The sequence below is a fragment of the Corvus moneduloides genome, chromosome 2 (genome assembly GCF_009650955.1).
Source record: "Corvus moneduloides isolate bCorMon1 chromosome 2, bCorMon1.pri, whole genome shotgun sequence".
NCBI lineage: Eukaryota > Metazoa > Chordata > Aves > Passeriformes > Corvidae > Corvus > Corvus moneduloides.
Window position 1 is genome coordinate 29782954 of NC_045477.1, and position 256512 is coordinate 30039465.

The 256512-nt window shown below is 42.1% G+C and overlaps 5 protein-coding genes, 1 long non-coding RNA gene and 2 gene segments (V, D, J or C); 2 read left to right on the forward strand and 6 right to left on the reverse strand.

Moving 5' to 3' along the window:
- Positions 1 to 6933: 6933 nt before the first annotated feature.
- LOC116439392 (trypsin-like) lies at positions 6934 to 10583 on the forward strand. Of its 2 annotated transcripts, XM_032098860.1 has the most exons (5): positions 6934 to 7446; positions 8156 to 8324; positions 8936 to 9189; positions 9820 to 9956; positions 10328 to 10583. In XM_032098860.1, exons 1-5 carry the CDS (start codon positions 7407 to 7409, stop codon positions 10475 to 10477), a joined length of 750 nt encoding a protein of 249 aa, XP_031954751.1. In that variant the 5' UTR covers positions 6934 to 7406; the 3' UTR covers positions 10478 to 10583. The 2 variants fall into 2 exon arrangements, with proteins under 2 accessions (XP_031954751.1, XP_031954749.1); XM_032098858.1 differs by lacking the exon at positions 6934 to 7446 and having other exon boundaries at positions 7453 to 8324.
- Positions 10584 to 14692: 4109 nt separating this feature from the next.
- LOC116439396 lies at positions 14693 to 15517 on the reverse strand. The gene is made up of 2 exons (XR_004238146.1): positions 15340 to 15517; positions 14693 to 14920 (listed from the first exon to the last, which is right to left on the reverse strand). It is a non-coding gene; the product is annotated as an uncharacterized LOC116439396 (long non-coding RNA).
- Positions 15518 to 29900: 14383 nt separating this feature from the next.
- Positions 29901 to 31535, reverse strand: LOC116439394. The segment is given in 2 exon segments: positions 29901 to 30806; positions 31225 to 31535. Coding segments are annotated over 2 exon segments (345 nt in total).
- Positions 31536 to 38155: 6620 nt separating this feature from the next.
- Positions 38156 to 48101, reverse strand: LOC116439397. The segment is given in 3 exon segments: positions 38156 to 38441; positions 47180 to 47279; positions 47707 to 48101. Coding segments are annotated over 3 exon segments (345 nt in total).
- A 6209-nt stretch (positions 48102 to 54310) lies between these two features.
- On the reverse strand, positions 54311 to 114575 carry LOC116439400 (trypsin-like). 5 transcript variants are annotated; one of them, XM_032098872.1, is made up of 7 exons: positions 114397 to 114575; positions 62042 to 62256; positions 57467 to 57556; positions 56589 to 56757; positions 55724 to 55977; positions 54957 to 55093; positions 54311 to 54566 (listed from the first exon to the last, which is right to left on the reverse strand). In XM_032098872.1, the coding sequence occupies exons 3-7, from the start codon at positions 57504 to 57506 to the stop codon at positions 54417 to 54419; spliced, it is 750 nt and encodes a 249-aa protein (XP_031954763.1). In that variant the 5' UTR covers positions 57507 to 57556; positions 62042 to 62256; positions 114397 to 114575; the 3' UTR covers positions 54311 to 54416. The 5 variants fall into 5 exon arrangements, with proteins under 5 accessions (XP_031954763.1, XP_031954764.1, XP_031954762.1 ...); XM_032098873.1 differs by lacking the exon at positions 114397 to 114575 and adding an exon at positions 62884 to 71610; XM_032098871.1 differs by lacking the exon at positions 114397 to 114575 and having other exon boundaries at positions 57467 to 57553; positions 62042 to 71610.
- On the forward strand, positions 112370 to 171232 carry PRMT8 (protein arginine methyltransferase 8). Of its 2 annotated transcripts, XM_032098868.1 has the most exons (11): positions 112370 to 112690; positions 113605 to 113748; positions 144244 to 144429; positions 147464 to 147619; positions 152598 to 152661; positions 155790 to 155932; positions 156325 to 156412; positions 159962 to 160077; positions 164648 to 164798; positions 167650 to 167771; positions 169608 to 171232. In XM_032098868.1, exons 2-11 carry the CDS (start codon positions 113674 to 113676, stop codon positions 169737 to 169739), a joined length of 1233 nt encoding a protein of 410 aa, XP_031954759.1. In that variant the 5' UTR covers positions 112370 to 112690; positions 113605 to 113673; the 3' UTR covers positions 169740 to 171232. The 2 variants fall into 2 exon arrangements, with proteins under 2 accessions (XP_031954759.1, XP_031954758.1); XM_032098867.1 differs by lacking the exon at positions 112370 to 112690 and having other exon boundaries at positions 113054 to 113748.
- A 14196-nt stretch (positions 171233 to 185428) lies between these two features.
- Positions 185429 to 238018, reverse strand: CRACR2A (calcium release activated channel regulator 2A). Of its 4 annotated transcripts, XM_032098864.1 has the most exons (19): positions 237830 to 238017; positions 232448 to 232560; positions 228025 to 228263; positions 223558 to 223669; positions 221180 to 221348; positions 219494 to 219640; positions 213919 to 214009; positions 211295 to 211390; positions 206240 to 206427; positions 204286 to 204357; positions 202040 to 202085; positions 201141 to 201232; positions 200066 to 200390; positions 196086 to 196218; positions 194036 to 194117; positions 192927 to 193041; positions 191201 to 191302; positions 186552 to 186628; positions 185429 to 185654 (listed from the first exon to the last, which is right to left on the reverse strand). In XM_032098864.1, exons 3-19 carry the CDS (start codon positions 228190 to 228192, stop codon positions 185564 to 185566), a joined length of 2106 nt encoding a protein of 701 aa, XP_031954755.1. In that variant the 5' UTR covers positions 228193 to 228263; positions 232448 to 232560; positions 237830 to 238017; the 3' UTR covers positions 185429 to 185563. The 4 variants fall into 4 exon arrangements, with proteins under 4 accessions (XP_031954755.1, XP_031954753.1, XP_031954757.1 ...); XM_032098862.1 differs by lacking the exon at positions 232448 to 232560; XM_032098865.1 differs by lacking the exons at positions 185429 to 185654; positions 232448 to 232560 and adding an exon at positions 186100 to 186174 and having other exon boundaries at positions 237830 to 238018.
- Positions 238019 to 249903: 11885 nt separating this feature from the next.
- The window catches only part of PARP11 (poly(ADP-ribose) polymerase family member 11), a 15330-nt gene continuing 8721 nt past the window's right edge, over positions 249904 to 256512 (reverse strand). For all 5 annotated transcript variants that reach the window (XM_032098878.1, XM_032098874.1, XM_032098875.1 and 2 more), the window contains 3 exons: positions 256511 to 256512; positions 252744 to 252895; positions 249904 to 252318 (listed from right to left, as the gene is read on the reverse strand). The exon at positions 256511 to 256512 is cut by the window's right edge and continues 129 nt beyond it. In XM_032098878.1, the coding sequence (XP_031954769.1) occupies positions 252005 to 252318; positions 252744 to 252895; positions 256511 to 256512 (468 nt within the window). In that variant the 3' untranslated portion in view covers positions 249904 to 252004. The remainder of the gene's footprint in view (positions 252319 to 252743; positions 252896 to 256510) is intronic.

Sequence of the window (256512 nt, forward strand, 5' to 3'; positions counted from 1 at the left end):
TCAGAAACAAAGATGATAGATCAAGACAGCAAAGGCACAAAATTCGTGTTTAATCATACCCTAATTTCTTCAGTTTTCCGGCCAGGGATGCACATTCCCAGCCATTTAATCTTTCTGGGAGCTCTAAGTCACTTTTACAAAAAACAAGACATCTTTGCCAGCCATTTTTTCTGAAAGTAAAAACTGTAGTTAAACATAAACCTCATGAACACTCCTGGTTTTTTCTAGCCTGCCAGATACATCCTGGTTAGCCTATTCTATATATAGAATGTATTCTATTCTATTCTATACAGTTCTATATATAGACCTCTCCATTCTTTTCTGATTATGTAAGATTCAAAAAGCTTCTATCATTGCAACTGCTTCTTTTCTCCCTAGTTCTTTTAATGAAACACACACATTTAATTCCAATGAGCTTCAGTAATCCTGATATTGCATCTTCCAAAAACTGAGGGATACTTCTGAGGTTTTCTCTTTTTCTTCACATTTTGTTGTTTTCCCCTCTCCCATATTTGCCTGATGCTCTAGAGAGATTTATACCTTCCCTTGGCTTCTAGATATTTATATAAAAGGCATGTTCTGTCTGTGAGCCTGGCAACGTTGTACTTTCTTTGGGACTAAGGCTGAGTTCCTGAATCCTGCATAATTCAGAGCAGTGGGAATCTCAAAAACTTGGTAGTGAATGTTCCCTATCTCACTTTTTAAATCCTTCTTTATAAGCGAGTTAGCAGAAATTACCTGAGAAGCTATAGCTTCTTCTCAGTCAGGAACGAAAATGCATTTTATATGGTGTATAAAAATTTTGTATGATCTCCAGTGTCATGGACACTTTGCATCTAAGAAGTATGGTTTTGGCCATTTCTTGCCGCTGTGGGTTTTCTCAGGAGAAATTATTCCTTACCTGTGCTGAAGTGAGGCTGAGCCCTGTGCTGGAGACATTACAGTTTCAGTGACTTGTCAAGGAATTGCAGGTGATATGGACCTTTTTGGTTTTTTAATTACCTTCCATAATTTTTACATTTTTCTTTGATTTTTTTTTTCCAAATCAATACATCAGTTAGCAAATAAATTTGAATAAATTTAATATCCTTCCATATTCTTTTATGTTTCGACACCGATTATCCTTTGATGCATATTTTTAGCTTTTACTCCTCACAACCTTTTCTTCTTTTTATGGAAGGTTTATTTTGATTTTACTTGTTCTTCATTTGATTTTATTGATCTTTTGCCCTTTCACCTTACTGCTAGGATGGGTCACTGTTAGACACTTCCATGGACCCTGTTGAGACAGTTCCATAAGAACTCCTGCTCTGATCAATGTCCCAAAATGCATGCCTTTTGCACAGAGACAGCAAAGGATTTTTAGTTTGATTATTGTCTGTCATGCCAAACCTGTTTAAAGCCTTTTTTTCCAGTAGTAATCAGACATTAAGTCCTGGCGGGAGAAACCGCTTTGGAGATTTGATGGGAAATGAAACAGATCATGGAGACTGTGAGAATTAATACTAAGATGATGCTGTGTAAGAACTCTGAGACAAGGCAAAATCATTTCAGTGCATTTGGGCTACATCTTCTTCTCTAATCACATATGTTAGAATTTATTACTCATTCCAGGATGAAGATTTTTATTCAGAGTAACTTTTCTGTCTCAGGAAACAAAAGATGATTGAAGACTCTCCAAAGGAAGGATGTACCTGGAAGATGTAACTCAGGACCTCTAGTGTGTCTCTCAGGAATTGCTTACTATGTTACTGCCTTTTGAAGAGTAGCTAAATTGACAACCCTTTCATTTTTCAGTTCAGAATGTCTAATTCTTTCAGTCTATTTTCTTTTAAGATTAAAGATGAAAGAAGAGAAAACAAAAAAGTACCAAGATAAAGACAGGTATGGTCAAGCTTCCCAAGTAAGATCCTGAACTACTGTATTTGGGGAAGAACAGATGCAGAAAAGTGGAGGAATACAGTTATAAAAGGGGCCACTCACAGATAAACAGGATGCTGATGAGTATGCTTGTCTGGCTATGCTTTGTACTGGCTTAGCTCAGTGTATCCATGTCTTACTAAGTTCCATTTCTAAGTATTTACCTGAGGGAGGAACTGTCTGTTCTGTGTGCATGTGTTTTGTGTCTGGACATCTAAGGGCTAGGAGCTGGAGTCAGACCACAGGCACCAGCAGCTGGAGAGACCAAAGTGAGTGAACTTAAGCAGCAGACACTGGAGTAGGGCCCAGGCAAGAAGGGCCCTGTGCTCACCATGCTGGCAGCTGGGCGAGGGAGGGTGTGTGAGTGTGTGATCACTGGTGAACTTGAAGCCAGACTATCTGCCAAGTAAGTGAGGTGACCTGGGCTCCAGGTGTGTGTCTCTAATGGCAAGAACAGTGAGAGGTGGCAACCGTAGGGAGCAGGGGAGTCCCAGGCATTTACTGGAGAGGGAGATGTGTGAGAGCTCTGTGTGTGTGTGTGGACATAAAGGCAATTGAAGTGGGGCTGCAGAACCTGGGGGCTCAGAGGTCTAAGGGCCGGCACATGTGCTGACTGGGGTCCAGTGCCAGCCACAGGACTCAGTGTCTAAGCATGGAAACCTATGGAAAGCTTGCTCACTGTGCCTATGTATACATGTATTTCCCACTATTGAACCCTTGCCTAGAACCCTTATTTCCCACTATGGACCCCAGCCAAAGAGGGACAAAAGATGAGGCCCTTGGTGCTGTTTCTGTGGATGCATCTGCGTTGATCTGTGTGTTCAGCTGTGTATCCATGTATGTATGCTTGGTATTTATCTGTATGTCAACTGGGGAGACATTCTCATTCTTACTACCAGCTGGGCCAGGGGGTCTGGAGCTGTGGCAGCCTCCCCCCTGTCAGCCCAGCCTACCAGTGAGCCTTGTGAAAACTGTGAGATCTCCTCCCTAAGGGTAAAAGAGACCGTAGCAGAGTTATGACAATGAGGAAAGGGCTGAGGTACGCTGCATACATGGAAGAGAACCAAAGGAATAAGGAAATGATTCCTACTGAAGAGTCTTAAACATAAACCGGGAACAGTAAGTACTGGCTTAGCAGAGGTTTGTGCTGGATTTGGAAACTAATGTAATGAAACAAGTATCAGGCAAAGGTGGGCTTCCCTGTCCCAAATGATAGAGAAAAATGCCTGTTGCAATGCGAGGAAAGCACTGACAACCCATTTTCAGACCTACATGTAGGCTTAGTGCATAAGGTCTGAACTAGGACTGTATCCAAGTCAGTGGTGACTGTGAACATCAGATGGCTCTTTAGTCTTAGGGGATTTAAGGCACCTCAGGCCAGTTCCTTTCAGTAGTCTACACAAGTACAGGAAGTTTCTCCAGGGCCAAATCTTTGCAGAAAATTCTTAGAGAAATCCTTCCTCCTCAGGCTTGTCACCCCTTGCCCATTCTGACCCATGCTGCTCCTTTCACAACTCTTATCCCCAACCAGTCCAGTCTAATTCTATTTCTAATGGAAGCAGCTTGTCTGCTTGTTTGGTGAAAGTTCCTCTTCCTCATCCATTCTATTTCACTGTGCCAGCCTTGCTGGCTTCCACCTCTAAACTTCTTCCCGAGTTTTTCAGACCATCTGACTTTCTACGTCACCACTTTTACACTTTTCCCAGTCTTTCTTTGTCTTCCTTTTTATTTCCCTAACTCTCCATCCCATATTCTTATAGCAAAGAGTCAGCTTCTAGGTTTGGAGATGTTAAAATTTCCCAGAAGTGGCCCAGTTCATAGAAGTTTGGGGTACACAGACCCTCCAGGGAAGGTTCTTCAGGCTGCTCTCTTGCAGATCATGTGCTGGATGAGATGGATTAAATAAATCCTTTCAAATCTGATCTCCCCCATCCACCATGTCCTTTCTTTCTGGTCCAGCCATTTGCTGAAGATTACTGGGACACAGTCTGTTTCCCACCTCAAAGGCTGAGGCTTTATAACCACATCTGGTGCCATGTGGGACCCCGTTCTTAGGATTTTCCTACCCTCCTCCCTAGTATCATGCTCTTTTCTTACTATTTATTCCCTCAGTGCCTCTGGCCACCGTCATCCAGAATCCCTTCCGAGTTCCTGAGCTCAGGCACTCTAAAAGAAGTCATAACTTTCCTTCTTCGCCCCCCAAAAATAAACAAAAACCAGAACTGCTGCAGGATAGTGAAGAAGTCAGAGAGTACATGAAGGCTCTGCAGAATTGGACACTGTTGGACACTGGATGTTATAGCAAAATATAAGAAACCCCATGTGAAATACTTTTTGACAGTACTAGAACAGTGTTCTCCAAAAATATTTCATTGTACACCCCTATCAGTAAAGTATTTCTAAACACATACACCCAGTATATGTACATTTAGTAGCTGATAATTATATATGTATAACACTAAAGTTCTAATGCTTCCACCCCACACCTCTGTGCATCGTTGTGCACAGCCCCAGGGGTGCATGCACCCCACTTTGAAGACTCCTGCACAGGAACATCATAAGCCAGCAGCCTGTCTCTGAATATCGATTACAGATGCAAAGACTAGATGATGCACAGCCCTTCACCAAACACTCTCCTGGCCACCCAGCAACTGAGAAGTTGATGTTCCCAGTCCTAGGTGTGCCTGTCCAGAAACACCTCACTGGCAGGAGACACTTGGGAAGAGGGTAGAAATGGTGACTGCACCATGAAGCTCTGTGAGATCACAGAATCACAGAATATTCTGAGTTGGAAGGGACCCACAAGGTTCATCAAGTCCAACTCATAAGTGAATGGCTCATACAGGGGATCAAACCCATGACTGAAATGTAAAAGGACTAAGCTCAGAAACTTCATGTTTCATGCTCATGGGAAGTTTTATCTCTGGCAGCCCATGGTCTTACCAGGTTTCTCTTTCCCAGGATCTTGCATCAGTCTGGACAAATGTATTTCCTTTATCTGAGTCCTGTAATGATACAGCTGACTGAAATACTTGAACTAGGAACATGGAGTTCTAGAAATACCAGCTGCCATTGCTTGTCCATTGATAAAACCTAACACAACTGCCCTTCAGTCACCAGCCCTCCCCCATCCTGTGCCCCTGGAGCCACCAGCTTTCTACTGCAGCATCACTGCATGCAATGAGAAACTTGTTTGCAGCAATGGATATATACTTGAGTATATTCTTTGAAGGATCCTGTAAAAAGCCTTTCAGTGGGTCTGTGGAATGTTTGGCAGCACTGAGCAGAAGGAGTTATTAATGTTTCAGACAGGGATTTGCCCTCCTAAAGAAAGAAAACAGGGTCATCAGAGGTGTTCTGATTTCAACTGTAATTCAGACGGGTCTGTTCATCCTTCACAGTTCTCATGGAAAGGCCTGAAGGGCTGCTCCGAGACTGTCTGAATCATGAGTCAGAAACACTATTTGCCTACATTTGACATCAGTTTGCCCCGTGAACAGGGCACACGCCCTGGAGTTCTGGGCATCATGGGAGCCTCTAGGAGTGTCAGAAAGGCTGTTAGGAGAATGAGAGAGACTTGGGTGAGGTATGTTCACTAGATACCTGCCATCAAGGACTTAGGAACACAAGAGTCACCGGAGCTATTATCCAGATCTTTGGCCGTGAGCTTTAGCAGTAGCCTGGGAAGAGGTTGGGAGTCTTCTCCTGCTGATTTAAGCACATAGCATAGGGAAGCACAGAGATCCTGTTCTTCTTGGGGATTATCAGCCAGCCCTATACCATGCTGCTGTTAAGAATAATTTATAAGTTTAAGATCAGAGTAGATTAAATAAGTAACAAAGAAAAACAATAAAAAGTACCAAGATAAAGGTGAGTAAGCTTCCTGATTCAAATGCTCACTTCCTAATTCCTCTGAAATTTGTGTGGACATTAAACCAAATGTGAAACCCCCTAAAAAGAAGGAAAGGGAACCAGTCGTAGCCTAAGAGTTACCTAATAGGATATGAGAGCTATTGATCAGGAAAAATATTGTTGTAAAATATCAGTCTGTTTCTATGCCAATGGCATGTTTTGGACAAAGAAATTATAAATCCGCAGATCAAATAAAACACTATTGTAAACTGGAAACTTTTCTTGCTCTGCTTAGTTATGACAGGATTGGACAGCTTTGGTATTTTTTGACACTCTTAGTCCTATTATGGACATTTTCCTTTGCCACAGGAAGCTTCTAAATCCTTCTTTCTGTCACAGGATAAAACATGCTTGTAAGAAAGTGGTGCACTGATGCCAGTTTAGAGGCCAACAGAATTCATGCACCCCCTTGGAGGAGTCACCGGCCTTGGACTTGCATCTGGACACTGACAAACTTGTGTATCAATCCTCCAGGCATGCAACAAAATTAATCAAGAAATGGAGTAGGAAGAGTATTCCTATTTAGTCTCTCAAGCTATTCCAGCGTCTCCAAACAAACGGCTTCTCTTTACTGTCTCTGGAGAGAATCCTGTGTCTTTCAGGAGCTAACATGATGAAGTTGGCAGCTGGTTGGAAAATGAAAATGATTATTCAGCAAAGCATTAAGCTTTAGTAAACTTTGCATCATGACAGAAATCCCCACTCCTGCAGAGAGGGATTTCAGAAGATCTCACCATTTGTGTTTGCAGGATTATTGCTCCTCTACATTACATTCATAAACATCAGCATTATACTGAAGTTCTTGTGTGGCAAAAATTAGTCTCTGTAGAACATTCCAAAGATGAATAAAAACATGGTTTGGTACTTAGGCAGATCTTTTCATACAGGCTAGGAGAGAGAAATTAGGAAAGGGAGATGCTGAGCATTGCCATATTGGAATTATTTAACTTGGGAAGCAATGGGGGGCACAGGATAGTTTTTCTATCCTCCCTTTTGAAATTACAATGCAGGAATTTGATTTAGGAAAACACTGTGTTGCATACGATAAAAACACACATTAGTCAAGAAAAGGAATTTGCTGAAATAAACTTGACAAAGTTAACCACTGGCTTTGCTGTTTTTTTTTTTTTCCAATAAATTCATTGTATCTTTCTGTCTACTACCTACAATATTCAGCTTCTGGTAAAAATATGCATTTTTTAGAAAGACACCATCAGCACAGAGGAATCTGAAAGAGGTTTGAGAGTTCTTCTCAACAGGTGCTGCGTATAAGAATCAGACAGACAAACAACTACACATCTTCCAAAGCCAAAATGTATTTTTAGATTGAAGGCCACCCTCTAGAATAATTTAAAATAGCTCTCTATCTTAGCAGAGGTTTATGATTAACAGGTATGTTATTTGTGCGTTCTACCAATGCCTGTTAATGCCCACATTTGGATCTTCAAATTTTCCACTGTGTACTTTTTGTCTGGAGAAAACCTTGGACTAGAGATAAGGCCATTACCAAAAACGTATTTCTAGCAGCTCCGACTTCCAGTTGGCCTGCCTGGGCTTGAGGTTGAATCAAGACCATGAAGTGCCTGCTGCTTCTCGCCTTTATTGGGGTGGCTGGTGAGTATATTTTTTATTTCTATTTCTGTAATTTAATAGGACGCTGATTTTCTAAGCAAAATTGCAAGGTGGCCTATTGTGGGAAAGCCAAGTCCAGTTTTGACTTGCAGAAGTTTGAAGGTGGAGCCCTGCAACTTCTGTCTTCTGTCTGTTCATAATGCCTTGTGCCACAACCTGGGGAATGAACGCCTCCATAGAGGTTCCTGACCCAGCTATAGAGATGTGGCCATAGCTACAGAAAAAGGCTGCCTCCCTCTTCAGGGCTAAGGAGTGCACAGGGATTTGTTCTGGCCCAGGAAGTCCTAAAGCAGCTGCAAAATGTTGGACGCTGGGTGGGTGCTCCAAGAAAATGTCACTGCACATTTGGTTTGACTTTTTCCCGCAGTCCACTCTTGACTGTTTCTGCAAACGGGGTCCTGGGAAAGACACACCTGTGATCTGGTCCAACATAAGAACATTTCTATGTCCTTATGTTCCCTCAGGGAGTAGCCAGCAGGGCTTTAGTTGCAGATATGAGAGGCACCAGTGTAAGTCTGATCCCCTTCTTTTCTGAGGCTGCAGCAAATGAATGTGCCTTAGACTTGCCCACCACTGCTGCCCTGAGTGTCCATAGAAGGGGAGCCTACAATGAGGGGCTTCAAAGAGGCAGTCACAGGGCACCAGATTACCTTAGGCCAGCTGTTGAAACATGGCACTTCTTATCTCGCAGTTGCCTTCCCCACCTTTGCTGAAGATGATGATGACAAGATTGTGGGAGGCTACACCTGTGCAGAGAACTCTGTGCCCTATCAGGTGTCCCTGAATTCTGGATATCACTTCTGTGGAGGCTCCCTCATCAGCAGCCAGTGGGTCGTGTCAGCTGCTCACTGCTACAAATCGTGAGTGGAAAAAATGACATCCTTCTATAACCTACTTCTGTCTTCCAGTTCACTTCTAGCAGGAATTCTGAGCTATGAGATAGAAATATGTAAGTGCCTCCATTCTGACCGGACACAGCCAAGGGATGGGTGGATCGTTCAGGAAGCTGGGCCGAGGCATCCTGAGGGCTTTTCCACTTCTGCAAATGTTTCTGTGACTGCAGAGCACTGTCTGAAATAACAAGGGGATAATCAATCAACAAATGCTGAGCTCTTATCAAGTGATTTCTTATCAATTGCATGAATCTTGCTAAAGCATTCTCCCTGGAGAACAGGAAAAGGAGTGAGGTCAGGCTAGAGCAGTTTGATTTGTTGCAGAACATTTGTATGAAGCGCTGCTATGTATTTAACTGCTGTCATGTAGTTGCAAACCTGGAGAAATTCACCACTCCTACTGGGAGTGGGTTAAGGTCTCAGTGTGGATCCCCAGGGCTCCCTGCAGGACAAGAAAGATCACCTGCCCCAGAGAGCTTCTGTGGCAGTGATGTTGGAGCAAGTGCACTCAGTGACAGGGAGGTTCCTCTCAACCTGCCAGTAGCAGTAAAGTACGTGCTGTGCCTTCTCTTTTCCAGTCGCATCCAAGTGCAGCTCGGGAAACACAACCTGGCTCTCACAGAATCCACACAGCAGTTTATCAACTCTGCTAAAGTCATCCGCAACCCTGGCTACAGTGCCTACACCCTGGACAATGACATCATGCTCATCAAGCTGGCCACCCCAGCCCAGCTCACCAAAGCTGTCCAGACAATTCCTCTGCCAACCAGCTGCGTGGCCACCGGCACCACCTGCCTGATCTCTGGCTGGGGCAACACTCTCAGCAGTGGCAGTGAGTACTCTGGGGGAATGTACAGCCCCCTGGGGGCCCGGGACAGTCTCCAAGACCTCACCATTAACCCCCAACAGGACAGGCTAAAACAGAGAGAAGTGCTGTGGCACGGGTTTCTTTGAGCGATGGGTCAGTGTAGGGTCAGTGTAGTGGATTCAGCTCATGTCAACAGAGTTGTCAGTTCTCTGAGAATAAGGGTGAAGTCCGAGACTGTAGATCTAGAATTCCTACTAGAGACCTCCATTCTCTTACACCAATGGTCAGAGATGTGCATGGCGAGTGGTGTCTATTCCACTGATGACATCTAGACCTGCACCAGAGGAGAAGATGGTTTTCCTGAGGCTCTGGTTTCTTCCAGGGCATTTGGCACAGGAGTGGCCCCACTGTAGTAAATTGATGGAATTCCAGGTACCCAAAAAGTTGAGGTGGCTGCAGTGTAGAGTGGTGGGGCCACAGGTAGAATTTGTTGCATCTCTACAGAAGGAACCCATGCTGTGCTTACTGTTGAGAGGAAGCAGGATGGCTGCAAGAACAGAATGTGTCCAGCATTTGCTTTTCTGCTAAGATCTTCTCTGAGCTCTGAAAGGGACTCAGCAATGCCATCAGCCATCTCTCCCTATTTCCTTGTAGTTAACTACCCGGACACCTTGCAGTGCCTGAAGGCTCCGGTCCTCTCCGCCGCTGACTGCTCTGATTCCTACCCTGGGCAAATTACCAATAACATGATGTGTGTAGGATTCCTGGAGGGAGGAAAAGACTCCTGCCAGGTAAATCATCTGACTCTCCCATTCATTTCTCTCCTGCCTTTTCCCAGCTGAAGAGGCCTTCAGCTATACTCACTGCACTGGCACACCTGAGTTTTTGAATGACAGCTGAGGCTTCAGGCGCACGTATCCTGAATGTTTGCCAAGTACCACAAAAACTGGCAGCTGACTCATCCTTAGCTGTGGTACCCTTGGAGCTAAAGTCAGGCACGGTAGCATCAGGTGGAGAGGGGGAATCAGAAAGGGCCGTTGTAGAACTTCTGTGCAGAGTAAGCCTGACAGGGCTTCCTCCAAAGTCAGTGATCTCAGGGATCTCTGGCTCGTTGCTCAGGCTGATGCCATTTGCTGAATATCCCTATCCTTTGTGTGCACAGGGAGATTCCGGCGGTCCCGTGGTCTGCAATGGAGAGCTCCAGGGCATTGTTTCCTGGGGTATCGGATGTGCCCAGAGGGGCTATCCTGGAGTTTACACCAAGGTTTGCAACTACGTCTCCTGGATCCAGTCCACCATAGCTGCCAACTGAGACACTCCTTTGGTGTGACCTGTATTTTCTCATCATCATTTCTGCTCTTTTGGGTCTGGACAAGCAAAAATTATGAAAAACTAATAAAGACTTTCAGGCACCCCTACTCTGTGCACTGTTTCTTTGGGAACTTCAATGGGCTGTGATATGGAGCACAGAGGCAGTGAATGCCACTCAGGAGAAAGGATTTAATATTTGTAATCCTGTAGAAGTGGAGGGATCTTGGAACACTTTACCGACTCCTCATCAGGAATCTTTTAGTCGGTTACTTGCTCTTGTTTCTGGAACAGAACATTATTTATGTTCTTTTTGAAAAGGACAAGCAATAGCTCACATTTCCACAGTTCTTGAAGTGATTCTGAAATTCATCCTCAAGTTCTGCCTTTCCCCCTTCCTCTGAGAACACTACCAGCTGCAGCATGTCATCCTTTCTTTTAGCCTGCTTATACCACTGAAGGGAGGAATGGAAGAGGGAGGAAGGAAGTGTTTTGACAGGAGGTCAGCAGGAGGCAGGGCATTGGAGTAGAGACTTTGGACCTGCCACGTGAAAGAGTTGGTCCTTGTCAGGAGGCTGATTGGGATGTGATGTTCTGTGCTTGCAGAATCTGAGAACAAGGCCTTACAATCCCAAATCCCAAGAAGAAAAGGCCAGGAGAGAGGAAGGTGGGAAGTGAGGAAGGAGGGCAGAAAAGCTGCAGGAAGGAAGGACTTAAGGATGGGAGGGAAGCTGGAACACATGCCAGAAAGGGAGGAAGGCAAGGAAGGAAGCAGGAGAGCAGGAAGGTAATAAAAAAGTAAAAATCTAGGAAAGAAAAAAAAAACTCAAAGGAGGACTGGAAATGAAAGTTGCAGGAGGGCAGGAAAAAAGGCTCAGAGAGTGATGGTAGCCATGAGCATCTGCTGGTGCCTGGGGTTCTTTACCTACAGTCCCTGGATACTCTCAAAACTTGGGCTACATCACAAACATCAGATTCTTCAGATGCCAGGGTAGTGGTGTGACTTGGGGTCCCTGCTGCACAGCAGTGTGCCCATTACCTGGAGACCAGTGGGGCCAAGGACCAGTTGGCCTTGTCCTTCCTGCTGGTGGAGAAGGAAGGCGCTGTGCAAAGCATTCCACATGGTGCTTCTGCATGAGCAGAGGTAGCAGACTGAAAGGAAGGAGAGATGGATGAGAATGAAGGAAACAGGAAGGCGTCAGGGGATGGAGAGGAAAGGTCAGGGGGACAGAGTATTTCTCTGTGAATGGCAGAGAAATGAGGTGAGACAGTGAGGACAAGAAGAAAGGAGAGTCAAAAGGTGATTCCCCCATGGGAAAGAATAGAGAAGCTGCTAGAGACCATGAAGAAGACAGACAGATGCACAGACAGAAAGACAGACAAGCATAACCTCGTCTCTACAGAAAGAGCTGGAGGGCAAGTGAAGAAAATGGCGTTCGGTCAAACACAGGGCTCAGTGTGTGCTGGTGGCAGATCCCTGTTTGCCTGGAAAGGTTTGTGCTGTGCTGCACCAGCCTTTGAGTCACTGTGGATCTTGTTCAGCACAGAAATATGTGCCCGAGTCATTGAGTAGGGCATGATCTATCTTCACAGATAAACGGTTGTTCCGAGTCCCATTACTCTGGAAGCGATTTCTGAATTCCTTCTCAATATCTGCTTTGCTACCTGCAGCTGAATATACAACCAACTGCATGCTGGCACCCTTCTCCATGGGCAACTTGTACCAGGACATGGGCCTCGTTGCACTCCCCGATCCAGAACATTCCAGAGTCACAGGGTCTCCCTCCCGGACAACTGTATCTGGTGATTGCTGAAGGGCCCAGCCTGGAAAGACAGGAGAAGAAATGTGGGAAGTGAAATACATTGAAGAGGACAAAAATACACATCCTTGAAGTGTGTCATGGGATGGAATGCCACCAGGATACCAGAAAGCTAAGGGACAGTGCCCTGTTTCTGCAAAAAAGACACATGGGATCAAAAAGCCCCAAACAAACCAGTTTTAAATACAATGGGAAATCTGCTTTGAGAAAGAATGACTTTGGTACTTTCAGGTGAAGTATTAAAATGGGACAGGAAAAAAGAAATCTGTAGCTGTGCAGAGTTTCCTGATTCAATAGGTGGTGGAAAAGCTCCCTTGGTTCATTGCCCATCCTCCCCCTGGACGCCTTGGGGAAGGGGCACTGGGGGCACAGGTGAGGAGGCAGCAGCAGCTCCAGTGCAGCTGTTGAAGAGGAAGGGAAGCCCACTTACCCACAGGCAGCAGGATGGCCACAAGGAACCGGGGGAAATCCATAGAGAAAGGCCACCTCCTTCCAGCAACCTGGGCCTGGTGACAGCACAGACACGGAGATGTGCAAAGAGGAGAGGAGAGGAGGAAGAGATGCGTCTCTCAGTGGGTGGGCAGGGGAGGGAGAGGGAGTCTGAAATGTGACAAGGCAGTTGGCTGTCCGGGAGCGGTGGGGAATGACACCTGCAGGCAGCCATGAGGTGCATGTGCTCTGCTCCTCTGGCTTCCTGCTGGCTGTGAGCGTGGGTGTGCACGAGCAGGTGGGAGTTCAGTAGGTGGGAGAGTTCAGTGCTCTCAGGGAGCATGATGAGACTGTGTGGCAGCCTGAGCGTGTGCACAGGAATGCACAGAATGGCAGAAAAGGATGGGAAGAGAAGGAGATCCCAGGAATGCGTGTTCGTGTCTGTGTCCCCCAGTTTGTGTCCTCTGCAGCCACCCTCACACTCACAGATTCCCAGCCCTGCAAGCTGCAAGGTGGAATCCCTGCTTGTCCTAGGCAGAGCTGACGTGTTGTCTAGGTATGGGAAAAGCTAGTGACCTGTCAACCTGGTGTCTCCTGTAGCAAGACAGAGAATAGTTCTGTAACTCCTCCAGCCCCAAAGGGGGGTCTCAAGGAGAGAAAAGGCTGGTTGTGGCTCTGCACTGGGACTGCGCCTTGGAGAGATTTCTGAAGAGAAGGAAGTGCCCCACAGGATATGCTGCTACAGACTGCCCTTCTCCATGCCAGGGAAGAACTGATACTCTCCTTGTCTCTTTGTTGCAGCACTCTGCAAAAGAGCAACAGCACACAAATGGACTGAGCTGGAGAAAAGAATGTGTTCTTCTCTGCACACGGCCTTGTTCAGCAGCCCAAGGCAGTGGGAAATCAGTGTAGGCAGGAAGAGACACTCGTAGTTTGTGTGCACTGAGTTTGGGTACCGAGGTCTGACAGAGACCCAGCCCATCCGTGCTGTGCTGTGTGCCCAGCAGTGAAGGTTCCTCTCTGCCCATCTCTCCAACCTGTCGAGGTCCCTCTGAAGGGCTGCACAGCCCTCTGGAGTATCAGCAACTCCTCCCAGCTTCGTGGTGTCAATGAACTCGATGAGGAGACTCTCCAGCCCTCCATCTGAGTCTCTGATTAATGGAACACTGTAACCTGTTGGAAATCTCTATTAGCTGCAGTTCTTGCTAACATAACCTCTAATTGTTATCATGTATTTGGTAAAGATAAGCTGTCCATGGATCACAGGGTGGAAAGCAGGTGGATCCTGCCCCAGAGACCACTGTAGAAGGAGGTATTACTGATCCACATAACACTTAACCTGAGTAAGCACAGGCTTTGGCTCTGCTGTAAATACTCCTTGGCCACAGAACAACCACAGACAAGTCGTTGTAACAGAGGAGCATGTGGGCAGCTCCCACACACTACTGGCTACTTCAGCACCTGCCTGGCCTTGCCTTTACCTACAGGTGCACCAAGAACTTCCCACACAAGCATTCTTTCTGTTTGGCAGTGAGAATCATGAGCAGGCTTGACTGCAGTTAAGTAAGAGGAAGGCAGTGGAGTGCAGATTGAAGACAAAAAGAACAAGGTGGGGAAGGAAAGGGAGGCAGAGAGGAGAAGAAGGGTTGGCAGAAGTTAAGTGTATTGCAAGTAAGAGTTAAACCAAGAGTAACAAAAAGGGAGGTGTGGAGTGGCAAGGAGAGAAGGCAGGACAAATAAACTCTCAGCATGTGAGAAGAGGAAAAAGGGAAGGCTGGGAAGCAGAGGAGCTAATGAGTGAGAAGAGATCACCCTGCCTCCTGCAGCACCCATGAGGTGGAAAGCAGGTCCTGTTTGTGCAGGGAGAAGTTTGTGCTCAGCTCCCTCAGCAGCCTCACCACTGTGTTCACTCTCAGCACAGAAATATGTGCCAGAGTGATTGAGAAAGACATGGTCTATTGAGAGGGTGATACTGTCTCCTTTTATATTGCTGCTCTTGAAATGGTTCTCAAACTCCTTCTCCACAGCTGCATTACTGCCTTGTATTGCAGAAGCCAGTAGGGTCAGACTGGAATTCTTCTCTGAAGGCAGCATGAACCAGTACATAGCTGAGCTGGTGGATTTCTTCTTGGAACATTCCACTTTCACGGACTGGCCTTCTTTTATCACCATGTCTGGAGACTGTTCCAGGGCTAACACTGGAAAGGAAAAGAAGGAGCAGTGAGGAGAAGGAAAAAATAGGAACATTTTTAACTAGGCACCGTGGGTTGGGAGGGAAAGGGTGAGAAGAAATAGGGCAGGCAAGGGAGCAGTTCAAGGCATGGGACAGATCTCCAGATCAGCAAGTGAATTTCCAATCTCTCTTCAGTAGGCAAGATGCATTCCTGGGCAGTTTGTGTGCAAAACCAGGAATAATCTATGGGCTGCACAAAGAAAGACAAATAGACAGCCATTGCAGAAGATTCAGGGATTCCTGCCCACCACATTCTTTGCTTATCCTCAGCACAGGGAGCTCTGCAGAATGAAGCAATGCCAGCAACTGGCTACACAGCTGGGAGAGCAGCAGTGGGATGGATGGATGGATGGAGGTGCTTAGGGCTGAGTTGAGTTCACTTACCCAGAGGGGCCAGCATGGCCACAAAGAAACAGCAGGGAACCATGGGGGAAAAGCCCCCTACCCTCTCAGCAACCTGCCCCTTGCAGCTGCCCAAAGATATGTGAAGAGGGAGCAGTGAGTGAGGGTGAGACACCTTGGGGTGGGGCCAGTCAAGAAATGCGAGCAGGCATTGGCTGGCTGGGAACCCTGGGGAATGACCCAAACCATGGCAGGAAAGCAGAAACCCTGCAGAGATGCAGCAGGTGGAAGGGGCAGGCAGGGTGTGGGTGGATGGGTGGGGAGGGAAGGGAGGGAGGGGTTGTATGGGCAGAACTGTGCTGAGGTTGCATGGGAGGCTGAGTGCGTGCAAGGCCGAGGAAGGCTGGCCGCTGCCCTCCTGCTTCTGAAGTCCTTGGGAGATGGAGGAATGAGGGATAAAGGCCACATAGGGCTCCCTTGAATTTTCCCATGCGCTTTCCCTGTCTTCCCCAGACGTGGCTGGTTCAGTTCCTGCCTGGCCACCCCACTTGGCACCCAGCTGTGTGATGGCTCTTTTTCTCTATGCAGCACTGTGGGCACAGCAAATAACATCAGTGAGAGAGAGGCAGGAACCCAAAGACACCACAGCAGCCCAAGCGCTCGGACTTGGGCTGGCTCTCATGGGCGTTGCTGTGAGAGCCGTAGGAGAGGGAGGTAAATACCTGTGAAGAGCTGAGGGACAGTCAATGCCCTGGCATGGGAAGAGAGAAAGGATCGAGTGTGGCCCACAGGGACAGCCGAGTGGGTGACAGGGTGCTCAGGATCGGTGTCAGAGTGGCCTCTCCTTGCTGACTGGAAATAGGCAAAGTTGCCCCAGAGATGGCTTCTCCCTGGCACCTGGGGCCTAGCTGGGGAGCCCAGGCTGTGGCAGACTGGTGCTGCCTGTGGCACAAGGGCTTCCAGAGGTTTGGCTTCAGGATCACACTGCATTTGGCAAATCCAGGCCACCGAGAGCATCAGTGTCATTGCCCCCTCTGCCCTGTGAAGTGACCTGTCCAAGGAGATTTGCTTTCCTGGCACGACTGAGCTTGTCCTCCAGTGGGGTGTGGAGGCTGCCGCTGGGATTCAGCCAGTGGGAGCACTGGGGTCTAGAAAGGAGCTGCACCGTGCAAGTTCATTCACTCGTGCTCTGCCAGTGACACCTCTCTGCTGCTCTGCTCCCAGGCTGAGGTGACCCAGGCCACTGCATCCTCTCCACTGCGCCCTCAGGTGTTTCTGCTCTGAAGAACATCCACGTGGCCTCTCCTGCATGGGACAACCTCTGCATAGGATAGCTGGGGAACCTGATGAGCACAGGGATCAACATCTGGGACAGTGGGAAGGGTGACAGGAACACAGGGACCGAGTGACAGGCCATTCTACCGAGGTCTGCTGTTGGGGTTCCCCCCCCGGCGTGGGGACCGAGGGGAGGGGACCCTGGAGTAGAGGCTCGGCCTACAGGGTTTCCCCACTCCCTGGTCAATCCTGTTCCCCATTCGTGGTTTTTGTGTTCCCCTGCACGGGGAGGACCCTGGTTGTCCCGTGTTTGCTCAGTTCTTCAGCAAGACCCCGGCCATGCGGCTGCAGAATAAAGATCTCTGAAACATGATCTGTTCAAGAATCGTTCCCTATTTCTTTCTGCGGCCCTCGCTGTCTATACATGTTGCAGAAATCCCCGCCGCAACAGATGGTGAGGAATGCATATCAATCCCTGGAGGCAGCAACCTTGAAACAATCAAGATTTTGAAGATCCCAAAAATTCGTGAGTAAAGAAACTCTCTCGATCTCTCTCCTTGCTTTTGTTTGGCTGTTCTCTCTGGACTATGCAGGAATCGTGGAAAATGGGGCTGTCTAAGCCACAGAAGGAAATGTATCTGGAAGTTAAAGAAATCCTGGCACAGCCAGACATGAAACTTTCTCCGGGAGATCTAGAACATTTTTTTGACTGGCTTTTCAAAAATTTCCCTTATGTTTCTCGAGACTTCCTTTTTGATGTTAGTCCCCCTAAAACTGGTCTCTACGATTTTTGGTCCGAGATCTTGGATAAGATAATGGCTCAATCAAAACATGTACTAGTGATAGAACATCTCTGTGCATTTCCTGTAATTAATGAAGCCCTTGGGAAGCATGTGCATGGTCCCATTACCTCTATGGCAGAAGATGACTGTCATCACATGGCTGAGACCACGCGGCAGCCTTCCCAGGCGCACTGTACCGGTTTGGCGAAATTTAGAAATATATCCTCTGAGAGAAGGCACAACCAGCCCTCCCCCACACCAGGTTTGGGAATAATAAATTTTCCTCGAAGGAAAGTGAAGGTGATAAATCTATTTATTTACTAAACACACAGGAAAAGGAAAATAATACTAAATAATAAAATCACTCGCTGTGGAGAAAAAGACCTGGGAAAAAGTGTTGGAGTCCTCCCTTTGGTCTCCTTGGAGCTGGGACTTGGCCCAGGGCCAGGCCCTCTGTGCCTAGTGGAAAGTCCTCCTGATGTGCACTGAGGTTGAAGCAGTCCAGCAGAAAAGGCAGAAAATCTGAAATTCCAGGGAAGGAAAAGCAAAGTTCAACTCTCAGTCTCTCTCCGGAGAAAAAAAGAAACTGAACAACTGGCCAAAAGCTGACCGGGAAGTCGCAAGCCGGCTGCTTCCCCTGCCACAGCTAGAAAAAAAAGTCCCTATCTCTGTGTGACCTTGAACAAGCTGCAAACTGCTTTGAGAAAGTTTTGCTCAGTTTTCCTTCCCCTTCTCAGGCTCAATTTAAAGGCATGGAAAGGCACAAGAATTAATTTCTGGGCATTGAGCAGTGATATGGGATACACATCCCAAAGTCACCCCAAGACAGGCACGTGTCTGCAGCCACAGGATCTCCCCTGCCCGAGCCGGCAGAGGTGCCTTCGCTGGATGCGCCCAGCCCCTTGGGAGCGCACGCCTTGTTGCAGACCCCATCCCTGTCTCGGGGTCCCCTGCTGTGCAACTGCGAGTGGGGGAGCGATGCCGCAGGTGCCGCGGGTGCCATGGGTCACATGCAGCAGAGAGGAGACTCCTGCGAACAGCCAGGAACCAAGAACCAGCACGTGGGACTGCTCTTGCCCCTTCCCCGGCTGTTTACACGAGAAACTGCACAGTGCAGCACTGAGCCAAAACGGGGCCGCTCTCAAAGCAGCGTGGAGTTGGCGGAGCAGAACCACTCACAGGGCACGGGGCTGGCAGCGATGGTAACGCGGGGCCATGCAGGGCCCAGACATGCACTGGAGCAGCGCCGCGTGGAGCAGCCGCAACGTGGGGGCCCGGCCAAGACATTGGCGTCGGCGAAGCAGCAGCCGCGTAGGACCCGCAGCCACAACACTGATGCAAGCACATAATAGGAGAAGTTGTAGCCACAAAAATCACAGGAATTGTGAAATGGTACAATGTCAAAAACAACTACAGCTTTATAACACAAGATGACACAGGGGAAGATGTATTCATCCATAGAACTGCCATTAAGAAGAATAACCCTGAAAAATACCTCCAAAGTGTAGGAGATGGGGAAGTTGTACTTTTTGATATTGTACAAGGAAGAAAAGGCCCATAGACAGCCCACATGACAGGGCCTGGGGGTATTCAGGTCAAAGGCAGCCATTATGCAGCAAATTGTAAACAATAGCCATACCAGCAACCTCCCTACCCACAGCCTTCTTTCCCCTTTTACCCAATTGTCATGGGTTAGCAAGCATAGTCCTGGAAGTGATGTTCTTGCAAAGGGGTGCTTACAGCTTCGTCTGTGACCTGACAGAACCTATCAGCTGGCCAGTTAGAATATGGACAATTCTTTGAGCCCCTTAAAATTGTGACCACCTCTATGATCCACACTTAAGAATAGACTAACCCCCCCACAGCTCTGTCTCATTTCCAGTGTTGGGACAGGTGGCTGCGGGCCCCGTGTGGGGGCCAGCGGGCCCAGCCCAGGCCCTGCTTGGGCCAGGCTGGGCCAGGCCACAGCCATCCTGGAGCCAATGGGCCCTGTTCCACCCGTGGAACCCCCCCCCCCCCCCCCCCAGCCCTGCTGTGGGCAGCTGGAGCGGCTCAGCTCCCCCACCTCTCCAGTGCTGCCAAGATTTCAGCAAAAGTGGCACCGCTGTCTGGCAGAGATCATGTGACCAGCAGCAATAAGCTTCATTCCAGCTGCAAGGCCTAGGTGAGATTAACCCCTTTAGTGCTGTGAAGAGCTGAAAACCTGAGGGAAGAGAAAGAGGAGATGCTTAAAGCTGAAATTCTGTTGTGAAGCTATGATATATCAGAGTACCCGTTGTAATTTCATGAAGGCATGGGGGGTGGAGCGTTCAACTTGTACTTGTGAGCAAAAGCACCTGCGCTGAGATAGGCAGATGCTGTAGCAGCTGTAATTTGATGAGAAGTTTGAACAGGGAGAGATGGAAGTGGTGAGGACTTTTGCTCCAAATGGAAAAGGAGAAAACCTCAGTTCCTAGAGATGCTCCCAGACATAGTCCTAACGATGAAGATGAGGAAGACCCTTTGCTCCCAGGGAAGGAGAATGGCCTCTGTTCTTAGAGATGAAATGTTCCCAGAGATGGGTGAAGAGAACTTTTATTTCTGAATGGCTCAACCTTAAAATTTTACCCCAGTAATTTCAAGAGTGGACACTCGAAAGCAGTTGTGGGAAAAGCTGCAGGTCGGGGAAGGGACTCACATGCGAGCAGAGAACCAACCCGGGCGGCTGTCTCGTTGTGATAATGTTTTCATAGCATGGGCAAGAGAGACTCCTCTTCCTAAATGGACTGAACAAGGTTATTATGGAAGTGATAAACAGACTGAACATCTCAAGGGTTGTCTTTTTACATTGTCAGTGGGAGAAAGGAGAAAGGTGGGGGGGTGGGGCGAGGAGAAGAGTTCTGAAGGTGTGGTATGATTTTTTTCTTCTTTTAGGTCTGTTAATAAACTTCTTTATATTCTTTCAAGTTTGGTGCCCGCTTTGCGTTTCTCCTAATTCTTATCTCACAGAAGATAAACAGTAATGAGTATTTTGGACCAAACCACTATACTAAATTGGTGTTTCTGCTCGGTTACAAACCCAACCCACTACACCAATATGAACACTTACCAAAGTTTACCCCATCCCTAATTTATTCCTAATCCGTTTTTCACCCCATGGCTTCCCAATACAATTCCCTTTCCCAGCAATTCCTCTCTGATGCCAAGGCGGGGATGAAAAGGGGGAGGGAAGAAATTAACTGTCATTGTTTGGAGTCCCAACAGGTACAGATGAAAGAAACCCTCTCCTGCCTCAGTTTCCCCACAGAGCATGCTCAGAGAGTCCTGTCACCCTTCTGCCAGTCCTAAGATGTTCCAGAAAAAAAATCTGTTTGGACATTTAGAGACTAAGGAGGGTGGCTTGTTTTCTTTTAAAACTGTGCTTGTTATCTTATGTTTATCCAGTTGTTTCCAATGTGAAGTTTTAAATCCCTTTTAGTTAAAACAAAAGGGTGAAGTGTTGGGGTTCCCCCCCTGGCGTGGGGACCGAGGGGAGGGGACCCTGGAGTAGAGGCTTGGCCTACAGGGTTTCCCCACTCCCTGATCAATCTTGTTCCCCATTGGTTGTTTTGTGTTCCCCTGCGCGGGGAGGACCCTGGTTGTCCCATGTTTGCTCGGTTCTTCAGCAGGACCCCGGCCATGCGGCTGCAGAATAAAGATCTCTGAAACATGATCTATCAAGAATTGGTCCCTATTTCTTTCCACGGCCCTCGCTGTCTGTAAATGTTGCAGAAATCCCTGCTACAACAGTCTGCTGGCATCACATTTCCCTCAACCTTCTCCTTCCTGTGCCTGGAGCTCTGCCTGACAATAGGCAAGGAGAAACAAGGGGAAATCGGCAAGGATCCCTGCTGGAACTTCTGCCCCAGAACTCTGGGAAGGAGAAGGCTAGTGGGGTGTCAGCCAACTCAGTGTTCCTCTGAAGGAGAAATTCAGTGGAAGTCCTGAGGAAAACTCTATGCAGGTGCTAAACAGGAGACAGGATCAACTGGTGGAGACTGTGTTACAGTGCTGTGGTCTGAATTCACCATGAGAATAATGTTGATAACAGAGTTTTAGTTGTAGTTAAGCACTGCTTACCCCAAATCGAGGACTGTCATAGGTTAGCAAGCATAGTCCTGAAAGGGATGTCCTTGCTAAGGGGTGCTTACAGTTTCCTCTGGGAACTGATAGAACCTATCAGCTGGCCAGTTTGAATATGGACAATTCTCTAAACCACTTAAAGTTGTGATCACCTCTGTGATACACATTTAGGAATAGGCAAACTCCCCCTCCAAGCTCTCTCTCGTTTCTGGTGCTGGGACAGGTGGCTGCGGGCCCTGTGCGGGGGCCAGCGGGCCCGGCCAGGCCCTGCTTGGGCCAGGCCGGGCCGGGCCACGGCCATCCTGGAGCCGATGGACCTGTTCCAGCCGTGGAACCCCCCCCACTGCCTTGCCGTGGGCAGCCGGAGCGGCTCGGCTCTCCCCCCTCTCCACTGCGATAAGAAAAATTCAACATTCCAGCTGCAAAGCTGCAAGGCCGAGGTGAGATTAACCCTTTTACTGCTGTGAAGAGCTGAAAACCTGAGGGAAGAGAGAGAGGAGATGCTTAAAGCTGAAATTCTGTTGTGAAGCTATGATATATCAGAGTATCCTGTTGTAATTTCATGAAGATATGGGGGGTGGAGTGTTCAACTTGTAAGCAAAAGCACCTGCGCTGAGATAGGCAGATGCTGACGCAGCTGTAATTTCATGAGAAGTTTGGACAGGGAGAGATGGACCAGATGAGGACTTTTGCTCCAAATGGGAAAGGAGAAAACCTCAGTCCCTAGAGATGCTCCCAGAGATAGTCCTAAAGATGAAGATGATGAAGACCCTTTGCTCCCAGGGAAGGAGAATGGCCTCTGTTTTTGTTTCTGAACGGCTCAACCTTAAAATTGTACCCCAAAAAACTTCAAGAGTGGACCCTCGAAAGCAGTTGTGGGAAAAGCTGCAAGTCGGGGGAAAGGACTCACACGCAGGCAGAGAGACTCCTCTTCCTAAATGGACTGAACAATATTTGGAAGCGGGCGGCTGTCTCATTGTGATAATGTTTTCATAGCACGAGCAAGAAGAGACTTCTCTTTCTAAATGGACTGAACAAGGTTATTATGGAAATGGTGAACAGACTGAACATCTTAAGGGTTGTCTTTTTACATTGCCAGTGGGAGAAGGGAGGAAGGTGGGGGGAGGAGGAGAGTTCTGAAGGTGGTATAACTTTTTTTTTCCCCTCTTTTAGGTCTGTTAATAAACTTCTTTATATTCTTTCAAGTTTGGTGCCTGCTTTGCATTTCTCCTAATTCTTATCTCACAGAAGATAAACAGTAATGAGTATTTTAGTCCAAACCACTACAAGGACCTTGCAGTGTCTCATGCTCTGCCAGAGAGCAGGTGCACACGCAGCTGGAAGGGAGCATTTCCAGGACAGCTGACCCAAACTGGCCAAAAGGATATTTCCTCCCCTGCAACATGATGCTCAGGATGGAAACTGAGGGGAGCTGGCCAGGGGCTCCCTATCACTGCTCGGGGACAGGCTGGGCACCGTGTCAGTGAGTGGTGAGTGACAGTATTGTGCATCACATGGATTTTGATGAGTTTTATTTCTCTCTCTTTCCCTTTTTATTTACTCCTATTCTTGCTCTGTTTGTATCTCAACCCATAAGTTTTACCCTTTCTCCCATCCCAGCAGGAGAAGGGGGTGGTGAGTGAGTGTCTGTGACACCAAGTGGCTGACTGGGCTTAAACCACAACAACTTGAGCAGCAGACAGCACCTCCCTGTCCCCACAGCTATGGGCTGAGCTGCAGCACCTCTGACCAAGCCTGTGCCTCACACTCCAGTAAGGAATTTCCAGCTTCTGTTCTTGAAGGATTATGAAAATTTCTGTGAGCATCCGATTCCCCTGGGCCCTTGCACTCTGTTTTATGCTGGAGATAAAGAGGAATAAGCAAGTCAGGGCAGCCCTTGTGTCTTGCAGCAAGCAACAGGGGATGTAGTGGATGGGCCAGACAAGATGCTGGCAAACACCAACGACCCCTGCTGAAGAGTTCACTCAGACTTCTTCCTCCCAGTCCTTGCCCTGGTCACCAGGGACATTCCATGGCCAACTTGGGCTGTCTCCTCCTGTGCACTCAGGACAGTTCTCAAACATCAGATTCTTCAGATGCCAGGGTAGTGGTGTGACTTGGGGTCCCTGCTGCACAGCAGTGTGCCCATTGCCTGGAGACCAGTGGGGCCAAGGACCAGTTGGCCTTGTCCTTCCTGCTGGTGGAGAAGGAAGGCGCTGTGCAAAGCGTTCCACATGGTGCTTCTGCATGAGCTGAGGTAGCAGACTGAAAGGAAGGAGAGATGGATGAGAATGAAGGAAATAGGAAGGCGTCAGGGGATGGAGAGGAAAGGTCAGGGGGACAGAGTATTTCCCTGTGAGTGGCAGAGAAATGAGGTGAGGCAGTGAGGACAAGAAGAAAGGAGAGTCAAAAGGTGATTCCCCCATGGGAAAGAATAGAGAAGCTGCTAGAGACCATGAAGAAGACAGACAGATGCACAGACAGAAAGACAGACAAGCATAACCTCGTCTCTACAGAAAGAGCTGGAGGGCAAGTGAAGAAAATGGCATTCTGTCAAACACAGGGCTCAGTGTGTGCTGGTGGCAGATCCCTGTTTGCCTGGAAAGGTTTGTGCTGTGCTGCACCAGCCTTTGAGTCACTGTGGATCTTGTTCAGCACAGAAATATGTGCCCGAGTCATTGAGTAGGGCATGATCTATCTTCACAGATAAACGGTTGTTCCGAGTCCCATTACTCTGGAAGCGATTTCTGAATTCCTTCTCAATATCTGCTTTGCTACCTGCAGCTGAATATACAACCAACTGCATGCTGGCACCCTTCTCCATGGGCAACTTGTACCAGGACATGGACCAGAATGCATTCCCCGATCCAGAACATTCCAGAGTCACAGGGTCTCCCTCCCGGACGACTGTATCTGGTGATTGCTGAAGGGCCCAGCCTGGAATGACAGAAGAAGAAATGGGGGAAGGAAATACATTGAAGAGGACAAAAATACATATCCTTGAAGTGTGTCATGGGATGGAATGCCACCAGGATACCAGAAAGCTATGGGACAGTGCCCTGTTTCTGCAAAAAAGACACAAAAAGCCCCAAACAAACCAGTTTTAAATACAATGGTAAATCTGCTTTGAGAAAGAATGACTTTGGTACTTTCAGGTGAAGTATTGAAATGGGACAGGAAAAAAGAAATTTGTAGCTGTGCAGAGTTTCCTGATTCAATAGGTGGTGGAAAAGCTCCCTTGGTTCATTGCCCATCCTCCCCCTGGACGCCTTGGGGAAGGGGCACTGGGGGCACAGGTGAGGAGGCAGCAGCAGCTCCAGTGCAGCTGTTGAAGAGGAAGGGAAGCCCACTTACCCACAGGCAGCAGGATGGCCACAAGGAACCGGGGGAAATCCATAGAGAAAGGCCACCTCCTTCCAGCAACCTGGGCCTGGTGACAGCACAGACACGGAGATGTGCAAAGAGGAGAGGAGGAGAGGAAGAGATGCGTCTCTCAGTGGGTGGGCAGGGGAGGGAGAGGGAGTCTGAAATGTGACAAGGCAGTTGGCTGTCCGGGAGCGGTGGGGAATGACACCTGCAGGCAGCCATGAGGTGCATGTGCTCTGCTCCTCTGGCTTCCTGCTGGCTGTGAGCGTGGGTGTGCACGAGCAGGTGGGAGTTCAGTAGGTGGGAGAGTTCAGTGCTCTCACGGAGCATGATGGGGCTGTGTGGCAGCCTGAGCGTGTGCACAGGAATGCACAGAATGGCAGAAAAGGATGGGAAGGGAAGGAGATCCCAGGAATGCGTGTTCGTGTCTGTGTCCCCCAGTTTGTGTCCTCTGCAGCCACCCTCACACTCACAGATTCCCAGCCCTGCAAGCTGCAAGGTGGAATCCCTGCTTGTCCTAGGCAGAGCTGACGTGTTGTCTAGGTATGGGAAAAGCTAGTGACCTGTCAACCTGGTGTCTCCTGTAGCAAGACAGAGAATAGTTCTGTAACTCCTCCAGCTCCAAAGGGGGGTCTCAAGGAGAGAAAAGGCTGGTTGTGGCTCTGCACTGGGACTGCCCCTTCAGAGGCTGCACCTCAGAGAGATTTCTGAAGAGAAGGAGGTACCCCCCAGGATATGCTGCTACAGACTGCCCTTCTCCATGCCAGGGAAGAACTGATACTCTCCTTGTCTCTTTGTTGCAGCACTCTGCAAAAGAGCAACAGGACCCAAGTTGTCTAAGCTGGAGAAAAGAATGTGTTCTTCTCTGCACACGGCCTCGTTCAGCAGCCCAAGGCAGTGGGAAATCAGTGTAGGCAGGAAGAGACACTCGTAGTTTGTGTGCACTGAGTTTGGGTACCGAGGTCTGACAGAGACCCAGCCCATCCGTGCTGTGCTGTGTGCCCAGCAGTGAAGGTTCCTCTCTGCCCATCTCTCCAACCTGTCGAGGTCCCTCTGAAGGGCTGCACAGCCCTCTGGAGTATCAGCCACTCCTCCCAGCTTCGTGGTGTCAATGAACTCGATGAGGAGACTCTCTAGCCCTCCATCTGAGTCTCTGATTAATGGAACACTGTAACCTGTTGGAAATCTCTATTAGCTGCAGTTCTTGCTAACATAACCTCTAATTGTTATCATGTATTTGGTAAAGATAAGCTGTCCATGGATCACGGGGTGGAAGGCAGGTGGATCCTGCCCCAGAGACCACTGTAGAAGGAGGTATTACTGATCCACATAACACTTAACCTGAGTAAGCACAGGCTTTGGCTCTGCTGTAAATACTCCTTGGCCACAGAACAACCACAGACAAGTCGTTGTAACAGAGGAGCATGTGGGCAGCTCCCACACACTACTGGCTACTTCAGCACCTGCCTGGCCTTGCCTTTATCTGCAGGTGCACCAAGAACTTCCCACACAAGCATTCTTTCTGTTTGGCAGTGAGAATCATGAGCAGGCTTGACTGGACTTAAGTAAGAGGAAGGCAGTGGAGTGCAGATTGAAGACAAAAAGAGCAAGGTGGGGAAGGAAAGGGAGGCAGACGGGAGAAGAAGGGTTGGCAGAAGTTAAGTGTATTGCAAGCAAGAATTACCAAGAGTAACAAAAAGGGAGGCATGGAGTGGCAAGGAGAGAAGGCAGGACAAATAAACTCTCAGCATGTGAGAAGAGGAAAAAGGGAAGGCTAGGAAGCAGAGGAGCTAATGAGTGAGAAGAGATCACCCTGCCTCCCACAGCACCCATGAGGTGGAAAGCAGGTCCTGTTTGTGCAGGGAGAAGTTTGTGCTCAGCTCCCTCAGCAGCCTCACCACTGTGTTCACTCTCAGCACAGAAATATGTGCCAGAGTGATTGAGAAAGACATGGTCTATTGAGAGGGTGATACTGTCTCCTTTTATATTGCTGCTCTTGAAATGGTTCTCAAACTCCTTCTCCACAGCTGCATTACTGCCTTGTATTGCAGAAGCCAGTAGGGTCAGACTGGAATTCTTCTCTGAAGGCAGCATGTACCAGTACATAGCTGAGCTGGTGGATTTCTTCTTGGAACATTCCACTTTCACGGACTGGCCTTCTTTTATCACCATGTCTGGAGACTGTTCCAGGGCTAACACTGGAAAGGAAAAGAAGGAGCAGTGAGGAGAAGGAAAAAATAGGAACATTTTTAACTAGGCACCGTGGGTTGGGAGGGAAAGGGTGAGATGAAATAGGGCAGGCAAGGGAGCAGTTCAAGGCATGGGACAGATCTCCAGATCAGCAAGTGAATTTCCAATCTCTCTTCGGTAGGCAAGATACATTCCTGGGCAGTTTGTGTGCAAAACCAGGAACCATCTATGGGCTGCACAAAGAAAGAAATAGACAGCCATTGCAGAAGATTCAGGGATTCCTGCCCACCACATTCTTTGCTTATCCTCAGCACAGGGAGCACTGCAGAATGAAGCACTGCCAGCAACTGGCTACACAGCTGGGAGAGCAGCAGTGGGATGGATGGATGGATGGAGGTGCTTAGGGCTGAGTTGAGTTCACTTACCCAGAGGGGCCAGCACGGCCACAAAGAAATAGCAGGGAACCATGGGGGAAAAGCCCCTACCCTCTCAGCAACCTGCCCCTTGCACTGCCCAAAGATATGTGAAGAGGGAGCAGTGAGTGAGGGTGAGACACATTGGGGTGGGGCCGGCCAAGAAATGCGAGCAGGCATTGGCTGGCTGGGAACCCTGGGGAATGACCCAAACCATGGCAGGAAGGCAGAAACCCTGCAGAGATGCAGCAGGTGGAAGGGGCAGGCAGGGTGTGGGTGGATGGGTGGGGAGGGAAGGGAGGGAGGGGTTGTATGGGCAGAACTGTGCTGAGGTTGCATGGGAGGCTGAGTGCGTGCAAGGCCGAGGAAGGCTGGCCGCTGCCCTCCTGCTTCTGAAGTCCTTGGGAGATGGAGGAATGAGGGATAAAGGCCACATAGGGCTCCCTTGAATTTTCCCATGCGCTTTCCCTGTCTTCCCCAGACGTGGCTGGTTCAGTTCCTGCCTGGCCACCCCACTTGGCACCCAGCTGTGTGATGGCTCTTTTCCTCTATGCAGCACTGTGGGCACAGCAAATAATATCAGTGAGAGAGAGGCAGGAACCCAAAGACACCACAGCAGCCCAAGCGCTCGGACTTGGGCTGGCTCTCATGGGCGTTGCTGTGAGAGCCGTAGGAGAGGGAGGTAAATACCTGTGAAGAGCCGAGGGACAGTCAATGCCCTGGCATGGGAAGAGAGAAAGGATCGAGTGTGGCCCACAGGGACAGCCGAGTGGGTGACAGGGTGCTCAGGATCGGTGTCAGAGTGGCCTCTCCTTGCTGACTGGAAATAGGCAAAGTTGCCCCAGAGATGGCTTCTCCCTGGCACCTGGGGCCTAGCTGGGGAGCCCAGGCTGTGGCAGACTGGTGCTGCCTGTGGCACAAGGGCTTCCAGAGGTTTGGCTTCAGGAACACACTGCATTTGGCAAATCCAGGCCACTGAGAGCATCAGTGTCATTGCCCCCTCTGCCCTGTGAAGTGACCTGTCCAAGGAGATTTGCTTTCCTGGCACGACTGAGCTTGTCCTCCAGTGGGGTGTGGAGGCTGCCGCTGGGATTCAGCCAGTGGGAGCACTGGGGTCTAGAAAGGAGCTGCACAGTGCAAGTTCATTCACTCGTGCTCTGCCAGTGACACCTCTCTGCTGCTCTGCTCCCAGGCTGAGGTGACCCAGGCCACTGCATCCTCTCCACTGCGCCCTCAGGTGTTTCTGCTCTGAAGAACATCCACGTGGCCTCTCCTGCATGGGACAACCTCTGCATAGGATAGCTGGGGAACCTGATGAGCACAGGGATCAACATCTGGGACAGTGGGAAGGGTGACAGGAACACAGGGACCGAGTGACAGGCCATTCTACCGAGGTCTTCTGGCATCACATTTCCCTCAACCTTCTCCTTCCTGTGCCTGGAGCTCTGCCTGACAATAGGCAAGGAGAAGTAAGTGGAAATCGGCAAGGATCCCTGCTGGAACTTCTGCCCCAGAACTCTGGGAAGGACCAGGGTAGTGGGGTGTCAGCCAACTCAGTGTTCCTCTGAAGGAGAAATTCAATGGAAGTCCTGAGGAAAACTCTATGCAGGTGCTAAACAGGAGACAGGATCAGCCGATGGAGACTGTGTTACAGTGCTGTGGTCTGAATTCACCATGAGAATAATGTTGATAACAGAGTTTTAGTTGTAGTTAAGCACTGCTTTCCCCAAATCGAGGACCTTGCAGTGTCTCATGCTCTGCCAGAGAGCAGGTGCACAAGCAGCTGGAAGGGAGCATTTCCAGGACAGCTGACCCAAACTGGCCAAAAGGATATTTCCTCCCATGCAACATGATGCTCAGGATGGAAACTGAGGGGAGCTGGCCAGGGGCTCCCTATCACTGCTCGGGGACAGGCTGGGCCCCGTGTCAGTGAGTGGTGAGTGACAGTATTGTACATCACGTGGATTTTGATGAGTTTTATTTCTCTCTCTTTCCCTTTTTATTTACTCCTATTCTTGCTCTGTTTGTATCTCAACCCATAAGTTTTACCCTTTCTCCCATCCCAGCAGGAGAAGGGGGTGGTGAGTGAGAGTCTGTGACACCAAGTGGCTGACTGGGCTTAAACCACAACAACTTGAGCAGCAGACAGCACCTCCCTGTCCCCACAGCTATGGGCTGAGCTGCAGCACCTCTGACCAAGCCTGTGCCTCACACTCCAGTAAGGAATTTCCAGCTTCTGTTCTTGAAGGATTATGAAAATTTCCGTGAGCATCAGATTCCCCTGGGCCCTTGCACTCTGTTTTATGCTGGAGATAAAGAGGAATAAGCAAGTCAGGGCAGCCCTTGTGTCTTGCAGAAAGCAACAGGGGATGTAGTGGATGGGCCAGACAAGATGCTGGCAAACACCAACGACCCCTGCTGAAGAGTTCACTCAGACTTCTTCCTCCCAGTCCTTGCCCTGGTCACTAGGGACATTCCATGGCCAACTTGGGCTGTCTCCTCCTGTGCACTCAGGACAGTTCTCAAACATCAGATTCTTCAGATGCCAGGGTAGTGGTGTGACTTGGGGTCCCTGCTGCACAGCAGTGTGCCCATTACCTGGAGACCAGTGGGGCCAAGGACCAGTTGGCCTTGTCCTTCCTGCTGGTGGAGAAGGAAGGTGCTGTGCAAAGCGTTCCACATGGTGCTTCTGCATGAGCTGAGGTAGCAGACTGAAAGGAAGGAGAGATGGATGAGTATGAAGGAAATAGGAAGGCGTCAGGGGATGGAGAGGAAAGGTCAGGGGGACAGACAATTTCTCTGTGAATGGCAGAGAAATGAGGTGAGACAGTGAGGACAAGAAGAAAGGAGAGTCAAAAGGTGATTCCCCCATGGGAAAGAATAGAGAAGCTGCTAGAGACCATGAAGAAGACAGACAGATGCACAGACAGAAAGACAGACAAGCATAACCTCGTCTCTCCTGAAGAGCTGGAGGGCAAGTGAAGAAAATGGCGTTCGGTCAAACACAGGGCTCAGTGTGTGCTGGTGGCAGATCCCTGTTTGCCTGGAAAGGTTTGTGCTGTGCTGCACCAGCCTTTGAGTCACTGTGGATCTTGTTCAGCACAGAAATATGTGCCCGAGTCATTGAGTAGGGCATGATCTATCTTCACAGATAAACGGTTGTTCCGAGTCCCATTACTCTGGAAGCGATTTCTGAATTCCTTCTCAATATCTGCTTTGCCACCTTCCACTGAGTATACAACCAACTGCATGCTGGCATCCTTCTCCATGGGCAACTTGTACCAGTACATGTTTACGAAAGTTTTCCCTGATGCAGAACATTCCAGAGTCACAGGGTCTCCCTCCCGGACAACTGTATCTGGTGATTGCTGAAGGGCCCAGCCTGGAAAGACAGGAGAAGAAATGTGGGAAGTGAAATACATTGAAGAGGACAAAAATACACATCCTTGAATTGTGTCATGGGATGGAATGCCACCAGGATACCAGAAAGCTATGGGACAGTGCCCTGTTTCTGCAAAAAAGACACAAAAAGCCCCAAACAAACCAGTTTTAAATACAATGGTAAATCTGCTTTGAGAAAGAATGACTTTGGTACTTTCAGGTGAAGTATTGAAATGGGACAGGAAAAAAGAAATTTGTAGCTGTGCAGAGTTTCCTGATTCAATAGGTGGTGGAAAAGCTCCCTTGGTTCATTGCCCATCCTCCCCCTGGACGCCTTGGGGAAGGGGCACTGGGGGCACAGGTGAGGAGGCAGCAGCAGCTCCAGTGCAGCTGTTGAAGAGGAAGGGAAGCCCACTTACCCACAGGCAGCAGGATGGCCACAAGGAACCGGGGGAAATCCATAGAGAAAGGCCACCTCCTTCCAGCAACCTGGGCCTGGTGACAGCACAGACACGGAGATGTGCAAAGAGGAGAGGAGGAGAGGAAGAGATGCGTCTCTCAGTGGGTGGGCAGGGGAGGGAGAGGGAGTCTGAAATGTGACAAGGCAGTTGGCTGTCCGGGAGCGGTGGGGAATGACACCTGCAGGCAGCCATGAGGTGCATGTGCTCTGCTCCTCTGGCTTCCTGCTGGCTGTGAGCGTGGGTGTGCACGAGCAGGTGGGAGTTCAGTAGGTGGGAGAGTTCAGTGCTCCCACGGAGCATGATGGGGCTGTGTGGCAGCCTGAGCGTGTGCACAGGAATGCACAGAATGGCAGAAAATGATGGGAAGAGAAGGAGATCCCAGGAATGCGTGTTCGTGTCTGTGTCCCCCAGTTTGTGTCCTCTGCAGCCACCCTCACACTCACAGATTTCCAGCCCTGCAAGCTGCAAGGTGGAATCCCTGCTCGTCCCAGGCAGAGCTGAGATGTTGTCTAGGTATGGGAAAAGCTAGTGACCTGTCAACCTGGTGTCTCCTGTAGCAAGACAGAGAATAGTTCTGTAACTCCTCCAGCTCCAAAGGGGGGTCTCAAGGAGGCAAAAGGCTGGTTCTGGCTCTGCACTGGGACTGCCCCTTCAGAGGCTGCACCTCAGAGAGATTTCTGAAGAGAAGGAGGTGCCCCCCAGGATATGCTGCTACAGACTGCCCTTCTCCATGCCAGGGAAGAACTGATACTCTCCTTGTCTCTTTGTTGCAGCACTTTGCAAAAGAGCAACAGGACACAAATGGACTGAGCTGGAGAAAAGAATGTGTTCTTCTCTGCACACGGCCTTGTTCAGCAGCCCAAGGCAGTGGGAAATCAGTGTAGGCAGGAAGAGACACTCGTAGTTTGTGTGCACTGAGTTTGGGTACCGAGGTCTGACAGAGACCCAGCCCATCCGTGCTGTGCTGTGTGCCCAGCAGTGCACGGCAGTGTAAGGCTGGCCCACACAGGACATCAAGTGACCCAGCAGCTCCAGGCTGTCATGGGCTTTGCAGTGAAGATGTTCCCCTGTGTCCTTTCAGCAGAGGGGAGCAGCCATGCCTCCAGCTCCCAAACCCTCTGCTGCAGGTCTAAGTGTGTCCCAATGCATTCATTTCCCCAGCTGCCTGGAGAAGATTCAGGAAACACCCACAGTTCACGTGAAGAAAAGGGAGAAAAAAGCAAAGAGGTTGGGCTGCATTGTAGAAACCCCAGATCCTCACAGCACAGCAGCACTCCAGCTGAGAGGAGGCTGTGCCTGATGGGTCCATGGAAAGGGTCTGCAATTCCCTGGGCTGTGCAGAGGGCACAGCAGTGCGTGGGGAGCCTTGTAGAAGACACGGTGTTTGAGGAGTTAGTGATGTTGAACAGGCATGGCTGCTCTGTGGGGCCCTGTGTTTAGGTCCTGAGAAGCTTGTGTGTTAGCATGGGAATCTGCAGGGTGGGAACCACCTGGAGTGGCCCATGCAGGCCTGTGCTGTGCACCGGTGTGTGTTATGCATGACAGAAGCACGGAATGGGTCAGCTGAGAAGGGACCTCAGGGCGACATCTGATCCAACATCCCTGCTCAAGCAGGGGCTTCCTAGAGCACATGGCACAGGATTGCATCCAGATGGTTCTGGAGTGTCGAGAGAGAGAGAGACTCCAGAACTTCTCCGGGCAATCTGATCCAGTGCACAGTCACCCACACTGCAAAGATCTCATCTCATATTCAGGTGGAAGTTCCTGGGCATCAGTTTCTGCCCATTGCCCCTTGTCCTAGTGCTTGGCACCACAGAGAAGAGCCTGGATGCACCTCTTGGTGGCCTCCCTTCACATTATAGACATTGATGAAGTGGCCACTTTGTTTTTTCTTCTGGAGGCCGAACAGGCCAAGCTCCCTCAGCCTTTGCTCATGAGAGAGATGCTCCACTCCATTAATCATCTTTCTTTTCCTCTGCTGGACCTGCTCCAGGAGCTCCATGTCTCTGTGGGACTGAGGAGCCCAGAACTGGACACAGCACCCCAGATTCACCTCACCAGGGCTGACTGCAGGGGCAGGATCACATCCCTCGCCCTGCTGGCAATGTTCTTCCTAATCCAGCCCAGAACACCACTGGTGTTCTTGGCCACCATGACACACTGCTGGCTCATGGACAGCTTTTTGGCCACCAGGATCCTCAGGTCTTTCTCTGCAGAGCTGCTTTCCAGCAGGTCAGCCCCCAGCCTGTGCAGGTACATGGGGCTCTTCCTCCCCAGGTGCAGAACCCTGCATTTGCCTCTGCTGAATTTCAGAAGGTTCCTCTCTGCCCATCTCTCCAACCTGTCGAGGTCCCTCTGAAGGGCTGCACAGCCCTCTGGAGTATCAGCCACTCCTCCCAGCTTCGTGGTGTCAATGAACTCGATGAGGAGACTCTCCAGCCCTCCATCTGAGTCTCTGATTAATGGAACACTGTAACCTGTTGGAAATCCCTATTAGCTGCAGTTCTTGCTAACATAACCTCTAATTGTTATCATGTATTTGGTAAAGATAAGCTGTCCATGGATCACGGGGTGGAAGGCAGGTGGATCCTGCCCCAGAGACCACTGTAGAAGGAGGTATTACTGATCCACATAACACTTAACCTGAGTAAGCACAGGCTTTGGCTCTGCTGTAAATACTCCTTGGCCACAGAACAACCACAGACAAGTCGTTGTAACAGAGGAGCATGTGGGCAGCTCCCACACACTACTGGCTACTTCAGCACCTGCCTGGCCTTGCCTTTACCTACAGGTGCACCAAGAACTTCCCACACAAGCATTCTTTCTGTTTGGCAGTGAGAATCATGAGCAGGCTTGACTGCAGTTAAGTAAGAGGAAGGCAGTGGAGTGCAGATTGAAGACAGAAAGAACAAGGTGGGAAAGGAAAGGGAGGCAGAGAGGAGAAGAAGGGTTGGCAGAAGTTAAATGTATTGCAAGTAAGAGTTAGACCAAGAGTAACAAAAAGGGAGGCGTGGAGTGGCAAGGAGAGAAGGCAGGACAAATAAACTCTCAGCATGTGAGAAGAGGAAAAAGGGAAGACTAGGAAGCAGAGGAGCTAATGAGTGAGAAGAGATCACCCTGCCTCCTGCAGCACCCATGAGGTGGAAAGCAGGTCCTGTTTGTGCAGGGAGAAGTTTGTGCTCAGCACCCTCAGCAGCTTCGCCACTGTGCTCAGCCTCAGCACAGAAATATGTGCCAGAGTGATTGAGAAAGGCATGGTCTATCGAGAGGATGATACTGTCTCCTTTTATATTGCTGCTCTTGAAATGGTTCTCAAACTCCTTCTCCACAGCTGCATTGCCTCCTTGTATTGCAGAAGCCAGTAGGGTCAGACTGGAATTCTTCTCTGAAGGCAGCACGTACCAGTACATAGCTGTGCTGGTGGATTTCTTCTTGGAACATTCCACTTTCACGGACTGGCCCTCTTTTATCACCATATCTGAAGACTGTTCCAGGGCTAACACTGGAAAGGAAAAGAAGGAGCAGTGAGGAGAAGGAAAAAATGGGAACATTTTTAACTAGGCACCGTGGGTTGGGAGGGCAAGGGTGAGAAGAAATAGGGCAGGCAGGGGAGCAGTTCAAGGCATGGGACAGATCTCCAGATCAGCAAGTGAATTTCCAATCTCTCTTCAGTAGGCAAGATGCATTCCTGGGCAGTTTGTGTCCAAAACCAGGAACCATCTACGGGCTGCACAAAGAAAGACAAATAGACAGCCATTGCAGAAGATTCAGGGATTCCTGCCCACCACATTCTTTGCTTATCCTCAGCACAGGGAGCTCTGCAGAATGAAGCACTGCCAGCAACTGGCTACACAGCTGGGAGAGCAGCAGTGGGATGGATGGATGGATGGATGGAGGTGCTCAGGGCTGAGTTGAGTTCACTTACCCAGAGGGGCCAGCATGGCCACAAAGAAATAGCAGGGAACCATAGGGAAAAAGCCCCTACCCTCTCAGCAACCTGCCCCTTGCACTGCCCAAAGATATGTGAAGAGGGAGCAGTGAGTGAGGGTGAGACACCTTGGGGTGGGGCCGGCCAAGAAATGCGAGTAGGCATTGGCTGGCTGGGAACCCTGGGGAATGACCCAAACCATGGCAGGAAAGCAGAAACCCTGCAGAGATGCAGCAGGTGGAAGGGGCAGGCAGGGCGTGGGTGGGTGGGGAGGGAAGGGAGGGAGGGGTTGTATGGGCAGAACTGTGCTGAGGTTGCATGGGAGGCTGAGTGCGTGCAAGGCCGAGGAAGGCTGGCCGCTGCCCTCCTGCTTCTGAAGTCCTTGGGAGATGGAGGAATGAGGGATAAAGGCCACATAGGGCTCCCTTGAATTTTCCCATGCGCTTTCCCTGTCTTCCCGAGACGTGGCTGGTTCAGTTCCTGCCTGGCCACCCCACTTGGCACCCAGCTGTGTGATGGCTCTTTTTCTCTATGCAGCACTGTGGGCACAGCAAATAACATCAGTGAGAGAGAGGCAGGAACCCAAAGACACCACAGCAGCCCAAGCGCTCGGACTTGGGCTGGCTCTCATGGGCGTTGCTGTGAGAGCCGTAGGAGAGGGAGGTAAATACCTGTGAAGAGCCGAGGGACAGTCAATGCCCTGGCATGGGAAGAGAGAAAGGATCGAGTGTGGCCCACAGGGACAGCCGAGTGGGTGACAGGGTGCTCAGGATCAGTATCAGAGTGGCCTCTCCTTGCTGACTGGAAATAGGCAAAGTTGCCCCAGAGATGGCTTCTCCCTGGCACCTGGGGCCTAGCTGGGGAGCCCAGGCTGTGGCAGACTGGTGCTGCCTGTGGCACAAGGGCTTCCAGAGGTTTGGCTTCAGGAACACACTGCATTTGGCAAATCCAGGGCACTGAGAGCATCAGTGTCATTGCCCCCTCTGCCCTGTGAAGTGACCTGTCCAAGGAGATTTGCTTTCCTGGCACGACTGAGCTTGTCCTCCAGCGGGGTGTGGAGGCTGCCGCTGGGATTCAGCCAGTGGGAGCACTGGGGTCTAGAAAGGAGCTGCACCGTGCAAGTTCATTCACTCGTGCTCTGCCAGTGACACCTCTCTGCTGCTCTGCTCCCAGGCTGAGGTGACCCAGGCCACTGCATCCTCTCCACTGCGCCCTCAGGTGTTTCTGCTCTGAAGAACATCCACGTGGCCTCTCCTGCGTGGGACAACCTCTGCATAGGATAGCTGGGGAACGCAATGAGCACAGGGATCAACATCTGGGACAGTGGGAAGGGTGACAGGAACACAGGGACCGAGTGACAGGCCATTCTCCTAAGATCTGTTAGCATCACATTTCCCTCATCCTTCTTCCTGTGCCTGGAGCTCTGCCTGACAATAGGCAAGGAGAAACAAGGGGAAATGGGATAGGTTCCCTGCTGGAATTTCTGCCCATGGACTCTGGGAAGGAGAAGGCTAGTGGGGTGTCAGCCAACTCAGTGTTCCTCTGAAGGAGAAATTCAATGGAAGTCCTGAGGAAAACCCGATGCAGGTGCTAAACAGGAGACACGATCAGCCGATGGAGACTGTGTTACAGTGCTGTGGTCTGAATTCACCATGAGAATAATGTTGATAACAGAGTTTTAGTTGTAGTTAAGCACTGCTTACCCCAAATCAAGGACCTTGCAGTGTCTCATGCTCTGCCAGAGAGCAGGTGCACAAGCAGCTGGAAGGGAGCATTTCCAGGACAGCTGACCCAAACTGGCCAAAAGGATATTTCCTCCCCTGCAACATGATGCTCAGGATGGAAACTGAGGGGAGCTGGCCAGGGGCTCCCTATCACTGCTCGGGGACAGGCTGGGCACCGTGTCAGTGAGTGGTGAGTGACAGTATTGTGCATCACGTGGATTTTGATGAGTTTTATTTCTCTCTCTTTCCCTTTTTATTTACTCCTATTCTTGCTCTGTTTGTATCTCAACCCATAAGTTTTACCCTTTCTCCCATCCCAGCAGGAGAAGGGGGTGGTGAGTGAGTGTCTGTGACACCGAGTGGCTGACTGGGCTTAAACCACAACAACTTGAGCAGCAGACAGCACCTCCCTGTCCCCACAGCTATGGGCTGAGCTGCAGCACCTCTGACCAAGCCTGTGCCTCACACTCCAGTAAGGAATTTCCAGCTTCTGTTCTTGACGGATTATGAAAATTTCCGTGAGCATCAGATTCCCCTGGGCCCTTGCACTCTGTTTTATGCTGGAGATAAAGAGGAATAAACAAGTCAGGGCAGCCCTTGTGTCTTGCAGCAAGCAACAGGGGATGTAGTGGATGGGCCAGACAAGATGCTGGCAAACACCAACGACCCCTGCTGAAGAGTTCACTCAGACTTCTTCCTCCCAGTCCTTGCCCTGGTCACCAGGGACATTCCATGGCCAACTTGGGCTGTCCCTCCAGTGCACAGGGACAGCTCTCAAACATCAGAGTCTTCAGATGCCAGGGTAGTGGTGTGACTTGGGGTCCCTGCTGCACAGCAGTGTACCCATTGCCTGGAGACCAGTGGGGCCAAGGACCAGTTGGCCTTGTCCTTCCTGCTGGTGGAGAAGGAAGGCGCTGTGCAAAGCATTCCACATGGTGCTTCTGCATGAGCTGAGGTAGCAGACTGAAAGGAAGGAGAGATGGATGAGAATGAAGGAAATAGGAAGGCGTCAGGGGATGGAGAGGAAAGGTCAGGGGGACAGAGTATTTCTCTGTGAATGGCAGAGAAATGAGGTGAGACAGTGAGGACAAGAAGAAAGGTGATACCCACATGGGAGAGAATAGAGAAGCTGCTAGAGACCATGAAGAAGACAGACAGATGCACAGACAGAAAGACAGACAAGCATAACCTCGTCTCTACAGAAAGAGCTGGAGGGCAAGTGAAGAAAATGGCGTTCGGTCAAACACAGGGCTCAGTGTGTGCTGGTGGCAGATCCCTGTTTGCCTGGAAAGGTTTGTGCTGTGCTGCACCAGCCTTTGAGTCACTGTGGATCTTGTTCAGCACAGAAATATGTGCCCGAGTCATTGAGTAGGGCATGATCTATCTTCACAGATAAACGGTTGTTCCGAGTCCCATTACTCTGGAAGCGATTTCTGAATTCCTTCTCAATATCTGCTTTGCCACCTTCCACTGAGTATACAACCAACTGCATGCTGGCATCCTTCTCCATGGGCAACTTGTACCAGGACATGGGCCTCGTTGCACTCCCCGATCCAGAACATTCCAGAGTCACAGGGTCTCCCTCCCGGACAACTGTATCTGGTGATTGCTGAAGGGCCCAGCCTGGAAAGACAGGAGAAGAAATGTGGGAAGTGAAATACATTGAAGAGGACAAAAATACACATCCTTGAAGTGTGTCATGGGATGGAATGCCACCAGGATACCAGAAAGCTAAGGGACAGTGCCCTGTTTCTGCAAAAAAGACACATGGGATCAAAAAACCCCAAACAAACCAGTTTTAAATACAATGGGAAATCTGCTTTGAGAAAGAATGACTTTGGTACTTTCAGGTGAAGTATTGAAATGGAACAGGAAAAAAGAAATTTGTAGCTGTGCAGAGTTTCCTGATTCAATAGGTGGTGGAAAAGCTCCCTTGGTTCATTGCCCATCCTCCCCCTGGACGCCTTGGGGAAGGGGCACTGGGGGCACAGGTGAGGAGGCAGCAGCAGCTCCAGTGCAGCTGTTGAAGGGGAAGGGAAGCCCACTTACCCACAGGCAGCAGGATGGCCACAAGGAACCGGGGGAAATCCATAGAGAAAGGCCACCTCCTTCCAGCAACCTGGGCCTGGTGACAGCACAGACACGGAGATGTGCAAAGAGGAGAGGAGGAGAGGAAGAGATGCGTCTCTCAGTGGGTGGGCAGGGGAGGGAGAGGGAGTCTGAAATGTGACAAGGCAGTTGGCTGTCCGGGAGCGGTGGGGAATGACACCTGCAGGCAGCCATGAGGTGCATGTGCTCTGCTCCTCTGGCTTCCTGCTGGCTGTGAGCGTGGGTGTGCACGAGCAGGTGGGAGTTCAGTAGGTGGGAGAGTTCAGTGCTCTCACGGAGCATGATGGGGCTGTGTGGCAGCCTGAGCGTGTACACAGGAATGCACAGAATGGCAGAAAAGGATGGGAAGAGAAGGAGATCCCAGGAATGCGTGTTCGTGTCTGTGTCCCCCAGTTTGTGTCCTCTGCAGCCACCCTCACACTCACAGATTTCCAGCCCTGCAAGCTGCAAGGTGGAATCCCTGCTTGTCCTAGGCAGAGCTGACGTGTTGTCTAGGTATGGGAAAAGCTAGTGACCTGTCAACCTGGTGTCTCCTGTAGCAAGACAGAGAATAGTTCTGTAACTCCTCCAGCTCCAAAGGGGGGTCTCAAGGAGAGAAAAGGCTGGTTGTGGCTCTGCACTGGGACTGCCCCTTCAGAGGCTGCACCTCAGAGAGATTTCTGAAGAGAAGGAGGTACCCCCCAGGATATGCTGCTACAGACTGCCCTTCTCCATGCCAGGGAAGAACTGATACTCTCCTTGTCTCTTTGTTGCAGCACTTTGCAAAAGAGCAACAGGACACAAATGGACTGAGCTGGAGAAAAGAATGTGTTCTTCTCTGCACACGGCCTTGTTCAGCAGCCCAAGGCAGTGGGAAATCAGTGTAGGCAGGAAGAGACACTCGTAGTTTGTGTGCACTGAGTTTGGGTACCGAGGTCTGACAGAGACCCAGCCCATCCGTGCTGTGCTGTGTGCCCAGCAGTGCACGGCAGTGTAAGGCTGGCCCACACAGGACATCAAGTGACCCAGCAGCTCCAGGCTGTCATGGGCTTTGCAGTGAAGATGTTCCCCTGTGTCCTTTCAGCAGAGGGGGGCAGCAGTGCCTCCAGCTCCCAAACCCTCTGCTGCAGGTCTAAGTGTGTCCCAATGCATTCATTTCCCCAGCTGCCTGGAGAAGATTCAGGAAACACCCACAGTTCACGTGAAGAAAAGGGAGAAAAAAGCAAAGAGGTTGGGCTGCATTGTAGAAACCCCAGATCCTCACAGCACAGCAGCACTCCAGCTGAGAGGAGGCTGTGCCTGATGGGTCCATGGAAAGGGTCTGCAATTCCCTGGGCTGTGCAGAGGGCACAGCAGTGCGTGGGGAGCCTTGTAGAAGGCACGGTGTTTGAGGAGTTAGTGATGTTGAACAGGCATGGCTGCTCTGTGGGGCCCTGTGTTTAGGTCCTGAGAAGCTTGTGTGTTAGCATGGGAATCTGCAGGGTGGGAACCACCTGGAGTGGCCCATGCAGGCCTGTGCTGTGCACCGGTGTGTGTTATGCATGACAGAAGCACGGAATGGGTCAGCTGAGAAGGGACCTCAGGGAGTCATCTGATCCAACATCCCTGCTCAAGCAGGGGCTTCCTAGAGCACATGGCACAGGATTGCATCCAGATGGTTCTGGAGTATCGAGACAGAGAGAGACTCCAGAACTTCTCCGGGCAATCTGATCCAGTGCACAGTCACCCACACTGCAAAGATCTCATCTCATATTCAGGTGGAAGTTCCTGGGCATCAGTTTCTGCCCATTGCCCCTTGTCCTAGTGCTTGGCACCACAGAGAAGAGCCTGGATGCACCTCTTGGTGGCCTCCCTTCACATTATAGACATTGATGAAGTGGCCACTTTGTTTTTTCTTCTGGAGGCCGAACAGGCCAAGCTCCCTCAGCCTTTGCTCATGAGAGAGATGCTCCACTCCATTAATCATCTTTCTTTTCCTCTGCTGGACCTGCTCCAGGAGCTCCATGTCTCTGTGGGACTGAGGAGCCCAGAACTGGACACAGCACCCCAGATTCACCTCACCAGGGCTGACTGCAGGGGCAGGATCACCTCCCTCGCCCTGCTGGCAATGTTCTTCCTAATCCAGCCCAGAACACCACTGGTGTTCTTGGCCACCATGACACACTGCTGGCTCATGGACAGCTTTTTGGCCACCAGGACCCTCAGGTCCTTCTCTGCAGAGCTGCTTTCCAGCAGGTCAGCCCCCAGCCTGTGCAGGTACATGGGGCTCTTCCTCCCCAGGTGCAGAACCCTGCATTTGCCTCTGCTGAATTTCAGAAGGTTCCTCTCTGCCCATCTCTCCAACCTGTCGAGGTCCCTCTGAAGGGCTGCACAGCCCTCTGGAATATCAGCCACACCTCCTGTTAGGATCCGGTTTAGACCCAGGGAAGAAAACCAAGCTAAGTCTCTGAGCATAAACCGGAAAGAACTTACAACATTCAAAATATTCCCAGAAATGAGATTAAAACCAAACAAGGTTAGATGTTGTTGCCAAAAAATGGATGTATTTTATTTAATAGGAAAAGAAGCAAAGAGAAGGGAAGAGAAAAGAAAGAGAGAAAGAAAAAGAAGTGTGCGTGGGGGGTGGGGAAACAGGGAGGGGTGACAGGGTTTAGGTGGAAGCATATCACCCTCCCGAGGGTCCCAATGACGTCTCATTGCTCCCTTACATCTGCTCTGCTGGTGCTGAGGGTCCCCCATCGCCACTGTGGCCACACCGCCACAGGCTACACCATGCCACCACACGCCACCACTCCCCACGCCGCCACACGCCAAAGAGTGCAGAATTCCGTGGATTAATATACACTTCGGGCCAGGTGGGAATGCCCACGTGCCTCTCTTGCAGGGGCTGGCTTGACACACTGTCCCTTGCAACACTGAGGGTCTGCTGCATCATCTCTGGTGCAGGGTCTGGGGACCCTTTGGGGAGGGCCCCTGTGATGGGCCATGTCACCCCCTCCTGCAGTGGATAAGCTTCCCTCCCTGGTGAGGACCCCTCAGCTGGGCTCCTCTGCACAGTGGTGGATGGGCAGCCACTGCGCCTCTGACCAGAGGCTTTTTCAAGATACCCAGAGCCTGTCCTCCCTCCACCCCTTGGTGCGAGGGTCTGTTCGAGCTTGGCAGCTGATAGCCCTGGGGCTGTGGTCCTCATCTTGGAGGTGTTAAGCCTATGCTCAGTGAATGTCCCTAGCCCTGAGTTGTTACTTTATCTTATCTTCATCAGAGAGCAGTGTCATGCCTCAGTCGGAGTGTGGTAGTCTTCTCTTCAGGTTTTGTAATACAGTTTTAAAAGTCCTTTAAGAAAATGTTTAAGTCATAAAATATATATTTCAGTCTCTGACACCTCCCAGCTTGGTGGCATCAATGAACTCGATGAGGAGACTCTCTAGCCCTCCATCTGAGTCTCTGATTAATGGAACACTGTAACCTCTTAGAAATCTCTATTAGCTGCAGTTCTTGCTAACATAACCTCTAATTGTTATCATGTATTTGGTAAAGATAAGCTGTCCATGGATCACGGGGTGGAAGGCAGGTGGATCCTGCCCCAGAGACCACTGTAGAAGGAGGTATTACTGATCCACATAACACTTAACCTGAGTAAGCACAGGCTTTGGCTCTGCTGTAAATACTCCTTGGCCACAGAACAACCACAGACAAGTCGTTGTAACAGAGGAGCATGTGGGCAGCTCCCACACACTACTGGCTACTTCAGCACCTGCCTGGCCTTGCCTTTATCTACAGGTGCACCAAGAACTTCCTACACAAGCATTCTGTTTGGCAGTGAGAATCATGAGCAGGCTTGACTGGAGTTAAGTAAGAGGAAGGCAGTGGAGTGCAGATTGAAGACAGAAAGAACAAGGTGGGAAAGGAAAGGGAGGCAGAGGGGAGAAAAGGGTTGGCAGAAGTTAAGTGTATTGCAAGTAAGAGTTAAACCAAGAGTAACAAAAAGGGAGGTGTGGAGTGGCAAGGAGAGAAGGCAGGACAAATAAACTCTCAGCATGTGAGAAGAGGAAAAAGGGAAGACTAGGAAGCAGAGGAGCTAATGAGTGAGAAGAGATCACCCTGCCTCCCGCAGAACCCATGAGGTGGAAAGCAGGTCCTGTTTGTGCAGGGAGAAGTTTGTGCTCACCTCCCTCAGCAGCTTCGCCACTGTGTTCACTCTCAGCACAGAAATATGTGCCAGAGTCATTGAGAAAGGCATGGTCTATTGAGAGGGTGATCCTGTCTCCTTTTATATTGCTGCTCTTGAAATGGTTCTCAAACTCCTTCTCCACAGCTGCATTGCCACCTTCGAATGCAGAAACCACCTGGGTCAGACTGGAATTCTTCTCTGAAGACAGCATGTACCAGTACATAGCTGAGCTGGAGGATTTCTTCTTGGAACATTCCACTTTCACGGACTGGCCTTCTTTTATCACCATGTCTGGAGACTGTTCCAGGGCTAACACTGGAAAGGAAAAGAAGGAGCAGTGAGGAGAAGGAAAAAATGGGAAATTTTTTAGCTAGGCACAGTGGGTTGGGAGGGCAAGGGTGAGAAGAAATAGGGCAGGCAGGGGAGCAGTTCAAGGCATGGGACAGATCTCCAGATCAGCAAGTGAATTTCCAATCTCTCTTCAGTAGGCAAGATGCATTCCTGGGCAGTTTGTGTCCAAAACCAGGAACCATCTACGGGCTGCACAAAGAAAGACAAATAGACAGCCATTGCAGAAGATTCAAGGATTCCTGCCCACCACATTCATTGCTTATCCTCAGCACAGGGAGCTCTGCAGAATGAAGCACTGCCAGCAACTGGCTACACAGCTGGGAGAGCAGCAGTGGGATGGATGGATGGATGGAGGTGCTTAGGGCTGAGTTGAGTTCACTTACCCAGAGGGGCCAGCACGGCCACAAAGAAATAGCAGGGAACCATGGGGGAAAAGCCCCTACCCTCTCAGCAACCTGCCCCTTGCACTGCCCAAAGATATGTGAAGAGGGAGCAGTGAGTGAGGGTGAGACACATTGGGGTGGGGCCGGCCAAGAAATGCGAGCAGGCATTGGCTGGCTGGGAACCCTGGGGAATGACCCAAACCATGGCAGGAAAGCAGAAACCCTGCAGAGATGCAGCAGGTGGAAGGGGCAGGCAGGGTGTGGGTGGATGGGTGGGGAGGGAAGGGAGGGAGGGGTTGTATGGGCAGAACTGTGCTGAGGTTGCATGGGAGGCTGAGTGCGTGCAAGGCCGAGGAAGGCTGGCCGCTGCCCTCCTGCTTCTGAAGTCCTTGGGAGATGGAGGAATGAGGGATAAAGGCCACATAGGGCTCCCTTGAATTTTCCCATGCGCTTTCCCTGTCTTCCCCAGACGTGGCTGGTTCAGTTCCTGCCTGGCCACCCCACTTGGCACCCAGCTGTGTGATGGCTCTTTTTCTCTATGCAGCACTGTGGGCACAGCAAATAATATCAGTGAGAGAGAGGCAGGAACCCAAAGACACCACAGCAGCCCAAGCGCTCGGACTTGGGCTGGCTCTCATGGGCGTTGCTGTGAGAGCCGTAGGAGAGGGAGGTAAATACCTGTGAAGAGCCGAGGGACAGTCAATGCCCTGGCATGGGAAGAGAGAAAGGATCGAGTGTGGCCCACAGGGACAGCCGAGTGGGTGACAGGGTGCTCAGGATCGGTATCAGAGTGGCCCCTCCTTGCTGACTGGAAATAGGCAAAGTTCCCCCAGAGATGGCTTCTCCCTGGCACCTGGGGCCTAGCTGGGGAGCCCAGGCTGTGGCAGACTGGTGCTGCCTGTGGCACAAGGGCTTCCAGAGGTTTGGCTTCAGGAACACACTGCATTTGGCAAATCCAGGCCACTGAGAGCATCAGTGTCATTGCCCCCTCTGCCCTGTGAAGTGACCTGTCCAAGGAGATTTGCTTTCCTGGCACGACTGAGCTTGTCCTCCAGTGGGGTGTGGAGGCTGCCGCTGGGATTCAGCCAGTGGGAGCACTGGGGTCTAGAAAGGAGCTGCACAGTGCAAGTTCATTCACTCGTGCTCTGCCAGTGACACCTCTCTGCTGCTCTGCTCCCAGGCTGAGGTGACCCAGGCCACTGCATCCTCTCCACTGCGCCCTCAGGTGTTTCTGCTCTGAAGAACATCCACGTGGCCTCTCCTGCGTGGGACAACCTCTGCATAGGATAGCTGGGGAACCCGATGAGCACAGGGATCAACATCTGGGACAGTGGGAAGGGTGACAGGAACACAGGGACCGATTGACAGGCCATTCTACTGAGGTCTTCTGGCATCACATTTCGCTCATCCTCTCCTTCCTGTGCCTGGAGCTCTGCCTGACAATAGGCAAGGAGAAGTAAGTGGAAATCGGCAAGGATCCCTGCTGGAACTTCTGCCCCAGAACTCTGGGAAGGATCAGGGTAGTGGGGTGTCAGCCAACTCAGTGTTCCTCTGAAGGAGAAATTCAATGGAAGTCCTGAGGAAAACCCGATGCAGGTGCTAAACAGGAGAGCATCAGCCAGTGGAGACTGTGTTACAGTGCTGTGGTCTGAATTCACCATGAGAATAATGTTGATAACAGAGTTTTAGTTGTAGTTAAGCACTGCTTACCCCAAATCGAGGACCTTGCAGTGTCTCATGCTCTGCCAGAGAGCAGGTGCACAAGCAGCTGGAAGGGAGCATTTCCAGGACAGCTGACCCAAACTGGCCAAAAGGATATTTCCTCCCCTGCAACATGATGCTCAGGATGGAAACTGAGGGGAGCTGGCCAGGGGCTGCCTATCACTGCTCGGGGACAGGCTGGGCCCCGTGTCAGTGGGTGGTGAGTGACAGTATTGTGCATCACGTGGATTTTGATGAGTTTTATTTCTCTCTCTTTCCCTTTTTATTTACTCCTATTCTTGCTCTGTTTGTATCTCAACCCATAAGTTTTACCCTTTCTCCCATCCCAGCAGGAGAAGGGGGTGGTGAGTGAGAGTCTGTGACACCAAGTGGCTGACTGGGCTTAAACCACAACAACTTGAGCAGCAGACAGCACCTCCCTGTCCCCACAGCTATGGGCTGAGCTGCAGCACCTCTGACCAAGCCTGTGCCTCACACTCCAGTAAGGAATTTCCAGCTTCTGTTCTTGAAGGATTATGAAAATTTCCGTGAGCATCAGATTCCCCTGGGCCCTTGCACTCTGTTTTATGCTGGAGATAAAGAGGAATAAGCAAGTCAGGGCAGCCCTTGTGTCTTGCAGCAAGCGGCAGGGGATGTAGTGGATGGGCCAGACAAGATGCTGGCAAACACCAACGACCCCTGCTGAAGAGTTCACTCAGACTTCTTCCTCCCAGTCCTTGCCCTGGTCACTAGGGACATTCCATGGCCAACTTGGGCTGTCTCCTCCTGTGCACTCAGGACAGTTCTCAAACATCAGATTCTTCAGATGCCAGGGTAGTGGTGTGACTTGGGGTCCCTGCTGCACAGCAGTGTGCCCATTACCTGGAGACCAGTGGGGCCAAGGACCAGTTGGCCTTGTCCTTCCTGCTGGTGGAGAAGGAAGGTGCTGTGCAAAGCATTCCACATGGTGCTTCTGCATGAGCAGAGGTAGCAGACTGAAAGGAAGGAGAGATGGATGAGAATGAAGGAAATAGGAAGGCGTCAGGGGATGGAGAGGAAAGGTCAGGGGGACAGACAATTTCTCTGTGAATGGCAGAGAAATGAGGTGAGACAGTGAGGACAAGAAGAAAGGAGAGTCAAAAGGTGATTCCCCCATGGGAAAGAATAGAGAAGCTGCTAGAGACCATGAAGAAGACAGACAGATGCACAGACAGAAAGACAGACAAGCATAACCTCGTCTCTACAGAAAGAGCTGGAGGGCAAGTGAAGAAAATGGCATTCTGTCAAACACAGGGCTCAGTGTGTGCTGGTGGCAGATCCCTGTTTGCCTGGAAAGGTTTGTGCTGTGCTGCACCAGCCTTTGAGTCACTGTGGATCTTGTTCAGCGCAGAAATATGTGCCCGAGTCATTGAGTAGGGCATGATCTATCTTCACAGATAAACGGTTGTTCCGAGTCCCATTACTCTGGAAGCGATTTCTGAATTCCTTCTCAATATCTGCTTTGCCACCTTCCACTGAGTATACAACCAACTGCATGCTGGCATCCTTCTCCATGGGCAACTTGTACCAGTACATGTATAGGTAATCTTTCCCTGACGCAGAACATTCCAGAGTCACAGGGTCTCCCTCCCGGACAACTGTATCTGGTGATTGCTGAAGGGCCCAGCCTGGAAAGACAGGAGAAGAAATGTGGGAAGTGAAATACATTGAAGAGGACAAAAATACACATCCTTGAAGTGTGTCATGGGATGGAATGCCACCAGGATACCAGAAAGCTGTGGGACAGTGCCCTGTTTCTGCAAAAAAAGACACATGGGATCAAAAAGCCCCAAACAAACCAGTTTTAAATACAATGGGAAATCTGCTTTGAGAAAGAATGACTTTGGTACTTTCAGGTGAAGTATTGAAATGGGACAGGAAAATACCAATCTGTAGCTGTGCAGAGTTTCCTGATTCAATAGGTGGTGGAAAAGCTCCCTTGGTTCATTGCCCATCCTCCCCCTGGACGCCTTGGGGAAGGGGCACTGGGGGCACAGGTGAGGAGGCAGCAGCAGCTCCAGTGCAGCTGTTGAAGGGGAAGGGAAGCCCACTTACCCACAGGCAGCAGGATGGCCACAAGGAACCGGGGGAAATCCATAGAGAAAGGCCACCTCCTTCCAGCAACCTGGGCCTGGTGACAGCACAGACACGGAGATGTGCAAAGAGGAGAGGAGGAGAGGAAGAGATGCGTCTCTCAGTGGGTGGGCAGGGGAGGGAGAGGGAGTCTGAAATGTGACAAGGCAGTTGGCTGTCCGGGAGCGGTGGGGAATGACACCTGCAGGCAGCCATGAGGTGCATGTGCTCTGCTCCTCTGGCTTCCTGCTGGCTGTGAGCGTGGGTGTGCACGAGCAGGTGGGAGTTCAGTAGGTGGGAGAGTTCAGTGCTCTCAGGGAGCATGATGGGGCTGTGTGGCAGCCTGAGCGTGTGCACAGGAATGCACAGAATGGCAGAAAAGGATGGGAAGAGAAGGAGATCCCAGGAATGTGTTTTCGTGTCTGTGTCCCCCAGTTTGTGTCCTCTGCAGCCACCCTCACACTCACAGACTTCCAGCCCTGTGAGCTGCCAGGTGGAATCCCTGCTTGTCCCAGGCAGAGCTGAGATGTTGTCCAGGTATGGGAAAAGCTAGTGACCTGTCAACCTGGTGTCTCCTGTAGCAAGACAGAGAATAGTTCTGTAACTCCTCCAGCTCCAAAGGGGGGTCTCAAGGAGAGAAAAGGCTGGTTGTGGCTCTGCACTGGGACTGCCCCTTCAGAGGCTGCACCTCAGAGAGATTTCTGAAGAGAAGGAGAATGCCCCACAGGATATGCTGCTACAGACTGCCCTTCTCCATGCCAGGGAAGAACTGATACTCTCCTTGTCTCTTTGTGGCAGCACTCTGCAAAAGAGCAACAGGACCCAAGTGGACTAAGCTGGAGAAAAGAATGTGTTCTTCTCTGCACACGGCCTTGTTCAGCAGCCTAAGGCAGTGGGAAATCAGTGTAGGCAGGAAGAGACACTCGTAGTTTGTGTGCACTGAGTTTGGGTACAGAGGTCTGACAGAGACCCAGCCCATCCGTGCTGTGCTGTGTGCCCAGCAGTGCACGGCAGTGTAAGGCTGGCCCACACAGGACATCAAGTGACCCAGCAGCTCCAGGCTGTCATGGGCTTTGCAGTGAAGATGTTCCCCTGTGTCCTTTCAGCAGAGGGGGGCAGCAGTGCCTCCAGCTCCCAAACCCTCTGCTGCAGGTCTAAGTGTGTTCCAATGCATTCATTTCCCCAGCTGCCTGGAGAAGATTCAGGAAACACCCACAGTTCACGTGAAGAAAAGGGAGAAAAAAGCAAAGAGGTTGGGCTGCATTGTAGAAACCCCAGATCCTCACAGCACAGCAGCACTCCAGCTGAGAGGAGGCTGTGCCTGATGGGTCCATGGAAAGGGTCTGCAATTCCCTGGGCTGTGCAGAGGGCACAGCAGTGCTTGGGGAGCCTTGTAGAAGGCACGGTGTTTGAGGAGTTAGTGATGTTGAACAGGCATGGCTGCTCTGTGGGGCCCTGTGTTTAGGTCCTGAGAAGCTTGTGTGTTAGCATGGGAATCTGCAGGGTGGGAACCACCTGGAGTGGCCCATGCAGGCCTGTGCTGTGCACCAGTGTGTGTTATGCATGACAGAAGCACGGAATGGGTCAGCTGAGAAGGGACCTCAGGGAGTCATCTGATCCAACATCCCTGCTCAAGCAGGGGCTTCCTAGAGCACATGGCACAGGATTGCATCCAGATGGTTCTGGAGTGTCGAGAGAGAGAGAGACTCCAGAACTTCTCCGGGCAATCTGATCCAGTGCACAGTCACCCACACTGCAAAGATCTCATCTCATATTCAGGTGGAAGTTCCTGGGCATCAGTTTCTGCCCATTGCTCCTTGTCCTAGTGCTTGGCACCACAGAGAAGAACCTGGATGCACCTCTTGGTGGCCTCCCTTCACATTATAGACATTGATGAAGTGGCCACTTTGTTGTTTCTTCTTGAGGCAGAACAGGCCCAGCTCCCTCAGCCTTTGCTCATGAGAGAGATGCTCCACTCCATTAATCATCTTTCTTTTCCTCTGCTGGACCTGCTCCAGGAGCTCCATGTCTCTGTGGGACTGAGGAGCCCAGAACTGGACACAGCACCCCAGATTCACCTCACCAGGGCTGACTGCAGGGGCAGGATCACCTCCCTTGCCCTGCTGGCAATGTTCTTCCTAATGAACCCAGGACACCACTGGTGTTCTTGGCCACCATGACACACTGCTGGCTCATGGACAGCTTTTTGGCCACCAGGATCCTCAGGTCTTTCTCTGCAGAACTGCTTTCCAGCAGGTCAGCCCCCAGCCTGTGCAGGTACATGGGGCTCTTCCTCCCCAGGTGCAGAACCCTGCATTTGCCTCTGCTGAATTTCAGAAGGTTCCTCTCTGCCCATCTCTCCAAGCTGTCGAGGTCCCTCTGAAGGGCTGCACAGCCCTCTGGAATATCAGCCACTCCTCCCAGCTTGGTGGCATCAATGAACTCGATGAGGAGACTCTCCAGCCCTCCATCTGAGTCTCTGATTAATGGAACACTGTAACCTGTTGGAAATCTCTATTAGCTGCAGTTCTTGCTAACATAACCTCTAATTGTTATCATGTATTAGGTAAAGATAAGCTGTCCATGGATCATGGGGTGGAAGGCAGGTGGATCCTGCCCCAGAGGCCACTGTAGAAGGAGGTATTACTGATCCACATAACACTTAACCTGAGTAAGCACAGGCTTTGGCTCTGCTGTAAATACTCCTTGGCCACAGAACAACCACAGACAAGTCGTTGTAACAGAGGAGCATGTGGGCAGCTCCCACACACTACTGGCTACTTCAGCACCTGCCTGGCCTTGCCTTTATCTGCAGGTGCACCAAGAACTTCCCACACAAGCATTCTTTCTGTTTGGCAGTGAGAATCATGAGCAGGCTTGACTGCAGTTAAGTAAGAGGAAGGCAGTGGAGTGCAGATTGAAGACAAAAAGACCAAGGTGGGGAAGGAAAGGAAGGCAGAGAGGAGAAGAAGGGTTGGCAGAAGTTAAATGTATTGCAAGTAAGAGCAATACACTCTTAAACCAAGAGTAACAAAAAGGGAGGCGTGGAGTGGCAAGGAGAGAAGGCAGGACAAATAAACTCTCAGCATGTGAGAAGAGGAAAAAGGGAAGGCTAGGAAGCAGAGGACCTAATGAGTGAGAAGAGATCACCCTGCCTCCCACAGCACCCATGAGGTGGAAAGCAGGTCCTGTTTGTGCAGGGAGAAGTTTGTGCTCACCTCCCTCAGCAGCTTCGCCACTGTGTTCACGCTCAGCACAGAAATATGTGCCAGAGTGATTGAGAAAGGCATGGTCTATTGAGAGGGTGATACTGTCTCCTTTTATATTGCTGCTCTTGAAATGGTTCTCAAACTCCTTCTCCACAGCTGCATTATTGCCTTGTATTGCAGAAGCCAGTAGGGTCAGACTGGAATTCTTCTCTGAAGGCAGCATGTACCAGTACATAGCTGTGCTGGTGGATTTCTTCTTGGAACATTCCACTTTCACGGACTGGCCTTCTTTTATCACCTTGTCTGAAGACTGTTCCAGGGCTAACACTGGAAAGCAAAAGAAGGAGCAGTGAGGAGAAGGAAAAAATGGGAACATTTTTAAACTAGGCACTGTGGGTTGGGAGGGCAAGGGTGAGAAGAAATAGGGCAGGCAGGGGAGCAGATCAAGGCATGGGACAGATCTCCAGATCAGCAAGTGAATTTCCAATCTCTCTTCAGTAGGCAAGATGCATTCCTGGGCAGTTTGTGTCCAAAACCAGGAACCATCTACGGGCTGCACAAAGAAAGACAAATAGACAGCCATTGCAGAAGATTCAGGGATTCCTGCCCACCACATTCTTTGCTTATCCTCAGCACAGGGAGCTCTGCAGAATGAAGCACTGCCAGCAACTGGCTACACAGCTGGGAGAGCAGCAGTGGGATGGATGGATGGAAGTGCTCAGGGCTGAGTTGAGTTCACTTACCCAGAGGGGCCAGCATGGCCACAAAGAAACAGCAGGGAACCATGGGGAAAAAGCCCCTACCCTCTCAGCAACCTGCCCCTTGCAGCTGCCCAAAGATATGTGAAGAGGGAGCATTGAGTTAAGGTGAGACACATTGGGGTGGGGCAGGCCAAGAAATGCGAGCAGGCATTGGCTGGCTGGGAACCCTGGGGAATGACCCAAACCATGGCAGGAAAGCAGAAACCCTGCAGAGATGCAGCAGGTGGAAGGGGCAGGCAGGGCGTGGGTGGGTGGGGAGGGAAGGGAGGGAGGGGTTGTATGGGCAGAACTGTGCTGAGGTTGCATGGGAGGCTGAGTGCGTGCAAGGCCGAGGAAGGCTGGCCGCTGCCCTCCTGCTTCTGAAGTCCTTGGGAGATGGAGGAATGAGGGATAAAGGCCACGTAGGGCTCCCTTGAATTTTCCCATGCGCTTTCCCTGTCTTCCCGAGACGTGGCTGGTTCAGTTCCTGCCTGGCCACCCCACTTGGCACCCAGCTGTGTGATGGCTCTTTTTCTCTATGCAGCACTGTGGGCACAGCAAATAACATCAGTGAGAGAGAGGCAGGAACCCAAAGACACCACAGCAGCCCAAGCGCTCGGACTTGGGCTGGCTCTCATGGGCGTTGCTGTGAGAGCCGTAGGAGAGGGAGGTAAATACCTGTGAAGAGCCGAGGGACAGTCAATGCCCTGGCATGGGAAGAGAGAAAGGATCGAGTGTGGCCCACAGGGACAGCCGAGTGGGTGACAGGGTGCTCAGGATCGGTATCAGAGTGGCCTCTCCTTGCTGACTGGAAATAGGCAAAGTTGCCCCAGAGATGGCTTCTCCCTGGCACCTGGGGCCTAGCTGGGGAGCCCAGGCTGTGGCAGACTGGTGCTGCCTGTGGCACAAGGGCTTCCAGAGGTTTGGCTTCAGGAACACACTGCATTTGGCAAATCCAGGGCACTGAGAGCATCAGTGTCATTGCCCCCTCTGCCCTGTGAAGTGACCTGTCCAAGGAGATTTGCTTTCCTGGCACGACTGAGCTTGTCCTCCAGCGGGGTGTGGAGGCTGCCGCTGGGATTCAGCCAGTGGGAGCACTGGGGTCTAGAAAGGAGCTGCACAGTGCAAGTTCATTCACTCGTGCTCTGCCAGTGACACCTCTCTGCTGCTCTGCTCCCAGGCTGAGGTGACCCAGGCCACTGCATCCTCTCCACTGCGCCCTCAGGTGTTTCTGCTCTGAAGAACATCCACGTGGCCTCTCCTGCGTGGGACAACCTCTGCATAGGATAGCTGGGGAACGCAGTGAGCACAGGGATCAACATCTGGGACAGTGGGAAGGGTGACAGGAACACAGGGACCGAGTGACAGGCCATTCTACCGGGGTCTTCTGGCATCACATTTCCCTCAACCTTCTCCTTCCTGTGCCTGGAGCTCTGCCTGACAATAGGCAAGGAGAAACAAGTGGAAATGGGCAAGGATCCCTGCTGGAACTTCTGCCCATGGACTCTGGGAAGGAGAAGGCTAGTGGGGTGTCAGCCAACTCAGTGTTCCTCTGAAGGAGAAATTCAATGGAAGTCCTGAGGTAAACTCTATGCAGGTGCTAAACAGGGGAGAGCATCAGCCAGTGGAGACTGTGTTACAGTGCTGTGGTCTGAATTCACCATGAGAATAATGTTGATAACAGAGTTTTAGTTGTAGTTAAGCACTGCTTACCCCAAATCGAGGACCTTGCAGTGTCTCATGCTCTGCCAGAGAGCAGGTGCACAAGCAGCTGGAAGGGAGCATTTCCAGGACAGCTGACCCAAACTGGCCGAAAAGATATTTCCTCCCCTGCAACATGATGCTCAGGATGGAAACTGAGGGGAGCTGGCCAGGGGCTGCCTATCACAGCTCAGGGACAGGCTGGGCACCGTGTCAGTGGGTGGTGAGTGACAGTATTGTGCATCACATGGATTTTGATGAGTTTTATTTCTCTCTCTTTCCCTTTTTATTTACTCCTATTCTTGCTCTGTTTGTATCTCAACCCATAAGTTTTACCCTTTCTCCCATCCCAGCAGGAGAAGGGGGTGGTGAGTGAGAGTCTGTGACACCGAGTGGCTGACTGGGCTTGACCCACTACAACTGGAGCAGCAGACAGCACCTCCCTGTCCCCACAGCTATGGGCTGAGCTGCAGCACCTCTGACCAAGCCTGTGCCTCTCACTCCAGTAAGGAATTTCCAGCTTCTGTTCTTGACGGATTATGAAAATTTCCGTGAGCATCAGATTCCCCTGGGCCCTTGCACTCTGTTTTGTGCTGGAGATAAAGAGGAATAAGCAAGTGAGTGCAGCCCTTGTTTCTTACAGTAAGCATCATTGTTCACACTGAAGGTGCTGGAGAGCTACACAAGGCGGAGGCAGAATCCTGAATTGGCCTTTTTGAAGTGAGAAATGTGGAGGATCTGACATAAATGAAAGGTTCCAAAAACAACTTAAAATAGCTGACTGATAGACTTCTAAAAATGAGTCTGTAAAGTTTTCCAAGATCCTTCCACTTCTACATGACTACAAATATTGAATACTTTCTCCTGAGTGGCATTCACTGCCTCTGTGCTCCATATCACAGCCCATTGAAGTTCCCAAAGAAACAGTGCACAGAGTAGGGGTGCCTGAAAGTCTTTATTAGTTTTTCATAATTTTTGCTTGTCCAGACCCAAAAGAGCAGAAATGATGATGAGAAAATACAGGTCACACCAAAGGAGTGTCTCAGTTGGCAGCTATGGTGGACTGGATCCAGGAGACGTAGTTGCAAACCTTGGTGTAAACTCCAGGATAGCCCCTCTGGGCACATCCGATACCCCAGGAAACAATGCCCTGGAGCTCTCCATTGCAGACCACGGGACCACCGGAATCTCCCTGTGCACACAAAGGATAGGGATATTCAGCAAATGGCATCAGCCTGAGCAACGAGCCAGAGATCCCTGAGATCACTGACTTTGGAGGAAGCCCTGTCAGGCTTACTCTGCACAGAAGTTCTACAACGGCCCTTTCTGATTCCCCCTCTCCACCTGATGCTACTGTGCCTGACTTTAGCTCCAAGGGCACCACAGCTAAGGATGAGTCAGCTGCCAGTTTTTGTGGTACTTGGCAAACATTCAGGATACGTGCGCCTGAAGCCTCAGCTGTCATTCAAAAACTCAGGTGTGCCAGTGCAGTGAGTATAGCTGAACTCTGTAACGTGAAGGCCTCTTCAGCTGGGAAAAGGCAGGAGAGAAATGAATGGGAAAGGAGAGGCAGATGATTTACCTGGCAGGAGTCTTTTCCTCCCTCCAGGAATCCTACACACATCATGTTCTTGGTAATTTGCCCAGGGTAGGAATCAGAGCAGTCGGCGGCGGAGAGGACCGGAGCCTTCAGGCACTGCAAGGTGTCCGGGTAGTTAACTACAAGGAAATAGGGAGAGATGGCTGATGGCATTGCTGAGTCCCTTTCAGAGCTCAGAGAAGATCTTAGCAGAAAAGCAAATGCTGGACACATTCTGTTCTTGCAGCCATCCTGCTTCCTCTCAACAGTAAGCACAGCATGGGTTCCTTCTGTAGAGATGCAACAAATTCTACCTGTGGCCCCACCATTCTACACTGCAGCCACCTCAACTTTTTGGGTACCTGGAATTCTATCAATTTACAACAGTGGGGCCACTCCTGTGCCAAATGCCCTGGAAGAAACCAGAGCCTCAGGAAAACCATCTTCTCCTCTGGTGCAGGTTTAGATGTCATCAGTGGAATAGACACCACTCGCCATGCACATTTCTGACCATTGGTGTAAGAGAATGGAGGTCTCTAGTAGGAATTCTAGATCTACAGTCTCGGACTTCACCCTTATTCTCAGAGAACTGACAACTCTGTTGACATGAGCTGAATCCACTACGCTGACCCTACACTGACCCATCGCTCAAAGAAACCCGTGCCACAGCACTTCTCTCTGTTTTAGCCTGTCCTGTTGGGGGTTAATGGTGAGGTCTTGGAGACTGTCCCGGGCCCCCAGGGGGCTGTACATTCCCCCAGAGTACTCACTGCCACTGCTGAGAGTGTTGCCCCAGCCAGAGATCAGGCAGGTGGTGCCGGTGGCCACGCAGCTGGTTGGCAGAGGAATTGTCTGGACAGCTTTGGTGAGCTGGGCTGGGGTGGCCAGCTTGATGAGCATGATGTCATTGTCCAGGGTGTAGGCACTGTAGCCAGGGTTGCGGATGACTTTAGCAGAGTTGATAAACTGCTGTGTGGATTCTGTGAGAGCCAGGTTGTGTTTCCCGAGCTGCACTTGGATGCGACTGGAAAAGAGAAGGCACAGCACGTACTTTACTGCTACTGGCAGGTTGAGAGGAACCTCCCTGTCACTGAGTGCACTTGCTCCAACATCACTGCCACAGAAGCTCTCTGGGGCAGGTGATCTTTCTTGTCCTGCAGGGAGCCCTGGGGATCCACACTGAGACCTTAACCCACTCCCAGTAGGAGTGGTGAATTTCTCCAGGTTTGCAACTACATGACAGCAGTTAAATACATAGCAGCGCTTCATACAAATGTTCTGCAACAAATCAAACTGCTCTAGCCTGACCTCACTCCTTTTCCTGTTCTCCAGGGAGAATGCTTTAGCAAGATTCATGCAATTGATAAGAAATCACTTGATAAGAGCTCAGCATTTGTTGATTGATTATCCCCTTGTTATTTCAGACAGTGCTCTGCAGTCACAGAAACATTTGCAGAAGTGGAAAAGCCCTCAGGATGCCTCGGCCCAGCTTCCTGAACGATCCACCCATCCCTTGGCTGTGTCCGGTCAGAATGGAGGCACTTACATATTTCTATCTCATAGCTCAGAATTCCTGCTAGAAGTGAACTGGAAGACAGAAGTAGGTTATAGAAGGATGTCATTTTTTCCACTCACGATTTGTAGCAGTGAGCAGCTGACACGACCCACTGGCTGCTGATGAGGGAGCCTCCACAGAAGTGATATCCAGAATTCAGGGACACCTGATAGGGCACAGAGTTCTCTGCACAGGTGTAGCCTCCCACAATCTTATCATCATCATCTTCAGCAAAGGTGGGGAAGGCAACTGCGAGATAAGAAGTGCCATGTGTCAACAGCTGGCCTAAGGTAATCTGGTGCCCTGTGACTGCCTCTTTGAAGCCCCTCATTGTAGGCTTCCCTTCTATGGACACTCAGGGCAGCAGTGGTGGGCAAGTCTAAGGCGCATTCATTTGCTGCAGCCTCAGAAAAGAAGGGGATCAGACTTACACTGGTGCCTCTCATATCTGCAACTAAAGCCCTGCTGGCTACTCCCTGAGGGAACATAAGGACATAGAAATGTTCTTATGTTGGACCAGATCACAGGTGTGTCTTTCCCAGGACCCCGTTTGCAGAAACAGTCAAGAGTGGACTGCGGGAAAAAGTCAAACCAAATGTGCAGTGACATTTTCTTGGAGCACCCACCCAGCGTCCAACATTTTGCAGCTGCTTTAGGACTTCCTGGGCCAGAACAAATCCCTGTGCACTCCTTAGCCCTGAAGAGGGAGGCAGCCTTTTTCTGTAGCTATGGCCACATCTCTATAGCTGGGTCAGGAACCTCTATGGAGGCGTTCATTCCCCAGGTTGTGGCACAAGGCATTATGAACAGACAGAAGACAGAAGTTGCAGGGCTCCACCTTCAAACTTCTGCAAGTCAAAACTGGACTTGGCTTTCCCACAATAGGCCACCTTGCAATTTTGCTTAGAAAATCAGCGTCCTATTAAATTACAGAAATAGAAATAAAAAATATACTCACCAGCCACCCCAATAAAGGCGAGAAGCAGCAGGCACTTCATGGTCTTGATTCAACCTCAAGCCCAGGCAGGCCAACTGGAAGTCAGAGCTGCTAGAAATAAGTTTTTGGTAATGGCCTTATCTCTAGTCCAGGGTTTTCTCCAGACAAAAAGTACACAGTGGAAAATTTGAAGATCCAAATGTGGGCATTAACAGGCATTGGTAGAACGCACAAATAACATACCTGTTAATCATAAACCTCTGCTAAGATAGAGAGCTATTTTAAATTATTCTAGAGGGTGGCCTTCAATCTAAAAATACATTTTGGCTTTGGAAGATGTGTAGTTGTTTGTCTGTCTGATTCTTATACGCAGCACCTGTTGAGAAGAACTCTCAAACCTCTTTCAGATTCCTCTGTGCTGATGGTGTCTTTCTAAAAAATGCATATTTTTACCAGAAGCTGAATATTGTAGGTAGTAGACAGAAAGATACAATGAATTTATTGGAAAAAAAAAAAAAACAGCAAAGCCAGTGGTTAACTTTGTTAAGTTTATTTCAGCAAATTCCTTTTCTTGACTAATGTGTGTTTTTATCGTATGCAACACAGTGTTTTCCTAAATCAAATTCCTGCATTGTAATTTCAAAAGGGAGGATAGAAAAAACTATCCTGTGCCCCCCATTGCTTCCCAAGTTAAATAATTCCAATATGGCAATGCTCAGCATCTCCCTTTCCTAATTTCTCTCTCCTAGCCTGTATGAAAAGATCTGCCTAAGTACCAAACCATGTTTTTATTCATCTTTGGAATGTTCTACAGAGACTAATTTTTGCCACACAAGAACTTCAGTATAATGCTGATGTTTATGAATGTAATGTAGAGGAGCAATAATCCTGCAAACACAAATGGTGAGATCTTCTGAAATCCCTCTCTGCAGGAGTGGGGATTTCTGTCATGATGCAAAGTTTACTAAAGCTTAATGCTTTGCTGAATAATCATTTTCATTTTCCAACCAGCTGCCAACTTCATCATGTTAGCTCCTGAAAGACACAGGATTCTCTCCAGAGACAGTAAAGAGAAGCCGTTTGTTTGGAGACGCTGGAATAGCTTGAGAGACTAAATAGGAATACTCTTCCTACTCCATTTCTTGATTAATTTTGTTGCATGCCTGGAGGATTGATACACAAGTTTGTCAGTGTCCAGATGCATTTTTTTCTTCATGATAAAGTACAAGTCCAAGGCCAGTGACTCTTCCAAGGGGGTGCATGAATTCTGTTGGCCTCTAAACTGGCATCAGTGCACCACTTTCTTACAAGCATGTTTTATCTTGTGACAGAAAGAAGGATTAGAAGCTTCCTGTGGCAAAGGAAAATGTCCATAATAGGACTAAGAGTGTCAAAAAAAACCAAAGCTGTCCAATCCTGTCATAACTAAGCAGAGCAAGAAAAGTTTCCAGTTTACAATAGTGTTTAGTTTGAAATTTCTTTGTCCAAAACATGCCATTTTCATAGACAAAGGCTGTCATCAGATGTGCTGCTGAACATTCCATAGACCTGTTGTAACGTTTTTAGCAGGGTCTTTCAAAGAATACACTCAAGGATGTACACCTATTATTGCAAAGAGTTTCTCATATCATGTATTGATGCTGCAGTAGAAAGCTGGTGGCTCCAGGGGCACAGGGTAGGGGAGGGCTGGTGACTGAAGGGCAGTTGTGTTAGGTTTTATCAATGGACAAGCAATGGCAGCTGGTATTTCTAGAACTCCATGTTCCTAGTTCAAGTATTTCAGTCAGCTGTATCATTACAGGACTCAGATAAAGGAAATACATTTGTCCAGACTGATGCAAGATCCTGGGAAAGAGAAACCTGGTAAGACCATGGGCTGACAGAGATAAAACTTCCTAGGAGCATAAATCAGGAGGAGTTTCTGAGGGTAGTCCTTTTATACCTCACAGAACTTGCTGGTGGAGCGTCCATTGATTCTCTCTTCCCAACTGTTGTCTCCTTTCTGGGACAAGCTGGTACATACTCCAAAGCTTCTTATCCTCCAGCTCTCTGCACCTGAACAAAACTGCTGTCACAGCCTCTTGCCTTGTTCTCTATGCCTGTATTTCTCTTTCACATATGGCTACAATGCTTTTCTTCTATCTCTGTCCTTGCCAGAGACATGGATTCTTTGTGTCCCATAGAGAAAGAGGATGTAGGACATGACAGGGATTTATAAAATTATGAGTGGCCTGGGAGCCTGGGGAAGGATGGATTGCTTTTTGTCTGTTAGGGAGTAGCATGCAAAACTTGCCAGGGATGGCTGGTTCAAAACAAGGAAGGGACACTTCCTCTATTTTAGGAAAGCTGTGAAGTCCTTCCCACAGGTTTTTATGGATGCAAAACACTTACATGGCCTAAAAAATAGAAGGGACACATTTATGGAAGAAAAATCCTTGGAGGGCTATGAGGTTGAAGGACACCCACTCCAATCTCCCTCATCCCGAGGAATGGCCTGGTGTTGGAATGTTCCCTGTTACTACAGGCCAGCAAGGCACCAAAGATTATTACGGATCTCTCTGGACTCTCTCCCTTCTGCCAGTGTGTCACCCATGGCCCAGAGAAGGACAGTCAGGGTTGCTTAAGTCCTGCATAAGTTTGGAGAGTTACCCAAACTCATGCCTTCATTTGCTGGAACATAGAAGGTCTCCTGGGAGCACCTCAGCCCCTTGAGTAGGATGGGAGGGCACAGGTCAGGTCTGACCTGACAGAGATGTGTGTTAGAAGGTGGGTTTATCTGACAGTGCTGCTGGGCTGTTCTTGTTCAAGCAGAGATGGAAGTGGGGATAGAACTCAAATAATGGGAACACTTGCCCTAAATGATTCTGAGTTCTAAATGGTTTGCTGGGGGAGTAAAATATCTGTCTTTCCTGGGCAACATAAAGACTACTCAGAACACTGCTTTCCACACAACTTCTCTCTATCTCTCAGAAAGGATACTTAGACAGAGATCCTTATATCTTCCTTCCTCTAAAGCTGGTTTCTGTATTGCTTACATCATTATTTAAATCTGATCCAGAGAGCAACGGATGGTGATGCACATTTTCTTCTCCAGCCTTTGAGCAAAATTTCCCCATGTTCTGGAAATTGTCCAGTTGCCTTGGTATAATTTTTTCCTGCCCTCTTCTTGCTTCCTTTTCTGCAGCACAGAACCCAGGCATCCAGAAAGGATTGTGGCCAAGCAAGGCTGTGGCAACTAAGATACAGTCTCCAGTTTTGGTGGAGAAGGAACTGGGAAAGTAGAAGAGGGAAGGGCAGAGTCAGAGGGAAGGGAGAGGCTTTGGGATGGTTAAAAACATTCCCCAAGGAGAGTTCCTTGTCTTCTTCCACTACTGTTTTCTGCCACAACCTGCTGTAGTTTCCTTAAGTTACCTCATCCTCCTTTTCTTCTTCTGCCGTCTTCATCCACTGCCACTTCCACTGACTTATCTTTTTTTAATTCTGCTGCCTTCTTCCGTTGTCTTCTCTGTTGTGTCTTCCTTCTCTAGTTATGTTGCTTTTCTTCACCACGGTCAACTCTTCACCTCTGTCAACTTTTCCATTGCTGCCTTCTATTCTTCTGCCATATTCTTTTGCCAGCTTCTTTGGTCACCTCCTCTTTTTCTTCTTACACTGCCTTCTTTTGCTGCCTCCCTCTGTCCCTTCCTCTGTCATCTTCTACTGCACACCATCCACAGCCCTGTTCCTCCTCCTCTTCCTGTTCTTCCAACACCACCTTCTGACATGTTCTTCTGCTACCATATTCCACTCTGTTCTTCATCCCTTTCTTGTCTTCTACTGCTTCCATCTTCCTTTCCCTTCTTTTGCCACCTTATTCCACTGTAATTTCTCCCTATTCTTCTACTGCCAGCATCCCTTTTGCAGCTGGAATATACAGACCTCAGATCCTCTGTATCCCTGACTCCAAAAGTCTACCTTTCAACCTTGAGTCTCCCTTAGTGCTTTCTGCAAGAGGGTTTTCTAGAACCTCTGCAAGCAGTTCCAGATAGGAGCCTAAAATGCAGAAGGGAGGAAGGGAGGGAGGGAGGCAGGGAGGAAGGCAGGAAGGCAGGAAGGCAGGAAGGCAGGAAGGAAGGAAGGAAGGAAGGAAGGAAGGAAGGAAGGAAGGAAAAAGGTGTAATTATTAATAGTTCCCAATAGATGGCTCTCGAAACACAGAGGTGACGGTGATGCTGAGCACACGGATCAGATTAATTTCAAGAACAGTAATTCTATCATGTAAGCTGATAAAAATGAATGCTTTTCTTCTTTTTGAAAATATGCAAAAATTATTTTGTTTCATCACACTCTGGTCAGATCTGTAGTTATCTCAACCCTTCATGCCCCACATTGGCACCACAAAAGGATCATTATGCTTTAACCCCAGCTAGCAACTAGGTACAATGCAGCCGCTCGCTGACTCCCCTCACTTCCTCTCCTCAAGCTGGATGGGGAGAAGAATCAGAAAAAATAGTAAAAAACCTTTGTGGGTTAAGATAAGAACAGTTTAATACTTAAAACAAAATATAATAATGGTAGAAAAAGAAAATGCAAGAAAAACAAAGTGCAATTGCTTACCACCTGCTGAGCGATGCTCAGCCTGTCCCTGGGCAGGGACTAGTCCCCTGTCCAACTCCTCCCAGTTTATATTCTAAGGATGACGTTCTGTGGTGTGGAATATTCTGTTAGCCAGTTAGCATCTGTTGTCCCAGCTATGTTCCCCCACAGCTTCTTGTTCACCTCCTTGCTGGTAGAGCACGGAAAGCTGAAAAGTCCTTGACTTGGAGTAAGTGCTACATAAAAACAACCAAAACATCAGTGTGTTATCAATATTATTCTCATATTAAAAACATAGTGCTGCACCAGCTACTAAGAAGAAAATTAACTCTATCCCAGCCAAAATAAGGACAGACACCTCCTCCATCTCCTCCATCTTCTCCTAATCTTCCAACATTTTCTTTCATTGCCTCCTCCTTCCTTTCTGCTGCCACCTTCTTCCACTGCCTCATTCTATTCTACCTCTTCTGTGTCCTCCTCCTTTTCTTTTTATATCACCTTCTTCTACCACTTTCATCCTGTGCTTTCTTCTGTGGCCTTCTCCTCATGCTGCCTTCTTCCATTGCCCCCTGCTCTTCTTCCAACACCTTTTTCCATCAAGTCTTCCTTCTCTTTTTTTGCTGCCTTCTTCTGACATCTTATCCCACCACCTTCTCCATTCCCTCTGCCTTCTTTTCCTCTGCCATCTTCTTCTGTCACCTGCACCATCATGTCCTCCTTTTCTTCCACCAGCTTTTTCTGGTATCTTCTTCCATCACTTACTTCATCACATTCTTCATCACTTCCTTCTTTCCTAATTCTAGCACCTTCTTCTATTGCCTCCTTTTCTTTTTTCATCACACACTTCTGCTGCATTCTCTTACCTCTGCCCTCTCTTCCTTCACTGCCTTTTCCACCACCTCCATTGCTGCCTCCTTCACTTCTTCTGTCACCTTTTTCCTTCACCTCCTCTGTTGTCTCTTGCTTCTCCTTCCATTGCCTTCATCACCATTGTCTTCCATTGCCTCCTCAGTTCTTTCTTCCTTATTTACTTCCACAGCCTCCTCCTACCCTTCCTTCACTGTCTTCTTCCATAGCCTCTTTTTTCTCTTCTTCCAATGTCTTCTGCCACCTTCCTTAATTGCCTTGTCTGTAGCCTTCTCCTTCTCTTCTTCCAACACTTTTTCTTTGCCTCCTCCATTTCCTCCTCCTTTATTCTGTGGCTTTCTTCCTCTGCCTTTTTTTGTTCCCTCCTCCATTGCCTCCTCCTTCTATTTTTCTGCCTGCTTCTGTTGCCTTCATCTGCCACAGCCACCTTCCAACGCAAATGCCTTCCTTCTGCCACCTCCACCTTGTTCTGTCTTCTTCCACCACCATTTTTCCTTCCACCACTGCTGCCTTCGTGCACCGCCTGTCTCTGCTGTCTTCTTCCACTGCTTTCTGCTGCCACCACCTCCTGTCAATGCAGTCTGCTGTCACATTCCATCACTGCCTCCTGTTGCTGCCTTCTGCCACCTCCCACTGCTGCCACCTTCCACTGCTGAATTAATCAGCCACTGCCTCCATATGCCAAAGCTGCCTTCTGTCTCACTGCCTTTACCACTGCATTTCACCACCACACCCTTCCATGACTTTCATTCTTTAGCCACTGTATTCCTCCACCTTTGGCCTTTGCCACCTTCCACTCCCTCCACCTTCCTTAATTCATCACCTTTTTTCTTCCAGCTTCTTCCATCACCTACTCTGTCATCTCATCCATCATCTTCTTCTCTTCCACCACCTTCTTCGGCCTCTTTTCTTACATCACTTCCTTTGTCACCTCCTCCTTCTTTGCTTCTGCTGCAGCCCTTTGCAACTTCTTTTGTCACCTTCTCCATTGCCTCCTCCTTCTGCTCCTCCATGGCCTTCTTCTGCTGCCTGCTGCCACTCCTTGCTTCTGCCACCTCTTCCACCATTTTCTCCTTCCCTTCTTCCACATTTCCAAGACATCCTAATGAAAATGTTATTGGCAAGCCCAATAATTGTAACTATAGTTGTTAATGACTGTATAGGAATTTCTGTATCAGGTCATTGGCAAATTACTCCATTGGAAAACTTGTATTTTTCAGTATAATTATGAGAATGTAGCATTTTAACAGCATAAAGAAAATCGTTTTTTTCCCTAGTATATTGCCCAGTGGTATAGGTCCTAACTCTGCCTCTGACAGTAATCTTGTACTATTCCACTGATCCTTGAGTAAATAACATCACCCTTCTATCTGTTTGTATTCCTGCCTTTTTTCTGTGTCTTAGCTATACATTCTGGAGATCTTAAGACAGGGACACTTTACATTAGTTATTTTCACTTTTTACCCAGCATGAAAGAAATACAGTGGGATCTTTATAGCAAAAAGTAGTACTGAAGTTCCATATCCAGTGTGTCTATATACTTTGTGCTCTTGACAATCAAGAGATTATTTCATAGAACCACTGAGTACTTTTTGCCTGAAGGGGGTGGGAGTCTGTGGTCCAACCTCCAACTTAAAGCAACACCAGTTTATAACCTAGAAGAGGTCCTTAGGGACTTCCCAGTAGAGAATTGGAAACCTTCAAGGAGGGAGATTCTACAGTCTTTCTGGGCACCTTTTGTTCTAACACAGTAGGACCCTCAAGGGCAAATTCTTTTCCTTTTATTTCTGCAACTCATAACCATTCCATCTTGTCATTATGTCTCCATTTCCCTACACCTGCCTTTTTTGCTAGTGAAAGGTTGGAATTATACCTCCTCTGGCGCTACCTGCCCTTAGCTTTCTTCTCTCCAAGTCAAATAAAAACAGGTCTCTTGTTTTTTTCTTGTATGTCATGTACCACCTAATCATCTTGGACACTAATCAACTCGTTGGCCATTTGCTGGAAATTCTCAGGTATATAACACTACTTTTGCATGGAGGGGAAGGTGTGAACAAAACTGGACTTTATTCAGCCCTTTACAATAGTCAGCTCTCCAAAAGGAGCAGAAGGGGTTAGTCATCAAAGTCAGTAACACAGGTCAAGCAGAAAATGGATAAAAAAGCTTTTTGCTAATGACGCAGTACATGTACTATTGACCTAGCAATGACAAATAGTCTATGATCCATCTTGCCCTTAATTATTGAAGACCAGATAATTTTTTCACTAGTTTTACATGGTGCAAAAGAAATTTAACTATTTTTCCTAGCCTAGGAAGCAGGATAAGAATAATTTTGCATTTTCTCCAGAAATTTAAGTCATTGTAGAGTGCCGGTGCCCTGGAACAGAGTTAAGTTTTTTATCTAAAAATAATAATTGTGGCATCTTAGCATACTAGATTCTTTCTGTAGTGTGTGCTTGTTGACCAATAACATTGGTGTTTGGAATGCATGAGAGAATGGGCAGGTCCAAGTCACAATTCTTTGGTACTTGTGCAATCATTTTCATTAGTCAACACGATAAGAGTCAAAAACTTTACTTGAGCCTGTTATTACTCTTGCTCACACACAAAACTAAATCATTCCATGAAATGTACATCAAGCACCATGTCCAGGAGATTTCCTTGAAACGTATTGCATTTATTTAAAAATACATCCTGTTGGATGCACCAGCGTCTGAATGGGAGGAGCACATGTGCATTTTCCCTGCAGATGCTTCAGGGGTACATCTATCTCTGAAGGAAAGTGTAGGTAAGCCACCAGCTCACTTAGGGCAAGTGAAAACTAGAGCTTTCAAAAAATGATGGCCTGGAAATATGGTTCCTCACTGAAATCAAGGACTAGATCAATTCCACTGAAACACAACATAGAATCAAAGCATTATAGAATCACATAATCATAGAATATTAAGGGATTAGAATGGACCTTAAAGACCATATAGTCCCCACCCCTTTTCGTCCCCCACCATATCTCTGGGTCACTAGCTTGGCACTTTCGTTGTCATGGTGCTCACACAGCCTCTTCTTATGCCTGTGACTGATCCCTCCTCGTTAGCCAGTTGTCTTGCTTTAGACCAGCAAATGAATGTGGTATTGAAATGTTCTGGGTTTCAATACAATTTAAAGGTGAAACTTCAAGGGTTTTGTGGACCTTGCACTTAACATTGGTGTCTCAGTCCCAGCAAAGCTATAACATGTCATTTTACAGTTGTAGAGATAGAGAGGACTCTTCAGATGCAGCTGATAATTTATTATAGTGTGTAAATCTGCAGAGAGGTTAGGAAGACTTCCAGCAGGACAAATTTCCTAAACTTTTAATTAATCCAGAAAACAATTCTGGTTTTGTGAGGCCTTTTCACTATTTCCTTTCCCCCTCAAAATGTTTTATTAACTTTCTAAGGACTATGAATTAAAACTCAGACAATTGCTTTCTACTTACTATATATTATGTGATATGTTACTAGTATGACACTCAAGAAAATTCTCTCAGAAGTGAGGCTAATCAAGAATAGAAGTCCCACTTTAAAGATTACCAATATCACAGAGTCTGGAGTCAGCCAGGCTTCCCCAGCAAGGGTCCTGTCTTGTCTGGGAGATCTTATGCAATGAAGTTCTTGCAGAGAGGTTCATTTTGAGCAAGCAATTAGTTATTTTTCATACCTTTTTGATGTAAATACATAAGTAGGCATAGGACATCAGTGCCTGGAAGAGTTGTTGCTGAGTCCTAGTTTTCTGCAAAGTCAGTTCTTCACCACAGTTTCTTTGTCCTGCACCCACCAGGTTTTGTTCGTGGGTTTTTGGGTTTGCTTGTTTGTTTGTTTGTTTGTTTTTTTCTGAAAGGAACATCCTCTTATAAATAAGACTGTTTGCAAGAGAATTCTGTCACTGCACAAGACACGTTTGCCAGTAAAATAGACAACAGATTTGCTAAAATACTCTTTTCTGTGGAAAACCTTTGCTATTGTTATCTATCATTCTTCACAGCAATGGCTGAAAATGATGAATGATGCCACCCATCTGTTGTGCAGCACAAGCTAACATTTTCAATAACGAGTTGGGCAGTTGGACAGAGTGCACCCTCAGCAATTTTGCAGATGATATAAAACTGAGAGGACTGATTGATACACCTGTTGAGATAAATAGAACATCCTGTACATGGGAAAGAATAACCTCATGTACCAAAGCTGGAAAGCAGCTTTGCAAAAAAAAAAAGGGACGTAGGAGTCATAAAGCAAAGGTTGAAGATGAGTCAGCAACATGCCCTTGCAGCAAATAAGTCCAACAGCATTTCTGACTGCACTAAGAAAAGTGTTCCCAGGTCAAGGAAATTATTACCTGTATTACACACCAGCAAGATCATATCTGGGATATGTATTCGGTTCAGGACTCCCCAGCACAAGAATTATATGGACATGCTGGAGTAAGTCCAGCAAAGGGCCACTAAGATCATGAAGGGACTGGAGCACCTTTCATATGAGGAGAGGCTGAGAGATCTGGGATTGTTTAGCCTTAAAAACGAAGGTTCAGGAAGAACCTTGTTGATGGGTATGAATGTCTGAATAAAGAAAACAACATCAGCCTATTCTCAGTTGTGTAAGAGGCATAAAATCAATTCCAGAAAATTCTGTTTAAACATAATCCCCCTCATTTTTTACTGTAAGGGTAGTCAAACACAGGAACAGGTTGCCCAGCTATGTTGTATAGTTCTTGAGTATCTTCAGATACTGAGTATCTTTGGAGATGTTCCAAACCTGACTGAACACTGAGCAAACTGCTCTAGCTGACTGATTCAAGAGCAGAGGTCAGCCTAGACAATCTTCAGAGATTCCTTCCAACCTCAAGATATTTGCTATGATTCCATAAATGGAATCTTAAAGCCAAAGAATCTTAAATATTCTTTTAATTTTTGAGATATTTGCATAAATAAGTGATAATTTCTAAATTGACTCTCACACACCCAGGAAAGAGGAAGATATGTTTTTCTGTACCAAATAAATTGACTCTTTGTATCTGCACTACATTCCAATGTTCCCTTTGGAAATTACTGTAATGCTGCCTGCAGTGCACTGAAGTAAGACACATTAAAAACAATAAAATTGTTCCATTAAACTGTATAGGTTTATGATTGAGGTCCTGCTCTCCTAGCACTCTTAATAAGTTGGAAGAAGCAAATCCTAGTCCTAGTCTCATAGGAATAGTTATATTACCTACTGAAACTACCAGAAATATATAGTCCATTTACTGACTTTAAAGACAACTAGGAGAGGTTTTATGCACAATTTTAGCTGCAAGACTGTAATTTCTGTCTCCATTAGTCCTATAAAAAATGACATCAAGCACTGCAAAGTAAAGACTTCATCTATCCTTGACCCTGTAGACATACAAGCTATCCTCAAATTTTGGAACCTATACGTATCCCAGCCCAGACTACTTCAAGTGATAGGTCCCCCTCAAATCCTATTGCTGATTTTCTGCTTACTTTCTCTTGAAACAGCTAAACAGAAGAGACAGCTAAGTCTGTAATGGTTCCTTCTGAAATGTCTAAGCTTGTGTAAATGAATTGCTTTGAAAGACACAACCTATTATACAAATCCCACTTAACAACCATTAAAGCTAAATGAATTCTAAGCAGGAAGAGGAATTATCCTGTGGGCCACCATTAATTCACTAAGCAGCAGTCTCTTCCTTCACCTCTCTGTTTCTCTTCTGCACTTTTTTCCTCTTTAATCTTGTCAGAATGCCTGAGGAAAATAAAAACAGTTGAAAGTGTTTTCCCACAGAGAACAGAGCTGTGAAGAATTCATCTCACTATTTCCTCAAGTCAGTGTGTAGGAAACCAGGATGGGCTTGAAGGAAAGATTCTGTGGGAATAGATATGAAAATCCTAGCTCAACCATTCTGATCCTTGCTCTTCCCTATTTTTTTCACTGTCTCTTCAAAAAGTCTTTTGGGCAGTTCACTCCTGAACAACTGCATAAAAACAGTCTCTCAACACAAAGGTCCTTTAGTTGCGGAGGCAAAAGGAGCAAGATGAGTATTTGGCACGGGCTTCCAGAATCTGGAAGGCTACCAGTAAACACTGAGCAGTTGACAGCTTTATGGTGATGTAATTGCTAAATGATAATGGTTTCAACAGCTGTGTCACAGACCAAATGTTTTACACAATCCTATTCAGGTTGTATTTATCCTAGTCCACACAATTTCAGGCCCTGGAGTCTGTTTATGAGATTATCTCAAGCTCCATGACTTGCTCAACAGGAGCACAGTGAAGGTTATTCATTAGACCTAATTGATTAAGGGACTAGAGCTCCTCTGCATCTACTGAACTTAGTGAAAAGTAAATCCTTCCCCTCTGGAATGTTTCTCATGATCTGCACCCCACATAAGGCGAGTATCCCAGTCACAAAGTCTGGTTGATACACAGCCTTACAGACACAGACTACTGCTAGTACTGCTATGAATTTCACTGAAAAAAGATTGACACAGTTTTTGACATTTTCCCCTGTCCTCCAAAGGATAGCATATTTTCTTACATAAGACCACAGTTTTAATTCAGTGCAATTTCAGTCTTCAGGATAGGAGTAATTTTAAGGTATAAAAGCTGTATCACCCTAGCATGCATCCTTAGTTGCAAGGCTGCTATTTAGAGCCAGTGTATGTTCTGTGCAGGTAAGCTGTAGGTAACACTCTTAGAAGTCAGATGAAGAAGATATGGAAAGACAATGCTTTGACACAAGCAGTTTGTGAAGGAGAGAAAACTTTCATTTGCAACTCTGCAAGTGCAAGTCAGTTAACAGTGGAATCAAGCTCAAGGGTATTTATTATTCCTATCTCTCTCTATTGCTGTATTAAGAGCTATGGGACTTGGAAATATCATTCTTATTGGACAGCACAATTCTGTACAGCTCTGTATTGATTTCAAGGTTCTATAATTGGGTTTATATGGTATTGTAACCCAACACATCAGGCAGAACTTCTGTTATTTGCGGTTTATAGGAAGTCAGTGGCAGGAAGATGATACTTTAATCAGTTTGAGCAACACACTAATGCCTTTGGAATAAAAATACTCTCTGGATCATATCCTGTGATTTCAGAGCTCTTTCCTATTTGAGTTGCTCTCACTGTTTGGGCTTTCACTTGATGTTGTTCTAGCCTTTTTAAAACTAAGTATGATAATTATTAAATATTTTACTGAGCAGTGTACTGCAGCTTCAGGGAATACTGAAGGGCACTGCTATGACACTTTATTGCAGTTGACAAAGAATGTGGTAATATTTTGGGTGTGCTTGTCTTTGGAGTGTTCCCTTTACATTCTGTTACCCTTCTTATTTCCCCATTCCTGGATGCTAAAATAGATCTCTTTGTAACTGTAAACAAAACAAAATTTGAATCATGTGAATGATTCTGGATGCTCTCTGAGTAGGATGGTGTTTTACTGGAACAGAAACTCCTGTGGGCTTCCTGCACACCTGGATACAAGTGGTGAAAAATTATCTTGGCTTGCCCGTACTCTTGGCAAGACATGAAACAAAATCTGTTCCCAAAGCCATTTATACACGTTAACATAGGACTGAGCCTGATCACAGAAACTCTTAGTCCCAAGACTGCAAAAGCCTTCTGATCCAGAGGCATGGCAAGAGAGGACCTAACACACAACTATCTGATTAAGAAAATTTTGTCTTGCTACAAAACCTTTATTTTAGACCAACTTATTTTGCTCCCAATTTCTCCCAATAAAATGCATGGCAAATTGCATGGCCACTGATTTTTTGGTGGAATTTAGCACCACAGCTTTTTATTAGTATTCATAGGGAGAGCATGATTTTGTTAGGTAGTTTGCAATGTCATGCATTCATAGCATGCATTCTACACTTGTAAAACTGAGAACAGAAATTGGCCAAGTAATCAGAGTCCTTTACTGTAACTACTGCATGTTATCAAGCTTTTGTCAGTGGTCAGTTCGTTCTATGACCACTCTTTATATGTTCCTACTGAATATATACAAATACTTTTTTAAAACAGCTTTCCTTTTTCTTTTCCCAGTTTTCTGCTAGTTTTTTTTACTGCATTTCTCAGAATAAGGTCTTTGATCTTCACTTGCTGACTCAATGACTTACTGAGATTTTAAACAAGATGGACTCATTCAGAGAATTCACAGAAACCTGAAACTTATGAAATTATTCATATGTACTGAATTATGCTCTTGAGCCATTAAAAACTTTTGCTGCAACCTAGCCCCAGAGAGGAATGAGTTCAAGAAGCCAATAAAATCTTTGTTTGGGCTTTTGCTCAGTAAGCTCTCTGAAAGCCATTAAATCTTACAGTCATTTCACACATGTGCTCTGTGTACCTTCTGAATTGTCTGACTGACAAGAACAACTAAAACAGGGCTAAAGACCTTGGAAAGGAACATCAAATAATGTTTACATTTATCCTGTCACTGATGTTACTTAAGAATCATTCTTTTGATGCCACTGATTTCAGCTGCAAGAGGAGAAATTGGCTTCCCCTGGACAAACATAGAAGAGAAGCTGACTTGGACCAAATAGCAAAATCTAAGCCCAATGTATGTTGGCTCAGTTCTTCAGAGCTCATGTATGACTGGTATCTTTTTCAGGCCTGAAATGTGAAGTTTCCACAGATTTCCCCAGTTATGGGAGGTGTTTTTTCACAAACTAACACCAATTAAAAAAAAAGTACTACTACTAATAATAACAATTCTCACTTTAATTTGGAAAACTAGAATGCAATAAAACATCCTATAATGTCTCTCAGTCAGACATCTCTGGCAAGAGGATCAGGCAGTCAGGCAGATGGCATTATTGAGTCTCTCCCGTTGGCTTAATATACTGTTCTTAGTTCAGGTAAGCAGTCTGGTCAAGCTGATGTTAATGCCAGTGCAGAACACAAACTTTGATAGCGAATGCAGAATTTCTTTCCATGTTTCATTATTTTTAAAGCATGAAAAGATTACAAAGACAATATCCCTGTTTACAAAAAGAGATCATGGTCTTCAGAGCCAATGTGCTTACATACTCACATACCTGCTCACAGGTATGTAACTGTGCACAGCTGCAGCTCTTCTGGGGAACTGTCGGAGGCATTGTGTCTCAGGAAACACAAATTGGCACTGTCAAGGCACAAGATTTGCAACCAGTAGTGACCAGCAGCAATGGATTTTTAACTATGAAGAACAACAAAAAAAACCCACCCCACCCAAAAACAAAAATAAAAAACCACCAAAAAAACAAAAACAAAAAAACCCACCAAAAAAACCCCCAACCAACCAAAAAGCTCCAAACCAAAACATAAAGAGTTACGGGATTTCTAAATTTATTTCTTTGTTAAGCAGTGGCTTCGATTAACACATGTGAAGAGTTTAAGAAACAGAACTACAAAAGGGTTAAAAGAGACAAAGTCCATGATTTCCTGGATGAAAGTCATCCAGGATGAGAAAAAAGTTGCGGGGCATCTAGTAAATTTCCCTTTGAAAAAGTCATTCTTTAGATGTTTATTCTGAGGCTTCTTGCATCTCCTTCTGAAACACCGGGTACTGGCCTCAAGGTCAGTCTATTACTCTGTGCTATCCTTAGCATGTGATGAACTCTTTCTGTTTGGCTGTAGGCTTGGAAAGAAGTGGAAGAAAGATGCATTTACTTCCTTTACCTCCATACTTACAGCAAAAATATACTGTCTTTACTGACACCTTAGGTGTCAAACTATGAGTTAAAGACAAATAAAGACCAAGCATATTTTGCTGCAAAATTGCATTTATTCTTGCCATTTTTATCTGGATATCCCCTGTTCAGTTTGTGGTGAAGGAAGATGAAAACCATCATGTTGCACTTCCGATCCGTTAACCAGGGGATGTTTAGAAAACACCTGTATTTTGATCCTCTTCAAAGCTCCAGATGTCACTGCTAGGAATATTTTATGACTTCCAGAACTCCATGCTCTCTAGCATTGGCATCTTGCAATTGTTTTTAATCTTTCCTTTCCCAGAGATCTTTATATACATGATTCCTAACAGCTAGAGGCATAATAAACCTTTATTGGATTGTTTTCTTTTGGAGAGCATAGTTTGATTACACTGTATTCAAATTTTGCAGCAATTGAAAATACACAGAATATAGGTCTGAGTACATATTATTCTAATGTAACTTCTTGAAGGTCGAGTGACTGAAAGGCAGCTGTCATAAAGCCATATAACTAGTATTTTCTACCAGCAATTGCCTGGCTTTTTTTACTGCCTTTATGTACTTCAGTTGCTTAAAAATCTTTTTATGTACCTTTATTGATGCTGATATGTGTTCATTATACTCTGATGTCAGTGCCTGTGTTTTGGTATTCCTGCTTATTGAGTATTCATTACTTGACCCAATAAAGTTGTAAGATTATCACTTAAAAAGTGAGTTAGAGTCAGCTGCCATAAATCTGTTTGTGATCCCCAGAATGTGAGCACAATCAATCAGCAGTTCCAGCCAGCAGACTTTAATGAATCATATGCTTTGGTCTACTTTTGGTGGTTGTATAAGATACATTAATCAACAATCCATGCATGTTTAGAAAATACTAGAATCAGTCAGCCTTTGCTTTGAGATTTTAATTTTTCACATTGCTTTGATGATTATAACATCATTTGGTACAGAGGATGGTTTGCTCATCATGGTCTGATGATTTGCTTATGATTTAATCAAGCACTAAATTCAGAGAGGAATGTGACTGCATCTGGCTTCCCCTACTATTTTTAAAGAGATGGGGGGCAGTCAGTATTCCAGGAACATGACAGCTTTGCAATCACAGTGCTTATATTTAAGTTTTTTGTAAAGAGGTTCATTATGTGAAGTGTTTATGCTAAGGATGATTATGAAATCAGTGGTGAATAAGGGACTGCCGTTGCCATTTATGAAGTCTTAATGGGACCCCAGACCACTCTTGCAATGTCCAGCACAGCAGAGTACCAAGACAGTGGCAAGGTGGTCTCCTGAAAAACTTCATATGCCTTTTGAGGAGCTGGTAGTACAAGGTGTCTGCTCAGAGGAGATGGATTTCAGTGACTACAGTCAGAGAGAAAAGCACCCTGGCCTGACTCATATAGAGAGAAAATTGCCTTAAGATCCTACAAGAATTTAAAATATCAGTATGCAAGTTTTTAAATCCTTTTCAAAGTATTGGGAAAGGGGGTTTTTGTTTGCATGAAATTGAAGAGTAATATGAGATTGTTCACAAAAAATCAATGGTAATCTCTGCATATAGAGCTATCTAGAAGACATGTTAATGATGAAAAGGAAATTGACTTTGTAAGATTTTTGTTGAAAAATGTTGCAAAGTAATGTTGGCTTTATGACTGTTCATCTCTTGCCAGTGTACCTTCCAGGTTCCTTATTTATTATCCTATTTAATACTTAATCTATGCCCAATATCCATTGCATTAGCAGCTAAAAGTCCAGACATCATTGATCATTTCTGAACTATGTGGTTCCAGAAGTAATTTTCTGACTAATTATCACTACTTTGGCTTCACCCATCAGGTGTGATCTAACTAAAATTACTATCTTATCAAGATAAATGCGACCAAAACATCCTTTCCTATTTCTCACGAACAAGCTGTGACATGTAAAATGTTACACATGATGCTCCTCTGACTGACATTAACATTCTCCAACAGAGTCTGTAGAAATGGATGGGCACAGTTTTAGTCACTTTGTCTCATGGCCTAACATATTGTCTTAAAACATATCTTAAAATGGAATTTTGCTACGATACCAGACCATGGACATGGGTGTCTGAGGCTCATATCTATCCTGGTTATTCTACAAATCACTACGTCCCACCAGCCTCATTATGTTGTATTACTGTAAGAGCCTTTCAGGTAGCAAATCTATTATGATAAATGTCTATGTGAAGATGGCAACTTCTTGTTGAATAGACTTGCTCCCTGTATATATTCCTTTTGTACCTGTTTTTAGGGAAACATCTTTTTGCTAGTTTTTATTTCTATTTGTCTTTCAATGCCTGAAAAGAGTAATGAGAAGACTTGGAAAGAGTGGTGATATGCTTTCTTTCATGTTATCAGTCTTTTTGATCTAGCAGGCAATCATTTACTGCAGAAGCTAAACAGAATTCCCTGGGAGTTGTTACAAGAATGGGACTGAGATGGTACATTTGTAAAGGAAGAAAGGGAATTAGTCACTTAGTGTAACTTATTGGCATTAGTAGGTAGACATGCTGAAGCCTCAGGCCGCAAGTTGTAAACTTTTTCCTAGATATGCTGAGCTCTTTATCTACTTAGGTAAGGAGAGGTTGCACACTGGTTCACGGTGGAAGATAAGGAAGCAAGGAAGGTCACTACCTCTGTCAGCAGAGGCTGCAGCCTTAGATATAGGAAGAGAAACAGTCTGCCTAGAGACAGTGAAGAGAACCAGCAGAGAACAAGAAGACTCCAGACACTAGTAGAAACATTGAAGCAAACTGTCACATGAGGGGTGGGAAACTTAGCTTATAACAGTATAATTCCTATGGATTCCTTTGGGGTACTCAGCTTGAGCCAAACCTAGTGTTTTACCACTCAAATATTAAATTATTTCTTCCTCGTATCAGACATCTGAGACTACTGTGGGAAACCTAGGATGGAGACATTTCTTTAACACATTTACATAGATGCCAATGAGCATCCTAATTTATCCTGCAGAATTTTGTTTCCTGTGGCAATAGAAAGGAACCTCAGTTTGCCTCAGACTCCAGATTGTATTTCGAGGGATGACATCTAAACTGAAAGCAAGAACTATTTTGACTATTCTTTCATCAAAAGCTTAAGCTTGGTACTTCATTAATTTTTTGTGCAATTAGAACACAACAAAGCTTTATGAACTATAGTTCAAGCAATAAATTGTTTTTAATATTTGTTAATGCATCATACTACCAACACATATTCCCCTTTACAAAGTCCAAGAGAGAAGTCCTTACCTTTGCAACCCATTCTGCCTGGCAATGGTAAAAGCAAAAGAAGAACACTCTAGAAGTCTTTTCACAAGAATGACACAGGTTGACAGAATCACAGAATGGGTCCGTTTGGAAGGGACAACAGTGGGTCATTTGGTCAAAACTCCCTGCTGAAGCAGAGTCATCCTAGAGCACATGGCACAGGATTGCATCCAGATAGTTTCTGAGTATCTCCAATGAGGGAGATTCCACAACCTCTCTGGGAAACCTGTTCCAGTGCTCGGTCACCTGCACAGCAAAAACATTCTTTCTCGTGTTCAGGTGGAACGAACTCTGCAGACAGCTCACTCTTGGACAGGTCTAGTAGTGGAAATTACCCATTTTGTTCCTGCCCATAGAAGCTTCTAATAGACAAAAAGAAGTGTGAAGGTTCCTTTTTTTTTTTCCTTTGTTTTGTTCAAACTTCATGATTCATGCCTGAAAACTTTCTCACATATGGTGAATTTTCTATAGCTTGTGGTGAAAACAGTGCTCCATCTGTGAGAGAGCACAGGGAGAGTGCTAACAGGAAGTTTACTGTCACTTTCGGCAGTGTAGATTATAAGGGTCTCTGAGCCCTGCAAGGAGTGTTTTTGCAGTTTGCTTAACTATGACCAACAAAAGAATGAGTTACCAAATCAGCAGAACCAAAAAAAAAAAAAGAGCAATCCTGGCAAGTATTGCCACTATTGGAAATGGCCTCAAGTTGCATCAGGGGAGGTTTAGACTCAATATTAGGGAAAAAAACTTCACCAAAAAGGTTGTAAAGCACTGGAACAGACTTTCCACGAAGTGGTAAAGTCACCACCCCCAGAACTGTTCAAAAAATGTGTGGATATGGCACTTCAGGACATGTGGTCAGCATGGTGGTGGTTCTGGGTTGGACTTGATGATCTTAAAGGTCTTTTCCAACCTTTATGGTTCTATGAACCTTTGATCCTAAGAGCTAGGATTTTGAACATGATAACTGACAATATGAGGTGATTGCAGAATATGGGACAGCAGCAAGGAACGGTGGCCTTTTCCCTGTGATTTCTCTTCAGGGAAAACATATTTTTTCTACCATGGTTTCTATGTAAGTTTGCATCAGAACTGCTTCTGATAGGGAGCTGAAGCAACACATGTTGCTTCTCACAAGGTCAACAATGAGCAACTGACCATTCTTAGTGTGCGATGTTCAGCTTGGTGCCACCCTCATCACTCAAAAAATGGATACGTGTTCTTCTCAAAGACCTCATCGTTGTTGGATGAGATACTGTGTGGAGATGGAAACAGGCTGACTCCAGAAAGACTGAGCTTTCTTGGCATCTTAGATGCCTTCTAGTCAGCACTGAAAGTTGAATGTGTTGAGAGAAAGCAGTTCTAGTGTGTCAGTGAATCATCTACATGGAACTGCAGATGTAGGCCAAGAATCCAGAATCTAGTGTTCAATTTTATATAGAATAACACATATCATATGTGGAAAAACCCTAAACCATGAGGATTACTCCATGTCTTCAATGTTACAGCATTTGTTCTCTACAGTACACTTGCTATTAATTTTCAGTACTGCTGACCACTATTTATTGACTTGGAAGGGTTTAAGTATTAGATTAAATTTCCATTCTTTACTCATCTCTGCCCAGTCACAAAGGCTGGTGATTGCAGCTATGCTCTTTTTTAATTCCTTTAAGTTATTCCTATGATATGCAGAGTTCAGCTTTATTATGTTATTAATTAAATGTCTTCAGTTACTCAGCAACACCACAGTAGTGTATAGCATTTTGTAAACGAATTCTTGTCCTGGTTTCATATGGGAAAGAGTTCATTTTCCTCTTAGTAGTTGGCACAGTGCTGTGTTTTGGATTTACATGAGAAAAACATTGATAACACGCTGAGGTTTCAGTTGTTGCTATGTCGTGTTTACTCTAAATCAAGAAATTTTCAGTTTCCCATGCTCTGCCAGCAAGGAGATGCACAAGAGACTGGGAGGGAGCTTGGCCAGGACAGCTAACCCGAATTGGCCAAAGGGATATTCTACACCATAGAATGTCATGCTCAGCATATAAACTGGGGAGAGCTGGCCAGGAGCTGTTGATTGCCACCCAGGGATGGGCTGGGCATCTGTCAGCAAGAGGTGAATGACTGTATTGTGCATCACTTGTAGTATTATTATATTTCATTTTGTTTCAGTTATAGAACTTTTCCTATCTCATTTTATCTTGATCCTCCTCCCCCAGGGGGAAGGTGGGGCCAAGGCAGCTGGGGTGTGAGAGAGCAGCTGTGTGGAACCTCATTGCTGGCTGGGGTTAAACCACAATAATTTTTTATGTTAAACACATCCTGCTTTCATACCTTCTGTGGTGAATATAAACCCTGATATGGTTCCCAGTTCAGTCCCTGTGAAATGAAAACAGTTGCTAAGGTAGTCAATTAAAAGGAGCTTAAAATAGGAAAAGATAGCATTTTTAGGACAGGAATATTTTTAGGATTTTTTATTTTCTTTTCTTTTTGTCTTCCTTTTCTTCATCTGGCTTTGGTTTTCTGAAAAGGTATGTATCTTCAGAGACTAATGTAATCAAGCTAAAGAACAATGTTTTGTTCAATTTCAGCCCATATCTGTAGGGATTTTGAACAGAACTCTTGCATCATTGAATGACTCAAGGTAAAGAAGACTGACTCTTACTGCCCTGTCATTATTGTCTAAGTTGAGTGCTATGAAAATAGTAAATGCTTGGTGCTGACACTAAAAAAACTGTTTAAAATCATCACCCTTTTTATTTCCCCCTAATTCATCTTAGGGTATTATTAAAGTTATCAGACTCCATTTTGATTATGGCATCACAATGGTATTTGTTATTCTTACCCTGCTTCTGCAGAGTTTCCATTCAACAATATTTATTGTCCCTACGTGTTGCTGGCAGAGTTTACTGTTTAGTTGTGGTGTGTATTAGCACCATCCCGTACAGCTTGTGTCTATTCTTTAACTAGAATATTCTCTGAGTTCATCAATTATATATATATATATTTTAAAGCCTAGAGGTTATCAGCTATAAGACATTTTCATTTAAATGTATTATGGTCATAATGGTCCCTTCATGCCCTCCTTATACACAGCCCAAAACCTTTAGCAATGATAGACTATACCATGCTACATGGGATATTAAAAAAAAATTTAATGGATTGGATTCTTAGTAGTGCTGTTCCAGTTTACACCACTGAAGCTGTTGCCAAGGGTCTTTTCAGATATCTTTAAAGGTAAATTCATGTTTTATACGACAGCTTTTTAATACAAGTTTTTTCTTCACTTTGCTTTAAAGATGCTTATTTCTGGAAACCTCACTGAAAGTTTCTTAAACATTCTCTACTGTTTATATTACAGGATGTCTGGCTATAGATTGCTTTTAAGCACACAACTCTACTGCAATGTTGAGGGAGAACAGGTTGCTTGCCTTTTAGATTTGCTTTTTTATTAGCTTTATTTTAGCTCTCAGGAGAAGTATTTTCAGATACTCTATTTGCTCTCTTCGACCTGTTCTGACTTAAGTAGAAGTTTTTGCCTGAAAGAGCCAAAATTTGTTCACCTTTGATTGCAGCTTGCATCATGCTACCAGAACTTTGTGTAAGTTGAATTGAAAAACTTCACTTTTCGGTTTGGAAAGATTAAACGACTGAACAGAGTATAGTGGAGAGAAGCAGGGGTTGAATGTCTGTAGTTCACATTGCATAGGTAGTTGGAGTGCTTACATCTTATCCAGTTTTTGGTTAAATATGAGAGTATAATCTGAAGTACCTTGCTGAGATGTCCATTCTAGGTATTTTCTGTAAATATCTACCTTTGTACAGCATTACAAACAGTGAAGGATATTTGAGAATCTGAATGAAGACTCTTTAACAGCAACACAACCAACCAAAGAATTATGTTTCCTAGAGGTCAATCTCCTTCATGCCAACAAATGGCAGAAAAAGATTGAGAATTAGTTTATGTCTGCATAGATTTAGGTTTGACTGAAGTCAGTGGAAAAACGCATGACTTTTAGGGAAGTCAGTATTTTAAGATAACATTTAGTCAAATTAGTCAGATTTTTAAGACCAGGAGAAACCAATAAAATCTTTTCTGGTCTACTCCAAAATGCAGACTGTAAAATTTAATTCCCGGATATTTGTGCTGAATCTGTTCTGATTGCTCTTACAAATATATTTGGCTGGAACTTGCGAAGTAATTTAGCTGTTGCACAAGAATGAATAACATCTAGACCCCTGCCTGAATTGTGTGGGCTCTGCAAGGAGACAGGACAGGAATAAAAGTTGTAAAGGTATATTTTTGTCTTTGAGGTAAATAGATCTGACTCTGAATAAACACAGCAATCAAATCTGTTGAGTAGGAAGGTGCAATTTTTATGTAATCACTTTTGGAATAGAACTTCCAATATTCTATCCAGTTATCCAGTTTTTAGTTAAGTAAGTGAATACAATCTGACTTTAAGTACCTAATGTCCGTTTAAAGTATTTTCTGCAAAATAATGCATTCAACATTTCCACTTGAACTTTCAATATAAACCTGAGTGCTCTCATATCTCCTTGTTCTTATGGGAGCAATTTAAATTTTGCTGTCAACTTTTTTAGGGTTTCACAACTTCAGCACTGTCATCTCTTCCTAAACACTTCTCAAGACTTTGTGGCTCTTGAGCCTAATGTGAAGTGTGTCTCTTTCTTCTTTCTTTATCCCTTTATTTGGCTTGCTCTGTTTTTTGTTTGCCCACTGAAGATGCACGTTGTCTTTGAAACAACACGTAACTCATGCGGAACAACAAACTGCCATTGAGATTGAGAGCATTGTGTTCTTAAAGAACTCTTTGCACTTGCCTTCTCTGATCTGTGTGCCTTAGATCAGAAGTTAAAAACTTGAGTGCACCACTGCATGCAATTCTTCCTCTTTCCCACTGCATTTGACAGGTAGAAACTGTTTATATTTAACTTTGGGCATTTATTTTGTTCAAGCATACAGCTCTCAAAGAGATATTATACTCCTCTTTGAAATCTGCTTGTCAGCCTCATTTCTCTGCACTTGGTTGACTTCACCTGTTCTCTATTAACTGCAACATTAACTTATTTTACATGGGCTAATTTGCATAAACTGTCAATGGAATTTTAGCTTTCCCCTCACAAAATCCAACATAAAACTTCTGTCCATAACTTCTAGTCTGTTTTCAGGCTTTCACATGGACCCCAATCAATTTCCTTACTCCTAACTTTGCCAATACATGCAGGGATACCGGGATGAATTTTTTCTAGTTTTCTGACAGTGCAACTCTTACTAGGAATTGAAAGATCCTTTGTTCTTTAGTTGGTGAGTTTCAGAACAGAAACCAATTTTAACACCTCCTACCTTCACTATAAACAGCCCAAAACTTTCTTGCAACAAATATCAAATCAGGATTAAAAAAAAAAATAAGAAAACTAGTCAGTGGCTTAGTTAGCAAAAATATTAAAATTTTCCTAGTATTTATTTTCCAGAAAATTCTCACAAAGGTTTGGATTGGGTTGGTGTTGGTTCAGTTTTTGGTGTGAAATTTCAAAGGCATACAGTGAATTTGTTTTTAACTGATGTCTCCCATGCGCAGGATAACAGTGCCAGTGGAAAGGAAGGGAAAATGGCAGAACATTGCAATCAACACGCATTTGTTTATTTTACAGTAAACTCTGTTTTGTTTCTAGTGTATTTTTCCTGGAAAAGCCACCAAAAACCCCATGCAAGCCCCACATCACTCTGTCTTGTATCAACCCTTGAAGTGTAGGGCTGCCTTGCTCTGAGAAAAGGTGTCTCTGCTCATTGTTAATGTTTCACCATGTGAGCTGACATCTCTAAATCCTTTAAAGCTTCTGCAGGACTTTAGGTGGTGTTGAACATCCAGGCAAGGACAGAGTGGTGATGTTAAAACAGAGAGGGATATTTGTCCTGGTTTCAGCTGGGACGGAGTTTTTTTCTTAGTAGGTGGCACAGTGCTGTGTTTTGAATTTAGTATGAGAATAACGTTGATAATACACTGATGTTTTTGTCGTTGCTAAGAAGAGCTTACTCTAAATCAAGAACTTTTCAGTTTCCCATGCTCTGTCAGCAAGAAGGTGCACAAGAAGTTGGGAGGGAGCATGGCCAGAACAGCTGACACGAACTGGCCTGAGGGATATTCTGTACTAGAGAACATCATGCCCAGTACATATGCTGGGGAGAGTTTTGCCAGAAGCCACCAAATGCTGCTCAGGTGTAGGCTGGGCAGTCAGTGGGTGGTGAGTATTGTGCATCACTTGTTTTTCTTGGGTTTTAATTTGCTTTCTCCTTTTCCTTTTAAAATTATTTTTGCCATGACTGTTATTATTATTAAACTGTTCTTTTCTCAACCCACGAGTTTTACATTTTTCCAATTCCCTTCCCTATTCCATTGTGGGTGGGAGAAGCATGAGTATGTGGCTGTGTAGTACTTAGTTGCCAGCAGGGGTTAAACCACGACAGTCCTTCATGGTGCCCAGTATGGGGCACAAAGGGTTGAGAAAGAAACAGATCTGACCAGAGCATGTTAAAACAGAATGCTTTAAGCATTCATTTTATTAGTTCAATAGTCACTGGTCAAACTCCTGATTTATTTGCTCTCAGAGTTTCTGCCTGTGTGCTCATATAATACCTTACTTGATGTATGTGTTCTCTGTTGTGGTGACTATCCTTCTTGGGGTCTGGGCTAAGGTTGTCATTTTGTTGTTCTATGCAATACTGGCTTATGATTAGATAGAGTCACTGGTTGTGGAACTAATCTGGTATGTGTGATCCGTGTGCTCAGCATCGCTGTCACCTCTGTGTTTCGAGAGCCATCTATTGGGAACTATTAATAATTACACTTTTTGCCTTGAAGAGCCAACCTAGGGGAGAACCAGCCTCCCTCTCTTCCTCCCTTCCTCCCTTCCTCCCTTCCTTCCTCCCTTCCTCCCTTCCTCCCTTCCTTCCTCCCTTCCTCCCTTCCTCCCTTCCTTCCTCCCTCCCTCCCTTCTTCCCTCCCTCCCTCCCTCCCTCCCTTCCTTCCTCCCTTCCTCCCTTCCTTCCTTCCTTCCTTCCTTCCTTCCTTCCTTCCTTCCTTCCTTCCTTCCTTCCTTCCTTCCTTCCTTCCTTCCTTCCTTCCTTCCTTCCTTCCTTCCTTCCTTCCTTCCTTCCTTCCTTCCTTCCTTCCTTCCTTCCTTCCTTCCTTCCTTCCTTCCTTCCTTCCTTCCTTCCTTCCTTCCTTCCTTCCTTCCTTCCTCCCTCCCTCCCTCCCTCCCTCTCTCCCTCCCTTCCTCCCTTCCTTCCTTCCCTTCCTTCCTTCCTCCCTTCCTTCCTTCCTCCCTTCCCTTCCTGCCTTCCTGCCTTCCTGCCTTCCTGCCTGCCTTCCTCCCTCCCTGCCTTCCTGCCTGCCTTCCTGCCTGCCTTCCTCCCTCCCTCCCTTCCTCCCTTCCTCCCTTCCTTCCTTCCCTTCCTTCCCTTCCTTCCTTCCCTTCCTTCCTTCCTCCCTTCCCTTCCTTCCTTCCTTCCTTCCTTCCTTCCTGCCTTCCTGCCTTCCTGCCTTCCTGCCTTCCTGCCTGCCTTCCTGCCTGCCTTCCTTCCTGCCTTCCTTCCTGCCTTCCTGCCTTCCTGCCTTCCTTCCTGCCTTCCTTCCTTCCTCCCTTCCTCCCTTCCTTCCTTCTTCCCTCCCTCCCTGCCTTCCTTCCTTCCTTCCTTCCTTCCTTCCTTCCTTCCTTCCTTCCTTCCTTCCTTCCTTCCTGTCTGTAGAATGGGATAAAGTTCCTGTAGTGGACATAAAAAACACGCTGGGGAAAACAGTCTGGGTTATTCCTGCCTCAGGCAAAGGCAGCCCCATCCATAGGATTGCTTTAACTCAGAAGCCAGAGTGCCCTCAGTTGCTAAAGTGGAAGGATGGGGAGGGCTGTTGTGTGCCTCAAGGGGATTTGATTTGGGGTAAGGATAGCCAATCAATTAAATTACATTATGTTACTTGCTAGATAGCACTGTATATTATGACTTCTACAGCAGCTATATTCTCATCATCACACTGGGATCTGAACCTCCCTTCCTTTTGCTTGCCACATTAATGAAAACTGACTTTGATGAAACTGGACAAGGGCAGCGGTGATGGAATCAGAACCGAATTCAATGTGCAACAATTCACACACCATCTTTGCTGCCTTGAAAGATTGTTATGACAAATGGACCCCGATTTCATGGACTAAATGAACTCAATAAATGGTCCATAGACTAAGAGAATATATCTGTGTGCATGTATCAAAAAACAGGAAAGATGATAGGGTATTGGAAGTGTGGCATGACATGCATTATATGGAGTAAGTGGTGGATGCTGTACTGGTTTTAGCTGGGATAAAATTATTTTTTCTTCTTAGTAGCTAGCACAGTGCTGTGTCTTGGATTTAGTGTGAAATAATATTGCTAACACACCGATGTTTTAGTTGTTGCTAAGTAATGCTTACTTTAAATCAAGACATTTTCAATTTCTCATGCTCTGCCAGCAAGCAGGTACGGAAGAAGCTGGGAGGGAGCATGGACAGGACAGCTGACCTTAACTGGCCAAAGACACATCCCATACTATGGAATGTTATTCTCAGTATATACATGGAGGAGAGTTGGCTGCAAGCCACCGATCTCTGCTCAGGGATGGGATGCGCATTGGTCAGTGGGTGGTGAGTGACTGTATTGTGCATCACTTGTTTTCCTTTTTCCCTTTTAAATTATTTTTCACTATCACCATCATCATCATCATCATCATCATCATCATCATCATCTTTTACTTTATTTCAATAATTAAAGTGTTCTTAACCTGTGAATTTTACCTTTTCCCAGTTCCCCTCCCCATCGCGCTGAGGGGAGAGGAGGGGGCATGTGGCTGTGTGGTACTTACTGAGTGGCTGGGTTTAAAACACAGCAGTATTGCAGACATGGAAGCAGAGAAGCACATGATAAAGAACTGAGGAGAGAGCAGTGGGAGATGAGGGTGAATAAGGTTAATTCATCTTTTGGGTGAGTTGAGTGGCAGTGACAGGAACATGGGTTTGGGTTTCTGTTTAGGAGGTGTAAAAATATGTGATGTAAGGGTTTGGAGATGGTAAGATAGGAGATGTAGGATCACACAATATTTCCAGTGAAATTTCTGCTTCTTCTGCCCTCTCAAAGGCACATAAAATCAGGAGTGATCTGTAAGATCATTTTAGAGACAACAGTGTGTTGTCTTTGTAGTATGGTGCATGTTTCTCAGGAATTCTTCAGTCACGCCAAAATAGCATATGTATGGTATCTAGAAGCAGTTAACCTGCTAGACCCACTTGGCTTAGAAGAGAGTCGTAGAAGGAGTTGTGAAACCAGAATGTCTAATACAATAATCTTGGAAGAAGGATTGGGAAGGATTCCTGTTTTCATGATAAAATTTCAGTAGCATGGCTAACTGATTAATTAATTAGTATTTATGAGTGTCCTTATCTAAGCATATGTGGCATACCAAGAATATTTGGTGCAAGAACATAATGCAGGATTGGGAACAGTTATGAAAGAAATATTGGTGTTGAGGGGGAAGCAATAACTAAAAATGTACTGTTGTGGTGTAACCTGGGTAGGCAGCTAAGCACCACCCAGCAACTCGCTCACTCCCCTGCAGTGGAATGGGGGAGATGAACGGAAGGGTAGAAGTGTGAAAACTCATGGGTTGAGATAAAGATGGTTTAATAGGTAAAGCAAATGCTGCATGCACAAGCAAAGCAAAAAAAAAAAGGAGTTCATTCATTACTTCCCACCAACAGGCAAATATTTTGCCATCTCCAGGAAAGTAGTGCTCCATCACACATAATGGAAAGACAAACACCAACACTCTGATCTACCCCCTTTCTCCTTCTTTCCCAAGCTCTTATTGCTCAGCATGATGTTATGTAGTACAAACATCCCTTTGGTCACTGGGGTCAGCTGTCCTGGCTCTGTCCTCTCCCAACTTCTTCCACACCCCCAACCTACTCATGGAGGTCCATATGAGAAACAAAAAAAGCCTCAATCTTGTGTAATTGATACTCAGCAATAATGAAAACTGTGGTCACAAATCCAAAGCATAGCACCATAACCTATTGTGAAGAAAATTAACTCTCTCTTAGCCCAAACAATGAGTACTTATAAAATTTTAATCATATTAGTTGTTAGTAGAACATCTGCAAATAATGAATATTCATAAAAATCATGGACTTTTCTTCTAGCAGTTCCTCAAGAGTCAAAATTTTCTCCCATTCCAAAAGGAGAAATAGACGGAGTTTGTGTTTCTTTTGGAGATATTAACTATTGACCAAACCTAATCTATTGCTTGTTTTCATCAAAGGGAACTGTTATCCTGTACCTTGGAGCTCTTTGGATCATGCTAACTTTAGACATATTGTCTAGCTGCAGATGGTTCATTTTATTTAGAATGCAGAAATAGAAGGCATTCATTTAAATGCAAATTTGCCACTATGTCCTATGGAATTTCCTCTCACTGAACAGTGTTGTGAACATTTACTGTGACTGGAAAAATACTGACACACATGTATGCCTGCCCCTATTTTCCTGCAGTAAAGTGCAAGAGCTGTTAATCATTATAATTTGTGACAAACAACTGCCAAGAAGAAATCTTACATTAAACATCTTGACATACTGATGTATGAGTGGGGGATATATGCCCAGCTTAATGTTTTAATTAAAAGCAGAACATTAGACTACTAGCTTTTTGTAGAATCAAAAATTCACATTTTCTGCATTTTTCTTGACTGATGCAGAGGTTTTCAAAAGATGATAACCAAATTTAATATTTCGTGACAGATAATTTGCATCTTTTCAATGTCCCACCTTCTCACAGTTGTCAAATCTTTCATATTTCTTTCAAGCAATGTCATGAGTCTGATTGCTTTAACAAATATTAACCAGATTACATCACATCACTTGTTTCTCCGTTCATGTGGTATCAGCATTGCAGAATGAATCTCTGAACCTCAAGGTATTGTGACATTAATGTTTTCAAAGAGAGTATCAATGTGTCTGTGTTTTTTGTTTAGTTGGTTTCATCTGTATTGGGTGTCTTGCTTGGTTTAGCTTATTTTGTTTTTCCTTTGAAACAGGAGCCTGGAGGCATCTAACAGCTTTAGGACTAGGTATGCTCAATATCATGTGGTGTCAATGCTGCTTCTAGCTTCATTTTTCTCTTACGTATTCTACAAAAAAATCCCCTCTTATGTGTTCTACAAAACCATACAAGAATAAAGCCAACTTACTCATGAAGTGTGTCTGTTTGGTTGTGTGGTGGCCTGGGTTCTGATCTTACACTCACTCTGAAATATTTATTTTGTTTATCTGCTTAGTGTGGTTTAGTTTCAATCACATAAGATTCCTTATTTCTTGAACAAACTAAGCACTTAGTCCTGCAGATAAACCTTAACATGCCACTCTAGTCAAAGCTACACTGGGCCTGGAATTTAAGCATATATTTAGGAACTTTGCAGAATAAAAGCCCATAATTGTGTAAGAAACAATACTTTGGAAAATGCTGTTTGATATTACATTCTTTCATCCCTTTCCCCTTATATCATATTTTGAGAATAAAATCAATTTACTGTCCAAAAAATCTTCTAGGTATCACTTGGTAATATAGTTTTCCTGGTTTCTGTGTACATGGAATATTTGTAAGGAGTACGGATATTGAAAAAATACCCCAACATTTTTCAGAGAATTAAATACCATAGAATACAATAAATCATACTCTAATTAAAATTCGAGGTGTTAAGATTAGCTAGATGTTCTCCAAGTTGGGTAGTGTTCCCCATTTCCCCCTTTCTGCATTATTTCTTTACTGTAACATCCATTTTTTAACCTGTGAAGTCCTCATGTTTGATTTTTAAGGCCATGTCCTGGAGGAATTTTGATGTAAAAGTTCTAAACTCCCTTTTTCACATCAGTAGCAAATGTAATAAATGAAGCAGAGCTTGACACCAGAACTTTGCTATCCCACTGGAGATGTTTCCAACACTCCTCAGTGTAGATCAGAAAGACCATATGCACTCTGGTAACTTCCCAGGTTCTCCCTCACACTGCTAAATATGGAAGGAATTTCTCTCCTCTCCCAGCAGGTGTGTCTTTGGACTCTCTTCCAGTCTGTCATGCACCTCTTTAGAGTAATCTGTGAGGGAGTAGCACATGCTGTACAAAACACTCACTGAATCATTACCTGAGCAAGCTACACTTTACATCAGTGTACTTGTTTATGCTTTTATTTATTCTAAATTATTTATTTATTCTAAATTATTATTGAAGAAGATCAGATGATATTCATGCACATTGTCCCCAGGTAACAGAAAGCCCATGCTCTGAAGAATTTACAGTCAAAATAGACAAACCAGGGTGGGGAACAGAAGAACTCTCTTTTAGCATATGAGCACAAAAAGCCTTGTACGAGGTCCACATCTCCACTTCCTTCCCTTATTTTGTACAACACATAATGTGTCACATGTGTTAATCTGTGACAGTGCCATCATTGCTCTGAACACAAAATCATGCATCAGCCAAGATACAGATTTCACCGTTATCATACAGGCACCTCTTTGCTTAATTAGGTGACAACTCTGTGGTTGTAATAAACTATTTTGTGTCAGGATAAAACAGGTCAAAGAGGAGTGCTTTTGCAATGTGGATAATTTCAGTGCACTAAGTTCGTGACTGAAGTTTGTAGATAAAATATAAAATATGGGTTGTAGCTAAAAATAGATAAAAATAGAACAGTAAAAACAGGGGAGAAGTCCAGTTTGATTGCAAAATGCAGCAGCATCAAAAATTCCGAACATTGATAAAAATTCAAACATTGGGGTCCATGTTTCCTGTACATGCTGCTTTTCAAGGAAAGGGAAAATTATGCAAAACTGCATATTTTGATGGTCAGTTAAGATACAAAGGCAAGAAAATCCAATGAGAATTCTCTTGTTTGACAAAAAAATCTATTTTACCATCACAGTCTTTTAATTGCTGGAGGATGTATTGCTTCAAGAAAACCATCTTGAAAGTGAAGCCTCCTCTGTGTTAAAACATGTAGATCTGTCTGTGGTAAACTGTGACAGCCCTGTGAGGCACCACTTTGCATTTTTTAGCTACAATCAGCCTATGAAAATGCAATCTTGAGCTATGAGCTAGAACCCCCCTGTCAGAGCTAAACCACTTTCTTTGCTCATATTGCTTTGGATGAAGTACAACAGTCATATCCATCTCTTGGAAGGCCAGGTCCCAAAGATCTTGCCTAGCTTTCCTAAGAACTTAAAATATATCTAATTAGGCAAATGACTTGGGGAAACTTCAGTCAGTTTTGAGATTAAGAACTCATGATAAATGAAGGATGTGGAAAAACTAGGAAAAGGTCCAGCAGAGGGATGCTAAAATGGTGTAGGGCCTAGAACACATGATCTACAAAGGATATATTTAGTTTGGTAAAGGGAAGATGAAAACCAATACATAACAATCTCCTGAAGTAATTCCAACAACTCTTTTTCATTTTTTCTTTTTCTCTTTTTTTTCCTTCACTTTTTCTTTTTCTTCTGCTTCTTCATCTGCTGCTGCTGCTGCTTCATGCACTGCTTCTGCTTCTGCATCTGGTTCTTCTTCATCTGCTTCTGTGACTTCTGTCTCTGCTTCTACTTCTTCTTCTGCTTCTGCTTTTTCTTCCCCTCCTGCTTATTCTGCTGCTGCTTCTGCTACATTCCCGCTCCTTTTTCTTCTTCTTCTGCTTCTTTTGCTTCTGCTTTATCATCATCATCTTCTTTTTCTTCTCCTCTTCCTCCTCTAGTAGATGTTATGTCCACTAACCCTGATGGTTAGTGTGCTGTTTTGTTGGTTTTTTTTAATGTAAGCAAGGCTTATACCATTCCTTTCTCGATTTGTCTTTACCAGATGAAGCATTCCAAATACCTTTGATCTATCCTGCTGTCTACTTAAAGGCATCTGCAACTCTCTGGAGGGAAAAAGTAAATTATTTATACATTTTAAAATCACTGTGTATAGGCAAAGAGAATTAGAATCACTGTGAAAGACACATAAATTAAAATTGTGAATGCAGCTATTTGTTTCTTATTTAGATGGGGTTTTTTAAATTCTGAGCAGTAGTTCTGCTTTCATAAGTGGATAATCTAGAGAATTATAAGTGGATTATCTAGAGCATTATGATGGTGGATAGAACTGCCTTCCAGAGGGACCTTAGCAGACTGGAGAAATTACACAGGCTCCATTAAGGTACGTGAAAGCCCTCCATCTGTGACTGAAGCCCACATGGCCATGATTGACAGTGCCTTGCTAGAGCCTTTTCTGGGAACAAGTTGGCCTTCACCTTCTCAGTCCAATTCACTGTGAGGACCATGGAAAGTACACACAGGTACCTGTTGGCCTGGTGTGCTGGTTTGGGCTGAGACACAGCAAATTTTCTTCATAGTAGCTTCTGTGGCTCTATGCTTTGGCTTTGTGGCCGAAACAGTGTCAATAATACATGAAACTTCTGTTCCTGCTGAGCAGCACTTACACAACATCAAGGCCTTTTCTGTTTCTCACACAGCCCTGTCAACGAGTAGCCTGGGGCTGTGCAAGAAGTTGGGAGAGGACAGAGCCAGGACAGCTGACCCCAATGGCCAAAGGGATGTTCCATACGTATGGCATCATACTCAGTATACAAAGCCAGGGAAAAGGAGAGAGGGTGGAGATTCAGAGTTACCATGTTTGTCTTTCCAAGTAACTGTTCCGTGTCATTAAACCCTGCTTCCCTGGAAATGTCAGGACATCTGCCTGTTGATTGGAATTAATGAATGAATTCCTTATTTTTGCTTTGCTCAGTTTTTGCTTTATCCTTTTTCTTTTCCCTATCTCTTTTCAAATTTTTTATTACTCATCAGGCCTGTGGGGAGTAAGAACCATCTTTTGATTCTCATGTTTTTGCACAGTGGAAAAAAAAATGTCTCTTGTATCTGCAGTTGCTTTAATGATTTCTTCACAGTCAAAGCATTTTAAAGGGAACACAGTATACATCAGAATTAGACAATCTCTCTCTGATAAAACTTTAGTCTTTGAAGAAGGAACAAATTTTTTTTTTCCAAGTATAGCTACTTGTGAAATGACTGGTGTTAGCTGTGGTTGAGTAGTCAGACATTAGAACAGAGGTAACTTTAAGAATGAAAGGATGCATATTTATTGATGCACTATGAAAAGTCAAAACTTGGAAGGAAATGAAAGTTAAATGGGATTATGATAATTTCAGCTATCTAAAATATATCTGTAATTGAAGACACATAAATTTCTGTAGGCGATAACCTCATGTAAACATATCTTAATACATCTTTTTTATTCATGTCTCATAAAAATATGTATTTGCCTACTGCAGTGATCCTGACTGTGAGACTCCTGTGCATTGAGGAGTTAGTGATCCACACAACAGGTTGCTGAATAGGCCCAGGCTCATGCTGTGCTGCACGTACAGCGTGGCCTTTGGGCTTGTGTTGTACCACACAAATTCCTTGGATACAGACCAATCACTGGAACAGAGGAGCCTCCAGGCAGCTTCTGCTTGGTACTGGCTACCTGTGTGGCTTTTCTTGATCTAATTGTACAGAAAGAAGTTCTCATGGGAAAAGCCCAAGTGAGTGGGGAGCAAGATTTATTTTATTCTAGCATGTTTCAGGTATTTTTATGGGCTTAACAAATATCTGTGAGACATACAGGTGACTAGAAGTACCCTCAAACAGTTGCACCTTCTGAGATATTTGCAGAAATATGCTGCAGAATTATGTTTTTAGGATGTTGGGGATCCTCTAAACATTCATTATCTCTGCCTTTGTGAGATCACTTTCTTACTGGAGTGTCCACCAGCACAGTACCCATCAAATAACATGAGTCATCAAATTTCAGTTGTTTCTAAAATACTTTGGGGAGCAAATAATAAGGGTTTAGACATAATAAATACAATTTCTAGTCAGATGTTGTAGAAATACTTCATGGATCTTTTGTGTGCCATTTATTTGAAATCTTACCATTGTTCAATCACTAACAGTTATCTGCCTGTCATGTCTCTTTCATATTATTAGTTTAAAGAGATAAGCAAAAGTACTTTCCTTTTGTATTTCATTGCTCTGCTCTCTTTTGTGAAGCCTGACTTTGGTCTAAATCAATCCAGTCTAAATTCTGTCAGTAACAAGAGATGCTTGCCTCCAGACCTTGCGTGAAGATATTCTTTGAAATAGCAAAGACTGCATATGCTCACACACTTCCCAGAACTTTCAAGGCAGCCCACAAAACCTCATTGAAATGCATTAAGACCTAATAATAAGTGGGATTCTGTCCATCCCTTTAGATGGGCATGGAAATCCTGGTGTATTACAAAAGACAAGTTAGATATGCCATTCTGTAGCTTTTTAAGATGATTAGTTATGCATGTTTACAAAAGTTTTTAATTAATTTATCAGCATATAAGACCAAATACCTAAGAAATTCCAAACAGAACTTCTCAATGAAAGACTTAGATTGTGTGTATTTTCAAACTAAGATCATTGGCACAGCACTTTGATTAGATGGTTTTACTTCTGGATATCAATGCTAGCACCTTTCTACAACTTCTTGTTCCTAGGTAATGATGAGGGCCCTTAAAGCAGAAGATTCTTAACTCTTAATCCAAAATTTTATAACCCTTGGGAGAGAAATTTTGGTGCATCTCATAAATAAGTTTTAAATGACAATGACTTCAGAATTCCTAAAACCATCAGAACTGAATATGCAAAAAGAAATAATAACAAAACCACAAAACCCTCAAATATGTGGAAGAGATTCTACTAATGAAGATAACATGGGAGGTTTCTCACAGTAGAGTGTTCTTAGTTTAACAGTTGCTCACTTCTTGATGACTTTCACATTCCCAGCAAAACTGGAGGAACTATCAAAAGAAAAAGATGCTTATATCAAATGTGCATATGATAGTACGACACTTAATGCATGACAAAAGAAAAGAAAAGAAATGATGAGCAAAGTAAGTAGGAATGCTGAATGCCAAGATAAAATATACAGCTAATATTAGCTAATAGCTAATAATAACCTCAACGTGTTTATTGTAAGTGCAGTGAATGGAGTGGAGTTGAAAAGAAGATCATATGTCTTTTAAAAAGTTACGTTGCAGCCTGTTGCAAGGCAATACTGAAACTGTTAAGAGTAGAACTCAAAAGGAACAAAATGCTTTGGCCAGATTTTCCCTAGAGAGAGACACTTTAAAAGCAGGTGTAAAAAAACCACAGGAGTCTTTGTATAACAAATGAACTGTGCCTCTTAATTAAGAGACTCTCAGAACTCTTGGCAAGTCAAAGAAAAGCATGCTTATATCCAAATCAGCTGGCTGTTTTAAGTCGATTTAGGATTTGTGCCATGTATTGGCCTGACAGCTCAGGAGACTGAATTCACTCAATAGTAAATAAGGAAGCAGCTGTGCAGACTTTCCTACCTCCCTCCTGCAAAAGTGTTTTGTTTCTATCCTCTCAGAGCTCTCCCAAGATGCCTCCATTCATTCTCCAAGCCTGTTTCATGCAAGGCTTTTCTGATGACTACTCAAGGTCTAGTCCTGTCACCACAAGGATTCCTGCTGCACTTAAGCACATGATGTAGGGAGGGAGTAGGGAGTGCTAAGTTTGCTGCTGAGATAATCATGTTCTTGTAAAGAAAGCAATATGCAATTTCTGTGAACACACAAGTGGATTTTTATCCATCTTTACCCTGTGAATGATTACTGTTTAAAACTTAAATAAGAATCAAGAGTTAAATCTAAGTTTAGTCCCTACTCCTGTGCAAACCCTTGGCTCCGCTGTGTCTGTTCCACAGATTTATCAGGAGTCTGCACATGGAATTTTATTGGCCTTTTCCCAGCTTCCCAAAGAAAGCTTAAAGCAGTTCTTAAAGAGGTTCAACAAATTTTAACATGCTTTTTTTCTATCTAACAGTGCTGCTGATCCACAGTTACAAATGGTCAAATCTACTTCATGTAAGAATTGGAGCATCAGCATAAACAGGCTCACATAAATAAACTTGAGAACACCTCAGTGAGATCTGTAAAGAAGACTTTCATCTCGTTTTGCAGAGCACAATAAATTAAATCCAGGAAAATCAAACAAATCATTTTGAATGTGTCTGAAATATCTGGAGGAAGGAAAGCTTGATTCATATGATCTTATTCATTCTGTACTGTTTAGCTACTTTCTTTTATTAAGATGATATCTTTCTAGGTTTGTATAATATAGTCCTTTCACTAGACAAGAAGAGGCATTGCCTTTGTGAATTTGCTAAATTAATTGTGCATTAAAACATGACTGCTAAAACATGCAAATCAGATTCTTACTTTTGTCATTTTTATTGTCTTTAGAAATTATGACTTTCCTATTTGGTAGATGAAAAGCTTTCTCATTCATTGCGTAGGTTAAGCAGTATTTTGTAAAGAAATGGAGTTCAACTCAAAACTCAAAAGGATTTTAATTGATTTTATTATTCAGTGAAGCTGCTGTAAAGATGTTGGCTATACAAGAATAAAGTAGTTTATCAAATTTCCTGCACTGAAAGAGAATTCTTCTAGTAAGAAAGATAATTATTAGCTACAGTTACAGAATAGAAATAAATTGGTTTGGATCACCATGCCTGATCTAACTATCTTGGAGATCTTTCTTTTGTTTTGTTTTGGAATATGAGTCAGTTTTTCCATTTTGGATAAATCAAATATTAAGCAGCCGCAGATAAACCAACTCAAATGAAGTGACTGTTCTTTCTGTATCCAGAAGATACAGAATTAGTTGCCAAAGGCAACTGGTGGATTGATGGGAAAAGGAGAAACCTGAACAGAAAACAGTGAGACACATGAATAGTGCATTGTCATTCAAGCATTCTACACAGAATCTGATCATCACTGGCTTTGATGGATTTTTATGAAGTTATGAGAAAATCTATCTCATTTTAAAATGTCCATAAGCAGAACATAACACTCATGAAGAATGATTTAATTTCAGAGTTTATTTTTAGAGACATATTCAAAGACTTAATCTGGAAAAAGTATCACAGGCTCATAGAATGGTTTGTGTTGTAAGGGACCTTAAAGTTCCAGCTCCCCCACGATGGGCAAATTTTTATGATCAATGCTTAATTTGCCTGGCTGCACCTGGAAAAAAAAAGCATTTTCTAATGACATTGAAAGCAAAACATTATTTGGATTATATAATCTCAGCTTTTTTTCCTGACAGACTCTTAATATTTAACTTCTGACTTTCACTTTTGTGAAATTGTTTTCCTTTAACAACTGAAAGACTTACATATTCAGGGATGCAAAATTTCCTTTTGTCAAAAAGAGAACCCATCCCAACATACTTTCCCAAGAAAGGTGATTTTTAATTGATTATTTTGTTTTCTCAAAGAAAATAGTTTTCTCTGATTCACATTAGTTAATGCCTCCACATTTGGAGTCACAAACAGCTACTAATAACTCTCCGGGTAAAAAACTGCTTAGATTTATGTCTGATAGTATATCCCGGGATCAGACTTTTTAAAACAAAGGAGTACATGCATGTGAAAAGGCTGCTGTTTTTGAAGATGCACTGAACTTGGCACTACATGAGCTGAAAAACTCCAGAAACTAGTTATTGTGGAGTCTAAGGTCTACAACAGAGCAATCTGCTCACTACTGTCTTTCAGTTCAAGAGATTCCTGCCTGTGTCTCTCCCTCTTGGCCACCGTGCAGCTTGCATCTGTCCTGGGAGTAAGGGTGATGACAGGGAGCACGATCCTTCGTATTAGCCATTGCCGTGGAAAATCTCATCGCTTAGCGCATTCTGCCAGGAAAAATGTTTCGGTCTAAAATACCATGCCATGAACTGGAGAGTCTGAAAATCAGACATGTTGTTTTCTTTCTATTCTGTGGTTGAGCAGAAAGTTTCTAGCAGCAAAGACAAAGGCAGCTGAGTAATGCTGTGAGCTCCTTTAGAAAGGGAACACCAGAACTTGCTTATGTAGACCCAGGTCCTTAACTTGAGTTGTAACTGGGTGTCACTTTGCATTGGGAGGTTCCCCAGTAACTTCAAAAAGGAAAGTATTCAATTATGGTTGTCCAGCTTCTCCTTTTCTTTAGTTGATGATTTTTATGGCACGTAGATTAATTTTATTGTTTACTTATTTGGTGGATGTTTAATATTGCAGATTGCACTTCTGTTTTTGAAACAGAACTCACAGTGGTTTTGAAAGCAAAGTAATACATATTTGCAGTAGGAACAAGCAGAGTGCTTGGAAAATTTCCTGAGATTCACTTGAGTATGTCGAAGTGGGTGTGTGTCTAATTTGATTAGCTCATTTGCTGTGTTAAGAGATTGCTGTTCCTTTGGAGTCATGTTCTTTCTTTTATGGAACAATCTGATGGAAACACACACTCTCGAAAAAAACATAGGAAGTTGCATCTGCAAAAGCAAATTTGTGTTCAATCATCATCTACAGAAGTCATCCCACTGACAGTGATACACAAATCATTTTTGTATTCACAATCCTCACACAGACCCCAGAAGCATGATGCTATCAAGAAAAAAAATGCTCTAAGATATTATTTAGCATATTGGATTAGTTTAAGAAGTAACTCAGCTTTTTCGTGTTAGCCTGCTTTTTTTTTTCAGAACTAAGAATTCAAATTTCATCTTGTAGTTAAATATGAAAATTTACAATAATGCTGAAGCTATATTGGGGTTTATTTGGGTTTAAAATAGCCCAAGGCACTAATGATTCTGACACAGGGGCTTGAAGGGTCTCAGGAATGGAGAATCTGATAGTCTTCTTCGTGCTTTATATTTTACATCTGTGCCTTAAGTATTACAGTCCCATTCTTTTCTGCAACATCCTCAGAAGGAATATGCTGTGAAAAAGCAATTTTCCAATAGCCATTTCTAGAGCAGAACTGCCTATTAATTTCGTTAAAATTCATGTTTGCTCATTCACCTGCAGTAAGTGATGATTCCTGACATGAAGAAAGGGAGCAGATTGGAATTTGTCCCAACCTAGAGCATTTGATGTGTTTAAAGTGAGATAGCAGTGAGAACCTTCTAAGTGCACTGCAACACAGGTATTCAAACCTTGGGAAGAAAAATCTCTCCTTAGTACCTAACAGAGAGTGGAAGTATTGGCTGAACTTGCCCTGCTGAAATCATAAAGTCAGTAGTACAAGTTACAAATTTCAAAGACCTGGGAAGATCAACCACTGATATGACATCTCACTCCCATGAAAGCATAGACATTGAGAAATTTAATGTATAGCTTTCCAACTCATTGGACTAGCACTGGTTGCCAAAGCTTTATCATTAGCAGTGGCATGTAGAACCCTTAAGACTATAGAATTTTTCTCTGCCATGTCTGTATTTCCCTTTTGAGGTAGATTCTTCTGCACTGTTCTTATTTAAGAAGCAAATCTCCATTCAAATGGAGATTAAAATACAGAAAGGAAGCACTGTAATAGTGTGGGAAGGAAACATAAGAGGCTCTGAAAGAAAACATGATAAGGATCACTAAGGAAGTCTCAGAGTGACTTCCTTTTCATTACTGCAATTATATTGTTCATTATCCTTGATAATGTTTGTATGAAAGGGGTTAATGGATTTGGTCAAATTCAAAAGTAGATCTGCTTTATGAGGTGCTGCAAGATATTGATAAAAGCAGAAGATTTTAGAGGGAATTAAAGTTGTTAGAATGATGATAAGGAATATGTTTCACAAAACCTTCGTTTAGAGGCCAATAGGTGATTGCTAGGAAATATTCAGAAACAAAAATTTAACACTATTAAATTTGGGAATAATTCAGTGAAGAATTAGAGGTGAGACAAATTTTTAAAGGAATATGTCAGTGAAAAAGGCCTGTGGTACTGAACTTTAATAACACACAGTAGTAGTCTCTATCTTTCCCTGGAGCTGACATAACTGTCCTCTGGGCAGTTCTAGACATTTCCTTAAAGACAGATAATCCCATAAAGGATGAATTTAAAGGAAAAGAAAGAAAGAAAAAAAATTCTCATGGGTCTGTTTGGAGGGATTAATTTATGGGGAAAGAATATGTGAAGAAAGATATAAATATGCCTTGCTTGACTGAGAAACCATTAAAAAGGAGAAGGGACAGAAGTATCTACATTTTTTCCAAGAGTAAACAAGTCTTGAGTTTATTTTTAGACCTTTTTTATTTCCCTTCAAACACATACTCCTATTGAAATTTCCTAGGGAAAAAAAAACCTTCCCAGAATTAAGCCAGTTCATATCAGCAAAACAGAGATGTACTATGTCTGACACCACCAATTAGTCTGCATTCTCTAGCATAGATTCTAATATCATACTTTATAAACAGTTAAAACAGATTTCTTGGGATTTTTAAGCAGTGCATAAGTCAAAAAGAGGAAGAATTCAAAATAAGAAAGAAATACTAATGTATAAATTTTTAGATACCTAAAGATTCCCTCATCTCCCCAATGAAGCAAAAGTCCTTACATAACCAGCATTCAGTGTTTAAAATACTGCATTAAAGTGTGTAATCCTGAAACAGAGTAAGCATTCTCACCGTCCTCTCCTGGAAGGCTTTTGTAGCCCTACCTCTTATTAGTTGCAATGACACCATTTCCTCAGGAGTGCTGTCTTTGAAACATTCTGGTCCTGTCTGGCCTGTACTTTGGACTTTTAGTTCAAGAACCAGGCCCTTCATGTTTAATTAGGACTTCTGTGTTTGTCTCTCTTTTATTTAAAATTGACTGTAAATTGACATTTATTTTTGTTTGAAGTAATTCATCTTCAATTTCTGTTCAAGGTCAGCCTACCCAGATTCATTTACCTTTGGAACAGAAACTGTAGTAGGTGATAAGAGTTTTTTCATGGAACAAGAGCAGCTTGGAGAAAGGAAGGGAGCAGAGGCTGACACCAAGCAGAAAATACCTGGCAGGTCTTAAAGACAAGGGGAAGGGCTGAAGGGAGTGAAAATTGGCCTGCATCACCATTTAGCAATAAAACCATATCCTCCTGGCTTGGACTGAATCAAGAAAAATAACACTGTAATACAATTAAATAATATGATAATATATATAATAAGATTTGGCATGAAACAGCTCTACTTTGCCGTGCATGTGGCACGATGAGCAGAGTTAATTTTTCATCGCTTTTGGGAATGTGATGTTCTCTTGTTAAGGTGCAAACTGACTTGTCATCACTTCTGGGAATTCAGTTTTAGTGGTCTGGTATTATTTCTTGGGGTAAATATACACTGGCATTACTTAACATAGATTAGCAACAGAGTGTGTCTAGTTGAGAAAATGCAAATCCCAAGTTTTAAGACATCAATATGGAATATAAACTGCAACCTGGCAAAGAAAACTCCCAAATCTAAATTAGCGAGATTGGCAGATTTTTTTATTCTGTCATAGGAACTGATTACTCTTTTCACTTAGAAACCTTTGAAACTGAAACCTTCTACAATAAAACACCAAATTTTAAAGCATTTTGTGTCAAGAAACCAAAGTAGATAAAACACAATTAAAAATCATATTGGAATATCTCGCTTTATTAGCCATATTTTAACAGCTACTTTCCATTCTATAACAATTTGTTAGATGACCAGAATGGTTTGAAAGATACGTCTCATTACACTGCCCATACTTTTATTTTAATCTACATTCTTCAGTTTACTGTCTGAGGACAATAAGACCAAGGTAATTTATTTAATTGGTCTTGTGGTCAGGGAATCTGATACCCATTAATGTCTCATTTACAAACCTATTAAATTCATAATAGGGTAAGATAATACAAAGTCCATAACTCTTAAACTGTTTTCTAAGCCTTGGTTAAGAGCAGTCAGGCCAGGAAGAAAGCTTAGGCACATAAATTAATTATCACTAGATCCTGATGTAAAAATGTATAAATAATGGTTATTTTGTAGCTTAGATCTTCCTAATCCTCAAAGGTACTTAGAAATTCACTCACGTGCACACTTAAAAATTATTTCCCCTTGTTTTTCTGTTTATTTCTGTTTCATACACATGATTTGTCTATACCACTGCCTACCAAATATGATTTTTCATGCCACACTAAGCTCAGTGGACTAGTATTCTTCTGTCGAGAATTTGTGATGCAAAGTAAGAAAATGTTAAGCTCAAAGCTACTAATAATAAATGTTATATAACAAGAAGAATCAGTGATATAAAGAAGCACTTAGCAGCTAATGATTCAGGAATTATAGAACCAGAAAAGCAGTGAATGGAATGAACCTCAGAGGTCTCCATCCAAATTTCATATTGGAGTGGGACTGTTGCCAACCCTCTATGAGGAGATTACTCAGGCTCTCTCAGAGACATCTAGTGCTGCCCTACTCAATGAATGCTTTCATTTCCTCTAAGATAAAACCAGCTTTCCCCAAGTTTTTGGGAATTCCCAAGCAGTTTGCATCCCCTTGGCCCTTGTTGTGTCATCTACACTAACTGAGAAGAGTTTTGCTCTGTCATCTGCCTCTTAAACTACCCTTCATGTAATTATGAAGAAACTCAGCTCCAGCCATGAGATCAGCTTCCACCTGTGGGACCGGGAAGGCCAGTGTCATGCCCTGCTCCCCTCAAGGTCACAGTGCCTCCTGGCCATGGAAGCTTGGCATGGTGCTCTGCTGCTCCTTAGGGGACCTTGCCTCTGAGACCCAGTGTGCTGCTGTGGTACCCCTCTCCTCTCGAGGCTGAGCATTTGGGGCCAGCATAGTGCTCTACTCCCACTGTGGTTCCATTCTCCTCCCAGCTGCCCTGCTTCTGGGGTCTGGTAGGCTGGAGAGGTGTCCTGCTCCAATTCAGGATGCCCTGCCCTGCGTTCCATGAGAGACCCCCGTTGTCCTCCAGGGCTCTCCAGGCTGCCCTACTTCAGGCTCTAGCAAGGAGGCCGGCCTCCCTCAAGGCTGCTCTGTTCCTGATCAATTCATTGCAGGGGAAGCTGCCCAATGTCCTTGGCCTGGCAGGTGGGCTAGTCCCCCTTGAGACTGCCTTGTCTTCAGGGCATGGTGTGGTGCCCCAGGCCACCACAACTCCTATGCCTGACAGGCCAGCATCGTGCTCCCCTTGAGGCTGTGCTGCCTCCATGCCCAGCACACAAGCTCAATGCCCTTTCAGCTGGAACCATTACATGATCCTGATCTCTTGATCAAGAGATCATTACATCTCTGGATCGTCCCCTCAAGATATTGCAAGTTGCAGTTCAGTAAGTGATTACAATCAGTAATAAAAGAGTAGTAGTAAGTAAAACAAGCGTTGATTGTGAGAGTAAGTGTAGACTAGCAGTGACATTAGAGCTAGGATTACCAAAACCATAGTCGAGTTCACTACAGCCTCTGGCCTCTCTGGCAGGGAGAGCCAGCAATCCATCAAAGGCCCTTCTCCACAAATGATTCCTATGAAATGGACACCCTCTCCCGGGGCAGGCCATTAGCCCCACTGGTATGAAACCCTGAGAGCAGCAACTGGAGTCAGACCACAGATTGGAGGGGCCTATTTGTCTGTGATACCAAAATTGCTGATACAGGCATTAATGAATCACTATCTCCACCATAAACACAGGACTGAAGCTGTGTCTTTAACCATATTTTTTAGCACAAAAGGCAAAATTTCTGTCCCTTTCTCTTTGGACTTACCTTCCAACAGCCCTCAACATTGTATTAGTTCAGCTCTTTTTTCCAGCTTTACAATGAATTAGTTTAGTAAATGAAATGGAGTAAAAGTAAACCCTCCAAAAGAACAATGTCATGCTCCCTAAAAGAAAAATAAATCGGGTTTGTAAATTTAATCAGTACCCTGGTCTGGACCGACTTGCATGCACACAGACAAGTGAGTTTGCAAAGAGAAAAAAGCAATAGCGGGCAATAGATCTTGCTGTTGAGAAAATTGCCGTCTTGAGCTGCGTCTCCAACTCACCAAATCCTCTCATACACTGGTACACATAAACGCTCATTAGAGAACAATTATTTCTATAACCACCAGCTTCAGCAAACTTCTAGTTCTGTGATCTGGGATTAAAACTATGTTCCTCTAATAACTTCTTGTGCCACTGTTCCATTCTGACATGCACTCTCAAATTGATCCTTGTGAAGCTGAAGTAGGAGTCTCAGTGGAAGTAATTTCTTGTCTTTCTGGAAAACAGACCTTCCCTAAAAAGTCGGAACAGAGCTGCTCCAAAACGTCTGCACCTTTTGCAAAAACAAAACAGAAAAGCTTAACTTGTCACTTTCTCCAGAACACAGAGCATGGCATTTTGCTGCACTTTAGGTCAGGACACACTAAAGCATTCTTAAATTATTATGCAATAACTAGATCCACATGAAGGAGTTTGGGTACTTATTGCCTTTGTGAAAGAGTGGTTATTGGTGCATAAAACACTACAACATTACAGACCCATGGTAATTTCTATTTCTCCTTTCCTTGCTTACAAGAACAGCAGCTGACTGTCAGTGTTCTGGAGGAGTAAGGCTGTTAAGAGTAGGTTCTGGCCACATGAGCTTGGTCCCAGTGTCCCTGGAGGTGGGTCCAGAGTTAAGCGTTCCAGAGGCTAAGTTCCCCCCTCAGACAGAGGTGGATGAGCAAATTCTGGATTTTTAACTTTATTATTGATGGGCTGCTCTGAGGTGTTACATGCTGATCAATGTAGCAGGTTGCCAGGCAAATATTAAGTTCTGTTATTTCTGCCACTTACATGTGTTTTCATAATACCTGTCTAACTAATAAAAGTTACATCCCTAACAACTCCACAGCAGTATATCAAAGGCCAAACTCCGGGCCTCCAACACCAATCTAATTATTCTAGTCATGCCAGCTCAGTAGGGATTTATCTCTCCGTAAGAAAGTTTGATTTTGAGACCAAGTCCCAGTTTCTCATGGGGTTTTAGCACCCCATATTCCCTCCTCTGTCAATTCCTCCCTCTAAACGTTCCACTGGAGGTGATACACGTGAGAATGGGTGCACAGACACTCATAAGATATATTGTTTGTTAAAAAAAATTATTTATTTTTATTTTTTGCGTAAGATAACATTCACATAGGAAATCAAATCTCACAAACAGGCTGGTCAACTGGTATCTGAACAGTGACCCTGTAAGTCTCTGTTGCAAGTGTCTTTGCAAAAGCCTCTTCAGCTGAAGCGAGACCCACTGAAGTGCTGCTCTGCTGAATTCTTATAACACAGCTGGCAAACAGTCTTATGCCAAACCTAGTCTAGATGTCTCAAATGTTATTTTTGACCATTTCTGAAAATGCAAGAACAGTTCTAAAGAGCAGTTACAAGTATCTATGTACAGTTTGGCCAATTCTACAGCATCAATTACCTGGGAGCATTTCTGAGACAATAGTGCCTGTCAATTAGCTTACGAACAGCAGGAAGTGCCTGAGAAAACCTCCAGGACCAGCTGAAATTCTCTCACGGAGAGCTTCTGCAATGGTTTGTCACTTTTTTGTGAAGGCAACTAGGAGTGTGGTTGGCCCCTGCATGTCATGTCAGTCCATTATCCCAAATGAGTTGTCTCAGCCAGCAGGATCAGTCTGGAGAGTTCCTCAGCCACCCAGGGAATCAGTGGTTGTGCTGAATATGCAGATTGGCACAGTCAGGATACACAGCTACACTGTGACTGCAACTCGTCACAAATGAGTATATCAGGATATTATATACCAGATAGGGAATTGCTGGAATTGCAACGTTTAGAAAACTGAGACATCAGGGCGAGAAGTTCCAGTTTTAAACAAGAAAAACAGATTTTTTTCTAAATTCATCCATCAGCAACACACTTCTTGGCAACAGTCACTACTTCTGTTACACTGATGATCATCACTACATATACAGAACTGTTAGTCTTTAACAATCATGTTTTAAATTCCTGTGAGTACTCATGGACCTGATGGCTCAGAGGTCAGGATGAGCAGACTTGAGAGCACAGTACAAGTCATGTTGGAATATGCTGATTAGTACAATTATATGTTACAGTTTTCAAAGGCTTCTGCAACAGTCAAAAATTATAGGTCAAATGCAAAGTTCAATCTTATATCACAATTAAAACTTAAAATACAAAATTCTTGCCACAAGGGGAATTCATGATTGCTTTTCTCTTGGGGTGTTCTCAGACGGGAGAATTTTTGGGTCTTTCACTACTATATTTGTACTGAAGGTAAAACAGCTATTAAATGTACCAGAGAGGCAAAATAATCATTCAGAGAGACAAAATAATTTTAAAAACATCTAATGTAAAAATATATGAAATACATTCATCCCTATGGAGTAATCATGATTAGACTACTGTATTAGACAATGCTCTCGACCATATCTTCAATTTCTTTTGTTCTCTTCCTTTTGCAAACCACAGTTTGAAGAGTTCTTGTTCTTTGTTACTGTAAATTTTAAGATTGTACTGGATAACTAAACACTTTGGTTTGCAGTGCATGAAATGATTCATATCATATACATTTGAAGTCTATGCGTGCTTGCAATGATACTACAAATATCACTGTAAAATGATACAATAATATTACAAATATTATTGCAATATCTGATGATGTTCCAGTCCACCTGAAATAATAATCTAGGTCTCTCCCATTCTTGTGTCACATTTAAGAAGTGCTTTAAATAATACTTTGCACTTAGAGAGACTTTAATATTGTCTCTAAACATGTACAACACAAGACATGTACTGCCAGATAATCATCCACACCCCAAAATCCAGGATAATATTATAGATTAACTTAATATAATAGATCACAAAACTTGAAGATAAAATCATCTAGTATTTTGGGATAGAGTCAAGATGAAAATCTGATGCTTCTAACCACGTGTATTTCTAACATAGGCATTAGAAACTTCAATATGCTTTCCTATTAAAAATGTTCTTCAATGTTTATGCTCCTATTTGACCATAATTTTCAGAAATCATTATAGGATTCATAGTGGCTTAAGGTTGTTGGTGTTCACTTTTTAAATTTATCCTGGCATCAAAAGACAGAACAGCTCGAATTCCTCCTGAGCTCATACTCTTACAAAATGAACATGACCTTTCATATGCCATTTGAAAAACATGCCTTACATTTGCCTATAATTTAAATCTTCTGTGGTTTAGATGGCTGTAGCTTCCCTTTTCCTCCTCACCAAGCTGGTAATTCTTTATAAGCTGTACATACATGGATTTACTACCTATAAATCATAACTTTTATGTATTTCCAGAACATACTAGGTGCAAGGGAAGGAATGTGCCACTTTCTTACATTTTTTCCTGTCATTAAGAAATTACGTCTTTTTCAAACCTCTTGCAGGCTCCAACACTGCAGTAAAGATTAGCATATTTTCATTTGGAGTTGCAGTGGTGTACCCTTCTTGTTAAACCCATCTATACTATTAGTGTTGTTTCCACACTGAAGTAGATTGTGTTCCCAGTGAAAAGGAATGGAGCACACAAATTAGCTTAGTCACAAGAAGAGTTCTGATTCTGCATCATTTCTTCTTTCTAAATACTCCGGTTTTAATTATGTACTGTTTTGATTGAGCAGCTTGAATTTCATTTCAAGCTTTTTTCCAGAATGCCAGTTCTTAGGCTTATGGACAGAAAGATCTGTCAGCTACTGAAATAGACCTGAAAACTGGCTCTGGCCCAGCCCTCCTGGAATTTGTTTTATTTTTCATGTAATTCACTTGAGCTCTGTGGCAAAACTGTAAGGCAAGAATCAGGGAAATAATGCTTTGCTCTCATCTATTTAGTGGCAAACTACCAAAGCAGGATCTGAAGGGCAATACCCGGAACAATGGGATTTGAAGCCTGATGGGCTTCTCTAGGCCACATCTGTAACAAAAATAACTGGTGTAAGAAACTTCCCTTAAGAAAGAGAACTCTTTTTTTTTTCACCTTGTCTTTAGAAGTACTAGCTATGTTCAGGCTCTCCTTTCTTTCTCAGAAGCAAGCTTTCATTCTCATCCAAACTGTGAACTCTGCTACACTGACTTAAATTCTCTAATAAATTCTTTTAATAAATTATGTCCAATACATCTGTATTTCCAGAGGCTTTTTATTATATCAAGCAGGTTTCTGAACATTACAAGTAAAACCATTATATGCTTCTTAAGAATTTTTTTTCTCCTGAGAGGAAATACAAACACGCCACATACAGAGTTCATGTAATTCCAAATATTGGCTCTTTTTTTTTATACCACGTTCTATTTTACGTAGTTTGAAGAAAGAGAGAAGAGGGGCACCATCAGCACCTAGGTCACACAATTATACCTGTATTATGGAGAGTTTAGTATAAATAAGTCAATCTTCTCTCTGGCACCGATCACAGATGAATTAGCAGAGATTCCAGATTCTGCTCAAGTCCACAGCTACATCAGGTGCCAAGGTCTACTACCAGATCAATAATCCAGGAGGCTGAGCTCTGTTTGCAGCCAAAAATATCATCATCTTAGCCACCTCAGAGTGCTGACTCCATGCTATAACCTGGCCAAAGCCTGATTATATTTAATTTACTGGGGAACATCATCAAGCAACATTCTGAAGAGACATGACCTCATTTTGCTAAGTTATAGACAGTTCTGGAAAATGAGCTACATTGTTCTCAGCTCATGAAATAACACAGTACTGATCACACTTTCTTATTTTTCACGTTTTAGTGGGAGGCAGCAGCATTTGGCAATTTTCCTTAATGGAAGAGGAAGGAAAATACCAAACTGGGGAGAAAAAAATGCCAGCCCACTATCATAGTTACGGTTGGTTGCTTGTCGACAGTGACAGCTGAACATGAAGAAAATGGTTCACAACAGGAAAACGTGAGAAACGTAGCAGAATGAATTACTGTATAAGACAGCTATGGAAGAGAAAGCAAGAAGACAGACAGCCATTTGCCAGACCTGACAGAGCCATCAAAGTTATTTTCATAGATCTTCCAGTTAAAATGCTTTACAGGAGCGCTCCCAAAGCATTATGTGTATCACTGAAGGAGGCAAATAAATGCCTCATCCATTTTCTGAAAAACAGAAAGTGACAGAAACAAAGATGACAGAATGCCTGCTATTGGGCAAAGAAATAAGAGAGTTGTAATTTCAATTATTGCAGCTTCATGTGTGGTTAAGTTAAATTCCTCTAACCTCATGTGACATAGCAATTCAAAAATTTAAGTACAGACTGTACTCTAAGAAGCAAAGAAACAACTACGATTTGATACTTAAAAAGCAAGAAAACCTCGTTTGAATGAAGAGTGACATTTTTACATATTTGGTCTTCACCTCAGACTTGCTAATCATGCTATAATCCATGAGGAGAGACAAGCAGAGCAGATGAAAAAGGAATGGGTCTCCAAGTGTGGAAATTCAATCTCAGATTCCAGCAAACAGTATAAAGCAGAAGGTAGAGTTTTTCTCAGAAAGGAAACTTTCTTAAAGCTATCACACAAAAGAAGTGACAAGATAGGATGGAATCTAGTGATTTGCATTTCTTTTCAGTGAGGATGGGTTCATGATTCTGAGAGTATTACTCCACTTTCTTTCTGATAAGCTGTGTGCCTAGGTACAATATTCTGCACCCATTGATAGCTTATTGGGGATGGCATTATAATGCTCTTCAAACACCATTACACACCTTCTCTCCCCTGTGAAAACTCTAGAATAGAATACAAGCAACAGTCTGCCACTTCTCTCAGCTTATTTTTTCTGTGAAAGTATTGGCTGCACATATCAAATCACCATGGTATGAGATTATAAATATGTAATCTTTTCTTTTCAAGGCTTCAGGAATAATACGGAAGAGAAAGCAAAAAGACAGATGCCATTCGCCAAGTCAGGCAGAGCCATCTAAGTGACTTTCATAGATCTTCCATAATTATATAAAATCACATGATCACTGAAGTTAGGGAAGACATCAGGAAATCTTCTCATCCAGCCCCCACTCAAAGGACCGTCAGCTACAGCTGGGGCCATTTGTAGCCAGGTTTTTAATACATCTAAGGAAGGAAACTACAAAATATCTTTGAACACCTTCACAGAAAAAATGGAATTTTTTTTTAATGTTTCCATGTCCTTTATTTCCATTTGTTCTCATTTGCTCTTCTCCTTTCGCTGAGAAGAGTCTGGCTTCATCTTTTTCACCCCCTCCCACATCAAGCACTCTGAGCCTATCTTCATATGAGAGAGTTCCTCAGTTACTGCCTAATTGTTGTGGCCCTTTCAGTGAACTCACTCCAGTATACCCATGCTTTTCTTGCCAGGGAATAAGTTTTGCATAAAAAAAATTTTATGCACCTCATAATTTAAGATAACTTTGCCATTAAACTTCAGAAGTATTTTGCTGTCTGTCCTGAGTGCATGATTTGTAAATGCTCAAAAGTTTAGGCAGGAACTGAACAAGGTCAGTGTGTAACAAACATATCATGATTCTATGCCCATTTATCTCTGCCATTGTAGTAATCACAATTCTCAATAGCCTGCTTAACTCCTCTAATCCACAGAGCACTGGAGACCCACTTTGGTGCCCTTTACAGAAGTTGTCAGAATAGGACTTTCTTCAAACTGACCCAGCTACAACATGTTTAGAGTTTAGCATTCACAATGGAAAAAAAAAAATGGAAGAAACATTTCGGTTAAATTTAAATTAGATTAAGTTTTCAGGCTTGCAACTGCAAAATAGAGCTTTTGTTGTTGTTGTTAAATAAAATGAATTCTACAGTCTTAGAAAAAAGAATTTAAATTCTGGGGATGAATCTTTGCAGAGATAGTTCTGTGGTGTTCCATTATCTGTAAGTATGCCTAAGGGCTTGTCCATGAGAAGGCGTCTATAACTTAACACTGAATTATCTGAGCCCTGGACATACATTCTTGGCCTGCAGCAGTGGGTATCTCAGATCAGCTTAACTTCTGACAGACCCCTCCTCACTCAAACCTAGCATCAATGGTTGAAAACTACAACAATTCCCAGGAAAAGGCTGGAATATGCAGTGTTTGTGAAGAAGGATAAGAAGATGATGGCGGGGGAAAAAAAGTTAATGAGGAAAACTAAAGGACCATGAAGGAACAGCATAAATAAAATAAGATCTTTAAATCTACTGTGTGAATTGGAATTCACTTCAAATTATTCAGAATTAACACGGGCAAGTTTCAGGAATAAGAGTAATATTTGAAGTACTGGCAACCTTGAGAGACATAGTAGGGATTTATAGTCCAAGAGTTGGCTATTACTGAATCTGAACTTCCAAAGCCACAACTTGCAGCTGTTGCCCTTTTTCAAATGATCTGACTGTACCAAGAGGAGTTTGGCTCGTCTTAGTTACAATCCTTAAGGCTAGTCATAAGCCACTACTGGATGCCCAACAAGCCCAGTTTTCCTCAGAGCTTAGTGTCCTAAGAGACGACTGTAGTAGTCTTTCACTGAGCCATCTCCAATGTATCAGCCTCCTTCCTGAACCAGAGGACCCAGCTCTGGAAATGGAATCAACAGTGTGGTCTCACCAGTTCCAAGTAGAGAGAGAGAGAGAATCATACTTCCCTCACTCCACCGGCCACTTTCCATTTAACGTAGATAAATGATGCAGTTTGCCTTCCACGCAGTGAGAGAGCGTGATGAGTCATATCCAACCTAGCTACACCTCCACCCCATAACCCCCAGATGCTTTCCAGCAGGACTGCTGTGCAATTTCTCAGTCTGCACCAATGCACAGGATTGCCCCATCTCAGATGCAGGCATCTGGATTTCATCCAAGCTAATGACAAAGCTGGCAATAAGTCTGAATCTTCTGAGAGCCGGCACAGTGCTATCGCCACACTCAGCAAGTAGCATAGCAGCCACAACCACAGCTGCTATTATTGGAAATCTGAAGTAATAAATGTTTCCCTTTCCACTTTCTCTTTAGCACCACTCTACTCAATTCCTAATACTTGGTGGCCTTCACATGTACTTACACATGATATATTCAAACTCAGAAGATGCTTTTGACACCTCCTGGCTTTGCTGCAAATGCACTTCTACTACCATGACATTTTCCTCATGCCAGTTCTCTTTTTCTCAAGCTCTAACAAAACAGGGGTTCAGAAATATGTTCCTAAGATAGTTCCATTAATCAACTATCACCCTTAGGTGATGGGTGATGTCAGTAGGATTTTTTTTCACATGATGGGAGTAGAATTTGTCCCCTCAACCATATGAAAGCTCACAATCCCCAAGTTCAGTGTTGCTGTGAATTTCAGTATCAATGGGAACTTCCACTATATGGAAAGCCTCATTTTCCAACTGAAGGACTGGCCAAGTATCTCTCTGTGCTCACAGACATCTGTGTGTGTAAACAAACTGCTTTGAGTCTCTTAAAAATTATTAAAAGGAATAACTTCTACATGATTACAAAAAAAGATTCCTGTAGGACCAATCACTTCCCCTTTGGAATAAAGCAGATTGGAGCAAACAGTATGTGTGTTTTCAAAGCAGTTTCCTCAATCACATATAGAACATAAATGGAGTGAAGACACCAACCATCTGGCAGATTTCCAAAGGAGTTCGGGACCAAAACATTCATCCTTATGCGGGAAACTAAGAGACTGGAAGGCTTTCCCAGTATCCGTAAAACATCAGCACTACGTTCAAGGATGAGCAGTCAGGTATCATCTGTGTTGACAAAGAGGTGGAGGAGGACAAGAATAGGTGCCAGGGTAAGTCATGCAGTATCTGAAGCATAGGAGGGAAGGATATATTAAATCCCCGCCTGCCAACTTTGCTAGTTGCCGAGTGCTTTTGAAAACCTGATGCCTCATTTAGCTGACTAAAGAGTGATTGAGCTGTACCAGAAATACAAACCCAGCTGTCAGAGAAAACTGGAAAATATGTTCTGGAGTAGTTTTGCAAAATCTAATACTTTTTCTCTTTATAGAACACTGGTTTATTTAAAAATGTTTAATTAGGCTAAGTTTAGCTGTGTGTATCACCTGAAAATAGAAAAGACAGACAAAAACTATGCTGGTTAGTCCAAATGCATGCTGACTAAAACTTCATGCACTCACTAACCACCAGATATTCATGCCATATGAAATAAACCATTGTGACAAAGATTGCAGAGACATTAAATTTTTATCTGCTGATTAGTTTTTCCCCTTACCCCTTCACCTAGAAATTGAAGTACTTGGTGAGAAAGAGGTCCATAGCCCAAGATTATGAGAGCAGCTTTGGAATATGTGGCAGTGACTATAGAGGTTTTTATATCTGAAGGGTTTTAAGACCTCCAAAAGCTCTATGAATGTTACAAAGAAAAGGGGAGATGACCTGCTTCCACTTCTGTCATTACTTAAGCCTCATGCCTAGAAAGTGTGAAATTAAACTCTACTATATAAACAAAGAAGGTGTGGATTACTGAAAAAATTAGCAGTGATGTGGAGCTAATGAAAGAATTTGAGGTGTCAAAATAAATGTGAGATGAAAGGAATAGGGGGAAATCAGAAGCTTGTAAAAGACTGAGTGATCAAACAGCTCCACAAAGTGTCTCACAGAGGTCCAGTCTCAGTCTGTACGGAATGTGTGCCTAAAATATATTCTCATATTCTGAAACCGCTTCATATGGTGCCATTGTGCCCTACATGGCATACTCTCATTGCCACATGACATTTCAGCATACCACACATCTTCTGCTTCCCTAGGTTTCTTACTTCTGTGTGACTTATTACAAATTCCTGAAATTTATTGTATACCGACCAATCTGTTTCTGAGCAAGAATTTGTGAGGGTCATTCAAGTAAAAAGGAGAAATTGGCTTATTTAATTTTCTTGGCCCCACCTCCTCATCCCCATGGGGCAGGAGAATAATCTTGCTCTCTATTCTCTAATTCACATTCTCTATTTCCATTCCCCCCACCCCCAGCAATATTTCTGCTTCCTGTGTACCCAAGGGCCTCCTGTTTTTTGGCAGTACATCATGGTATGTCAGTATTCCAGAGGTCAGCTGAGGATAAACGCTAATTGAAATATATTAAAAGAGGCTGCAAGGGACAAAAATTCAAAACCCCAAATCTATCAAAATCTGTTACTGATGAAGCATCTGAGCTGGCAATGTCCTTAAAATATGCATCAAAAGTAATCTTTCAAACCTCTTCTTCAGGTCTCCACTGGCACCCCCAGAGGAAATAATTTCAAACTGTTCATAGAGCAGCAATCCTGTTCTGGTCCTTGAAATCCTTCGAGCAACACACACCCACACACCAGCATTATTTTCTCACCTCCTCCGTATAAAAACAAAACAGAAACGTGAGAACAGTGGGCTGGAGATGGAGCTGCGGAAAGTGAAGTTGGAAGGATTAATTATGTAATACGCCCCCTCTCCCGCCCTTACCCACAGCAACACGAGTGAGGTAAACCCAATCCTCCCAGCTGACAACTCAGAACTAGAAAGTGCCCGGAGGAGTGAAAGCAAAATAAACGTGTGGGGAAGGTGGCGATGCACTCCTACAGAGGAAGATGTCATTAGGAAAAGGCTAAAAACAAGTTCAAATCACCTTTAGCCTCTTCCCTTCCCTACCCAGCAAGACCTCTCCCTCCGCCTCTTCCCCTCTCCTTCCCCCAGCTCCTCCTCCCCCCTTTTCAGCAGGAACTGCAGCCGGATCGGGACTATATTCCTACAGTTCACGGCTATCTGACGGAGTGTGGATCCTCCTGAAAAACTTCAAGTAAAACAGGAGCTGGGAGCACACACACGAGAAGATATATTAAGAAAGCAGGTTTGCTACTTAACTCGGAGGAAAGAAGCTGGAGCAGACTTCTTCGGTTGCTCTCTAAGAGCCTTGCCGAGAGTCCTTGCAAAGAAAAGTGTTGCTGATTCAAAAGAAGAGGAGGGATGGGGAAGAGAAAAAAAATTGTGCATGTCTGTGTGAGAGGGAGACAACGTGTGTGTGTGTACGTGTGAATGCGTGCTTGTGTGTGAGAGGGTGTAGGCGACGGGTGGGGGGAGCTTGAAATTATATTTTTTTCCTGCGAAAGACACGTGAATGCAATTCCCAGTGAGGGGCACCAAGCTCTGCCCAAGAGCAGAAGGGGTAGGGAGAGGGAAGGGGAGAAGAGAGGGAAGGGGAGAGGGGGGGAGGAGGGAGGGAGAAGGAGGAGGAGAAGGGATTTCTGTTTCAGAAGACATTCATAGAAAGAGGGTGGCAAATTCTGTGACCGTCTTTAAAGGAAGTGTCCTGGGACATAGAGAGAAAGAAAGAAGCCCAAAGAAGGAAAAGAAAGGGCTATGATTTCCTTGTCCTGTTGCTTTGTCTCTGGCTCCCTCTGCCTCTGGAAGAGTAGCCACAGGACACAAAGATGCCCAGCTGGTCACTGCACGCCCAAGTTCAGTTTAGCTGGTGCTTCTCTCCTGTTTAGCCTGACTGCTTTCTCTGAAGGGGAGGACTCATAGCCCGACAGCCTTTTAGTTTAACCTGAAGAGTGTGTGCCGCCTCTCCCTGCCCACCCCAAGAACTCGCTGGAGGTGGAGGAGAGGGGAGAAAGAGGAGGACTTGAAAGTGCCTGAGGAGCTCCCGATGCTAAGAGGAGACAAACATTCCTGTGGACGACGCAGAAAGGACAAAGCTGACTGATTTATTGCTGTTTTCCATATTTTTTTTTTTTTATCTCCCTGTCATTTGGCGCACACCAGTGTTTGGAGATCTTTGAAAACACAAACCAAAACACCAGCCCCGAAGCCCCAACCCCTTGGCTAGCTCTTATGGGAATGAAACACTCCTCCCGCTGCCTGCTCCTAAGGAGGAAAATGGCGGAGAACGCTGCCGACAGCACCGAGGTGAGTAAGGATGCGAGCCGGAGCCGGCGCCCGCGCTCCCCCAGACCCGAGCACTGATCCCTCGGCAGGAGCAGCAGTAAGTGCAGAAGAACTTTCCCGGCCCTTCCGGCCACCTCCTGCCTGCCTTGCTGCTACGGTTTCCCGCATTTGCCCCCCTTTTCCCCTCCACTCCTCCCCGGATCCCTCCGTTCCCCGTAAGCAGAGAAGTTTGCCCGGCGCCGAGCCCTCCAGGCGCTCGGCGCTGCCCGGAGCCGCCGCTCCACGGCGGCTTCCCGGGAAGTTGGGCGGCCGTGCGGAGCGGAGGCTCCGCGGGGTGACGGGTCTGGGGACAGCGGGGGCGGGCGGTGGTAATTCGGGTGGTGGAGAGGCCGAAAGGGACAGACCGTCTCTTGCGGCAGCACCTTGGCCAGCTCCCCGTGCTTTCCGCCGGCAGCCTTAGCTAGGATCGTCTGGGGGGACTTCGGGAGCATCCGTGTCTCTGCAGCATCCTGGGTATTACCAAGCGGAGCTGCCCGAGGTGTGGGCTGTCCGGCTAGCCTGGGCAGTGCCGAAAATAGCTTTGCTCTGCCTTTAGACCGGGAGAGTACCCTGCGAGCTTCCAGGCTTTCTGCAAGAAATCCACCCCCCCACCGCTCCCCCACCCGTTACCTTCTGCTTCCTCAACACTGGGGTTGAGCAGCCCCTGTTTACTTGTCTGGGGCTGTCTTGACCTCACTGAGACTTCTCAAGGGATACAGCAGTGTGCGAAGTCTCAGGTCTGGAAAAGCAGAAGGATGCAGGATGCAGTCCCAGCATCTCTGGGAGCATGTGAGAAGGAGACAGGCGAAAGTGCGAGCGTGTGCCAAACTCGCTGTTGCTATTAATAGACTGTGCCTAGCACTCTGACTGAACACTTAACACATCCTTAAGCAAGATGCAGCATAGACATGTACAGACCCCATGGACACTGCACCCCAAACAACTTTACAGCTTTGCCCTTGCAGGGGCAGCACTGAACCTTCTCCCCAGTTACCCCACAGAGGTAATAAAGAGCAAAAGCAACTGTGAACACATGACTATTCCATTCTTTATTATTTCCACATCTCTGCCAAATGTCTCCTCCTTTCAGTTAGTCCTCCCAGCAGGTGTCCTGCTCGCTCATGAATTCCACATTTCTCTTTGTAATAGTGTTCTCTCTGCTTGACCTTCATAAATATGCCTCCTTTGCCATGCTGGGTGAAGAGCCAAATTTTCTTAAATGGATATGATGTAAGCACTGAATCAAAGAACATGCCTGCTACTGCACTACAACCCCACAGAGTACTGTTTGCAGAAGAGGCATCTATAAATAGCAAGAAGTCTGGCTGCACATCTGTAAATTGTCGTAGTCCTGACAGCACATATTGCATTATAGGTCCCAGGATCCCAGGACAGGATTGCAACGAGAAAGGTACAAGCACAGACAGTTCCTTTCAAAGCCTTTTCTTTCAATGGAAATTGGTTTTAGACAGGGAAAATAGGTGAAAAGAGCTCTTTAAAGATTTCTATTTCATTCACTCTTAGCACATTTTTGTTGTTTAATCATGTTTTCCTGCTTGTGCAATGGTGCACACACTGCAATGTTATTTTATGGAGAAGGATTTTTTTAATAAAAACAGAGTCATTCCAATGCTGCATACAGGTTAGGAGAATATTAAAATGCTGTGCTTCATCTCCTCAGAGTATCCATCAGTGACAGACTTGTGAAATGAGAGTGAAAATATTGCAGATTAGCCATATCCTGTTCCACTTCTACCTTCAGAAAATAAGAAGGGATACATTTGTAACCCCTGCCTAGGTACTTTCTGTTTTATTAATGTTCTTATTTCTGATATGTACTGAGAGAAGTTGTCTGTCTGCGTATGTGCAGAGGCAGAAGTGCACCAAGCAAAATATGCCAAGACCTGTGAAGCTCTTTTACTTGTCAAGTGTCTATATTTAGCAAAGTCATATGATACCAGTTTGACCTTCAAACCCGTATTTGTCTGACTTTCTTCTGAAGTTAACAAATATGTGTAACAGAAGGAATGCAGGACAAAATATCTCACTTTTGGGCTTACCACAGTGTCAGAGAAAATTAGGAATTGGTAAAAATTTGATTCATTTGAAACAAATGGGGTACCAATAATATTCATTATTTGATATTAAATTTCTGAAGAATTTTGATGTCACAATGATGTAGGCATGATATAAAAAAATCAGCTGTAATGAGAGAAGAATTAAAACATTTAACAAAAGGTCAGAATGCCCTACCACCAAATCATTCCAAAGACCTTCTGGTTCTTACTTAGATTGATTTGACCTAATTTACTTATGTTAGAGCTTCATAGTATATTTCTTATGTTTTGGAGGGTTTGTTTTTTTTTTAAATCTACCACAACTAAGAGCACTAATCAAAGTTTTGGTCAAGTATGGCAAGTGTACACTTCCAGTAGTTGAGCAGTTTAAAACAATACATTAAGTCAAGGAATATGGACACCACATGAGAAACTTTTTATTCCCCTGACTACCCTCTGTTGCCCGTAGTGCTGCCTCTTCAGCTTAAAGAGCTTGAAGGAATAAAGACAACAGGCACAGACAAGGGCAATACAAAGCTACAGTAAGACAATACTGTTTCCTCAAGCAGAAATACAAGAGAATATAAAAGCAATTGCTCGCTAGCATTACTTTGCAGTCAAGGAAGACACCTTGTGTTACCAGGAAACTTAAGAGAAGTGTGCTCCCATGGTTCCAGGCTGTACAGACATTGACATCGCCAGTACCTCCATAGCCTTGTATCTTGATACAGAACATGGTCAGGTGTTACCACAGGTGCTGTTGGGTCTTGGATGAGAATATCAGAACTATCAGAATAGTTTTGCAATTTTATTTCACTGATAACAGCCTGATATCAGTCTATCTGCCAGAGTTTAAGTAGGAGCAGTGGTTGTATGTGTTTATAGTACCTTGTTGTACGTGTTTATAGTACTCTGAGAATATACATTCTTTTGTATAAAAATAAAAGCCAAGGGGAATAAAACCATAATTTTTTTCTGTTTAGACCCTCACTGAATGCCACATGGTCCCACTAATAGGAAACTTGCCAGAATGATTTCAGATCCGTGTCTGGAGCACACAAGGAAAAGATGCAGAAAATCTTTATTGCCCATGGCCATCCCATGAAATTTAAGAGATGTTCCATTGGAACAAAAGCTGTAGAATCTCTCCTCAAGATATAAAAATGAACTTCTGTATCTTTAGTCCCGAAAGGAGGCTTGTCTAAATAAAACAGGATTGTTTGCATAAATAACAGATGCAGAACTGCGTTCTCTGCAAATAATTAAAGACACTCTGACAGAAAACAAGGTAAAAGAGAAACTGTTCTTTATAGAATATATACACAAAGGTTCTGCAAAAATCATGGTGCTGACCTGCTGTAGATTTTGTGTTTTGGGTTTTTTTATTTTAAATGTATTATTTGGAATCCTTGTCAATAGTAGACCTCATATCAGTGATGGAGAAAAAAATCTGAAAGAAGTGTAATTTCACAAGTGTGCCTGCCTGTAATTTGTGAACCTATGCTAGGTGAAGGGAGTACAATCATAAAACCATGGAATAATTTGAGTTCAAGGAAACTTTTAAGGTCAGCTACTCCCCCGACCTTGCCATGGGCAGGACATCTTCAACTTGATCAGGTTGCTCAGAGCCCCATCCAACTAGACATTAAATGTTTTCAGGGATGGGGTGTCAACCACCCCATCTGGGCAACCTGTGCCAATGTTTCACCATCCTCATTGTAAAAAGTTGCTTGCTTATGTCTTGTCTATATATAAGTCTAGACTAAATCTGCTCTCTTTTAGTTTAAAAACATTATGCCTTGTCCTATCACAACAGGTCTTGCTACAAAGTTTGCCCCCATCTTTCTTATAGGCCCCCTTCAAGTACTGAGAGGGTGCAACAAGTACAAAGTTCTGCAATAGCACAAAATGCCAGGGTTTATGTGCACATCCAAAAGATACCTACCTGTGACAGGCTAGTCTCTGACTGAAACAATCCTATAACTTGAAACGGGTCTGATTTTGTACAATCTTATTGCTCAGTAACTTCATAAAAAGCAGTTCGTGTGCTGAAGACTTCACAGTGTCTGTAAAAAGAAAAGATGCCTGTCTAATTGCTAAGAATTGAGAGATCCGTTAATTTATTTATGGTAGCAAAATAGAGTCCTCCCTGAATGTCCTATTATTCAAACCTTGGGCTTTAGTTAGATTTGGGGTAACATGCTTAATAGATGTGCTGCCCTAAACAGATGAGTATGACTGATTGAGGATTGTGTGATCCAGGTCAGCAAAAGTAACTGACTATTCTGTTCTCAGAAGCGGGGAGATAACAATGTCCTATCTGCATGAAATCCAGTCATACCACTACTGAGGGGGGGAAAAAGATATTATAAAATCTATTGAAACCATGAGCTTCTATTTGTGATTCATGAGTAGGAAGAGGGCTTTCTCCTTAATAAGTTACCAAAGCACAAATTAACAGAAGCAGAGCAGGAGTGTGTGTAACAGAGAAAATTGGACTGAATTTATTCAGTAGACCTAAGTTTTGCTCCTGGTTATTGCGCTGGGTGATCTTGCAGATAGAATTTAATCAGTCTTAAGCTTTTCCATCCATTCTGTTGAATTCCGTGGTTTATTAGTGAAAGGTGTCGTAGAAATTTCTTAATTTGGTGTTATTAAATTGCTTAGAACAGCATATAAGAATGACCATTAATGAGTGGGTGTTGTTTACCCAAGAGAGAAATGGCACTGCTGTATGGTGTGCGTCTTAGACTAACAGAAGTCACGAGAGGTCTGGCCTGGTGTCCCAGAGCCAGCTGAGGAGGCAGTTTGTAACACAACTTTCAACCTTTACTGAGTGGTGTGCCACATGCCTGTGTCACATAACTTTGAACGGGAGAAGTTGTGGGTGGGTGCAAGCAGTGCAGGTGAGATACAGAGATCAGACCACTGGCTCATGATCCAGAGGTTTTGCACTGCTGACAAGGCAGTCAGGAAGTTGACCCATGATGTCAGTGAAGAATCTTTACGCTGTGGGTGTAGCCAAATTCCCAAGGGCTACAGAGGTAACTATGAGTTAAAGCAGGGAATATTCCACCTCCAACACATTTCGATCCTTTACAGTGCTCCTACTAGAACTAAACAGCCCATGCTATTAGACTAGTAAAAGGTAGTTCTAACATAGTCATAGGGTTTTTTTTTGGTTTCTAGCCAATTCAGAAGTGGGGGAGCAGAAATACGGCTCTGAGCCATCTTCTACAACTTCAGCTGTGCAGAACATTAATTTAGCTCAGCTGAAGATATAGCTAAATGCATTCCACTCCTTTCTCAAATTTAATACTAGAAGTTCAAGGTATTGACCATGATATTTTGGCCCCATTGAAGAAATGAGTTTTAGTTGGCATTAATAATAGAGATAGGATGAAGAAACATTTACGCCTAAGTAAAGAGTAACAGCAATCACTCAAAGCAGAGTTTCAAGATAAAGGTAATCTTAGCATGGTTCATCCTCTGCCAGCATAGGGTTGTTTTAGTGAGTAACATTTTAGTGTCAAGAAGACTGGGATTTTTAGAACGGGTATGGTTCATATTGGTGACATCATGGGCCAAATCATATTGTGTCATTGTGCCAATGCTAAAAGAGAGCTTCCATGCTAGTGATCAGTCTTCAATGACACTTTTTTCCAACCTCAGTTTGTGAAAAGCACCAAAATCTTACGAGAGCAAGAAATTCTGTAGATGATAGATTTTGTAATTGTTCTACATCCATGCAAAAAGTGAGCTTAGCAAGACTGATTCACATGCCTTCCAGAGCTCCATCCTCAGCCTGATTGTGAAAGATGAAGGCTTGTGCCCTTACTGGTAAAGGCAGAGCAGAGAAATACTTAAAGGTAAAAAAGCATTGAACCTATTCTTTTCATAAGATTTTGCCTCAGCCTTTCTGAGTTTGCAACAAAGTTCAGTCCCCTGACAGGTGAGGTAATGAACAGCTGAAGGGGCTGAATGATGGAACTTGTTGCTCCTACCTCTGATTCCACAGAGAACCCTGTTACCTGCTGCCCTGCTCGCTAGCTTTAATTCCATGTCTATTTTAATCTAGAATTTTTGGATTAAATGGGTCTTCTCCATATTTTTTTTTTTCTTTATGAGTGACCTCTAAATAACAAATGAGAAGCACTCATCTCAAGGAAGCAAAGAGGAGATTACCCAGTAAGTGGCTGAGTTGACGACCACAAGGGTGTCTTCCCCATGCCAGAATGGAGCAATTGTTGATTAATCACAGCCTATCTGTCTCTTTCCTGTGTCCTTGAACAGGTACTGACTGGCTCCATGAAGCCTCTTGGCATGATATTTCTTTCAGGGTCTTCAGGAGCTGAGTCACTTCATGGTGACTGCAAGAGGATGGGCACTACTTCATTCTTACTATTTCACTTCTAAGCTGAGATTAAACTTGCAAAGGGGCAGGTACCAATCTCTTCACTCTCGTGACCAGTGCCAGGACTTGAAGGAACAGCATGAAGCTGAGTCAGGAAAGGCTTAGGCTGGGTATCAGGAGAAGTTTTCTACCCAAAGGGTGGTCAGGCACTGCAACAGCTCCCCGGAGAAGTGGTCACAGCACCAAGCCTGACAGAGTTCAAGATGTGTTCGGACAACTCTCTCAGGCACCGGGTGTGACCCTTGGGGTGTCCTGTGCAGGGCCAGGAGTTGGACTCAATTGTCGTGGTGGGTCCCTTCCAACTCAGAATATTCTGTGATTCTATGACTCTACGATTCTATGATTGATTCTATGATTCTATGATTTAAGAGGTACCATAAGGTAAAGGATGATAGCTTTACATATTTCTTACAAGCTAGGTTTTGTTAGGTCCCAGTTCTGAAAAATAAAAAATCCCAAAATTTCAAAAGGCATATAAAATGCTGTCTTTTCCATTATCTACATAATTATAAAAGTGGAAACTCACTTTAAAAATCTGGAATAGAAAATCTATTTATCTTCATTTTATTGCATCAACAATTCAGAGATTTAAAGACCAGAACTGCAAATAAGGCAGACTCATTTTCAGAAGCACTCACTGCCAAGTTCGCTTTTCTGAAAATTCTGTTAAGTGCAGAAATTAAAGATAATTTCCCTTTGCATTTTGAGTGTGAAATGCTAGGTGATCATAAATAAAATCTCAATGTTTTTGCCTTCCAAAATTAATAGAATATTTTAGTAATAAAACATTTGAAAGGATATTAAGGTGAGAACAAATTGTTCAGCTGAAATTTTTGACAGAGAAACAATAAAGAAGGTGAAGAAGAGAACATTATTCTCCTCATTTAAAATATCCTGTCCTGCTGTACATGCTCTTGGAAGTCTGTGTGTATTGAGGACTGTACCTGGGTCCTTTCCTCACTGAGTGAATTCTTATTTAAGAAGAGGCATTACCACTTTTTCTAGCTATTGCTCACAGAAAAGGAGTTGCTTAAGCTCTTAAGATTCTCTTTTTTTTTGAGGAGGGGGAGCCCACCTCAGAAGAGGTGCATGGAGGTGGGTATTTTCTAAGACATTGTTTTATACCACTGTCCTCCTCAGCTTTTCCTGGTGCCAAGCTCTTCACCATAGTGCAGTTGGCAAGCTTCCCATTCAGCATTCTGTTTGGTCTAGACCGCACACTTCAGTTCCTAGTGCTCTCCTTGTCCTGTCCCAAGGTACCAAGTATATCTGAGGCATTCTGTCACAGTTCCTTCCCCGTCCCCTTTTTAAAAGAAAAAGTAGCACTTCCCTCTCTTGTATCAGGATGATGAAAGTAAACATCTACCGGCTGGGAAGCAGCAGTATGTCGTGGTCTCCAGGGAGTAGTGTTGAAGTGTTCCCTCAGTGGCCACAAAGCACACTTGGGGTCAGATGTGGCCTCACAGTTCTCCTGTCCTTCTTGTCCTTTTTTGGCCAGACAGCTTATGTTTCATTACTTCCAATAGGACCAGGAAGGCTCAGACCTGGTCTCAGAGCCCAGAGTAATAGGGGACCAAGCCAGGGCCTTCCAACAACAATCTACCAGTTCAAACTTATGTCTGCTTTGGACCTTAATTTCTCATTTAGATAGGAAGAGAGGAGATGTTACTGTCTGTTTCAGTTTCTAGCTGCATCCTTGTGCCATTCATCAATCCATTGTGAAATCTGACCCCAGCTTGGGATAAAGACCAGGTACTGATATTCTTTTCCTTAGTCACACACAGAAGTAATTTACCCTTCCTGTAACTCATTCTGAACTACTTCTGTTCAAGGACCATATATCTCAGGATTGTGCCCTATATTAGACATTGACCTGTCTGAAGTACAGGATATGTACTTTTTTATTTTGCTCTAATATGATTTACATTAGGATATATCAGGAGTAACACCTCTGAGTCGTATATAAATAGGGATAACAGTGGTGCGGCAGAAACACAGACATGTTCATTAGAACAAACTTCTACAGACCGTCTTATGCAACCTCACACCCCCTGTAGAACAGTCACCAGCATTAGATCATGTTGGCCATTGCTGTCTCTGGACAAGTCTTGAAAATTTCCAAGCACAGAGATTCCACTGCCTCTCTAGGTTACCTCTTCCAGTGCTGCACAGACCTCTCAGTGGACAAGTTTTTCTTATTGTCCTGTCTGAACCATAACATTTGCAGCTTGTGACCTTTTCACCTCATTATCTCATCTGCTGCTGTTTAGAAGAGTTCACTTCCATATTCTTTGTAACTATCTTTCAAGTACTTCGAGACTACTATTAGATTCTCCCTTAGTCTCCTCTTTCACAAATCAAGTTCAGCACACAGTAATCTCTTCTAACAGGTCATCTCAGGCCCATGACCACTGTATTATATGGTATCTTCCTTACCTCTTTTTAACTAAAGGCTGGGCAGAAATTGTTATGAGAATGGCAAGGAAGAATATTTTCCTAACTGAAAGAACTTAGCAGAAGACTAACTGATTAATGCACGTGGCCAAGTAATGTCAGTGAAGTGTATTCGGCAGAAATCCCTTGTGACTGAGCCCAGCTGTGTATCTGGCATGTTTTACTTCAGTATTTTGGGTCAGTAGTTTCATATTTTCCCTAGAAAGACAGGTCTAATCCAAAAAGCAGCACTGCTTCTTACCCACAGCCTGCATCTTGCCTAAGTGTACATCTGGAACAGCTGTTTCAGGAGGAAATAAAATGAGAAAGAATTAACCACATCTCAGCATAGTTGTCTCCTTAGGAGGCAAAGGGTTTTAAACCTAATTAGGAGTAGCTAAATTTACTGGGAGCAGGGGATGTTCAGCAGTTGGTAGGGATGCTTGCCTATTGTTGAGCCTTAAAAAAAGGTAAGGGCCAGCATTACCCTTTCAGTTTCGTTGGCTTTGGTAAAAGCCAGTAGACCCTCTGCAAGCGTGAAGCAGACCAAGGATGCAAAATAGCAAAACTGAGATACAAAACAGTTATTGGGCAGAGAAGACAAAGAAAGGGAACATATTTTAGTGTGCAAGAAAGTGTATTGCCGACTGAAATTTCAGCTGAATCCTTTTTGGCTCTGTGTAAGTTTGCTGATCTCTTAGATTCTTTGGATTAGAAGTGACAAATGTAAAGTTACCCTCACGTAAAAGCCCTGTTCTGGAAAATATTATATTTATATAGGACTATATTTAGCCATGTAACAGAATGGTTTGCAAATTTACTGGAGGTCAAACTATATAACGAAATTATTTTGTCGAGTTGGAAAAGGCAAGAGGGACAAAAGGCAGTCAGGAAAGTGGGTGGGCAGGTGGACAGGGAGGGAAGAAAGAAGGGAGGGTGAAAAGGGAAGCAAAGAAGGGAGGGAGAAAGGAGAAGGAGGGGAAGGGAGGGAGGGAGGGAGGGAAGAGATGGGGAATGCAGTCAAAATACAGAGAAACACAGGAAGAGTAGAAATACTTGCTTAAACTCCTTATCAGAAAGTCACAGAATCATTCTGTGGCTCCTTGAAGACTGTTCTTATCAGTAAAGGCCAAGGTGAAGAAAGCACTGAGTACCTTGGCCTTTTCCACATCCATTGTCACCAGGGCCTCTGCTCCATTTAGCCACAGGCCCACATTTTCCTTAGCCTCCCTTTTGGTGCCTATGTACTTGAAGATCATTGTTCCATTGTCAGTTTTAACAAATGTCAGGAATCAAGGAGCTGTAGGCAGAGGTAGCAGGAGGCCTTTAGAGAAGTGAATCAATTTACCCTTTTACAGCCTGTCAATAAGGAAGTAATAGGGGCGTTTGCAACAGCTGGCGAGGTCTAATGCAAATCTCAATTTCTCTGTCAAAGAGAATAAGCCCAGCATTCACTGCTTTTTGACAGATTAGTCAGTTATGAAATGAGAAGAGACAGTATGTAGTTCTAGGCCTGTGATTCACCCCCACCACTCATGAACAAAGAAAGAACATAACAAAGGAAAAAACAAGACTCTTTTTAATTAGTTATTGAGGTATGTATTTTAAAGCTTCCTTGGAATTCTCCATTAAAATTTGCCTTTATCAGCATTGTCTCACAAATGGTTAGTCAATTGTTAATCTCACAAATAAGGGATTTACAATGCAGTGAGAGAGACTCTGACAGTGGAAACTTTTCACCAACTCTTATACCTTTGCACACACACCTCAAACCCTCCCCAATCTCCACTCCAATGAGAAGAACCAGGACAACGTCCGATAGTCCTCACTCGTCTCCATGTCAGGATTCTGTGCAGCAGCTCAGCTCCAGCTCACCTCATCTCACCTCACAAGCACACTGTCATCACTGAACTTGACATATTACTGAGAAGATCATTTTCCTAGCTTGCTGTTTCAACTACATTGCCCTTCTATTAATATCTAAATTGCTGAATCTTATATTCTATTAAATCTGAAAGCTGATTGCAATTTCCAAGGCTGTTCAAAGCATGTGTCCTGCTACCTATCTGAATTTCTTTTTCAGTACCAAGAGATTAATTCAAGCCTCCAGTGCCAAACTCCATCTCACACTTCTTAGATTTTTCAAACATACTTTAATGAATAATAATCCCAGCACCATGACAGTGTGTATACTGTTTAATGAAGGTTAGCCTAAAACACGTAAAACTAGGGCAATGGGTTTATATTTGTTTTCTCCGTATTTGACATTCAATTTCTGTCCTGCTTTTCTAAGAGAATTTTTTTAATCAGATAAACTCAATGGGAGGCAAAGGTAGATAAGGATTTTTAAGTAAAGAAGGTGCTTGCACCTTATTACTGTGAGATTTTCATGAAAATGTGGAACTATTCTCATAGCCTCAATACCACTATTTTATTGTAGAAAAAAATCTGTGCCATCTTCCTGTCTTTTTAGGTCTGTTCCTTTCTCAACCAATAATGCTCCTTAGTGCTCATAAATTATGTCTTTGTTGCTTTGTAAAAGGGAAGGAAAAAGCATTTATGCTTGCAAGACCTATCTCCGCCTGGTAAAACTGAGTATTCTAACCATGCCTACTAGAAGACAAAAGCATTCTGAGCTCAAGAAGGGTTTACCCTCATGTAAATCCATCAGTTTCAGCAGAATTATTTTTGATTTCTATAGATTCCAAACCGGCTCACATCTATATATAAAATTGTATTTAAAATGATGAATCACCGGTGGTTTTTCTCAAGAATAGAGTTTTCATTCTGTTTCGTGATACTATAAAAATGTTAGGAGCATACTTTTCATATCCCTTTCTTAACTGTGTTTAAAAGATGGGTGTAAGATACCAAAAGCTTATTTGATCATAACACAAGCCTGATTTATATCAGCACGACTATCAATTTCTGCTTTTGAAATACACTATGGAGATACCTTTTTAACAGGTGTGGTTCAGAACCCACTGTAGTTAGCATAAATCACTGAAGATCTTTGAACATTCCAGTAAATGTTTGATTAATAATGCAAGAAATGCTGAACACACTGGTGTGCTCATGTGTGTCAGTAGCACTCAGCATGATTATTTCTTGTAGAATCATGTCCATACCAGCAGGGTATTTAAAAACATTCGTCACCTACCTTGTATAATATGAAGCAAGAGTAATTCTGCTGAAACTAGAGATATTACCTGTGTTCTGAATGTTAGATGCACATCCATTTTCTTAAATGACTGCTGAAAACACATTGAAGTCAATTGTGCCATCCACAGCCTTCCTGGGAAAGAATATATTACCAAGCCTGGAACTGACAGGTTGTTAATCTCAGTCTTTTCCAATGAAATTTCTCACACTAGGTAAACTAACACCAAATAACATTTAATGGTCAAATGTGAGCAAGTGTAGTTCATTAGGCTAAATTTAAATTAGGGTGGTTAAGAACACATATGTTGTCCTTGCTATAAATGGGGACTAGTCTTAGAAACACACATGATTGCCTTTGTAGTCTGCAGAAGGATTAGTATTTCTTTGTGCATTACTAAGCAGCCTGTCGTGGTTTAACCCCAGTTGGCGAGTGAGTACCACTCAGCTGCTCCTTCACTCCCTTTCTTCCCCAGGGAGATGGGGAGAAGAATCAGGAGAAAAAGTAAAACTCATGAGGTAAGAAGAGTTTAATAATTGAAAGAATGTAGAATACAATCATAACAACAGTGCTATTAATATTACTACTACTACTAGTAGTAATAATAATAATTTTAATAAAATGGAGAGGGAGAGACAAAAAAGTGATGCACAATATAGTTTCTCACCGTGGACTGATGCCCAGCCCATCCCTGAGCAGCAGTCAGCAGCTCCCAGCCATCCCAGTTTATACACTGAGCATGATGTTCAGTGAAATATCCCTTCAGCCAGTTGGGGTCAGCTGTCCCAGCCATGTTTCCTCCCAGCTTCTTGTGCACCTGCTCACTGACAGAGCACGAGACACTGAAAAGTCCTTGGCTTAGAGCAAGCACTGCTCAGCAACAACCAAAACATCAGTGTGTCAACAACACTGTTCTCATACTAAATCCAAAACACAGCGCTGTGCCAGCTACTAAGAAAATGAACTCTGTCCCAGATGAAACCAGGAGGAAGACTTATGAGAAGCTGTCCTTTATATGGGTGTTTGAAACTTCAGATCTAAATCTAATTAGCTGCTTCAACATGGTTATAAAATACCACCGCCATTAAAAAAAACATGGATACCCAGTGCAGTTCCAGAGTCTGATAATTAATGAATTACTGTAAGATATTCAGTCATGCAACAGTTTCTTCTTTGACACTATTCCAGATCAAGAAAGTTACTCTACTCCCCATCTTAGATCTAAAATGCAAATGTGATACGCAACCCTAATTCTGAGCAGGACTATGCTATTTAATAATTCAATAACTGCCTTGATATTGTGATCATTTGTAATATGCTTGCTTACAAAATTCTTTACCAGATATGTGTGTGCATACATATACATGCAGTGGTTTATATTTACATAAAATTCAAACTGGATATTGTGCCATGACTTTCATTTCTTTGTGCACCCATGTTAGTCTTACTAAAACTGTGTCAGAGAAGACACAGCTATGCCCATGTGGGCTCACACACTGTAAAATGATAAAATCCTGGTTAAAGTCTTACACCACATCAAGTGTTTGTGTGTATATGTATGTATACATACACATTTATGTGTTGATAGAGAAACTGTCTGTTTAAAATGGCAGTTTCATAGAAAAGTCCTAGCTTTGTATTTCTTTACATCCTTTGTATTGACTGTGTTCCTCTGTATGGGTGTTGTAAAAAAATTCAGTTTAGTTGTGGAGAATCACAGGAAGATGCATTCTTCCATTTCGATTTCAAAACCAACCTCATATTTTAGATATAGCACCAGCCAAGCTGAAGTAAGTTTAAATTCAACTAGCTTGGTGAGCTGTTAGGAATACAAGCTCTCAGTGCAGAAAGGGAGCATTTTAAAATATTTGTCTGTTTCAGTTCAGATCACATCCAAGCATTCACACCTTTGATTCAGCAATTAAATATAATTGGTCTTGTTTTCTTAAGTTCCGTAACACCTACACATCTCATAGCTCATAGAGGTCCTCACCTGGATCCTGGGTTCCCTTGCCTGCCCCACTTGCCACAGGTCCCCCACTTGCCAGCTGGTCCAGTTTGGTGCTTGTTGCAAATATGCAGCATTCGCACACTTGTCCCTGATGTGCTTCACATTCTCAAGTCCCCCCGTGTGTAGCAGCACAGACCCTCTGCCCAGGCAGCCCTACCTGGACCTCAGGCCTCCCAAGTCATTGGCTATTCCAGCTTGAAGTGTGCTGGCGATTATGCACGTGCATGGATGGGACTCTGAGCAACCTGGTGTAGTGGAAGGTGTTGCTGCCCATGGCAGAGTGGGCTGGACAAGATGATTTAAGGTCCTTGTAACCCAAGCCATCCTGTGATTCTCCAGTGGACCCAGGCTCAGTTCAGTGGTGCCCCATGACAGGATCAGAGGCATTGGGCACAAACTGAAATGCAGGAGGTTCCATCTGAAAGCCAGGAAATACTGTTTTACTGCAAGGATGACTGAGCACTGGCACAGATTGCCCAGGTGATTGTGGAGTCTCTCTCCATGGAGATAATCAAAAGCCATCTGGACACACGTATGCAACTGGCCTGAGGTGGCACTGCTTGAACGTAGGGGTTGGACCAGATGACCTCCAGAGGTCCCTTCCAACCTCAACTGTTCTGAGATTCTGTGAAATCAAACACAACATATAAATAAAGTTGGAAATCTAAGTGTTTTATATGGCTATTTCACACATCACAGTTGTCTTCTTTCCTTTGCTGATATTTTAAAATCTGGTAAATTTATGAATCTATAACAAAGGAACACAGTCTCTGTTTTTTGTGAAATATTCAATCCTGTGAAATGCTGAGTATGTTCACATTTCTATTCACTATGGTGTTTTTTACCCCTGATGAACTGAGGTCTCAATAAAATGGAAAAGGACCAATGATTTATTAAAGTCACTGGATTGTACAGACTGTACAGAACAAAGGAAGTCAAGTCAATTAACGTAATGTTCTAGGCAACGATTCTATATTTAGCTTTTTTTACTTTGCATTAGTTTTGTGACTGCTGGATATGACTTTGCTGTCTCTGGCATCAATTTAAAATCAAAATCCTTCTTAATCATCTGGTTTTAGTGAGAAATCCTAGGTTAAATAAAGATAGTATTATTTATTTGGGATTTCTTAAGGAGTTAGGGGAGATGCTGTTGTCAGTTTCCATTGTTCTTCCTTCATCTTTTAACCATTTAGATCTTTCTCCACACTATGGTCTTCAAAAGAAACATTATTGTTTGAGGGGTACAGTTTGGGTGTCTTGCTGCTGGTGGCAGAACATTGCATTCCTCTGACTCGCAACACGCTTCAGAGTTCTGCAGAAAATTACTGTGTTGTCAGTAAATGGAGAAAAATAAGCACTTTTTTTTTATGTGGTGCTGGATGATTTTACCTCCAGGGATTCAGTGGCTCAAAACAAAAAACCACAAAAACAAAAAACCACAAAAACAAAAAACCCCAAACCAAAACAAAAAACTATCCCAAACATTTTTACAAGCCCTTTTTTGGGGGATCTTTTTGATGACAGTAATTTGTTTTCCATGGTATTTTAAGAAATACACACAACTCATTGGATAGAGTCCTAATATTCTCCATCATTGAATCAACAAATCTTTATTATTTCCTGCTGTTATTATGTTACTTTGAATGGATCAACTAGGATCTGGAGTCTGCTCACGTAAATTCAAATGCTTTAATAAGGTATCTGAGCTGCTGGCCTGCTTGTCCTGTCTAAGCAGCAGAGACAAACCCCTCTGAATGGCAGCTCTGCCATTCATAAACCATACTTTAAAGAAACCTTTTTCTTTCTATTGATCCTAGACAGAGCCTAGGGTGGTTTGGCGGCCAAACTTCAGTTATATTAACAGACCAAACACAGTGGCTTTTGATTTGTATGACAGTACTTAGGGCATACTCCCCTGATTTATATGTCTATGAAAAATCCTATTTTTTGTCTGCGTTTTTCACATTTTCAAAATCTTCTCCTTGTCAGAAAGCCCTCCCTCCCCATTAATTCTGAATGTGCAGCCAGTTCAGAAGTGAGAGCTGATGCTTCTTGTGAGAGCTGATGCTTCTTCTCTTCCTCTGTCCCACTCAGCTGCCAGTCATTCCACGAACAGAAGAAATATTTAAAGAAACAGGCTCCCATGAAGCTTGATATGTTCTAAAAAGAAAAAAAAAAAAAAGGCACTCCACGTCAATAAAACCATGAATCACCTTGAATTGAAACACTATTTTTACTTCTGTTATTGCTCTGTTCTTTTTCTTCCAGTTTCTGAGATCATGTTAATGTTCAAATAGCCAGCAAGTGAAACATTCAGTCTTACTCTTTAACTCCAAGTTATCTTAAGAAATTCACAGCTTCTTTTTTTTGCCTTTTTTTTTTTTTTTTTTAATTTTAGGGGTTTTTAGGGCAGTACAACAGCACATCAGAAGGCAAGAAAAACTGGAGGTCTGTTCTGCCATCAGAACACGGATAGGGTTGGTGCAACAAAGAATTTTGCATTGCTGTACATCATGCTGTGCCCATACTGTGGCTAAAGAACAATAATGCCAACCTTTTATATGGAAAGGTGGTAAGACTGGCTAAAAAAAGACACTGAATCTGCGTCAATGCGTTACTTTTATAGGCCTTTCTGTACCCAGAAAATTTTACTCAGTCTTTTCAAGGTTTCTTCACAACTGTGAATAGTAAAAACATTTCTAAGGCTGAGATTCACTCTCTGAGCTTTTCAGGTTAAGAAAAGTAGCATGAATCAGTGAAATTCACAGCTCAGAAGCACTTTGATCAGAAAACATCAGTCTTCACACTGATTAACCTATTTACACAGCATCAGTGTAAGACTAATTTGAACAGAAGCCCAGTTATAGAGATCTTTCTACTGTCAGTTACATTTTCTGCTCTTGTTGTCGCTAGTAATTTCCTTTTTGCTCTACAGCTTTCCAAAGTGGAGCCACTTCTTCAGTCTGTAGTGATTCTACACCAATCATCTGTATTGCTTCTCTATTACTGCCTAAGTAAAGGGAAGGATGAACCACTCATGCATGACAAGGACGTCTTGCTACCCAGCTGCTCCTGTGGATGCTCTTGGCAGAGCCAGATCTTTTCACATAACAAGAAACAATCAGAACCCAGGAAGGATGTCAAGAGAAAAGCACAAAAGGGCATGTGGCCACTACAGAAATGGGGGAGCAGGATGCAGACTGTCCTTGCATGCCTGAGACGTGCAGGAAGGATTCAGCTCCAGCTGACACCGTGCAGTGCAAGCAGCATTTGCTTGTTGCAAAAGAGGCACTGACAGCTGTCAGGACAGTCACAGGTTGTGTTTTGTGGACAAAGCATTGTGCTTTGTGTCCGTAAGTCGGGCTGGGATTTCCATGCTGTCTTAGCCAAGCGTGTACCCACTCTCATCTCAAGATAACATATGCTGCCTTATGAATCAGCATCAAGAGAAGTGCTGAGACACAAAGGGGAAGTGCTGCCAATCCTTTATGAAAATGGCAGCAACAAGAAAGGGAAGGCAAATTACAGCGGCAAAAGCCAGGATGGAGACAGCCTCTTGGTGAATAGCAATGGAGGTGGCTCAGGGTAGGTTGTTTGTAATATTTTAACTAACCTGAAACCAGTCAGTATAAAATTCATACAGTCTCACTCCTGGAGGGAGAAGATGCACTCTTCATCGTAAATTTCGCGGGGAAGTGTCTTCCTGAACTTCAGGTCCCTGAGAGAGAACAGAGTCAGAATTTTCCTCCTTCCATAGACTTAACCATGTTTGTGAGGCCAGAAAAGCTACTGACTTAGTTTTAGCAGGTGGGGATCCTGAGCGCAAGCTAAAATGGCTTTCTGCCAGTTTTCTCCCCAGTGATTTAACTACAGTTGGACCCTTCACATCTGATAAAAAAAAGATAAAGCTTTGAATGTCATCACAGGAGTTGTGTTCTAATGACTATAAACGAAAATAGTAATTGCCAACAGGCATCAGAGTTCAGTATGCTTTTGATCAGTTTCTTCTAGAAATTCCTGCATGGAAGATGTAACGTTAAATGTCTTATTAATGTGTCTTTTGAAGACAGTTGACATTAGATGGGATTTCTGATTTAGCTGAGGGATACAAAATACACTGAAAATAGAACATAAACAAAAGTTTAACTTAGAAAAATATAAGAACTGCAATTGCAGTTAGATCATAATACAAATGTGTGTTTGTAATATGTTCACAGTCATAACACTGGGTGTCCCCAGTTATTGGGCAGGATAATAATGTGAGTTGAAGGCAGCTCAACCCCACTGCTCTCACTGAAATTATTCTGTTAGTTTTTCAACTTTTACGCTTTCTGTCAGTTCACGTAATCTCAGTCCCCCATGCAAGTCTGGCTGACTCAGGGAGGTGTTCCTGTTCTTTCAATGAACTCAGGGAGAAACATTTAAACTACCAGCTGATTCACTCAAAATCAGCTTCTTTGCAACAGCTGTGAGCAGCTGCATTGTGTGCTGAGTTTCACAGGCACTTCATCCTTGCCCATCTTCAGTGAGCCATCTTCCATCATAAGTGTTGATTCAGAGTCACATTCCACCTCTAGGGGTTTCACCTGTCACAAAAGGATGCAAAATTCTGATAATCCACACTAAGAAATGGCTGATTCCTTCAAGGTCACACAGTGAGATGGACTTAACACCAACACAGAGGGCAAAAAATCTGCCAGGTGATGAAGAGAAAGTCTGTGCTATAACATATTATAACATATATCCAGTGAGCTCCAGCTCCAAAGGAAGTGGCAGGGTGTCATTGCTCTGTGCAGGGGAATGTTGGGTTTTTGCCGATTGACAAATGAAAGTGCCAAACGTGGGACTTCTATTCAGTGTTGGTGCCTGTTTGCTGGTAGTTCTGAAGCAGCACTGAACTGTAAGTCACTGTGCTGATTTTCTTTGGCACTTCAGCTCAGGAACTGCCATTTCTCAGTCTTGTTCTTCTTTCTGTCCTCACTTAGCCTGCAGAGGGTAAGTAAGAAACCTGGACACTCCTTAGGCAGAGACCTCCTCTAGATCTGAGGTACTTTTGAGATGATGCTAAGTGTGGATCAAAAGCTTGGCTACGACATGGAGTAGGTGGTCAATTGGATATTTTTCCTCTGTACAAGGCTCAGCAAAGCCTACAGAATATAATGTCTTCCTAAAGAACTTCCTATAGAGCTGTTGTGAAACAGCTGAAACTCAGTGAGAGGGGAAGAGAAGACTGATATATCAGCTGCAAAGTGACTTTCAGAGATCAGCGCGTTAGAAATTTGCTAAGCAGAGGAGAGCTTCCATTAAATTTTCTGCTAATTTAAGAAAATAATTTGTACAGATAGAATACTCTGGTTATTTTTGTTAATAATTAGCCTCTAAAAATAGCGGAGCTCTACTTTTTCATATGAAGTTCAGCTTACTGCCTGATACTGAGAAAAGGCCTAAAAATAACTGGTTTTAAAGTTGATTAGCACTTTCTGGTTCTTGTTCTTTGTCACTGGAGAGTCAGTCGAGATGATGCTGGGGAGGGGAAGAGGCCAGTCAGTGATACAGCTACTTTTCCTACAGGAAAGGTACTGTGAGCATTGATCATGGAGGCTCTAACTCCTCCTGACCTTTCCTCAACTGCTTTTCATGCACTTGCCAGGGTGATGTAAAGTAGCTTGAAAGTACCCAGTCCTTTTTGTTTCCTTTCCATTCATTTCCATTTCCTTGCCTGTTCAGCAAGGCAGGCACTTATGCAGCAGCAATGATAGTAAAAACCAATAAGAAAATCACAATGGAAAGTTCACACTTCTCTGGCTTTGTATCTTCATAACTCTTTATGCAGTGATCTGCAACAAACTCTTCCTCTTCACTTGCATTCAACTTTGATATTTTCAGTGCTGGCTTCTATAACTTCTGTTGCTATTTCTACAACAAGCTGTGCCTTGTGATGCGAGGCGTTCTAAAGTAATCTGGCACATGAATATCTCTCTTCACTTGAAAATCAATAAAAACCTTCAGTCACATTTACATTTCTGTGTACTGCTTCCAGATAACAGGAGCATGTCTTCCCTGGGTTATAGCTGATCACAAAGTGAAAACAGCTGCTTGGGTATCATGCCTCAGAAGATGACCTTGTCCTTATTTTTTTTCTTGTCACAAAAAGAGCTGACTTGCCTAGCCATCCTTAAAATAGAACTAATTACCATCTGTTAACAGGCCCCTAGTGCTCTGACTATAGATCCTTATGCACCATTCATGGTTTCATAGCCATGATGATAAATTGTCTGTAATTTAGAATTCATGTGGAATTACATCAGCTTACCTGGGTGACCCAACACACATTATGGAGCCTCCTTCTGTAAGAGCCTTGCACACTGGATGTTGGACTCCACAGAGAAATGCAAGGGCAGTCTCTAAGTCCATTTACACTGTGAGTTATACTGTAGAAAAGAAGTATTAAGGCAATACTGATGAGTCCTCTCTGCTGCATGCAGAAGGAAAGGACCTGACAAGGACAGAGCAATGAGAAACCTGTATCCTCCTTCCAGCTAGTCCAGGTTTGTGCAAAGGCAGTCCTGGCTGCCTAGTACTGGCTCCTTATGTACTGAGCCCCACATTGCAGGAGGAAAAGGAGCTGAGTCGTGACTTGCTAGATAACGATATAGGCTTTGAGCTACTCCCAGGGAAACACAGCATGGAATGATTTCTTCATTCTGTATGATTGCATAGTGCCAAGTCTACCCAAGCAGCAGGGAACATGACTCACCAGCAACCTTGAACTTTGTTCATGTGCACACAAGAAGAACCACTTAGCCTTGTTCCAGCTACTCCCTCAGAGTACCCAGCCACCCTAGAACTGGTGCTGCATTCACAGGTCTTGGAGACTTCACTCAGCCACGCATAAAACTCAGTGTGTTTCCATCCTGTCTGAAAAAACGAGGCAAGACTGGTGTAATTTGACTACTTGTATTGCAGAATACAAGGGGAAGGGAAAGACTTCACAACAGTAATTTAAACCAGTGCTGTTCAACCAATATGACACTTTTGCAACCTTCTCGGTCTGCCATGCCAACCTGAATGGGTCTTGGAAATGGTAGGGGGAGTTCAGTCCCTGAATAGCACCCCATAGCTGTGTGTTACTTGTTGATGGCATAGAAGTGCTTGCCCTGTCAGGCCAGGTGGGACGTTAAATATCAGTATCAGTGCAATTAGTAAGCATATAATATTAACAATTATCACTACCAAGTATAGAGGTGACTCTGCAATGAATGCCCAGGAATGAAATTGATATGGTTTATTTTTAGATTCTTTCAGTTTGGGACCGATGTTTTAAAATCATCTGGAAGACCTGATGCATTTTATTAATGCAGAGATATTTCTTTCCCTTATGTAACTCCCTGAAAGGCAAATCAGAAATAAAATGACATTAAACTTAGAAAAGCTCTTTATTTCCCAGAGGCTGTAGCCTAATTCAAATGGAAAATTCTGTTATCAGCTTTTCCTCTTTCCAGTTTCAACAATAGACAGACAGTAGTCATACCTCAAACCTTCCCTCTGAACAACCACAAAAACTAAGCCTCTAATAGTTCTGTCAGAACAACAGGTTCTTTCCCCTTCTTATATCTGTGCATCTTGATTTCTTTTGTTCTGGAAAGTTTTGGATGTAGCACTTTAAAGGCAAGAGATCTGTCAAAACTCCCAAAACCCAGACATCTCAGAAGGAAAATCTGTTGCAGGAGAACATACAACATAGTTTATACCTACTGCTTGTTTTTTTCTGGATAATTGGGTGGAAGAAGAAAAGTATTCCATGGTGATCAGTCAATTTAAGTGCTCCCTGGCCTTTATTGGCTGTTTTAGGTATTAGATGCACTTCAAATTTTAATAGAAGTGATACCAATTATGTAGCATATGGTTGCCAATACCAATCTTAACTCTCACATTTGACCTCAGTTCTAAATTTTAAATTACCATGATGATACCAGAATTTCACACAGTCAACATTGATAGGCTGGGGACCACGCATTAAGGCATCTTCCTGTTTTTCACTACCAAGTCAGCTTCTACCAAATCAATAAAGAATGAAATTAAATTACATTAAATTCTCATCTTTAGTCAGAAAAGGAGAGGCTTAAAATGACAGGAAGGTAGGAAGGATTTTTTTTTTCATCTTTTGGTTTTATTTGCCTTTCATGAATCCTTGAAAAGGGTCAGGGTGCTCCAGCAGAAAGCAGGGACTTGCAGTGTTACCGTGTCAGACATAGCTGTAAATCTGTGTAAGTCCAGAAGTTCCAACCTGCAAGAGACACTGGCTTTGTGAAGCTGCTGATGTACTGCTCTGTGGTCCATACACCAGAGTCAACTTTTCAGACTGGATTCTGGAAATGAGGAGGAAGGCTGCTGTAGCATAAACCAGCAAAAAAGCTCATACATCTTAGCAAGGCACTATATTCAGAAGAGCTCTGTTAGAAAGAATGCTTTTAATAGTAGTCCTGATATATGGTACTGAGTCAGGAAAAAGCTGAGAAGTCTGGAATGTCTCTCAGAAACACCTAGCCCTGTTGGCCTAGCCTGTATTTCTCAGCCTGCCAGATTTACTTATGGGTATCAATCTTGTGTGAAAATAACTGGTATGCTTGATTATATCCACCTCCTGATTATGGTGAAACATAGAAAGAAAACCACAGGACATCTAGTCACAGATCATCACAGATTTTTTTATTTATCTAAAGTTCTTTATTTAATTCTTCAGATTTCAGATTCTTAACTTATGTGGCAGAGACCATTAAACTACAACAAATCCATATGCTGCATATGTGGAGGGAACAGCATGGTTATACATGAAGATCCGTTTCCAGATTATTGATAGCAGTTAGATTAGTCTCTACCCTATGAAAAGAAGAATGAATTTAGCCATCTGCCAAGTGTAGTTCACTTTTGGTATTATCCACCAGAGGACAACGCTTCTAAAACACGATCCCCCACTGAGCTGAAGCTGTGAAACCCTGGCTGTGATAGAAGTGGGTTTGAGACTTCAGCCAGTGCTTGAGAACCTCCTCACTGTGCAGCTTACCTCACTCCTAATGAGGCTCAAGGGGCTCCAAACAAACAGATGGGCAACAGAGTCTACTGACAGACCATCTGCTCAACACCACAGAGTACAGGTGAAAACACAAGGCATTTCTCCAGCTGTTCCTTGTATCAGGGATGTTGCAAACCAAGGAAGTGTTGCTGTGATCTTAAATCTAAGATAATAATAGACATTAGATCTATCAACTGCCAAAGATAATCAAAATGCAACCTTCTCCTAAAGAAAGGTAACTCTCAGCACTTTAATGCTGTGCTATCCTTCCATAAGGTGCTTCACAAAGAATAAATTTCAGTTAATACTAATACATTTCTCTCGTATTTTCCTTTTGTTCTGTGCTGAACTAGGACTTTTCATGCCCTGCATGGGACATTCTACTCTACTTGCATTGCAAAATCTCCATCTTTATGAAAAGTAACACAAGTTCAATTAAACGCCAACATCTGTAACTTGTCGCTATTTTTTTCCCAATGGCACCATGCACTAAGCAGTCATGAGAGCAGATTGGATGAAGAGCATTTTAATTCCATGCACTGGCACACAGAATGTTCTAGAACTGCTCACACATTTATAAAAAATACAGACATTTAGTATTATTCCTGCCCTTAAATTTTTGTCAACTCATTTCCTATAATCTCAGTTCTGTTCCATTCCGTGTAGTTTAGAAGGTTTTCATTCCTGAGTGACATGTCCTCATCTTGTTAGAGTGTGCATTCTTTAATCTCATGAAAGCGGGTTCTGTTCTTTTTGTGTGTGCAAATCTATTAACCCAAATTTATAACCTACCTCATAATTTGCACTAGGCTCAGGTTTATAAACCTTGCTGCCTCTATCTCCTGCATCGTGCAAATATAACTGTCTATGTCTTAGTATCATAGAATAGTATGTGTGGAAAGGACGTCTGGAGGCCATCAAGTCCAGCACCCTGCTCAGATAAAAGATAGCTTTAAAGGCTGGTAAGGGATATTCTCCAGCTGAGTTTTGCAATTTTCCGACTCTACACTGTTGGAGACCCCACAGACCCTGTAAGCATTTGTTTCAGTGCTTAACCTCTATTAGGGAGAAGAATTACTCCTGTATATGCTGGAATATTGAAAACTGGAAATTTGTTTTCTTATTTTGTGACCTGTCAATAAGAAAATTCTGGCTTTGACCCAACCCATAGTCCCCATTAAAAATCTTGACAGTATGAAGTACCCTGGGTCAGATCCATAAAGGTATCACAGCACCTATCTTGCATTTACATATGCAAATTTCTTTTTAGCTTCTGCACAGTAAGTAACAACTTTGCAAACCGTTGTGATCTTTACATTCCTTTTTGCTACTCGGTGCTATTTCTGCTGCAGCCTAAGTATGCTGACCACACCTTTGTGACACTGAAGACCAGCTTGCATCTTTGACTTTTTGGGGATTTGTACATCTAAGGTATAATCTAATTCCTTGTATGACTGATCAGTCTTGGTTGTTCTGGACAAAGGCTTTATTCTAAATTCAGAACACGTGTCAGTGTTTTCACAATATTTTTACTATCACCATTACTTACGGATATGATGTCACAGTTGAAATACACTCTACGTTATGATTGTCTGTATAAAGGACAGTGAATTTCCTGCTGATAACAAATGGACAGGTTTGTCTGGGAGAGGTTGACCTGGGATTTCAAACAATCCATGTAGAAAGTTCAGAGCAGAGCTTCACTTCAAAGGAGCTGAACAAGGGGTAGCCTCAAAGCAAGCAGTTTTAAGAATCAATTCTCTCTCCCAATTTTCTTACAGAGTCTGTCTGACTAGATTCAGTTTTAGAGTTTAGATATATTTGCATTTGCATTCAACTCATGTGCAACTTAAAACAGACTGAGCCTGATTTTCACCAAGCAGAAAGTAGATTTATAGCTGCTGAAGAATTGGCAATTTCATCCTGATTTTGAGACAGCATAAAGCTTCTGCTAAGCGAATGTTCTTTACTGGTCTTCGAAGGTCCTAGTTCCTGAAAGCATGTGCCTAATACAGGCATATATAATATCCTTGTTCCCAAACAATTACATCTGTCTGCAATTGGATGTTGGAACTCCTTGATTTCCTGCCATTTTGAATTCCTTGTGAACTTCCCATCCTTAGCATGGAAAGGTTTTCCCATGTGTAGAGGAGCTAGCAAAGCCTTGTTTCCTGCAAGTATGTGCTCTATATGCCCTCAGATCCTAGTTTAGTTCTGAGCAATGCCTAGTCTTCTTCCTACACCTTCACTACTTATCATCCAGTATGGTGAGACTGAAAGCTGCACATTACCCATGTAGCACAAGGCAGGTGGCTTAATAAACCTAGAGCAGGTAGAAAGCATGATAACTGAAATCTAGCTGCTGCAATTTTAGTGGATAATCAAATCAGTTATCCCTCTACCTAATTTCTGGTTTTCAAGAAATGTACCAAAATACAATTGTGTTTGATATTTCTTCTGTCAAATCAGACTGGTTTGGAAAAGCTTGAAAGTTATTCATGGGAGGAATGGGCAAGATACTGTAGAAGCTTCATTTCCTCAGAAAATCAGGTTAGAACTTCTCTGATAATGGATTAGAGTCTTTGCTCTATCCAAAGATCACTTAAGATAAGTCTTGGACAAAGACTTCAAAACAATACAAGGTAAAGGAGTCAAGGGAGGTTTTAACCTGCATGATGACTGCCAAGAAGTTTTTGTTGAAGCATAAATTTTGGCAGGAGGATATCAAATACCTCTTATATTTGGCTGTGCTTTTATGTCTGCGGCAGGAAGAAGCTGTATTGTTGGAATTGCTATACTGATATCAATTGATAATCTCTTGCATGCTAGAGGTCTTGATTATTAAATTCAGACCAATGAAAATGGTGTTAGGCATATTCTATTCTAGTAGTTCTGACATAGAAAGCTATCTGGCTCAAAAAGTAAGTAAAATCAACATTTAGATATGATAAAACCTTGTGTTTAAAGTGAAGACAATGCTGAAATTGAATCATTTTAAACTGTAATTGCATTCTGAATTAGTTTCTTAAGGAAAAGTTAAGCATTTCCCAGAAGAAGGTACAGTTAACCTCTTCAATGTCATAAAAATGCCATAAATAACTAAGAATTTGTCAAGAATAAAACACTGCAGCTTGAACAACAGTATTGCAAGGATTGGAATTTTAACCTCCAGCCCGGTGTCTCCATAGTAATATCGAGAAAGGAGAATTGAAATTCAAGTTTATTTTTACTCTACACACTACAGCTTTTGTCACAAACCTCCTAAAAAATGAATTGTGCACATTTCACCATCTTGTCTCTCTGTAGACAGATGGATATATCTAAAAGGCTCAAATTTTCAAAAATAGCCCATGATTTTTGAATACCAAGTTCTCTTTTGTATTTTGGGAGTTGTACACCCAGACAGCCTTGTCAGTCCATGTTGGATTAGGTCCAATTTTCAAAGAAGAAATTCAACAGTACCCGTTGATGCACATGGGCAACCCTGTATATCTCAAAGTCACACTGAGGTGCCTATCTATGTTTTAGAAACCTATGTCAGGATGTTGAGTTGAGGTATTTTGAGAAAGAGTGAGGATTACCAGTCTTATCTTTTGGGAGAATTCAAAGCTTTTATAGAAACCAGTCCCGTGCTAGTACATTTGGTCACCTGCAATGTACCAACCTTGTCCACAAAGAAAGAGGAAATAAACTTTATTTAATTTTTAAAGTTAAGGAAAAATTTCCCTAATTTCCTTTGATTTAAATGTTTAAAATGTACACAATAGGTTATCAGTTGCAAAGCAGTGATAGAAAAAGATTCCTTCTCAGATCCTTCAGACTCTCCACCTTTACCTTCAGTAGCAAATGGGAGATGGGAAAATAGAGGACTGCATGTTTTGCAGTGAAGAATGAATTCTGGAACAGCTGCTTCCATTCTTTCAGACTTCATCTGCATTAGCAGCAAGCCGGTGTTCTGGAATTGTGTGCAGCTGGACAGAATCCATACATGGGTTCTGCAGAGTTTTTTAGATTTTTTACATTGATGTGAGGCTTGCCCCCAGCCCAGATGCTTTGCCTTTTCAGGTGTTATTCAAAAGATGAGTTGTTCCTCATGTAGGCTATATATATCTGCTAAGCTTGTAAATCATGTAAAGGATACAGGAAGTTGTCTCTCCTTGATAGCTTTTGTCTTAAAAGCATGTTTTCTCCTAAAGCAGTTATACCATATCCCTGAAGCATAGTTGTTTCTAGTTTACAATCTCAGAGCTGTACACCTAAAGACTTTATTGTTTCTGAAACAAATAATAGCTTTCGTTGTAATTATTTATTCTGTAGTTGTCCACTGTGTTTATGTTTTCCCCAGATATTTGTTATCATAGGGCATAAGTCACTCTTGACTGAAATTGTTCGTAGGGTCTATGGAAAGTTATTGACGGACGGATTTCCTGAGCCCCACTCACAAAATTATTCTTATAATTGTGACAGTGTTTTGGAATTCCAGAATTACAGTGCTACAAATGGAAATTTCAGCAGGAGGTATTACTGATGCTGCAAAATCTACATCATTTTAATTCGGAAGGTCTGCGTTGTGTTAGTATGCCTAAAACAGAAATGAAGCAGCTCATCTAAGGTCCCTGTGACAGAGTGCTGCTGGCTGAGAAGATTACCACCCCTATTCAGTTTTCTATTTCCTGTTCTGCACGAGGCTGTGATACCCACAGCACAGGATGGACAGTGTGTGACCTATGGTCATTCAGAGCCTAATGTTGGCACACAGCCACCATCAACAGATTTTACCACAGGCTGCTTGGCTACAAACTAAGGCAGGTGAGAAGCAGAAGTAATAGACTTCTAATTCTTCTGCTGTGTGGGATATGTTCTTCCTGGGGGAGATGTAGATGCACAGTTGAGAGCAGTAAGTCTTCAGGTAGTTTGAAAATCTGAAAAGTACTGCTAGTCAAAGGTGCAGTGCTGCCTTAGTAGCTGAATAAAAGTTATCTTGCCATCCCTTGGCCACAGTAATATTCAGTTGCAGACTAGAAAATAATGATGTTAATTCTTTTACAGGAAAGAAATTAATTCAGACAACTTTCCTAGCCTAAGTTGCTGGTTTTAATTTCATTCTGTATCTTTAGTCAGAATAAGCCTTGTTCTCATAACCCTGTCCAGACCCTTCGATGCAGCCAGGAGCAGAACTGATACTGCCTGAGATCCTGGCAGGAGATTCACCTTCAAGACCAGCCTCTTTTCCTGTAGGAAATGCTCTCTGTTGTACAGAAAAGCACATTTAAATTTGTAGTTTGACAGCAACAGAAATTAAACCCCCCAGTTTAATTTACGAAAACTGATGTAACTTTTCTCCATTACATAGCTTTTGAGCAATTGCTCATGATGCATGATCTTGTGCCTGGAGACCTTCTTACCTAAGACAGGAACAGAATTCATTGACTGTTTTATTTGGTAATTTATATAATAAAACTTGTGTGTTTTGCTTGTAAAATGATGCAGGGGGTAAGATTTAGAAGAAAAGTGTAAGACCTTATGGATTTCATATTATGTTAAAACAAAATTTCAAACACCTACAGTTTAAGTCTTTGTAATCCAGTAGAAAAATACAGAAAGGACTACTGAGAAAGGTAACTGCAAAAATTCCATAGGGTGCATGCCAATGAAGAAAAAAGTTAAGATATAACCTCAAGTATGTAATTAAAAGTAGCAGGATTATATTTGAAAGAGTTGAGTATTAAGAGCAACACTTTGACAGAATGAGTTATCAAGGTTTTACTGCTTGCAGTGAACAGACAATGAAGCAATGTCTTAGGAGAAATTACTGCAGATGGACATTTTTGAAACTAGACCAGACAGAAATACAAACCCCAATTGGGAGCAAGTGTATTCTGCGTGGGAGGTGAACTAGGTGAGGTGAACAGGGTGAGATGATAAAGTAAAAAGTGCAAGAAGTAGGAAAGACTTAAAAATAAAGCACTTCTGTATCTTTGGGGATGAAAAATGTTACAGGAGCATAAACCACTTGTATTTATTTTTTAACAGATGGACCAAAGAAACCATCAAAAGATGACACATATAAATCTTCAAATGAACAAGGGTAGAAAATGTGGAGGCTTTTTTCTTTTTTCTTTTTTTTTTTTTAATTGAAGCAAACTGAACTAGGCTAATTGATGCTATTCAGAGACAGTACAAGGGGTTGATATCTCACAGTCCCAAGCTGCAGAAGACAGCATTAATTTTATGAAAGTAGCGAGGAGAGGCTCAGGCGACTCTGGTCCCCACTGGGAAACTGCTGAGTCTCAAAAAAAAAAAAAAAAAAAAAAAAAAAAAAAGGTGCGAGAGGATATGATATATTTTAAGTAGGATTGACCTTAATATATGAAGTTGTTGACCCATAATTTGCAGGTGACTTTGTGCATAGCCAAAGCTGTAGCATATTGCTCAGTCTTTCTCAGTTTTCAGCGTTTTGCTTCAGGTTAAGGATTCAGGATGTAGATACATACATGGGCTGGACCAGGGTCTGTTTTACCTCATATTTGAAAAACATTTTATCTTCTGTCTTATGTGCTACAGGTATCAAATCTGACCCAAGGGGGTGTGGGCATTCTGTGTCTATCGGAATGTTGGTATTGGGGCTGCAATACGCAACAAAAAATTAAGTGCTGGGGGCCATGATGTGTTGGAAACACATAACTCCTGCATCTCCCAGCAACAGAAAACTACATTAAGGGACCACACATGCCACACAGCTCCGTACAGTGCTCTCTGGACCTGCTGAGAGACTTTCAGATAGGGTCAGGGACTTCCAGATATTGTGAACCTTCTCAGACCTAGCTTATCAATACAGACAGGTACCTTACCTGATAAGAATCAATTGTGAATCCTGTCCTTGTTGGCAACACTGTGGCTGGAATCCTTTGATTATGAGCTCTTCTTTGCAGGGGAACTATTTGTTTAGTGCAGCTTGCCTCTCACAAAGCTGTGGCAGTTTGACTGAATAGGACACTAATGGAGAAAACGTAGCTCTTTACTGCCTTGTGTCAATGTTTGCAGAAACCTGCTTCGGCCAACACCAATAATTTGCCATTACTCTGCACTAATTTAGGTATCTGCAGAGAAACATTAAGGAAAAATCCATTGGGGAAATTTTCAAAGACATCAAATACATTAAAGATCCAGGAAGGTAGCCTAAATTTCAGTTATGATGACACCAGGTGTCTTTGGACTTGTTATCTACTAAATTGTTAAAATAATGCCACTAACAATAATATATGTTAGACAGAGAGAGAAATATTTTCTTTTAATGATGCCTCTTAACTATATTCCATGTTCTCCTAGGTTTGCCCTATTCCATCCCAGCCTCCACAGCCTACTGTTGTTCCAAAGCCAGTTCAATCTGTCATACATGTTCCATTACAACCAAGCTGCCCGGGCCGAGGCAAGATGGCAAAGCTCATCAATCCAGAAGAGATGACATCCAGGGATTATTACTTTGATTCCTATGCTCACTTTGGAATTCATGAGGTAATATTTATTTTTGTTTCAGCAATTGCTAAATAACTAATGATATAGTGATAATAATTATTATTTCTTTGATTTATTACTTACTTATCTGTATCCCACTTGCTCGTGATTGTATTCCTCTGCCTTTCCTCAGACAATTGTGTAATCTAGTTAAGTGCCAGAGATATCACCCACTTCTCTAGAGACCTGTACTTAAAACCTCTGTCCCACTTAGATTCTTACATATGAGCTCTCTGCCGAGCTTCTTGTAGCTGTCTGTGCGGTGGTGAACTTCATGAATGCATCAATGCAGTGCATTTATGAGGGCTGCAAACCAGCCCAGCCACAACCATGGACACATCCTGATTGCTGAGTTGGGGATTCTGTTCTCTTGCATGTTTGAGCACAGACATCAGCAGAACAGCTACTCAGCTGACATGAGAAGCCAAGCAGCTTCTTGACTCCTGGCATGTTACTTGAATGCACAGGCTGCATTGATGGGAACATTAAGCCAAATTGCTTCCATTAAATACACTTCTGGAAAGAATTTGAAATACTTGATGGACCATTTACTATCAAAAAGTTGTCTATAAGCGAGTTCTGAAGAAGTTACTTTGCCCTGTTGGTATTTTTGAGATGCAAGAGGATGGGATCTTTAAGAGCAGGATGCAAAAAAACAAATGTGAGATGACTCAGTGCACTCCTCACAAACAGCATAACAAACAATATCTATTTCCATTACTCTCATAATTGTTTGGGGGGGTGTATACATAAAAGTAAGATTTCTATATGCCAATAACATCTTGCCAGTGTAGCATTCAGAAATTCAGTCCAAGAATGGAAGAAGATAGAGAAACAATTGAGTGGGAAGGAGACCTAGGAGAAATTTTGAAGACACATCAGAGACCTTAAACCGAATGGGTCTCCTGATGGAAGGATACAGCCATGTAGGTTGCAGGGAGTGCAGGGAACTCCTTGCTGAGGCTGGGAAGTTGGAGGTTTCCTCCTTGTCTGCAGGAGGTTTGCACTGGTAAAGGATCTGTGTCAACAAGTAAAGGAGCTGCTAGAGGAGGCTGGCAGACTTTGAAGCATCAGGGGCATGAGGAAGAGACTGACTGGATCTTCTCTGAGACCCTGAAGGTACAAGAGCCTAAAACCCCAACTGTAGTGAAAGGAGGGGCAGTCAAAGTCTGTACTTACCAGGTTTGGAAGTGAGGACTCCTCTGATGGTGAAGGCTGGAAACTTGTGACTTCTGGTAACAGGAGGGAGGCTCTTGATCCACCTGCAGATCTCTGGTTACAGAATAGGGTCAGTGTCTTCTTTGCAGATGAGGAGCAGGAAGTTCTGTCCAGCAAACCTCCGTCCCTTAGACCAACTCTTAGAGCCTGCTGCTCTTCTACATAAGCACCAGTGAGACCTGGAGCATATCAAGTGTCACTGGGCAGCTCCTAGGATGGTGATCAACAGCAAGGTGTGCCAGGTGGATTTTTGACTCAATTCTAACAGTGCAAACAAGGACTTGAGGAGAAGTGCTACCACAGGTCCACAATTGCTTGTGCAGGTGGTGTCAATGACAAGTTTTCAGTTTTTATATCTATGGGACCCTCTTTGAGGATTGAGGTCTGCTAGGAAGAGATGGAATCCACCTGAAAAAACAGGCCAAAAGGCATCAATATTGACTCCTGGAGAGATACCACTAGTGACTGGCCTCCAGATGGACTTTGTGCTGCTCCTTACAACATTTTGGGAGCAGCAGTTCAGTCAGGTTTCAGTCCACTGCACTGACCATTTATGTAGTCCATACTTCATCCATTTTTCAATGAGGATGTTATGGGAAACAATGTTGAAAATCTTGCAGAAAATCAAGATAAAACCCATCCACTCCTCTTCCCTCATTCACAAAGCCCATTATTTCACCATAGAAAGATACCAGGTGGTCAGTCATCTCCAAATCCAAAACACTCCCAGTCACCTTCTTGTCCTTAACATGTGTGGAAACAGTTTCCATGGGAGTGTACTCACACCTTTCCAGTGGTGGTGGACTGCTCTTTGCCTGATACCAAACCATGCTTTATGATGATAAAAGTAGCCTTTTATTCATCTGCAGTTATTGAGTACACATAGTGTCCTGCCAAGACAGGTAAGTAAGCAGCTGATACATGTAACAATCCCCTTCATGATTGCCTCAGGCTGCTGGGCAGTGAACTGATCCTTTTCGTCCTGAAATTGAAAAACTCACTTGTCTACTCGCTTAAACTATGAAATTAGGCAGTAGTATAAGCAAACCTTCAGCCTTCTAGACATAACAGAAGCATTTTCAGAAAACTAAAGTGTGTGTTGAATGGTCTGCTTCTCTTAAAAATGGCACCTGGGTCTTGGCCTGGATCCTCTTTATTGATATAGTTTGCCTGAAATATATACAAGAGAAGGCAAGGTATCCATGGAATTAAATGCATGTCCTGCTGCTATCAGTGCATCAAAAATCAGCACCGCACAATGACAACTTAAAGTGGTGAGATAGAGGTCTAGGTTATACAGTAGTATCTTCCAGAAATTGGTCAGATAAATGAGTGGATAGAAGGGCAGTGAGGGAGGACCTTACAGTACAGGATTTCTAAGCTCTGCTATGGACTTCTGCCTCACGTTGGGCAAGGCTAATGGCTTATGGAACAATTTCTTTTCTGTTCAAAGTGGAACCACAGAAGGTCCCTCTGCTGAGGCTCTGGGTTGTGCATGATTTAGGTCTGGATTTCTGTACGGCTTCTGCCTATTCCCAAAGCAGTGCTGTGGTTAGAGTACATTCTGGTTGTCAATTGTGAGAGTGAATAGCAGAATAAAATCATACAGGGGACGTCATGCTGCTTCTTAATAATGCAGCTCTAAGTAGCTGGCGTTTTACAGCTGCTTTGATGTGCACACCCCAAAGTACTTGAGAAACCCTTCGTGTTGTATATTGATAATGCTTAAATGATAGCAAGGGAATGCATTCAGCAGCAGCGTGGAATGCATATAAGCACTTCAAATGGTGACACAATGCTTTTATTTTCATCACAGGAAATGTTAAAAGATGAAGTGCGCACGTTAACCTATAGAAACTCAATGTATCACAATAAACATGTTTTTAAAGATAAGATTGTCCTCGATGTTGGAAGTGGCACAGGAATCCTCTCCATGTTTGCTGCAAAGGCAGGAGCAAAGAAGGTATATGGGGTAAGAAGACTTTCTCTCACATTTTGAATTTGTTTGTGCATTTTGCATGAGAATTTGGCATCATGATTTACCTTTTTTTACTTGTCTTGGTTTGAAATTCTTCTCTCCAAGCTCATCTGGGGCTTGGTTTATAGTGACTTCAGTGGAGTTCTGTTGTAGTCTATGACTTGCACTACTGTGCCTTTTCCAAATTGAAATGCAATGTCTTTTCGGAACTTTTGGAACTTTCGGAACTTTCGGAACTTTGCGGAACTTTTGGTGATCTGGTACATACCCACATTTCTTCTTGGCTGAAAAAAAATGTTAAAGAGACTCACTCCTACTCAGAGGGGTTAAGGGAACTATCTTGCTTTTTAAATTTTCAAGGTCTGCAACTTTGTAGTCTTGGAAACAAATTCCTTAATACACTTTTCCCTGCATATTACAACTCAGCAAATTGTGCAAGAAAGCATGTGCATGTTTTCTGTGCCAACAATAACACTTTTCAGAGGCAGAAGGAAATGATTACCTTAAATACATTGAACTTTAGGAGCATGAATGTGCTGTTCTCTGCAGAGAAGTCATTACAGAGAGCATAGATTTGCTTACTAAGTATACTCAAAATTATTTGTACTGACTCTGAAATGACAAACGCAATTTCTTTTTGCTTTGGACTTCTGTTTGCCCTGAAGACACAATGCAACATCGAAAAGGGGAAATAGATATTATTTCTCTGTATACTTCTCTTCAACAAAATTGTTTGCTAAAACTTAATTGGGTACATCTGTGCATTTGAAGACACTGATGTCACTAAGTACCCAAACTGTGCGTCTTTATTACTGGTAGTGATACATGAAATACCATTTCAATTCTCTGGCTTATATTTTCAAAACCCAGTGTTACTTCTGAGTATCTCATCTGAATATCCGACTAGAGCATGAAACTGTAGACGGCTGAAATCAAAAGGTGCTGGAAAAAGTTTCAGAGTTTAAGCCTGAGACTGGCAGCTGGAATGTATTTCCTTGTGAATCAAGTATTATTTATTAATACGATTTATTACCTCAAAGCCTCAGGGAGGATAAACCCGCAGCTTTCTGTGATACAGAAACGCTGGTCTCATGCAAAGATGTTGCAGTGCTCTGGAAGTGTAAGCATATACAAAATGATGATGCTGTGCTCCCACCTTCCTATCTCTCAGATCCCTGGCCATATGGTCTTCCTCCCTCCCTTGTGCTGGCACTGATGCTTATCTGGTTCTACAGTGAGCCAGCTCACTGGCAGAAAATTCACCAAGTAAAAGAAAAGTAAATACTTTTCCACATGTTTGTTGTTGTTGTTGGGGGGGAGGGGGGTGTGAGGTTGTTTGTTTGTTTGTTTTTTCCTTTGGACTTCTTTACAGTTCAGGCTTTACCTCAGGCTTTTATAAAGCTCAGTGACACACCAGTGCCAGCTCACCCATGGACTGTTCATTGCTAAAGCTGGTGGGTGTGCTATCCATGGAACTTAGCTCTCAGAGGAACTCCCTTAGGTGTGAAACTCTTCTGCTACAGCCGAAGAATTTCAGCCTTCTTGTCAGATGAGCTGTCTCACGGTGAACCCTGTATACAGCAAGCTGCAGAGTGGATTTGTGTTGGACAAGCCGCTATTTCAGAGATCTAGCAGTGGCAATCTTGTAGTCAAATTGAGAATTTATGGTCATATTGGCAAAGACTGCCAATGGAAACAGTGAGTGTTCCATTTAAGAAGCAAACATTTGCCATGAATTATTACATAGAGCTGTGATGTTCCAGTTTCTTCTCTACAGTTAGATGTGATTTTTCAAATAGCATGATGTGGGAACTGTTGACAAATGCAGAGTGTTGGTTTTTCAACCACAGAACTCACTCTCCTCTTACTCACTCTTCTTTGGGTTCAAATTCATCAACCACTCTGTCTGATTCTTCTTATCTCTTCTTATTCACTGTTGGAACTTATTCCTTGCCACTACCTAAGCCAACTGCTAGAATTATCTCTGGGCCTTCAAGAGTTGTAAATCATAGAATCATTAACTTAAAGACGTATCAAGTTGCCCAAGGACATGGCCAGTCCGATTTGGAAAATCTCCAAGGACAGAGACTCTAAATCCTCTCTCAGAACCTCTTCCAGGCCTAAAATCAGCAGGAATTTCCCTTGCCACAGCTCATGATTACTGACTTTTGTCTCGTCCCCGTGCATTTCAGAAAGGAGTTTGCTTTCCCTGCAAGCCCTTTTGGGATACTTTTATATAGCTTTTAGATTGAGGGGGATCTCTTCTACAGCCTGAACAGAACCAGCCCCCTCATTTTCTCTTCTTTCTTCACCTGCTCTGAGCCCTAACCCTTGTGGGAGGGTAACAATATGTCATGAAGTGATGTTCATCTAACCGGGGAGCTGTTGTAAGAAATGTAGAGATAGGATTGGCACATAGCTGTCAGTGCTTGGGAAGGGTCAGTGAAGGACACAAAAATACATAAAATATCCCTTGAAGCCTTGGTTCATCTGCTACATTTAGTCATACAAAATTCAGGACAATCCCTGCAGTAGAACTATCTGAATTCTATGGTATTTTCAGACAAACAAGACAGTGCGGGTAAGAAGGAGTTAAACAGACACAGAAGATGAAGGCTCACGTTAGCTGCTTTGTATAAAAGGTTGGTGATGAGGACACAGCCCAGGGGAAATCTGGGAATCTTGTGACTGTTTGAGGAAGAGACTGCAGTAAGAGAGGAGACATTTGCATCAGTAGATTGAAGCGGAAGTAAAATGAGAGCAGAGGTGAATATACACACACAGAACCAGATACAGTGGAAGCAACTCAAGGGTCCATGCTGGGATCATTACTGGTTAATATCTTCATTAAGGACAAGAGAGAGTGGGATTTGAGTTCACCCTCAGCAGGTTTGCAGATGACACGAAACTGCATTGTGCAGCTGGTATACTTGAGGGAAAATACGCCACACAGAGGAGTCCTGTCAGGCTTGAGGAGTGGGCCTGTGTGAACCTCATGATTCTCAACATGGCCAAGGAATCAGGGCAATCCTTTGAAGGTCCCTTCAAGCCCAAACCATGATATGATTCTGTGATTATAAACTCAGGTACAGACTTACTTTATTGGAACATGCACTTTTCATAAAATCCAAATGCTTTGCAAAATAGGCCAGATTTGAGCAGATCACTGACTTGAAAGAAAACTGAGAAAAAAAACCTGACAACACCAATTTTTCCTCTGTTTCTTCACCTACAGAATTCAGGGTTGGGGTTTTTTTTCTGAAATGAGTTGCTTTTTAAATTAAAATTCAGCCACACTATAGAGTCCAAGTCAAAATGCAGATGAACAGCTTTAGCCACCCTAAAGCAAGTTTATTTTCTGAAATATGTATTCCTTCATGAAACATTGAAGTGTTGGAGTTTTTTATTCTTTTGCTTCTTTGTGAAGGAAGCGGGTTTTTGGAACCTTGTCATCATTCATGAGAGAACTTTTTATTTCTTTGCACCTTTTTCTTTAGAAGGGTTGGAAAGCAACCTCCAAACACCTACATATGCATTCTTTATTTAAAAACCATCCAAAATGGGCAATGTAATTAAAAATGTCAGACAGATATGAATAAAGACAGGGAAAATGAGTATAAGGGCAGTAACTAGAGATGGGGCACACAGTCTGTCCAGTTTACAGTAAGGGAGGAACCTGGATGGAGCAAAAGGATGGCCCTCACCTCAAGGTATTTCTTCCTTGAACTCTCTGGACTGGCACTCAGGCTTTCCTTCCCACCAGGCAGTTTTATTTTATGCTCAGGCCGCAGAGCCAGACATTTTGAGGAGTGGTTTACATGCACGGGCAAGCTAAGCAGAATTAATGCTTGTGTTCCCATGGGGACTGGGATTGATATTATGACTGCTATTACGTCTGTTTCATGGACAATATAAAAACAATAAAGGATTTTTGTGTCCTTGCACCCGCTGTCCTGCCATCTGTGAGTGCTATCACAGAGGTCAAGCACAATTTAACTTTTAGAGATTAAATGGGATTCACTGGATATATAAACCACTTCATTAGAGATAATATAGTTCTATTTGACGTTCCCATAAGGGAATTAGAGAGACAAGGATTATGCAAAGTAGTATCGTCCGTTTAATGCCAAATTTGGAAGAGGTAAATTAGGAACTGATTCAGTGACTACAAGCAACTTAGGCCTTCATGATTTTCAAGGAGCACAAAACCCAGAGAGATCCATGGAATGTAGCTTTTCTCTAAAAGATAGTAAAGGTCATTGTGAACGTGCTTTTATGCTAGTACACAGATTTTACCGAGTTTAAGGGCAAATCTAAAACTAGGAGGTACTCTGTAATTATTTTCCTAGAAAAAGCACTGAACTGGTCAAAGAAAAATCCATGCAGATCTGGATGTTCTTGTAAAGAGAAAATTTCAGTCATTTCTTATGTGTAAAATGCCTGCATTCTTTTGGAATAGCAGCTTTGCTAAAGATTATGGATTTTTCACATAGAAAACAATTGTTTCTTGGCATAGACCAGTACTGGCATATTTGAATTTTAATATTATTCACAAAGTTTGAACGTATTTTGTTTTAAAATACATATGGAAATTTAGCACCATCCTAATTCATTCCATTCAGCAGATTTTTGTGGGGGAGGAGGCAATATTCTAAAGTAGCAGGAATAAATTAAATAATATAATTAATAAATTACATACATTTTGTAGGTAGAACCTCTCTTTTTTTTTCACATTTCAACAGTTTTCAAAGCAGTCTTTCCTACAGGAGCCAGTTTAACTCAGACACAGACTGCAATTTAAATATTAAGATGTCATTAATTATTATCCTCCCCACAGGTTTGATTTACTCTTTATCAATGGTTATATGCTCTGTAGAGTCTTCACTGCCTTCAGTAGATGTTGTTTTTATTCACAGAGCTGAGATCTCTAACAGATAAATTCCTCTTTATCTCATTTTTCTTTTTTTCCTAGATTGAATGCTCAAGTATATCTGACTACTCAGAAAAAATTATCAAGGCCAACCACTTGGACAACAGTAAGGCATATATAATTTTGTTTTTCTTTCAGGAAAAAGAGAAGATAACAATTTTGCTTTTTCTGATTTATTTATGTTGTGTGTTTTATATGTAAGTGGTAGTTTTGCAGAGTTTACTTAGGTAATTACCAAATTAAACACCTCATTCTAGGCACTACAACAATTCCTCACTGAAATTACTGTTATATCTACATTTATTTCTAGGCTCAGAGATTACAGAAGTTAATAGGACTTACCAATAGGCAGTTCGGTTTAGCAAAGCAGAAGGAAGACCCTATATTAGAACTGAACTTATCAAATTAATTCTGCCATTTGAATTCCACCTTCTCTCTTAAACAGAATAGATGTACAAACACCCATACTGCCATTCAAATTGAAATGATGTTTAAAGTAAAAATTTTTCACTAAGATTTCTGACTCCCAACTTTAAAAAAATACTTCAAAACCTTATCAAAATACACACTCACACAAATGAAAATGTTCAATTCATAAAATAAAAATATCATATAAAACTTCTTTTTTACTTGAAAAGAAAGCTGGTGAAATTTCCAAGGTTGTGGAAATTCTAAATAGAAAAAAACCAACCAACAAAAACCTAGAAGTAACCCCAAGCTACTGAAAACTCTTAGCACAAAATAACCCCCGTCAAGTTCTATTTCATGCCTTCAGTCCTCCTCCAAATCACAGCACACAAGATATCTTTGTAACAACCTAAAAAATCAGTCTTTTTTTAACTGAGGCTGTGAGACAGCTCCTGTTTAAAAGTGCTTTTTTGTGAAGAGCTTGCCTTTGCTGCAGAGCAGGTCATGGCTGGGCTGCACCAAGTGCCCCCGCTTTTTGCTGGGTCTGCGCTGATGCTCTGCCCGCACATGCGCAGGAATGGATTTCTGTTCTGGTTCAGATCTGTTCTAATTTTTATTGCTGTCACTGGCAGTTTCTGACTAACCTCGAGATCTCTGGGAGGAATATTTATTGCACATCACGGGTGTTCAAGTGTTGTGGTGTGAAACAGCAGTGACGTGGGATATAAGAGGCCAGCCAGTGAATGCAGCTCTTCGTTCAGGAAAAGAAGGAGGCAAAGGACTAGAAAATACTCTTCTCCACAGTAGGGATAAGGCACTAAAGCAGGGAGGTGTGACCTCCTTGGTTGTTCTGAACCTTGGATGCAGAGGCCATATGTTCCCAGAATGGTCTTTCATCCGCTAGAGACACAAATAGCACACCACAAATCAATTTGCATTTGGATTTCCAGCAACAGGAATTGTGTGTGAGGGGACCATTGTCAGAATAAATTAGAAAGTTCCAGTGTGCTCCAGAGGGTGCAGAAGGTATTTATCTCTGCTCCTTCCTCCTGTTTCTACAAGGAGCAAGTCATTGGGAAACCGTGGAGGAAGAAGCAGAGCCCCCTCCCTTTGGCAGGAGATTTGGCAGGACAGGTTCAGCAGCCACCCTGACTGCAGTTTGGTCTCCAAACTGCACACCTGGACCAACATTTACACTTTCACACTCTACACTGACCCACATTCACTTTTATTTCTATGCAGCCAGGTAGTGAGCCAAAGGATCTTGTTGCTCATGGAAAATTTTCTTTCCCTCTCCCACGCCCCCCCACCCCGGCCGGCCCAAAAGTTGAAATGCAGAGTCAGCAAAAGGGGCTGAACCAAGAGAAAACCCACTGTTTCCAGAAGAGATACATACAATACATCTGGGGACAGCACAGTTTGTTCCCACATGATGCCTTATGAAGTAAAGGGAGGTGGAAGGAACCCGTGCTGCTGCTGCTGCTGCTGCTGCTGCAGCTTACACTGTGACTGTTCTAGGTGTAAACAGGGGGCTTCAAAGTCTGCTGGTGTGTCACTCTGGCAGCTGTCAACAGTGCTAAAATTCACTCCAAAAGAATTGTGGCAGTGAAAGTTCTTGGGAGAAAAGAGAACTAAAGAGAGCTCATGGCTGGAGCTTATAGGCATGAAGAGCTTTCAGTAAAACAACAGATAAACTGTTGAATTACTAACTGTGAAAGAAAGGAGTTTAAATAGCAGCAAAGAGAGGAGAGCTGTGCTCTTTTCCAGTCAGGTTGCTCTTACCAGCTGATACTTTGTGGTACCCGTCTGAGTCAGAGTGTTCTCAATTTATTAGGGGGCCAGTCTGGATTAAAAATTTGCTACTCAAATGAAGTGGCCACATCTGGTTAGAGTAATACTAGTACTGCATGTATTTGGGAAAGACAAAACCTCCTTTTCCCTGGGCTGAGTTCTAAAAATCACTCAACCCACACTTCCACGCTCAGCCAGCTAACCTAGTTCTAGCTAAATTAAATGAAATTAAATGAAATTAAAATAAATTAACTTTTCCAAAACTGAATGTTGACCATTTCATCAGTAGAAGTTCCTATCATTAAAAATTGCCATTAATTAAGAGTAATAATTTTATCAATTGGTAATGGAAAGTAGAATATTCACCTTATTCCTAAATTTCAAGTGCCTCTGTTACCTTGTCAAGGAAGAATCCAGAACCATGAGACTTTATCCACTGCAACAAACAGTATAAACAGCAGAGAAAAACAAGCTGAAAATTATTTATCACAAGCTGAAAATATATTTGGAAATAAGAAATATTATTTTAAAAGTAGAAATGATTGGTGACTTCTGTAGTGGTCCTAAAACAAAAGTATTTGTTACAACTGAACTAAATATGGCCCACCATTTAAATATTCATGTGTAAACCTGCAGGGATGTTTAAAGGCTTCTAAGTGGATTCTTTGCCTTACTTGGTCAATGATCTAGAAATCTGCCAAATTCCAAAGAGCATTGTAAAATGAGATCATACAGATAACCAGGTAAGGCCTGTTTTTCTGTTGGTTTTAGACATGGTGGGTTTTTTTGTTTGGCCCTTGGATTTTGGGTTGGTTTTTTTTTCCTTTTATACTGATACTAAAAATTCTATTTATTATACTTACTCTGAATAGTTTTTTAAAAGTGTGAAATGCATTGAGTCACATGGAGTCACCCCTTATCGACAGGCATTCAAGAAGAGAATCATATTGAAAAGGTCAGCCTGACATTCACCAGAAAGGAACTTAGTCAGGTGTTTTATTATGTGAAACGTATTTCTTTGGATTCTCTTTTCAGTAATCACAATATTTAAAGGTAAAGTGGAAGAAGTTGAATTACCTGTGGATCAAGTAGACATCATCATCAGCGAGTGGATGGGTTACTGTCTGTTCTATGAGTCAATGTTAAACACAGTCATCTTCGCACGAGACAAGTGGCTGGTAGGTGCTCTGCATGTCGTGCTCCTTGCTGGGGCAATCATCATTTATTTTCTGACTACAAGCTTTCCCTTCCCTACTGTTGCCATAACAAGACACGGTTACATCTCCAAGTGCCATTTCTTAGGCTTTAACGAGGAGATAACAAAGGGAACCTGAGTGAAAGAGCTTTGCTTTTGATTAAGTGCTGGCTGGCGAAGTTTGCTAGACACTATCTAATGACATTGCCACAGGCTGCAAGAGTGGCTGAGGTTAAAGCTGGTGTGACAATCTGACAGAAAACAATAAAGGCATGCAAGGGGTGCTTGTCTGGTTTTTGTATGTGCAGTTCAAAATGTGATGTCTTTGTCAGGTGAATAGATTACGAGATCCATTTCCCCACAATTCATCAACAGAAACCTGGAGGGCTAATGTTTCCAGACCGAGCTGCTTTGTACGTGGTAGCAATTGAAGACAGACAGTACAAGGACTTCAAAATTCACTGTGAGTGAGCACCTGCCAGCAACCCTTTCCTATGGCTATTTCCCTAAAATATTTCATTTGTAGTAGCCTTCTGTAAGCTCTTTGCAGGCCAGAATTCCAATGTAAATGTGAACTCTGAGAAAATGTTGGTCTGCTGATAAATTCGGGAAATTTGCTGTAATTTCAAGTGCACAAAGGAAAGATGCATGTATAAATTCATTAAGACTTTGCCTTGAGTTATATTAATACCTCTAGATGTATTTAAAATGTGGATTATAGGAGATTCAATTTTGTTGTTGTTTTGATAAATATATAATCCATCGTAACAGCCACAAAACCCAGTAATATTCTTTTGCCATCCAGGTCCTTATTTTTAGTTTTAACACAACAAAAACATAAAAACAGTAAGATGCAAATAAATTGTAAATGTGAAGAAATAAACCAAGAAAAAAATTGTATCTCCATGATAAGCTTGTCAAGAAGAAAAAACCCCACAATATGTAAAGCTTTTTTTAACACATTTTGTGTGAGAATTTTCAAATTAAAAATAAGGATCAGAAATTTAAATTTTACTTACATGTTAAAAAAGGGTTCTAATTTTATTTTTTTTATACTTCATAGATACATAAAATTGACTTTTCCTTTGCTTTTTAAATGTTGGGAGGGTTTCCTTGAAGTGTCATTGAATGACACTGCTGTTAGTGACATCTACAAGTGACCCAGTCCAGGCTCCTGCTCCAACCAAGTCAGACTTCACAGTTAAAGCAGGTCACCCACAGGGCCCTGCCCTGCAGTCAGGAGATGGGGATTCCACAGCTCCTCTGAGTGAAGCACCCTTACGAGTAAACAAGTTTCTAAATATGTAGGCTGACTTCTCCTTGCTGAAACTTGCCTTCATTCCCTCCTCACCTGAAGAGAAGCTGACTTTTTCTTTGTTTCTGTGGCAGTGGACAGCAATTAGATCCCACCACAAGTCTTGCTGTCTCAGGCTAAGCAAAGCCAGTTTTGCTGGACACTCCTTATATCTTAGCATGGGGTTCACGTCCATCGCCACCAGATTGTACTGCTGGTTTGTGTTCAACTTGTCCCCACATCACCCAAATTTGGATTGATTTGATCATAAGATCATAATACTTGTGATCAAACGAACAAGTTTTGCATTATTGCATTCTTCTTTTCCTTTCAACTTTTTTTGATTCTATATATTTTTCAGAGCTGGGCAGTTTCACTTAAAGGTATTTTCCATTAGGGAATAAAAAATCTCAAAATTCCTAAGGAGGTTTATTAACCAAAGATAAATGAGAAAGTTTGAGTTAAATTAGTGGGTTCAGACAACCTTTAAATAAAAATGCCTAACTCCTCATTCTTTGCCTCTCACCTCCTCCCAGAAAAGAAGGCTTGGTGTTTCTGTAATCAAATTCAGTGCTAATAAACAGAACTGCCAGTTGGTCAGAATTGCTATTTTGGGTCAAAAGTGAGCCCAGTGCAGTGGGGCAGTGACAAGAATTCTCTGTAGGTGCCAGGAAGGATTATATCTCCTCCTCAAGCACAGTCTAGATTTTTCTCCTCAGTTATGTGATGACCTTGACAGCTAAACTCATTACAAAATGTACAGATTCAAATGGATGTATGAGGCATCCATTCTGTAAAGGAATCAGGGTCATTTTGGCCTAAGATCCTTTATGGGTTCTTTCACCTTGCTTTTGAACCCCTTCTTTTCTAGACCTTGAGTCTTTTTCTTTTCTCACAGACAATACTTCTGTTTTCAACTTATTTCTTTTTTAGTCATTTGAAAAAATGTTTCAGGTTGTTTTTTCCTCTTCTAAAATGTTGTTTACCTTGAAGACACTTTATTTTCTGATCTCACCTCTGATTTCCTTCCCCCCCTTACCTTATATACCTCTGTGTCTTCAGTTATTTCCACCTCACTACCCGTCTGTGCCACCATCTTGTCTCTCCTTTCCATTTATAAATGCTTGATGGTGTCTCCTTACATTTCAATTTTTCATCTTTTTCTCTCTTAAGGAGGAGAGAGTCTTGCCTTCATATGAGATGAGGGGCTGAGCATTTTAAAGGGCATTCAAGAACTGTTATATTGATTAAGAAATAATGCAATATGAGGTTTCTAAAAAAATCTAACTTCAGATTTTTCCAACTGAAGATTAATGCCACAGAGTACTGCTATAGTCAATTACTCTGATTTCCTGCAAAATGTAAAACATATAATTTTACTTTTTACCTCCTGTGACAGCTGTCTGCCTAATACAGATAAAGGCACATATTTCAAAGGTATCCCATGTAGGCTGAAGTACAGTAAATGATGGAGACCCCAGTAATAAATAAACAATTAATAAACTGTTTCTTCAGGGTTTCCTAGTTAGTCTTTTCTGAGTAATCACATAGAAACACATGACTTCTATAAATGTAATCTGAAGTTCGCACATGCTCATGATGCCTGAAACAAAAGTTTTGAACACCAGCTCCCCTGAAATGTTGAGAAACTCACAACCCAATAAAGAGATAACAAAGTGGTATCAAAGAATCATTCATGCCTATATTCTTTCCAGTTTAGAAATATGCAGATTTTTCTATCATATTAGTTCTTCAGTCATACTCCTCTGGAAACCCCAGTAGCTCAAATGCTATGCTCTGAAAAAAATGAGACATTTCAAATATGCTCGCAAATGTGTTTATGAGTGAACTTTGCTTTTTGTTCAAACCGTTTTTTAAAATGCTCCCAGTATTCAGTTTAGACTTTTAGATGAAGCAGTGAATGGACCTTGACTTACATCCTTCATAAGACTAAGATTTTACTTGTTTGAAGGTTCTTCTTTTCACTTTGTTAAGCAACCTTAAAAGCAAAGCCAGTGTACTTTTCCATTTCTCAATGTTTTCATTTTGTGCAAAAAATCCTCAGCATGATAAGAAGCATCTGTTGGAACAATCAGAAGAACTATTCAAATACAGAGGATTGGCATGACTTTTAAATCTTTTCAAAGTGAACCTTTTGCTTTTCTGTCATGATATACATGCAGATTAGAACCTGCAGTCCCAACTATTGAAACACACCTGCAGTTCTACTCCTGCCAGTAATTCACTTGCTGAAACTAAAACTACTTAAATAATCACAAGAGCATGTAAACTTCTGATTGAGTGGCAATCTGTGGGGGAAAAAAAAGAAAGTAAGTGTTAAGCAGGATGGATAGGAAAGGATAGCATCCCTAACAGCTATTCCCAAGACTCAGCCTGACATCAGATGATTTTGGGCAACACTCACAAGTGTCTAAAGCCACAAAAATCATTGAAAAATCTCATGTAACGGTTTTGGAGACACCCAAAAAAAAGGGTCACTTGTTCAAAGATGTACACTGAGGGCTTGTTTTGCCACAACTGCATTGTCTGTAAAGTAGCAATGATGACATGGACAACTGGAACAGGGACCAAAGAGCTAAAGGGGGCATCTGAGAATTAGGGGATGGTAGAAATTCTTTCAAAAGAAAAATGCTTTGAGAAACAAAAAATATTTTCTATTCTTACTGCTAACCTTGACAAATCCATTTGGATTGACAGGGTGGGAGAATGTGTACGGCTTTGACATGACCTGTATTAGGGATGTTGCCATGAAGGAGCCCTTGGTGGACATAGTAGATCCAAAGCAAGTGGTGACCAACGCCTGCTTAATAAAGGTTTGGTGATTCCAAATATACCTAATTATTATTATTAACTGTAGGATTATTTTGGGACCTGCTGCTTATGTTTTGCTACTATCTTTGCATGCTTTGAACCAGCTGCAGAATGCTGTCATCACAGAAACATGTAACACTATGAAGGAAAAGTGTGCAGTTTTGAATTAGCCAGCACTTGCACGTTGCACATGCTCAATACTGTCCCATGACCTGAGCATGAACATTGATACCTTGATTTCTTACGGAATTCCCAAAAGCAAGATGTTCCTTGTGTCTCTACTCGTCTGGTTACTGCAGGCTGTAACTGAAGACTCTTAAAAATTTTGCATGTGCAAATACTGGATGAAGAGAGATGTGGTGTACTTAGATATGAATTTGAATTGCCCTACCTTCTCATAAATAGAGGTTGGAAATTACTGATAGCATGCTGCTGAGGAGAAGGGGTAAATGATTCTGTTTGCAGTAAGAAAGTCTGAAGCATCAGTTCTGAATTGACGAGGAAATAACTAACACCAGAACATGTGATCAGAATTGGAACTCAATTTATTTGTCTAACTTCCTAATTCTTAGCCTTATGTAGAATGTTACTGTGCTCTCTCAGCCCCAACATCTGCACCCAAAGGTTAACTGGTATGCTGCTCTAGATGTAAGACAGAATGGTCACTAATCCCTGTTCACAAGATGATGTTAACAATGCAAGAACTACCTGCAGGAACACTTGAAAGCTCTAAAGTTCCCTACACGTGAAGGAATCCTCCTCATGTGGGACGACTCTCATGAGCAAGGCTGTCTGCATCAATAGCAGTGGTCGTACCAGGTCCATGAATCCAAGAGTACACTCACTTATCCCAAAGAGTCAATTCTAACCTTTCCCTTTCACTTTTTGCCAGTAACAAACACAGCATTAAGTATTCCCATATGCAAAAGGGAAAGCCATGCCTCCAGTCTGCAGAACCTTTACTGAAAGCAGCAAAAAGGAACAGAAGTAGAAACTCTACATGAGTACGTATGCATGCACAGTCCATCTGCACTGAGGGGAACACAAGATGGCTGTGCCCGAAAACACCCTCAACCAGAGCAGCTTAAAATTGCATTACACACAAAAGAAACAGCTATTTAGACTCTATGAAATATGTCCAGAGAGAAAGAGATCAGGGAGCAAAATGGGTTGGCTGCTCTGGAATAAAAAGCTGCACACCCGTAATTGAAGTGCAAATCTAATGCTTTATTTAGAAGGTCTTTGAAAGTAATTTGGTTTAAGATGACAGACAAAAATTTTCAAAGTGTGTCTATTCAGGTTTTATATTTAGTTTTGACATCTTTTGTCCATAAACTGAGTGGTGCTGTTCCATGTAGAGGTACCATGGGAGCAAAGCAGGTAATAAATACACAAGCACAAAGCACCCTCCATTCCAGAATCAGTCACTAATCTCAAAAACTGATCACTAAAGAAAGAGAAAATTGTCAATGAAAAGCATGAAGGAGGGAGGTTTATGTTCAAGCTAGCAATATGGAAGCAGGAAAAACAGACTCTGCAGTTATATATTTTTTAATTTAGTTTGCTTTTTCACATGGTTTATTTATATAAAGTGCATTTCTTTCGTCCTGAAAATATTTGTGAATTCAGAGAATAATATTAGCCTAAGAAAACATTTGAGAATAAACAAAGCCATAATGTTTAATTATTTAAATGTTTTATTACAGCACTTTTGGATAGCACAGCTTGTTCATATTAGATTCACAGAGGGATTTTTAGGGTTGTATTTAACCCAAAGCCAGCTAATTTAGGGTGCCTACCAAATGAATCTGGGTTCTCTCTACATTAATCAGGGGATGGACTAGTCACTAGACACATTCCTCAGAGACCAGTCAGTCTTGTGCTTCTGCAGTTATTTCAATTCCCAATTTAGACACTCTGAATTGTTCTACAAAATCAGCAAAATAAGACATCAACTGTGCATGCTGTGTAGCCATGACACTTATCTAAAATGCTGGAGACTGGAGTAAAATTCCCTCTTTTGTACTCCTCAGAAACTGGATGTAACCCAAGTCCTGGATGCTTTAAGGAACTTCAGGCACTAGGCCACAGGTGCACTAGGGGTGGTGCATGCAGGGAATGCGGCATCCTCTCTCTTTTGAAAGCCATTCCCTTTTGCATGGTCTCTTAAATACATCTGAGGGGCACAGGAATTGTCCTGCCAAATAGGAGTCCTTGTTTAACTTCCAAACCAAATCAGCCAGGGAGAGTAGTGGGAACAAAGCGTCTTCAAACCACCAGAATCAATAACTGAACTCAGGAGAAGTGTACAGGTGTCCTACTGAGGGCCTACTGCTGTCAGTAACACTGCCAAAAAAAACGGAAAAGTTTGTTTCATACTTAGTAAAACAGTTGTGTTTTCTTCTCTGATCCAAAACCAAACAAATAAACAAGCAAACAAAAACAACCAAAACCAAAAAACAAAACAAAACAAAAAACCAAACAAAAACAAAACCAAAAAAAAACCCCAAAGAAAACGTGAAAGAACTCCACCAAACCCAGCCATCCACTGAGATTTGAATGTTTAGCATATTTCCATGCTCACAAAATCCTAGCTGACTAACCTGACTGTCTGGAAAGGAGATCAGGAAAGAGGTCCCTTGGCACTCTAGAAGCAACCTTAACTCCAGTTTGTATCATTTGTCCCCTGTGCAGTTAGCTGTAATGAGTGTTGCCATTTTAATTAAGAATATATAGTAGCCAGAGTATAATTCAAAGAGATTGCCAAAACCAGACTTGGCCATTCTCAAAATTATATTAGTTAATAAAAAAGCCCCCACATTTGTCTCATACCTTGCATTGCAAAAAAGCTATGTTTCTGTCCTTAAAAAAAGGACTGCAGAAGTGACCAACAGTTTATCCAGGACATCTGTTCAGTATTTTTGAGGAGGTTCTACTGACTAACGAAAATATTTCCTAGTGCTTTTGATTTCCCTTTACCCTGCAGAGCCAACACAGCTCAGAGAGAGGGAGCAAGTTCCCTTTTATGTACCCCACCATTAGACTTGAGTCCCAATTTCCCCACGGTGAGATCACTCAAAAGACACCAAAAACTACAGAAGTCTGCAGTCACCCACCAGTCCAGTCTAGCTTGGCAAAGCAACTTTTGCAGGCTGCCATGGAATTCTGCCAGGAGACCTCAGAAGTTCTCATTCCTACTTTTTTCTTACCTTGTTTGGAGGGGGAAAAACCAAAAACATTTTAAGGTTATCACAGCTTTAAGAGACCAATTATATGCATAGGTCACTGATAAACACTAGTGCCTCAGGGTGTCATTGCAATGCAGTAGAATAATTTTCATGATGATTAAGTTGTTCTTGAGCAGTAATGTTAACAAGGCAGGCCAAAACTATGGCTTGCTTAAATCATCTCCCTGTAAGTTTTCTAAGTCTCAGAAGCACAAATGGGGTCCATGCAAAGGCCTCAGTAACTGAAATATGGCTGCATCTTTCTATGTCTGTTTTTGCAGACTTACCTTAAATTATAGAAGGCAGTTTCTACAAGAGCCCTCTAATGTGCCCTAAAAGAGCCCTCTAATGGGCAGTCTAGACTCTGTTCTCCACTTCTGCAGTGCGAGTCTTAAGAAATGCTGGTAAGGTCAGAGACGTGATTCCTGACTTCAGCTGGTAGAGTAGAGAATATTTGGATTTCTGCCTACAAAAATTCTGTTTCCCTATAGGCATGAGCAATAGGGGTATGAGAATGAGCAGTGAGGGTACCAGAAAGTGCACAGGAAGCATTCCCCACAGAACAGTACTTCAGACTTACCATCCTCCCTATCATGACTACACGTTTTGGAAACAACCCAGAGAAAAGCAGTACCTTGCTGGGAGAATCAGATCCATGTGAAAAACACACTCCAAGCCTTGGACAGTGAGATTTAAATATTGATGGAAATAAGCAATCTTGAAGACTACATCATTGCTTCCAACTACTGCAATCAAGCCATAGTATGATTTACATGGTTTGCTTCTGTCTTGCTCAAGAGTAAGATCCCTGTGCTCACTGTTGAGACTGACATAGGACTAGAAAGCATCAAAAAGCAGGCCACTCTCATGCCTCAAATGTTTTGACTGCTTGACACAGTCAAATCACTTTCCTTTCCAGAGATGCACAAACAAATACGTTTGTTTTTATTAAAAATCCAACTCTGGCATCTGTCCTCATGCTGACAGTCCCTGATGATAAAAGGTTTTTGAACTGGGACCTGTATCTATCAACATCTATCATGCCTGTATTTGTCAAAGCACCTTTTTACCTTGATTTTCTCCAGCTTCTAGAGTCCCTCCCTGCCATTCCCAAGAACACACACTCTTCAGTGAGTGTCCTCTCTGTCAGCTTAGTCAGATAACTGGATCATTTGCTCATGATTTGATAGATTAGAATGTACCTCTGATTTCTTACGGTGTTAAAAGGCTGTCAGTCATCTTTGTGTCTGATCATTAAATGAAATACTAAAGTACATCACTTAACACTTACCTGAGAGTCACAGACATCTGCGTCTAAATGTCTTTTTCTTTCTCCTCAAAACAGGAAGTAGACATTTATACAGTGAAGACTGAAGAATTGGAATTTACTTCTGCATTCTGCCTCCAAATTCAGCGTAATGATTACATTCATGCCTTGGTCACCTATTTTAATATTGAATTTACGAAGTGCCACAAGAAGATGGGATTTTCTACAGGTAATCTGTATTTCTTTTGATTTCCTTTCTGTTGCTATTAGTCTATCAGTGCTGCTGATTAGATGGTACAGGAAGGTTTAATGTACCACCACGTTTGAATTTCAGTGATAAAAACCATTGTAATTTTGGGGGTGATAAGCAGGATGGGAAAAGGACAACTGCTTATAGGAATTCTGTGGAAACAGAGGCAGAGTTTCACAATGGCTATCAACCTTAGAGCTCAGCAGGAATTTATGTTCCCCACCAGTTTTAGCAAAATCCTGAGTCAAATTTCTCAGATTAGACAGGGAATTATCGGCTCAGTGAGAGATAGAAGCTCTGCATCCTAGTTTTCCCCAAATCCAAAACTCAACAAAGCTCTGGCTTGCCCCAGAGTCTAGAAAAAAACTATCATTTTTTCCAAGCTATAAAAATACCCATAGTGATTATGTGAATCGTCTCTAACAACCCAGCTGGGAAACTCTAACTTGCCTTGGTGACCAAATATTTAAAGGAATAACTCCATTCCCTTAAGGCATTGTTTACAAGACTGAATAAACCAGAGAGTGTTGCAATTGCCTGTCCTCACTGCCAACTTGTACAGCCTCCTGTCTCAACAGGAGCAGTCAGTCCACGAGGATTGCAAAGCTTGCAGTTGTAGCAGACAGGTATTACCAAATACCCATCTTCCAAGAAATTTTAAAATATCCATTATCAGTAGATGCCTTTTCAGGTGCAGTCTTTGCTTCAGTACATACAGGTGAGACAGCCAGTCATGCCTGTCAATTTTTTTTTGCATTTGCTTCATTACAGGTACCTAAAGATATAATAACAGAAAATGGCCCTGCATGCACAGCAAAGAAATTGGCTGATTTTCTAGTGGATTGGAGAGTTCAGCACACTTTTGGTGTTCCTTACTCTCCCACCAGTCAAGCCATTGTTGAAAGAACACATCACTCTTTAAAACATTTTCTAGATCAGCAAAAGGGAGGGTTAGCACAGGCAACACCGCAGATGAGGTTAAGTAAAGCTCTGTATGTCTTTAATTTTTTAAACAGCTCTTTTGCAGAGCCTGATCCACCAATCTTCAGACATTTCTCTAACAGTACAAGAGCAAAGTTAAAAGAAAATCCTCCAGTGTTAATTAGAAACCCAGAAACCTCATCCTGTAAAAACCTCATCCTGTAGACAGCCTGCATGTAGACAGGAGGTTGAAGGAAGAGTTTCTCTGCCTCTGTTTAATTTATCATGGTAAGGTAGGGCCAGAAGAAATTACTCCATAAAAAGGTCGTTTGGCCATCTGCTGCTGAAGGTCACCACTGTCTAGAAGACTGGTGTAGATTCTCACCTGGTGTCTGTTGGCAAAGCTCTACTGAATTCAGTAAAATAACCAGTTTGTAGGACATGACAAAGTGCCACTTCATTGATGTGTTATTTCTTAAATGATGAATAAGTGTGTAATTTGGGGTGGACTTGGAGACTTGGGCCTGTATTACACTCACCCCTACCCTGTTCATGGGGCACAAGTTTCCAGTTATGTCAGGCTTTTCTAGGGAAGATGGCTTTGCACAGGGGCATGTGCACATGTACGTGGGTGTGTACAAGGCAGCAGTTATGATTGAGAATATAAATTCAATTTCATTTTGGTCTAACATGTTTTCAGTTAGAAATTTTATGCAGCCATGTCCAAATAGCAAACAGTCTGGATCTGAACTCCTTCAAGAAGATATCTCATTAAACAATTGAAATTAACAGTCATTAAAACTGTCTGGACACATAGACAGAAATTAGCTGGTACAATCCTTTTCCTTTCAAAGATACCAGTTTGCCAGCACAGTTTATGAAAAAAAGTTGGTTTATATCGGTCTTCTGATTCTAGAATTTTAGAAAACAGTTAAAAATTCCTGTCCTGCCAGTTTTTTTAAAAAGCATCAGTATTTGTCCAGTCACAACGAATTTTCATGGCTAAATATTTTTTTTTAAATGTTGACATTGAAATGAAATAAGATCATTATTTTATTAAACAGTGTTAATTATGATACAATACAGTGACCTCATGTGACTGGGGAATACAAACAGAAGAAAAATAAATTTATCAGAGGCTTTTTTTGCCAGGCTAGGAAGTCTCTGTGCTTGTACAGCTATTCTTAGGTTCCTAGATCCTCTTGACTGCAAGAGTGGTAGGAACCAGAAGTGACCAATACAGGTTCATTAGGCATTGCTCAAAGATTGGCATTTAAATCAGAAATAAAATCAAATAAGTAAATTAAAAGCCTGAAATTGATTCTGCTACGCAAGACTAGAAATTAATTTAGACCAGTTTCCATCTCTGGAAAATTGCCCAACATGCCTTTTAAAAGTCCCAAAACAGATCAAGGTGCAAGTGCCCTTTCATCAGCTCTATCCTCCTGGAAACTATAAAATCTGCTGTTTTGGAATCACTAGTCAAATGTTTCATCTGTGAAATTGTGATTAATAGTTTTTGATGAACCTTTCCTTCATGCTTCTGTATAACTTTTTTTTTAACTAATTTAGGCTTCTGAAATTCAAAGCACTTAGTGGTAAAGATCTTCCCAATTTGAACACGTGTGGGTTGAAAGGAGAGCATTAAAAAAGTGCCTATTTTGCCCTGTAACCCATTTTGCAGAATCCTTCTTGCTGGGTGTGATTCACATCTGGTATATTCCTGTAAAAATTAGAAGACAACCCACTGACACTCAGCAGAATTGTTCTGTTGTGAAGTATGTTTGCTAATATAGTACATAAAGCATTCTATGAGAAGAAAGGGTTTTCCCAGTTGTTCCCAAGTCATAATTTGATTTTCAAGGCATGTAGGAATTTTCAATAAGTGATATCCATACATATTTTTTAGCACCTGATGCTCCTTATACTCACTGGAAGCAAACTGTCTTCTACTTGGAGGACTATTTAACTGTGAGACGAGGAGAAGAAATTTATGGGACTATATCCATGAAACCAAATGCAAAAAATGTGGTAAGTCAGCATCCCTGATCCTAATTCCACCTCTATTGATCACAAACTACAATCAGCAATAAAGAAAATGAATAGGACTAAAACAGTGAGCATGCTAAAGGCATTCATGTTTATTAGTAAGAGCTCCAGCCACAGCTTCACCAAAGCTGATGAGAGCAATGATAAAGCAGTGCTAATGTTACAGAAGTCAACCTGCAAAGCAGGCTGGCACGGGAAGGCAGAAACAATTCAAATACATCACCGAGTCAGCTGCCCTCTGCAATCAGCTTGACTGATTTTTGTGATGCAAGCAGGCAAGGGGCTCTTCACACTGTCACTGAAATCAGTACAAAGATCCCTTCTGCCAGCACAGGATGATCAAGTGTAAGTACTTCAGTTCCACATCTATGGGCACTGAGTGATTTGCCACTCAGTGCCCAAGAACAGTCCAACAGGAGATTAAGTAACACATTTCAGAGGAATGCTTGTATTGAGCATGCTTGAGTTGAACTCACTGATCAAATCTACTCGAGCTCACTAATTGAGTGATAGGGTTGTTTAAAAATTGTGCCTTTCCATAGAAAATACAGATGCTTTATTTAAGACTACAGCTAAAGCATGATGGATATCACACAACCATGACTGCTGAAAACTTCCTCAGTTTCTCTGCTGTGGGCTAAATCCCCCTGTATCAGTTATTCAGTGCTTCTTTTAACTTGTAAGGAGACTGTGAGACATGGTCTGATGGACAACCCATGGCTGAATAGAATAAGACATGAGAAGTATGGCTTCTGAGAGAAACACTGGCACCATTTTCTGCCAAAAACCTTGAGTAGTATCTCTTCATTTTCTATTACAGTAAACAGCAGTTAAAATAACCTGGTTATCCATCTATGCAGCTGTTGTAATTATTGAAAAATTACATTTGTTAACTGCAACAAATCTTAACATTTCATTGTCTTCTCTTTTTGCATTGATTTTCCATTTTCCTACCAAACACAGATTGGATATTATTTTCATAGTGCTGTTGATACAGGGGGAGAAATAAACACAAAATAAACTTGGCATTAAAACAAACACATTCACCCCTGAAGCTACTTGCTGCGAGAGGAAAATAATCTGTTTCCCACCCTTGTGTTGTCCTAGGGGGACTGGAATAGGGTTTTTTGGGTTAAATGTATCAATTTTCTTTGAGGGAAAAATTAATAAAATATCTCAGATTTGTTCACACAGCAGTTAGCACCTGAATGCAGATTTAGGTGCTAAAATTAATGTGCTCTTGATAGCTGTCATGAGAGAGAAACCACCTTGGTTCAAAAGGATTTGCTCATGCTTTGTTCTTCTGAAACACAAAGTTTTTGAAAAGCTTGCATAGACACAACTTCCTTCTGTAGGGCTGTGTAGTGCCTCTTCCCTGAAAACGTGTCATTACAAGATAAAAAATTACTAAGGGCTTCTGTACAATGGGAAGTTTACCAGATATATTCTGGAATAACCCCTAGTGGGAAAGCCCTTTAGCCTAAATTAAGAGCATCTCAATGGGGGATACCCTTCAAAAATTTTCCTAGGATACGTATGATAACAGCATTTCAGAAGCTTCCTGGGAGTAACTAGGACACTGAATCCACCTCAGGAAGAGTATAGAAATACGACCTAGGCACGGATTGTATGGTGAATGCTATTACACATCTTACAGCCTGCTTTCTCAGTGTCAGCACCAATTAAAAACAGAGGAAGTTAGAAACCACCGCAGGAATCTCTTGAATCTGCCGGTCTTTTCAACCCAAGCAATGATAACTGCATTAATACACTAAACTTACGGTCTTACTTACATGTTACATTTAAATCTTTTTACAGCGTGACCTGGATTTCACAGTAGACTTGGATTTTAAAGGACAGCTATGTGAAATGTCAGTATCTAATGACTACAAAAATGCGTTAGCAAGAACCTTTCAGAGAGATGAAAAGGAGAATTTTATCAAGTCTTGAACTGCTGAGCTTCAAGCTAGGAACAACTGTTCACAAGATTATTATATTAAATACTAGAATGTTTACTCTGATGGAGGGTGGTAACCTGATCTTTCTTGCAGATAGTACAGGGGGCTGGGATCCCACTGTGAATGTACAGTATACAGAACTGTAGCTTTTGTTAAACATAGGAAAAAAAATAAGCAACAGTCTTGAGTGTTCTGGTTAACTTTAGGATGGCAGAAGATGCATATACAAATTGTATTACTTACTGTGAGTTTCTGGTTCTTCCAAGCTTTGCATGTTAAAGATGATTAGGGCAGTTTTCTCACTATGAAAGACTACTACAGCACATTACTGTGATAGTATTACTGGACTTATATTCAATATAAATGAATATATATATTGTACATGAGAAAAAAAGAACTCATTTCATAATAGGAATTTGTTTTGTGATTATTTAATTCTCATTATGCAGTTATGGAAAGATAATGATGTTACCTCTGGCACTACTCTAGGCAGTGATATATTCCATCAACTGTCCAATGTTATAGCTTTGGTAAATATTCCATGCAAAGTGTAGATAAGAGCTGGGCATTTACAGGAAGTTCAACAACTATATTTTTGAATGTCCTCTGAAAATGTGGACCATTCGTTTTGAAATTCACCGTCACAACTGGATGTCTGTTCAGAGCTTTTAAAAACATTAGCTTTTTATCCTTGAAAATATTCTGTGGTGAGTTTTTATAGCTGGATTTTGCATGAGACTTTCAGAAATCAGACACCTAGTATTTAAATGTGATGAATGCAAAGTCTCTGAAATGGTGGATAATTCATGCTTCTTGGCCATGCCATATTTCAGTTCTTTGCAAAATTCTTAATACAAAATAATTTTTAAAAAATAGGAATTAGTGTTACCTTTTGGTGATGTTTTAGATAAGTTTTAAATTGCAAATACTATTCTCAAGAGTGCAGTAATTTGCAGGAGCAAGTTAATGTCTTTAAAAAAAAATGTCGATGGCTTCTGATACTACTAAGATGTCTGTAGCTTCCCCATCCCCTTGAGCCCCTTGTTTTTCTTACAAAATCTCCTGCTTATTGTTAAAATATTAAGTGCTTACAATTCCTCATATGTATGTATCAGGTCTTTTTACTATATGAATGTGGGCCATTTAATCACATGTAATTCATCAACTACTGCATCACCAGTCCTATCTACACATTTTCCAGTCCGTCTGGCATTAGGCACTAAATCATGTTCTATCTTGTACTGGATAAGATTGACTAGTTTTTGCCTAAAAATATTTTTAATCACCTGCAAATAAAGCATACTTGAAGATGTATTTTGCCAGTATTTGTCAACTTCTCACTTTTTAGAAACCTATTTCTATTGATTTTCCCTCCACAGAAACTGTACAGTGCCTCCATTTTCTTATGGTCTAAAGAACATGGTCTAGGGATTGTATCACATGGTATCTATGTAGAGTGAAATTAAACTGTAATTCAGCAGTAAAAGATACTGTTTTCAATTTAGTTCACCATCGTTGTTTTAAAGCACTTTTCTTTCATATTTTTGGAGTGTGGATGAACAACTTTCCTCACAAATTCGAGTTTATCTGTCAAATATTGCTGTCATTTTCAGGAAATGAGTTCAGCTACTCTCAGTAATGGACTGGAACAAAACCCTCTGCCAAGTTCCTTTCTAGTAACACTTTTGTGATTCTAGGAATTTAAGGTAAGGAATTCTACCAGATTTTTTTTCTCAGGCCCTCCATTTATATAAATCTACTCAAACGATGTTTTCATCATCTTCTTTGCCACTAATCACTGAGCTGACTATTACTGAAAGAGGAAAGACTCTTGCTTTGCTTAAATTATACTTTGAAAGCACTTCAAACCATCCACTTCTCTAGACCACTGCATAAATATTTAATAACTTTAATATTAAAAGAATAACAAAGAAGGGAAAAAATCTCATATCTTGTTTAAAATAAGCAAACAAAAAAAAAGACAAATGAGGAAAAAAAACAAAAAAAAAAACAAAAAAAAAACAAAAAAAAAAGAAAAAAAAAAGAAAAAAAATATTCCAAAGAGTCTTTACTGAGAATGTGTCATTTTTGCCTGACAGAAAGCACAGGTCAAGAAGCAGCAAAAAAACCCCACTAGATCAGAACAGCTCATTAACCAATTTGAGAAGTATTTAAGCACTGCTGTCCACTGTCTGCCCTTTCTGCCTCATCTTTCAACTACTGACAGTGAAGTGTTGGTCTCTCTTCAATAGTGGCCCCTTTGCCTTAGTACTTGAAGTGCCCGTTCACTTTAGTGTTGCAAGATTAAATCCTGACTGATATTATTAATGGCACAGTTCTGAGATGGCCACCACACCTCAGGCACGTTCTGTCCTGGAAAATTAGCTTGTGCTTTTCTTCACATCAAAAAAACCATCATGTATTTCTCCATCACAAAAAGAACTGAGAGTGCCTACTGCAGAGCTGAGTGTCTTCATGTCACAGTGATCAAAAAGCAAATTCAGGCTTCCAAAGCCATTAAAGCTGTTACCTACCAACAAGGCTTTGAAAGCACCAGTGAGTTCGGCACACAGAGGATCAGTTAGGTCAGCATTAGTGAAACAGGTATGCAAAGATCTTGCAGGTCAGGTGTAATCAGCTAGAAGGCTTTCCTCAGCAATCCACCAAGTCCGGGTAACTACCACAGAGCTTCATTTTCTCAAGGCTCGAATAAGGTCTCTCTCCAGGACTGAACCAAAGCCACTGATTTTCAAAACTTTGCATTAAAATATAATGACAAAATGACTGTTGAGAGCTGAAACAGACACATGTTTAAAACGTTTAATTCCCTTCCCACAGACAGGAGAAGAAGATAATGAGCTAAGGTCAGAGCATGAGAAAGAAACTGAAATACAGTATTTACACAAAAGACTGTCCCTGATGAGTAACACAGCGCTGGAGAAAAGAGAAAGCAGGTCTCTTCTGCCTTGACTCTGATCTTAAGGCAAAAGTATTAAAACTCTTCTCAGGGATTGTTCTGTCACTTGAAACAAAAAGGAGCATCCAAAAAGAGCTACATCCTGAGCATGCTTCTGAAAGGCACAGTGGGCAATTCACACTTGCAGTGCTTGATAGGATTAAGAAAGGAGTCTGCAGTGTTAGGGGGCCACTCTGTATTCCCAAGGTTCTCTAAGGAACAGTGTAGTATTGCTCTATTCTCATAAGCATTTCTTACTTCCAGCACCAAGTAGCCCTTGCCAGATGTCCTTAGTTTCAGGTTTGGGTTTTGCAGGGGTTGTTCTGGGGACCTTTCTGTGTGCAGAATTAGGGGTTTACAGCCTTTTTCTACTGTCTTAGACTTCTAATAGGAGTTGAAACTGTCCAGAATATGAACAAGAATATAACCCAAGGCAGTAATATTTGCCCAGTAATACCTAAGGCATGTTTTTACCGCAGAGCTAATTTGAAGAACCTTCTCAGAGATCATTTCTTACAGGATTTGTTTTAAACTTAATATTAATTCAGAAATTAATTTAGCACATACAGATTTGATTATAGATAACTTCATTCACTTAGAAGGTAAGTTTATAAAGGATACATGGTATTCTATGTATCTAATGAAGAATAAATCCCTGCTTTAAGACAATTAGAAAGAACAAGGCTGACCTGCTGAAAAGCAGTTCTTCAGAGAAGGACCTGGGGGTGCTGGTGGACAATAAGCTGCCCATGAGCCAGCAGTGTGTCCTGGTGGCCAAGAAGGCTAATGGTGTCCTGGGGTGGCATAGGAAGAACATTGCCAGCAGGTTGAAGGAGGTGATCCTGCCCCTGCAGTCAGCCCTGGTGAGGTGCATCTGGAGTGCTGTGTCCAGTTCTGGGCTCCTCAGACCAAGAGAGACATGGAGCTCCTGGGGCAGGTCCAGCAGAGGGGAGTGAGGATGACTGGGGGACTGGAGCATTTCTCTTGTGAGGAAAGGCTGAGGGAGCTGGGCCTGTTCAGCCTTGAGAAGACTGAGAGGGGACCTTATCAATGTCTGTAAGTACCTTAAGAGAGTGCCAAGAGAATGGGTCCAGACTCTTCTCAGTGGTGCCGATCAATAGGACGAGGCAGTGGGCAGAAACTGATGCTCAGGAAGTTCTACATGAGCCTGCCACTTGGTTTGTTCAGCCTAGAGGAGATTGAGGGGAGACCTCATTGTGGTCTTCAGCATCGTCAGGAGGAGAAGTGAGGGGAAAGTACTGACCTTTGCATCCTTGCAGCCAGTGGCAGGACTGAAGGAAGCTGAGTCAGGGAGGTTTAGGTTGGATATCAGGAAAAGGTTTTTCATGCAGAGGGTGGCTGAGCACTGGAACAGGCTCCCCAGGGTAGTGGTTACAGCACCAAGCCTGACAGAGTTCAGGAAGCGTTTGGAAAACACTCTCAGGCACATGGTGTGACTCTTGGAGTGTCCTGTGCAGGGCCAGGAGTTGGACTCAATGATCCTGATGTATTGACAGCATATTCTATGATTCTATGAGGAAGAACTTTACTGTGTGGATGACCAAGCACTGGAACAGATGGGCCAGAGAGGTTCTGGAATCTCCTTCCCTGGAAATATTAAAAAATCTCTTGGCAACTAATCCTGAGTAATGTATTCTAAGGGACCCTGCTTGAGCAGGGGGTTAGACTACATGGCCCCCAGTGGTGCTTTCCAAACCTGACCATTCTGGGATTCTTTGATTTCCAAGAACAGAGACTCCCCAGCCTCTCTGGGCAGCTGTTCCAGGGCTACACTAATCTCACAGGGACACTTAATGTTCAACTGGAATTTCTCATGTTTTAACTTGAGACTGTTGGTTCTTGTTGCTTTATTACTTGCCCCTGAGAAACGCCTGGCTGTAACTCTCCATTAGGTGCTGGAAGATACAATTAGTTCCCACCTTAGTCCCCTCATGGTAACTCCTCTCTTCCCTACACAACCCATGATTGCATCCTAGCCTTCTATATGAATTACACCTCCTATCCACCTGTAATCCCCCTTCCTCCATTTTTCCTTCTAACAGTTTATGTTGCTGCTGTTACACAATGCTTAACAAATGCATCTAAGGGGTTTGCAACGAATGTAATCCCAAGGATCACTGTTTAAAAGAGAACTTCAGTTTTCCTACTGTGTTGTGTTGGTGGCATGGAGGACACATTTTATGAGCAATTTCCATTGGCTTATAAGCTCTAAATTTATGCCAGTGTGTGCACTTGCCTAGTTGGAATACGCAATTAAGCCAGGTGACTTCTTTTTCAATAGGCATGAAGCATTCACAGACTAGTTCCAGCTGGAAAAGTGGGAGGTTTTTAGCCTTTTTTGAAACATTTCTTTTCAACATTTCTCAGAGATAATCTCAGATCTTAATCTGCTAAGAACACAGGTATGTGGGAAGAAGACAAATCCTTTAGATTGCATGTAAATTTCCTAGAAATTAACTGTGAATTAAGAGCACCTACAAATATTTTTTAAAAGCAACTAAAGAAACAAACCTGATGTTTTAGATCTGATATAACAATATGTTTAGAGTAAGGAGAACATGAATCATCAGCTAGAGATTTCCCAGAAAACTGGTATTTCTGCACAGTATGACTGGGGTGAGCCAGGGCAGTAGTACGCCTACAGGGAACAAGAGTGTACCCTGAAAATAGCTGTTGCTTCTGAGGATAGACACAAAAAGGGTAAAAGATGTGTTCTATACAGCTGAGACAGAGAAAGAAGCAGACCACTGCTCACAGATGACTGTTAAAGCAAAGCACCTGTCTCTTAGACAAAAAAATAAAGATTATGCTAGGGTTCAGATACAGCTGACAGGAAAGAAAAATATTTCTATGATCTCAAAATTTTTGCAATCTCTGCTGTTCTCTTTGTATCTCTTTCAGGCTCTACAGGTACCAATACAATCTCCCCGACTCCCTTCCCTTTCCCTTTTCTTAGTATGTTTGATATTTTTCTCATTTTTTAGTGGAAAAAAACAATGGAGATAAGTGATTAAGCAAACAACATGAAGGTAGCATTTTTTGAGAAAGCTTGGAGAGATGGTATAGTGTGATTACGAAACACAAAGAAACCATGTTAGCTTTGAGACAACAACTGCAACAAAAAATCAGTCTTACTTCCTCACACAGCACACAGGTTTGGGATCCAAGTCATTCCTCTGAATCATCAAGTGTAGTCTTTTAGAATCACAGCAATCAGCAAGATCAAGCCTGAGCTGACCCCTAAATCTACATGTGGGAAACAGAACATCCTCTTTTGCAGCTTGGTTCTGTGCTTTTTTGTCCAGCCATTTCCCATTTACTCACATGAACCATCAGCATTTCCAGTACAACACAGCCCTAGAACCAGCAATGGCCCCTTGTGTTAAGGTCACAACATAATTTAATCACAAACCTTACATGCACTACCATTTTGATGCAGGACTATGAAATGGCAGCCCAGAAGGACACATGTAACTCATTAACAGTAACTTGCAATGCTGATCAGTTAGCAGAAGTACTTTATCATCATAGTGGCATATTTTTCACATTTATTGGCATGACAAATTAATGCCATTAGCGAATGAGATATGATTGAAGCAAATATAATTGCTATTATCACCACTGAAAGAGTATCTCAGAAAAAAAAGTTCATTATTTTGCTTGCTTTCCTATGGGGTGAGTGTAGATTGCAAGAAATGTAAGTGGTGTGTGAAGCTGAAGCAGCAGCATGTGATGGACAGCATTTGTATGTCAAGTAGCCAACAACAAAACACATGGTGACAATACATTTTGAGCTGTGAATTGAGGGTATGGAAGCAGCAGAATTCAGAAAGTGAAGGTATCCTTTACCAGTAAAAATGTGCAGGTAACTGAGGAAAGAACTTCAGAAAACAATTGGAAAACATCCAGAAGACTGGGTAAATTGTCCTGATGCCTCCCACTGACAAACGTAGTGAAGACATTAAGGCCTTACATTTTCTGGGAGAAATTTCCATTTGAATTCTGCTGCTCAATGATACCATTAAGTAGGAATTAGGAATTCTCTTAAGCAGCAGGATGTCTACTCTCCATCTGGGCAAATTCCTAGACCCTTGCAACCTAATGTTCATGGGTCCAAATGCAAAATTCACTTCTACTGCCAAAACATTGACACTGTGTTATGTTCTTCCCATTCTTGTTCCTTCAACAGTACGGGCATAATACGCTGTTTCTTCTTCATCTTGAGAAGTTTCTAGTTTGTACTTCAGTGATATACAGGATTCCCTTTGTGGAATCTGCTTATAAACCAAAACCAGACCTACATCAAACTTTTTTACTAAGCTGTCCTCATCTCTTACTTGCCTCTGTGTCATGTGTCCTTTTTATTACAGTCCACTCACGTTAGTGCCTGTGGTAATGAGGATAAATCTAGTTGGCCTGGAGATACTGCCAGTCCCGTGAGACTTTGAACTTTTATAGACAGCTAGAATTTTAGAATACAGAAAGTACCACTGTGATTTACCAATCTCTTGAAAACATCCAACCCCACTGCTGAAGCAAGACAAGCTGGAACAGGTTGCCCAGGACCATTTACAGTTAGGTTTGGAGTATCTTCAAGGATGGATACTCCACTACCTCTCTGAGAAAACTATTCCAGTGTTTGACCACTTCCACAGGAAAAAAAAAAAGATAATTTCTTCTATTCAGATGGAATTTCCAGTGTTTCAATTTGTGCCTGTAGCCTCTTCTACAGTCACTGAGTACTCCAGAGAAGAGTCTGGCTCCCTCCTCTTCATTCCCAAGGTCCATCAAGTATTTACGTTTACTGATAAGATCCCTCTTGAGCTTTCTCTTCTTTAAGCCCCCTGGGCCCAGTCATTCAGGTGGTTTTCAAAGCACTTTACTGTTCAATTATCTGGCATGTACTTTGTCACCTTGTCAATGAGGATGTTATGGGAGAGAGTGTCAAAAGCCTTACTAAAGCTGAGTTAAACAACATCCATGAATCTCCCATCATCCATGAATCTTCCCTCATCCATCAAGCTAGACATCTCATTGTAGAAACTATCAGGTTCATTATGCACAACTTCCCCATTGTAAGTCCATGCTGATTATTCCTGATCACCATCTTGTCCTTCGCGTATCTCAAAATGGTTTCCAGGACTAGTTGTCCATCACTTTCCCAGGAATTGTGGTAAGGCTCATAGTTGTCTGGACACTGCTTCTTGCCCTTCTGGAAGACAGGACTGACATTTGCTTTCTTAGAGATGTCTTGCACCACAGAGTGCTTTCATAACACCCTTGAATGCTCTGTTGCAGGTGTTGTGGTGGCACTTAGATTATTGGTATACAAAGCAGACAGGCAAAACCATCTGCTTAATTAAAATGCTATTTGTTTAGGGTTTTTTCCATCTGTACCACCAAAATGTTGGTTGTAAGGAAACCTTGGAGGTTTCTACTCCAAGCATAAATTTCCTCAAAGCTATGTCAAATCACTGTGGCTTTGTATAAAATCTGTCCTGAAAACTTTCAAGGATGGGGATTTTACAAGTTATCAGCAAATTGGACACAACTCCCCTTCACAATAAACCATGCCTAGCATATTTAGCATTACATTTTGAAACCTGCCAGCAGTTAATTTTTAATCATTTGATAGATGTCTGTAATTCTGTGTGACTTCACTTTCTTGATCAATTGCACCCTACAGAAATCTCAGTATACCATGTTTGCACAGCTGCATTGTCTGCACAGCAGTGACAAAAAGGTACATTAGCTACTGTTCTACACAAGAATTGTGTCAGCGAGGAACAAACATTAAACAAAAAATCCAATATTTAATCATCTGTGTATATGTTCTCCATGTGCCTTGATGTGAGCAGCATTCGATTGCTGTGCAGCATTCCCTGCATGGGACAAGCCAAGAGCAAGGGCTTCACACATCTTACCTGAGTTTAGTAATTCCTTGCACAACCTCCCCTGGGGCTTCTAATGACATGAACTATTTCAGTGTAGAAGGTGACTTTACAGAGGGTTACAAATAAAAATGCCTATAGCATACCTGTAGAAAGTTTCACTCCTATCATTCGTCTTTGCTGACAGAAATGTCATTTAATGCAAATCAGTTTCTCTGTCAGAATAATACTTAAAGAAGTCCTGTCACTGAGAAGCTGCATTAGTGATTTATGCCTCATTTCATAGGGATGAGCAACAGCCTTATTACAGCTTCATAATATAAATCCATACAATACAGGGTTGCTATGGCAACTGATGAGCCTTAATAGCCTAGATTCAAAGGACCTTGTTCAAAACTGTCAAGTAGTGCAGTTCAATGCAGTTCAGTCATTTGCACCTGTAAGACCTGGGAGAAGGCCATGCAGAAACAGAACAGTTCACTCACACTCTCAGAGGAGGCACCTGAGCTTTGCAGCCAAGAGCCTTCCTTACCTCTGAGCTATGCAGTGCTAGTCCTGAGCCTTTTCAGCCCCCAGCAGAGGTATCCAAACTGGTGTTTGGCTGCAGCAATGCTGAGCTCCCAAGGCTACCTGAGAAACATGGTTCACATCCAGTTCCATTTACTAGTATTTCAAGATGAGGTTACAAAGAGGTAAGACAATTAAATACCTTCCTGATACTGAAAATGGGCTGCCCACCCCTCTAGACTTCTTTTCTCAAAACTGTGATCTTAGCTGTTTTCCACCCATATCCTCCCACTAACTGTGGTATTTGTCAGATTTTGCTGGGCTAGATCAGCTCACTAATGCAGGAGAGAATTCTGTCTTTTTTTTCTTTCCTCTATTATTTTTTTTCCCTTGAGATTCTGCCAAGGCCTAAAATGGCATGTTGCAGGGTTCTAACAACTTGTAAAAGGTAAAATGGAGGAGTAATGACTGGCACGAAAGGAGAGCTGCAAACCTATCCAGTACTCTACCCTCTGAAAACAGCAGCACCTGAGCTTTAACAGCAGCTGTAGAGTCACAGCAATATTCACGTTCCTGATTCATAGACTTGATTTGCTCTGAAAAGGCAAGATTTAAGTGTAGTGCTGCAGCAGCCCTGAATCCTGAAAATAGGCAGACTGATGTTCCAAAGCTGATAATACTCACTTTGCAATGAGTTCATTAAGAAGACAGCAAAAAAAAAAAAAAAAATATTAAGCTGGATACAGTGGCACAAGACCTAAAAAAGCATATTATGCATGCTCTGAGAAAAAGAACACGGATTTCACAACGTGAGGCAAAGATGGCACAAGACAAAATGCCAGGCACAACACAGTATGTCATAGAGGCATGATAGCTGTGGCTGCTGCTCTTCCCTTCTGCAAGTCCAGCCAAAAGCTGAGCTGATTACACACTGCAAAGATGCAGATGCACACACAACACACTAATGTCATCAGCCACACAAACAACACAGCAGCATCTTCACCGCTCATTACCCACACACACAGGAACAGCAGCTTAAGTAATGCGAGTACTTGAGTAAGATTCAGAGCCACATAGTGTGTTACTTGAATGTCTCAGTTTCACAGGATTCCCTACTCCCTTCCTGTTCAACCCATGGAAACCAGACATTTCCAGTGAGAAAGATCCTCTGAATCTGAGTTTTTCTTCCAGTGATTGTTGTGCTCAGGAGAAGCATGTTGCAGAAAAGGCACTGAGAACTGCAGAAGCTAAACACAGCTGTCCGGTATAGCTGGACTTGTTTGAAGCACTTCCCTCTTCAGTGTTTAAAAGGAAAGAAGCAATGCTTATCTGACTAATCCAATGTCCTTTAACTTCTAAGTACATTTGGAAGGATTCAGTGTCACTGCATACAATACTTCAGATTAGTAATAGGAATGAACTTTAATACCTGCCCTGTAAACTTAACCTACTGGGGTTTTTTTTTCCCCTTTAGAAGCCTGTTTTCATTGTACAGTAATCAGGTGTCTTTTAGTAGCTTCATATTAAAAGAACTTCAGTTGTTTGATGTGTAAACAGGCCAAAGTGCCCAACTGTCTCCTTTTCTCAGAAGCGTATGTGAATGCTATTGCAATTCCTGTAATTTCAATAATCAGAAAGACCCATTATTTCAACAGCTGTGGATGAATTCAGGAAGTTGCTACTGATGAGCTTTATGAGCATGTTTCTGCTTTCTAAAACAAGCTTCCACTTGTGCAGATGATAAAGTGGATTTATTCCAAAATGATCTCACATGGTAGAAAATTCTGCCAATATACGGATGTTGCAAACAAAAATGGTCCCAAGTTGGGAAATTTTACTTGAGTTAATTTACTACCATAGTACACAAATCTTTTATCGATGATTGAGGTTCTGAGGAGAGAAAAAGAGTGCAAACCATTAGATCAATGTATTCATGTACATTTTTTCTCTCCTCTGCTCCTGAGTTTCAGTTTCCTTTCTTTTCAGAGTTGACCTCATAGTGTCTGTCAGAATTTGTCCAGGGAGCCAACAGGCAGACCAGGAAAAGGAGGGGCTGCGTGTAATGCTTTGTGCCACCCCAAGTAATATGGTTTCTGCCATTCAGTTCCAATGCTTCCAGTTGTCTTGGGCATAGGGATTACAGTTGTCCTGTTCCTCATTTGTCCCTGCTCCAGCATGGGGAGTGACCACTGACTGCAGTTCTTTCAGAGGCAAACTTGTTTCAGTGTGGTTGTTCCTTATATATTCCTTGCGCGTGGAGCATTCCCACTTTAACAGCTGCAGATTACTCCTTAAATCTGGTATGTGACGAGGTGCTGTGCACTTCTCTCAGGAAGATTATAGTGTGCAATGTTTTTTTTTTTTCCTCTGTTGCTCCATTCACGTCTGAGCAGGCTGGAACCTGTTTTGATTTGTACACAGTAATTCATGGACATCCAGTTCCAAAGGGTTGGGAGCACTGTGTTATATCCATGTAAATTGGCTTTTTATTGTGCACGATACCCAAAGATCTGTCACTATTGGGTACCTGACCAGGCAGAGATAAATTTCTCCCACTTTCTCCTTCCAACTCATCCCCTCTAAGAGTTTATGTAGGTGCACACAGCCTGTGAGCTGATTTACTGTACACAGGGTAGCATTAGAGGAAACATTAGTGAGTCAAAGAGTTACATCAGTGAACATGAGAGCAGGATGAAGACTGCTGAGTGTAAGGAGTTACTTTTTCAGCAGAAGTTCTCATTCTCTATTGCTGGTACTTCATTCTAGTAAAGGAAATTTTTGAGACCTTACATATCCCTAAAAGAATATACTACTGTCATCAATCTTACACCAGCTGTGAACTTTGTTCAGGGAAGACTCCATGACCCATAGGCCAGTTTCATGGTGTACAGCTGCATCACAATCTTGTCTTATCTTTATCCAAAAAGTTTTGGGGAAACAGGAGGGGGAGACTATGAGCAAGTTAAAGCTAATTCAGAAAGGGAAAGGGAAAAAACGGGAAGGGAAAGGGAAATAAAATGGGAAGGGGAAGGGGAGAAAAAGGAAAAAAGGACAGAAGAAAAAAAGGAAAAAAGTTTAAAAAAAAAAAAGGAAAAATTAAAATATTACTATTAAGCCAGTATTAACTTTCTGAAGAGCTGAGAAAAATACTGCCAGGAGGTATGAAACCCTGGTGGGCAGTCAGAAGACAGCAACCCAGCAACACAGTTAGCATCAAGGAACACGAGAAGCTGAAAATTCCCACACCACTTTGACGGCCAGCTGGATGGCAGAATCTGTCCAGAAGTAGAGCCTTGTAGCATGTTATTCATACCTGTCTTCTGTGAGCATTAACCCAGCAGTACCTGCTGTTTGTTCAGGTGTGCCAACAGGTGACTAAGCCCTGGCCTGAGGTTTAGATAACCAAACAGGCCATGAGAAACCCTGGACATGACACAGGCAACTCTGAACATTGCAAATAACAGAGTGAGAAGCTGAAGCAATGCAGGACTTCACAGGTGGATAAGGGGGAGTTACACTGTAACTTCACAAATAATTGAAAGGGAATAGTTGGGACTCTTTCGGGAGTGGAAACTTGCAAGGCCAGCAGCACCTCAGTAACTGTATCAATAACAGCACATAAAGTCAAGGTGACTTAGGAAATGTTAGAAGAAATAGGTATGTGGGTACAGATGTAGAAAACCTGGGACTAATAGGGAAAAGGCAACTAGGGACAAGTTGTTTCTTTGGGATATGAAGGACAGAGAAAGGGAGGGGTCAGGGTAGACGGAAGAAAAAGCATGGAAAAAAATCAAGAGAAGGTAGAATAAAAGGCACCAATTGTATGCAAGCAAGTTGCTGGTCAGAGTTTATCTGACTGAGCCTTGTGCCCCATAGCTGCAGGACATCCAGTCTTTTCATTGAACCTTATTTTCTGCATGATCCTGGGGAGAGTGGGAGAAAGAGAGCACTGCAAGTCACAGGAGTTGTGTACATGCACATCTTCATCAGCAAACTTCAATCCTGATCTGTTGGAAAGGAAGAGGAGGATTAGGTTATCTGTGTTCGTATTTCTAGGAATGCTGCTTGTGTATATGTGGGTAACAAGGCGTGAATCAATCTCTGTGTTGTCTGTGTGGCTGATGATGTCAGTGCTGTGTGTGTATCTGCACCTTTGCAATGTGTACTCAAGCTTGGGTTTTGGCTGGACTTGCAAAAGGGATCAGCAGCAGCCACAGCTATCAGTCTGAGATGGCAGACATTGCCTGGGTCCTAGACTGCACCAGATTTGTCTCTAGAAGAAGAAATCCCCCTCATCCCAGGATTCAGCTGCTCCTTAGTATTGTCTGCTCTCAAATTGTGTACATCCTGTTGGCATGGTCTCAGTGCACACCGAAAGACACCCAGATAAACATGATCCTGTGGAAGTCACAGAAAGAAAATCCACTTCACCTGTCACTGTCCTTCAAAACCAAGATGAACTTCAGGGAAAAAGAAATTAAGGATCTGAATTTGGGCATTTGTGGGGCTAGAATCATGGGCAGTAAAGCTGAAATTAAGCATTCAAGCTGTCTTCCTGAGGCTGACAGAGGTTGGAAGAAATATTGCTGGTTCCAATATCGATGGGGGAACAGATCACTCAAAGTCAATTAGCAAAGCCAATATTTAAACTGATGACACTTCTTTCCTAATTGAAATCGGGATAAAGTGTTGATTTTGTTATTTAAATTAATGGTTCGCATTAGTTCAGCTCCAGCCAGGACTGCACAGAGATGGTTCAATTCTGAGATTTCCATGATGGATAACATGCCACAGTCAATAAGGTGACTCAACTCTCCACAACCAGTAATGGACTTCAAGAAGCAACCCTGGGAAGTGAACAGAAAGCCTATTGATTTTCAGTAATGGATGCTCATTTTGCTCCTTTAGTGTTTTAGAGTTTCTTAGGCACCTCACTGAAGGCAAGGGGAGTTTTTTTCATTTGGATGAGCAGATTCTCAGGAATCAACAAGGGAAAAACTCCTAATAATCAGCTTATCCTGGGCTGCTTGGTTCAGCCATCACTCCTGATAGAAGGAAGGCCCAGGTTATTCTACCTGATAGGGAAGGGGTCACATTTGGATCCCAGCTTACAGGAAAGGGCATTTGACTGCTGCTATGGATATAGAAATTGCTGTAGGGGAAAGTCTGCAACCCCCTATTGTGCAGTTCTTGGAACTAGATAAACACCTTTGATCAGACTGAAATCCCAAGAGCACAATTAATTACTGACAAAGTTTTTATCCAAAAATAGAGTTACTTATTGAGCTAGTTCTTAATATTCATCTTTAGTTTTAAATTGATTCACTATTCAAACGAAAAATAACTTTTTAAAAACATTTAGAAAATGGATTAAAACCATAATATCTGTTACAGTCTTATATAATGAAATCTACCATCTTGTGTGATATTTTAATGAAATAAATTATGCCACAGGTTCCACTTTCCCACACAGTTCACCACTGCAAATTCTTGTTCTTGAATGCTTACCACAATAGCTGGATGCAGTGAAGACATATCCCACCAGGAATAATTGTTGATCATGTGGTGGCTGGATGACACACTCTCAAGTTTCTTATTTCCATTTATATTCCACAAAAGCTTCAAAAGATAATTGACATTTGCGTTTCTTATGATCCAGGGTGGGCCATGGTTTTCTAAAATGTGTCCCTGTGGGTGCACTGTGCCTCAGTGCTATCAGGCCCTGGAGGAATGTTGTGTGCAGCTGCTTTTGAAAAATCAGTCATGTGTTTAGCTACATGAGGAGGAATTTTTTCTTAGCATTGCTAAAAGAGCAATATCTCACTGGATTTTGGTGACATTTTTCACTCCTTAAATGCTGGTAAGTTTTTGAAAATCTCCCTCAAAATAAGATCTGCTGTTTCTGAACATTCTACCTCCAACATCTGCTGTGACACCTTCTGTAACAGACTTTTGGAAACAAAGATCTGTTCAGCCAGCCTTAACATGATTTGTACTACAAACAAGTACACCTATGGCAATTTTTAAAAATCTCTAAACAAAGGTTGGGAAAAAATCAGGATCTAAAGGTATGAACAGAAATGACATAAGCAGTATTCATAGGATGGGTCATTCACACCAATAAGAATTTACTTCATATTCCTAATGGTTTTCTTCCCATAGAATTATTTCTTATTATTAATAATTTGGCAGCTTCTACGAGCCTGATGGCAAAGCAGGATTCAGTGTTATTAGGCATCAAACAGAATAAAAGACTGTTACTGTCCCAAATACACTGTCAATTAGACAATATTTATAAAAGCAAGATCAGAGCATAAAAAGATTTTAATTTTCACATACACCTACACTCAGAACACAGCAGAAGTAGTATTTGGAAGATAAAAGAAAATCTGATAGTAGTGTTGTATAAATGTATGAATTGTCTAAACATGCCTCAGCATTTTATTGCCTGATACAGCATGACTTTTTGTTCGTATCAGATTGAAGTTCGATGGTTTTCTCTTTCACTTTATCTTCATGTTCTTTTAAAATCCTGGGGGAAAGAAAGAATACTTGTGACAAAAGAAGTCAATAAAACCCATAAGAGATCAAACAAAAAAACATTTTCCCAAGAGTATAAAATTATCCAGAGATTTAACAGAATAGGACAGAATTTTTTGAACTAACAAACAAACAAAAAAGTGCAATTATGGCCCCATCACACAACTGCCTTGGTTCATTTATTTAGAAAAATTTAGTTAGTGCTGATTGTTAATATTTATTGCATATTACAGAGACTCAAAACAGTGACTTTCATATCTTACTTTTAAGGCTGGAACAAATCTAAAACAAATCTGGCTGCCTAGACACTTATCAATTACCATAACTTCCACAAAATTTCACTAATTTCAGTGACAATATTAGACATTTGCCAACTCATTACCAGTGTCCTCACCTCTCTAAGTAGTTCAGAGGGGCCATATTTTCCTGTATTTTTACCTCTAGCCTTTATATAACTTCAAAAATCCACTTCTTCCTGTCTCCCAGCCCCGAGGCAGACAGCAGAATTTGAGCTGTAATGAGCAGAGGGAAGAAAGAAGCATATCCACTGTCCTGCTGCAAGGAGTCAGCAGCATCCATTTTCAAGTATATTTCTCCAAACCTTCAGGAAATTCTTGCAAGAACTATCACAACAGCCAAGGCCCTCAGCTTTCCTAGCAACAATTCAGATGTTTCTGGATCTACACAGAGCTCTACTAACTTAAGTCTTTATGAACCTGAGCAACTTCTCAGTCAGAGAAACAGGGTCAGGCTATGGAGCAGTTTAAAAGCAACAAATATTTCACCACCCTGAGTTCCTATAAAACTAATTTAACAAAGAGAATTCACAATGTCATCAGTGACAGGGCAGTGAGACGTAAAAAACTCACTGATTGTATTTTCTTCTTACCTAGCTAAGTGAAGCACAGACTTTTCCACATTGTACCCAGAATATGCACTGCATTCATAGAAAATTAAATTGTAATCCTACAATCAAACAGAAAGACCATTTCAATTACTTTTGCACAGTATCTCGCCACAGATATTCTGAAATATGAAAATAAAGAAGGAGAAATAGATCATCATAGAATCTTAATTCTAGAGCTAACAGTAAAGAGTAACAAATGAAGTCCAAGTGTGCCTCACAAACAACAACTATATGCTTCTCTTAGTGGATACTTGTTCTGTAGAGTGGCTTTTGATCTGAGAGCTCAAATGCAAAGATGTCTCATAAGGTCCTGAAGTCTTGTGAACTTTCCTTGTGATGATCAGGCAATTCCCACATCACTGAGTGCTGGACAAAGAAAGTGAAAAGAATTCCAGTAACACTTCTTTCATCTTCTTGTATTCATGAAATTTTTCTGCACCTTCTTCCAAAGTCAGCCTGCATCTTCAGTTTTGTACCCCCCTGGGAGCTTTGTAATTAAGAACAGTGGGTAAATGATCAAGTCTTGGGAGAGATTCTCAGCACTTCAGCTGAAGTCTTATCACCATAAATGCAAATGCAAGAGATCATCTGCACAAGAGCCTGGCCTGGCAGTTCTGATGGCATAGAAGTTTGAAAGGGAATGACCGATAATCCTCCAAAATAAACATCTGTCTATTTTCACAACCTACTACACTGGAGGTCACCTACATTGCCTCTGTGGTATTAACTGCATGTCCTTTTACCCATCCAGATTTCAAATTTCTATTCACTTTCTACTTTTCTATGTGTCTTATTGCTATTTATAGCAGTAACTTAAAATTCAAGTAAGTCAGTACCTTAAGAAATTACAATCTCGTCCGCATATTTTCATTTGCTTATTATTAACTGTTATTACTGCACTTACACTTATTTAACCACTCTTCAGAAGACACTCATAATTCAGTTTTCAAAACTTTCCATTAAGACGACCAGGTATTTCAGTTTTGGTTTGGTTTGGTTTTTTTCCCCTATATACCATGCTTCCAGAATTGCACAACTTTTGGAAATTCCTGTCATCTTCATGAAATTTCAGAGACAAAAAGTGGAGAAAATAATTCCATAAATACAGTAGTTTATTTTAACACCTCAAAAAAAGTGCTTCAGAGTTATCCAGTGTCAGTTTTGAATATGTTGTCAATGGTTATAATTTTTGTTCTAATGAAAAACAGGATTGAAAAACTTGCAATAATTTCTGGATGACCAGATAAGCACAGAAGAGCAGAGAAGGAAGAAATCAGGCAATGTTCGTGTTGAATAAATATTTTATAGATTGTTTTTTAACACACAACATTCACAATGATGCCACCCTATGATTCTCTTGCTTTTCTTAGAAAAGTTTTAAGATAAAATTTGACTGGGTCAAATTTCTTGCTAGCTATGCAAACAGAAGCTTGAAATAAAAATTACACTCTCTTTTTCTGCTCAGATGATCAGAACTCTAATAGAAACCCTACTGTGGTCAGTTTATAGGTATTCTGTCTGTCAAGCTGAGAGTGATACTTCTCCAACATATTCCCCACATACAACAGAATGACACTAGAGGAGAACTCTCAGTGATAACATTTATGCTGGCATGAATCCAAATGGATTTTTCAACAAATTGCTTGGGTGGAAAGATAAAAATTTAAAGTTGATAGTAAGTGCTTAATTCTCTCAGTCTGGCAAAAAGGTTCTTATCTGAAAGGGGAGACAGTCTGCAAATACAAAGTGCCATTTCTTTGATTCAAAGAAGAAACTTTAATTGATAGCATACATAAGGAGCACAAAGTAGGAGCAGGCAGGACACATATAATTATTAAGCTAGGAAATGCCATCCATCTCCACCCAGGAATTAGCTATTGAACCTTGGAGACCACTGACAATTACTTCATTTTAAAAACTTACCTACAAATCAGCAGACATCTAAAGAATAGGGAGGAAAATGAATTATTACCAGAGAGAGCTGGGCAATTTCTGTCCTGTAAAGCAGCATCACTCTGAGAATAGCTCCCTCATTAGCGGTATTTGTGTAAGAATGGCACTGACAGGTTGGCAAAGGAGACACTGTATGAATACACAGAAACAGTCCTCATTCCATGAAGCACATACACTCTGCAAAGCCAAGGCAGGCAAGGCATTATTATCTTACTTTATAGTTGAGAAACAGCGATAGAGAAGGATTTATTGACCCATTTAAGATCACTCAGGAAGTATGCGCAGGGCCAAAATAAAATCATGCTAGGTATGAGCACGCCTGAGCAGCACCTTTATCATAAGGCATTTTATTTAAATAATTGGCAGTGGTTACACTTATCCACTCAAATAGAACATTGGCTGTTCCTGACACTCACAATATGATCTGAATACTCTCCCTTGTGCTCACATGCACTCTCGATCACTGGATCAAGCTAAGATAAAGAGAAATTTGTTATATGGAGTTTTCCTTCTGGATCCTCTGCTAAAAAAAGTAATCCAGAATCCCTGTGCTCATTCCATTCCCCCTTTCACGGGGTATAACAAACACAGTGGAACTACCAGTCTTCTCAAACGACAACAACTCCCTTCAGGCTGCCATTATTCCTTTTAAAAATTAACTGTGCTGCCTGCCTTGCAAAGAAGTTACGTGACAAATGCATTATAATGGAAGCCCCTGGATTTCTGACCAAATTTGTAGTACAGTACAATACTTGCAAGATGTGGGACTGAAACAAAGCAAGACTTAATACAGCTGGCCTGAAATGCCCTCTGAAAGTACATGTTCCTTTCTGACTGTAGAAAAAGCTGGGTAAAACCAATCCCATCCTGTGAGACACTGAAACAGTCCTTAAAACTGTTGGACTTCAGGGCCAGCAGGCTCAACTGATTCTTTGTCTGCACAAGAAGAGCTTGTTTTCACCAAATATGGCTATACAAATTAGTGTCAGCTCAGCATCTAGCCCTGTGTATTTGGGATCATTAGTGAGTAATTCATGGGATTATTCACAAAATAACTCACTCAATTGCATACACTAACAGAGACAGTGGTATGGAATTACATGGCCATTTAGCAAGAATTAATATTTCATTAAAATTCATGGTTATTATTAGCTCAGCAAGCAAATTATTATAATTTAACTATATCTATGCTGCTTTTCAACTAATCCATTGCCATTAATCATTCCTTCTCTTAACTACCTCAGGCAGCACATTCAAACATTCAAATGAGTCATTCAGATCCATTCATTTGATTATAACCATCTTATTTGACAACTTTTTGTTTTACTTATGCAAAACATTTTATTTTCTTGCATGACATGTTAGAATTAATAGCCTGGTGGGCTGTGAGCTCTATATACTAGAATGATTCATCTTTTTTTTGCTAGTACAACTATTTTAGAGTGAGATGACACGCAAGACACCTACTCTCTGTCCATTTAGCATTTATGTGTCACTTGTTTTTTCACAGAAGGATTCAGTGTTACACCCTGGAGTTCCTCCTAGCTTCCAGGGTCTCAAAGTTATCTGCATTTCCACGCATAGGAGAAAATAAAGCTGATTTCCTAAAGGGAGAACCTTTGGGGGATAAAGTCCAAGGCTGATAATCCTCTCTGATAAAAACCAAATAATGGACACAAACCTGAATAGAGAGGTATGTGAAAAGGCTATGTGAATAATCAAAGTTAGACAGAAAGAGATCTGGCCCTAATTCTTTCAGTTACAGAGAGGTGCCTAGCAGCAACCTTTCCTGGAAGAAAAATTCAGCTGCACTTCAAATTTTGAAAATACCCTTTTTATTACTGGCAGTAAATTCATTTTCAAAGGCAAAACAGGTAAATATGTGAAATCCAGCACACTGTTTAATTTAGGTATATTCCTACCAATTCAGTGAATTTTTCAGCAATATTGTGATGACTTATTCCTAAATAAATGAATATTCTGCAGGCATTCATGTTCAAACTATAAGCAGTGCATAGAGAGATTCAAAAGAAAAATTGATGGGCATGGTATACAGGAATATAAACAAGTATCTGGTATTTGCAGTCCCTTGAATGCTTAAATTATGCCCATGGATCACCAGTGCTCTGGTAGATGCAGACTGTTAACTCTACTTATTTTATCTCCTTGATGGAAAGTTACTAAAAGTAAACATGTTTTCTACTCCTACCACAGGAGTAACAGATGGTCTTCTGTGGTTTTACAGGAGGTAGGAGGGAGAAAAGGTCCCCAAATTATCTCTATGTTAAGAATCCTTCCACAGAGAAAAGGGAGAAAAAAAGAGAGAGAAAAAAAGCAGCAAGGAAGGAAATAGAGAAAAAGAGATAACAAAGAGACAGAGGAGACACAGTGAGAGTGAATTCTTAAGCATTTTTCTTCTCCACTCACTTTTTGGTTTGGTTTAGGGTTCTTTATTTGTTTAGTTTGGTTTTAGGGTGTTCTCTTTATCTAGGCAGTGTTATAAGTACTGTAATTATCAGCACTTACATCACTGAAAGCTGAATTGATGACTGTAATGGGGTTCCTAATCCTTAAAAATACCTGTCTGACTAACATTAATCTGTGTTTCTATGAATTTGGACACATTGGGACTCTGTCTTAAAACCTTGACCTTGTAAGGGGTTCCCTAAGTACATTACCTTCGCAAGATGGTCTCCCATTCCCATCGGGACCTCGCGCTCCTTTTCGTTGTCGGTTTTATTACCCAACAAAAGAACAGGCACATTCTCCCCACTTGCCTCCTGCAGAATAAACAGCAAATATCAACTGAGGCATTGAATTCAAAAGATCACAGACTAAGAGGATAAAAGCTAACAAATGTCACAATATAACAAGACATTTAAGACTTCACACAAACCAGGTACATGCCACTTTGCTTACAAACATCAGGAACTGAAGTTGGATAAAAGATATGAAAAAGACAGAATGCTAAGGTTACACTAACTAGGGATTTTTTTTAATAGCAGCACAGAAGCTCATTAGACTATATTAAAATGGGAGAGAGAAAACCACCATGCTACACAGGCTCAGATATTATGTGTTTATAGCCACTGCTTTTCTAATTACATGGCCAGGAAAAATAATGGCAACACCTGGGTACTATTATGCCAAATGAATTACATGAAATAGTGGAGAAATACACAGAATAGGCCCCCAAAAATACACAGAATAGACAGAAATCAAAATTCATTCTGAAAAGTGTTATAATTATCACAGCGAGTGCTTTCATTAGGTGAACTGAATGCTACAGCAGTAAATGGACTTGGCTGTATGTCCAAATTAGCAACAGTTTGCAGCAAACAAAAATTAGTTAGTAAAGGAGAGTGAACTATTACAGCTTGGAAAAAAGTTTTGACCACAACATTCCATTCTTCTGAATCAAATTCTGCAATGCTCCTCTAGCTTTTACCATACTGAATTAAAACATGCCAATGCTTTATTAAGATCATATAATTAGCAAGGGCCTGTTCTTCCCAAATGCATGCTAATATTACTTCAATAAGGCTACTCATATCTGGAATAACTATGACTGTTTGGAGGCATTTAAATGACTGAGTCCTAATCTGAACTCCCAAAGCCATCTCTTGGCTATTATGGAAAACAGTGTGTTACACTAGAGCATGTGCCAAATAAAATCAGACTAAATGATCTTCACATATCAATTTGTCCCTTACTCTTCCAGTGAGCAAACAGGAAGTCACACTTTGTTCTTGCTACAAGTCAGCTCTTTGTGGCAGCTGCCTCAGTTTTATTTTTACTCTTTGTTCTGGCCACAAGCAAATTCCATTGCTTACACTCATAATATGTTTTAATTTTTAATTAAGTGATGTCACTCAGTGGCATGGGCTATGATTTTCTTTTCAAGTGGTTGAAGGATGATCCCCAGGACACTGAACTGTCTTTCACGAGGCAGTTTCATAGCACTGATGTAGATTACATAGTTCTAAGTTTACAACTTATGCTCACAATATAGTCTATTTTCCACGAGCTACACACTTGGTTATCGAACTGCTAATGATCATCAGTGATCACCAGATCACCATCACTGAACCAAAACACCTCTCAGTGCTAGCAGTGATCAGTGGGGGTCATCAGCTCCTTTCATGAGAAATCACAGAACTCCATGCTGTGATTTTCCCACCACTCATTGAAGTCCTTAAAACCCTGGAACTACAATTTTTTTTCATAGAAATAGAGATCAAAACCAACTTCACCTTCAACAGTGCAGATCAAACTCACTAGAAAAAATATAATTGTGACAACACAAGAAACATGCTGCTCTCTCTTTTACCCTGCTCACAGCCCTTGTTCAGAAGAAGGTAGAGAATGACACAAGGGCTTAGATTTAAAGTTATGTCAAGTTACCTCAATGCTTATCAGCCACTGCTTGACAGCTGTGAATGTGTCTTTTGCTGTTATGTCATACATCACAATGACACCATCAGCTTTTCTGAAAAACTGCTTGGTAATGCTTCGGTACCTACAAGTAAGAATGTGGTTACAGCTCTCTTCAACAGAAGCAACAATCTGACAAGTTAAAATTTATAGTAATTCCTCCATGCAAAGGTAAATAAATTATTTGGGGGAAAAAAAAAAAAAGGGAAAGAAAAAACCCAAATGAAAAACAAATAAAAGTAATTTTTTAAAAGGAAGTGTTTGGAAAAGTTCCCCCTGCCTTCTTTAATTGATTCTGGGTTAGACTGGATAATTAGTTGCATATCTCACCTTCTCCCACCTCTTTCATTTTAAGCTTGGAGCAGAAATTTCTCCCTCACTAAGTGCTCTTCTAAAGCTAGCTAGGTTTTTGGAGACCTTTTTTCCAAGGTTCCTGTAGAAAACGTAGATTGTCATTATCATCCTTGCTTTTAGTAATAGAAAATTACACAACAGGTGAGGAGATGGGGAAGGAAATTACCACTGAATGCCTACAAAAATCTGGTGCTCTACTACAATGCTATTGTTTTGGTAAAAGAAATAAACACCTTTTTTTATCTATTAAGGCATTTTCTTCTATAGAAATAATTCTAGGTGCATTTTAAAATCAGTCTTGCTCCTAAGGAAATAGTGTGGTACTAAACTTCGCAGAGTTTAATTAAGTCTTTTTTACAGACTGTCACTTTTTCAGTGGACTTAGCAGCAAATCAGCACATTAGTGCTGCAAGGGAATGAGCTAAACTGGGAATCCACTGGCTCTATTAGGAATCCTCCTATATTTGTTCCTCTCCAGGAAGCAGGATTAGGTCCATGCTTAGTAATCTTCAAACAGATGATTCAAGGAAGTGAAACTTTAAAACGCGTACAGGCTTTGACGGGCATGGTGTTCAGTTTCATCATACTGTCTGTATTTCAAGCAATGAGTTTTGTCACTTTCATCCCTCCAGTTCCCTCCTCCATCCCAGTGGATGGGGCAGTGAGGGAGCAGCTACACAGCTTGGCTGACTACCAGGGTTGAACCACAAGAGAACCTTTCTCACCGTTCCTGGCCAGCGGTGTCCCAGAGCTGCAGCGCTACCTGGGTGTGATCTACTGCGACAGTTCTCACGTTGTAATCCACACCTGCAACAGAAATGCAACGAAAGTTGTCTCTTTACAGGCTGTTTGATCTTTGAAAACTGGATCCAGAAAATAGCAAAACTTCCAGAAAAGTAAAAAGATAGGCACTACATTAAAAATTATGCCCATAGTCTCCAGCCATCAGAGGACAAGAGCTTTTATTTGCTTGGAAGTTCTCCAACAATAAAATATTGAATGGTAATAGAATAGTTCAATTTTGTAAAATATGCAAGATAAGTCACTTTCCAAATCACAGAACATGAGTCAATGGTCCATTTGACAGTCCACAGCAGTCCAAGCCATTTAGCCTGGAATTCACTGTATAACATCAGCTGCATGAAATGTGTTAGTTTAGTCTGAGCTAACCACATAGGTGCCTTCTACAGTTAGTGGAGAAACACAAGGCATGGCACAGGGAACAGTGGAACCTAAGATAAATGCTGAAGATAGATGGACTAAACATGTGGAGAACCTCTTCCCCTATTTATAACATAGAAGATGAGCTCACTTCACTTAGGTTAGTCGAGATAAAAATTCATTTATTTAAACTTTTAAATTAATTGTCTCCCGACTCCTCTAACCTGTGAAGATGTAAGTATTTTCTGGATATTTATAACAATAATTAGAGTCTTAAATGTAGAGATGTCTCTACATCCTCCTAATAACAACCTGCATTTTTTTGTATCACACTGAAGTGCATCATAAAATCACACAATCATTGAATAATTCAGGTTAGAAGGGATCTCAGTAGGTCAGCAACAATATCTTTGGGGCCATTTTCCACAACAATGGGATTTTTGCCAGTGGCATCAATGGAGCAGCATCCATGCCTGCATTCCTTCAATAGGAGATTAAAAAATCTGGATGGAGGCTATATCCATTGCTTACACCTCAAGGGAAGAAATTTGAACTATTCTGTACAAATTCATTGAGAACACTCCTCTCCATATTATTCACTTGACTTTTCCACGGTCTGTACCTTGTCAGCCATAGCCCGTACGTGTGAAATTCATTGACGTGAACACTAAATCAAAGCTATGACAAATGCTGTTTTCTTTGCAAGAACCATGGATGACCACCCAAAAGATGAAAAAGTTCAGAGGTTATTTTCCTCTGGAAAATTGCACACACCATGTAAGACCTCAGAGTGTAGAGAAGTGTATCGGCCAATTACAGGACAACATGGACAGGAGACAGCATTTAGGTCTATAGAATATATATGAATAGGCAACTACATAGAGGTGTCTAAACTCCCATTCCATTAAATGAAGATACAAGAAATGAAAAACTAGGGCATTACTAAGCTCACCTTGAAGTAGGTAAGTTTTATTTCATATATGCTGCAGAATAAGTAAGGTCTAAATATAGGCTAAGCATAAAGAATCTGGTCATTTAACCCAGCTGCACTGCAATAACCTATGCTTCAGTTTTTGTGCCTTGATTTTGTGTCTGAGTTCTGAAAGCTTGGTCTACAACTTCAGGCAAGGTAAGAATAAAGTAGGCTTCGAAAACTTTGGCTTTGAAAACACTGGTCTGACATATTTTTTTGGTGATTAGTAGAATGCAAAATCTTCAAATAGGTGATTCAGACATTCTACGCTCTCTTTAAAACAAAATCAAATTACTTAGAGGGAAAGAGACAAGGTATGAAGGTGGAATGCTTAGTGAAGTGCAATCCAGAGGACAGGATATCTGTTTCAGAACTGCGAGACCTACAAGGAAGTTCTAGCTCCACAGAAATCAGTAGGATTTTTCTGATTTATTTCAGTGCTGCCAGGATTTCAATACAGAATCTACTCTGAAACCTCTCCATCAATTATGTGCTTCCCAGTTTAGGAGAACTCACTTTGCATGTCCTAATTTTACTACATCTGTATGCTTCTGTTTTATAATACAGGGCCTGATCTCAGTAGAAACTGTTAAGTACTGTCAGAAAAAAAAAAAAATAGTTATATTGTTTCTTAAACTTACCTACAGTAGCAGCTGTGCCTGGGAAAAAACGATCTTCACAAAATCTTCTTAAGAATGAAGTCTTTCCAACACTCGAATTGCCAACAAAAATGATCTTGAATAAACGCTCTGGGACAGAGTTTATTCTCTCCTCCTTTAAGTAAGAGCAAAAATTAGCCTCCAACTGTTCTATAAATCCTGTTGCCTCTCCAGTTTAAGGCTGATATGGGGAAAACAATAGATTTTATCCTATCATTTTCTTCCTTACTCATGAAGCAATATTCTGTTTCTTAAAATAACTCAGCATTTCAGATGTTTGCCATGCATCATTCCAGATTATCTGAAGTGCAGTGACTTGCACTGAGCTCTGGAATTATACCGAATATGAACCTTTACATGAAACTGCCAAAATAAAACAGTTTATGTTCACGGCCACAAATCAAAATTTATAAAGCTTCACACAGCTCTGCTCAGTAGATTCATCCTATACCAATGCCACAGAGGAAGCAGCACATCTCCATCTAAATAACAGAAGCAAAGTCATAATTTTTTGGCTTATGCCACCAGATTCTTCTCTTTGCTACTACCATAGAGCCAAGAACTTCCACCCAATTACCACATTTCTACATCTGTTTAACATTACAGGCAGAAGCATGGAGGAAAGACACAGACAAAGAATTAGACCAGTTAATCAGGCTGTAAACATTCAGCTATGTTTCTGTCATTTCACTTTTTAAGCAGAAGGAACAACAATTTGTTCTGCTTATCCAGGTCCTGTTTACTGCAGGCTAAGCTAAGTGGATGCTGGAGAGAATATTTATATCCTCTGTCAAGTAGGTCATCATTCTTTTGTACGTAGATCAGGAGTTGCTTAGGGAAGCACTCTGTAGCACCAGCTGGTTTGCAGCCCTAGCTGGTCTCTTCTATTTTGCGCAAAGGTGAAGGGAGATAGAAAGTTTGTTGTAATGCTGCAGAAGGGTAGCAAGATCATGGATGGTCCTGACATTAGTTTGTTGAGATGTGGGTTGCAAGGAGGGAAAGGAGGGAAAGAGAGATGAGGGAGGGAAAGGCCCTCTGCCAGTCATTTGATGTGCAGAATCCATGAAACTGCTGCCTTCATGAAGACATCAGAACCAAATTTACTGCCCGACAGTCCTTTGAATGAGACATTGAAGTCTACACTTGGAAGTCTTTTCTACAAATATACAGAAGTCCTAGAGAAAGAAGAAGAAATAGAGAGCTGCTCTTGATGGGGAAAAAACCCAAACAACAAAGCCTCGAGCGCCTGTCTTCCTGTGAAAAAGAAAATTCACTGCTGTAAATTTTGAGGACAAAAATACATGTCTCTTTCATGAGCTGGGCTTATAGCCCATCACAGTTACAGAGAGGTTTCTTATTCTCCTTTTCTATTAAAATCCCAAACCCCACGGCAACTATAGGCTACTAGTAGTACCCATACATTTAAACAAAGCACATTCTCAGTCCTGCTGAAAACCGTTCCCAGCTTATTAGTCTGTGTGCTCTGGGAAATAAAACAAGCTAACATACAATCATCAGCATGGCAGTATTATCACAGTGCTTCTGAGAACCATAGCTAAATATAAGGACTACATGACCTGAAATACTTTGTCCCTGGTGGTCAAACACACTCCAGTAGCACTAAGACTCAAAGACCCCAGAGGTCTTCAGCTCAACTTCTAACACAATAAGAAGCTGTTTGTCACTGAGATGTATCAAGTCCACTTATGGAAATAACCTTAAAAATCAAAGTTGATTATAAATCTGCATGTGAACACTCTGCTAAGGGATAAGCTACTCCATAGTCTGCTTCAACAAAGTGCTGATGGGAAAATGGAATAGCAGTAGGATGTAAATTTATTTTAGTTTACAATGCAGTCTGAAAAAGTCTTCCCTAGATGTGTCTTTTGAGTGGTCTTTATATAAACAGTAGCCAGGTAAAGTAACACATCTAGCTTTTGTACAATTTAACACAAATGTGGGAGATTACAGGTATAAACATAGTGGTTCATATTCCATATTGAAAGATCAGAGGAGAGGGGAAGTGAATCTCATTGAGAAGTTTTGGACAGAAAATCTTGCTTTAATTTCCATTATGGTTCCTTCAGGGGCTTTCCGAATGATATTTCTGGTAATGTTAACTGCACCTTCATCTTCATAGCCACTCAGAAAAATGCTCTACCTAATTATCAACTCCCAGATAAAACAGTTGCTTGGCCTCATGCACTGCTGCCACCATTGGTTCTACTCACTTGTAAGATGCAGTAGGTCATACAGGATTAGCAGCTGAACTACTGTGAATATATGGTTATTAGGAAAGCTGAATGCCAGCAGCTAGGAGCCTGAGTTCCATACAGCAAGCAATAAGATCATGGAATGCAGTAATACAAAGCCTTGGCAGACTAGTTATAACAAGAAACAAGGTCTAGTTCCTACCCAGCTGAGAGGATGTGCTTTCAAGGGGCATGCCTGCTGAAACAGAGCAAGCAGGACAGGTTTGTCCTAGCTGGATAGGATGAGTTACCTGGCTTTTGTCATCCTAAAGTCCAGTGATGCCATGCTTTGAAAATGTGATACAAAGTAAGTCATACAGCAAGCAAAAAGCATGCATTGAATTAAATAATTTCAAAATATGAAGCTCTGTTCTGTACCCTCGACATTTTATTAAAAGGTACCACTTAGAAATTATTATGTAACCATGGCATAATTCTATCATAATTTTTAAGATATGCCTGCTTCTTCTAAAAGAACCATATAATTATGACCAAGCAAACCAATTTTTCCTATACTTTAATCTTTTTAATATGTGCTTCAAGAATCTAAAAATGAGTAATACTTAACAATTATTCTAAAATTAGAAAACAAGCACAGCCAGCTCTGAAGCAATAGCAGTGCAAAAAGAACTTTAGACTCCACAGAAATGTACCTTCCAGCATATTGTTTTAAGGATTATTACTGAATGGTGAATTCATTGCTAACATGCTTATACAAGCTAGAGCTGAAAAAAAATAGGATTTCAATTTGCTAAATAAAAGTAACTCCAAAAATAATTAAAAAGTAATGATATTCCTCTCATTGTTTCTCAGATAATGTAACAGCTACCAAAGCTGACTCAAAAGAATCAGAATATGGGAAATATCACTTCGTGGCAAAAAAAACCCCAACCGACAACCAATTTTTTAAAAAAAGGACTTGCTTCTTTTTTAAGACAATTTCTACCTTCCAGTGGATCTTCCTGTATCATCTGTTACAAGGCTTAACTTCGCTTTCCCTAAACAGTCCTTCAAATGTAAGTCTATGCACACATTGTCTGCAGTTACCACTCCTTTAGGTTGAGTTTGCCTTCTTCACACCTTCAGCACTTGTCTGCAGTACATTTTCATTCCCCACTTCATGCAATGGCTTAATTTGTCATGTTTCAACTTAGAAAACGAAATAATTTTAGATTCTAGGAATAACACATTAACCTTTGACACCACTTCATGGCATCCAAAGTCCTTCAGAATAGAACAGAATAGCCTGACCACTTCAGGAATGACCAAAAGTTAAAGCACATTATGAAGGGCATTATCAAAAAGCCTCTTAAACATTGACAGACTTGTGGCATGGACCACCTCCCTAGGAAGCCTCACCACCCTCTCAGTAAAGAAATGCTTCCTAATGTCAAGTCTGAACCTCCTCTGAGGCAGCTTTGAACTATTCCCACACATACCGTCACTGGATCCCAGGGAGAAGGGATCAGCACCTCCTTCTCCCCCTCCCCTCCTCAGGAAGCTGCAGAGGAGCAAGGGAGTTGTCCCTCAGCCTGTTTTTCCAAACAGGACAAACCCAGAGCCCTCAGCCACTCCTCAGAGGACACACTTTCCAGCCTTTCCATCAGCTTTGTTTCCCTGCTCTGGATGCATTCAAGTACCTTCACATTCTCCTTAAATCACAGGGCCCAGAATTTTACACTCAAGGTGAGGTCTCCTTTGTCCTCTTACATTTGGCAGTGTTTCCTTCCCTACAGGCTGCTCTCTAGAAGATGATGACGAGTGTTCCATTGAGTGCTCTCTGGTTTCGTTATTCATTTCTGTCTCAGAAGTATTTTCGTCTTCTCCAGTCCATCTGCTCAGCTGCTTATCAACCAGCCTGTCAAGAAGCTGGGGTAGGTGATCTTCTTCAATTGATATTATTCTCTGGAGATGTGATGTTTTAGGCATTCCTCCAGTGACTCCGCTATCAGGCTCTTCAGAGAGAACTCCATTCAGTCCAGCAGAATTCCTTCTCTTTGAGTTACTGAAAATATCATCTTCTTCAAATGAATGGCTAAGCAGAGAAAAAAGAAGGTACATCACAAAAATATAATGGACCTGCTATTTTATTCTGAATTTAACCTGAAGAACTGAATTTAATCTCCAGTGTTTTTGACTAGTCACAGCAGGCAGAGTCATTCCAATGTCGGCTGAAAAGTCAGCTCATCATACCATGTGTATATATATAGCATGCTTGAGAATTATAAGCATCATGGGGAAAGCCAGTAACTTACAGGAGAAACCTGAACCAGAATGGAAAACATTAGACTAACCTCAATTCTAACCTCATAGAAGAGATAAAGTCAATTTCTCTACTGTGATTTTTCTCCTTTCCCACCTCCCACTCCCATTCTGGAGGAATAAAAGAGCCCCCCAACCCAGATCCTTTCTGTGTGCAATCTAATTCTCTCTTTAGTAGATAGGAAGGACATGGGTTTGTTTGATATGGATAAAAAAGTCCAAGTGGAGATTCAACATTGTACCACATTAACGTAGGGCCATGGGCAAGTTTTTGTGTCTCCCAGCGTATACTCATCCACAGTAAGGAAATTCTCTTGCCTTTGCAGACAGTACACTTGTTTCATGTGAAAATTTGGCTCTTCATTTTCAAATTTCTTAATGAGCACAGTAATCTTATAGTGACAGACACTTTAGAAATACACTCTTTGAAAAGTTCAAAAGTATCAGAAAAGAAGCATTCCACATCTTCTTTCTATAAGCCTCATTATACTCAAACAGAGAACACATGAAAAAAAGTTCTTACCTGTTAGGCAGCATCTTGCCCTCTATGTATTTCCCAATGATAGACCCTGATCTTTGCTTCCAGCTGGCTTTTGGAACAGTTGTTTTGCATTTCTGCAGAAATACAGAATACTTCTTACTGATTTACTTCTGCTGTCCATTATGGTTAACTACCCTCATGCCTAATACTTAAATAATGCAATGCAAATGAAAGAAAAAAATGTAGGAAAAATCCTAGAGGTATAAATGCTTCAGGATTCCCATTGTTAAACAATCAGAACAGGGAACTCCAGATACTGCAAAAATGAATCTGCTTTGTCAATAAAACAGCACAATGTCATGGAAAAAAAGTAAATGGATATACATATTTTTACAGCAGCTTTTTGTAGGACTAAGCAAATATAAACTAAGTGGCCTTAGTCTCCTTACACCAGGGTACTTCTAGAACATCTTATAGGTCCATTCTTTGCTGCTGCTTAAAAAGTTAATAGGATCTGCTTTTACCCCAGTCTGAAGAGGTATTCAGGGACTGATTTGGGTACTCAGTTATTGTACTGTTGTATAAACGTTTCAGGATAAATTACCTATGCTTGACTGAGTGAATTAATGCAATTTAATTGTTCGATTTTTAGGTTATTTAATCCTTTCATGATTGCATCCTTAGTTTCTTCTAAAATGCATTCATGTCTCCTCAGATAGCTCCCACTTTATAATTCTAAACATGCAGCTCTTAAAATTGTTCAGCAAATTAACAAAATCTTATTTTCAAGTGAGAGAAGAAAAGACAGTACAAATTAAGACCAGGGCAAGATTTAAGTGTCACAAAAGTCCATCTCCTGCACAGCCTTCTGTTCCCCTTCCTTTGAAGCTGTTCTCCTATGTGTCTGCTCAACACTGGATTTGAAAATAATGGTTGGTTACCTGTAAAAATATGTCACGTTCATCCTTGAGATGTTTGTTCCTTTCTCTGCAAAGAGAACACAAACAAAAGAAACACTGAAGCCAAGTATTTAGAACTGCTGAGTTTTCTACCCCACACTAACAAAGAGACTGGACAGTTGGCAGCGTAAAACTTTCATCATCCTTTATTTATATTCTCACCTCAGCCAGTTCCATATCTGGGCTATTGATTCTCCAGCAGGGCTATGCTGATTAAAGCCAGATGGAATCTGGATTTCTTTCTGTATTTCATCTAAACAAATGCCTTAACACATAGAAATTAGTTGTGGTCAATATGCCTTCACCTACTATAAATTAGAATGTTTAATGATTTTCACACTAAATATGATCTCTTAATGTGGAGAGGGTGCAATGAACACCATCTCTTGTTCATCTGGTGACAGCTGTGAAGGCCAGTTATGTCCCTCTGAGGGCTACAGATGTAGCTGCCATGAAAAAGTCAGCCTAGGAAAACATCCATCTTCCATCCTTTGTGCAGAAATAATGAAATTGTCAAGAAACACAAACTCCAGGCAATCAGCAAGCTCTGATCAGATCTGACAACAAACCTGCTTAGTACATCATCTATTGTCTCCATCTGTTGCTGGCCTGGCCACAGGAGAGACTGAGCAGCCAGGTTGAACAGAAACAAACTCTGTTGTCAGATGTTTCTATCTACGCCCCCAAAACTTGCAGCAGGCAAGATCCCAGAGTGGCCTATGGAAAACACACACTGCAAAGTAAGAGCCTTTCCTCAAGCCTGCAGAATTTTAGGTAATTTTAAAAGGAGGCCTCCTGAAGGATATGCAGTCGGTGAAGGCCTATGGGCAGGTGAAACCTACAGCCCATGCTGACTGACCACTGAGCTAACAAAACCCAGTACTGCTGAACATTACAAAGAGGACTACAGTTGTCTGAACACAGCTCCAAACTTCGAAGTCTATCTAATAAAGGAGTGTTATTTAAAATAAATACATTTTGGTATCATTTCACAAATATTTTGGGGAAAGAATCTTCATTTTGGCTCAACTCCCAGCACTTGAGAAGCAACAGAGCCTTTCAGCAAGCTCCTGCAGCCAGGCTTCTACTGCAGAACCAGCTTAGAACTGTTCACTGCTCTTCTATTTTACATTTGACTTTCGGAAAGGACATTGTCCTACAACACTGAATTGTCAAAATGAAGTGTATTTTTCAGGTGTGCTGCCTTCTACTCTATGCAAGAACAGAGCATACAAAAGTCTTTTGTAATCATTTTTACTATTTTTTTGTCATTATCCTGTGGCAGGTTGACCTTGACTGGCTGCCAGATGCACACCCAGCCACTTTCTCACTCTCCTTTCTCAACACAACAAGGGAAGATAGTAACATGGAAAAGCTTGTGGGCCAAGATAAAGACAAGATTACTTACCAACTACCCATTACAGACAAAACAGATTCAATTGTAGGATTATGAGAAACAGAGACAAAACTAAAATCACCTTCTCCACAATCCCCTTTCTTCTCAGGCTCAATTTCACTCCTACACCCTCAGCTCTTCTACCTCCTTACCAATCCTGAGTGGCACAAGGGGGTGGGGAATAGTGGGGTTTGTGGTCAGTCCATAACAGCTTCTCTCTGTGGCTTCTTCCTCCTCACACTGTTTTCTTGCTCCGGTGTGGGTTCCCTCACACAGGTTACAGTCCTTCACAAACTCCAGCACAGATCCTTTCCATGGGGCACAGTCCTTCAGGAATGGAGTGCTCCAGCATGGGTTGCCCATGGGCCGCAGCTCCTGCTGGAAAACCTGCCCCTGCATGGGCTCCTCTCCGTGGACCAAGCTCCTGCCAGGAGCCTGCTCTTGTGTGGACTCTGCACAGACTACAAGAGACTCTGCTCCAGCGGTGCCTGGAGCACCTTCTACCCCTCCTTCTTCACTGATCTTGGTGTCTGAAGGGCTTTCTCACACGTTTTTTCTCACTCCTCTCTCACAACTGCTGTGCTGTTTTCCACCCTTTCTTACTGGGGCTTTCCCAGAAGCACATCATGGCTGTGGGGCTCCACTGTGCCCTGTGCTGTGTCCACTGCCACAGGGCAGCCCTGGCTTCTCTCTGGCACAGAGGCTGCCCTGGTGGCACTCCACTGTCAACACCTGGACACCTACACTCACTACATCTCCCAACATAATTTCATCCTTTAATGGACCTCTTTAGAATTGTATAAGAAGTTCTTGAATGGAAGATCTACATTACCTTAAAAAATCCAGCTGCTTCAAAAGTCCTGACTTCTCTCTCTGTAAGGTTTCTGTCACCCGGTACACCTCCCTGCAATAAAAAAAAAATAAAAGAAAATTGTTCTAACCATGGTAAGAACACTGCTAAAATGCTTCCCCCTAGGGGTATCTACATTTGAGACCTCAGCTTCTTCAAACCTGTAGATTCTATTCTGCAGGAATAGAAGAAGTTTATTCAGTTTATTCAGTATAAGGCCCACAGTAGCATGGCAGTATGAGTTAGCAGAGGAAGGAGTAGAGGTTCTTTTTTATAAAAATACAGCTTTTTAATTTCTTCATCCAGAGAGCTTAATATATGTTGATACTGGCACTTTGAGCATTCAGAAAAGATACACTGCTGAAACACTTCTCACTCATGGCCACTAAAAAACAGGTGACATTTTATCCAAAATTAGAGCTTATCTTGCTGCTGGGAACCATATGTCAGGCTCACACATGTCTACAATCCCTACAATTTCTTTCCAATTCATGACACTTATGAAGCCATTTTAACACCATTTACTTTGATTTAACACAATTTGGTGTTCGGCCTTAAATGATTTTTTTTTGCCTTTCAGTGAAGCCTCAAGTTCTTCCTGTGCACTGTCTGAACATTATACCTGCTTCAACAGCTCAGGTCCTACCAGACTGACACAGATGTTTAAAGCAACACTGCAGGTGCAGTTGAGTAGGGCTGAGCTCTAATTCCATAAACCACTATTGAATCCAAAGTGCTTTGTAAATGCAGTAGTATTATTCAGCAGTCTGACCACTGGACAGATTTCCTCTGTAGCTTTTAAATCAGATCATTCCAGTCTTTGCTCTGGATCTGAAAAGAGAGGCCTCAAAGAGGAAACAAACCACCTTGAGGAGGAATATTTCTACCGTCTACTTCCAAAACACACATCAAACATGAAAACCTAAAAATTCTAGTCACAGTGGCCATTCTTTAACACTAATTTATCAACAAAGTTCATTATTCATACCCTCAAGAAAAATTAAACAAGTAATAACGAAGTAGAGCTTGGCACAAAGCTTAAGAGAAAAAGAATGTGACATTTGAACTAATGTTCTGCTCTATCCTGAAATACGTCAAACAACAACAGTTCTGAATTATGTAGTTCATAGCTGCAATGGCTAGGTACATCTGTCATTCATGTGCTATCCATTGGCAAGGAGAGGGTTTTACAGATCCCTGAGCATTTCTTTTAAAATGGACTTCAATGAACATTTCTGCCAATTACAGCTCCAGGGTAATGATTCTTCTGCTTTATGCAGAAGGCTGGAGCAAGACAGGTAGCTTGATCTGTCAGAGGTAATTTTTATCCCTCAAAATATGAACCGTAAATATTTCTTTTTGAATTTTTTTTTTTTTTGTAATTCAGAGTCAGAATCTGAAATCCACAACATTTGAACTGGAAACCCCAAAATTATGGTTCTGAATTGCCATAAGGCCTTGTGGGAATAGTGATAAGCTTATCTTGCTGGCCTTACTAGGCTTACTTTTGATGAAGAAAAAAAGAAGATCCTAGGCATCTCACAGTCAAGAGTGCATTCTGAGAAGCAAGTTTCAGATAGACTCAGCTTTGAGGAAGATGGAGCATCATGTGCCACAACTGTAAGGCATTTCCATAAGGAATTCCATTGGTATTTCAAAACTAAGACATGACATGGATTTTTAATTCCAAATACCCTCAACAAATGGCAGCAGGGAGAACACTGACAATTTGAACACGCAGCAAAAGATTCCACAGAAGCCAGATATGCTACAGAAAACATGCTGAATTACCTGAGGGAAAGCAGCTAGAACTGCACTTGGCTTTGCAGATGGTTTCTGCTTATGACACGAGCTTAAATCACAGCACTGAATACCCTGGGGAGGCTCACAGGCACGCTAAGCAAGTGCCCCACAACTGCTGCACCTGGAGACTTACATTTCCTTCTCCTCGCTGAGCCTTGACGCCTCCTCCTGAAGCACCTGTAGCTGTTGTTGAGCCAGGCTTAGTTCATGGGATGTTCTCTCCAGGTCTCTCAGCAGCTCCTGGTTAGTCAGCTTCAGCTTGGTGTTCTCTACTTTGGTTTCTTCTTTGCCACTGAGGAGTTCTGTACACTGATGCTCTAACTGGGGTGGAAGAAAAGAGAACAGAAAGCATTAAAACTAACTGAGGCATCTTGGTTTTGAGGCTTTCAGTTTGGGTCTTAGAGGTTAGCTGAGTAGGGAGCTATTTCTATCAAAGCCAAAAAATTATTAAAACACATAGGGTGCTCTTCCACTGTTCTTTGTACAGATATAATTATGTTACACAAAAACAAAGCCATACTACCCTATGACTGAATTTTATCCAGTTCAAAAACACACCAGTACAAACCATAAAAAAGGTGCTACTGAGCAGATTAGCAGCATTAAGTTGATATTCACAACTGCTATTTTAGACTATTTTCCACAAAGATCAGGCCTACACAGAGTGATTCAGAGTTCTACCTAAAAACAGTTAGATTTAAATCTGATAGCTGATAAACCTTTCCATCCCCAGTAATATGAACAAGCAGTAACCTTTTTGCCACCTCAGACAGACCTGCCAAGAAGTGTGAATTAGAGCCTTTTTATCCAGTTTTATATTCACTCTCCAAAGTACATCAAAGGAAAGATACACTTTCCCTGTGAAACAGGTAACAGCAGATGTTAGTGGTTTCTGGTACATAAAGAAGTTCTATCTGCTTCTCCCTGGCCAACTGAGCAAATTTAAACAGAGCAAAACTTCACATTAGGAAAGGCATTGATGACCTTAAAATATAAAAGCTTTATTTTTTACTTCTTTTTTTCTGTATTCATTTTAAGGGATGTAAAACATCCTAGGAGAATTATAGTTATACCATTTCAATCTTCTGGATCTGAGACATAATGTTAGAACTCTCATTTTGCCCATCAGAACAAGCAGAGCTCACCCAACCAAAACCTGTCTTCACCCAGCTCTTCCAGTCAGTTCCTATCCTAGAACACTGCTATTGTTCTAGTCTTGGTTTTGAACAAGGCCCAGGTTAAAAACAAAAGCAGAAAATACTTTCTAGCCAGGATTGTGAGAAGTCAGGAACAAGTGTGGAGTGGGAGCACTTAATCTCAGCAGCAGCAGCAGCAGCTTAGTGTCTTTGCTGAACTGCAGCCTCAGCAGGCTCACATTTCACATGGAACACTGGCTGGGCATCAGATTACTGCTGAACAAGGTTGGTTTATGTGGATAGATTACATCAGTTCCTGCATATTGCTTCCACTCCTTGACAGAATGAAGTTCTCCATTCTAAGTAAAAGACCAGATGCTTCAGGTACTGAAGACAAGACTTATCCAGAGGAGTGGCTTTGGGAGAAGCAAAAAGTGACCACTCAAAGATGAACTTTCAAAAATCTTAGGAGCAACAAACTGCATACAGAAATCCCACTTACAGAATAGTATGGCCATCTGAAAGCTTACACAGAGACTGTTCAGGAAATGTAACTGCAACAGTAGCCAACACCAGCTCCCAGAATCATCTATACTGATGTTAGAAGTACTTGCTATAAATCCTGGAGCTCACTCTTGTCAGAAAAACTGTAACATAACATCTAAATCCCAGAACATAACGAGAGAAGAAAGGGTTGTTTCCCAGCAATTCAGATCTCCCTTCTTCTGCTGTACCCATACAATCCTTTCAGAAATGCCAAACACCACCTTTAAAGCATTCATTTAAAAAACTCCCAATACACAGAAATAGCTCATTAGGTGAATGCTCAGCTGGTATTAGAATGGCATAGATCCTATAGCTTCTGGCTGCTTATTGGAGCTGAATATTGGCTCCTATGCTCATCTGGTAGATGGAAACTGATGGGAAAAAGACTCATGACCCATAGACATGTTTAAAAAAATCTAAGTAGCAGAGAGATTTAAACCATTACCACAGGTCAAGCACAGACACAGTAACTGATGGTACATATTCTTTTTTTTTGACAAAAATGAGAGGAAACCAAGTTTAAGTTAAGTAAATAACTGGGATTATTCAATGCAAATGAGCTGTTACTGAGAACCACACACATTGAGCACTCTCCATGCAACCCCTTGTTCTTAGCTCAGCATGCTTTCTGTAGTTCTTATCATTTTTTTTTCCCTATTTATTTCAGTTGCACATGAAAGATGAAATATTTACACAGTGCCATGAGGCAGTTATAAGCACTTGAGTACTACTGATCCATGTTCTTATGCATCTCATTCCCAATCCCAAGATCATGTTCTTCAGTGGCTGTCATCAGTACAGAACGCAGCGTTTTATGTGAGAAGTCCAGTAACTCCCCCGCATTTCACCTGGTCCACACCTACTTTCTTCCCCTCACATAAGAGTCTGTGCCCTAGAAGTTATGCTGGATATCCTCTGTCCCCAGTGCCTCCTCCTGAGACATTCCATCTCACATCCCTTGAGGAACAAGGGAAAACCTCGTGCATTATCTAATGCAGAGCATTATACAGAGCAAGCTGACAATTCGGGATCATGGCAGCCAGCAAAAGGGCCTAAACAATGGAATCTTGGCCAGTCAACATGGAATCAGACCCACATTTCAGTCATGCCAGCCAGACAACCCTCATAAGGAAGAATCCCTCTGGCTGTGTCAGCAAAACAACGCTGAGCTCATCTGGTTTAAAAGCTCCCTTTCACATTTTTGTTAATAATTTCCAACACAGAAATAATAACATTGTACTTTATATTTTCAAAAAAGACTTATTAATGAAGTTTGGAAAAAAGCATTTGTGTGCCTTTCAAGAGGTTCTCTCATACAATCAAGCATAGAAGTTGTAATTAATTCAAGCTACCTTACTGTCTGCAAGAAGAGATTTAATTATTAAAGTATATTTCCATACCAGAGGAGGAGGCAAAAGTGAAAGAGATCTCTGGGTAAGGCAAACATGAGACACCACACACAGATATCTCAGTGAATGAAAAGCAATATCAGAAAATGAGTGGGGCCATGGCATTACAAAAACAGATCTGAGTAAAGATGAGAGTCACGTTCAGAGATGATCATTAGAAATTAGAAAAATATATGTAGAAAACAGTGCCTCTAACTACACTGAGTAAAACACTCAAATAAATAGGCTAGGTTGCTATACCAGAAAGAAAAACCATCAAATACTGCATATCAGATTAGCAATAGCCAATAAGTTAGGTGAATGACAAAAGTTTCAGTTGTCATCAATCTGAATGAAATTATGTCACTCATCCCACCATTAGAAATAGTGAATTCCATTAGCCCAACACAGCTTCCTTTCCATAAAACTAAAATGGGATAGTTCAATCTTTATGGTGTATGGAGATCCTATCTTTCAAAAGCACCCTTGTGATTCATGTAAATTCATAATGGAGAGGGGAAATGACAAATGCTAGAAATTACAAATAAAATAAAAAACACAGTAATACTATTAATAATAAGCAATGTAGAAAATAGAAATGGAAAACATAAAATCAGATAAAAAAATAATACTAACAAAAATAGCACAGACATTGATTTATGTTCTCCAAGATAGGCAATAGTAGACAATGGCAATGTAGACAACAATTGTAAGGTAAGACTTCCTGGTATTGTTGCCTATATTGATTAATTATACCAGGCTTAAAATTGAGTGAAAGCCTTTGAATAGTTTCTGTGGGTTTTATACTGAATTTAGCAAACACGTTCTTGAAAAAAACACAAGAAGAAGGTTTTACAGAATTACTGGTTGATAACTAAGTTTTAAACAGAGCTTTAAAGCAAAAACAAACAAAAAAAGTGGACTAAAATATAATCATTACAAAATGATAACAAGTAATTTCTTATACTTTTGCAGTTAGTTTCAGACTAAAAATGCCTGATCTGTATGCCCCCACAGATATCTTCAAAGTACAGATTATATCACTCTAGTGCTGCAATGTGGTAAAGAGCCTGCATAAAACCACATATATTCTGATTCACAGTGGTACTGAACAAGGGTAATTAACACCAGGCAGTTGATTTCAATTATGGAATGGACTTTCAGTTTAGTCCTGTATCCTCATCAGCTAAACTTCACAGAATCACAGAGTACCAGGTTGGAAGGGGAACTCAAGGTCCATCTGTTCCAACCTTTCTTGGCAAAAACACAGTTTAGACCAGATGACCCAGCATCCTGCCCAGCTAAATCTTTAGTGTCCGATGTTGGGGCATCCACCACTTCCCCAGGAAGTTTATTGCAACAGCTGATGGTTCTCATTGTGAAAAAGTTTCTTCTTTTTTCCACATATTCATATTCTACAGAGGGAATTGCATTTATAGCATTCCATTTCTGTCCTTTAAATTCCAGTGCTACCTCCTTTCCCTATTGCTAGTCTTTCCTGCAATGACCTGGGAGCCGCTTTACAGCAAGTTCTCTGCTCCCCCAAGCAGGGCATGCTTTTTAAGAAGTAAAACACATCAGGTTTTAATATGGGAACTTGACAAGCTGTTACCAATGCAAGGGAAACATCCACTGCTATAAAACTGCTATCACAGAGATATATCAGGAGCAAGTTGTTCAGGAGGGAGCATTTCAAGTTCATAGTGCTGAATCGTCCAAAACAAGTAAATGAGTGGCTGGTACAGGCTTTGAGCAAAGGTGGGCACTAGAAGAGCCAAATCATTGTTCTCTGCTCTTAAGCTGTCTGGGTGTAAGCCAGTTCCTAGAACATTGAAGGTACTGGAATTCTGCTATGTTTTCATAAAAATTACCCTAGTACCTGGGGAGAATATCCAAAGCATTATGTTATTTTCCATTTTACCACAAAAAATGAAAATTACTTTAGAAATAGAGGTTAACATTTTTCCTAAGCACATGACACAAAAACAGAGGGTCACAATTTGGCAGAACAACATCACACCTACTTGCAGTTTTGGGATCTAAAATAGTACCTAATGAAAATCATGTGAACAAATAAGAGCTATCTATTTTTCAACTCTGAAGAATATCAGTTAGTACCCTTTTCTGCTTCTGAACCAGCTGTTCCAGTTCTTGTTCTTTTGACAGCAGCTTGCACTCCAGCTCTTGACTGTAGGACTGAAACCTCTCTGTGTCCTGCAAAATTCAGAGAGGAAATGGATTAACAGAACAGCATAACTGCATCAGCAGGAGGAGAAATAACAAATCAGGGATGAAGTTTTCCACAGTGAATATAACAAGACACAGGTAGTACTCAGTTTAGGGATGGTATCACCCATGAATCTGTAAACTGGTGTAGTCCAGCAGCTTCAATGACTGTGGTTTCTACAGAACGTGCTGATTGCGTATGAGTAGGTATCAAGTCTAGAAAGGGGAGGCAGATGTCTCAGGCAGGAGGCTGAGGAGCTTAGCCAACCTAAATCAATACAGCCAGAAGGTATCCTCTCATTTCCAGCCACAGTAACTCAGGTTGATGTGAAAGAAACAACAACTGCCACGCTTAAAATCCATCACTAACAACAATTTTTCACAGATGTTCCACCGGTATAAACAAGCGACTGGGGCTTCAAGCTCTGCCTTTCACTTAGCAATTATATTAACCTGTCCACTTTGTAAGTATCCTGCAATCACTGGGAACTCCCAGTCATATTTGGGATTACTCCTTCTGACACTCCTCAGCTGAGAAAAATTGTCAGACCTCTCCTGAGTAAAATCAGGTTCCACTAGTTTGTGTCAGCTGAGAATCTGTCCTGTTCCTCCAAAAACAGGCTTCTACTCTCTAAGGTCCCCAGGAAAATGCCTCTAAACAAAAACAAAAATTCCATCAAAACAGCAGTGGTTCTTACATGTGTTTTCCCTTAAGCAGTAGCCATAATGGGGTAATCAAATGCATGATAACTGGCTCTTTCTGGGGAAGAATGTATATCCAAATGAAAAAACAGACTAACTGCCCCTTTTGTGTAACATTCAGTCAGCAGGGTATTAAGTACTGTAAATAGCTACAATTTGTACTTATTTGCATCTTACCAATTTCTTTAAATGTATTCTTCAAGAGCTGCTCTTCATTCAAGCCACAATAATTTCCCCTTTATATGGCATCAATGCATCTCTCCAGGCTGTAAAGTCTTTGTAAGACTTTGCATTAGAGAAAGAATTTAACAGTCAGATCTCCCCAGATCCCAAATTAGTCATGCAAAGAAACAATACTTCTTGAGTGTCTGGCAGCCCTTAGTGTGGCTGCTGACTAAACTGTAAATAGCTTGAGTGGGAAGCTTTCATGAAAAAGCCTGAAAGAAATGGCTTAACCTCAAATATACAACTAATTAGGAGATCCAACAATCACTGCTTACGGAAAAGTCTTTGTTGTTTGGGGGTTTTCAGAACCACTTCAGCTGTGGGCTATTAAGAGCACATAAACTATTTTTTCCACAAAACTGCTGTCAGGCAAAGTTGAAAATACTTTTTATCCTTCAGCTGATACACAAACTTTTATTTAAAGGCTTCATCTCATCCACCACTAAAAACTGCTCTCAGCTTGGAATGGAAAAAAACTTGAAAATTTGAGTCAGGTTCACTACCCTGTAAGGCAAGTGAAAAGAATGATTCCTTAGACAGCTGATAAAGGCACCTTTTTTTTGGTTGGCAGGAAACAAAAAATACTTCATGTATTTGCATCACGAAAGGAAGCTTTAGATATATTTGATTATATTGTATAGATATACTTATATATATTTGATTGAGAGTGGAGACAATAACCACTACTTTGGCAACTATTTCTATCATGTACTGCTGAAACCCTGTGTTTGTGTCATTTATATGACTGATGCCAAGAAAACAAAAAGGGATGAGCCAGTAGCTCAGTAGATGACTGACTCTCCCAGGCCACCCAGAGCAGCTGTGAAACCTCCAATATTTTAATACTCAAAACGTAATTGGCCAAATTCCTGAGAATCCTGATCCAGCTAGGAAGTAAGGCATCCCACCTACATGGTTTTAAGATTACTCTTTCCTAGAGCATGCTGGAAGTTCTTGTTAGTTTCCTTGTTATACAAGAAAAAGCACGACAGAAGAATCCAAAGAAAAGACTATGAACACAGTAGAGGAGATTTAAAGACTTCCCAAGGAAACGGAATTCATTTTCAGGTGTTCTGGAAGCACCATGGGTGTGACAAAATAATCTGACCCGTGTTTATTTTGCAAATAACCTGTGGTTGTTTTGCAAATTACCATCACTTGAGTCATCTCTTATTGTTATCCCCTCCCAAAAAGCAGAGACTGTAGAAGTCAGCAGGATTGGTGCTGCTCTGAACAACCTCACAGACTGCACTTCCTAATTGAGACCAGAGGTTGGACCTAGAGTAGCATCAGTAATACAATGTTTGTAGTAAACTGACTTTCAAAAGAATGCCAGTCACTGCTGCTGAATGCCAGCCACCGAGCACAGGACATCAGTGCTCCTTCATCCAACTTTATTCACTCAGTTTGAAGCTTCAGAGACTAGAAGTTTGAAGCTGCAGTAGAAAAGCAGCTGTGAGGTGAAAGGTGTTTTTTCTTCCTCAGTTATGAAACACATTTTGTGGGCTTTAATTTCACACCCAGAATGATTTTAAAACCACTGAAAGGGGGAGCAGAATCCATGGCCACCATAACAAAGAGACACTCACTTTCAAGAGAAACTGCTCTTTCTCCTTTTTGATTTGCTGTTCCATTTCCTCATAGAGATGTTGAATTTCTTCATCATAAGCAGCAATTTTCCTAATAAGAGATAAGAAAACACTGAGTGGGTCTTTGTAGCATTACTTCAAGAGATGGCTCACATTACCAGCTAAGCTCCACATCTCTGCCATAACACAAGACTCCAAACGTATGTTCAAGGTGTCAAGGAAATAGAAATTTTTGTGCAGCAAAGCTCACAGATTAATTTTTTTTTTTCTCATGGAAGTAAAGCTTCAACAACTCAAAAGCTAATATAAAGCTGATGTTTCCATATAAAGCAGCTGTTCATCATGCAATTTTAATGACTACTAGATCTTAGGTATAAGGAAGAAAGTTTACTAATATCTTGACAATACCAAGATCTCAGAGCCTAAATTTGACAGTTAAAACTATTTTCACTGTAACTTCCTTTTTTTTTACTCTTGGACTGCACTGTTCCCCATTCAAGGGTACTGAATGAGGTACTTCCATCTAAGACACATTAGCTAGAATGGAACTCTTGAAAGACCTTCATGAAAGCAGCCTTACTGCCTCTCTGACAGCTTTGCTGAAACAAATTTGAAAAGCCCAGATGAGGAACAGAAATAAATACGTTGTGCCCAAGTGTATATGACTGTAGGAAAAAAAAAAAAGAACCTCCAAAGTTCACTTTTTTCCAGTAGAATATTGCAATTAATATCACTGCAGCTTGATACACGAAGAGCAAATGGTTTCACTTGGGCAGAAAAAATTTAACTGTTGACAGGGAACAAGAGATCTACTTTGTTCCGCTACTACTTTATTCTATTCTTATTAATGCAGAAACTGAAATGCAAAAATCTCTTTGTATCAAACTCAGGGGACATCCTAGAAAAAATTTTAATTGAGATTGTTAGGACCTTTCTATGACAGTACTGTATATTCCCCCATATACTTCGTGCCATAGCTGTTCCTTGAGCAATCTGCATAATGCATCTGTTCAAATAAAGTACAGAATCTTCAAGGGCATTCACATCAGCAAGAGCTAGACAAGGAACATCCAGTAGAAAAAACCACCAACATTTATTTTGTATCTACTTTTTTTTTTTTTTTTTTTTAACCTAATGCTCTATATGTTCTGTGGTTTTGCCTTATTGAAGGCCTGGTTCTCTTCTCATTTAAAACAAACGCAATTTTAAAGAAAATTCAAAAACTTTACCTAATCTAAGAAGCGTGAGTAAAACCAGAAACAAGTCTATCTTTCCCCCTTTCAACAGCAGAACACTTGACACTGCCAGCTTCCCTTTTCAGTCACAGATAAAAAATGTAAGACATTTTCCCAGGATCTACAGAAGCAATAATCAACTGTTAAACTACAAGAATTTGAGGAAAACTATGGCTGTCACTTAGACTTTTGTAAACTCTGACTAGGTGAGAAAACCAGGCCCCAAAAGGGCCTCTGCCATGTGACTGCAACACTTGCAATAGAGAGTGTCAGAAAATCCAGAAGCCCTTTTTTGCCTTGCTCCCCTTATACTGTAAAAGTGGTTCATGTTCTGATCTCAAATTTTATTTTCTTGAAACTAAGAAAATGCTTCATAAGGAATTAGCATTCATCAATGCAATCAAATCACACAAATTCATGGAGAAATAACAACTACTTAGACAGGCATGGCAGAGATGCTAAGATCATACACCTGCTGTATTCATGCAGTATAATACCACTTTGACCAGCGCTAGACTGACTGCTGAAAAGCCCTGTAACTCTGCAGAGGCAGAACATATTGCACAGCTGTCAGTGTTTCCATGGGAATCATAAAGATTTTCTTGGCTTCTGTGTGACAGGGAGAATATCTTTAGTCCTGTGTTTTAGCCTGCTGATTTAGGTATTTCTTTCCTCTTCTGTGTTTGGGAGCAAAGGATATGGCAGCACCATGAAGACTACACCCAGGAGGTACTGCTGGATGTAGGAATCTTTTTAGTTGGTCTGGCACATAAGCACATGCCATTTCTGTAGGCTGAATACTCTCCAAGCATTTAATTCATAGATTTCCATTCTTATCTCATGGTCAAATTAAACAGAATGGGAAAATAATATCCCCTTGTAATCAAAAGTGTAACAATTTTCAGTAAAATAACTAACAAGCAGCAGGAAAAATAATCCAATACATTAGCTGGCAAATATTCCCCACATATATTCAGGAGGAAAAAACTGAATTCATAAGGATATATCACTGTTACATGAAAAAGGCAACATGTTTTGACTAAAAGTTCTATTCCCTTGGATTACCCCTTCAAGTCTTACTTAACACATAATTTTATAATTTCAGCAATATTTGATAATGTAATCTCTCTTTTCAGTAATGCTGCAGAATAAACAGACGGAGAAGAAAGCAGATGAAATGCAACATGAGCTCACTAAGTTCAGGTAAGTTCAGGATCAACACACTCAGAAGGATTTAATTTTTGCCCATTCATGTAATTGCAATGTGAACTGTTTTGATTTCACAACTGCTGTTCATGCAGTTTGTCGTAATGGTTCTTTCTCCTTAAAAAAATACAGTGATTTGTGCACAGTGTGAACTAATCTCCTGAGGTGCTGATTCCTCTCCTCTTCCATGAAGATGGATTCTGACAGTGTCTCATGCTAAGCCCAATGAGAAGTCAGCTCATCCTTCCCTTCTCCTTTATACCCTTTTGTTTATCTTGCCTGTTTAGAACTCTGTTGTTTGAAACACACTCTACATTTTTATTAGGTTTGTCCTTCAAATGCGAAGCACAGCAGCAGACAGAGCTAATGGCAGTTGAAGATTTTATCTGCTATTAGAAGAAAAAGGTCTTTCTCATCTCTTTTAGGCTTACTTCCTACCAGTCTTATTAAAAGCCCCTTGGTTCTACTGCCAGGGATTTGAAGAATAACAAGGTCTGTCATATCCCACTCCAGCCTTTGCCTCCTCATTCAAGAGATACGACCTTCTAAAAACAGCTCTCTCAGAATAGCTGTTCTATTCCTTTAACCACTGAGTTGCCATTCTCTGCACTTTTCCTCATCCCACTACATTCTCCCTGTGTTGCAGAGACCAGAACTTCCCACAGTGCACTCAGGACATGGGTGCACTAAGATTCCATGTGGTGCCAAAAACGTGCTTTGCCACATGCTCAGTACCTTCCCTGGTAATGCCCAGCAGTTTACTGGGCTCTTCTGGCTGATTTCAAGAAGCTCTCTGCAATGCCCCCATGGGCTTTCTCTGCAATTGTAATTGCCCATCACATCGGCTTGATTTTATTTTCTTCTCCTAACATTCACCTCTGCTTTTCTTGCGTGCTCAATACACCACCCTGTTATTTAAAAAAACACTAGTGCTAAATTTAAGAAGCCATCTAATTTTAAATTCATCCTTAAAATGAAACACAAGTACCAAAAATCAAGGAGAACTAACTTACCCTGGCAAATAAATATTGTACCCACAAAATTGCATTGTGTTTAGATTTAAAATCACAGGTTTTTTCTCTCTAGATAGTTACAGCAGTATTAACCTACACAGTCCCTCGTGCGTGCTGTATTTGCATGTTTGTGTATTGAGAATATAGGTCCAGGCAGTAGTGAGGCTGAATATACAAACAGGAACAACAGCAGCCTACCTGATCTATTGAACCAGAACAGGAGGAAACTCCTGGATCTCTTAGACCACAGGACTCAGGTTCATGAATGAAAATATGCATGTGTGAAAGCTCCAGAAGAAAAGACAGAAAACAGGTAGAAAAGAACATCATGGGTTAAGAGCATAGATTTTTATGGCATAAAGATCCCTGCACACACACATGAAGCTTCTCAGAGCATCCAGAATAGAAGAAAAAGGAACAATTTAAGACAAAAGCACAGCCTACACCCAGGAAAGGAGACAAAAGGCTGAGAGTAGACTGCCTTATTGCCTAATGACTCACGGGGGTGAGTCAGGAAGGAAAGATGAAAGAACAAATTCATATTCTATTTCCAAAGGGTATTATTGTCACCAATCAACAACAAGCCAGGAGATATTACAAGACCTCAAAACCCAGCGTTCCTTATCTTCTGTGATCTCACAGTAAATCCTGGCCAGTCTAAGCAGATACATGCACCTTAGTGCTAATATGTATGTGGGTATTACAAAAAATTAATCTTCTCCCCTATATGGTGCTGTCTTGATCTTTGCTGTTATTCGTACATAGTTTAAAAGAAAACAGGTTATTCATCCCCACCGTTACCAAAGACAACATTACTACTCTGTTTCCTTCCTGCAATCAACTACAAACAAAACAACAATCTACGTGCAGAAATCAGTGGTGTTATCAGGAGCAACAAAAAGAAGAAATTAGCTACAACATGTTTTTACTACAAAGGCATAAAAATCCAATGTGTTTTCAAGGTAGAGATTTCACATCAGCTAGAAAAGATAATGCTAATGTACTCTATGTAGTCTGCAATGATCAGAGTTATTAAACAGACACATTTATTCATTCAGTTCCCAAAAAAACACTCACAAAAACCCCCTCAAAAAAACACAGAACAAACCTCTCACCACACACGGTAGTTAATCCTCTCTAGTCTAAACAGACAGCAAAACTCACTGTATGCTGTTTCCAGCTGTCTGAAGGCTAAAACCACACACAGAGCCTTAGATGAAAATGCTACTACGAATATAAACCAATTGTCTTTAATGACCATATATATTTAGGTTTTTTCCTTCTCCATAAGCCTTGTTATATCCTCAGAATAGTCAGGAGAGTGCTGAACAAATGAAGTAAATGTTCAACAATATATTTGCCTTTATTACTCAGTCTGTAAGAATCTGAAATTCAGAAGTGACACTTTAAAATAAAAATACAGTGGAACTTCAACTATGCCCGTAATTTTGCATTCTGTTTAGATTTAGCATCACAACTTTTTTCCCTCTAGATAGCTCCATATAAAAGAATGATCTATCAACTTTAGTCCTTACATATATTTTTTGTATATGCATTTTATGCATTTGTTTATATATACATTTTATATGTTTTATATATAAAACATATACGCTATTTCATATTTCATAGGTTTGCTTTATATATATATATATATTTGTTAGCTTACACTTTCACTAATATCAGTGCTTTGTGCTGCTCTAACATCTTAAACCTCTTATGTCTCTGGCCAGTTAATCCAGGTTTATAGCTTTTCTGCACGCAATGCTTGCAAAGCACACAGACAATTTATCAGATTTACTGTTAAATATGACTTTCCTCTGGAATCAAACTGATTAACTAGATTGGAATCACTCAATATTGTCTTAAAACTTCAATGCAATAACAGACATCTGCAAAAGAATTTCAGTCAATAAAATCTTAACTGGAAAAGAAAAGCTAATTTCATTCAGTTCTGCCATATGAATAGTTTTACCAGTACTCTTAATGCCTGATAAAATTTTACTTTATGGGAAGGCTTGTCCTCAGTTCTCCACTGAAACACCTTGTTGATTTCAAATGTCCAAATAGTAGGTAAAATAGCTGTAAAACTAAACAAGAAGTCTAACAAAGAGAAATACCAACTTTTTTAGAGCACACTCCAACTCATTCTTCTCATTATCTGCTTCTTGGAGCTGGGAAAAAATTCTGACCAGGAACTCTTCAAAATTGGAAAGCAAATGAGGTTCTTCTTTTCTTAGCTGCAACCAAAGTTGCTTCACATCACTCTCACTGAAAGAAGAGATCATAAAGGATTCATTAAGAAAGAACATTTCCCAGGCTGCAGTAAATGTTCTTAGCACCTTTAGTAGATGGAGGCTTCAGGGCATCACTAGTCAGAACACAAAACTTATTAAAACCAACTTAAACTGTGCCAGATTTGAAAAGGAGGAGAGGATGGGAAATGATGGAGATTGAATTTATTCAAAAAAATGCATTGTAACATCTGGTCATTCCTGACTGCAGAATAGCACGGGAACTGCTTGTTTACTGGGTGCCTTGCCCAACACTTCACCTAAACAGGAATGGGTGAGAAAGACAGATGAGATACAACGTGCCCTGCCATCACTTCTATTAGAAGCAAAGAAGTTCCCACAAATCTAGAGGGGAGGGGGCAGTGGGAAAGCTAATCAAAATGCCTTCCTCATAAGAAATGAATGAGATTCAGATTCCTAAGTTATGTTGACAAATTGCATTTGTACTGTATTCTTTCATTTTCAACACGTTTTTATTCCATGGTGAGTCTGCTACAAAAATCAGAACAAAACGTCTTGAAATTTTGATTTAAAGATTTACCAAGATAATGTTGTCTTTCCAAATCTATTCAGCAGACATTGGGAAAGAGATGCTCTATTGTGAATGATAACAGGTTTCTAATACTTTGCCAGAATTCTCCTGAACCACTTTGTCTCTTCCTGACTCATTCTCTTCCATGTGCATTGCAAGCCTGAACCTAGCCAGCAAAGAGTGCTATATTTAAAGGACAAAATAAGGATAAGGACAGAAGAAGTGGGTGATAAATATCTCTTCATAATGAAAGCCTTTCAGGATGACTGACAATGAACTGTTTCCTGGAACAGGCAGTCGGGGGAAGAGAAGGACTGATGAGCACTTTTATTCCACATTAAGAATCGCTGATGTATTTCTTAAATATTTGTACCACCTGTCCAGATTTTCTCCCATTTTTGCCCAATGCTTTTTTTTGTTCTGCAATATTCATTGTGATTAACAAATGAATGCCAGGCCAACACACAAGAAGCTATTTGAGCAGGTTTTATGTTCCATGTTTCAGAATGAGCCACCCTGGCCTTGGAAGACATAGTGTTACCAGAGCAATCACAACACGCAATTATGCATGAAGGGGAGAAAAAGCAGAAAAAGTGGAGAAAACCTCACTACTTATGGTGCACTTTAAAAACATCCCTTGCCAAAAATAGCAGTCATCATGCCTTGATTGAAAATCAGTGGCATCTGGGGATTACATGCTTGTAATTATCTATGTTCAAATGCCATGGCACATCAAGTGGTGGAGCTTTCCCATGGCAGAAAAACATGTTTCATGTGCCTGGAGTATAACAGTTTTGCTCTTGAAAATTTTGGTTGAGTGGCATTTTATCCTGACAACAAGAAAATTAGGTTTTATAAGGTTTTTTTCTCTGTGGTTTTGAGCACCTTTCGTTCTCGCCATTCATCTTGGATTCCATTAAAATCAAACCCAGAGGTGAACCATAAAAGGTCACACAACTGACTACTATTGCTGTGAGGACTCACTCATCCAAAACCTTTTTAGCTCCAAGCCGATCCATCAGATTCGAGAACTGGAATTCTTCATCCTCATCACCACTCATGGTCTCCTCGCATCTAACTGGGCCAGCTGTTTCACCTTCTGATGGTGGCACCATGTCATTTTTCAAAGCAATCTGCTCCAAAAGAAATTGGCCTAAGAATTAGAAATTGCACACATTAGCATATTCAGAACTTACTATAAAAAGCAATGTCATACTAAACATACTAAAGTTCAAATTTTACAGTAAATAAACAACAAAAGGATGAGACATGGCAAGAGGATCACTGAGTTCTATGGCTGACTTTGTGCCCAGTTTAATGCCTAACCTTCAGTAAATCATCCACCTCAAAATTCACAAACATAATAAAAAAATTCGTATCTCCATGCAAAAAATAAAAGGACAGAAATTGCAGTAACAACTCTTCATAAATTTTGTGGTTTTCTTTCTTGATGGGTTTAAATAGGCATTAGGAATCTAAAATAACCATAGCACCAGTACTGATAAAATGTACATTATATAAAATTTAACATTCTTTTTAGTGCATGACCAAAGACACACATTCAATTCCTATATAAATTGCATACAGAAAGCTGTATTTTATTAACAGTAGTTGTATGGTGAGGATACAGAAGTGAAACTGCCACAGTGAAATTGCAGGGGGGTGGAATATTGTGATTTTATGCAGAGGATTTTTTGTTATATTCTAAATTCCAGTACAGAAATTACTATAGACCCAAGGAAAGAGAAATACTGGTATGGTTTTATATTTTTATTAACTCCATCTTGCATTCTTTCTCATAGCACCCAGAAGAGCATGTTGGCAACAGAACAGTCTGTTGCAAAGAGAGGTTACAGTAAATTTCAGATTTGCCACCATTTAGAAATATGAGTAGGACTCTCCCATAGTAATTGGTGCAGTATGACCTTTATCCAGACACTACTCTGTCTTCTCCATTCTCTAGCTTTCTAAGGCAGCTTTTACCTACTACAGCTTCTGCTTCTATCAGGAACGCCGACATTATCACCTAGCCAAATGTAGGACTACCTGGTCTGGAAAACACCTGTCAGTGCTGTGTAGCAGGTTAAAATGTAGCACACTTTACACTGCCTATCCTTATCTTTTATGGGATGTGGTCCATGTCCCTCGTGTGCCTGTGTGGGTGTCTTTGGGGTACATGTTTAACTTTACGACCAGCTGAACATGCGAACAGGAAAGCAGTGGCCACATCCACCTTTGAGCAGGAGGAACCCCCAGGATCTGGAGCTGTTTGAGATGGCAGCCACTTACAACCTCTCTTAATAAAGAGTTTTGGTTATGCAGGGACTGCTTATGAAAGTAATCTTAATTTAACTTAACTTTAACTTATGAAAAGCAAAGCAGCAATACATTATTTCATTTTTAAATAGTGTCAATTTTCAGATTAGAGTATACTCTATGAAGATACTTGATCTACCTCCACAATGGGAGAGGTGGGACATGAGAGAATTAGGATTTCAAATGACTGATGATTTGCAAACAAAAATGAAGGTCCTGTTTGCTGGACTTATACATAGTAATTAAATTGAGATTTACTGTTACAATTCATGCATAGATGAGATTCAGTTTTCTAGAGAAAATGCTTAAACTTCAGTCAGCAAAGCTAAAATTAAGTACAAAACTGACTCTGTGTAAACAACCAAGGACAGTCTAACACTGTCATCTTATCTGGAATGTCACAGCTAGGGACAAACCACCCTGTGACAAACACAGAGAACATGACAGTAAGAGTGCTGTTGCAAAACAGGCAGTTACAAAGAATTTATCAGATCACATCTTACAGTAATAATAATTGCCTCATCCTGTTTTGTTTTGAAATAAATTAACATCACTTGAGGAATTAATTCATTGTAGAAAGCATTCCCACAGCTCTAAGGACTGTGGTTTTAACACACTCCTAGCATTGTCTCACATCAGTCTTAGAGATAATTTTAATTATCTTTCATGTCTTATTGCCTGATACAAAATAACACACAAAACTTTCCCTCCCAGCCCCACCAAGGGAAACCTCCAATCAATTGTACATAGATTTACTCAACAGCTTAAAACAGGTGTAATTCAGATGATTATATAATTTTTCTCATATTGTGTCATGGCTTGCCATTTTACATAGGAGAGAAAGGACCCTGGAGCCCTTTGTCTATTTATTGACATAATTTGACTACTTCTTCCTCTGCTACATACATTTATTGTATCTAGGGGATAGTCTGGTTCCCTGTGTGCATTATTAAGTGTACTGTTAAGACAAAATTCTTCTTTACTGATGTGGAGAGTACAGAACATGAATAAAGCTCAAAAGAGGAGACATGCTTTCCAAAACTCACTGAATCCTGTGATGAACTCCTTTGGGGTAAGTGAGCCATTGCCATCAGCATCCAATGTAACAAAAACTTTTTCAAGTTCTTCCAGGCTAAGAGGTAACTCAGGATGCAGTCTCTGTAATGACAAAACATGCAGCAGCTTTATCCATCACTACAGGGTAAGAGGAAGACTGGGTTCTACAAAACACCCATAATACAGAAGGATAGGTCCTTTGCTTCCCTGAGTGAAAATCCAATTACAGAGCAAAACAAGATAAACTGAGCGACATTTGCTTTAATGACTTCTCTGCTTGCCTTTATGAATCCATTCTGACGAAGCAATGAGAACAATGGCCTTGTGCCACAAATTCCAATCCCACAGAGAAGAGAAGAGGAAGAACTTGAGCTGGAGTCTCAGCATCCTGGTGAAATGCCTTGATTATCAGGCTACTGGATGAACTTGGCAGCAGAATTGTACAACGAGTTCCTTCCACATCATAAAGTCAAGCAAGAGACATCTCTAGACAACTACATTATAGAGGATATACTGTCCTAATAAATGCTGATTCAAAAAATGTACATAAATAAGTAAACAAAACAAAGCTAAGAAAGCTGCATGGTCTAAGGACCAAACCTGTTGCTCACACAATGAGTTAAATGGAGTTCATGACTATCTACTTCTGAAATGCAGCATGCTCACACCAAGAAAGAGGTAGCTGCATGAAACTAGCTCCACAAAAATCACTTATTTTTTCCTGATAATCTAAAGAAAAGTACAAAAGAAAAGAATTCTGTAAAACTGATCCTAATGGTTTTAACCTAATTCTTTTAACAGTGTAGACAAATTCCCAGAAATAGGAGGAAATTGGAGTGGCAAACAACCCCACTAACCAGCATTTCCACTTGGAGACTCCACTAGGAAGATTAAAACCCTTCCTCAGCTTGAGAAGCAGTATCAATGCACACTGGTTCAGTCTTCTGCCTTATTAGTTTACATTTTAACCCCCCCCCGCGAACTGCTGTTGTATATACAACATATTAAAACTGCAAGCTAGTAGGTTGAAGAAGTTTATTAGATTAAAAGTGTTAATCTCTTCCACTGTGGGGGAGGGATTTAGGGCCAAAAAAGGTTTCTTCTGCAATCCAAAACAGCAGAAACCACTATTCAACATGTTAAGCCATATAGGCAAGGTAAGAATTGGCTGAGTACATTAACCAGGAGTTTCCTGGTTGCCACGAAGGGTTTAGGGTATGCTTTAAGAACTGTATGAGTTAAATGAAAGCGGTAGAAGGAATTCCAAGGTGGTCCTGAGAAGGGAATGCAACAGAGCTGCTAAAGCACACAACTATCTGGAATAGTCACAAAGGGATTTCTGAGCAGGATTAGTTGTGTATTGCTGCCTGCTTCCAAAAAAACCTGGAAAACTTGACGCAGTTTAAAGAACTTACTTCATCAGTGATACACCTGTCTTCAGTTCCTTACTTAAACACACCCATCTTCCCAAAGTCTGGATTTTAATCTCTAAGATCTAAAGGGAAACTTTTTAAAATCAGCTTCTCCTGTAAAATTCTTACAGCCACCACTGCACTGATGAGGGAGAAGGTGCTTCAAACCAATTTCTCTTTTTACATTCAGAAAAACAGAAACTGTACTCTTACCACCAGATCTTTGGGACGTGCTGAAGGAGCACTCGTCTGACCTTGCCATGAACACAGACCTGCTATTCCATTGCAGTGGCCTGCAGGTCTTGCTGCAAACCTGACCGACAAATATGTGCTTCTCCAACCACAGCTGCAGTGCTCTAATGTAGCGTCCAAATTCTGATCAGAATTACAGTAAATTTACAGTAGAAAACACCACAATTACTTGCATTTTCTTGAAAAAAAAAAAGCATGAAAATCTAGGACAGTCTGAGGAACGTACCAAAAGTTTGCTCCATTAAATTCCCTCTGGGTAATTTACAGACTTTGATGAACTGGGCCACACTTACTAAGATCAAGTGAATGTTTTCCCAACATCTTGGGTTTTTTTCTTAATAAAAAAATTAAGATGATTTGTGGCTAGGAAAGCAAAACGTTATTGGCCTCATAGCTGTGTTTTTGTTTATTTGCTCATTTCAGACTTACTGTAAAAATACATAGACCCTTTCAATATGAGGCTACTAAAATCTTTAAAAGAAAAGAAAACAAAATAAAAAATATAGAGAGATACCACTGCAGTTTCAAAAGAAGCTATCTGCACTGCCACCAAATGTGTTCTGCGGTTTCATGACGTCTATGCTTAATTCTCTCAAAATACCAAGATTCTACTCAGCTAAATAAAAGGACAGAGCTCAAATAGCTAAGAGGAAGATCTGAACCCAATCCATAGCTAAGAGGAAGATCTGAACCCAATCCTGCTATGCACATTAGAACAAAACATTTTACAGCACTAATTCTCATTATTCATTATAACCTCAAGGACCAACAGATGAAACTGTGGTCTCAAGTCTCACATAGAATTTGCTTTCTTGACATTTCAGAAAATCTCTTGTTGGTTTGAAAATTGGGTACATTTAGTATTTGGAAATGGAATGAAAATTTTTTTAAAAAAACAACTATTAACAGAGTCTCACAATAAACAATATCATATAATCGAGGAGGAGTAAATCTTCAGTACAGTTACTACATTGTAGACACAAGAGAAAACTCTGTAAGATTTCTTCCATCGAGATTAATTGAATTTCAGATACTTAGCACTCTCTGTTGAAATCATGCCCTGTATTACATGACTAAAGACTAAAAAGCTTAGCATTAGCATCCTATATTTGAAGCAAAGCTTCAGGAATGATAAGCAGTACAGACCTACCAAATGCACAACGCAAAAGCGATCAACACTTAGGACCTTTTAAGGAAAAAACGGATTATTTTTTTTTTACTTTATTGATTTGTGTCTTTCCTATAGGGAGTAAACATCACAAGAAGTGCAGGAAATAAAAGTAAGTATAAAGAAACATCATCTCAAATGTCCTGAGCACCTTTATTTCTGTATTAAAGAACTTACATACACTTACATATATATATGAAGTTTTCAGATATAGTAAACAAACACTCATGATGAAATAGATGAATGAAATAGAACTTTATTTGTTCTTTGAAATTCTGTTTCTACTGCATCTTTTGCAGCATCTGCTTTAGAACCTGAAGCATAAATTTAGCAGCACTCTAAGTACAAACCTAGAATCAAACAGAAACAAATATTTTTACATTCCTTGCGAAAAACAGGTATTAAAACTTTTTATATACATAAACATACATATAAATATATGGGTTTTCCATTCGGTAAAAATATATACCATTCAGTTTTTAGAAAGACTATAAAATTGTAATCCATTAAATTCTCTGTGGGTTTGTATTTACCAAAAACCACCACTGGCAATATATTTGGTTTTTTCACATTCAGTTACTTCATTAAGATAGTGTAGGCTGGCAAAGCCTACAGCACAGCAAGCATCTGCATTCCTCTCTTTTTTCAACTTTGCATAATTAACAGAGGTCATCAGAAAACTCAGCAACACACAACTGCAAAGAAAGCTCTTGAGAGCGAGTAAACTGAGCAGTTTACTTAGGAGACTTTTGCTTTTCCAAAATAGGTAGTTAAAGCTGTTTCAACTGTATTTTCATACATACAGACATCTTTGTTTCTGAGGACAGGGAAAGTTTCTAAGTTTTCTATGAGATGCTTTCTTTGGCAGTAGTTCATAATGAATTTGTTTTGCTCCTGCTCCCCAATTCTGTTTCATCCATAAGTACAGAAGTAAAAATGGATTAACTCAACTTATGTTTTGCATGTGAAGCATGAGTACATTCCTGTTTTCTGCCACATAATGATTCAAATCATCTTATCACTTCTGCAATGTGCAACAATCACATTTTCAAAGGATTTTATTATATATAGTCGCTCTTTTTCATCAGCATATTCAGCAAATCTGATTTTGACCCCTCAAACCAATTAAGCACAATTTCATAAGATTACTGCAAACACTGAATAATGCTCAAAATACTGTTCCTCTATACTTCCTACATATATATGTGATCCAGCTGAGTTCACCATTGTCTGACAGTGAAGCCACAGTGAAAGACTTTATTTATACAATTTTGCTGAAAAAAAGGTTGAAATTGGTGGGCTGAATACACTCCTGACGCCATGGCAAATCGCAAAGTAATGAATTTAATGGTGTTTTGATGTTTTCAACAAGAATGGAATTAAATTCCTGGGGCATTGTTTTAAACTTAATTTACTTTGATTTTCCACTTTTTTGTTGCTTTGTCTGCGAGAAAAAATGCAAGCCTTATGTAAGACTTTAAAGATATTATTTTAAATCCCACTTATCTCTTTAAAGTTATGAGAAGGGTGTTAACATTTTAAACTCTAAATTAATCAGTCTCAACTCATTAAGGGTTTTAGGAGCTTCTCCCATTGTGTATTTCACATAACCAAGTTCATTTTACCTGCATGTCTTGACAAGTGACGAAGCCTTTGCCTTCCAGATCACAAATCTGAAAGAACTCTTGTGCTTTTCCCAGCACAGTTAGTTCTGGGTCTTGTTCTCCAGTCCTGCTCCTCTCTCCATCTCCTGGTTGCACAGGACTGGTGCAGTCTCCTTTTATTCTGTCCATGGTTACAATCTCAGTTCAGGAATATCCTGGGATGCTGCTATCCCATTTACCCATAAACTCTGATCTGAAACCTGTGCATGGAAGGTAAGGAGAAAAGCAAATCAGACCCTCTTCATGATGGTTTCCACAATCTCTTAGCAACCATCTCTTTAATTAGGCACTAAATCTTAGAAGAAGAAAAAGCTTTTTGAAAATGCTTGCCCTTGATGGGTTGCACTTAAGACACTGCAAATGGGATGATGAACAAGGAGGGGGAAGTCTGAGGGAGCAAGAAGACAAAATTAGCACTGAAATGGAATCTCAGAGCAAAATCAGCCAGTTTGACAAGAAATATGGACAATCAATCAACATGAACAAGAAAACACAAGAAGAACAGGTAAAGACAAAAGTAATATAAAGTCACTACAATTTGACTTCATATATTCATCTTGAATTTTTAGTTCTGCTTACCTAAGTAGGTCTACCTAACATAGACACAGATTTGTCTGAAAATATTTAACAGAACAAAGAATTTTGTAAGGCATTTGACTATTATAAGAGAATATAGCCTGACTGGCACAACCTGGAACAACTCCAACAGAGGCCAGTGAAAATTGTTTAAATCTGAAACATATGTTGTCTTCAGAGCAAAGGCCTCTGCACTGCATGGGTGTGAAGGTAGAACAGGAGGAAACAAGACCTTTGGCTTGTCTATGCAGCCTCTAGAGGTGAAAAGACTCTGATTGCACAGACAGAGCAGCTCAGCCAGAGCCTGTTTTACTCTATGCTTAAGTTCAAACCTGGCGCTCTTAGAATACAGCATCTTCCAAGAATTTCACACAGCTTCCCATGACAAAGTGATTTCTCTGATAGCTATGGGCCAGACAGTTGGACTTCCCACGTAACATGTAAGTATAAATGCACTGCAAATAGCCACTGACTTCAAACCAAACTAAGATTTTGGTGAGCAAATCACCCAACCTCTCTGAAACCATGTGACAAAAATCTGCAAACATAGGTAAGTTTCCTCTCCCTCCCTCCTCTCTTTTATCACTCCAATCATCCCAGGACTGTTGCTCAAATACCTTCCAAAACTGAAAGAGTTTTGGCTATATAGCCAAAGAACCTAGCTGTCAGAATCCTTGCTAAGAACATTACAAGCACGAGAAGGAAAAACACTGAGAGAAGCCAAGGGATGTCAAAACCCAGTATCATTCCACCTTAGGAAACTCCTCCCTCAGAGTGGGTCTTGCTTGAATTTTAATGTACACCAGTCAGGGGTGCCTTATAAACCCCAAAACCAGGTATATGAATGCAGCTTCTGCCCACACCTGCACCCAACACGAGCTCTCTGCTGGGGCAAGCCACACTCCACACCCCCAGGAGGCACCAAAGCCTGCCAGAGCACCTGTGCCAGCAGTCCTGGATAATTAACAAGGCTAAAAAATGCTGTCACAGGGAATTCTGGTCACACATAACAAGGGGCTTTTGCCTATTACAGCTACCTGAACACCTGTAATCTCTTTCTCTTATGAAGAAAATTTCTAGCTCTGAAAGTCTGACCAACATTCAGTAGCTGGGAAGATACACAAAGGAAAAGATCACTCCGTAATTGGCCTGTTTCTTAATCCCTTCCATGACGTTTCTAATAACAGTCTCAAAAACAGTATACAAGCCAGATGAATCTTTGCCCTCATTGTATATAGCCACCCACAAGTGGATCAGATGGAAAGCCACAATCAGGCTAAAGTGGTATAATAGTCTGCATGAAATTCTCCTTTCATACTGCTTTTACACACCTGAACCTCACTTACTTCAACACAGCTCACTCCTGACTGACACCAGTGTATGAGGTGACAAACCAGGCCATCAGTTTCACCTTAGCAATGACACTAACTTAAAAACAGGTTTAAAAATACCAAAAATCAATGGGACAAGTGCAGCCTAAAGATGGTCTTGACAAGATCTGACCTGGACTCAAAATGTATTCGATTCTTTTTTTTTTTTTTTTTTTTTTTTCCTTTTTTTTTCTTTTTTTTTTTTTTTCTCACATCTCAACAATTTCTCAAAAGGCCACAACTGCAGGAGCAGGCCAAGCTAATCATGATAATAAGTGCTGCTAGTGCCTTCCTCTGCACAGTCCATTAGACTTCCTTAAGAAAATAGAAAAATTATGCAAGGAATAGATAGCCAATTGCAAGTGAAAGAACAGAAATACAAAAGCTGATTAAAAATGGTTGAACAAAAAGGCACTATATACACTTCGATAAAGCTGTTTGCAGTTAGCAAACAGTACAATTCAGCAAATATCACCATGCTTTCTAAATACTTCCATACCACAAAATGAAATTTCATGCATCATGAGAGCCTCACCTTCTTATAAGTTGCCCCACCTTTTATACACATCATAAAAACTTGCTACACAGTGAGTGTCTTCAATACAGCAGAAAATTAAACTAGAGCATCTGCAAAAATTCTTAATCCTTATGGCAGCTTCTAAAGCTGATAGAGTTCATCGTAGTTCCTACAGTGTTCTGATACTTTGCAAATGCTGGTAATAACATGAAAAATTAGAACTGCAATTTGTCCCACATTACTGAATCAGCACTGTAATTACCTCAAGGCCAGTTTTAAATAACATAGGTAGTTCCATTCACTCATCCATCTCCTTTAGAAAACAAATGGCTTACAAAATCAATTCTTTTAAGACCTTTGTTTTCCATTCTCTTAGCTACACTTCACTATGCAAAATAGGTCATATCATGACCAGATGCAGACAAGCACAGCTCCAAATATTAAACAAGGATGTGTGATTTATGAGGTTTTTGTCCATTAATCATGAGGTAAATTCTGGATCTGCAAAAGGTAGGTCACTGTTAGTATTCTAAATGATATTTTCATCATTTCCAGTCATGTCTACTGTAAATCACCAAACTCTAGAAGTACAGAGCAATGTTGAACCACAAATTTCACAAGTCATGACATGTGACATCCCCGGTCTCCCTAACTGTGATAGTTAAAAACCTAGAGAGATGTTTTTCCTGCCCTCATATCTCTTGAGTTTTTAGGTTTCAGAGAAATATTTTTCTTAGCATGTGTTTACAGGTAGAAATTTTCTGCAGCACACTTCAAAACATACCACCAGCTGAAAAATAGAGTAAGCTCACTTAATACCAAGGTCACCTTGGATTTCTACAAAACACTGTTGTGAGAGAGAACACGTTTTACAGACACTAGAAAATAAACAATAGATTGCATACTTTTTCTACAAGAAATATTTATTTCCTACAACCAAATTATCTTTGTCAAAATGACCCGCAGCTGCAGCGTAGTATGCCTGACACATGAACAGGGACCTCTTCAGAAATAACCTAGTGTCAGAGTTAGTTATCTTTCAGCATTATGCTGAAAAGCTCCTAAAGCTAGAATGTATCACCACAAATATTCTCCACTGGCACAAGCCTGCTGAAGGAAGTCATTCTGTTCCCTATTGCTCTGCCCTGCTTTTGAACAAGTGTTCATCCAGTTAGACAGTGAACTCTGCTGTAGAATCCTTTAAATTTAAACTGAAAAGTTATAGTTTATTTAACTTAACTAAGGCCAAGTGGTCCATCAAGGAAGAATCAAAAAAAGCAGGACCTACAGGGAATGACAGAGGAATGGGACTGCTAAGACCAAAGAGCACAATAACCAACCTCAAGTACACAGGAGTTTTCTAGGTACAGGATTGGAGAAAAATGCTCCCTATGCACATAATACAATCCATAACAAGCAAACGTCAGAAAAGCTAGACATGAAAACCCACCCAAGGATAGAGAAGGTGGAGCACTGAACCCCTGGCTGCAAGGGCAGTGCAGTTTTGCCATCATGGAAGGACAGACCAAACACAAATCTGCAAATAACGGCAGAGATGATCATTCCTTGAGAAAGGTGAGTAGATCAGTGGGCCTCAGTGTTACTTCTATCCATTTATAAAAAGGTTTAATGACCGTCAAATGTAAAAATTCAGGTCCCACACTGAAAACAACTAGCAGAGATACAAAGTTGTGTGCTCAAGAAAATACCTGTTTTTTCTCAACCGTGACTAAGACAATTAACTTTTAAGCTCTCGTGGAAGCATAATAAAGCTTGGCCTAACCAACACCTAGACAGAACTGGATGAACAAAGGGAGACTTTCACTCCTCCAGATTTGACTTTTCAAGTAAAAACATCCAAGTCAGAAAGGCTTGTGATGAAATGTATCATTAAGGACTCCTCCACACAGCCTGCAATCACCTCTCTCATGATGTACACAATCTCTCATGACTCTTCATCTTAGGAGATCGCACACCATGGAATGGATGTGGGGAGCTTAACTCTGGAGGGAGAGCTGAGGCAGGCTGGAGTTCCTAGGAGGGACCACAAGAAGATAGTCTGAAAGAAATGTGTCATGAAAATAATTTCAGGGGAGTAGCAAAGGCAGACAACAGAGGAGTCCTACATCTACTGGTCTATAAAAGAAAAAACTTAGTTATGTAGAAATTCTTTTCTTATCAGTAGATATGTGTGGGAGAACCAAATTCTGTTCAGAATCAGTCTTAATAGACTGCTTAGACTCAGTCTTAACAGAAGCTCTCCAGCCAGACCCAATTAGCTTTTAAAGAGTAAGGGAATCATTAGGAACACCTCCTTTGTTATCTGCAAGCTTAAATCTTCATTTACACCACAACAAGGTTTTAAGTCTCCATAAAATTACTTACGATTTATTTCAAGGTAAGGGACCTCAGCAGAAATAAAGGAGGAAAAAGACCTGGGAGAAGGTATTGTGTTATACCTACATCAAAGTCACATAAATGAAATTTCTCTTCTTGAGAAGATTACTAGTTAAGGAAAAAAACCAAAACAAACCCTTAAAGCTAAAGAAGGATAAAAATCCAGGTTATGTATCTGAAACAAAGTCTCAACAACATTAACTGTGAAATGGGAGAAAAACAGAAAATAAGCTTAAAGTGACAGCCTTAAGGATTCCAAAACAGGTAGCCAAAGACTTTGGACAGACCACTTACTCCCCACTTGGCATTTGTCCCTAGAGGAATCCACAAATACCAATGTTGGGAAAAAACAAACGATGTCAATTCTGTGCACTATGATGCAGAATACCAACTCTGACTGGTGAACATGCCTTCATTAAGCTTTTTTATTTTTAACATTTGCATCCAAGCAACTAGTTTTCACTGGCCTTGTAAGAAGATTTTCTTTTCCCAAAGGCCACCTTCCCCAGAGGAAGACAAAAGTCTCCTGCCTGGCTTCTTGCTGGCCTCTATGGAAGCAGTAAACGAAACTATCCATGTATTAAAATTCAGATGTCCAAAGTAAGCAGGCATATTCATTTATGCCCACCCTGCTCTTCAACACTGATGAAAAACAACTAATAGGATATTTATTGCCTTAATCTAAACAGTTCTTAGGGATCCATACTGAAACAACAGGGTGAAGTTAAAATGGGCCTGCTAAGTGCTGCTAGGTTCCTTGAGAAGTAAAGCTATTCTAAGTAGTCATGATTTTAGCAGAAATGCATCTTTTCCTCTTGTTTCATTGCTTTGGATGCTTCCTTTTTATTGTATTTAAGAAATCAAAAGCTAAGAACTGCCTGGAAATGCAAACTTCTTATAAAGGGACACTGAATTGAGGGGCAACATTCACCATGGAAACCAAAGTTGCGGAATAATCACAAGATCATCAGAACTGAGAGCACCCTGCCTGTAGTGTCTGCATGTTTAAGGACCCATTGTCTCCTCTCCCTCCTTCTGCTCTTTCCTCCTTATTCAAGGACACTGATTCCAAGAAGAACTCTTCTCCTTCCCTCTTGTTCCTTGCCTGCATGCTGGTTGCAAGAACCTTGTGTCTTCTGCTGACCTACACAACACCTAAGCAGGATGGTGGTACAAGTGTGCGTGTATCTGAGTGTGTGTTTTCCTCACAAAGTCTGTCTCTATCTCTGTAATTTACAAATAAATCATTACTGCATACAAATACAGTTTGGCCAGTTATGTATTTTGGGCTAAAACTCTGGCTAACATTTGTGGCTGCAACACGAGTTTATATAAACATCTGCATGTAAATTGGGCAAACATCACCAGTTACAGAACTTGTATTAGGACTATTACAGAACCATGTAGAGCTATTCTACCATTATTCTGACTTCTTTCTAAAACATAAATTGTTAATTCAGGGATGTAAAAACTATTGTTAAGAAGGAGCACCTTACAACATATGCAACATATTCCAAATGTAGCAAAGTCAAAACTGACCTGAGTCCCTCTGACTGCAAAGAATCATAGAATCATTTATGTTGGAAAATGCCTCTAAGCACAATTTATTGTGTTGCATTGTTCCAAGTACTGAAATTAAATGTGATTAACTATATTGATAACAGCATTATATTAGTAAGTGGTGTAACATGACGTTCTGGCAGGAGATACTGCCAATTCACATGAGCTGTTCCATTTGTAGACAAATTATTTGCACTGGAAACCCCCTCACCCTGAAGTAAAGATCTGGAAAGAGTTTAAGTTAAACCTTATATACCCCTTTTAATTGTCTTATCTTTCAGGTTCTCCTAATGACTCACTGCTAAATGGAGCTACTTTTGGCTGGTGAAATCAGGTTGACAAGAACATCTTTAAAATACACCATTTCCACAAAAAAAAAAACCCCGCTTGAAATATTCTGCCTCCTCCAAAAGTCCTTGCTAAAAATGTAACTTCTGAAAAAAATCAAAACCTTTTATCTGCCTGAAAACCAACAATAATTTGGCTTGAAGTCTAAAATACACTCTCTATTTCTAGTTTTTCAGGGAATGTTACATCTTCAACCTAAGTTAAAGGATTTTGAGATGCAAATTAAATATTCTCTTCAAATAAGAATTCATTTTTCATGGAAAAAACGTTAGTGGAAAATTTCAGTCTACTCTGCCATGGACCTTAGAGGACCCAAGTTAATGCAGATTCCACTAGAAGGGAGAGAGGCATATTCCAAGTGTTTCCTTAGTTATTTGGCACTCGGTTTGCAGCCGGGTTGGCACGAATTATTGTCTTCAAAACTTTCAGAATTTTTAAAACTACAAACTTGCCCTTAGAAAACACCTTCGCTTGAGTCAGTGAGACAGGTTTTATGGGACAAGAGCACGTCAGTGAGGCACAGGAATATTCAATTTGCTAGTCCACTGTTTTTCTACTGCAAAAAGTAATGGTAAAATATGATCCTAAAAGAGTAATATTTTCCTATATGCAGAACAAGATAACCTTCATGTTATCAGCTCTGCACAGCTCACTTCCAAGGCCTTGGAAACACATATAAACAAATCCACTTATCTGTGTTTGATTAGGAGGCTTGGTGTACCTCATCCTGTTCAGTTCTACAAAAAAAAGTCTCGCAATGCAAACAATTAAAAATGCATCATTACAGATTCTTAATTGGATTTTAATTCACTACTGCTTTTGAGTAGAGATACAACTTCCACATCCTCTGAGAGCCAATTACTCAGAAAGTTATCCTTACAATGGTGCAGGGTCTCTGCCTTCATTTATGCTGCTCTTCAATGAATGGAAGTTCCCCAGCAAGACCCTTCAGTTTCCTCGACACCCCCTCTGTGAGACAAAGGAATAAGATGGGTCCAAAATCTTTAATCTCAGTTTCAATCAGACACAGACTTCCTGGTGCTTTTGCATGGATTAAGTCATGAACAGTGCAATCAGTTATGTTTCTACATCAGGTTTAACTTAAACTGACTAAATCTGCATTTTTCAACACAAGAAATGAAACCCTACATATGTATTACTCCCTCCTTACATGTAGAACTATATGTTCATATATACTTACACTGCAAATTAACAAACGGTGGAGAGGGAATCAGGGCAGACCACTATGCTCTTTACTCCTCCGTTTATCCACCATTTACTCATCTACAAAATCATGAGAGTATATCATTCATCAATGAATAGAAATGGGAGGAAAAGAGAGATCTATTTGAAGCAATACATTCATCCTGTGGTCTGAAGAAACCACAAGCAAAGCTTGTAGACAGATGCTCTTTAGTGCAGTTATTTCTGCTACTTGTTTCACCATTATCTTTTAGCCCACCACAAGATAAGAGAGGTGGGGGCAGAGATACCTCACAAGGAACCAAACATACCTCATTCATTTCAGCAGCAGTGAACTTAAGTCTCCAAGAGCTGGCAGACCATGAGACTGTAAACTATTATTGCCCTAAATCTCATTTACTACTTAATCCATTCACAGCAATACATCTGCCTTTTTGTACTTCTGACACTGACTTTTGACTTCTTTTCTTGATTTCATGAAAGATGAGAATCTAGTTTAGAGAAAATCAACATTTAATTTTCACTCTTGTACTTTTGGGTGTAATAGTTCCCTTTTGATCTGTACAATTACTGAAGCTCAAATATGGGGACCAGAGTTCTTAGAACAACCCCCAGAAATCCAATAAATTTTTACTCATGCATCAGAATAATTCACGTATTCTAAAAAGAAAAGCGAAACTAAGCTGAAAACTACTGTTGAAAACCACAAAGTTGCAACTAAGAAAATAGAAGAGCATGTTAAATTAGTCGAAGCGTTCCAGAGGGATTTCACCATTCTCCCAATTGTGACACTACCCACGTTTCACTACATGCAGTTAGAATCTGTTCTACTGGTGTATATTAAGAAATCTATTATCCTGGTAGCAGTACATTTCTTTTATAACTGTCATTTACAGTCATCATAAGCCTTCAGTATCAAGAAAGACAGAAAATTAAATCAGATATCACATAAATGCTAGAGCAGAGTAAGAGAGACACCAAACTATTGCAGGGGGACACAGGAATCATTTTTAACAACCAGCCGGAACAGCACTGCCTTCTTCTTCAACAAGTACTTGGTGGGCCTGAAGGCAGTCACCAGCCACAAACTCAATTATCTTCTGTAGCTGCAGGGAAGCGAAAACCAGCGGCGCAGCGCCTGAGGTAGCCGGGCCATCCAGGGATTTCTCTCTGACAGCGTCTGTCAGCCTCGGCACGAAGCTACACGAGGCACGGCGGGAGTGCCAACACAACGACTCCCCGTCACCAGCACTTTCGGGCACCACCTTTGGGAAACATTCCGCGTGTGGGAGGAGTCACGACAGTCGCAGCCTCGGCTCTGAGCTGTCGCTCCCCACGCCAGCTCCGGCCCCACGGCGGAGTTGGCTCCCTCGCCGTGCGGGCGTTCGCGCCGCAGCCGGCGCTGCGGGGGCTGCACCAGCCTGCTGCCGGCCCGGCCGCTCCCAGACACCTTCCCTGCCCCCTGCCAGCCTGGCAGCGAGCTGAGGGAGGGTCGAGGGCAGCCCGTGGCCCCCCGCCCCTGCCACCCTGCCGGGCCGCCGCTCCCCTCGGGGACAGGGCGCGTTCCGTGCCGGCTGCCCGGAGCCCGCCCAGCCCCGCCGGGCCCCGTGCCTCCGGACACGGCTCAGGAAGCGCGGCTTGCGACAGAGGAAGCTCCCTTGGGACACCGGGGCTCTGCAGGGAACGGCGGCCGCGGGTGCCTCCCCGGCGGCGGCTCCGCGGGGAGCACGGGCCGGCTGCGCACGGACCTCGCCGTCCCCTGCCCCGGCTGGGCCCCGGTGCCGCCCCGACTCACCTGCCGCCGCCTCCCGCAGGCGCCGGCCCCTCGGGCTGGCCGGGCCGGTGCTCCCCGGGCTGGAAGCGAGACCGCGGAAAGGCTGAACCCACTTTGCTAACTTTGTTTTGAGCACGGGTGACATAATCGGGCGAGGCGGGCTGGGCCCCAGGGGCGGGACGGCCGGCCCGGCCTCTCTCCTTCCCTCCCTCTCTACCTGCAGCCGGAGCGCGGTTGCCCCGCCCGGTCTCACCTCGCCTTGGGCTGGAGCGACTCGCCCGAGGCGAGATCAGAGAGCCAGGGGAAGGTGAGGAGGGTGAGCCTTCGCTGGTCCCTCTTGCAGCCAGGACTACATGCGTGATGGCTTTCCAGGGTAAGGGTACAGGAAACCTAAACGGCACAGGGCAGGAGGGTATGGAAGAGCACCAGAACGCTCATCCACACCAAGGTCCTAAGGTGGTGACCAGTCCAAATGGAGCTGCTAAGATCATCCCCACCTTGTCATTTCAAACTCTCCAAGTTCTGTTTGCAGAAGGTGGCAGTGGGAGACAGAATTGGTTCACATTCGATTCAAAGATTTCACTTAGCCCAAAGTAAATTTTGAAAAATACCTGTTTTTCTGAGATCAGGTTTTCCAAGTAGTCCCAAAAGAAGAGAAAAAACTTCGATATAATTCTCATCACTGTAAGGTCTCCCAACTTCAGAAGAGCTTCTAGTGCATGGTGCCCAAAGAAGGCTTCACCTCCTTCTTTTGGTCGCAGACATTTCTGTGACATCAGCTGCACTGGTCTGTTCTTGTGTCCTTACCCATGCTCTCCTCGGGTTCAACAGCTGTCCCAAGGTAAAGCTCCATGCTTCTTTCCACAATGTACAAGCCCTCCTACTTACCTTCCCAAGCTATCTTTCCTGAACAGCCTGTAACCCTTCAGGCTTATCTCCATAAAGTAAGCTACAATCCCAGAGCTCTGGTAAATAGCAAATCTGGCAGCTACAAGGGGGAATGTGAGGAAGACCACAGAGAAGGTAGTCTGCCAAATACAGGCACATACATAAGCCTGATGAAACTACTTACAAAGCACTACAAGTAATCTTTTAATACAGTCATTACGCATCGAGTAGATTACGTGCTTTTAACTAGGAAGGCTTCTGCAAAGCGAAATATTACTTCACTCATTACAATGATTGACTGTAGGCCTGAACAAGGCAAGCTTGAGTATGGATTTACCATACAGTAAGGTGCTACTTAACAGCTACTACTCATATTAATTCTCTGTAAAAAAGGTAAATATTTGAAATTTGCTTGCCACAGCAGCTGCCTGATATGTACTGAGGGTGAAAATAGGCACACAGGTACTTATCATGAAATCCTCAGCATGCTGAATAGCTATAATACTCTGCACATGCTGATTTGACTCAGCCTAACTTTTGTATTTAACCTTTTGCTAAGTGAGTAAAATAGTGGGTAAGAAGACAGAATTACTTTTCTTTTAAAGGTGTGGGCAACCTTACAAGATTTTTTCAGAGAAATGAAGGCATGCTATCGTCCACAAGGTACTAGACATAATTCAAAAGCTTGTGAAGAAACTGAAGACAGCATATAGAAAGTTTCAGAAGTGCAGAGAATTTGTGACATGCATGGGGAGAAAAGCTCACTGAAACAGCGATTGCAGACTTACTGGTAACTTTCATGTATTAAGGCCCCAGGGAATATATCTTAAAATTGAGGATTGCTTAGGTATCTTGTTGCAACCAGTCATTCCATTTTCTTCCTTACCATCCAGTATGAGGCAGTTTTAGACTTTTCAGTTTCTGTAAGAAAGTTTTGGGGCCTATGAAGCAATAGTAGAAGCACTGGTCAATGAAATTTTCTAGGTCTTGTCTGGACAGCTAATGCTGTTCTTGTATATATCTGTGAATACTTTGGACTATAGCCTTACAGTGCCAGCTAGAAAAGGGCTACTGCTCTCTGTTTTTATTCTCTCTCATAGCAAAAGGTTATGGATTGTATTGCACTGCTGTGATTTCTTTCAGCAGTTTCTGATCATACACCTTCATGTGCATTCCATTGCCTGGCTGGCGACGGTGGAGACAAAGACCCCAATGGACTTGAGCAGCCACAATTTGTTCTTCATGAACAGGCAGAATCAAATTCATTACTCTATCTCTCTCCTGAAGTAAGTGGATTGAAAAGCAGTAAACTCATATACTCTGATGTCAGAGTCTGTGATGCTAACTGCAACGAGACAAAACAGCCCAAGAACAAATGTGCATAGGCATGAATCTACTTCTTAATACAGATTGCACTGCAACACAAATTACAGTGCTAAATGGAACACTTGAAAGAATTAAACCCTTTTATATGGTCTAAAATTGTCCTCTATGAAATCCAGATACAAACTCACTTGGTTTTCTTCAAGGACTAAAAGCAGGAGATTTTGAAAAATACTGGTGTGCAAAACATATTGTCTGGACCTAGGATCCTTCTGACTGCTATGTTTAATGTACAGTGAGTTAGAAACTGGATGACAGTTTCTACCACTGGGTTATACAAATGCCAGAACTACAAACAGAAACATGTGGTAGGCAGAAGACAGTTTGCAGCTCTTAAATCAGGAAATGCCAAGTGCAATATAAAAATAAAACCACCACCCTTTAAATAAAACAGGCTGTATTTCACAGTTTATTTAGGGTGATGTGTGTTTATTTCAGTCTGCAAAGCCATCATACTGCTGGGATGCAAGGGGCATTTTCTTCTGCATTTAGGCTGTCAGTAGCAGGCCTATTTTATCTTTTCACTCTAATGCAGCTTTTAATTGCCTGTGAAATTGCACCACCCTGAGGGAATTTCATACTAACATGCAAAATTGTGTTTTCCATCTTTATGCTCAAGGATCAGAGGAAAAGTTACAGAACTGGAGTCATAAACATACTGCAAGAAATTTTCAGTTTTACAGTAAACTCTACCAGAAATTTACAGTAAAATGGAAATTGTATTAAGTGACTGGAAACTGGAGGTATTCCAGCTTGACCAGCTCTAGAGTCATCTTGCTTGACAGAGTAAAGGAGATACATGTTTGACTTCATGCTCATGTCACCTGCAGTGCAGTATGAGTTTGATTGGGCTATGCTGAAAAAAGTAAATGCAAGACTTTTCTAAAAATCAAAGTTTAATTATGGAATTCATCTGCCTGGCATCTATTCCAACCAACCCCTTGCTCACAGCAGAATCAGGTTGTCCAGGGCCTTGTCCAACTGGATTTTGAAAATTTCCAAAGATGGAGACTCCACAACCTCCATTGACAATCTGTTCTCGTGCTTGGCGTTGCACACAGTAAAAACATAGTTTTGTTATATTTAGGTGAAGTTTCCTGTATTTCAATTTGTGTCCATTGCCTCTCGTCCTTCCACTTTGCAGTACTCAGAGGAGACTAGCTTTGTCTTCTTTGTACCCTCCAACCAAGTATTTATACACATTGATAAAACTCCCTCTCAGGCCTTCTTTCCTTGAGGCTAAACAGTCACAGTTCTCTCAGTACCTTCTCAAATGTTTCAATGCGTTAATCATTTTAGGAACCGACTTCTGGATTCACTCCAGTACATACATGTCTTGTACTGGGAAACCCAGAACTGCATACAACACTCCAGGTGTGGTTGAGTGCTCAGTAGAAGGGAAGGATCATCTTCCTCAATCCTGCCAGAAACACTCCTCCACTCCAAGGGAACTTGCAATGGCACTGGCCAGCTCCCTCCCTCAGGGATGCATCCCATCAGGTTCCATAGAGTTAGAATCACAGAATATTTCAAGTTGCAAGGGATGCATAATGATCAACAAGTCCAAATCCCTGCTCCCCACAGGACTACCTAAAATTAAACCATACAACTAAGAGCATCATCCAGATGCTCCTTGAACTCTGACAGGTTTGGTGCCACGACCAGTTTCCTTGGGGAGCCTGTTCCATGGATCGACCACCTTCTCAATGAAGAACCCTTGCCTAATGTTTAATCTGAACTTACCTGGTGCAGCTTCATTGCACTTCCTTGTGTCCTGTTGCTGGTCACCAGAGGGAGGACATCAGCCCCTCCCCTCCACTGCTTGCCATCAGGAAGCTGTAGACTGTGATGAGGTCACCCCTCAGCCTTCTCTTCTCTGTTAAACAAACCAAGGCAACCTCAGCCACTTCCTCCTAAGTCTTGCTTTGAGACCTGTCACCATTTTTGTCACCCTCCTCTGGACACACTCCAATAGCTTTATATCCTTCATTTATTGTGGTGCCCAAAACTGCCCCCGGCACTCGAGGTGAGGCTGCCCCAGTGCAGAGCAGGGAGGGACAATCCCCTCCCTTGCCTGGCTGGCGATGCTGTGCCTGATGCCCCCCAGGACACAGTTGGCCCTCCTGGCTGCCAGGGCACTGCCACTGCTGGCTCATATTCAACTTGACAGGGTCGCCCACGTCCCTTTCCACAGCACTGTTCTCCAGTCTCTTGTCCTCCAATTTGTGTGGATAACCAGGATTACTGTGCCCCACATGGAGAATCCAGCACTTGGTCTCATTAAATTCCATACAGTTGGTGACGGCTCAGCTCTCCAGCTCTCTCTGCAGGAGCTCTTTACCCTCGAGGGAGTCCACAGCTCCTCCTAATTTATTATCATTGACAAACTTACTTACTGTACATTTGATTCCTGTGTCCAGATCATTTATAAAAACATTGAAGAGCACTGGCTGTAAAATTGAGCCGTTGGGAATCCCAGTGGTGATTGGCTGCCAGCCTGATGTAACCCCATTTACCCAACAGATTATGGATTTGTCTAGCTTTGTGCCGGGCATCTGATTCAGAGTAGTATCAAAAGCCTGGTAAAATCCCAAAACACCACATTTACTGGCTTCCCTTGGTCAATTAGGTTTGTGACCTTATAATGAAATGAAATTAAGTTGGTTAAGCCAGACTTTCCCTTTGTGAACCTGTGCTCACTATAATCAATGACTGCATTGTCTCTCAAAAAAACCTTCTCCGTAATTTTACCAGGCACTGGTAAGTAAGACTGGCAGGATCTTAATTACCAGGGTCTTCCTTCTTACCCTTCCTGAAACATTGCCAGCTTCCAGGTGATTGGGACCTCTCCAGACTCCCAAGACCATTGAAGAAAAATAAGGCAGAGAGGTCCCATGATAACACTGGCCAGCCCCATCAGTATCCTGGGATGAATCCCATCAGGCTCCATAGATTTACGTGCATCCAGCTTGAACAGCTACTCTTGAACAAGTTCAGGCACAGCTGGGAGTTCATCATCCCCTCAGTCCTGGTCTTCCAACACAGGGCTCCTGGGATCCTAGGGCCCATCATCGGTGTTAAAGACAGAGGCAAAGAAGGCATTAAATGCTTTGTCTATGTCCCTATGTGTGGAGTGCCTCACCCTGTCAATCAACAGACCAGTGTTCTCTCTGATTCTCTGTTTGCTGTTAATTTATTTTAAAAAGCCTTTTTTGTCCTTCACAGTGCTGGTCAGCTTGAACTCCAGTCAAGCTTTGACTGCATGAATTTTCTCCCTGCAGTGCCAAACAGGATCTCTCTAGTCCTTCTGCATTGCCTGTTCGTGCTTCCAGTGTCTGTACCCTTTCCTTTTGCCTAAATTCTGTAAGAAGATCCCTGCTCAGCCAAGGCAGCCCTTTGCACTGCTTGCTTGACTTCCCTTCCTTTGGAAATGCCTGCTCCTGTTCTCTTAAGAGATGGCTCTTAAAAAGTGACCAGCATTCATGAACCCCAATACCTTCAGAAGCAGATCCCCAGGGGTCCACACTAGCTACTCCTTCAGCAGCCCAAAATCTGCTCTTCCCATATCCAGGGACAAAGTTTTCCTGGTGTTTTTTTCTCCAAACACCAACTATTTGAAACACAACTACTTCATGGTCACGATCAAGACAGCCACCAGTCACCACTTCACCCCTGAAACCCTCTCTGGTAACAAACAGCAAAGCTGGGAGGGCACTTATCCTCAGTGCCTCCCTTAGTACCTGCCCCAAGAAGTTATCTTCCATGCACTTCAGCAATTTCCTGGACCTGTTTGTGTCCGCTGTATGATATTAACCAGTTGATGCCTGGGAAGTTAAAACCTTCCAAAATGACAAGGACAGCTGAACTAGAGATATCCCTCAATTCCTTGTTGAATAATTCATTGTTGTTGTTTCCTCTCCTGGCTGTTTTGCCTTTCCTCACCCTGTCTGTGCAAGCTCAGGACAGCATTGCTGTTTTCCTCTTAGGCCACCTTTCTGTGCTGCCACCATTTGCGTGCTTCCTTTGGATGTCTGAGTTCAGTCAGGAGCTCCTTGTTCATCCATGAAGGCATTTTGACACTTTTGCTTGACTTTCTGGGTGAAGGGATGGACCATTCTTGGGCATAATGTATAATAAACTACCAAAACATAACAAAAAAAGTATTTCTTTCCATATAACCCGCATTAAAAACATTTTCCTTAAGCCACGTGCAGCTCAGCATTGGCACATGAATAATTAGAGCTGTTGCATAAACTGGCACTTTTTCCAGTAAGGCACCATCAGCTCCATAAGAAAGCATGAATTAACAGGTGTATTTGTGTATACCAATAGCTTACAAAGCCAGGGCATCTACACTGCTTATTTGCCCTGTCCCCCAGAAGACAGGGCAGCTTCCTAACTGCAGGTCAGCACTTTCTATCTCGTGGCTTTAAAGGAAACCAAACGAGCTATCTAATACACAGTGACCTATTTCTTCCCCCTTAATACTGAACATACAGTCTTCGTGTATGCTCATGTCTATCATGCTCTTCCAATCCCTTTCCCTCAGGGCTAAGCAAACCCATTTCTGAAATATTAAAAACCACAACATTCCCAGGGGAGCATTAAAACCAGTTCTTCATGTTGGTATTTTTTTTCCTATCACATTTTACAGCCACACTCTTCATATTTCTCAAACTGAAAAGAATTAGCATTTAATTTTTATTTTAAAAAAGAAACACCATTTGAGAATGTTTCCCTGTGAGGATGTGGAGCCAGCAATACAGTGGAAGGACTTCTCTCTCAGTCTGTGCCATGATACAGTTCTAATTTTACTCAGTATTCCACAGTTTGCTGAACCATAAACCGGTTTTAAAAACACTGCCACTAAAAATCTCGATCTTCTCTCCTAAGGGAAAGGTATCCTGGATCAAATCCAACATCAATTATATACCGCCTTACCAATTCCCCCCACGGCTGTGCTGAGGTGGTAAACTGTGTATTTTTGCCCACAAGCTGTCCATCTGTGATGAAGCATTACATAGATTCCAGCCCTGAAGTGCACTGATAACTCAAGGCTCTGTTAGACACACACCTTCCACTCAGGGATTTTCAGTTTGAATGAATAGTTACTAAAAAGAGGATTATATTGTCTTACTGAATGCAATTCTCATAGATAGACTATTAAATTCTGTTCAGTGAGGGATTTGTGCATAAAAGAAAACCTTTCAGAAACTCACCACCTTTATGAGCATGCTTGATAGAAACCTGTTTTTTACAAAGAGACAGCACAGGTTTATATTCTGAAATTTGAAAATCAGTCATATTTACCACCATAGCAGCTAAAGGTCAAAAAACATGGATATCTACTGCAATACCTAATGTAATACACAACAGAAGACAGTTTCTTTCCACAAATCAATTGCTTCATGAAGCAATTTAGAGCAATAGCACAGTTTTCTGCAATTTGTTGACACAAACCATGACATTTTTGACCCTTTTGTCACATTACAGTGATCAATTAAATACAGTAAATTAATGACCACACACTTGCCGTGGAAGAGATGCACTAGAGTGGGAATATTTCAGGAAGCAGGGTGGCCTGATGAGAAGCCAAAAGCCAGCCAGTTATGTTTACAGCAGATTGCAACACTTTGCTGTCCCCATGCTCATTGCAACAGTGCTCAGAAGAGGTGCTGTAGCTGTATCTCTCATTTCTGACAGCTCTGTATCATTTGTGCACCACTGCTGTAAGTCTTCTCTCATCACAATGTGTCAAGAGACATGAAAATTTGACTGCAAGTCCCCTGACTCTCCATCCAATACTCCATCCCACTGGGAATATATAAACATTGCCAAACATCCAGGAAGATCGTCAGCATCTGAGTTTAAAAATTTTAAAGGACAGATTTAAAGCAATAATATTCTTACGTTCTCTTCCCTTCTTGCATCCACTCCCCGGCCCCAGTGCACATGCACACTCATGCACCATTTCACTTATGTAACCATCTTTCTCCCATTGATTTTTTTTTACCCCCAGCTTTTCCATCTCTTGTCCTTGTCTTATCCCATTGCTTTGGGTCATATTTCTTATACTAAAAATAAAAACCAAGACAATTAAAAAATATCAGTCTGGAGCTGCTATTTAAGTCACTCTCATAAGCATGCAGTAATTAGCTGATAGAGCTTTGTCAGGGATACTGTATTGTCAACAGCTGTGTTAAAACAAAATCTGTGATCATAGTATTTGTGGCAGCCAGTCCCTTTACAGAAATAAGTCTTTTAAAAGTAATCCCCCTACTTAATACATAGACAATAACACAGAGTATGCAGTATCCAATCATCCTTTGAAAGGCTTATTTGCACCAACTGTTCTCAGTCGGGATTACTTTCTTGGACAACTTTCACCAGCTCAAAGGTAGATACTGACTGGAAAAAAAGATCACGTGTACTAGCTACTGGGTCACCTCCAGGTCTGTGACCAAACACATCACTTAATACAATAAACTGTATTAGCATATTCCCACTCCAAATTAGTTTTTATCAATGATCCAGATATTTCATCTGTTTCACTTTATGGCAACATGAATGCAAGCAAAGCATGGGAACAGGAAAAGGGAGGTGAGCAGGCCATGTTGTTCCTGAAACCTGGACATGAGCCAGATGCTCACTATGTGTATTGGTTTATATATTACATTGCTTTATGAATCTAAGGGAAGAAAACTGTATCAGTGGAGAAGCTGAGTGAACATAAGAAACATTTGAAGTTGTTCTTTTCGGTGTCAGTATGATTTCATTCCATTTAAATTAACTTTGGCATTTATTGGCCACAAGACTGAAACAGGAAATGGATGTAACTGCTCTTGGCTTCAGATGGGAAACATAATGTCATTTCCACTACCTGCCTTCCTGATTTGCACAGTCTCCAGACATGGATCCAGCAGCTTCCAAATGCGGATACATTTATCCTTTCTATTTTTCTTTCATCCCTCTTTAATTGCAAAAAAAGTTTTTCTAGAAAGGAAAATACTGAAAAAAAACACCTCAAAGACGTTCAAAGGCAATAGGCAAAATACAAATACAGAAATGAATTACATTTCTAGTTAATAAAGTCAATAGCTGAGAAGAGCACAGCTTCAGTTATTTCTAGCAGTGGAGTCACAATCTCTTTTGCAAAAGATTCTAAAAGTAGTATCAGTAAATTAATCTTCAAATGTCTGCAAATAAGTGTGCAAACAGCCAGAACCACCCGGTTTGCCATCCTCAACATGACAGCAGTATCAAACTCTAAACAGCTCAAAGCACACAAGGAAGAGAAACTCATTTTATGGTATTCCATGGAACTGATTACTGTTTGAATGGGTCCTTTCCCTATACTTACACTCTCTATTACACTGCAATTTTTTTTTTCTTTTGCTTATTGCACTACACACCAAACACTCTCCTATTTCTGTACATTCAAGTGACCCCTTTCCAATTAATATACTCAAAAGAACATGCAGCTTTCCAGGCTTGGTGTTGTTCACCTTGCCTATCTTTTGTCTATTCATTACCATAGGAATGAAATGTGACCTCTCCAACTAAATCCCCAAGTTAGGACAAATGTGGGACCAAAACTGCTGAACATGTTATGTGGCACAATTATCTGTACGAGTATGTGGAAGGAGAGTGATTACTCCTCTACTACCTTTTCTGACACAACAGGAACAGTAAGAAAAGGAGGAAGCCAAGAACAAGAAAATATGGGGATAAACCTGGCTGACATGATAAGGGAAGTAGTAATGAGAACCAAACCTGGTCAGTCATATTAATTGATAAGAGCATGTAAGAGTGAAAGTTTATTTCAGCCTGGACTTTGGAAATGGTATTGGGGGATCAGACTGGGAGGGGTGCAGGAATCAATGGAGCTGTACACACCCATAGGGTGGGGGATTAACAGGGGAAGGCAGAGTCGAGGTGAACAAAGGGGCTTAACAAAGGGGCTTAACAAAGAGGGGTGTAAGAGAGGCCAGTTGGCTTTGAAATGGGGCTGGTCAGTACAATTGTCTGGCCAAGCCCTGTGCCTGCCCAGTACAGTCTGGCCCTGCTTCTACTGTCTCATGAAATCTTTTCTTAGGCATCTGTGTATGCTCATTCTGTGTCCCCTGGGAACACGCTGCAGGGACTCTGTGCCAGCTGCTGTCAAGCCTCTGTGTGCATGTGGGGAATTTAGTGCCTCCTCCTGGGGTCAGACCTGGGGGTGGGTGCCCCTGGCCTGTGGTGGCAGTGACTGGAGTGAGTGGGGTTTCCATGCCAGCTACTGGAGCCAGCAGGGGGATTGAACGTGCAGCCACTGGGGCAGGAACAGCATCCGTTCCCCAGAACAGCTGTTGGGAGGACACGAGTGAGGTGAGCAGGGAGTTCAGCGTGGGACCATGGTCAGTGCCTGTGTGCCTGGTGCCAGCTGTGGTGAGGGCAGAGTCTGCACCTCCCACAGTGTTGGTGTGCCTGGGCGTGTGCATGTTCACCAGCAAACTCTAAGCTGGACCACCCAGAGACTTGGAAAGCCTAACACCTAGGCCAGGATCCCCCAGTCCATTTGCTATGAAATACACACATTTTGAAAAAATTCAGCTGACCTTTAGTGTGGCTTGCTCACAGAGGGCATTTCTATAAAGAAGTCATCTGTCTCAGTTAAACAAACAAAACAAAACAAAAAAAAAAAGCAGCCAAGCAACCACATTCGTATTTTGCTTGCTCAAAGATTATGCCTCTAAACTTCCTCACTAATTCTGCAAGTTTCTGGCAGCAGAGAAAAGAGAAGTTTGGGAGAAGCAAATACATTACAAAGTATTCCATCTGTTGTGAAGACTAGAGGGCTATATTGGAGCAGCCCTATGCAGTTTTGCAAGTCACTGTTTTGGAAGTGCCTAAAAATAGTTACAACACTGATGGACATTCAGGCCACAGGAACTTTAAGACTGACATGTGCTCATCTTCCTGAAAGTAATTTCCACTATGTAGACTGCACAGACTCACTTGAGCATTCCTGCTATGATCTTCTGTGCTGATAAAAGTTTAAAAAGGGTAAGAGTTGTCCTCAAGCCACCAGCTGAACTGCCATCCAACATACTCCTGAAATTTAAGTTGCTAACTTCAGCCAGCACATTACATATCTCACATCTAGCCTGGATAGGAGTGTGCTGGGACGTCTATTAAAAAATAGAGCTGTATCCATTTTTTTTCTTCAGCTTCTAACTTAAAAATGAGAGTTTGTGCAAACTGACCCTGTAAATGAACTGGAATGCAGACACTGTCCCAAACTGCTCTGGATGAAATGAGATCTGCTCAGCAATAATTGAAGCACACACCCATTGTAAAAAACAAAGCTGGTCCAGGAGGCCAGTATGAGCTGATCTTATTTTTCTATGTCATCCTGAAGTGCTGTGCTCATATGAAAAGATTCTGCCACAAGAATATTTTAGTAAGAAAGCTTTACCTCAGATCAAGACACGTAAGAGAGTGACATGCTCTCTTGCACAGGTGTAAAACCAAAATGGAGAACAAAGTTTCACTACATGAAACAGTAACAGAAAACAGCAGGTTTCCTTCCCCAGAATCACACCAAGATCCCTTCTCTTTTCTTTAACACTCTACAGGCCAAGAAATTATTTTCCTCCCTTTCTTTCTCACTGTTCCTTTTATTAAGTCCAACTATTTCCTGTATTGGCTACTTGTACAGTTCTGGACTTTGCTTGCAATAATAATCGCTCTCCTCCTGTCAGAAAAAGGACGGTTATTTTACAGACATCTTCAATAACAGAATTCATCAGCACAAAAACAGACACCAAAAAGCAGAACATGTGTAACATTGAAAGAAGAGGTAAAACTTCAATTGTGCAGTAAGATTAAGACTGTGCCATTCAATTCAAATTAAGCAACAAACAAGACACCACAACACAAACAATCAGAAAAGTCTCTGAGATCATTAAAGATTATGGTACTTTGTGTCCATGAGATGCTAAAAAAGAAACTTCAGTTTTCTTAACTAAAAAGGTCTGTTCAGACCTCAGAAGAAAAAAAAAGACCAAATCAAAGGAACAACAGCACATGTATTTGTTAGTTTCACAAAATGTATGCTCTGTACAATACTGTGTAAAAATAAAAGGGAGTCAGTAATACACAAATTCCCTGCGTGATTCGCTATTATTTCATACAACGGGGAGAACAAAGTGCCTTTTGCAGAGCTAGTGTAGTAGTGAATCAAACACAAATCACACCCACAAGAGTAGAACCTAGAGTTTCAAGTGGAATCAGAAATCATACTTCCTAAAATAAAGGAAAATGCATTTTAGCCCTAAATGGTTTAGGGACAGGAAAATTGCCATGAAATTACAAATAGAAACAGATACACAACTTGTGCAAGATCCACTGACAGGCAGTGGTAACAGCACTCAGGAGAAGAAGAGATATTTGTGTCCTCAGTTATGATGCCAGATATGTTGTCATGTTCTGCTTCCAGTTCCACCGGTTTAGTATGACTTTGAGCAGACCTGGCCATGCTAGCAGCTGCAGTGCCTTTTAAATAAAATACATTTTAAACATAGCCTTTGATCCAAAAAGTCCATTAACAATTCTATAACAAACCAACACAGATCATTCTACATCTGCCACAATTATATACTGTTTCTACAGGGACTTGTTACTGCCCATAGCCAAAGAAAAAGCCTGGAAAGGTTTCAACTTTGACTTTGTCCATTAGTGCTACTTAGGTCGTTTAACAAAGAACACTAGAGACACAAATTCCATACCAAATCATTTAACACATCAGTACATTTCACTGTAACAGCTCCTTCCTCAGCCTCTTCATGTGTTTAGGTACTCAGGTTTGTTCTTTTCCCAAATATTGTCCCTTTTGCTCTTTCTACATGTGAAAAATACTCTTTAACTTTACAACTATACCAGTTATGATAACCTGGTCTACACAATTGTTACTGAAAGCTTTCTATTACAGTCTTTAAAAACTAAAGGATGACATCTTTTGAAATCTTCATTGTTATTTTAACTGTATTATTTCCAGTTAAGTTAATCTAAACATTGTCTTCAGTAACAGCACGTACATGAGCACTGAGTGCATCTTAAACTCTGACCAGACAGGAATCACAGCAGCACATGAATACCGTAACAAGATGGCAAAAATTCCATAGGAGAAGAACTGAGAAAGGTGTATGGCACTGCTGATACCCAACAGTGAGCCCAACAGTTACATACCAAACAACTAACAACCACAAGTTTATGGGCCTCATTTCCATCAAAACCAACAGTCAAATCCTAGTGCAAGGGTTTTGTAATCTTCCCAGTATATAATTGAAGCTTACAGTAAAATGTACATAAAGTTAAACCTAACAGCTTTGTTGAACTTTATCTGGAGGAAACTGATGAAGGAGCTGTAAATTCAGGTTTTTTTAGGTTTAGAATCCAAACTAAGAGACCTCCAAACAAAGCAACATGTACTACAGAACATAGACACACACACACACACACATAGCCATGTCCCCTGGGGTTTCGCTGTTGTTGTTCTTACTTTATGTTTTATAGGCAATCTTTATAAAAGATTAGTTTCATCATATGCATACTATATTAGAGGCATATTTCTACCACTTCTAATATACTTTAGAAAATCAGAACATAAATCTTGCCTTTGAAAACTTACCAATGCTCAATGTATTTAAGGCTCACCGAGCAACTTCAGATTTGTAATAGTCTCTACATTTGAAAAATGCATTAGTAAAGTTTACACATTTTTAAACAGTTCACCAGTCTCTCTTAAATATTTAATAGCTTCCCTCCTCCATAAATTTATGCCAGCTTTTCTTTCACCTCTCTTTCATGCATCATGTTTCTATGTTGTTGTCTTTACAAAAGGACAAAAGTATCAAAAAAACACAAACAATACTCAGTTCAAACTTAACAAAATTCTATTAAGTACTCAGGGTAGATTTGGTTGGCATCGAAGATGACAAAGATCTTTGGGTTCCAGGTATTATCCACACAGCTGTCGTACAAGTTCACAAAGCTTCCATCTTTTGAAGGAGGCCTCATGTATTTTGAATCACCACCAATATAGTCACCAGTTAACACACGAGCAAGAAACATGACTTTATCTGGTCTATGCAGATGAGGCTGCAGATTCACACCATGAATCTGAAAAGTATCTCCATGCTTCATGCTCTCTTTGCAGAAGTGGCTGGAATATGATGCATCTCTTGCAAAATAGGTCCCTTTCAAATAAAAAACATAGAAAATTTGATGACATTCTTACCATGACAGCTTGACTACTAGAGCATAGCTATCAAGATGATGAAAAATGTCAGTTCTTTTATGTCCATTAACAATATTTTTTTTGTTGTTATTAGATTATGACAATATGACCAAATATTTTTAGTGTGAACATTTTAGCAGGGAGATTGTCTTGTGATCAACACTGCTTTGCTGGGCATCCCTTCCCCATGCTCCCTGGTCCTACCAGCGAGTTGTGACAATTACATTCCTTACTGCATCCTTAATTACACTTGCCATAAAAGCAAAGCTGTATTAAACAGCTCTTGGGTAAACAAAAGGCATGCATCATAAAGTACACACTATAGGGAACACTTAATGTTGAGCTGCTAACACTACCACTGTTGTATGTGACAACAATACTTACCTTTTCCATACACAGCAGCATGCATCCCATTTATTCTCCAGTCAAAATTATGAATACATATTGCTTCTACAAATTCATTACTGGTGCCATGAAACAGCATCTGCTCATTAATCGTTGGGACACCTCTTTTCTTCTTCAGCTGAGCTTTTTTCCTGCAGAAAACACACAATAAATACATAAATAAGCACATAATAAATAAATAGCTGTGCAAACACACTAAATTACTACTGTGAAAGCACTGCTGAGGGTACAGACCTAACACATTTCACTTTACAAGTACCTAGATGACTCTAGTTTTTAAACATGTCATAATTCTTAAGGTACATATTTAGAAATCACACATTTCTGAATGCTGTGGAACTATTTTCCAACATAGTCCAAGATTTGGAAAAAAGGTCATCCTACACCAATTTTATCAACATTGTTCATTTGTTATTAGTTTCAGTGTGGTCATTTTCTGCAGATACATTTTTAAAAGAAAGGTAATTTTGCACATTTTGTTCTCTCCACCTATTTCAATGTCATGGTGGAAGGGATAAAAAAACTGGTAGATTATGAAGTACTATTACCTGTGTAAACCAGCAAAAACTGATCTAAGGGCTAGTTATGCTGAACACCTGAAATTTCTTCCATCAGCAGCCCCCTGCTGTTGGCTGCTGATCTCTGACAATATATAAATGTAGCCTGAAGTAACTTCTCTTGAAACAGGGGAATGGAACAAATTTATAGAAAAAGTGAATAATCAATTCTCAAAAGATGTTCTGTAACAGTCCTTTACTATCTCTGACCAGTTCATTTCATAAAGCTAATTTAGAATTGTCATTAATATGGAAACTATTGTAAGAGGCAAATGTGTTCTGACCACTACAGTGATGCAAATAATCACTCAAGCATTGATCAAATGTAAACTCTTATTTTATCAATGAAACAAAACACTTTTTCAAAACCATAGAAGTTTAAGTAGCAATTGTTCCTCCTAAGTAGTAGAATATACCAGACACACTGGAAATCTGGATCTGCAGAATGCAGGAATGCCACAACATGACACTTTGGTAATTTGGAACAGAAATCGGGGAGTCCAACTGTTCTAAAAAGCATCATTTTAGCACTTTCCACCACCAGTGACAAGCTAATCCAGTTCAACAAAATTAACTTTATCCAGCATTGAGAAAATTCTCATTCAGCCAATTCACTCAATAAAAGGCAAAACCTACAGCAAGACTAAATACCCAGAGACATGCTCTCTGTACATATGTAAGCACATAAGCTTTTACTAAAAATGGTCAGCAATCTCACTGACCAACACCTTTTTTTACTTGCTGTACTCCTCGACAACTCCAAACTGAGATGCTGGACTAAAAGCATCATCCTCTTTTCAACTTTCCTACCTGGGACACCAAAAGAAGTGAATTTGAAATGCTGGAATACCTATCTCTTTGTAAAATACTACCAGGCAATAATTTCTTCACCAGTGTGTGTAAGCCTGTAGCACTGCCATGTGACCCAAGGGCAGGACCCAGCATTTCACCTTATTAAACCTCATACAATCGGCCTCAGCCCATGGATCCAGCCTGTCCAGACCCCTCCGCAGAGCCCTCCTGCCCTCCAGCAGATCAACACTCCCACCCAGCTTGGTGTCATTTGCAAACTGACTGAGGCTGCCCTTGATCCCCTCGTCCAGACCACGGATAAAGATATTAAACAGGACAGGCCCCAACATTGAGCCCTGGGGGACACCACCTGTGACTGACTGGACGTAACTCCATTCACCACCTCTCCCTGGGCCTGGCTGTCCAGACAGTTTTTTACCCAGCAAACAGTGCACCTGTCCAAGCCATGGGCAGCCAGTTTCTCTAGGAGAATTTTGTGGGAAAACAGTGTCGAAGGCTTTACTGAAGTCCAGGTAAAAAATAACTGCAGCCTTTCCCTCATCCACTTAGTGGGTCACCCTGTCATAGAAGGAGGTGAGGTTGGTCATCTCAAGTAGGACCTACCTTTCCTAAACTTATCCTGGCTGGGCCTGGCCCCTGGTTAGCCCCTACATGCTGTGTGATGGCACTCAGGATGAGCTGTTCCATGAACCCCCCTGGCACAGAGCTCAGCCTGACAGGTCTGTAGCTCTCTGGATCCTCCTTCCAATCCTTCTTGTGGATGGGCATCACCTTTGCTCACCACCAGTCAACTGGGACCTCCCCAGTGAGCCAGGACTGCTGGTAAATGGTTGAAAGTGGCTCAGTGAGCACTTCATTGGCTCCTGTGGTATCCTCCAGTGGATCCCATCCATCCCTATAGACTTGTGTGGTGTAGCAGGTCACTGACCACTTCCCCTTGAATTATCAGGGCTCCAATCTGCTCCCTGTCTCTGTCTTCCAGCTCAGGGTCTGGGTGCCCAGAGAACAATTGATCTTACTGTTAATGCCTGCTTTGCCTCACTCTTTAAGTACCTCACCCTTTTCCTCATCCTTTGTCACTATGTTTTGCCCACATCCAGTAAAGGATGAAGATTCTCCATAGCCCTCCTCTTGTTCCTGATTTATTTTTAAAAACATCTTTATTGTCTTTTATGGCAGAGGCCAAATTGGGTTCTAGTTGGGCTTTGGCCCTTCTAAACTCTCTTTTTCGTCTGAATTCCAGACAAAAGTTCTCTGTTCAGCTAGGATGATCTTATTCCTTGCCTGCTTGTCTTTCAGCACATGGAGACAGCCTGCTCCAGAGCCTTTAGGATTTCCCTCTTGAAGAGCATCCAGCCTTCCTGGACACCTTTGCCCCTCATGACTGCCTCACAAGGGACTCTGTGGAACAGTCTCCTGAACAACCCAAAGTCTGATCTCTGGAAGTCCAAGGCAGCAGTTCTGCTGGCCCCCTTCCTTACTCCTCCAAGAATAAAAGAAACTTAATTAAAAGTAGGATAACTCTCCTAACCATTAACATGTATGAGGAAATTCACTTCCTCACACGTTAATGATATAGCTTTAAATTAACAATAAATTACGTATCTTTAAAAAAAATCATGTAACTTACGCAAAATTTTAATATACATCTGGTTAGTTATTTCCTCACTCTTTAACTTAGTCTAGATGATTTTATTACTGCAAAACATCTTTAAACCTTCTGATATGTACTCCTTCCTAAAAGATACACAAATACCTTTTGTCATGTACAATTGCTTAACTGACACCACAAAATAAGTGGACACCAAACCGGGCACTTCCTACTTCTTCCAGGACAGCACAATATGAAGAGGGAAAAGCCAAGAACTTTGAACAAGGTTTTGAAGCACATTAAACTTAAAAGAAATTGCATGAATATGTGTTAATTCAACACTTAATTCTGTCCTACACTTCATAAAGTTAAAAAATCCAACAAGACAGAAATATTCATTTGCTTTATTCAGTAAAAATTAAAATAATACAAACCTCTCAAGGAATCATTTTACAAAAAGCTAATTTTTATTCTCTTTACTTCACTGTAAGGATCATGAGCATCTACCACATGGATATTCTGAACATCTTTTAACATATTATCTGTGCTACAGTTTTATCTAATGCATTTCTACAAGTATTACATTTCTGCACCTGTAGAAGCTACAGAGTCTTGAGAATTAAATTTTGAATAGAGAGAAATGACAAATAAGAAAAATTTTAAATGTTAAAAAGTAACAAAAATTTTCATTAATAATAAAAACAATTAAACATATTTCTGCTGCATGACTTAAAACTTTTCTCCATAAACAGTCCTAAAACTGTTGGTTTTAGAAATAATCTCACCT

Coding starts and splice junctions, on each gene's coding strand:
- LOC116439392 (XM_032098858.1), top strand. CDS start 8,074: ATGAGGGGCTTCAAAGAGGCAGTCACAGGGCACCAGATTACCTTAGGC. Junction 8,325..8,935: donor GCTGCTCACTGCTACAAATC/GTGAGTGGAAAA, acceptor TCTCTTTTCCAG/TCGCATCCAAGTGCAGCTCG. Junction 9,957..10,327: donor GAGGAAAAGACTCCTGCCAG/GTAAATCATCTG, acceptor TTGTGTGCACAG/GGAGATTCCGGCGGTCCCGT.
- LOC116439400 (XM_032098869.1), bottom strand. CDS start 56,839: ATGAGGGGCTTCAAAGAGGCAGTCACAGGGCACCAGATTACCTTAGGC. Junction 55,094..55,723: donor CAACACTCTCAGCAGTGGCA/GTGAGTACTCTG, acceptor ATTTCCTTGTAG/TTAACTACCCGGACACCTTG. Junction 54,567..54,956: donor GAGGAAAAGACTCCTGCCAG/GTAAATCATCTG, acceptor TTGTGTGCACAG/GGAGATTCCGGTGGTCCCGT.
- PRMT8 (XM_032098868.1), top strand. CDS start 113,674: ATGGGAATGAAACACTCCTCCCGCTGCCTGCTCCTAAGGAGGAAAATG. Junction 156,413..159,961: donor CAAGGACTTCAAAATTCACT/GTGAGTGAGCAC, acceptor TTGGATTGACAG/GGTGGGAGAATGTGTACGGC. Junction 167,772..169,607: donor AACCAAATGCAAAAAATGTG/GTAAGTCAGCAT, acceptor ATCTTTTTACAG/CGTGACCTGGATTTCACAGT.
- CRACR2A (XM_032098862.1), bottom strand. CDS start 228,192: ATGGACAGAATAAAAGGAGACTGCACCAGTCCTGTGCAACCAGGAGAT. Junction 206,428..211,294: donor TGGTTCAGAAGCAGAAAAGG/GTACTAACTGAT, acceptor CTTCCACCCCAG/TTAGAGCATCAGTGTACAGA. Junction 200,391..201,140: donor GGCAAGATGCTGCCTAACAG/GTAAGAACTTTT, acceptor TTCTCTGCTTAG/CCATTCATTTGAAGAAGATG.